The following is a 288,358-nucleotide window of genomic DNA, read 5'->3' on the forward strand; positions in this document are numbered from 1 at the left end:
TGGAGAGAACATGGCAAAAGATCCTGGACTGAACCTGACTACAGAAATTGGCAAGAGAACCTGACTAGAACCTGGTAACTGAACCTGGCTGGAGAACCTGGTGACTGAACCTGGCTGGAGAACCTAGCGAGGGAACATGGCTACAGAACCTGGCTGGAGAACCTGGAGAACCTAGCAAGAGAACATGGACTCAGAACCTGGCTGGAGATCCTAAGCAGAACCTCTCTGGAGATCCAGACCAGAACTTGGCTGGAGATCGTGGCTGGAGATCCTGGCTAGGCTGCTGATCAACTGAACGCTGTCTCCGTGTCCTTCCTTCTTCGCCGACTCCGTCTACGCCTTTGGGGACCCCTGGACCTGCTGGGGCAGGACCCCGGCACCCTCCAGTGCACAATTTTCATGCACCGGGTCTCTAGTGAGTTAATAATACCAGTGACTAGGTTATATGGTACAGTGACTTTAAGAAAGGGACCTATCAGGTTAGCCTTTAAAAGGGACTCTTCCTGAAGAAAAGACTTAAAGCATGACAAAGACACTACATAAAGGAGATTATTACAACCAAATTAATGCGAATTTGCAAAGAGTTTTTGACACACCCATTCGTATAGTTGAATTAGCCAGAAGTGAAGAACTGTTATTTTGATATTGTGCCTATAGGCTAATGCATTAAGTCAGAAATGGACATTCTATAATTTAAAGGTCCACAGAGATTTCATGTCACCATTTTTAGGTGACTTAAGTATGCTTGTGGCTTTTTAAAAGAGAGGGTTCATAAAATAAGAACTGTGAGGACTACTTCATGTCTTTTTATTAGCTACATTAAAAAAATCTTTTGCAATGGCTACTTTGCTAATAGACTAAAACTATACAATCATTGGACACCTTTATAATTTTACTTATAAAAACGTGTTTACTTATATTTTAATCAAGCATTATTTAATTAATTAGAGCAGGATATATTGTAGAATAAATGAATGCATAGTTTTATAAGCATTAACCATTTTATACTGGAACAATTTTAGATGACACTCTAAGTGCCTACGTCAGACCAAAAGAAACAGATTTGCATAGTTAGCCATTTTAAGCTATTATCGTCTTTTAGTGTTGGCCTGTCTAGAAGCTTTTAAAAGAGCTCTAATTAATGTTTTCTGTTATTCTTTTAAATATCTATTGTGATTTAAACAGTATGTGGAACAAGTTTCTCTGAGCAGTCTTTATAGAAAATAGCTTGGTAGGCACTTGTTCAAGTAAGCAATCATTTTAAAGAGTGGCTTGTCAACAGTTTTTTGGGAAATTACTTTTTAAAACTTAGAAAACAGAATACCAGTAGTGTGGATAAGGTTGCAAGGCACATTATATTGGAAAAACTGTTAGGCATACTTTGGAAAGTTTTAAACTCCACAAATAAAGTAATTTATTGGCTGACATGTCTCTATAAGCAAACCATCTTGCATTTTTTAAAATCTGTGAAAAACAAAGGCCAACTAAATTTAGTTAATAGCAACTACAATTTTCTCAGCATAGATGAGAGTCAATGTAGCTTGTTGCTTGTGGATATCTACAAAGGAATTCTGGACCCTAAAATCGTGTATGTAACTAGAAAGAAAAATCATTTTAAATCCTAACTTTACATTTTTCTTTATAATTAAAATGTAGGTTGCTTCAGTATACCTTTTATTTTTTTTATTTTTTAGTTTATCTCTATTGTTGAAAGTATTTCAGATGTCCTCTTTTTTAATTGACAAACACCATTGAGACAAAATGTTGTATTCATCCATATTTGCAAAAATACCTGGTGGTGATATTTTACTAAAATTCAGTAATCCTATTAGAATTCAACTCCAGAAAATATTGTGCCATTCTGTCATTATCCTTTAATATAAAATGCCATTAATAGTTATCTCAGGCTGAACAATGCACTCAATCTCTAGCCTATTATTTTCCTAAGAAACCCTGCCCTTATAACATATATTTACTTCATAGTATGAATGGAAAATTAAGTAATGTTTGTAAAGTACAGTAATTTAAAAGTTTTAAGAAGTCTGTAAATAAAACCTAATTCCTGCTGCCACAGGGAAGTAGCTTTCCGTGAAGTACTAAAGAAAAACATATTCCCTGTCTAAGATAGATAAAGTGACAAACATCGTTAATGATTCATGGAGCTTATTTTATGCGAAACAGGAAAGATACATTTGTTTTATAAAACATATCAACAAACATTTAAAAGTAATTGGTAGTCGTCCCAACATGTCAAGGTTGCGGGTTTGATTTCTAGTCAGAGCAAATGCAAGACTCAACCAATAAATGTATAAATAAGTGGAACAACAAATCAATGTCTCTCTCTTTCTCTTTCTCTTTCTTACTCAAATCAATAGATTAAAAACATTTTTTAAAGTAATTGAAATATTTTCTACAGGCTTCTGATCAGGCTTATAAGGAGTTTGGAAGTCTATTTATTCCTAACATCAAATAAAAAGCTAAACAAACTGCCACCCCCACACCCCGGTGTGGCTCAGTGGTTTAACATCAACCTATGAACCAGGAGGTAGTAGTTTGATTCTTGGTCAGGGCACATCCCTGGGTTGCGGATTGATTCCAAGTAGGGGTGTACAGGGGCAGCCCATCAATGTTTCTCTCTCATCATTGATGTTTCTATGTCTCTCTCCCTCTCCCTTCCTCTCTGAAATCAATAAAAATATTTTTTAAAAGAAATTAAACAAACTAAAAAATTACTGTAACTTCTCTTCTTGGATCTGTTAGAGAACTGAGGTCACAGGGCAAACTACTGTATAGACTTTATGCATTGAATTTAATAAAGTATTTATTGCTTTTGTTCTTCAAGACTAATTATAGATAAACTTTTATTTTAAAATACTAGAGGCCCGGTGTACAAAATTCATGCATGTGGGGGGGAGGGGTGTCTCTCAGCCCAGCCTGCATCCTTTCCAATCTGGGACTCCTCAGGGGATGTCTGACTCCCACAGGGATCAAGCCTAAACTGGCAGTCGGACATCCCTCTCATAATTCGGGACTGCTGGCTCCCAACTGCTCACCTGCCTGCCTGCCTGATTGCCCCTAACCATTCCCCTGCCAGCCTGATCACCCCCTAACCACTCCCCTGCCAGTTTCATTGATGCCTAACTGCTCCCCTGCCAGCCCGGTCCCCCCCAACTGCCCTCCCCTGCAGGCCCAGTTGCCCCAAACCACCCTCCCCTGCTGGCCTGGTCACCCCTAACTGCCCTCCCCTGCTAGTATGGTCACCCCAACTTCCCTCCTTTGCTGGCCTGGTTGCCCCTAACTGCCCTCCCCTGCTAGCCATCTGGTGGTGGCCATCTTGTGACCACATGGGAGCTGCCATCTTGTGTGAGGGCATGATGGTCAATTTGCATATCACCTCTTTATTATATAGGATATTTCTAGAACTACTGTTGAACCTATATAGGAAAAGGAAAGGGTCAGTCCAGTTTAGGAAACCACGAAAGGACAATACTTGCCACGTAGCATCAGTTCAGAGTGCACCTCAGTACCCATGAGTGTGCTGGCTGGCTGGAGATCAACACTGTGCATCGTGCAATATATTACATCTAATGTGACATCACATATTTCCAGTTAAGTTTGTCAAATTTATAAAATTCAATGCTCAAACAAATTTTTTTTATAAAAACAGTTTGAGCTAGACCTAAACAAAGATATTTTTTGAGACCTGAGGAACAAGCACACAAATTTGGGGATTTGAAGAGAATGTTGGGAGAATCTTTTATTTTCCTGGGTGACAGAATTGGGATACCTTACTATCTCATGGACAGGAAGTCCCCACTCTGCAGAGTCATAGGAATTTAATCATTACAGTATAAAATTAATGTCCTATTTTATTTCTTTCCCAATCTTTTTATAACTTCGAAGATATGAAACAAGATTAGTCTAATAGTATGGTTTATTTCTAAAATTACAAAACTGAAAATCATTCACAAGGAAAGAACATATAGGTACTATAGGGTTCTCCAGAGAAACTAAGCCAATAAAAGATATTTTATAAAACCTAAGTCATATGATTCTGGAGGCCAATAAGTCCCATGACTGACAGTCTGCAGGCTGTAGAACCAGGAAAGCTCATAGTATAATTCGGGTTAAGTGTAAAATACTAAGGACCAGAAGAGGCAATAGTTTAAGTGCCAGTCCAAGTGGAAAGGTCCATCAGCCAGGAGTGCAGGTACCTGAGGGTAGAAGACCACTGTCCTCAGGCAGAGAGAACATCCATCCTTTCTCTGCTTTTGATTCTATTCAGGGTCTCAATGAATAGGATGATGCTCACTGCATTGATGAGGGCTATCTTTACTCTGTCCCCTGATTCAGATGCTAATCTCTTCTAGAAACAACCCACAAACACTTCCAGGAATAATGGTTCACTAGCTATCTGAATATCCTTTAACTTAGTCAATTTGTCACATAAAATTAACCTTTACAGAAACCTCTAAGGATTCCCTTCTCTAGGAAGTAAATAACCTTTCAGTTTATCCCTACATAGAGTTGTCAGATTTAGCAAAAACAATAGCAAACAGTGCTCAGTTAAACTTGAATTTCACAAATAAATTTCTTATATTATAAGTATGTCCCATGAAATATTTGAGATATGCTTATTCCAAAAAGTGTTTTGTTGTTTGCCTGAAATCCAAACTGAACTGGGTGTGCTGTTCTTATCTGGCACCCCACCTCCTCTGACATTTTTGTATGCATTATTGCTAGCATGTTTTATCTGTTTATCTGTTCCCTACCCCAAAAGAGCAAAAAAAAAAAAAAAAAAAAAAAATTTCTGCCTTTTAAAAACAGTTCAAGATCTGGGAAAGGTGTGGACCTTGGAGAGAAATCATAGAAAAGAACATTGTTTAGTAGGGCTTTCAGTGAAGCAGCTATTCAAAAGTGAAAACGAATATGTTTCTCTCCTGTGTTTAAGCATTTACATGAAAATACCAAGTTTTTCTGATTTTTCAAGATTCATGTTATATTGTTGTAACACAATATTACTTGTTTTAGGGGAAATGCCAAGTGAAAGGAATAATGGAAGTGTCTGCAAAATTCAATAGAAAAAAAACATGTTTTGTGTAAAGAAGACAAATTTAAATCTTATTTAACTTTTAACATTAATGTCATCTTTTGGGGAAAAACAGTAAAAATCATATGCTAACAAAATTGTTCCTAAAAATATATCTTTTTCTACTAACAAATATTGAATTGCTTGATTTAGTGATTCAATTTGAATTTAGAGCCATCACAAGGATTGCAGGATCAAATTGACGTTGTTTACATTGTTAGTTGGTTTCTATAAATGTGATAGTGGTGTTAATTATTCATCCTTTCCTTTGCTTCTTACCAGTGAAGAACGGCTCCACAGGTTTACAAATTACTCATGTGCATTTGTCCCCTATGAAATGTTTCGGCTAATGTGTATCAGAGGATGTTGTTCAGACCTAAAATCGAATGAAGTTTTCATTTTCCTCCCGGTTGAATCGAAGACAGCTAGACCCACACAATTGACTTAGCATCTGGCAGCACGCTGAGAAGGTAGTCTCTTTTGGGAACTCTTGAGGTCAGTTGTGAATAATAGTATAAAAGCTAGCAGATTTTTAAATTCCCTACAAGGGTGAAGGTGCTAGTAGAATTTTACTTAAGTAAATAATCAAAATTGGCCTTAAATATATGGTCTTTGATGCCCTGTCTTTTCAATAACTCAACAAATATTATTTCTCTGCAAGGTGTGAAACCCATTCCAGTCTTCCAAATGCCTGATGCTTAGACCAATGGCCTGAGGACTTCTCCGTTGAATGAGTTTGAGAAGACAGCAAAAGGTTTTACATATCAGCGGAAGTTACTGGAAGAATCCTAATTACACTGGTGCATGGAGGCAATTGGAAATTTGAGGAGCTGGAATAGTTCAGGAGAAGGACTTCTTGCTTGGTTCTTTGTCTTTTCCTGTAATGGACCATGCTAATGCGATTGATCTGCTGACAAAAGATTCCATTTTATATCTTTTGTGCCTGGCTCATGGATTGCTAAATTAAGGCTGAGGTCAGAGGTTAATTTAAACCACCCTCTGGGATCTGATGCTAGGTAATCATTTGTAGATATTATAAACTTGGGGAAGGATTTTCACTTGCCTCCCTTTAGTTCCCTTAGCAAACTAGTGCAGCCTTCCCATCTTCTAGCTGTGAGATGAGAATAAATTTTATTTTTTTAGGTTCCTCCTAGTTTGATGTATTATCATAATCATCAGCTTTAAGTCATATATATTTTCATATCATACCATATTTGAGAGTGGGTTGAGTCTTACAATCAAAAGCAGCATTGGTTGTATTGATCGTAATAGCAAGGCTTTTTGTTTCTGATGGTTATAAAATAACATGGCATTTGGTAATTGTTAGATGCTTAGAACTAAATAATTATGGCAGATTATATGAGGCAGCTTTCACTAGCCATTGATGTGTATCTTTTGCCAGCTTATTGACATCCTGATTTTTACAAAGTCCTCCCTAATTTTGTGATTCTCTCAATTTTAACACTTTGCTTCTGGTACCATTTTGTGTGTGTGTGTATATAGAAACCTTGGAGATAGAAACCTTGAGTAGTTTGTTTCTTCATTTATCCTGTTACATAAAATAACCATTAGTCCACTTTGCTGCCTATCAGCATTATCTTGTGATACAGAATTTTTGGACTGAAACCTGGATTCTTTGTCTGCCGAATCAAAGAATGAATCCACAGACAGAAAGTGGCTTGGCAAAGGTGGGGATTTATTGAAGAACAAGTACAGAGTCCCACAGAATGGACTCCCAAGTAGGGAGGGGGAAAGGGTCCCCCTGAGTTCTTTTTCCCTGTGGCTTATAAAGGCTGCAAATCCTGGTGCCTTGATATCCCCTCTGATTGGTCACTATTCCACTAGACTGGTTACTATAGTAATTCCTGGGCTCAAAGGTTGAGCCTTACATGGGACATGTGAGATTCTCCCCCCACTCCTTCCTTACTGTTTTCCTATTCCCTTTTGGCTTTCTTCTCCTTCTGGATGAAGGGCTTCTTTCTCTTTATTTTGTAAATAGAGACCTTTTGCTCTTCTCAGCTCCCTCATTCTATGGAAATGTACCTGTTGCAGCTTTCCAGCTCCCCTATTCTATGGAAATATACCTTCTGTTGCTCTGTAGCCCCATGGTTCCTCCATGGTCCCCTTAATTTCCAAAATTTCCCAATCCTGTCCTATTTTACCCCTAAAATTCCTGCTTCACTTGTAAAAACATCAGAGACTTTTATTGAGCTTCTATACCTCAGAGGAGCCAGAGAAAGATCCTGAAAATACCTTTGGGCAGATTGTTTTCTAAAGAAAGGCATGTTTGAATTCTGCTCTTACTCTTCTTGACACTTGTAATTATTTCTCACACTCCAAAAGTAAGTGAATTCGTTGTTCTAAACTTTTAAAGATGGTCTAAATGTTGGCATAGAGGATATAAAACTATTGACATAAATGAAGATGCTTTGTCAAGATTTCACTCACCCTTTGGTAAACTTCCTAAAACATGGCAACTAAATAATAAAAGCCTTTTCAATAACAGCTTGCTTTTAGGGTATTTACAATATGCATGCTTACACAGAGTAAGTATAGTTGAGAAATTTGTTAGTTTTTAAATTATTTTTGTTTTTTATTTGCTATTGTTGACACTATCACATATGTCCTCCATTTCCCCTCTTCCCTTTGCCCATATACTCCCAGGCCCTGCCCTCGCGCCCCCCCCCCCCCTCGACTCCCACCCCCGCCGACCTTCAACACATTGCTGTCTGTGTTTATGGGGTATGCATATATGTTCTTTGGTTAATTTCTTCACCTTCTTTTATCTAGTCATCCTGACCTCCATTCCCTCTGACATTTGTCATTCTGTTCCACATATCCCTGCCTCTGGTTTTATTTTGTTTATTAGAATCCATATATGAGTGAGATCATATGGTATTTGTCTTTTTCAGACCAGCTGTTGTTTTTTTCTTTATTCATTGACTCCACAACACTTTATTTCAATTGATTGTGCATACACTACTAAGATACAAAATAAAAATAAATTAAATTTCAATTTAAGTTATAAAATGCCTATTCAAACGTGCATTTTATACTGCTATGTTTGGTCTAAAGGTAAACTGTACATGTATGGAAGGAGAGTGAATAAAAGCAGACACTTCATGGAAACAAACTTGTATTTCTTAAAGATGATGTCATGGAACTTAGTACTGAATGCAACAGTGAGAATATCATAGAGATTGGATAACTGAAATAATGGATGAGATAAATTATTATTTGAAATTTATAAACTGAGCATGAATGATTCTTTTTATTTACTAACATTTTAAGTTTTGTTGCCCCGCCGGCGTGGCTCAGTGGTTGAACATCTTCCTATGAACCAGGAGGTCATGGTTTGATCCCTGGTCAGGGCACATGCCTGGGTTGTGGGTTTGATCCCCAGTAGGGGGCTTGCAGAAGGCAGTCAATCAATGATTCTCTCTCATCATTGATGTTTCTATCTCTCTCCCCCTCTGCCTTCCTCTCTGAAATCAATAAAAATATTTAAAAAAAGAAAAAAATATAAATGTTGTTGTTTTGTACAAAATATTATCTCCAAGTTGACATCCTATACTTTAAGTATGAATGGATAGATAAAAATATATCAACATAATTATAGGTAAAATGGCATTAACATACCATAAATGACTATGGCCTTGGAAGATGATGTTATTTAACTTATAATACAAAAGCTAAAGATATAGACACCAAAATATGTGAAATATATTTGAATTCATTTTTAGTTAGAATATATTTAAAAATGAACACTGTCTTCAAAGGAAAAAACATTTTTAACAGCATTGATATGATTTAAATTATATTTAAAAAATATCAGAGCCATTAGTGGGGGAGGGGAAGAACCCTGCATGTAGGCTATTAGCATCTCAGTATGCTACCCATTATTCCAATCTGTACATCATTCAGAAATCTAAATAAAGGAGAAAATTGCTTTCTGTAAGTTGGACACTGTAAGCACACATAGAGCATGTAATTAATATAAGATGGAAGGCTGTATTCATTAGGCATTTATATCCTATAATAATAAGGGTTATTCTTGCTCATAGAGATATTAATGGAAAACTAAGTTTAACGTAACTTTTTGTACAGAAATGAAATACTAGCATTTAGAATTAATGAAAACACATAATCTTGAATTTATTACATGTTTAAAAATATCTAGCAACTGAATTTTAAAGGATATCTTTTACCAAATTACTACCAAACTCAGGGCAATACAATAATTCATAATTCAGCCTTTTCATGAATGGAAGTCATCCTTATTCATAAATTTCTATGTTTCATTTCTAAGGATTATTTTGTAGCCACATTAACTTGGCATGGGCATTTGCCTTCATCTAGCTGCTAACCACAATGGGTGTCAATATATTTGCTCTGCTATGAGAATAGAAAAATCACTTATCACTGTGCCCACCTACCTAAGAAGTAAGGCTGTGAATACATTTTCACCCCTCTATCATCCAAACTAAAACCTGAAATTTTATGTGGCAGACATTAGTATTTTTTACCTCTACCCCTTGGCAAACAAAGGATATACTTCTGCTCACATTTCACTAGTCAAAGAAAATTATCTGCCCAGCCCTAACTGGTTTGGCTCAGTGGACTCAAGGGTCCCAGGTTCGATTCCGATCAAGGACATGTACCTTGGTTGCGGGCACATACCCAGTAGGGAGTGTGCAGGAGGCAGCTGATCGATATTTCTAACTCTCTATCCCTCTCCCTTTCTCTCTGTAAAAAAAAATCAATAAAATATATTTTTAAAAAAAGAAAAGAAAATTACCTGCCCAGAGCTCAATTTAAAGCAAGTGCTCTTTGTCCTCGCCAAACCATGTCTTAAGAGTCTGGTTTTCCATGTCCCCTATTCTTGGTTTATTGCATTTCCATAAAATCTTAAAATAAATGTGTACATTTTATCTTAAAATATATAGGAGTTTAATTGACATTGCATTGAATCAGAAGAATTACTTGAGGAGATAAATAATTGTACAAAATTTAAACTTTCAATCCAGGTACACATGACACATTCCTTCATTTCTCTAGATCTTTCCCAATGTATCTCCAAGATTTACAGATTTTTGTGTAGTGGTGTTATATATGCCATTTAGTTGATTTATTCCCAGTATTTATTTTTGTTGCTATTGACCTATTGTTTTTTAAAATAGTGTTTTCTAAATTTATGTTGCTACTACATATAAATAGGATTGATTTTTGTTGATTGAGTTTGTTTTGAACAGTGTAGCTGAGTTCATGTATTCTAACAGTCTGATTGCAGATTTTAGATTTGCTTCACAGATAATCAGATGATCTCCAAATACTCCTTTTAGGTCTTTTGACCTAATTTTTCCTTGCTTTATCTTGGACTGGAAAGAATGGGAAAGGATACGTCTCTTATGTAGTAGGACTCCATCTTAAACATGATTTAGCACAAGCAGTGAGAGAAGAGTGCAACTTAGGGTTCAGCTATGGATCAGGGCTGGATGATTTTGAAGAAGTCATTTTAACTTTCCATTTCTCACTTTCATTAACCCATAATATAATGTTAGTTAAAGAGATTTCTCAGTCTTTCCCAGTTATAACACTCTATTATTTTACACTATGATTCATTCTCATAGAATTTAAATTTTTACTTGTATAAAAGATCTCAATGTTACTTTAATAGTAAAACAAAATCACTTCTAAATTTAAAATAGTTTTATTTCCTGAAGTCATTAGGAATTTAAAAACCTAAAAAAAACCACACATGTTAATTTACATTATCTTAAAAGACTTATTTTCACGCTTTTCAAAACTACCCACAGAAGTCATAAAAATATTTTCATATTGAAAATGTTGTAATGACTAATACTCTTTTCTATTCTTGGTAACATTCAATTTTCTCATGAATATTTTTTACACATGTATATAATAATGTTTTGGGTCCATGGAGACTTCAGAGTCAAGTGCTGCTTCCTTGAAATATTGAAACCTAAATGGACAGCACTTACTGAAAATAAGACTGACATCACCGCCCCATTCCACACACCATATGGCACCAAGTAGCCTCCACTCTCTGCCAAGATGTAATTCAAATCAGTGACCTAGAAAGAAAAGACTACATATCCCATTACCAATCAATCCCCTGAGCCACTCAGTCTCTGCTCAGTAATATTTTAATAAATCATTTTCGTTTATATTGATGAGCTGTTAATGCAAATTGTAAGTAAAAGGACAGTTGACTTTTATTAGCAATGACACGAATATATTATATGCTATACCAAAAATGCCATGCTCTGTGCTCAACATGATGCAATACAACTCACTCGTCAGAAAAAATATGGAATACTTTATAGAACTTCATGAGTTCATATTTTTATTTCTGATTTAATGTCTTATATAGTTTCTAAACAATGGGCTATGGCAGAGAATATTAAATATAATTTAGGTTCCATTGTATGTTTTTTTTAAATTTATGTTAATTAACAAGAGTTAGTTCTAATAATAGAGTGTAACAACTCCTAGTCACTATTTTAAAAGTTAGTTGATTAAAACTTATTTGATTTAAGTTCACAGCTCTAGATGTGTAATTCTATGCACGAGTTGATTTTGTCTGACCCTTTCTTTTCATTGCTTTTTTTATATGATGGTAGCACTCATATTAATTGTGACACCAATTAACAACTAGTATTTTATAGGTTTTGAGGTTATGCATAGCTATCAACTTTAATGATCTCTTTAAGTCTCCTCCAAACTCTGTAATTCCTCGATATACTGATTCCCTCATTCAGTCTTTGTTACTTTAGCTACTTTATGCATTGTAACAAATGCGAAGAAGCCTATCTAATAAAGAGGAAATATGCTAATTGACTGTCCCACCCTCAAAGATGGCGGCACCCACAGCCACAAGATGGCAGCGCCCAGTCCCCTCAGCCCCACTGGAGCAGTAGGCACACGGCAAGGCCAGGCCCATCCCCATGCAGGCCAGGCCAATCCGTGCATCTGCCTTTGGAGTCCCCCAGTCCACTTAGTCCCCCAGTTGCCCAGGGCCAGCTGGAGGCACAGGCAAGCCTTGGATGGCAGCTGCCCAGCCACGCAGGGCCGCCCGAGGCTTAGGTAACCAGGGCTGGCAGAGGCTTAGGTAACCAGGGCCAGCAGAGGCTTGTGTTGCTGGCAGTGGCAGCAACAGAGGTGTGATGGGGCGTCGCCTTCTCCTGATTGCTGGGTCACCTCCCACCCCTGAGGGCTCCCAAATCCCCAAATCTAGAGAAGGGTCAGGCTGGTTGAGGGACCCCCCCCCCTTCCAGTGCATGAATTTTCATGCACTGGGCCTCTAGTACAAGTATAAAGACAAAAAGCCCAATGCAATGCCTAATAAAAAAGTAAACAAGGGTTATTTTTAAGTTATATTATTATTTTCACTTATTCAATTTTACCAAGAATCAAAAAGTAAGCATCCCTTTAAATGTGGGGGAAAAAACCTACACTGCTCCAACAGCCACTTGATGTACCAGCTGTGGTGCTATCCTCCATGCTGTGGCCAGCAGGATACAAAGAAGCAGAACCATCGGGCCACCAGTCATGGAGTCTGTGGGAAAAAGAAGCATTATTGATGAAGTCTGTTAAATAAAAAATACACCCAGAGAACAGGCTGAGCAAACCTGCTGCAGAGTGAGAGTTGTCTGAACGCACTTGCTCCAGTAGGCAGCTGTGCTATGTTGCCACTTGTCATTGTTTGGTGTTAAATCTATATTTAATACATTCCATTGTTCAGGAGCAGTTTTGTATGTTAAATACTGTTTCTGGATGTTCGGTACTTAAGATCAACATATGGACAAAAAACAGAAGGCAATTTCAATAAAGCACTAACATTCAGCATTTTCAAGTGCACATTTTCAAGTGAAACTACTCTAGACAGGAGTTGGTTGCTTCTAGTTTTGTGGTGGTCATGAATAAAGCTGCTATAAATACTTCCAGGCAGACATTTGTGTATATGTGTACGTAAGAATACAATGAGTTGGGCAAAGACTAAGGGACATCATAGCTGAGTATGGTAAGACAATGTTTAGCTTTGTAAGAAAGTGCCAAGTTGTCTTCTAAAGTGCACCATTATGACGAAAGATTCTTACCATATTATGAATATATGAACTCATTTCCTTGGAGAGGGTGAGCGAAAAGGTACTGATTTAGGCAACTTTGGAAATGAGTGGAGTTTGTAAAACTAAAAGCAAAAGGAACTGCACATAAGCACAGTGCTCTAGTAGTAATGTTTCCCCCAGGGTACAAGTGAATAATTATGGAAGAATATCCATGTTAACTCAATATTAAAAAATAAAAAAATAGCCGAAACCGGTTTGGCTCAGTGGATAGAGCGTCGGCCTGCGGACTGAAGGGTCCCGGGTTCGATTCCGGTCAAGGGCATGTACCTGGGTTGCGGGCACATCCCCAGCAGGAGATGTGCAGGAGGCAGCTGATCGATGTTTCTCTCTCATCGATGTTTCTAACTCTCTATCTCTCTCCCTTCCTCTCTGTAAAAAATCAATAAAATATATTTTAAAAAAATAAATAAAAAAAAATAAATAAATCTGAACTTGATATGATCTACATGTGATTGCCATTGCATACAAGCAAACTAATATTCTACCAAATGAAATAGAGACCATCATTGACAAAAGTTCAAAAGATTATGTGTGTGTGCTTTTTTTATATAAACACTAGAGGCCTGGTGCATGAAATTTGCATGGTGGGTGGTGGTGATGGTTGGGGAGTCCCTCAGCCTGGCCTGCACCTTCTCCAATCTGGGACCCATGCCTGCCTGATCGTCCCTAACTGCCTCTGCCTGCCAGCCTGATCACCTTAACTGCTCTCCCCTGCTGGCCTGATCCCCCTAACTGCTCTCCCCTGCTGGCCTGGTCCCCCTAACTGCTCTCCCCTGCTGGCCTGATCACTTCTAACTGCCTCTGCCTCAGTCCCCACCACTGTGGCTTTGTCCGGAAGGACATCCAGAAGGATGTCTAGTCTAATTAGCATATTACCCTTTTATTAGCATAGATAGTAAATTACCTTTCTTCTAATTAAGTTGATAGTAAATGTGAACAGAAATCCTTCATTATGTCACTCCAGACTGAGAGAATAGATAGTAAGGTATACCCATTTTAGATAGCAGAATTTGATATGAATGTTGGTTTTATCATGTTTTACTTTTATATCCCTTTTTCAATATTGGTTATCAGGCTTGGAGCTTGTTTGTAGTTAACTCTTTCTACCAGTGGGTTAAAATCCAAATATTTCAAAATGTCAGATTTAGACTTTGACTTAAACCATACTGGGGATTTGTCTGGTCTTCACTCTTGTAATTTCAACTAAAATAAACAGCTGTTGGTAAATTTGATCTTTGACTGACTGACCATGCCACTCCTTAAATTATTCTTGAAACACAGCTTCCATTAATGCCGGGGTCCAACCCCAGCAGGTCCAGGGGTCCCCAAAGGTGTGGACGGAGTCGGCGAAGAAGGAAGGACACGGAGAAGGCGTTCAGTTGATCAGCAGCCTAGCCAGGATCTCTAACCAGGATCTCCAGCCAAGTTCTGGTCTGGATCTCCAGCGAAGTTCTGGTTAGGATCTCCAGCCAGGTTCTGTGTCCATGTTCTCTTGCTAGGTTCTCCAGCCAGGTTCTGTCCAGGTTCTCCAGCCAGGTTCAGTCACCAGGTTCTAGTCAGGTTCTCTTGCCAATTTCTGTAGTCAGGTTCAGTCCAGGATCTTTTGCCATGTTCTCTCCAGTGAAGTTCTTCTGTCTGTAGATTCTGTGTAGGTTCTGTCTTCTGAGTTCTGTGTTCTAAGCTCTGTATTCTAAGTTCTGTGTCTTGCTGTCTTGTTACGTCTGTATTTATACCAGTTGATTCAATCCTATCAATCTCTATTACAAAGGTTAGGGCGTTTCTTATCTCCATTCCAGGGAGTAAATATTATGTAGCTTAAGCATGATTGTTCATAGTTAAAGTGATTAATTACCCGCCTGGCACTTAGTTAAGAAGTTTTATTCCCGCCCTAACTTCAGGGGAAAATCCATACTTGGGGAAACAACCTTTGGACTGGCCCCCGGCACATTAACTCCTCATACTCAGCCCAATCTTTACCTCAAGACCCTCTCCCAGAACCTAGCATCAAATTAGGGGAGTAATCTACTTGATAAGGCATGGTTAGCATCAGATAGACATGGTTACATGGATAAAGATACCAGGTAAGAAAGATGATCTTTTAATCACAGTCATGTGCATAGAAGGTGATCAGTAAATGTTCATAGAATGAATGAATTGAGGAAGTGTTTTTTTAAATAATAGGGATACCAGTGTGTTTTAAGATATAGTAGCTTTCAATAGCAATTGTGTTCCATGTAGACATATTTTGAGTTTGATCTACATAAAATCACTCTGCAACACTTTATATGGCTTTCTAATATAACATTTCTTATCTTTTCTTATGGCAATTTACTTGGCTTACTTTCTTGTCACTTTCCTGGTTAACAAAATCATAAAATATAGCATTTCTAGCCATTCTTGATGTTCACTTCTTTTGTACACTGCATCTTTAACCAGGCTCTTAATACACACTATAAATATACTCATATTTCAAGCATTTCTAATGGAGTTATCATAAGTAGAGTAGTTTCCCTCTTGAGGATTATAACACTATTTGATTTAATTAAATGGATCAAATTAAAGCAAATGGTAGTATAACCCCCAGAGTAATGTATTTTCCAGCTATGGAAACTGCCATTTTAGTGTAAGATGGCTCACACACTACATTTGAAATATTTTCAGATCTCACTTTGTAACAGTTTACAATTACTCCAAATAAAATAAATGCTGACAATTTTAGAAGTTTTAGTGTATCTCCTTAATATTAAACAAAAGAATTTATAATTCTTGCTTTATTGCCCTGAGTTATAATTGCCCTATACAGTTGAATACTTAAATGCATAGATACTTCAAAAGTTGAAAAAAGCCCTAGCCGGTTTGGCTCAGTGGATAGAGCGTCGGCCTGCAGACTGAAGGGGCCCAGGTTTGATTCCAGTCAAGGGCATGTACCTTGTTTGTGGGCACATCCCCAATGGGGGGTGTGCAGGAGGCAGCTGATCGATGTTTCTCTCTCATCGATGTTTCTAACTCTCTATCCCTCTCCCTTCCTCTCTGTAAAAAATCAATAAAATATTTTTTAAAAAGTTGAAAAAAATTAAAAGATGTAGAAGATGATGTATTTTCTTTAATTTCAAATATACTGTGAAGGCATCCCTGCTTAAGAGCTAAGAAATATTGAATGTGATCGGTGCAAATGTGTAGATCTTGCACTATAATGTATTAAGTGATAATAAAATAATGTTTCAAAAATAACATGGCAAGACTTTGAAGCTCTTACTTTATCTACTCTCAATTTTTAGACACCTAAATTAGTGCAGATTGTTGTTATCCTGCTTAACATTTATTTTCATTTTTTAAATATATTTGGATGTTTGAGGAAACTCACATAATCTCTCAATTATACTATAATTCTATCCTCTGTCATAGGTATCTAAATAAGCTGCAGTATTAACTTTGTCCATAAATGTAAACCATATATATTAAACTGGATCTCCATATTATACAGTCTTCTACTTATGTTGTAAACACTGTTAAGTAAATAAATCATAAATGATGTAAAAATAATATCTAATATTCTCACAACTTTCAGGAAAATTGTACTAGACTGCAGATACAAAGATTGTTTTCTAGCTTAGCTTCAGCTATTGACTATATGATCTAAGAAAAGTCATTACATTTTCCATCCTTATTTGTCATTTTATATTGAATGATGGGGAAAGAACAGGAAGAATGTATGAAGAAACTGTGAAAAGTGAGAACAATGACCATCATGCATCCTAAAAAATGACAGGGGGGAGAAAAAAAAACTAATTATAAACTAAATGCCTCTATTTTGACATAGTAATATAACGAATTTCTGTATTGATGAAGCTCTAGTTATTAAGTTTTTAGATTATTCACAAAACATTTATATTGATTTCTGCTATGTCCTCATAGATGTCTGTGATATCACCAAAGAAGAAATGTATTCTTTTCATTTTAGAAAGGAGGCTATATGTCAGCTTAGGAAATGCAACTCTATGTTAGATGCCAAGCTAGAGACGGGAGTGCAGATTTCTGTAGCACAAGGGTTGCTTGCACTGTTCTTTCCCATCATCTGATTAATTCAGAATAACTGAGAACTTGTCTGGTTTACCCATTAATCAGAGGGCAGTCTCATACTATTTACATGGCTGAAGCACTTAACACTGCCTATTATGCAGGTTCCAAATGAGTCTTTTTGGCCTCTGGGGTGACAAATATGTAAGGTACCTTTCCTATAGCAGAGGTAAGAAAGGCTTCTGAGGCAGCCAATACCTGTCACTTTAATGCCTCCCAAACTGGAGCAATGCTTGAAATGATGGGCCACGTGTTAGCCTAGGCAGGAAAAATATGACATCAAGAAGCAGCAAATAGATCAAAAGTTAAGGGAGCAATAGAAGGCTTGGAAATCCCAATGAAATGATAAAGCAGCTATAGTACGAATAGCAGAAAGAGGTAACTGAAAGGAGCCATGGTGGCCTTTAAGGTTCAGCAGTGGTCACTGTGATTCTGGGCATACCCTTTCTGTGGACTGTAGTCATCTCTTTTGCCTCATGCTATAAGAAAAATTAGAGCTAGTATTTCTTTTGTTTTGTTTTGTTTTAGATTATGTGTGTGGGGGTGCATGGGTGTGTATGTGTCTTTGTTGCAGGTAGTATAATCTAAGTTATTTGCAAAATCAGATTTACATGGAATTGCTAAATACATTTTTGGGGAGATTAGCTTGATCAGAAACTGAGATTGGTGATTAGCAACACTACCCGCTATCCAGTTATTCAGTCAAGATGGTGGGCAGTAAATCTTCCTCCTCTATTTAAATTCCTGAAATGTTTGCTTCTCCCCATTCCATGGCAAACCACCATTATCTCTCAGAAAGTCAGTCCTTTCCAGATGGGTTTACTTGCTTCTAATCTTGTGTTTCATTGAATGATTCCATATGCAGTGAGTGCTTTCATGAAAGAGAGAGAGAGAGAGAGAGAGAGAGAGAGAGAGAGAGAGAGAGAGAGAGCGCAAATTTGGCATACTACCTTACTGTTTAAAAACTTTCGTATTTATCCATTGTCCTTAGTGTAAAAGCACACACTAGTCCACATGGATTTATAAGGCTCTCTGTACCCAGCCTGCTTTACCATCTTTTTCCCAACTAGTGTCCTGCTCACCACAATCTCTGCTAGACTGTAAATCTATTAGTTTATTGAACATAGTATACTCTCACTTACCTGTTGACTTGTTCTTGCTTTTCCTTGTGCATGGATTACTTTTTTTTTTTGGTATCTTTGTAAATTATTTTATTTTTTTCTTCTTTATTGATTAAGGTATTACATATGTGTCCTTGTCCTCTTATCCCCTAACCCCCCACCCTCCCCCGCCCCGCTCATACTCTCACGCCCCTGGTGTCTGTGTCCATTGGTTTAGCTTATATGCATGCATACAAGTCCTTTGGTTGATCTCTTCCCCTTACCCCCACCCTCCCCTACCTTCCCTCTGAGGTTTGAGCATCTGACCGATGCTTCTCTGTCTCTGGTGGGTTACTTTTTTTAATGGTATGTTTTCTGTCAACCTTACAACACCTAAGCATCTTCAGAGAAATATTCAATGAATGCTGAACTAACTGACTAAACTGGTATATTCTCTCATTGTGCACTGTATATTCCTTTCAATACCCCTTTGGTGATGAAGTATTATTTAATATCATACTTATTCCTGACGCATTCTAAGCTCCAGGAGGGTTGCAAATGTATCATGTTTCAAAAAGAACTCAAGAAACTTGCTCATGATTACATATCTAGTCATAGAAGAAGGCCATCTATGAAATTTTAGGCTGTGTGTAAATGTCCTTGAGGAATGCCTAGAATGAAAAAGACAAACAAACACATGTAGGCAGTTTCTAGAAAGAGTGGTAGATGCTGAAGTATTCAGATGGTATGAGCCTCTAAGGGAAGAAGGTTGGTACTGGGATGAAAGACATCACCCTGGGAACTTCTCCCAGAATGGGAGATATAGACACTATAGAAAAATCTCAGCAGATAGACACGTTTTATGAAAGCAAGGATAAGGAGGCACTATGGTCATAAGTGTGAGGAATCTGAAAGAAGAGCTTCCAGACTCTGTTATAGATGAGTTGGCTCTAGAATTTAAACAGGTAAGAAAAGTCCATGGAATGGCCAGACAGGGGTCAGCTTGCAAGAGAGCTAATGAGCCTCTGAAAGAACACATCATGAGAGAGGAGTAGGTCAAAATGAGCTTCATGAAATGAGAATTTCTCGGTATCAAACAGATGACTTCATTTAAATATAATTTATACTGTTTAAAACAGATATTGTTATTCCCCAAATAAACATCAATAGTCAAATTATTGGAAATCAACCCTATGTACACTTGTGATGACTTAGGATTCTTACCTATTTTAGAGACTGCTTCTAGCTAAATAGTGTATGAATATATCCACAATTTTCTTATGCCAGAATCATGGTACTATTTTTTCATCAAAGCTCTATAATACAATTGAAACATGGTATCACTAATTTCTCCTCTACCGATTATTACTTTTTAATAAATCTAATTTTGTGTTTTAAATCTTTTAGAAGACTTTTGAATCGTTTTTATATTCCAATAAAATTATATTAAATTATTGTTTGAATCATATGAAATCTAAATTTACCTCTATATAGATAAATGTACCATCTTAGGAAAATCTTCATAACATCACATATTCTTTCCATTCTAAATCATGTTTTTTCATTTACTCATAATCTTCTATATTACCATGTAATTATTTTGCCTATACTGCTATGTATGGATTTGATCATTTCTTATTAAAGGAACAAAAGTTAATAAAATAAAATGGAATAGAAACTATAGAAGCAAAACATAAATTATCTTTTATGAAATATACTAGAGGCCTGGTGCACAAAAATTTGTGAATTTGGGGGGGGGGGGGAAGGTCCCTCAGCCCGGCCTGTGCCCTCTCACAGTCTGGGACGCCTCAGGGGATGACCACCTGCTGGCTTAGGCCCGCTCCCCAGGGGATTGGGCCTAAGCTGGCAATCAGACATCCCTCTGGCAGCCCAGCAGCCCTCGGGGGATGTCCACTTGCCAGCGGGTAGCAGACCTAAGCTGCAGTCAGACATCCTTAGCACTGTTGAGGAGGCAGGAGAGGCTCCCACCACCACCACTGTACTGGCAGTCATCAGTCTGGCTTCTGGCTGAGCAGAGCTCCCCCATGTGGGAGTGCACTGACCACCAGAGGGAAGCTCTTGCACTGAGCATCTGCCCCCTGGTGGTCAGTGTGTGTCATAGTGACCAGTCATTCCCATTCTTTCTGCTGTTAGGGTCAGTTTGCATATTACCCTTTTACTATATAGGTTAGAGGCCTGGTGCATGGGTGGGGGCCGGCTGGTTTTCCCTGAAGGGTGTCCCGGATCAAGGTGGGGGTCCCGCTTGGGTGCCTGGCCAGCCTGGGTGAGGGGCTGATGGCTGTTTGCAGCTGGTCACACCCCCTTCAGGGTGGGGGTCCCCTCTGTGGTACCTGGCCAGCCTGGATGAGGGGCTGATGGCTGTTTTCAGGCTGGCCATACCCCCTTTAGGGTCAGGGTTCCCACTGGGGTGCCTGGCCAGTCTGGGTGAGGGACTGAGGGCCTTTTTCAGGTTGGCCGGCCACTGAAGCTCCCAGCCTCTCCTTTCTTTTCTTTTGTTTTTTAATTCTGGGATTTATTTACCTTTTATAATTGAAACTTTGTTGCTGTCACTGGAGCTGAGAGCCGGGCTCCTGCTCGCTCCAGCTCTGAGGCCACGGCCTGCTGAGAGCAGGTATCTGGGGTTTGTTTAGCTTCTATAATTGAAACTTTGTTGCTTTCGGAGCTCAGAGCCAGGCCGCGGCAGGCGGGGAACCTTGGCTTCCTCCATCACTGGAGCAAGCAAGCCTTTTGCTCGCTTCAGCTGCGTGGCTGCCGGCCACCATCTTTGTTGGGTTAATTTGCATATCTTGCTGATTAGCCAATGGGAGGCATAGTGAAGGTATAGTCAATTACCATGTTTGTCTATTATTTTATAGGATGTACATGTATATTTATCTTGTTTATTAAAGATACATAGTAGCCGAGCCCGGTTTGGCTCAGAGGATGGAGCGTCGGCCTGCGGACTGAAAGGTCCCAGGTTTGATTCCGGTCAAGGGCATGTACCTGGGTTGCGGGCACATTCCCAGTGGGAGATGTGCAGGAGGCAGCTGATCGATGTTTCTCTCTCATCAATGTTTCTAGCTCTCTATCTTTCTCCCTTCCTCTCTGTAGAAAATCAATAAAATATATGAAAAAAAAAACAGATACATAGTAAATATATTTATATACAACCACTCTAAAAAACTCATTAATTTTAATACATATATAGTACATATATAATTTTAATACATATACATATAATTTTTTTCAGTTTGATACAGTATTTTACATTTATTTAAATAAAATGTATATAGCAGTGCATTCATTTTTTACTTAATTCTGATTTTCATTGTCATGTTTTGTGTGTTTCACCATTAAAGGACATGTTTTTATTTGTTTAGAATAGATATTTGGTGTCCTCTAAACAACATTTAGTATATACCTTTTTGTTATCTATTGAAGTAATGATACATGCATACTTTATATATTATCTATTGAGGTTTAAAAAAGTATATTAATAGATTTTTGATATATTTTGCATCATATTGAATTATTCATTTTATATGCAGTTTTTTTGCAAATGCACTATTAATTTTTGCATATTTAAGTAATAAACTCCTTTGCCTTTTTTGTTATATTTGTCAAGTTGTCATATTGGAATTTCACTGTCTTTATAAATGTATTGTTTTAAGCTCCAGAAGAAACAAAACTCTATCTAATGAATGTTTCCCCTAAGCTATCAAAACAACTGAAATATAACATTGTCTGGGCTCAGTGACACTGATACTAATCAATAATTTACTGTTTGCAAGAACAACAATGGGTCTTTTAACACAGTTATTTCATTTGCTTCTACATTTTATGCAAGAAGAAAGCAAACCTCAGGGAGGCTGCATAATCACAGGATTCATCCACTAGTAAACCGTGGAGCTGAGATTCATGCTAATGTTTATGTCTTCATGAGCAATGTTCTTTAAATTATAGCATGTTGCTTTCCAACCAAAACATTTAGAAAAAGAGAAAAATAAATAGGAGCCTCTTGTCAAGATAGCAGTCTGAAGGAGGAATGAAGCCTAAATATTGTAAGAACTCACACCTTACTTCTGAAGAGTTTGCGATAAATGTAGTTCTCAGTCATGTTTTCTCTTCTAGGTTTTGTTATCTTTTATACTCTCTTTTTTTCTTTTCACACGTTTAAATAAAAGAGGAAGTTCTCCAAAATGTCTTGAAGGACAATATAATTAATGACATTTTTAATGAGTTAAAGTTTTTAGAACTGTGCATTCCTGTGACACCTTATTGAAACATCCAATTAAAACATAATTAGGATAAATCACGCTGAGAAAGGAGATAACCTCATATCTCCAAGTACAAACTATAAAACTTTCAAGGTGACTCAACACTTTTAGAATAATAAGAATTAAGTATAAAGTTGAGAATTATTTTAATATTAACAGTTATTTTAAAATATATCATTTTCAGATTAATGTAAACACAGTATATTTTACAAGAGTATCTGTTAATAACGTTTTATTGAAATAAAGTCGAAGATATCTGTCACTTGTCTTCATTGTCATTTTGAAGTTCTCATAGCTCGTTTGTTCATCCATCCATTTTTGCATGCAGTTATTTATTCATAAAATGTTGATTGTCAATTGTGTACCGTGACAGGATCAAGACCTCTGTGGACAAATACATACTAGGATTTCATCTGCTATTAAAAATATGTCTATTATAGTTTTTCTCACATTTCAAAAACTTAGAAATAAGTTTACTACAGAAACAAATTACCTAAATATAACTGCCATGAGAGACCTTAATTATTTAGAATAATGTTAGATATAACTTTAAAAGTCCTTGATTGCCCAAATTTATACATAAAATGTAAATATGCATTTCATTCATAAAATTATTGCAAAAATATTTATAAATCACTAAAATAAGGAGAGAAATTTATATTTAGACTGGTGACCCAGTACATGGATTCATGCATATTGAAAGGAAATTAATTAGAAGGTGGCCTGCAGGGTGGGACTCGGCAAGATGGGCCGGACATGCCCTGGAGCCAACCTCCTGCGGTCCCTCCCTGGCTGGTCGCACCTGGGGTGGTGTCTATGGAGTAAGTGGAATCCCTCTGGCAGGTGGATCCCTTGGCCTGTCCTGCGGAGCTTGGGCCAAAACTGGCTCTCCAACAGCCCCCAGGGGTCCCAGAGTGTGAGAGGGCACTCTGCAAAGTTGCTGTAGTACAGGGTGTGGAACGCAAAAGCAAGTGTGTGGTAAACCAGATTCGGGACCAACAGTGCCCCTGCAACAACATAACCCACGGTCGCAGGTGGAATCGTGCAGCCCCATGAGGAATCAGGCTCCCCCCTCTCTGGTTTCAGGGTGCATCACCCAAGAACTGCTGCTGCCAAGTCATTGCAGCTTGGCAGCTCCTGCGTTGTTCATCTGCCCCCTGGTGGTCAGTGCACATCATAACTACTGGTGGGACGGACACTTAGCATATTGCCTTTTATATTATAGACTAGAGGCCCGGTGCACGAAATTCATACACTTGGGGAGCACCCTCAGCCCGGCCTGCACCCTCCCACAGTCCAGGAGCCCTCAGGGGATGTCTGTGAGCCCGGCTTCTGGCTGAGTGGCGACCCCCCTATGGGAGCCCGCTGACCACCAGGGGGCAGCTCCTGTCTTGAGTGGCTGCCCCCTGGTGGTCAGTGCTGTCATAGCGACCACTCATTCAGCCATTTGGTCAATTTGCATATTAGCCTTTTATTATATAGGATAGCAGATGTGGATAATATTTACAATTTAAGCTATGTCTTAATTGTTTTTTTAAATATATTTGTATTCATTTCAGAGAGGAAGAGAGAGATAGAAACATCAATTATGAGAGAGAATCACTGATTGGCTGCCTTCTGCATGCCTCACACTGGGAAATGTGCCTGTAACCTAGGCCTGTTCCCTGACCAAGAATCAAACCTTGACCTTCTGGTTCATAGGTCAATGCTCAATCTTGAGCCACACCAGTGGGGCAATTGGGAGATTTTTATATTGATGTCCAGAGATCTTGAAATTACAGTCATGACATTTTGTTCAACTATGGACTACATATCTCATGGTGGTCCCATCTATATATATAAAAGCCTAAGTGACCATTACAACCAAATGACTGGAACGACCAGATGACTGGCTGGTAGCTATGATGTGCACTGACCCAGACCTTGCTGGTGGGGCCCTGACAGCACCGAATCTGGTTCACCCACATTCTGGACCCAGTCAGAAGGGAGGAGAAAGTCTGATTCCTCGCGGAATCGACCACTGGTTAGCTTGCTACTGGGGCCAACCTCCCGCGGTCCCTACCCCAGGCAGGCCAGCCCCCCCAATCAGCCCCAATTGCTGACCAGGCTGAGGGACCCCACTGTGCATGAATTCGTGCCCCAGGCCTCTAGTGAGATTATAATGGAACTGAAATAATTCTATTGTCTAGTGCAGTGATGGCAAACCTTTTGAGCTCGGCATGTCAGCATTTTGAAAAACCCTAACTTCACTCTGGTGCCGTGTCACATATAGAAATTTTTTGATATTTGCAACCACAGTAAAACAAAGATTTATATTTTTGATATTTATTTTATATATTTAAATGCCATTTAACAAAGAAAAATCAACCAAAAAAATGAGCTCGTGTGTCACCTCTGACATGCATGTCATAGGTTCGCCCTCACTGGCCTAGTGACATTATAGCTGCCCTAATGTCATAGCACAACACATTACATTTGCTTAAGTATTCAGTACAGGAACAGGCTGTATGGGTTTCTATCCTGATAGCAATATGCTAAACTTATAGCCTAAGTATGTAGTAGGCCATACCATTGAGATTTGTGTAAGTTCACTTTATTATGTTCGCACAATGACATAATCACCTAATGACACATTTCTCAGAATGTATCCCCATTGTTAGGTGATGCATGACTATACTGACATAGCAGACTTCTTTGTAAAAATCCAAATTTCCAGTAATGCACCTTGTCATAGACACTTGTTTATATATGGAGTACATATATACTGTATATGACAAGGTGCATTACTGGTGTCACATACACTATGTGTATATGTACTCCCATCAATGCGCAACTTCACACCCACACTGAGTATATACAATAAGCAGAAACTACTTCTCTGAAAGCAGAATTTCTCATGTCATCTTTTTCTTAAAACGGTAGTTTTGGGATCAACTTTGGGATTAAGTAATAACTCAGAGTTTTTATTCTTCATACACTGACTTCTCAAAAAGTTTTGAGTTTATTTAATATGTAACTGATAGTAACTCAGAGAGAGACTCCTGGGATAAAGCAAATGAAATTTAGTGCCAAAGGAAAGTCCTATAGATTATTAGTTTAGAAGTCTAAAAAAAATCAGAATAAATTTTTCTGCACTAAAAAAAAAAGAAAGAAAACCAGTTACTTCAATGTCTAATCATGAGGAAAAGATATTGCTAGTTTCCATAGCAACTAAGTCCTGAGTATTCTTCATTCATTTATTTTCTACCAGAATGCACCTCATTAGGGTGAAAAGAAATTCAGTGTCACATACATAAAAACTGTATTATTTATAGAACCAAATAAATTTTTTGGTCTAGGATGACTAAGTAAAGATGCTGAAATCCAGCATGGGTTTGAGCAAGAAAAATTAATTGAAAAGTGAGAAGAAATGAAGTTTCTCTTGTATTTTACTTAGTATGTATGCAGCATCCATTTTTCATTTACTTCGACAGGCTCAGCTCTTTGGAGAGTTTATTTTATTTCCTCTAGTCAGAAGTTGATTTCAGTGGTACTTCTGGAACAAACTTAAAAGTCAAAATACAAAAGAACTAGCACATTTATTTTTGTCTGACAATAAGATTTATTCTGTGTGGTATTAAAACACCTGACAGACTATCTACTTGGTATTGAACTTTCAAAATACTTTCATTGTACATTTTGTAGTAGAAAAAATGTGTTAAAAATTGACTAGTGTGTTTCCTATAATTACTTATAAAAATATAATTTTCAATTGTGGCTGTGTTACATAATTTGACAATACTGTAATTTTGGTTGATCCATTGATGGATTCCTTGTTCACAACTGGCAAAGAAATTACTTTATTTTTGGAAGCACAATTTTAACCTCTCTAGCTTTGTCATGTACTAAGTTATACAGTAGAAGTGTGTTATTTTGACACACTTAATTGTGACTTTGTCACACTTGTGAGAATGTCTCACATTCTTAACTTATTTTATTTCACCGATGCTTTTCCATAGGACCCTTGCAGTTCTTTGCATAACTACTGTCACAAGCTTGTCCTGTATTTGTTGAGCTAATATCTTTAATCTTCAGAACTCTCTAAGTTTCAAGCAAGTACATCACACATAAATTGATATTTTATAATTAACCTAGTGTATTGTGACTGTGCAAGCTTGGTAAACTCATACTTTGGATTTATTATTTAATTATTTATTTATTCATTTACTTATTTGCTTACTAGAGGCCCGGTGCACAAAAATTTGTGCACTCGCGGGGGGAGGGGGGTCCTTCAACCTGGCCTGTGCCCTCTTGCAGTCTGGGACCCCTTGGGGGATGTCCACCTGCTGGCTTAGGCCTGCTCCTCGGAAGATCAGGCCTAAGCTGGCAGTCAGACATCCCTCTGGCAGCCCGGGAGCCTTCAGGAGATGTCCACTTGCCAGTGGGGAGCAGGCTTAAGCTGCAGTCGGACATCCTTGGCACTGCTGAGGAGGCTCCCTCCACCACCACTGTGCTGGCAGCTGGCAGCCTGGCTTGTGGCTGTGCAGAACTCCCCCTGTGGGAGTGCACTGACCAGCAGGGTGCAGCTTCTGCATTGAGCGTCTGCCTCTTGGTGGTCAGTGTGTGTCATAGTGACCAGTCATTGCTAGTAGTTCTGCTGTTAGGATCAATTTGCATATTACCCTTTTATTATATAGGATAGAGGCCTGGTGCACAGGTGGGGGCCAGCTGGTTTTCTCTGAAGAGTGTCCTGGATCAGGGTGGGGGTCCCGCTGGGATGCCTGGCCAGCCTGGGTTAGGGGCTAAGGGCTGTTTTCAGGTTGGCCACACCCCCTTCAGGATGGGGGTCCCCACTGGGGTGCCTGGCCAGCATGGGTGAGGGAATGATGGCTGTTTGCAGGCTGGCCAAGCCCCCCAGCGGGGACCCTTACACCATGAGGGTGTGGCCAGCCTGGGTGAGAGGCTGAGGGCCGTTTTTAGGCTGCTCACAGCCCTTTTATGGTGGGGAGTCCCACTGGCGTGCCTGGCCTGCCTGGGTGAGGGGCTAATGGTCATTTTCAGGCAGGCCACACCCCCCAGTGACCCAAGCTCCAAGCCTTTCCTTTTTTTCTTTTTTTCTGGGATTTATTTATCTTCTATAATTGAAACTTTGTAGCCTTGAGAGGAGCCCAGGTCTGGCTGGAAGTCTGGGTTGCCAGCCCCTCCTTGAGCGAGGCCATGGCCGGCTGGAAACAGGTATCTGGGATTTATTTATCTTTTATAATTGAAACTTTGAAGCCTTGAGCGGAGCTGAGGGTCGGTCAGGGCAAGAGGGAAGCTTGGCTTCCTCCATTGCAGGGGGCAACCCAAGCCTCCTGCTAGCTCCAGAACTGTGGCTGCTGCCATCTTAGTTGGGTTAATTTGCATGCACGCTCCTGATTGGCATGTGGGTGTGGTTGGTAGACGTGGCTTGAGCATAGCAGAGGGACAATTAATTTGCATGTTTCTCTTTTATTATATAGGGTTCATTTTTACCTTTTTTGGTAGATCCCTATGGATTTTTGATGTACACAATCAGGTTAGCTCTGAATTAAGGTATTTGCACATCTTTTTTAATCTGTAAACTTTTCTTTTTATTTATTGCCTTATAGGACTGGGTGAATAGTCCACTCTAATGTTTAAAAAAAATGATGAGAGCATATATCCTTGACTTAGTAGAAAGTCATTCAGTCTTTTATAATTAAACTAGTGGCCCGGTGTATGAAATTCATTCCCTGGGGCAGGGGGTGTGTGTCCCTCAGCCCAGCCTGCACCCTCTCCAATCTGGGACATCCCATTCACAATTCGGGACTGCTGGCTCCTAATCGCTCACCTTCCTGTCTGCCTGATTGCCCCTAACCACTCTGCCTGCCAACCTGCTCACCCCCAACTGCCCCCCTGCCAGCTTAATCACCTCTAACTACCCCCCCCCCACCATCCTGCTTGCCCCAATGCCCCCCCCCTTGGCCTGATCACTCATAACTGCTATACCATCCTGGCCTGATCACCCACAACTGCCTTCCCCTCTTGGCCATTAACCCATTAACCGCCTGTACTTCAGCCCCGCCACCATGGTTTTGTCCAGAAGAATGTCCAGAGGGTCTCCTGGAAGGTCTCCCAGCCTAATTAGCATATTACCCTTTTAGTATAGATAGGGGCCTGGTGCACAGGGCGGTCTGGCTGGTTTGCCCTGAAGGGTGTCCTGGACCAGGGTGGGGTTTCCCTTGTGGGGCAGGTTGGTCTGGGCGAGAGGCCTGTGGTGGTTTGCACGCTGGCTATGCCCCCATTGGAGTGGGGGTCCCCACGGGGGGGCGTGGCCAGCCTGGGGTGAGGGGCTGATGGCTGTTTGCAGGCCCCAATTACTGGCCCCAATTACTGGCCAGGCCGAGGGACCCCACCTGTGCATGAATTTGTGCACTGGGCCTCTAGTCCTATCTAATAAAGAGGGAATATGTTAATTGACCCACACACCATTGCAAAGATGGCGGCGCCCACAGCCAATAAAGAGGGAATATGCTAATTAACTGCCACACCCTCAAAGATGGCAGCGCCCACAGCCACAAGATGGCAGCACCCCTCAGCCCCGCCAGTGCGCCTGCCTCTGGACTCCCCCAGTCTCAGCCCTCCAGCTTCCCAGGGCTGGCCCGAGGCACAGGCAAGCCTTGGATGGCTGCTGCCCAGCTGCCCAGGGCCCACGTGCGGTGCAGGTAACCAGGCTAGCCATGGCTTGCACTGCCAGTGATGGTGGTAGCAGAGGTGTGATGAGGGTTTAGCTTTCCCCTGATCGCCAGGTCGCCTCCAACCCCTGAGGACTCCTGGACTGTGAGAGGGAGCAGGCTGGACTGAGGGACCCCCACTCCAGTGCATGAATTTTCCTGCACCAGGCCTCTAGTCCTATATAATAAAAGATAAACATACAAATTAGCCATCCCTCTGCTACGCTTAAGCCATGCCCACCAGCCACACCCACCGGCCAATCCAAGTGACCATGCAAATTATCCAACAAAGATGACGGTTAATTTGCATATGCAGGTGTCAAGCACCCCAGGAGGTGATGGCGGCCACAGCTGCAGGCTCCCTGGACTTTGGCTGGTTGGGGAGGTGGGGCCGCCCATGCCTAGCCACACCCACGGACTCCCGGGACCTTGCTGGTGGAGAGCGGGAGGTTTGGAGAAATTGGCAGAGCAGGAGACTGGTGGACATAGAGCAGAGCGAGAGAGAGGGCGGCTTGGAGGGCGTGGCTCCCTCTGTCACCCCAGCTTCCTCATCACAGCTGTGGAAACTGACAGCAGGGATGAGGAAGTCCCCCCCCCGCCCAGAATCAGCCAGAATCAGCTATTGGTCAGAAAGCTCTCAGTGGCCTGATAGCCAGGACTCTCATTCACCTGCATCTCAGACCTGACAGTAGAGAGGTGGGACTATATCTAAAGAACAACTGTTGATACAACGTAGCTCTGCAGCAGAAAGATGCCGGCATTATCGACAGAAAGTGTCTGCAGAGCAGCGGGCGTCTGATCTTGAAAGAAGGTGGTGCCTGTGACAGGATGTATCTGAACACCAGCTACTAGAAAAATGCCGCTCTGATGCCAAAAAACACTGGCGTTATCGACAGAAAATGTCTGAAGACAAATGTGCCTTTGAAGTTGAAAGAAGGTGGTGGCAACGACAGAATATGTCGAGAGAACAGTCATCATCAAATACTACCAATACCAGTAGGAATTGCCTTCTCAGCAAAAATGGAGTACATGACGATGCAATCCTCAAACATAGTTGTGGTGGAATGACTGTTCGATGTGAATTTTGCCTATCACTTAATTTTTCGGATGAAAAACCATCAGATGGGAAATTTACTTGATGTTGTAGCAAAGGGAAAGCCTGTCCAAATGATATACATTTTCCAGATTACACGGCTTATTTAAAACGATTAATGACAAACGAAGATTCTGACAGTAAAAATTTCATGGAAAATATTCGTTCCATAAATAGTTCTTTTGCTTTTGCTTCCATGGATACAAATATTGCATCACCATCAGGATATGGGCCATATTGTTTTAGAATATATGGACAAGTTTATCACCGTACTAGAACTTTACATCCTTCAGATGGTGTTTCTTGGAAGTTTGCTCAACTCTATATTTTGGATATAGCCAAAGCTACAAGTAAAAGATTAGCAATGCCAAAAAAACAGGGCTGCTCAGAAAGACTCATGATCAACATCAACAACCTCATGCACTAAATAAGTGAATTAACAAAATTGTACAAGATGCTACATGAGGTAGAAAAGGAAGCCCAATCTGAAGCATCAGCAAAAGGTATTGCTGCCACTGAGGTAACAATGGCATTAAATACGATTGTAACAGTGAGCCGGGTAGATATTTCTCCCCATGTAACTGAGGTTGCTGTCATATTCAGAAACAAAGATGGAGAACCTCCTTTTGAAAGGGACTTGCTCATTCATTATAAACCAGATCCCAATAATCCAAATGCCACTAAATGAAACAAATCAATATCCTGTTTCCTACATTAGATGCGCTGACAAATCCTATTTTTTTTCCACATGGTGAACAAGGCTGGGCAACAGATATTGCATTAAGACTCAGAGACAACGGTGTAATCGAAAATAATACTAGACAAAATGTAAGGACACAAGTCACACAAATGCAGTATTATGGATTTCATCTCTCTGTGCGGAACATGTTCAATCCTATTTTAAATGCAGGAAAATTAACTCAACAGTTTATCGTGGATTCGTATTTAAAAGTGGAGGCCAATCAGATAAATTTCATCAAAGCAAACCAACCTAAGTTGAGAGTTGAAAAATATAGTGGTTTGATGGATTATCACAAATCTAGATTTGTAAAGGACAATGTGCTGATTGGTAAAATGATAATACTTCCATCATCTTTTGAGGGTAGCCCCAGAAATATGCAGCAGTGATATCAGGATGCTATGGCAATTGCAACGAGGTATGGCAAGACCGATTTATTCATAACCATGACATGCAACCCCAAATGGGCAGATATTGCAAACAATTTACAATGCTGGCAAAACATTGAAAACAGACCTGACTTGGTAGCCAGAGTTTGTAATATGAAGCTGAATGCTCTTTTAAATGATATCTGTAAAGTCCATTTATTTGGCAAAGTAATAGTTAAAATTCATGTCATTGAATTTTGGAAACACGGACTGCCTCACGCTCACGTATTATTGGTATTAGATAGTGAGTCCAAATTACATTCCTCTAATTAATTCCCTTTCAGTCTGCACAAATTTCATGCACTGCGCTACTAGTATATATGTAAAAGGCTAATATGCAAAGTGTCCCCTGGGGAGTTCGACTGAGAGACCGGGAGTTCGATTGCTCTCTATGACGTGAGCTGACCACCAGGTGACAGTGTGGAATGAAAGAAGGCCCAGGCTGGAGGCCAGCATCGAGGGAAGGAAGGCCCCAGCTGGCAGTTGGAAGGTCCTGATCGGTCCTGATCACAGGCCAGGCCTATGGACCCTACCCGTGTACAAATTTGTGCACCAGGCCTCCGGTATAATCCATAAGGATGAAGATCAAAATTCTCTATGCCTTCTGTGACACCTGGAAATTGTTTAACTTAAAGATTTTCTGTTATTTTTGCATAACTTCATGGAGTTTCATCACACACACACACACACAGCTTAGTGTTCAATAAAACACAATAACAAAGGGACCTGCATGCAGATTTTTGAAGCTCATTTTCAGTGTGGTTTTCAGTAGGAAATAAACAAGAATTGAGGTAAACCATGTGACTTGACATGTTACAAAATCAATTACCAAATTTCAAAGTTGTGCCTCAAGTCAGATTGCAATCTAAATCACCTTTTTCCTGAAACATTTTTTTTTTTTTCATTTCTTCATTTAGCTAAATGTGACTCAGGATTCAGATAATAGTTCAAACATTACATGTAATATAAAGCTTTTCTTGAATACAGTAGCCTATATTAGGTATCCATCTATGTGTTTTTCTGTTCCCTCTCTCTAAGAATTTATCATAGTAATTACAATCTCTTTTCATTTTTTTTCTTTTCTTAACTAAAATATAAGATCTATAACTGATGGATCTTTGTCTCTATCATTTCATGTAGATGCATTAGTTGCCAGCAATTTGAACACTAAAGCAGTGGTAAATATTTGTAAAAAATAACTAAAAATTAAATAATAACTATGAATATTATAAATGTGTACATATTATGAATTATGTTTTTTAAATTTAAGAAGCAAAAATCTACATTTTTTGTGACTTATATCTCAAGAATAAATTCCTATAACACATACTCCTGGGGTAATCCTAAAAGAACATTTTAGAGTGCTATGTCAATGATATATGTGATTTCTTTAATCATTTTTCTCCTGTGAGTTATATTACTTGGTCAAGTGTGTGAGCAGCCATTTTGCTTTTCAGAGCATTGCAAATATTGGTTTTGATATGTGGCTTAGTCCTTAACTATCTTTAAGATCATTTTTCTTCACATATCCATCTCTAACCTTTGAGAATTTCTAAAGTGTTTCTAATCTAATATTTCCTGAATTAGAGAGCTGAGAGCTGAATGAAAAGTATTCAGAGAGAAAGATGCTTACCATAATATAATTCTTAGCTCAAAAAATTCATTCATCCATTGCTTTAAAAAGACCCAAGACAGCCAGCCTTCGGGTCAGAGAAACAAGTCACATATTATAGAGAAGAAATAGCTGAGATTATAAATAATTTGCTGTAGTTTATCACTTCTCTTTAAAGAAATAATAGCTTAAAAGCATAGTAACTGCAGACCCAAAGGAAACATTTTTGGGGGGATCGTTTTACTATATCAGTTTTTAGAAGGCCCTGAGAGTAATGGAAAGTAGATAGCTTCCCCTCCCCACTTTTCCCACTATGTCTGTCTATTGAATTGATAGTTAGGCAAACCTAGTGGTTCTTTCTGTAGCTAATGATTTGAAATCTAAGGAACTTTCACTGGCATAATTACTAAGATATGGTTTCTTTCTCTGTTGATTAAAGATCACAAAGGAAATTTGTTTTTGATCAATTTTAACTATGCTGATAATACAAAATAAACAAAGTCATATAGTTGTAAATTTTTATTTGGAGTGTTAAGTAAGATATCCAGATATTTAGATATTTAAAAACATCTGGATTTTAATTTTTTATTTTTTTATTGATTTCAGAGAGGAAAGGAGAGGGGAAAGAGAAACATTAATGATGAGAGAGAATCATTGAACGGTTGCCTCCTGCACGTCTCCTACTTGGGATCGATCCCGAAACTTGAGCATGTGCCCTGAGCAGGAATGGAACCGTCACCTCCAGGTTCATAGGTCCATGCTCAACCACTGAGCCATGCCAGCTGGGTGAAAAAGCATCTGGATTTTTAAAATGTATATATTTGTTTATAACACAGGAATAGCATTTGAAAGACATGGGCTACAATCCTGATTTTACTCCTACCTGGCTATGAAAGTTCGAGAATAAAATCAGTCTCTGAACATTACATTTGCCAGGCACAAGCATAACTCAACTCTGTCTGCTCTATCAGGTTCTTAGTTCCAAGAAACAAGACCTGATCCAGTGTGTTAACAGAAAAAGAAATATATTGAAGAATATTTTGTAGTATACCTATTTCCATGCGGCCTAAAGCATACTCCACTGCAGCCACAAAGACATCTTTGCTGCAGCTACTGAAAGGCAACACTCATGCTTGGGGTCAGATGGAACCACTTCTGCCTCTGCTACTGCTGCCTGGAGGGACGAATGTCCCTGACCCCATCCTTATCAGAATAAATTCCACTCTTAACTTTTGACTTAAAATCTACTCATTGACCTGATAAGAGGGCTTAGGTCACATGCCTGTGATCTAGTATCAAGAGAAGGCCAGAAAGTAATTTATTTGCCCTCTAATTAGGAAGGCATAGATTCAGGTCATTTATTCTACAAGTGTCAAGAGGGTGCTTGAAAGTTTTTGGTGGTTACAAAACACAAAGTCACATTTCACTGTACATGTTCAGTCTTAAAATGATGGTATATCTTATCTATGTGGAAAAAATGTCTTTTATATGAGATTAATTAAATTTTGTACGCTGCATAGAGCTGTATTGACAGTATGGAAATGTGGATTTGATCAGCCACACTAGCAACAACCAATGGGTATTGAGAGTCTGTTATACACAAGGTCTTTGGTTAGGGATTGGAGATACAAAAGGGTCCCTGTGCTCCTCCATATACTTTGCTAACACAAGTCTTGACAGCACCAACACAATCAATTGAATAGAAAATAGTCAACAAGTTGTATTGTCATGTGGTCCACCCAGATAATTTGAGTAATAGGAAATTGAGCTAATTATCTATTGAATGATAAAATATAAAATTTTTAATGTTCTTTAAGGCTAGAGTTCAAATTTTGATAAACACCCAGAATCCTAGAGATGCTTATAGATAAAAAGGTGAAATTTCTTTTTAGACTTTGACAAAATGTGTCTAATTTGTTTTGATTTTTATGCATTTTTGCATTTTATAGGTAATCAGTAAATATCTTGATGTTTTATCTGTGTTACTCTACTACTATTTGTACAGTAAGTAAAGGTATAATTATGAAATTATTTTGAAAGTCTAGTTGGGAAAATTAGAATATTTCTTCATTCCCATGGAAGAAAATATTCTGAAAATAACATTTGCAATCACTCTGAAACTATAAAGAAAACCTCAATCAGGATTTCCTTTGCGTATTACCTATATTTTTATCAAGTTGTGTGTTACTTGGTTGATTGTGAATTCAGCCTTTGTGGGTGACCAGCTGTTTTTCTCTTGTTGGACTCCATGCAGAGAAAATCTAAGAATAAAACTTCTTTGAAGTGAACATGAATCTCATGCTAGGAGCAGTTCAAAGGCATATGAATTCCTTTCCTTTCCCTCTACATCACACCACTCTTATAATTATTCTTTTGTTAATTTGCATAAATATTTCTGGCACAAAAATAAAGCTAATAATGCCTACATAAATGGAAACAGCATTTTTAATACTTACCACTTAATTTAATAATACAGATTGTTTTCAAATTAATTTTTAATATTCATATATTTTTATTATAAATGAAGAATAATTACATTATTGGTTGTATTAATGCTATATCTTGAATACATAGTTCTCTTTTGAATTATCTATGTTGAATTAAACTGTCATTGAGTTTTATAATTTAGTTATTTTATTTTAGTTCAATTTTAGTTATAGTTTATTTTATTTTTAAATTTAATATTTCCATTAAGTTTTTAAATATTCTATTTCTTTCCTAAAACCCTCTAATTTTTATTTGATTCAAGCAAATCTGTAATGTCTTGGTGAAGTATTTTTATTATGGCTGCTTTGTAAATCTTTGTCAGAAAATTCTAACATCCCTATCAATCTTGATGTTGATATCTATTTATTGTCATTTTAGCTTGAGATCATCCTATTTCTTGATATAACCTGTGATTCCAATGAAAAGCTTTTCATTTTGTGTGCTATATTATGATACTTCATCGAAGCTGTAGTTTAGAGAGCAAGAAAGAAACAATGCAATAAAAATAAACACATAAAATCTGTCCTTAAAGAAGGGAAAGAGGTTCAAGAGAACATGTGAAATAGGCAATGACCAGATCGTATGTGACCATGTCCTTTATTCTTACCTTAAAAGCAGCAGGAAGCCATTCAAACATTATAGGCAAGGCATAGTCAGGTTTTATTTTTAAAGAAAATGTTGTCTGCAATGTGATTGCTGGATCATCTATATATATAAAAGCCTAAGCGATCGAACGACCTAACAACTGAATGACCAGTTGACTGGTCGCTATGACATGCACTGACCACCAGGGGGCAAATGCTCCCTGGTGGTCAGTGCACTCCCACAGCAGGAGCGCTGCTCAGCTGACTGATGGGCGCCAGATAAAGGGCTCATGGCTGGCCGTCGCAGCCCGGAGACAGCAGGAAAGTGGCAGCGAGCCTACCCAGCCGCCTCGGCAGTAGGTGCAGCTGAGCTGGGATGAGCAGGAGTGGCAGGCAGGCAAGAATGGCAGGCAGTGTTGGACTGCCAGTTTCAGCCTGAACCTTGCAGGCCACGCCGAGGGACCCCACTGGTGCACAAATCCGTGCACCAGGCCTCTAGTTTCTAATAATTAATTAAAGAAAAAGTAGTAAAAAGATGAAGTTTTGGCCAGTGATGGACTGGCTTCACAAGACAATACTCTGGGGAAATTCTCAGGATCAACAAAATACAGAGAACAATTATTTTTCCAGTGACTGATAATTCATTCCCAAACCTCATCTCTAAAATATGAAATTTTAGAATGTCTTATGCACATGTTCAGGTGTCCTTTGAGTTTAATCACAGGCTTATTTAGGCTTTTATAATTACTTATTGAGCAAAAAGTCCTAGTTTAAAGAAAAGCATAGTAGTATATCAGGATACATCTAGTTTGCTTTGAGATAGCTTCAAACTATTTGATAAAGTGGTTGTAAAACCTCTGCTTTGATATACGTCCAAACTGTGGAATAAAGTAAAGAGTCATGTCTCAACTTCATTAGGTTATGGATTGTATATATAAGTTCTAGAAATGTGGAAGATTGAAATGATGAAAAAAAATAAGAACAAAAAAAATAAAAATAGTTTGCTGCTCTTATTTATTTGAGAGAAAATTGTCCCTGTGTTTTGTTTTATTTTGTTTTGTTTATTTTAGAGTAAAAAATGGAGGGAATCATAACTGCTTTTTAAAATATTTTAAAATTGTATGATTTATTGCATGCCTGCATCTTATCTAATAATATTATAAACATTTTTACCCAAGATTGAAATTTAAAAAGTTGAACAGTGTTCAAATCATTGTTTTACTTTTACTTCAACATGTCATTATAACAAATGCAATAAAAATAAAATAGCGTAAGGTTTTGTCCTGTTTTAATAATTTTTTTGGATACTACAAAAGGCATATGTCCTCATCCTATAAAGAAGTAATAGTACTGAATGGCTTATGTATTGGAAATAACATTAAGGTGCTTTTTCAAAAGGTCTTATAAATTAAATGACTTTTTCCATATATTTTCTTCTAAGATATAGAAGATGTAGAAAGATAAATAGCAGTTAATTATATCTACATAATATACCCATTTAAAGAATGCTTTATACTATATTATTTATCATCTGTGTTTTTGCTCTACAATCCATTACCCAAAATGCAGTGGCTTATTTAGCTAATGATTCTGTGTGTTGAATGGGTGTTGATTTGGTTCACATCTCTGCTGAGTTCTCTCATGTGTCTATGGTCAGTTTAGAGATCAGCTGGTAGCTGAATGATCTTAACAACTGTCCTCACAGGGGTAATAGTTGGCAGGCTGGTTGGTGGAAAGACCTCATCTAGGATGGCTCATTTTGGCACCATCTGCATATTAAACAGTAGGATATCCTTGGTTTCTTCACATCACAGCCTAAGGGTTCCAAGGAGCAGTGAGTAAAGATAGACCCCAATGTGTGAGTTCTTTTCTAGTCCCTGCTTGCATGACATGTGCTATGGTCCCATTGGCTAAAACAAGTCATGTGACCATGCATCAGAGCATCATGGGTGGGGACAATGTCTAACAGCATTGATATAAAGAGAGGGATCATTGCATTCACTTCTGTAAGCAATATCTTCCTTCATTATTTACCTTCTCTTTAAAATGAACTACATGGGAAAGTAGATAGTATCAATATGTATCTTCCTGAGCCTTACACCCGCCTTTAATTTTAGTTAAGAGGTAATGAATAGTGAAGGTGAGGTAGGGTAGAAAAAGCCATATCAAAAGTTTAATAATTATTTTCTAAAATATCCTCTGTTGTAGGAGCCACCAAATAGGCTAAGAAAGCCAATAGATATTTCTGGCCTAATCACAATATTCATTCTCTGATGCTCTCAACAATCTATAAAAAGAATCAAATATAGAGATGAAATTATCCAGGAAATATTTAGGAAAACACTCTTATTTAATGGACATGGAGTAAATTCCCAGGACATATTCCGAAGATCCACAAATTGTCTGAGAATGTTATGTCAGCAGAAACTCCCAAGTTTTTATTAAAAGGAGCAGAAAAAACAAAAACAAAAGGAAGGCAAGCTACCCTATTGGCCTGAAGGGTTTTGCTTGCCTGCATGTATCAAAGCTTGGTAAAACATGGACAGGAGTTTGCAGTCAAGAAAGTAGGATTTATTAGTTGAGAGGATGGTGCCATGCCTGGAGTCATGGGTGACCCAATACTCAAAGATGTGGCTCCCTGCTGGCTCCCAGGGGTTGGATTATAGAGGGGAAAAATCATTCATCATGATGACTAAAGGAGTTAGGGTCATGATCTCTACTGATTGGTTGTGTTAGAATAGGAGATAATTGATCATTGCATCTGGTCCTAAATGTCAGCCATAGAGCTGTTCTATCTGATTTTGCAAGGATTTATTCTGTGGGATCATTCCACTTTCCTGGGGCCTGAGCTAAAACACAGCTGAGACCAAGATGCTATCTTTAGTTTGATGAAAAACACTGTCTCTGTAGTCAATAGACCCAAGAACTTGTTCCTAAGGCTACTGGATGCTGACCAGAACCTTATTTCTCTGAGGACTTAATGATTAAACAAGGAAAAGGGAGGTGGGTGAGTGAGAGTACTGGGTGAGGCCAGTTTGAGTCCAAGGGGGGACAAAAATCAAAAGTAAAGACCAGATGAAAGAAATTAAGGTTTTTGCATGGTTACAGCTATCATACTCTAAATTTTTTCCAGGCAAGAAACAGGCTGATAAAACTCAGTTGCAGCAGACATGTTCACTCTACCAGAAAAAAGAAGGGTAACTCAGGAACAGAGGCTTGGGTCTAGAGCAGTGGTTCTCAACCTTCTGGCCCTTTAAATACAGTTCCTCATGTTGTGACCCAACCATAAAATTATTTTCGTTGCTACTTCATAACTGTAATGTTGCTACTGTTATGAATCGTAATGTAAATATCTGATATGCAGGATGGTCTTAGGCCACCCCTGTGAAAGGGTCGGTCACGACCCACCGGTTGAGAACCGCTGATCTAGAGGATGGACTCAAGATCCACAGAGAATTATTCCAAGGCCTTAAAACCTAACGGAGTCTATTCAGTTGGATTTCAAAATTGTTTGGGTCTAGTGACTCTTCCTTCAATTTTTTCTTCTTTAATGAGAGTGTTCCTAACTACTTTATGCCTGTCCCATCATTGTATTTTGGGAGCTGAAAATGTGTTTTCTAGCTTCACCGGTCCATAAATAGAGATAAACTTTGCTCTAGGAGGGGTCATACTCAGAATTTCTCATATCTAATATAGACGACAGCTAATGAGATTGAGGAGTTTTAAAATGATAATATTTAGATGAGACTTGGTACTTGAGAAATACTGTAATGAGTTGAAATGCTTGGGAATGTTGGAATTGGGTGAATGTATTGTGCATGTGGGATCGATGTGGAGTCTTCTATGTGGCAAAAGGAAGTCTGCACATAAAATTAAGTTAATCTGGAGATGGAGAGATAACCTGACGTATTTGGGGTGGACTATAAAAGTAATCATACATGTTCTTGTGAAAGGGAGGTAGAGGGTGATTTTATTTAAAAAAAAAAAAAAAAAAGCCATGTGATAAGTGAAGCAAGATGCTGGCTGATGCTTTGGAAATGGAGGAAGAACTTGCCAGCCATACGATGCAAGGACGCAGCTCTGGAGCTGGAAGAGGCAAGGTGATAAATTTTGACTTGAGAGCCTCTGGAGGGAGTATGGCAATTCTACAACCTTGACTTAGGCCTAATGAAAGTAATTTTAGACTTCTTTCTCCAGAACTATAAAAAGGATAAGTGTGCCTTGTTTTAAGTTACTATGTTTTGGTAATTTGTTACACCGATAATAGAAAACTAATGCATTGAGTAAACTTAGCCCTTGGGCTGTGATCATTCTATCTGCTCCATTGTAGTCTTAGGGCTACGAAAACTTAGCTTCCTTACCTTTGTTTGGGTTCTCATCCCTTTCACTACCTGTGTTACCAATTTCCTATGTTCAATTTCTTCTTTTTTAATCAATCATTAGTTTTTTTTTTCCTTCTAGTTTACATCCTGAATAATGCCCTGCTTTTCCTACTTTAATATTTTTTATAGTGCCTATTATTGCCTATCATTACTGGATAGCTACCAGGTAGAGTTTGCTGCCTTATTAAAATGACTTAGGATAATCATTGGAGTAAGGTAAGTCAAAAGTTTCCAAAGTGGTCAAATCAATACAGTTGTTGGTTCCATTCCCAGTTAGGGCACATGCCCAGGTTTCAGGCTCAATCCCCAGTAAAGGTGTGCAGGAGGCTGTGCTGATGAATGTGAGATGAATGTTATGCTCTCACATTGCTGTTTCTCTCTTCTCCTTCATTTCCCTCTAAAATCAATAAACTATTCTTTGGGGGGGAGGGGGGGAAGGAATAGTTTGGGGGGAGAGCTTAGAACATGGGTCTTATATGGGATTATTTAAATGCAAGTAGTAGAAGAAGATGCAGCTATAATAGTGGAGAAAAGAAGAATGACTACCTAAGACACTGACCTTCCCCCCCTTTCCCAAGTACTCCCCCAACTCCCCAGGTGAATGTTTGAGTGAGTTCCTTGGGAATGGGAAAGGGGACCAGGATAGAAATAGTATCATTGAACAATAAGTGGGTTTTATTTAAGGCTGTTACATGGAGTTCTCAGAAATGGCTGTTAGTTTTGGAAGTACTAGCTTACAATCGGAGTTTAGCAAGCACTGGGGATAGCATTGACAGGGAAGAAAACAATGGGAAGGTGTGTTTAAAGAAAAGGTGTAAAGTGATAGGATAGAGCATATGTAACTCTTTTATATATATACTAGTGGCCTGGTGCACAAATTTGTGCACATTGAAAGGAAATTAATTAGAAGAAACATTTTAATATCGCTATTCGCCATCACCATAACAAGTGCCTCCCCACTGAACACAAAAGCCTCTTTTTACATCTATAAGAGTTAACACCATCTGGAGGACTTTGGATGGGATTTAATAAATGCTTGTTGTTCATGAATATTTTAGTTGCTCTGATGAGGAGACAACATAAATATATGGAAGTTACTAACAGCAAAATATTGATATAAACATTATAATACTATCAGAGCCACTCACAAGGAACAAAAGTAATAATGAGACTTCTTCAGTATTTATCCAGAGGTCTAGTGATTCCTTCTGTTTATTTATTATGTTTGTGTTTATTTTCCAATTGTATGATTTGAAATGCAACATCTATTTTACTTGCTAAGCGGTAAGCAGTTTGTGTAATGCATGGAGGCACCTGCCCTATGAAATGATTATCATTTACTTTCTGGATAACCAATTCAGGTACAGTAATTAGAAAAGTAACAAGGTCAAAAGAAAATCCATTAGTTGTGTGTTTATTTGCACTTTGGAAAATGTTTCAAACAATACATATCCTTTGAATACATACATAAACTTGCCACACTAAACTGTTAATTTTTGTAACTTATATCTGCAAATTAATGTGTCTTAAATAAAATAATGAGTGTACTTAAATCTGTGAAAGGAAAGGTTGTAGTTAGAGAGGGACTTCCTATTACTAAATGTTTTTCTAACTCAATTTTAAACTAAACCTTCTAGAAATTCAGATAGGTCTAGGAAATATTATTCAATCTCCCCACCCCACACAGAATACTTATAGAATATAGTTAGAATATGTACGTAGAGTAAGTAATTAAAATAGTTTTCTATCTTTTAGTGTTTGTCGTGGAACTTCAGCCTTTCATAAATGCATTTTGTAACCATAATAATTGAAATACTTTAGGGCTGGCTAGAATTCTAAAACAAAGGGAAGATTATTTTAGCTAAACAGAAACTGAGACCGTAAACCACATAAACGTCAAGGACAAATGCACTCTCTAACATTCTTAAGCTACATTTACCTATTAAGTAAACTGAAGTAAAAATATGTATGAAAAGTTTTAGTTCAGATGACAAAAGAATGTGGTGTTTTAAACAACTTTAATTTTAGACACAATAATGAGTAAATATATTCTGTGTAGTTAGCATTGATTTTATAACATTTTTATTTGCCTCAATATGAGCAACATATGAAACATGTTTTTCTCAAAAACATATTCGAATAATGACTAATTTTATAATAAAACTTCCTTATATACATTAAAACTCATAAACTTTGCATATTGCCTGTAATGGTTAAATCTATGTGTCAACCTCGATAGAATATAGTATCCAGTTATTTAATCAACCACTAATCTAGGCATAGATGCGATGTGAAAGTATTTCTAGATGTGACGTGAGTTAACTGAAAATATATATTGGTCTCTGGCCCCAGTTCCAAGGACAAAGTTCCCCAAACCCTTGTAAACTGCTAAGTGATAAGAATACTAGGAGAATCTTATGTTTTGATATTTGGTCTTTGATCCAAGTTCCTGACACAGGGGTCCTTAAATACTTACAATTTCTAGGGAGATATGAGTGTCTTTTGTTTGTATGAGGAGACTCTGGGTAGGGTCCTCAGTGGATCCTGGATGGGGGCTGGTCACCAGGAAAAACCGAGGAGTGTTGTAGAGAAAGCTGTAAGTCTTCAAAAATCCATATATCATCAAAGACAGAATGTTGGTAGAGATGTAAATGATAAAGGTGGTTCTGTTGAGATTTCATGTAGAAATGACAAGCATATCAATAGAGATTGAAGGAAAGGGATCCTTGTTAATAAGTAGCAGAAAAAAAATGTCTAAATTGTTGTTTAGCATTTGGTGGAAAGTAGTACTTCCAAGCATTGGGTTTGGACGGTTAGTGGAGCAGATTTCCAAGCAAATTACGGAAGATGAGACTTGTTTACTCCTGGCTGCTTATGGCAAAATGAGAGAGGAAATAAATCAATAGAAGAAACTGTCAAGCAAAAAGGAACTAGAACTTGATGATTTAGAAATTCTCAATTTAAATTATTATATCAAAATACAAAACAAAACAAAAAACTAGTTTGGATCAAAAGCAACAGAGATAGAATAAAGTGAATGTATACTCTTGGACTTCTGTGGTTCTACAGGCAGGAAATGAGATGATAGAGCTACTTGGCTGTGACCATGTGCTCTTCTTCAAGGAAAAGAAAGGATGACTCCAAGGGCAGATGCAATTTTAGATTTAGAATTCATGCTAGAATAGGTTAAAATACTGGGTGATGGGGTGATTACATTTTGCAAGTGGGACAGATGTGAGTTTTGCAAGTGGGGCAGAGAGTGAACTATACTGGGTTAAATAGTGTCTCAACATATTTAATAGGGTCTCCAAAAATTCATGTTCACATGGAACCAAAGAATGTGACCTTTTTACAAAATAGGATCTTTACAGTTGTAATAATCTAAGATGAGGTTGTACTGGATTAGAATGGGCCCTAAATCCAACTGATTGGTGACCTTTTAGGAGAGGAAGAGGAAGAGGAAGCCTTGGGAACACACAGGCACACAGGAAAGGTGGCCATGTGAAGATAAAGGCAGAAACTAGGGTGATCTGTAAGCCACGGAATACCAAGGATTGCTGGAAACCCACAGAAGTTAGAAGAGAGGAATGGAAAGATTCTCCCTCTTAGCCCTCAGAAGGAACCATCACTCCAGACACTTTGATTTCAACTTCCGGCCTCCTGAAATAGGAAAGAGTAGATTTCTATTGTTTTAAGATTCCTAGTTCATGGGTTTTTTTGTTTGTTTTTTTGTTTTGTTACAATAGCACTAGAAAATTAATGGATCATGTAATGAAATTTAGTTTAACTTAATTCCATGAGCAATACATTTATTATCTGATGCTTTCTCAGATAAGAGAAAGTAAAAATAAATTTCTTATATTTGCTAAGTCATGTATCTCAAACCCCCAAACTAATGTTTTTAGTATTTTTACATTCACTGAAGAAATATAATGTTTGAAATAATAAAATAATGGTAAGTAACCATGTCAATTTATTGCATTTTGATGAAATATGTTTATTTTGAATAGAAACATTTCAACATGATATCTTTAAACATTATTTTTCTCTAAACTGACTTTTAACAATAATCAATCTTTTAGAATGTTTCTTTAATCAAATCTATAAATATAAATATGTTTGTGTAAATAAAGCTGAGACATTAGCAGTTTGCTGGAGGCATAGATGTCAAATGGGATCTGATTTATATGAATGATCATGGGAAATAGAAGCTGCATTTCTTTAAAGTATAAATTGAGTTTGGCAATAAACTAATCATTAATTAGAGAAGCTATTATAGTGGTGATAGAAATAATTACTGATATCAGAATATAATACATTCAATAGAATGTAGAGTCCCAATAGTATTTTGGGAACGAAAGAAGCACTGAGGCTGTATTTTGTATTAAAATGAATAAAACTTATTAAAATGTGATTTATAATATTTTGTATTTATCTCTGAGTAAGAAAAAGGAACACATTGCATTATCAAACTCTCTTTTTATCTTTTCCAATTACTCTGCAGCATTAAGAAAACACATTTTCCCATTTTAATTAAAGTTACACATGATCAACTTTAACTGGTAAGCACCAATAAACCTTTATAATTTTTATGTTATTTAGTGTGTCTACAAATATCCAAAGTCTCTAAAATATTGTGTTGCTGATAACAGACTGTTAAAATAAATGAAAACAATATATAGGGTCATCTATACTATGTATTTTTAAAAATATAGACATATTACTGAATTGAACTTGCCATAATTTCACCAAATGTAGTAACTTAATATATGTTATTTTTGATGCCCCACTTTCTAAAAAGAAATGTCTTATTTTGACTTTAAACTTTAATTTTATGTTATAGATTTTTTTAGAATGCACAGTTTACATTCATGCTCTTTATTAAGAAAATACTAACTTAATAACCACTAATTATATACTGGAACTCTACTACATCCAGATAAATTAATATAAAACTCCCTCAAGAAAGAATGAACCTATAAGATGTCATGCCTGTGTTACATTATAAATGAAATAACTATAAGTATGGCAGAATGTATGGGAAGCTAAGAAGAGTTTAAACCAACCAGGCAAGTTTGATCTCTTTACATAGAAAAAGCTACTGAAATTAAAATATTTGAGGTCAGAAGCATGAAGTTCACATCGTGACTACTGCCATAATCTAAACAAAAGATTATGGGATGGCTTGGACCAGATAGTGATGAAAACTAGTTTGATGTTGGATATATCTGAGGGTTGAAATAATAGAAAATGCTGATTAAATACTAATGGATTGGAGTGAAAGATGATAAAGAATGATTCTTTTTTCCTTTTCTTGGATTTGGGGTGAGTTGTGTTTAGAGAGAGTCAAGAATTCATTTTGTACATTTTTAGCTTAGAATACTTATTAGTCATCTAAATTGAGACAGAAAGTAGTCAGTAGATTTATGTGTCAGAATTCCAGAAAAATTTAATTTTGAGAGTCATATCCTATATAATAAAAGGGTAATATGCAAAATGATGGAATCACAGAATGACCAGTTGCTATGATGCGCACTCACCACCAAGGGGCAGACGCTCAATGCAGTTTATGTTGTTCATTATATCCCACACTAGAGGCTCAGTGCACAAGATTTGTGCACTGGGCGGGGGGTCCTCTCAGCCCAGCTTGTGCCCTCTCACAGTCTGGGAGCCCTTGGGGGATGTCTGACTAACTGCTTAATCGTCAATCGGACACCCTTAGCACTGCTGCAGAGACTCCCGCCATCATTGTGCTCACCAGCCATGAGCCCAGCTTCTGGCTGAGCAGCGCTTCCCCTGTGGGAGTGCACTGGGCACCAGGGGCAGCTCCTGCATTGAGCATCTGTCTAAGCTTCAGTCAGACATCCCCTGAGGGCTCCCGGACTATGAAAGGGTGCAGACCAGGCTGAGACACCCCTCTCACCCAACCCTCCCAAGTGCACAAATGTGGTGCACCGGGCCTCTAGTTTTTACATAATATTTAAAGCCTTGGGAATAAATGGTATGACCAAGGGAGCAATTCTAGATCAGGATTTCCTAACCTTGGCAGTATTGCTATAGCAGGCTGGATCACTTTTTGTTTTGGAAGGAGTCTGTACTTCATAAGATGCTTACCAGCATTGCTGGCCTCTACCCAGAATGTCAGTAGCAACTGCTAGTTGTGGCAGCCTAAAATGTCACCAGATATTGCCAAATGTCTTTTGAGATCACACTTGCCTCCAATCGACAACCACTGCTCTAGTTTAAAGAAAAAAAACAAAAAACACAAAACTCCAGAGCTAACTTTTAGTATACTCCAATGTTTAGGGTTTAAGAAGAACTGGAGAAACCTGCAAAGTATCTGCAGAGAGTCCAGAGAGGGAAATGATAGATCAAGCAGGAATGGTACTCTGGCCCTGGCTCATTTGGCTCATTGAATAGAGTGTCAGCCTGTGGAATCAAGGTCCCGGGTCCGATTCCAGTCAATGTCATATGCCTGGGTTGTGGGCTCCATCCCTAGTGTAGGGTGTGCAGGAGGCAGCCGATCAATAATTCTCTCTCATCATTGATGTTTCTATCTCTCTCTCTCCTTCTCCCTTCCTCTCAGAAATCAATAAAAATATATTTAAAAAAAAAAAAAGAATGGTACTCTGAAATCCAAGTGAGGAATTTGCCATGGTTTGGTTAATTCAGTGGTCGGCAAACCGCGGCTCCCGAGCCACATGCGGCTCTTTGGCTTCTTGAGTGTAGCTCTTCCACAAAATACCACGTGCGGGCGCTCATACAGTGCGATTGAAACTTTGTGACCCATGCACAGAAGTCTGTTTTCAGCCTGGGCGAGTCTATTTTGAAGAAGTGGCATTAGAAGAAGTGGGGGGTGTCGGTTGGCTGGGCGACGGGAGACGTGGAACAGGCGGGCCGAGGGTACACACAAGGGAGTTACATTGTTTTGAGGTATGTTCACTGAGGTCGACCCCTTCCAACTCTCCCATCCACACTCATCTATCTGAAACAAGTATACAAGAAGAGTGTGGATGGGAGAGTTGGAAGGGGTCAACCCCAGAGAACGTACCTCAATCAGATTGAGGACGTTTTTAGCAAAGACCAGCTTAGGAGTACCTTAATTAAGTTTCTAACAATGTACCTACCTATATAATTTAAGTTTAAAAAGTTTGGTTCTCAAAAGAAATTTTAATCATTGTACTGTTGATATTTGGCTCAGTTGACGAATGAGTTTGCCAGCCACTGGGTTAAGCAATAGCTGAGATAAGTCTTGACTTCTGTTCAAGAAGACTGGAAATCTTATCAAGAGCACCTTGGGTGTATTAGTGTGGGAATCTGCATAGTTCCATTATGCCCAGTTACACCCCTCAGATTACATGAAGATTGTAGAATCAAAAATTCGAATTACTGCAGAAAGACCAGACTCTTCCTGCTTGAATCCATCTGTGAATGTTAGCATCACTTAAAGTGGAACAGCAGAGAGCATGTTCCCATGCTTGGATGAAATATAAAGTATATATTGTCACATACAAAACATCGTGTAATATTATAGCTAAAAAAGATGAAGCCAAACTTAATGAAGCTTCTATATGTAACTTAGAGTTCACAGAATTAATGGAACTAAAGGAATCCGTTAAATGACAGAATAATTAGAGAATTTGGAAACTGGGGTATTCAATAGGGCATTTGACATCAGCAATAATTCTATGACAAGGATATAAAGGGTAGGGATATTATTCAAGAACTAGAGGCCCGGTGCACAAAAATTTGTGCATTCGGCGGGAAGAGGGGGTCCCTCAGCCCGGCCTGTGCCCTCTCGCAGTCTGGAACCCCTCGGGAGATAACAACCTGCTGGCTTAGGCCTGCTCCCGGGTGGCAGAGGGCAGGCCCAATCCCTAGGTGCAGCCCCTGGTCGGGCTCAGAGCAGGGCCGATTGGGAAGTTCAGGAGCCGCCCCCTGTCACACTCAAGGCAGGGTCGATAGGGAAGTTGCGGCGCCACCCCCTGTCACGCACAGAGCAGGGTGGATCAGAGGGTTGGGGCACTACCCCCTGTCATGCACAGAGCAGGGCCCATCAGGAGGGTTGGGGCTCTGCACCATGTCACACACAGAGCAGGGTTGATCAGGGGGTTGGGGAGCTCCCCCTGTCACGCACAGAGCAGGGCTGATCAGGGGGTTGAGGAGCTCCCCCCTGTCACGCACAGAGTAGGGCCAATAGGGGGAGTTGGGGCACCGCCCCCTGTCACACACAGAGCAGGGTGGATCAGGGGGTTGGGGCGCTGCCCCCTGTCACGCTGATCCCGGTGCCGGGAGGCATATTACCCTTTTACTATATAGAATAGAGGCTTGGTGCATGGGTGGGGGCGGCTGGTTTGCCCTGAAGGGTGTCCTGGATTAGGGTGGGAGTCCCCACTGGGGTACCTGGCCAGTCTGGCTGAGGGGCTAAGGGCCGTTTTCAGGCTGACAGGTGACTGAAGCTCCCAACCGCTCCTTTTTTTCTTTTTTTCTTTTTTTATTCTGGGCCAGCTTTAGCTCTGAGGCCTCGGCTGCTGAAAACAGGTTTCTGGCCTTTGTTTACCATCTGTATTTGATACAATGTTGCGGTCCGGCTGGCTGAAGCCCGGCTGAGTAAAGCAGGTTTCTGGGGTTTTTTTAGCTTCTATATTTGCAACATAGTTGCTTAGAGTTGCAGCTGAGAGGCCGGCAAGTCAGGCGGGGAACGTTGGAGTCCTCCGTCACTGAAGCAAGCAAGCCTCCCTGTTCGCATCAGCTGCCTGGCTGCCGGCTGCCATCTTGGCTGACAGTTAATTTGCATATCTCCCTGATTAGCCAATGGGAAGGGTAGTGGTCGTACGCCAATTACCATCTTTCTCTTTTATTAGATAGGATAAAATAAGCGTAAGATGCATAAAAATGCAGTTTGTTTGTTAGAGTAGGCAGCTAGGTGGATATGGGTTGGGAGCGGTAGCTGGTGCCTGGAGGAAGTATGTGTGAGTCATGACAAACTAAAATGAGACCATGAAGGTGGCAGGCTCCTATTCAGAGCCCCTCTAGGATGTGGTCTAACCAGTGGCATAGCACCTAGATGAAGGAGCCTTCTATCTTAAAGACACATTTTTTTTTTTTAAATATGAGGGAGGGAGTGGCTTGCTCCTTGCCCAGGGTTATAAATCCACTGAACTTTCAAACATCAGGGCACTTGGTTTCGTTTTGGCTGACAACAGCCTGCTCAGGTACTGAGTGTATTTTTTTCCTACAAATAAATCCTCACCTGCTTTTGTTGTTATTTGTTGTCTCGTGTTTTAATTTATTCCTACAAGCATGACCAGTTATGACTAGCATTGCAGTTTAAGAATTCTATGTGTTTTAAGAACAGTTGTGTGTGTTTTTTTGGCTAGACCTACCAAAAATGGATGTTTAACTGCCCTTAAATTATCACAGGCATTTGGAGTGATGACAGGAACATGTTGCTAATTTCTACCTGAAAGATGTCATGGAATGAAGAGTACTAACTGGACTAGATAAAACACAGGGGCTTACAGCCAAATTGCCTGAAACTCACAAAAGCAATGATGATGGAGGGAACATCAAAATCCTCTCCTGGCTCTGGAGATCTTGTTTGATGGGAGTAATTTCATAGTGGATGACCACCAGAGAATGTGTTCTCAGGGAAGAAGCAAGATTTAGTCAAAGCAGGCAGGAGGTGAAGCTTTGTGGAAAAGATAACAAGAGACTGGGCAAGTTCATTGATAATGAATCCAGGTTTCACACAGCAGAGGAAAAAATTATGGAGGGTACTAGATATTGGAAGCCTACCGAAGATGAAAGATTTAATGCTGTAAGGATAAGATGGGATAAGATAATGGGAATGTTAGTTGAAATTGGAAGGAATCTCTCCCCAAAGAATAAAAGAACAAGGGTCACTAGATTCAATATTACAATTCTGGCAGAAGTTATTTTGGGACAAATTGATTGAGAGTTGGTCTTTAAATAACACTTTGCCTGATGCACCAATACAAATGTGTGACAATAGTCATGTTTTTAATGATTGATGTCCCATATCATGGAAGAAACTTGGTAAGGGAGTGGAAAGATTCCTTCTCTGTAAAGATATATTTTAAGATACAGTATTCAGAAGAGTAGAGAGAGTGCTGCTTTGAGTGACTGATCTTGTTAAAACTTGAGAGAAGAGGTGGAATTGTGTTCCCAGATGAAGGTTACTGACCTGTTTTGATTAAGAGCCATAACCTAAGAATGGTATAAATTTGAGAACGTGAATGTCATCTACCATATATCATAAATACAAAACCTAAGTTGTAAAATGTAATACTGTTTTTAAATAATAAAACTCCAATATTATAAATGCAATTTTTATCATTTTAAAATATGACTTTGCAGTGTACATATATTAGTCAGATTCTCCAGAGAAACAATATGTATATTAGAGATGAATTGAGAAATTTTAACTGATTGGAAGAGGCCCACCCACATGAAGGGGGGCAATTTGCCTTATTCAAAAGCCCAATGATTTAATTGTAAATCTTATCCAAAAAGACTCTTACAGAAACACCCAAAATAATATTTGACCATATATCTGGACACAGTGGCCCAGAGAAGGAGACACATAAAAGCAACCATAGCACAGTGGAATTCGTCTACAATCATTTCTCTTTTCTGAATTGTATAGTTTATGTATAAGGCAAAAAAAGGCCAATTTTAAACATTATATACCTCTGTATACTTACCAACTGTTATAATATAAATAATTCCAGTTTATCCTTAAGCCGTCTGAAGAGAAAGAGCACTACAAATTTGTAGGAGCCCATAGTACAAGTATTACCTTTACAAGATTTGGAGATAATGAGACCACATGGGTAAAGAGACAAAACCACAAGTTAGAACAGCCAATAAAGTAAGAGAACCAAGGCTTGAATGTCAAGCCTTCTGACAAGTATAAGAATGATGTGTCACTTATAGCTGTGATATAGAGATAAATGTTATCTGTAGTTAGAATCAATATAAAGAATCAGATCATTGAGGGTCTTTAAGTTTAGACAAAGTATTATTCTTCATTAGAGAGCCAGCATGTGGTAGGGAACTGATTAACTTATAGCTGCTTTAAAGGGACCCACAGGTATTTATGTTAGCAATGTACTATTTACCAGCCACTAATCTAGAGGTGATCTTATTATGGAAATCCTTAATTTGAAAATAAGGATGATTTTATATTACACTCCAAAGAAGGTAATTGTCTTTAAATTACCCTTCTTTTCTCAGAAGATTTGATCTCTGAAGCCTGAAATGAAACTTTAAGATTTTCAATTAAATTTAAGCCTTCAAGGTTTTGTTGAAACTAAGAAAATGATTTGTGAAACTCTTTATAAACTGTCTCTAAAATAAGCTTCAAGCTAGTAAAGTTCTAATTCTTAACATTCAGACCAGTTATTAAAGAGAAGTTCCTTAATCTGAACTTCTGTCATAATGTTCAAGACATGCAAAAAATAATAAAATATTTATCAAATTAATTAAGATTTTATTTCAATATCTGGAAAAATTTCAAGAAGTAAATGACTTATTGATTGCACACAGTGTTTAGGAGGTGGAGGCTATGAGAAGAAACAAAAATCATGTTGCCTTCTATTGTTTGCCTTCTAAGATTGCATATATTGCACTTATAATTATACAAACTATATATTTGTAGCATTCTCCCAAATTTTGCTAAGCATTTTGGGTTCATTCAACATCCTTTTAATCATAAAACACTCAAGAGAATGGGAGTAAAATGGAACTCACTAAACCTAATAAAGGCATCATGAAACATTCAATAACATACTTAATGGTGAAAGACTTAATGCTTTCCCCCGATAAGGAACTAGACAAATATATCTACTCTCACAACTTCCATTTAGCATTGTTCTAGAGATAGTGTCCCAGGCAATTAGATATGAAAAAAATAAAAAGAAAATAAAACATTCAGAGTGGAAAACAATTAAAGCTCTAATTGCAGGCGACATGTTCCTCTGTCTACAAAATTATAAGAAATCCACAAAAACTACTAGAACTAATAAAGGATTTTAGCAAGGTTTCAAAATAAAAGATCCATATCCAAAAATCAGTTGCATTTTTACAAGAAACTACCAAAGTTCCTAATGAAATTCTAAAAAAAAATTCTAAAAACAATTCTATTTATATTAGCATCAAAAGAATAGACTTTAAAAAAATATATATTTTTATTGATTTCAGAGAGGAAGGGAGAGGGAGAATTAGATAGAAACATCAATGATGAGAGGGAATCCTGCATGATCCCTACTGGGGATTGATCCCACAACCTGGTGTTTGCCCTTGACCAGAATCAAACCTGGGATCCTTCAGTCTGCAGGCCAATGCTCTACCCACTGAGTCAAACCAGCTAGGGCAAAAGAATAGACTTTTAATGGCATATAATTTATCTCCTATTGATCTTGGGCTTCTCTAAAAACTATTCAAAGAGTCTTCTCTTTCAGCTGTTTCAGCTCGAATGCATGGGATTCCTGCTGGTGTGGGGGTAAGTGGTGGAGCAGAGGACACATTCTATAACATTATGAGTGAAACTCCTTATTTCAATGGGCCTATTTCTCTGGGATGTGGCTTTCACAATGTTTCTTAGCATTTCTTTTCCCCGTAGGTGAGACAGAAAATCTAGAGGGTCCTAGAGTGAAGGTAGGCTAGGTTCCAATTAAGTGTTTTCCCCGGAGAGTAGGCCTTCAGTATGAAGAAGGCTCTGGGTATGTTTCAGAGCTACTCTTCCCCTTTCCCTGCCCGAACCACTAGATCTTTCTCATGTCTTTACTGTAGGTGCCTAGAGAGAACACCATAAAAGCATGCCCCATTTCATAAGACTGATGTCCTCAGTAGCTTAACATTCTCAAACTCATCCACACTCAGCACCCAGCACCTAGAAATTTGTTCAGATGACTACTTTCCCTCCAGTTTATGGCTCTAATTCTCTGTATGTGCTTGTCTCTCTAGATTTCAAGGTAGCATTTTTTCCCTGCAACATTGGTTCTCTGACAGGTCGGGGAATCATCATTGATTTTCAGTTTGTACAGCCATTTCTTGTTTTAATGATGGGAGTAATGACTTCTGAGCTCTCTAGATATTCGAGCTGAAATGGAAAGTCCACTAATACCCACTGATAAGGTGTTAGCTTTGCTCTTAGAATTTGCTCGTACCTCTGTTCACTTAATTTTGTGTCTCTTATGTGACATTTCCTCTTCTATTAACTTTTGGTTATTTGACAAAAGCTCTTGTAATTTAATTACAGTCTACATCTACTTGTTATCATTTGAAATGTCCCTCTGTTAAATTCTCTGGCTACCCCTCCTCTCCTTCGAGCCCAGTGAAAGCCTGCTAAGCTTGCGTTTGTCAGGAGGCTTCCACTTACTTTTGTATCTAACCATCTATGTTTCTCCTCTTCCCCATCTATTGCACAGGTGCTCTTCAGCTATCCCTTAACCCTCCACTTACCAGTCCCAGTTAGTTGGGCTTAATACGACCTCAGCTCATGCCATAGTGCATGGCTCATAGTAACATGGTTGATGTTGAAAAATAATTTAAAAAATACATCAGTAGTTGTCACATTTTTATATATATATATATATATATATATATATATATATATATATATATATATATTGACTTTTTACAGAGAGGAAGGGAGAGAGATAGAGAGTTAGAAACATCGATGAGAGAGAAACATCGATCAGCTACCTCCTGCACACCTCCCACTGGGGATGTGCCTGCAACCCAGGTACATGCCCTTGACCAGAATCGAACCTGGGACCTCTCAGTCCGCAGGCCGACGCTCTATCCACTGAGCCAAACCAGTCTCGGCAGCTGTCACATTTTATAAAGTAATATAACTTTCCCTGGCAGGTGTGGCTCAGCTCGATGGGTGTCCTCCTGTCCACTGAAAGGTTGCCGTTTAGATTCCTGGTCAGGGCACATGCCTGGGTTGCAGACTGGCTCCCTGGTAGGGGGCATGCAGGAGGCAGCTGATTGGTATTTTGCTCTCACATTGATGTTTCTCTCTCTCTCTCTCTCATTCTTCCTTCCTCTCTCTCTAAAAAACAATCAATTAAAAATCTTTTTTAAAAAAGTAATATAACTTTGTTAAAATGAAGGTGTTTTTCAAACTTTTTGAAGATCCAGATAATGTATAAAAGTACATTTTTACTTAAAAAGTATATGCTATTAAAAGTTTATTCTTTTTCTAACACCTAAACGTAGTATTCACATTGTGACTTTGAAGTATAAAACTTAATAAACTACAAGAAACAAGTTAAGGCTTTCAGTTTCTAAATCACTGATTTTAGAGATAGAAAAGTGGACACCCAAAGAAGTAAAGTAAATAGCACAGATTGTACAATCTACCAATTTACAGATCAGTGATCTTTCATTGTATAACCCTGCCTCCCAACACCTCTAAATAATTTGCTACTTGTAGACAGATAAATGGAGGCTATGGATTGCTACAATTTTCACTCAAGGCAGACTCAACCAATAACATTACCAACAATATCCCCCACAGACATATTTATTACAACTATTCCCTGTTTTGTTCTGCATCAGCAGGTCCATCTGGCAGTAAAGGATCGACCAGGTGTTCCCAGGAAAAGTTGGCACATAACTGCCTTGAATATTGTGATACTAGTAGGAGGGAGGGCTTTATAAAATGAAAGGGAATTAAATTATTCTTGGTATATATGAACCTACAAGGCATTTTTAGATAGTAGCGATTATGGAACATCTTTTGGTTTATTTGTACATGTTTTTGGCTTGATTTAAACAATCACAATGAAGAATAAATATCCAAGAGTCACATAGTGACACATCAATAAGGTAGTGAATAAATAGAAGTTTAGGTAAGCTCCTTTGAAAAATCTGTGGTAATAGTAGGAAAGAAAATAATGTATGGCATAGCTCATCAAAACCATTTATTATTAGTCTAAAGAAAAAAATAATAAAACCTCTCTCTTGATTATTCCTGATTAGCTGGTACCTGACTTAGGTTCTTCAATCAGATAGTCAAAATATGGCTAACAAATGACCTTTGCCTTACTAAATTGAATTTTGTGGCTTGAGTCAGTTCATCCTTGCCCCAGCGTGAATGATGTCCTGTTTATTTTAGCTTATCAAAGACAATGAAGATATTAAGAGAGCAAATCTTACTCTAATATTATAGGACGCTAGTTGAATAACAAATGTAGTGCATATCTCCTGAGGCTTCCAATAGCTTCTAAGAAGCTTCCATCAGAAATCTTTGTGTGGTATATTGAGACACATTAATGAGAAAACTCCCTTGCTGGTTCCTGCACTACACGATGCCCTTGGCTTTCATTATGTAAGGATTACTACCATGGCAAAAGTGTATTTATTAGTCCTAAATATACCTAAGGTATATTATAAAATATGTAACCATATGACATTTCTATGGCCTTTCAAGTTGGGAAAAATGATTAATGTTTTATAATTTGGTTAATTTTATTTTAACATTTTATTTTATGATTTTTTATTTAACCTTTCTATTTTAACTTTCTATATTTTAGTTAACCTATTTTACCTAAAAGCATTCTTTAGTTATTTTAGAAAAATTGAAACAAAACAAAAGTTCTTTGTTCTCCCAAAGTTGATGATTTAGGGGTTAAAAATAACATTTAAATGTATAGCTCTTTAAATAGAGATATATATGTGTGTTCTTACACATTTTTATAAATATAGATTTTATCATAATATTTTTTCTAATTTTTCCAATAAATCAAATTTTTTATTGTATGTTGTTTTACTATGTTCTTTGAATAAAATTTTTATATTGTCATTATTAAAATATAAATAAATTCAAATTTAAAAGACACCAAATTTGCCTATATATTTTAAATGTTAAATAATTTAATGAATCCCTGGAATAAAAGTGTTCAATTTTTGCTATTCTTGAAGGTCAAAAGAGAAGTAAAAACTTATATGGTAAATATGCATTCTTAAATACAAAGACAATGTTTCTCATTTATAAAAATACTAATATCTTTGAATTCTGGTTCATAGCGTTTTTGGATATCAACATTTAAAGTTCCTTTTTAACTTTTACTTTATTTTTATGAGTTTGTGAGATTCGATGATTTTATTTCAAGTTATTTTTCTTTTTAATCCTCACCCAAGGATATTTTTCCATTGATTTTTTTTCTTTAGAGAGAGTGGAAGGGAGAGTTAAAGACAAAAGAAATATCATTATGAGAGAAACCCAACAATTTGTTGCCCCCTGCATGAGCCCTGCAACCTAGGTACGTGACCTTCACTGGAATAGTACCCCGGTCCCTTGGGTCTGCAGGCTCTATCCATTGAGCCAAACTGTCTAGGGCATATTTTATTTCAAATTTTGACAGAACCTTGAACAATTTGACTTTTCAGTCAAAACTATTTGAACACTTATGGTCAAAAAATAATTTGAATTATATAATGGAGTTGCAATAAAATTAATTGAAAGTTTTATGGACAATAAAAGTATATGTGAAAAGTTAAAGCTCAATTTTGCTTTAATATAATAGCTTCTTTAGATATCTATAATGTTGTGATAAAATGCTGTGAAATGAATGATTTGAATTCAGTTCCCTATTTTATAGATTCTAATGATTAGGTGGTATTGAATTTAAAAACTACATTATAGATTTCTTTGACATTTAATTTCATTGAGAACTACATTTTAGACTGCAATAAACCAAAGGTCAGTTTAGAGAATAATTATATCTTACTAGTGGTAGCAGCAAAAATATTAACCAGAATTTATTATGGTTTTAAAAGCTTTTATTAATACCAAAAAAATAACAGAAAGAAATGATGATACCAATCATGTTACTTATTTTCACCATACTTGATGTTTTGGAATAAATGAGATTTTTCCAGGAGTGAATGTGTATACCTATTTGGCTGAAAATAATAAAATTTTGTTCATTAATTAATAAAGTGTTCTATTATAAATGAGATCAGAAACTGAAATGTTTTATTAATGGATAAATCTTTTATAATTACTTACTTCTGCAAAGCAAAAAAAAATGCATCTCTCAGATTCCTTTTTACCATCATACAGATTGTACTGTAATTGAATATCAACATTGATATTTATTCAATCATTTATGGTTGACTCAATCATAAGATCAGAGAGTCAACTGGGAAAATAATGTTTATTTGACATGTTGAAGTTGTCTAACAGAGTGAGGGCAAGCAAAAGTTGAAGTCAAGCTGCCAATCATTAAGTTTCAGTAAAATGCCTCGTTGCTCCATTAACTTAAAAAAATTAATATTATTATGTGTTAAACTTATCTTTATGTTGAAAGTATTACAGATGCTCCCTCTATCTTCCTCCATTAACCCTACTTCACCACACACCCAATCCCCCATCTCAGGCCTTCACCCCACTATTATCTGTATCCATGGGTTATGCATATATGCATACTATATGTTCTTTGGTTAATCTCTCTCCTCCATCAACTTTTAAAATAGAGTGCACATGGCTGAAACATTTGTTTCTCTGACAGCATATAAATTTTTACTTATTACCATTTCTACTTGATGCTTTTGGGATCCAAGTCCATACAGTTTTAGAATAAAGCACCATTGATTTTAAATTATTTTGAGGTAGGGAGATAAAAAAAAATTAGTGAAATTTTACCAGTAATAAAAGTGAGCAAAATCATTGATTTATACAAGAAATATAATGTGTCTGTATAATAGTTTTATTTTTTCCAGTTGCTTGTTATTTTTGTTACATTCTGTAAGTTTCTTTACGTCAGAATGATATTTATTATTCTTTGTCTCTTCAGAGATTAAGACAATATCTGTGGATTAAAAAACTGTGATACATCTATACAATGGAATACTATGCTGCTGTAAAAAAGAAGGAACTCTTACCATTTGCAACAGCATGGATGGACCTGGAGTGCATTATGCTAAGTGAAATAAGCCAGTTGGAGAAAGATAAATATCACATGATCTCACTCATTTGTGGAATATAATGAACAACATAAGTGAACAAAAACAGATCCAGAGACAGAGAAGCATCGATCAGACCATCAACCCTCAGAGGGAAGGTAGGGGAGGGTGGCGGAAAAAGGGAGAGATCAACCAAAGGACTTGTATGCATGCATATGAGTGTAATCAATGGACACAGACAGTAGGGGAGTGAGAGCCTGTGCTGGGGGGTGGGAGCGCCGGGGAGAAGTCAATGGGGTACTTTCAACAGTAAATAATTTAAATTAAAAAAAAGATAATATCTGACTTAAATATTTTAGAATTGAATTAGGTTTTTTACCAGATTTTGAAATGTGACAATGAAGTAAAAAATAAACTTAAAAAATCTGTTTAATCTTTGCAAGATTAAAAGTGACAGGTTTTGTATTGGGGGTTTAGATCACTGTATTTAGTACTTAATTGTTTTGTTATGCTCCTGGCCTCTGCCTATTACTACGAGGGGTATTTTCTTTTCTTTTTTGAGGGGCACTTAAATTTTTTTATTGAATTCATTGGAGTGACATTGGTTAATGAAATCATATAGGTTTCAAGTGTACAATTTTATAATACATCATCTGGACCAGGGTTTTTTTCTTAAATGTAATTGAGTCCTCTATGCTGCATGATAATCTTCATTCAATGCCAAGTTTCATTTTCCTGAATCCTAAAATTTTCCATCTCCTAAACTGATCATTAACTATTTCATATTTCCTCAGCCAATGAGCTCTGTGCTGCCAATGCAATGGAAGCTTCTTTCCTAGTCTCCAGTGAGTGTGGTCCAATGGAAGTGACAAAGGAATCTGAATTCCAGGGCTAGTCAGGATTGAATCAGCTGATTTGGTTAGTTAGATTCATGTCCATTAACCTTCAATAATTGCCAACATGATGGACAAAACTATGGCTTATGCTGGTCTTCACCATGGTATGACAAAATGGTATGGCAAAACCTTATCTAATGAAGCACAGATCATGGAATTATAAGGATTTTAAACTGTAACAACATATAATTTATTAATATTGTTAAATCATTATGATGATTAGTAATAAAGGTAGTACATATCTGAGCAATTAAGAATGAATTACAAACCTAACAATTATGTGATTGTAATGTTAGCCTAAACCAGCTAGGAACCCTATTTAAAAACACATTTGCAGATTTTTACATAATTTAACCTTAAAGGTCATGGTTAGAGAGAATGCCCAAAAATTATCAAACAAAATTATCTATAAGCATTAAAATGTTCTTTAATATTTTCCCAGCATGCATAGCTCAGTGGTTGAGCTTCCACCTATGAACTAGGAGATCACGGTTGGATTCCTGGTCAGGGCACATACCCAGGTTGTGGGCTCGATCCCCAGTGTGAGGCATGTAGGAGGCAGCTGATCAATGAGTCTCTTGTCATCATTGATGTTTCTATCTCTCTCTCCCTCTCCCTTCCTCTCTGAAATCAATAAAAATATATTTAAAAAATTAATAAAATAAAGTAAGAAAAGGTTAACATGTGAGCCCTAGTAACATTGTTTTTAAAAGTCAAAGTAATGCTCAAGGGAAGCCACAATTCCCTTGAAGCAAAAGTATAAAGATATAATGGCTCTAAATCAAATGTGAAATGGTCAATGGGGGAGAGGGGCATATGTACTACTTTCAATAATAAAGATACATTTTTAAAAAAAATGAAATGTTAAACTCTGTAGTTCAAAATTTAATAAACACATAGCCACTTAATATCCACAAAGAGGCTATCAAATAATTTTTAAGGGACACCCTCTTTAAAACTAAATAGATTTAACACATTGATGGTAAACTTTTAACCACTGAATCTTTCTCGAATACCTGGAATACTTCTGTTGTTCCTATACAAACCTTTTCTTTTTAAAAATATAGGAAATTATACTAATTTTCCTAGCTCCATCTAAATAAATAAGAACAAAACCAAGAATAGAATCCAAAACTTTTACATGTATTCCAATATTTTTGTGTACTCTTTCAGCTATAGAGTCATCATTTTAGCATGACAAGTTATTTCCACCCAACCAACATTGTAACTAAGTCTTTAGCAGGCCACTCAATTTTATTAGTACAGGTGCTTCTAGGGATGGTGTACATGGTGAGGCTAATTCATTTCATGATACTAATCCATTCTCTTGCTTCTTTGGCTGTAAATTAATTTGCTTGTTCAGGCGCAGTGTTATGTGAATACTATGATGTTGAACAAAGCAATCGATACATCTAATAAAGGTGGTGCTGGAAGAATTTTGGGCAGGCAAAAACATTCTATAACTGAGTCACTATTTCCATAAAAATAAGAAATTGTTTCTATCCTTCTCCCTTGTCTGAATGGAGAGAGTCAACATAATTCAACTGCCACAGGTATCAGGCTGGTCCTCGTGGGAAATGACATCATTATAGGTCATTTAGCATTGTCCTTTGCATTTGGAGATCACTCAGAGGGATAAGCCCTACCTAATGGATGTCTTTCTCATTGACTTCATGCATAATATTTATCCATTCTGAACTTTCATGGAACTTATCTCCCACCACTTGGTGCATATATCTGGATCACCAGATACAATTTCTATGACATCATCAATAAGATTAGATAGTAGAATGTTCAGAGGGATGGTGAAACATTCTAGCTTCTGTGTGCTGGGCTATGACATAGAACAGATCTGATGTATTTCTGAGGTAATAGAGTAAATATATGCTCTCTTATATGCCACATGAAAGCAAACACCATGCTGATCCTTAAATGAATACATAGATGAGAGCCATTTGCAATATTAATAGCTTTAAACCAGCTACTGCTCTTCATGCTATTTGTTCCAGTAAGTAGATCACATCTAAACAATAGCTGCAATTGAGGGCAGTTTCTAAGAAGTTTACAATAATTGCCTTTAATTCTCCAGCACTGATATTTCTCCATAGCCAAAGTGGCATGTTAAGTGGTGATACGTCAGAAGAACTCTTTATTCTTGTACCTCTCAAGTATTTGATGGTGTCATAATTCTTTAGGACTGTATCAGAGATTATATTTTTTATTTTTATTTTTCCTTTCTAGATATAATGGGATCAGAGACCTACATTTTTCCTTTATACCATAACAGTCTTTACCCCATGGGCTGGAAAACGAATGTGGGGATTTTGCCAACTATGAATTATGCATATTTCAACTATGCATTTGGAATTTGGGGAGATAACTACAGAGTGCTGTTGCAGATTTACTGCATCCACTAAGATGGATTCAGGCCAATGTTTTATTTTTTCAACTGACCTCTGAAATCCCCCATTCTGAGTAGAAGAGTGCAGTGGCCTTTCAGATGATCAAAAATGCATGTCAGTTCAGAGCTGTGCATTAAGTAAGACTTAAAAATTCTGGACATTTCTCTTTCTCCAAAACAAGTTACCTAGATAATGTTCACAGGTCCCTTTGGGAAAAGCTGGGAAGATTATTTCCATTACATATTTGCAGTTTTGTTACTAGAATATAATTGAAGGGAACCCAGTTTCTCCTTTATGCCAGGAGCCCCAGAGTCTATGTAATGGTTCAAATCTGGCAATTAAATTACAGCCCTTGATTCCCCAATTTGATGGCTCACCTTGTTTCCTCACTCTGCCTAGATTTGTTTGTATTATTCTATTATACATATTAAGAAAAAAATTACTGATTTCCTTTTGTTTTAGTCAGGGTTAAATAAGAGGAGCAGAATAGAGGGATATTTATTATAGAAAATACTCTTAGCTACGGCGTCCTGTTTCTAAAGTGGGAGGCTACTATAGGAAGAGAAGATAACAATTATGCTGGAACCACTGAATAACAGACTGAGAATCCTTCTATTTCTTGTTTCCCCTGATATTGGTGATTAGGGCATCTAGAGAAACCAGAGACTTTTATCATGAAGTTGACCAAATATATACTACATGTATGTTTCCCCGGTTCAGAGAAAATGAAGGAAGAACTAGAGAGAAATTCATGAAGAAATATAATTCATAAAGAAATATAATAATAAAGTAACCCATGAATAAGCCTCTGCAGATGGCTTCTCTTCCTAATCATTGTCATTCCCCCCCCCCCCCCCGTATTATGTGCCAATTAAGTTCCAATATCTCAACTTCATTTATTTAGGTCAACTATAAGGAAGATTTTAGTTATCCACTATGATACATACTTATCAATGCTCAAGCTACCATCGATATGTCTTATTTAAACCCATCTAATGTTATGATTTTTTTCTAAAATAACATATGTATACTCCTTTCCCACATGTATTCCAAGGTTTTGGTTGATATAAGTTGACACAAATCGGGCCAATCATTTGATTTGTATTCTATCTCCTCTCAAGTTATAATTCATCTTGGTTCTTCTGAGTGTATGCTGGTCTTTTATCTGGGTTTGGAAGACATGAAACATAAAAACAATCAGCATCTCCTTGAAAGGCATCTGCATCAAAAAAGGTTATTACGTCTTAAAGCAAAGGAATGCTAAAATTCAATCACAGCCAGAGAGGTTTTTCTTCTTAAACACACAGTTAAAGTGGATTTGAAGTGATGATGTAAGTACTCATATGTATCAGAATTCATACAAATGTCCAGGGTTCCACATTTTTCTAACCATCATTCTCACTTTCGCTTAAAAGCCTAGAGAGGTTCTGAATTTCATTTGCATTGTAAATCTTTTACTTGAAAAATCAAAAATTGGTTTACTTTTTCTTTATATCAGACCAGTGGCCACAGGAAATAAAATATTCTTTTAGATCAGTAATAAGCACTCATAAAATTGTATATTTCCTTTATGTAAAAAAATCTTCTTTTGTCTTTTCCTCCCATGCATGCCTTTGTCCTCTCATTCTCTTTCTGACAAAATAGTTTTCCAATGTTCTTTCTGGATTTCAAGGTGTATACATTCCTGAGGTTTCTTCCATTTATTTACCCCTGCCAAATTACACCGTGGTTTTGTTATCACTGTAATTAGATAGTTTATTAATATTTTTGTTGTTTTTTTATTTATTTGTTTTGTTGTTGTTGTTGATTGCTAGTTTATTAATATTTAGTTTAAGGAGAAGAAAGCAAAGGGAAGTCAGACACTATAAATAAACATGGTTACCTGAGAAGCTGCACTAGGAAGCTATATAGCTTCACACAACATTGTTCCCCCAGGGGATTAACACCCCTCCCTTCCCCCATTTGGTACTGGATTGTTTGGGGGAGAAGGGAGAGATGGGCGCATGCACAGTGAAGTTGGGGTGATATAGAAAAGGAGTTAGCCTGACATGGCTGTGCAAAATCTTGGAATGTTAAAATCTCCAGACAAGGGGTTCCCTTCTCTTGCTCTCGCAGTCTCTTGCTCCATGACCCACATTCAGCTGTGTGTTTGCCTCTTCTATCTCTATAGCCATGGGCCTTAAGCAGGAGTATGGCCCATGCCATGCGGACTTGGACTCCACACACAGGATTCTGGACTGGACTATGTTTTACTATGGAGCAGAAACAATGGGCAGTGGCCTTAATGATGGCCCTGTTAAAGACAAGATTGGACTTCTTCCCTGGCAAGGGGGACGGAGGTGGGGCCTTGGAAGGGAACCCCTTAATTTTACGACATCAATAAAGCTTTCTACAAAACCTCATTATTACATGGGGGCCTCAGGAAATTGTTTTCCTGGTGACACCCCAAGAACTCCACTTTCACTGATAACATTTTAACTATATATGTCCCTTAACATACTTTCCAGTTTCTCTCCTGTCCTCCCAAAGTTCTCACAGTATCAAATGACATATATTATGTCCACCATATAATATCTGTTAAACTCTTAGATGCACTGAAGTTTTGTCTTATCTCACTAGTTCACCAAAACTGTCCTGCTAATATCACTATGCATTTCCTAATGAATACTAACAGTTATTTTCATGGACTAAGAGTTGTGTAGTATTACAAATTTCATTGAAACAACAGCATTCATTCAGCTGTACAGGTAGACAGTAACCTGGGCTTCATCTCAACAAATACTTAAGTGATTAGCGTATCAAAGTTGGAAGGTAAGGGGAGTTGAGCGATCACTTGCTTTCACTTGGAAGCACCATATTTCTATTATTCATGTTTCATTAATCCAACCAAGTCTGTTGAGCATTCCAGACTCATAGGAAACAGGGAGTAATTCTCTCCTGTGCCCTGGAGAAGAGGAAACTGGATATGATTAAACAGTAATCTCTTTATCTTTAAAAAAACAAAAACTTCTTTCATAATAATAATTTTCTTCATTCAACTTTAGGCTTGATATCATCATGATTCCTAGTGCAGATTACTAACATTTTACTGTGTATACGTTACCTGAAAAATTCTTTATTTTCATAGCTTCATCTAACATCTATAACTTGATCATTAAAAATCTGTATTTCCAACCCAGCTATCTCTTTCCAGTCTTATTTACCTGTCAATTAAAAATCTTTATCACATGCCCAAATAGATCAGCACATAAAATCAAGTTATCTTTCCTCCTCCTCCTTCTCCTCCTCCTCCTCCTTCTTCTTCAAATGACATAATTTCAGTATTACAATCTTTATTAAGCAAATGCAATAACCCCCGAAATCTCTGTTTTCAGTCTTATCCCTCTGAGGTCCATTTCCAACAACCTGCTTTCAAATTTATCCACTCGTATTCATCATCCATATTTTTTTCTATTTCTCCACATGAAAATTGGATACTGATTTTCCCTTTAGTGCTCTTGGTGTCCAGAGACCTATATAACCAAGGTGGGAGAGTGTTGGAAGTAAAGGTTAAAGGTTGAATTTTCTCCAAGGGTGTGAGCTAAATGGTTCTGGCCTGGATTGGAAACAATAGGTGAACTGATTCTTTCACACTGGGAAAGCAGGAAGTAAACAAATCTGAGAGAGTAGAAAGAATGCTTCTATTTATCTCAGTAGGATGGTAACAACCTGTCCTTAACCTACAGCTCCCCAGAGAAAGAGTCTCATTTGCTTTTGACATCCTGATATTTCAGGTTATAAAGATGTTCAAACATTAAAATCTAATTCTCAATTCATTGGCACAGTAAAATTGCAGCTTATCTGATAGGCCTCAGAAAGAAAAGAAAAATATAATAGAAAATTTGAAACTCGTAGCAAGAGAAATAGAACTGCTGGAAGAGAAAGATAGACATTGAATTTGTTTTTTGGTTTTTTTTGTTTTAAAATATATTTTATTGATTTTTTACAGAGAGGAAGGGAGAGGGATAGAGAGTTAGAAACATTGATGAGAGAGAAACATCGATCAGCTGCCTCCTGCACACTCCTTACTGGGTATGTGTCCGTAACCAAGGTACATGCTCTTGACCGGAATCAAACCTGGGACCTTTGAGTCCACAGGCCGATGCTCTATCCACTGAGCCAAACCGGTTAGGCACATCTGATTTGTTTGAAGCTCTTGGTAAAATATATTCAGAAATCAGATTAAATGGAAGGAACCTGAGACTGAAATTAGTAACTTAACAAACATGCTCAGGAAAATTAGCAGGAAACAAATAGGAGTCTCAAGGAAAGAAGACAGATGGATGATCAGAAATAACAAGACAATTGATTGAAGAAAATCCTCTTAGTCCAACGAAGACTCACTATGTTTTTACAGCGAGAGTGCTCACTGATAAGAAAGAAAATTTGGCCGAAACCGGTTTGGCTCAGTGGATAGAGCGTCGGCCTGCGGACTGAAAGGTCCCAGGTTCGATTCCGGTCAAGGGCATGTACCTGGGTTGCGGGCACATCCCCAGTAGGAGATGTGCAGGAGGCAGCTGATCGATGTTTCTCTCTCATCGATGTTTCTGACTGTCTACCTCTCTCCCTTCCTCTCTGTAAAAAATCAATAAAATATATTTAAAAAAAAAAAAAAAAAAAAAAAAAAAAAGAAAGAAAATTTGTCTTGATTAAATGAATGATTTCTAATTATAAAAATAATAATTTAATAGTTCTCCATATGTGAGGATAAGTTATCAACAGAGGAAAAAGATCTGACATCTTTGCATTACCAGCAGTTAAACACAGAACACCATTTGTAAACTACAGAAGGAAAAGGATTTCTGCCGGGAGCCGGTCCATGCTTGCTGTTTCAAGGGACCTGGCATATATGGCATACTGTTCTTAATATGTTTGCTCACCTTCTTGGCACTATGTGTTTTAACCAAGGTCTCTGAGAAAGGTTGTTTCCCCAGGTAGGGATTTTCCCCTGAAGTTAGGGAGGGAATAAAACCTCTTAACTAAGTGCCAGGTGGGTAATTAATCACTTTAACTACGAGCAATCATGCTTAAGCTACATAATCTTTACTCCCTGGAATGGAGATAAGAAACGCCCTAACCTTTGAAATAGAGATTGATAGGATTGGAATCAACTGGTATAAATACAGATGTAAGAAGACAGAACCAGGAGAGACAGAACCTAGGCACAGAACCTACACAGAACGTTCTCTAGAGACAGAAGAACTTTGCTGGAGAACATGGCAAAAGTTCCTGGACTGAACCTGACTACAGAAATTGGCAAGAGAACCTGACTAGAACCTGGTAACTGAACCTGGCTGGAGAACCTGGACAGAACCTGGCTGGAGAACCTAACGAGGGAACTTGGCTACAGAACCTGGCTGGAGAACTTGGAGAACCTGGCTGGAGAAACTAGCAAGAGAACATGGACACAGAACCTGGCTGGAGATCCTAAGCAGAACCTCTCTGGAGATCCAGACCAGAACTTGGCTGGAGATCCTGGCTGGAGATCCTGGCTAGGCTGCTGATCAACTGAACACTGTCTCCGTGTCATTCCTTCTTCACCGACCCTGTCCACACCTTTGGGGATCCCTGGACCTGCTGGGGCTGGACCCCGGCAGATTTCAGCCCAGGTATTCCAAATTTACTCATGATGTCATTTGCTTCTCCGATATAGAAAGATATTTGAACATATGCAAGAATTAAAAAGTGTACTCCTCAATTATCACACTTAAGGAAAATATTTGGAAACAAAAAGACCACCACCAAACAAAAAATTAAGCAAAATTGAGACCTGAAAATGTTTTAATGAAGAGAATAAGGCATAATAGAATATTAGTAAGCATGAACCTTGATATAAATATATTGACAGATGGGGGGAGGCACATATATCACATGTTTATATAAACAAACAAATATATAATGTGCATTATATATTTTATTTATTATACATTTATGTATATTATTGTGAAGTGTTATTATTATTATTTTGCAAACAGCATTTCAAAACAGGGAATAATGCTCTGCTTTCAATGCTTACTGCAACCATACTTAAATATTCAGGAATGACATCTGATCAAACATTCACATAGGCTACTTTTCTTTTTTAGTTTTTTACTAAGAAAATAATGGCATACACACACAAAATCCCAATGTATCCCAATATCACTATCGTCACCACATTTTTAAAAAGTAGATGAGACATCTAATTGTAGCAAATATGCTGAAATTTATTTAGCTCCTTCTCTTTCTAGATTGGAAAAATGCAATTTAGCATTTACTGGACTCAATTTCTACTAGTTAGTATTCATATAGAAGATCTCATTTTTCTCTATATATAAATATTTCTATATATTTTCTATATAAATTTCTATCTATACATTTTCTATCTTATTTTTCTATATATTATGTATATATGTACATAAAAATATAAAAGTTTCTAAAAAATAAAAAAATTCAACATATCTAGTATTGCCAACAAGCTCTTTCTTAAGTTTACGTTCTACAAATTTTGGTAAGACAGAAAATGTCAATAGCTCTACCCAGCATTCATTATATTTATAAGCTAATAAACACTATTTGATTTTTCTTTACTCCTTCTTTACAAATTTAGCTTCCAAATCTTTCATCCTGACCCTAAAGCAATCATTAGGTAATTAAAGCAAAGGTGACTTTCCTTCAGGTCTCTTTCCTATCCTCAATTAAAAACAAACAAACAGTTGGTTCAATGAATCCAGATTCATTTATTCTTTCAATAAATGTTTAATTAGCGTCTACTCAATATACTTTGTAAAACAAATAAACATGAATGAGTGAATGAATGAGTGAATTAATTAATGAAATATAGGAAGCCTTTTCTGAGAGCCAGCAGATAGTTGTATTAGTCCTTTCAGACTTCTGTAACAATGGTCTAGGTTGCTTATAAATAACAAAAAACTATTTCTCACAGTTTGGAGACTAGAACATTAAGACGAATACACCAACAGATGTGGTGTCTAGTGAGACCCCACTGGACATATCTTCTCTGTGTCCTCATATGACAAAAGGGCCAAAGGAGCTCTCCAGGGTATCTTTTATAAGGGAACTAATCCCATTGTATTGCATACCCCTTAGAATGGCAAAATCCTGTCAATTAGGTTTGGATCCTTCCTAAGTTGTAATGTGAAACTCAATTTTAGAGACATTTGTAATAAAAATGTGTAAAATACTATATTGCAATATCAAAAAATTAGCAAATGTACAGTTTGTAAACTTATAAATAAACCCTAACCTTTATTTTTAATTAGATGTCAGTGCATAACAATTTGTTTTTCATTCTCTAGATAACTGTCTTCTTTCTAGGTTCAATACCTATAAAGATGGTAATTGTGGGATTTCTTTGAATAATTAAAGAGGACTTGGCCCATGTCTCTGACAGAGCCCTGGGCCCTCTGAATGCAACATTTCATTCTGTCCCTCTTGTCATGAGGTCAAAGAATGGCTCTTCAGTGCACTGAGTGAAGTCAAATGGCCTTACAAGTAAACATCCTTTACAAGTGGAACCTCAAGGTAGACCGTAACTTTTCTACCTTGTTGAACTCAGCTGACAGGACAAGAAATACTGCTCTGAAGAGCTGTGGCCAGCAGCACTTGACATTCAGGGCTACACTTCCACTTCACTTCCCAGAGGCAATCAGATTCCTGCAATCAGATATCTTCTCTTTCTCAGGCCTCTTTTGTTCTGAACTGTAAGAACATAGCAAAATAGATATTTTGTAAACAGACACATACACTAAGAAATAGATTACTAGTGAATTAGGAAAGGCTGCCTATAGCAAGCACTAGTAACCAAAAATGATACTTTAGCTGATCTTAAAGGCAAAAAACGCTTAAATAAAAGAAACTAAAACAGTGAGAGTGATTTTTCCTTTAAAACAGCGATTTAAATGTTAAAAGTCTGCAATAATCTAATTTTGTAAATTATAATTTTTATTGAATATAATTATTAAATTACGGAATTGTGCAGTCACTCTTAAACTTCTCTTAAAGTATTATTTTCAAATTCTAAATACATGGTCTTCATATAAATATAGAATGAATACATGTCACAGATTTTATTCAACTCATTAACTAATGAGGTGACCAGTAAGATGGGAAGGCTGATTCCTAGAACATTTGAGGAATGAATATTTGCATAGTCTTTTTGAAAAGACACTTAAAATAAGATCCCTATATTAACCAAACACTGGTTCATATCCTAAAGGGCAATAAAACCATAAACTTTGGTGATATCTTTTCTACTGGACAAATATCTACATGTAAGCAGGTAATTTAAAATGTCTATGTGCTCATCAGTTAGCACAAAAATAGCCATCCTTCTAGAAGTTCATATAATTCTTAGGTGGGTCTATTAATAGTGCAATATGACACTGTAAGTATATGCAGATATACTATATTACCAGGGCTTTCCAAATTCTAGTTCAGGTACGCAAATTAAGAAAGTGTGATTCTTCCTTACCTTTATTCAGAACATAACCAAAGAGCCCAAATCAAAGAGAGTTTTCCATAAATTATTATGTAGAACAGAGAGAAAATTTTTACATTACAAACAAAAATGCATACCTATGTCCAGATGGGATTTTAATGTTTATACATTTCCAATATTTACAACTTTTACTAACAAACTAAGGGGTAAGCTGTCCAAAGGTAAGAAAATTAGCTGAGGACTCCTTGTCAGAACATGGCTTAGCTAGTGTTTTGAACTGTGATTTACATTAGAGATGTAAGGTGACCTACAGTATACATTTCATGCTCTAATTACTGCTGCCTCTACCTTGTCAGTTAATATGATGTTGAACTTAAAAGGGTCTGCTTCAAAATATACCTGTAACAGAGTCTGGACTGATGGGAGTGAGATTTATATTATAACTTCAAAAAGCTTGACAGTAAAATGAATGTGGCATCCTTCTAAAAAAAGAGAAGGAAACTGAAATGTGAATTCAAAAGAAAGGGAGAAAAAAATATACAAGGGAAAATTAATTGAAATTTAAATCTACAGTGCCTAGTAGAATGACTGGTACATATGGGAGATTAATGAATGTTTGAGTAATGGACAAATAAATTCAGTGCACTAATTAATAGTTCTGTTCTCTGCGGGAAAGTTGCCCAAAGTAGTAAGAGGGATAAGCATGCAAAAAATCATCAGGCTCTGGGTTTCTTCTCCAAGAAGATTCCCCCCACCCTGTCACTTTTTCACACCCTCTGAATCATTCTTGAAAAGAGAGTAGGCTAAATAAAGACATAAACATTCTAAGCACCAAACCTCACCTGCTCTATGATCAGAAATAATGTGGAGGCTGGCTTGTAGCTCTCTTTCTCCAACTGAGTGTGTCAGAGAAGATGAAGGATGAGTTCTGACTTCAAGAGGCCTTTTGTACTTTTGCTTTCCCTTGCCTCCTCATGATCTCCGGAAGCTGTCTAGGCTAGCCTATTAGAAGGATACGGGAGAACACATGTGGAAGAGCTGAGCCATCAGGAGCAGCTGACAAAGCCAAACCCAACATGTGAGAGTCCAGCCACAATCCGCAGGTACAATACTGAGCTAGCCAGGACCGAAAGAACCATCCGACTGACTTAAAGACTTGTGAACCATAAAAATGATATTGTGTCTCTTATTTCAGATTTCCAAGAGACAAAGCCTGAAACATGAATTCCTGATTAAATGATTTTTGGGTAAATGGCATAGGGCAGTGGTCGGCAAACGGTGGCCCCTTGAGTGTGGCTCTTCCACAAAATACCACGTGTGGGTGCTCACGTACAGTGCGATTGAAACTTCCTGGCTACACTCAAGGGGCCAAAGAGCCGCATGTGGCTCGGGAGCTGCAGTTTGCCGACCACTGGCATAGGGTAAAGGGGAGTGAAGGACTAATTTGCTGTAAGTAGACTGTTGGGAAAAAATATTAAAACGGTATTTTAGTCTGCTCAGGCTGCTGTAACAAAATACTATAGATTAGGAGGCTTAACCAATAGACATTTGGGAGACTGGCAAGTCCAAGATCAAGGTGCTGGCCAAGGATCCTCTTCCTGGGTCCCTGCCTTCTCACTGTCTTCACATGTCAGAGAAAGCAAACTGTTTCTTTCTTTTATTATGAAGCCACTAATCCCATCATGAAGACCCTGCCCTCATGACCTCATCTAAACCCAATTGCCTCTCAGAGGCCTCGTCAATGTCAATAGAGACATACTGGGGCTTAGAGGTCAACATCTGACTTCCTTTTTTTTTTCTTTTTTATTGATTTTTTTACAGAGAGGAAGGGAGAGGGATAGAGAGTTAGAAACATTGATGAGAAAGAGACATCGATCAGCTGCCTCCTGCACAGCCCCCACTGTGGATGTGCCCGCAACCAAGGTACATGCCCTTGACCGGAATCGAACCTGGGACCCTTGAGTCCACAGGTCGACACTCTATCCACTGAGCAAAACCGGTCAGGGCAACATTTGACTTTCTAAGGAAATGCAATTCAGTACGTAGATGGCAACCGAATTCATATGGGAGGCTAGTAAGATGAATTTATTAAACCAAAATAAGAGCCTAATATCTAACAATTCTTTCCAGATAGAAATATAATAATGAATGGAAGGATTCCAAAAGAGATAATTGACATGCGGGAAAATATTATGAAGAGCCATTTGGAATTTCTGAGTGGAGTTTTTCTTTTTTTTCCTCACTTGAGGATATTTTCCCATTGATTTTTAGAGAGTGGAAGAGAGGGAAAGACAGAAATGTCAATGTGAGAGAAACCAGGGTCTGGGCTGTGGAGGAGCCTTCAAGCAAGGTACGTGCCCTTGACTAGGATCGAACCCGGGACCTTTGGGTCCACAGGCTGATGCTCTATCCACTGAGCCAAACCAGCTAGGGCTGAGTTGACCTCTTTACAATATATTACAGGCATCTGAAACAAGGTTTTAAAGCTTGAATGACATTAGTGTGTTGGAGATTTAGAAATAATTTACTTGTTATGTCTTTCAAAATAATATTTTTTTAACTTAGGATGATCATTCTGAAGAGATGGGTATCAAGGACAAAGTTTCTGAAAACTTATACAGCACTTGAAAACAGAAAATAGCACTTCATAATGAAAATTTTTTTTTATATGTGCTAAATTCTAAGTAAACAATTTAAGTTGATCTTTTTAATTCTTACAAAACATATTAGATAAAGTCCAATCTATATATATAAAAGGCTAAGTGACCAAACATCTGTCCAACAGTCCGACTGACCAACCAGCCAGTACATATGATGCGCACTGGCAATTTAAAAATGAACGTTGACTTGCCTATGCACAATACATATAAAGTTCTCCTTCTCGGAGGGGATTTTTGACAATGTCTCAGTGTTGTGCCATGTGCTATGCGATCAGCCATAGTACAAATGAGTTTAAAGTACTGTAGTGGTTGGGTATGTTTCAGACAGTTGTCTCTTAAAACAAATATGAGATCAGAGGATTCTGCTTATAGTTAATGGTTAGTAAAACTTGGAGATGGCAAACTTGATAGCAATTTTCATTTAGGAATGGATATTATTAAAATCCCCATGAAATGATTTGTAATGGATCTATTATTGAAGCTACCTTTTGAAGTAGTATATCTATAGATAATATTAAAAATATATCTAAACTTGCGATTCTTTGTCCTTACAATGAGCACGTTCATAAATTAAATGAAGAAATTTTGGATATACTTGATGGAGATTTTCACACATATTGAGTGATGATTCCATTGATTCAATAGATGATGCCGAAAGGAAAATTTTCCCATCAAATTTCTTAATAGTATTACTCCTTTGGGAATGCCATGTCATAAATTAAAATTGAAAGTAGGCACAATCATCATGCTACTGAGAAATCTTAATAGTAAATGGGGTCTTTGTAATGGTACTAGATTTATTATCAAAAGATTGCAACCTAACATAATCAAAGCTGAAGTATTAATAGGATCTGCGGAAGGAGAGGTTACTCTGATTCCAAGAATTGATTTGTCCCCATCTGACACTGGCCTCCCATTTAAATTAATTCAAAGACAGTTTCCAGTTATGCCAGCATTTGCAATGACTATTAATAAAGCATAAGGACAAACTGTAGACAGAGTAGGAATATTCCTACCTGAACCCGTCTTCAGACATGGTCAGTTATATGTTGCTTCCTCTTAAGTTCGAAGAGTGTGTGACATTCAAGTTAAAGTTGTAAATACTTCATCACAAGGGAAATTAGTCAAGAACACTGAAAGTGTTTTTACTCTTAATGTGGTATACAGGCAGATATTAAAATAAACTTAATCAATTTACCAGTCATTGTTTTTATCAATGTTGTTTTTATATCATGTTTTTGTTTTTTTCATATCATCTTTATTGTTGTTATATCATGTTGTTATTGTTTATTTATTAATCAATTTGTATATTATTTTCATATATATTTTACTAATTTTATTTCATTTCTAACACTTCTAGTATAAAGAAATGGTGAATAGCGATATTAAAATATTTATCCTAATTAATTTCCTTTCAATGTGCAGGAATCCATGCACTGGGACAGTAGTATTTTCATATTAAATAGGAAAATATTGATTGGAAGTGTTAATTTTTTATTTTTCCATGTTTACAGAAGTATTATTTGAATGAGTCAGAATTTGAACATAAGCCATCTGGCCCTAAAGCCTATGTTATTCTGGTAGAAAAAAATCATAAATATATTTATTGACAGATATGCTTCTATAATGTTATTCTTATGTGTCTCATTTTATGTTTATACTAGAGGCCCAGTGCACAAATTTGTGCACGGATGGGGTCTGATCGGCCTGGCCCCAATTGGGCGGATCAGGGCTGTGCCTGTTCGGGAGGAGGAGATGGCGGGAGCTTGGCCAGCTGTGGGGGGGGGGGGGGGGGCAAGGGCAGTTGGTCAGTGGGCCCTGTCCCTGATTGGTGTGTGGGGGCGCTATTGGGGCGAAGCTGACTGGGGAAGGGTCTGCAGGCCAATCGAGGTGGGGGGACTGATTGGGGGTGGGGCTGGGTGGAAGGAGGGGCTTCAGGAGGTTGGCTGACTGACCCTGCCCCCTATTGGGGTAGGGGGGTAAACAAGGACAGGGCTGACCAGGGGAAGGGACTGTGGGACGATTGGGGTGGTGGAGATAAATTGGGGTGGGGTCGGCTGGGGTTAGGGCAGCTGTGGGCAAACTACTAGTTGAAATGAATAAAACTAAAAAAAAAAAAAAAAAAAAAAAAAAAAAAAAAAAAAAAAAAAAAAAAAAAGACCGTACCCTTTTATGTAATGATGTTTACTTTGAATTTATATTAGTTCACACAAACACTCCATCCATGCTTTTGTTCCGGCCCTCCGGTCCAGTTTAAGAACCCATTGTGGCCCTCGAGTCAAAAAGTTTGCCCACCCCTGGGTTAGGGTCATGGGAGGTTGGCCTGCCAGTCCCACCCCCCTGATTGGGCCAGTTCGCTGGCCACAGTGGGCATCATAGAAACTGGTCATTCTGGTCCTTACAGCGTTATGGTAGCTGGTTTTTTATATATATATAGATGATAATTTATTTAATCACTATATTTGTGGAATTCACACTTTTACTGTTTTTAAAAATATCATAAAGTTTGGTTGATAATTTGTTGTTACTAAGCATGTCTCTGATAATATAGCTTTTTAATTTTCTTACTTATTAAATTATTTCCATAAAACATATGCCAAAAGATAATATTGCAATTGTAAAGGTTTCTAAACTTTTAGTTATACAGAATAAGGGATTTTATAAAATCAATCTCATTAGCATAATGGTGTAAAAGTCAGATAGAAACAGGTTGATGTATAAATGAAAGTTGGAATGAAATTCTCAGGCCAAGTTTATTGAAACTAGACTTCATTTACAAACAAATTAATATTGGTTTTTATTTTCATGCCATCTGCAAAACTTATAAATTAGATATTATTATTCTCACCACGGTAAAGAAACAGGGAAGTTAAATTATCTTCTTAAGATCACATAGCTAAAAAACATCAGAGCCAGGGTTCAAACTCAAGAATTCTCTTCTGCAGTGCTCACACTCATAACTTCTAGCACTAATAGCTTTGTGAGAGAAAGATGCTAAAAATGTTTAGAACATTGTCTGGGCTCTCACATATTTAAAAGCATTTGTTGGCTAACGTGGGTGTGGAAAACAATAGAGACTGAATTTCTAGACATTAAAAAGGAAAATTGTTGGAGATGTTTCTTGAGTCCACAAAGAACTAGTGGATCAAAAGGAGAGGAAATAGAGGAAAACAAAATCTAAGTAGAGAGGATGATAGTTTTATAAATATGTTACAGGGAAGTTGAGGGATTTACATGAATTCACAAATAAGTGGCATCAATGTAAATTCATCTTTTTACAACCTGACAAATTGGCAATTAAGTGTTTTCTTCATAAACTATCTTTGCAATAACTCATTCATTAGCCAGGATGACTTCTTTTTCAATACTGGTCAAGATCACTAAGAGAGCTGAACTAATGCAAATTTAATGAAATATGTTCAATTTAAGCAGGGCATTAGGTAGATATTGATTACTAAGGCATTAATTTATGGGCTTAAATTAAATAGCTCCACAGACAACACACAGCCTCTATAAATAGTCATACACTTAACCTTAACAAAAATAAAATAAATCAGAAATTATCAAGTTATGAATTTTATTTCTCTGAGTAAATGGACTAAAAAAGATAATGACCAAAAGAAAATAAGACTTGCCCTAACCAGTTTGGCTCAGTGTATAGAGCGTCGGCCTGCATACTCAAGGATCCCAGGTTCAATTCCGGTCAAGGGCATGTACCTTGGTTGCGGGCACCTACCCAGTAGGGAGTGTGCAGGAGGCAGCTGATTAATGTTTCTCTCTCATCGATGTTTCTGACTCTCTATCCCTCTCCCTTTCTCTCTGTAAAAAAATCAATAAAATATATTATAAAAAATAAATAAATTAAAAGAAAATAAGACTCACTAGTAAAAATTATGTTAAAGTATATGATAAATATTCTAAACGAAAGTATAAACATCTCATTCTCTGCTATAAACTTATTTCTACATACAGGTTGTTCACTCCAAACTATTATCTTCATTTCAAAATTATTACCTTTTTAACATGTAGAATTTTAAAAATTAGTATGAAATTTAAACAAAATTTAATAAAGTGAAAAATTATTGTTCTCTTTATCATCTTATTTAGCTAATGTACTTGTTTTTTTCTAGTTTATTTAACTAGTATTTTTCATTTTTATTATAATCTACATAGAATAACATATGTCTTTGGTTTCTAAAAATTATATAAAATCTAGATGTGAACTTTCATACTTGCTATAAACACTGTTTATATGCATTAACTATGTAATATTAGAAGGTGTCAAAAGGCAACTTTATTTGTGGGCCATTTGGTCTATCTTTTCAATTACAAATATTATTGAGCATGTATTTTTATGTTACCATTTATTCAAAACAATTTGAATTGCCTTTGTTGTGACATTGGAGTTTATTTATCACTGAGGAAACTTTTTCCATTGCTTTTTAGAGAGAGTGAAAAGAGGGAGGGAACGGGAGAGAGACAGAGGAGAGAGAGAAACCTCAATGTGAAAGAGACCCAATGATTGGTTGCCTCCTGCATGCACCCCAACCAGGACTGGGAATCGAACCCTGACCTTGCAGTGTGCAGGCTGATGCTCTAACCACTGAACCACTGGCCAGGGCCAAGTTCTGTATTTTAGATGAGAGTGTCATCTGTATGACCCTGAAAACAATCAAACAAACAAAAAACCTGCCACAATCATAACGGAGTCAACCATTTTGTACTTGAGGTAAGATACCAAGGAACTTCTCGACACCAAAGAATAATATCTAGATAAGCCTTCTGTTATTTAGACACACAAGAATAATGCTTTATTGACTTCTTTCTATTTAAACTGATTCCTGCATTCATCTTAAGTGAAATGAAAAATAAATCTTCATTTGAAAGTAATGACAGATTTGAAAGAAATTAAATGTTCCAAGTTGATACATGACCTGTAAATATATATTTTATTTTCATTTTGGTATTATTTGGCTCCATCAATTTCTGTACTTCTCTTTATCGGAGGCTCTTTTATTGCTGAAACTTTATATCTCATAGGATTTGTTCTCTTGCTTCCCGTTTTCCTCTAACTTATTGACCACACGCCTTGATGAAAATCTCCTTTATTTAAGCTAATGTTTCATGTATATGTCACTTTCCAGATTTTATTCACTTCTATTTTCAGGTCAATCTCATATTTCCAAGAATTGTAGAACCTGATTCAATATCAACTTGTCCATCCTTTCACCAACTATAAACTTCAGAGAGCCATGCATTTAGCTTTAATTTGTTGATATGTAAAAGAAATGATGGTATGAAAAAGAATAGGGTTGTATCAAATAGAATTTGGGGCCTCTTTCGTAGGAGTATAAAAAAAGAAGTGAAAGAAACAAGCACTCCATATATATATCTGAAAGAAGACACAAGTACAAGCAAGAGGACAAAAAGGAGAGCATGGGTAAGACAATAAGGATAAGGCCACTTGGAAAGACTTTTTAAATAAGACTAGAGGTCTGGTACATGAATTCATGCACAGGTAGGGTCCCTAGGCCTGGCAAGCAATCAGGGTCAATCGGTGCAGTGACCTGGGGCGTCCGGGGCCCCTGCTCGCACCTGCCTTGGCTTAGCACCACCCGCTCACCTGCTTCATCATCCTGCCACAGTCCCACTCTCACTGGGGCTCATTGGGGCCCATAGCACCTCTATTGCAGCCTGCTGCCAGTGCTGTGTTGCTGACGCCCACCATGTTCTGCGCCATACCCTGGTGGTCAGCACATGTCTAATGCCCAGTCGAATTCCCGCCAAGGGGACAATCTGCATATTAGCCTTTTATTATATAGGACTAGAGGCCTGGTGCATGAAAATTCATGCACTGGAGAGGGGTCCCCTCAGCCCGTCCTGACCCCTCTCACAGTCCAGGAGCCCTCAGGGGTGGGAGGCGACCTGGCGATCAGGGGAAAGCGATGCCCCCATCATACCTCTGCTGCTGCCACTGCCAGCAGTGCAAGCCTCAGCCAGCCCTGGTTACCTGAGCCTCGGGTGGCCCTGGGCAGCAGGGGGACTGAGCAGACTGGGGGACTCCAGAGACAGCCGCATGCCTGCCACCCTGGCAGGGCTGAGGGGACTGAGCGATGCCATCTTGTGGCTGTGGGTGCCACTATCTTTGAGGGTGAGGCAGTCAATTAGCATATTCCCACCTTATTGTCTGTGGGCGCTGCCATCTTTGCGATGGCATGAGGGTCAATTAGCATATTCCCTCTTTATTAGATAGGATTATATTCTTGCCAGTATTTTTAACTTCAGTAACATTTCTGAGTCAGTTTCAATTATTTGATTTTCTTATTGCAAATATTTTCCTGCCATTACATGTCTGATAATTTTTGATTGTATAATAGACACTGATTTTTATTTTGTTGAGTAATAAATATTTTCTTCCTTGAATATGTTCTTGAGCTTCATTGAGGGTGAAATTAAGTTTCTTAGGAACATTTTGATTCTTTTGTGAATACCCAGTTTTTTAGCACTCTACCTGATGTCCCATGAATTATGTGATTTTCCACTCTGTGTGGGTTCTTGGCACTGCTCTCTCTAATTCTTTCTGGTGATTCTTTTTCTGGACTTGGGTAGCTTCCTCACATGAATTTCCTAGTCATCACTCAGCTGAAAATCAGTGGTAGGCCCTCTGTACATTTTTAGAGCTGTCCCTCGATTTAGCTGTCTCCTCTCCAGTATTCTGCACTGTAAACTCTAGCCTCCTATTCTTCGCAGAGTCCCAGGTCTGGTTCTTCAATTCAGAAAATCACCAGGCTCCTCTTGGATTACCTGTATTGGCACTATGGACTAGAAACTCTCCAGACAGTAAACTGCGCTAATTGTAAGACTCCCCTCATTAGCTTCTTTTCACTTTAGGATCACTACACTTTATTGCCAAATGTCCATGTCTTGAAGACCCTTATTATGTGTATTTTGTCTGACTTTATATTTGCTTCAGGTATACGGATAGATGTAATTCCTGTTAAGCCATCTTGTCCTTTGAAGAAGTACAACTTCATTTTTTTTTTGTTGAATTATATTTGACTGTTGCTTAATGATACAAACTTTCAAGCCCTAGAGATTATAGTGAATATAGATAACTTTTATCTATAATATAGAATGCACATTATAGTGAATATAGATAACTTTTATGTTTGAATTTTTATTGTGGAAGCATGTCATTTATAGACTTAATAGGGGCCCAGTGCACGAATTCGTGCATCTTCAGATAGGAACTGTGGGCCGCGAGGCTGCGGTGGGCACAGGGGTGGGTCTTGGCCCATCCTCCATGCCACTGCCTGGCTCCTCCCGCCGCGGTCCCCAGTCCCCTCTCTGTTGGCAGCCCCTCTCCTGTTGCCACCACTGCCGTGTGCTGACAGTGCCAGCCCTGCTTGCACTCGCTGATGGTGTGGAGTGAATGGGGCCAGCGCCAGCAGTGGGTGCGAGTGGGGACAGCACCGTCAGCGGGTGTGAGCAGCAGCTCTGGTGCTGGCTGCAGGTGCGAGCAGGGCTGGTGCCAGTAGTGGGTACAAGCAGCAGCTCTGGCACTGGCAGTGGATGCGAGTGGGGCCGTCTCTGGCAGCAGGTGCAAGCTGTGGCTGCCGGCCTCAATGGCCCCTCAGGAACAGGGGGAGGCAGAGAAACCCTGAGCGGCCATCACAATTGGCAGCCACTACTCACACCTGCTGACAGCACTGAGCAATTGGGGCTGGCGCCGGGCACTGGCAGTGGGTCTGAGTGGCAGTGGGTGCAACCAGGGCTGGTGCCAGCAGCAGGTGTGAACGTCAGGCAGGACTGTGGTGCATGGGAGCAAAGAATTTTCAGTAACCACCAGAGGCTTGCCCCAATGACAGTGACCAGTGCCCCGCCTTGGTCTGGCACCCCCACTGACCTATTCCACCATCCCGCTGTGGCCTGCGCTGGCCATGTTCCATGCTCTGCTACCTACTGCCAATGCCTGCCATGTTCCACACATGCCCCTGGTGGTCAGCAGACGTCATAGTGACTGGTTGTTCGGTTGTTCCGCCATTTAGTCTATTTGTATGTTAGGGTTTTATATATATAGATGCTATTCAGACATTAGCCAATTAAATGATTTTTTAACTCCCAGAAAAGAAATGAGTACTTTTGAAGCTAAAATACATGTTTTTAATTGTGTTTTGAAACAAAGGACTTTTGTTTTAAAATCATAGAGTTCTTTGTTGTATGACTCAAGTATTGATACAGTTTAAATAATCACTAACTTTATGAATCTCTCTATATAAAAGCCTAAGTGATGTTAAGGAGGAACGACCAGAACAACTGGAATGACTGGTTGCTGTGACGTACACTGACCACCAGGGGGCAGACGCTAAACGCAGGAAGAGGGAGATGGGAGCTCAGGGAGGCTTGAGGCTTGAAGGCGCACACTATGGCCCAGGGATCCCAGGAACTGCAAGCCCAGAGCTTGCTTTCCAATAAAAAAAATAAATTGACAAAAAAGTGGACACCGCCACCCTGGGAAGAGCAGCTCCAGGAGAGAAAGACCTCCCAGGCCCTACCCAGCCCAGCTGGTGAACTGTGGAGGACCAAGCACTGACTATGGCAGCACCCCTCCCACCCCCTACTGCCCCTCGCTCCCATGGCTCATGGTGACTCACCGGTAACATGCAGGAAGCACAGTCCCTCTGACTCCAAAGCCGGTTGTGCCGACAGCTGCTCCCCGTACCACTCCATGGCAGATGCAATGCTGCCAGGCAGTGCTGCATCAGCTCCAGCTTCTGGCTTCCAGCTTCCTGCCCACCCCTTCATATACTATGTGGCTTCGGCCTCCCTGGCCAATAGCGCTGCAGCACTGCCAGAGAGTGGCAGGACACAGCCACTGGGGCTGGGTGGGCATTGATTTGGCTGTGTGACTGACGTCCATGTCCAGTTACACTGAGTGTTTACATTTGTAGGGAAGCTGGGCAGCACGCTCCTGCCGCCCGTGTCACCCTCTAGGCTAAGAAAGGCCTGCTGATCGCTGTGTTTCTCCTCCCGTCCGGAATCAAAACCTCTTGGGGAAGAATGATCCCAGCGATGGCCCTAACACACGCTCGGTGTCATTGTCACAGCCATTCCCAGTCATTACAGCCCGTTCCTCAGTCTGCAATGCCCTGCTTCACCGACTGCCACTCCTCACCTGTCACCCCCCGAGGACCACCTTACCTTATCCTATTTGAAATGTGAGCTATGCCCCCTTGTCTTTTTTTGTCAATAACTCCCTTGCCCTACCTTTCTTCCTCTAAAATCCTTGCATTTTAAAAATATGTATTTGATTGATTTCGGAGAGGGAAATTGAGATAGAAACATCAATGATGATAGAAAATCATGGTTCAGCTGCATCCTGCACATTCCAAACTGGGGATCAAAACCTGCCGTGGTCCCTCCCACAGCTGGCAGGCCCCAGTGGCAGCACAGTGGCAAGGGGAGGAGGAGTGGGGGGAGGCGGGGAACCACACTGGGGCAGGGACCTGAGGTCGGTATTGGCATCTGGCGTCCGTTGCTTCTGTGCCTGGTTCGGTGACCATCGCCTCCTCTCCTGACCCCACAGGGGCCTTCGGGCCCCGATAGGCCAGGCCCCGATCAGCCCTGATTCCTGGTCAGGCCTAGGGACCCCACTGTGCACTAATTTCATGCACTGGGCCTCTAGTGTGATTATAATCTTCCTGTGTACTACCATCTATGTGTCTTGCTGGGTGATGAAACTTTGAGCTTCCTGTGAGATTGTAGTTTAATATTATGGTTTGTTACAAGCAGCCTCATAGTTTCCTGTTTCGAGCAAGCACATGGATGAGTTTTTTATTTTCAAGAAGCCTTTTTTATTCCACAGAAAAGTTGAGGGGTTGTGCCTTAGGTCTGTTAAAACTGAGGAGACAGCGGGAAGCTAGTTGGACAGGGGCAGGGACCCTGTGTGTGTGGAGGGCAGACAGGCAGGGAAAGAAGTTCGCTGGTGGGAGACATGAACTTTACAATGTACAAATGTCGCTCAGACAGACAGCTTGCAGTTAACCAATAAGAAGGCAATAAGGCTCATAACCCAATCCCAAGGATGTTGCTAAGACCAATCAGGAGCTAGCAAGGCTGACCCCACCCCCTAAATTAAAAGGCCTGTGCTTCTTCTCAGCCTCTCTCTTCTCCCCAGCATGCAATGGGTTCCTGATGTTGGTTCCTGTGGTGGGCGAGCACATCCCTGCGTCCACGTGGCTTAGGGCCATGTGGGCCACCACAGGTGGACTAATAGACTGTAATCAGCTCGGCTACTGAACTACTCTCCACTGTAAGGAAAGGAAGCTCTGGACACTGGCCTGCTCCTGGGACCCCAGCTACACCTTTTCCAGGACTGGCTTCTCTCAATAAACTTTGGTTCCATTAATCTTTTATTTTTGCCTTTAAAATATTTTTTAATTTTTTCTTTATTGATTAAGGCATTACATATGTGACCTTATCCCCCTAGTGACCCCCACTCCAACCCCCTGATCATGTCCTTTCCCCCCTAGTGTCTGTCCACTGGTTATGCTAATATGCATGCATACAAGTCCTTTGGTTGATCTCTGCCCCTTACCCCCACCCTCCACTACCTTCCCTCTGAGGTTTGAGCATCTGATCGATGCTTCTCTGTCTCTGGATCAGTTTTTATTCATCAGTTTATGTTGTTTATTATATTCCACAAATGAGTGAAATCATGTGATATTTATCTTTCTCTGACTGACTTATTTTGCTTAGCATAATGCTCTCCAGTTCCATCCATGATATTGCAAATGGTACGAGTTCCTTTCTTTTTATAGCAGCATAGCATTCCATTGTGTAGATGTACCATTCATCTGCTGATGGGCACTTAGGCAGTTTCCAAATCTTAGCTATTGCAAATTGTGCTGCTATGAACATAGGGGTGCATATATCCTTTCTGACTGGTGTTTCTGATTTCTTGGGATATATTCCTAGAAGTGGGATCACTGGGTCAAATGGAAGATCCATTTTTAGTTTTTTTGAGGAAACTCCATACTGTTCTCTACAGTGGCTGCACCAGTCTGCATTCCCAACAGCAGTGCACGAGGATTCCTTTTTCTCCACATCCTCTCCAGCACTTGTCATTTGTTGATTTGTTGTTGATAGCCATTCTGACAGGTGTGAGATGGTACCTCATTGTTGTTTTGATTTGCATCTCTTGGATGATTTTAAGCATGTCTTCATATGTCTCTGGTTCTTTGAAAGGATAAACAAGATTGATGAACCTCTAGCCAGGCTCACCAAGAAGCAAAGAGAGAGGACCCAAATAAACAAAATCAGAAATGAAAGAGGCGGAATAACAACAGACCCCACGGAAATACAAAAAAATATTATAAACAACTCCATTCCAACAAACTAGACAACCTAGAGGAAATGGACATATTCCTAAAAAAAATACAACCTTCCAAAACTCAATCAGGAAGGATCTAAAAATCTCAATAGGCTGATAACTATGGAGGAAATTGAAGCAATAATCAAAAAGCTTCCAGCAAACAAAAGCCCAGGGCCAGATGGCTTCACAGGGGAGTTTAACCAAACATTCAAAGAAGAACTAAAACCTATCCTCCACAGACTATCCCATTAATCATTTTTGTCCTGGACTTCATTCTTCTATTTTGGGAGACAATGAACTTGAGTCAATACCTCACATTTAGGTTTCAGAACCATGGATGCTTCCAGAAGATGTCATCAGCAACTTTCTAGCTCTATAAAGAATTGGTTAACACAGGAGATAGCTCCTCCAAATAGAAGAATGCTGTGATATGTCTTGCTTTGTGCAGCCATATCTGTACAGATAAGTCTCTGTATAATTTTCTTTTAAAAATAATATATTTAAATGTGTCTATTCTTTCTGTATATTACCATCTTTTTATAGCACTTACACTTTTCACAATTTATAATACCACAGATATAAAATTTACTGAGAAACTAAAAAAAACCATTTTTGTATTAATCCTTTAAATATATATGTTAAAAGTAACATTCTTCTTCCAGAATCTGCCTGAAATTGGGAAAAGGATAATTTCACAGAGAAGAAATACACAAGAGTACTTGAAAAAAGTAAGACATCCATTTGCCTCAAATGTGGAGAAATTTGAGATAAGAATAGTGCAAATAAGCTTTGATAGAAGAGCAGCCCATAATTTATCTTCCTTTAAGTAGAATAGGTGCTGACAGAAATATAGCCATATCCACTATCTCAATGAGTTACAACCAGCAAATGACGTCAAATTATTTTTTAAAATTTATCTTTATTGTTGAAAGTATTACAGATGTTCCTTTGTTTATTTATTTATTTTTTGATTGATCCCCTCCACCCTTCACCAGCCCCCTCCCAGGCCTTCACCAAGCTATTGTCCGTGTCCATGGAGTATGCATATATGCATATGCATATAAATGCCCCTCCCTCCTAGTTAATTACTCCACCCACCCAACACTTGCCTTCCCTCTGAAATTCATCAGTTTTTTCCATACTTCTATGTCTCTGGATCTATTTATTTTGTTCATCAGTTTATTTAGTTCATTAGATTCCACATATGAGTGAAATTTATTTTTAATAGGTCTCTGTCAGCATCCTGAAATGATTAAAAAGCTAAAAGAATCAATAAGGAGATTTTTAATAAACAAGGTTTAAATAAATAAACAAATTGATTTATTCTTACTTTAAAAACAGTTGTAGGTTGAGAAGTAGCAATTACATGTTTGACAGTATCATACATTGCAGGATTCACTTTAATTAATGGTAGCATCAAATCAATGGATAAAGGAACAGCAAACCACACAGCAGCAATTATTCTTCACCTTAATGGAAACATAAACGTGTAGTAACATAATTAGAAATTTCAGCTGTGAGTCACTCTTTCTTTAGACTTCCTTATTGGGATATAATTCACAGACTATAAAGTTCACAATTCAATTAATATCCGTCTATCTACAGGGTTGTACAACTATCATTACAATCTATTTTTAAAACATTTTTTTTGTCAACCCAAAAGCAAACTCATACACATTAGCTAACAGTCACTCCCCATCCGCTCCATTCTCATGCCCCTATCGTGTAGGCAACCACTAATTTACTTGCTGTCATGGATTTGCTTATTCTGGACATTGCATGGAAATGTAGTCATACAAAATGTTGTCTTTTGTGACTGTTTTCTTTCAGTTCCAAGTCACTCTTAGGTTTAAGGTAACTAAACGTGATGCCATCAGTTAAATTAAAACAAAAAAATTATTCAATAAGCATTTAAAAAGCATTCTTACATTAAGAGTAAAGATGTTGATGTGAGAGTGTATGTTTCAAGATACTGAAATTCAGAAGCGATCTAAATTTCTATGGACATTGGGAGTGTGCTTTCTGTATCAGTCAAAAAATAATGTCAAGATGTCCAGCCAGTGTTGCTCAGCGGTTGAGTGTCGATCTATGAATCAGGAGGTCACAGTTGGATTCCTGGTCAAGGTCCATAACTGGGTTACAGGCACAATCCCCAGTGTGGGATGTGCAGGAGGCAGCCCATCAGTGAATCTCTTTCATCATTGATGTTTCTCTCTCTCTCCCTCTCCCTTCCTCTCTGAAATCAATAAAAATATATTTTAAAAAAGAAAAAACAACAATGTCAAGGTGAATTTTAAGAACACACTAGTTGCTACAATTTATACGTGTACACAAAATTTCATGTCAACAAAATTGTTTGAAACCTCTCAATTCTCTTTAATCATAGCTTTTGTTTTTCTTTCAAAAGGGCACAGGTGAGTGTAGCATCTAGCACAATGCAGAAACAAAATATAAATAAAATGTCAATATTTTAATTTATCTAAACTTTTTATAGTGTTACTCAATGCCTTTTTACCATAAAGCTCCATCACATCTCAGTTGAAATAGCATATTCTGATTAAGTAATTTAATGTTTAGTTTATAAATTGTGCACAGACTTAAACTTCTCCATCATATTTTTAATTAAGTATGATTTCTTGAAAAGGTTCAACAAGCTAAATTAATTAGTAAATAGATGGGAGGGACATAGGCTATTTATCCAATAAATTATTATTGTATAATATATGCCAAAGTTTACTAGAGGCTGAGGTTTTATTGTTGGGCAAGATAAGAGAATTATCCAATAAGAGATTTTAAAATAGAGAAAAATTTAAGACTGAACAAGAGATAGCACTACTTTAAGATAATTATCATAATAAATTAAGTAATAAGTACAATGTGAGTAGGCAAATGAGTCTAGTAGTAATGCTGGAAAGTTTCTAAAATCTTTGTACAGAGCTATATACTTTAAAGGATTTTACCCATTAGGAAAATTTTCTGAAAATAGATATTTTTTTTATTTGGGAGATCATAGCAACGATAGAGCATTTAACTTTCTGATCAGTGAGACTTTCTAATATGTGAATGAAAGTTTATGTAAAAGCTATACATTACCTTATTTTATTTGATAGCTATCACAATTGTTATTAGAAGTATTTGCTAATACCAGTAAGCAAAGGAAATTTTGAATTAAGCATGTAAGTTTGAACAAATCTGTTTTTTTTCCCTCCATTTTCTTTAAACATTAAGTTTAAAAGGGGGGAAAAAGGTGTTTTAAAAGAACAAAGAGAATGGGAGAGAAAACCATCACAGACTTGCGCATGTCCATTTACCAAAGAGAAGTTATTAGCACAGCTGAGAAAAGCAAAGGTTAATTCCTTGAGTGAGGAAAGCCAACAAGAAGCAAGCAGCTTGTCACTTCAGAACTTAAAAGAGTCAGCCTTGGACGCCCAGGGAATGGTCAAGACAAGTAGGGCAAGGTGGGGCCGCAAGCATTAAAGCAGAAGAAATGACTGAAAGTACGAGTAAAGATGAGTTAGATTATTCTCTCCTCCCATTAGCCACGCTGTTACATATTTCTTACACTGAGAGATGATTGGAGTAAAGACTTATTTCTGCAAGAGCAAGTCCTAGCTCTTGGCAAATTGGACACTGGGGACAATAGGCCAGCATAGGGCAGAGTTTAGGCACTGTTCATGCTTCTGAAGGTGGTAAAGCATATTCCATTTCATTTAAGCTCCCAAGAGCTGCCATTCAGTTGTATAAACCCAAAGGCAGAGTTTAGAGTATTGCTATTTGCAGAAAAATGATTCACCCAATAGGCAAGATGCAGGCATCTGAGACCCTCCATGTAAAGACTTGATTACCTATCCCAGTGGTCGGCAAACCACTGCTCGCGAGCCACATGCAGCTCTTTGGCCCCTTGAGTGAGGCTCTTCCACAAAATACCACGTGAGGGCGTGCACATACAGTGCGATTGAAACTTCGTGGCCCATGCGCGGAAGTCGGTTTTCGGCCTGGGCGAATCTATTTTGAGGAAGTGGCGTTAGAAGAAGTGGGGGTGTCGGTCGGTGGGGAGACGGGAGACGTGCTACAGGCGGGCCGTGGGATACGCAGCACGGGGGAGGCACGCGCGATTCATTGAGGATGTTTTTTAGCAAAGGCCAGCTTAGGAGTACCCTAATTAAGTTAATAACAATGCACCTACCTATATAGTTTAAGTTTAAAAAATGTGGCTCTCAAAAGAAATTTCAATCGTTGTACTGTTGATATTTGGCTCTGTTGACTAACGAGTTTGCCGACCACTGACCTAACCAATCACATCATAGTGAAGATCACAGTGTTAAAGCAGCACCCATTTTTCCAATCAGATTTTAGTGACTTGTCCCTAAATATAGCCTAGTAACAAGAATCACCACTCATTTTAGGAAAGCCTCTGCCATGAAAGGCAATGACTAAAACAAATAAAACAGAAAAAAATCAGAAGAGAAGGAGGAAATGCTTGGAGCTGAAACAAAATTTTTGGACTGGAGCCCGGATTCTTTGTCCGCCGGAATCAAAGAATGCATCCACAGACAGACAGTGGTATAGCAAAGGTGGACATTTATTGAAGAACAAGTACAGACTCCCACGTGGGAAGAGGGAAAGAGTCCTACAGAATGGACTCCTAAGTAGGGAGGGGGAAAGGGTCCCCCTGAGTTCCCTTTCCCTATGGCTTATAAAGGCTGCAGATCCTGGTGCCTTGATATGCCCTCTGATTGGTCACTATTCCCCTAGACTGGTTACTATAGTCACTCCTGGGCTCAAAGGTTGAACCTCACATGGGACTTGTGATGTTCTACCCCCTCTTTCCTTATTGTTCCCTATTCCCTTTTGGCTTTCTTCTCCTCCTTCTGGATGAAGGGCTTCCTTCTCTTTATTTTGTAAATATAGACCTTTTGCTATTTCCAGCTCCCCCATTCTATGGAAATGTACCTCTTGCAGCTTTTCAGCTTCCCTATTCTATGGAAATACACCTTCTGCTGCTCTGCAGCCATGTGTTTCCTCCATGGTCCCCTTAATTTCCAAAATTTCTAAAATTTTCTAAACCTGTCCTATTTTACCCCTAAAATTCCTGTTTCAGAGCTAAAGAAAGCCTCTAAAGAAAAAAAGCACTAATATTCAAATAAAAATGTAATATATCAATAATTAAAGTTTAACTAGAAAGCTATAGATAAAAATGATCTTTGGAAATTAAAGAGCAGTAGAAAAATAAAAAAGCAATGTTATACATATGAAACTAATACAGACTAATATTGAATGTAAGCTATAATTTAAAAAAATTAAAACAATGTGTAAGTAAAAAAAAAAGGCTTTATTTTTTTTATTATAAGAGGCTTTAGAGATTTGTGCAGGCCTCACTGTAGTTTTGAGCCAATTGAAACATTGTTGGAAAATAATAGCAAAGAAAGGAAAAAAACAATAACTTTATTACAGACTAGAGGCCCAATGCATGAAATTCATGAAAGAGTAGGCCTTCCTTCCCCCCCCCTACCCTCCCAACCCCCTCACCCCTGGCTGCCAGCACCAGCTTCCCTCTGACACCTAGGCACCGGGCATCCCTCACAGCCCCACCTCGTCCTGAAAGTCATCTGGAAGGACCTCCAGTCTAATTAGCATATTATGCTTTTATTATTATACATAATGTTGATATTGAAGAATGTGACATGGTGGACAAGTCAAAACTATAAAGCTAAATGCCAGGCTGAGATGGAATAACTCACCTTGTCAGTGATGGTACTGGAAAAGGTAGGCTTCAGTGCTGGATGAGGGCTCAGCTTTATCTATAAACATTTCTGGTATTAAGGAACAAAAGAGCAAAATCTGTACTCCCTCAGGGAAACTCAGTGGCAAGAGAAAAGGGATAAAAGAACCAGTTTATTCTTCCAAATCAGATTCAATGACCTTTGTCTTTGACAGAAGAATTTGGTGAAGCAAAAATGCCCAGGAATGAGATGCTAGTAGGCATCTCTAAATAGAAGCAAATCACCAGTTGAGTCTCTATATATCCACCTGTCACTACAGGTGAACTGGTATCTTTTAATAGCAGATGGCTTGTGCATTCAACAGAGGGTGCATCCATCCTATCTAATAAAAGAGAAACATGGTAATTAGCTGTACATCCACTACCCTTCCCATTGGCTAATCAGGGTGATATGCAAATTAACTGCCAGCCAAGATGGCAGCCGGCAGCCAGGCAGCTTGAAGCTAACATGAGGCTTGTTTGCTTCAGTGACGGACGACTCCAACGTTCCCTGCCTGCCTTGCTGGCCTTTGAGCTTGCAGTTTGAAACATTGTTAACAAATATAGAAGCTAAACAAAACCCCAGAAACCTGCTTTCAGTCAGCCAGGATCTCAGAGCTGGAGTTGAAACAGTGTTTCGATTATAGAACCCAAACAAACCAGATACCTGCTTTCAGAAGCAGAGGCCTTAGAGCTGGAGCCAGAGCTAAAGCTGGACCAGAATAAAAAAAAAAGAAAAAAAGGAGCAGTTGGGAGCTTCAGTCACCCGCCAGCCTGAAAACAGCCCTCAGCCCTTTACCCAGATTGTCCAGGCACCCCAGTGGGGACCCCCACCCTGAAGGGTGTGTGACCAGCTGCAAACAGCCATCATCCCCTCACCCAGGCTGGCCAGGCACCCAGTGGGGACCCCCCACCCTGATCCAGGACACCCTTCAGGGCAAACCAGCCGGCCCCCACCCGTGCACCAGGCCTCTATCCTATATAGTAAAAGGGTAATATGCCTCCCCGCACTGGGATCAGCAGAGCCGCAAGGCCTCCCGGGACCGGGATCAGCATGACAGGGGGCAGCACCCAAACCCCCTGATCGCCCTGCGGCTCTGTTTGTGACAGAGGGTGGGGCCACAACCTCCCTATCTGCCCTGCTCTGTTCGTGACAGGGGAAGGCGCCCCAACCCCCTGATCAGCCCTGCTCTGTGCCTGATAGGGGGATCTCCCCAACCCCCTGATCGCCCAGCGGCTCTGTGTGTGACAGGGTGCGGCTCCCCAACCCCCCTCCACGGGGCCTGCTCTGTGTGTGATGGGGTAGAGCCATAACCTCCCCATCAGCCCAGCCCTGAGTGTGAGAGTGGCAGTGCCCCAACCCCCTGATCGGCCCTGCTCTGTGGGTGATAGAGGGCGGCGCCCCAACCCCCTGATCCGCCCTGCCCTATGTGTGACAGGGGGTGGTGCCCCAACTCCCCTATCAGCCCTACCCTGGGAGTGACGGGGGGAGCTCTTCAACCCCCTGATTGGCCCTGCTCTGTGGGTGACAGGGTACGGAGCCCCAACCCTCCTGATGGGTCCTGCTCTGTGCATGACAGGGGGTGGCGCCGCAACCTCCCCATCAACCCTGCCTTGAGTGTGACAGGGGGTGGTGCCCCAATCCTCCAATCGGCCCTACCCTGGGCATGACTGAGGGTGGCATCGCAACCTCCCAATCTGCCCTGCACTTGCATGACAGGGGGCAGCGCCCCAACTCCCCAATCAGCCCTGCTCTGAGCCCAACCCGAGGCTGCACCTAGGGATTGGGCCTGCCCTCTGCCACCCGGGAGCAGGCCTAAGCCAGCAGGTCATTATCTCCCGAGGGGTCCCAGACTGTGAGAGGGCACAGGCCGGGCTGAGGGACGCCCCCCCCCCCCCCGAGTGCACAAATTTTTGTGCACTGGGCCTCTAGTTATATTAATATCAAGCCAAAAGTTTATTCAGTGCTGCATTTCACATTACAAGTGATGTCCAGACATATTGACCAACTTGTCAATTAAGAAGTTGTGCAAAAGATCAAATGACATCACAAAACACATTGCAATAATTAATGTCCACATAGAGATGCCACAAAATTGAAAATAAATCTACTCTCATGGTAAATTTCTATGGAAATGTTGTCTAAAAATTAAACTCCCTGGCAAGTTAATATTCAAAGTTATAGTTAAAAAAAGGTATCAAAATCTAATTATTGTGCTGATTACTTAAAAGAGTGATGGAATTAAAGGTCCAAATTACTATCCCCCCACACACACCTTCTCTGTTCAGTCTCAGCTCGAGTGTGATTGATGTATGTGGTTTCTCCAGCAGTTGCGTGTCTTCCACAAATATGTGAACAGTTCTTTTAAGAACACTGGATTTAAATAGTCTCATATTGCTTTTTTTTAATTCAAATAGGTTAGATGTTAAAGGTTATCATAACATTAGGCCTATATACGCCCAATTTAGAAAACAAGCCAGAAACTAAAATCTTAAGCAGTTATTTCTGTCTGACCCTCCAATGAAACCAAGCCAAACCAAACCAAAGTCTACTCTCAAAAGTCTGTACTTCCTATTGTAAAAGACCACAGCAGAGACTCAATTTTCTTTGAGCAAAAGCAGTATACAAAGATATTACTAGTTTTTAGCTTGACCTTTACATTTTCTCTGAATTAATTAGTCTCTCATATCTTTTCATTTGTTATCTTTTCATACTTGACCTGTGAGCCATAATTTCATCCACTTTTTTAAATCATTTTGTCAACAATTTATGGCCCTTCTCCCAAAGTGTCTTAAAACAATGCTAACAACAAAGAATTATACTTGCCCAGTGTTTGTATTCCTATCCTAGGCTTCAGGACACTGATGGAAAAACAAAACAAAGCAAAACAGAACAAAACAAAACAAAATAGTACAACTGTGCAGAGATGTGTAAATAAAATTCATGTCTTATAACCATGTATGACGAAGGCAAAGTTACCTGGTATTCCTATTAATGCTCAATAACTCCATTGTCTATTTCCTACTGTAAGTATTTCAAACCTTTAATACTGTCAACCATCAACCTCCAACACACTATCAAGAAAAAAAAAGAATGTAACCTGTAGTGTTTGAGCACCAAACTATGAACCAGAAGGTCACAGTTTGATTCCAGGTTAAGGCACATGTCTGAGTTGTGGGCTTGATTCCCAGTGTGGGCCTTGCAGGAGGCAGCCAATCAATGATTTTCTCTCATCATTGATGTTGCTATCTCTCTCCCTCTCCCTTCCTCTCTGAAATCAATAAAAATATATAGTGAAAAAAAGAATGTAGCTTTTCACTACAATGCTTCTCCATCTACAGGTTCACTGTATTGATTTCTAGACTTACCCATTTATGCATTATCTCAGGGAAAAACGTAGCTGCTATTTTTTTTTCATCTACTTATTACCAAACTTGCCAACTCAGCTGCCTGTTTTCAGCCTTCTCTCCCTTTTCTTCTGGAACAAAAAATAACATGCCCCTGAGCCTTCCAAAGATTAATTCATTGATTTGTGACCTGGGTCCCTTCTTATCATGCCTCTATATATTTCATTCCTGCACTCCTCTCTCAGTTTTATAATATTGATTTCTCCCCTTCCACTGGGTCATTTTCTTAAGATCCTAAACCCAATTTACTAACTTTCATCTTACAGCAACACACCCCGTATGGCCTCATATTCCTGTGATGAGTTGTCTTCTCCATTTCTCTCATCCATTGCATTGTCCATTTCCATGCTATCTGGAATAGAAAAAAAAACAACCCATAAAATAGTCACTTATAATGCCTGCCTCTGCTTCTTCACCTCCTTCTCTTTAAAAGCATTCTAATCTGTTACTCCATCCAGGGCTTGCTACCTAATTCACAGGTCTCAGTGCAAATTGAAAATGCAGGGCCTGTTGTTCAATTTTTTTTTAAATTTCATTAAAGTTAGTAAGAGATAAGGCTTTTTCCTAAAAACTATGTTATTATTTATAAAACATAATAGAGGTATTAGTGCTACATGAGTAAAACTCAAACTTACTAACTGAAAAATAATAATTGTATATACTATAATAATAATAAAATTTTATTAATGGGTTATCTTGATTGTTAGTAAGATTTTTCTGACTGTTCTGTAAATTCATTTATCAAGTCATCTAAATGTACACATTTAGCAATTCAACTGATATAACTCAAAGCGACATCGGTTTTTCTTGGCAAATGGAAGGTGGCAGGCAATATTTGGTAATTTTTAATTTGAGAAGGATGTTCCTGATGATGCAACTGTTACTAGAGTTGCTAAGTGTATTTTATGTGTCATGACAATATTCAAATAAATTCTGATAAATTATTTTGAAATATAAATGTTGGTACTTCTAACGCTGATGATTCTTGTGGAACAATTATTCTAAGAAGCATTATTTCTTCATACACAAGGGTTTCATGTCAGTCTGAATTTAATTTTAGATGTAAATTTATAAAATGGCATGTTAATGTTTCCTCTGACATTTCCTGTAACCTGGGGAGGTTGTACAGGAAACCAAAAGTGACTTCCTGACCTGTGTATAATTCAAAGTGCCAGTTAATGGATTTTATCATTGTGTCTCCAGTCATGAAGGAAAATTAATGTAAAAGCTGGCTGCTTCTTTGGTTATTTGTCCATGTAAAGCCTCTCATGAAAATAGTGTTCATTCCTATTTATGAAGATAGTTTTTTTTTCTATTTAATTTGATGATGTTTAAACTAATTTCTATATCTAAGCCAGCAAATGTTTGCTTTGCAATGTTGAAACAGTTGATGAAACTAAAGTTTCTAAATTTGTTGAAGAAATCCAACAACTACCTCAATGCTTTTTACATTGCCCTATGCATGCTTTTATTTTGTAAAAATTTACTGACAATATTATCTATTTGAGCATAGCAGTTCCTGCTTTGCACTCAGACAGGAGTTAATATTGTGTGGATGCTCCATAGCTGGGTTCAGAGGACAGAAGGCATGGAATAGACATACAGTGTACAGAGGAGCTAGATACTCTATAAGCTCTTGATTAAATGAACATGCAAAACACTTAAATAAAATGACTTGTTTATCTTTATCACTCCCTTTAGGTATAACAACATAAAATGGGTTGTTGGCATAGTTCAACTGTTGGCAAAATACTCAGATATAACAAAACAATTAGGATTGTTCAATTGCCTTTGGGCAGTAGAACCCAAAATGTGGAGATCTCAGTGCTCAGTGACAGGAAAATATCATTAGCAAGCAAAAGGAAGTATCTGCCCCCTACAGAGGTATCTGTGGGGGGAAAAAAAACCTCCTTGTGAATCCTTGATTACCGTATTTTTTCTTCTCTCCTAAATTATTTTCTTGGCATGTCTATGCACAACGTGAAGTCTCAAGTAATCTCAATTGGCGTTGAACTTTTAAAAGTCATAGAGTTGATATCAACAATCTATAACACAATGATACAAAAAAAGGACTAAATTTAGTGTTGTAAGAAGATGGCTAATCACAGATAATTTATAGTCTTCAGCTAGAACAGAGCTTACCCCTACCCCAATGGTTCTCAAACTCTTTGAAGTAAGCAAGACTGAGCTTGAGTTCAAGGTAATGGGGCACTTTCCCATATATTGAGTGGAAATGTCCAAGGCCTTCTGATGCCCAGGCACATCACATTCTTTTGGGTAAGCCCTGGCTGTTGTGTATCTGTGGGTTTAGTGTCATCCCATACACCAAAAGGTTGTGGCTGGATCCCAGATAGGGGAGCTTGCAGGACGTAGCAGATTGATGTTCCACTCTCACATTGATGTTTCTCTCTCTCTCTCTCTTTTTCTCCCTCTCTCTCTAAAAATCAATTTTAAAAAATCCTTTAAAAATTCTATTGGTTAAATCGAGTGAGAAAACCAATGCAGATTTAAGACATGGAAAAATTCCACTTTTTAATAAGGGTTGCTTCAAAGCCATATTTCAAAAAATCATCAGTATAGAGAGTGGTAAAAAATTAGAGACATTTTTGTAATCAATCTACCTTATGAGATAGTATTAGCCTCCAATGTAACAATAGAAGATTCAGCTTGCTAATTTGCTTATTATCTTTTGGGAGCTGAGTAAGATAAGTCAAATGCCTTATGATGTTTCAATTTTTTGGGATTGGGGTACTTCCCATTTCACCACATTTAATAATATACTCACGTGATGTCTGTGGTTCTTTAATTTATGAGGAAGTTGTTTTTTTTGAACAAATAGAATTTCAATTTAACTCTATATGTTAACAATTCTCAAAAGCAATAAATATGAGCATAAAAATGAATGTTTTTAATACATGCATTTGTGTCTATCGTAGAGTGGTTGAGTTTACTTTGTTACCAAATATTAATTGTCTTTCTACATACCTGGTTTGCGAGATGAATGTTGTTATGTACATTAAAATGTTACTTTTTAAGTTTCACTGGACTCAATCCCTAGGTAGAGATTCTTTTTTAAATGATGATTTATATTTTCAGAATCAGTCTACAGGTAGTACTTCAGGTTGTACATGACACTTCTTATACCCTTCCCATATAAAATTGTTGTTTACCTTATACTTGAATACATACAAAATATAATTTATTTAAATTTTAGCAGTTTACTCATGACTTTAACATCTCCATAAAACAGTCTTCCTGTGACAAATAAGCAGAAATTCTGTATACCAACCAATGTAGATTGGGTTTTTTTTTTTTTTTGTTTTTAATTTCTCCTTTTAAAAAATAAAAAAGGGGGAATTTGCGGGAGCCGGTCCATCCTTGCTGTTTCAAAGGACCTGGCATATATGGCATACTGTTCTTAATATGTTTGCTCACTTTCTTGGCACTATGTGTTTTAACCAAGGTCTCCTCTCTGAGAAAGGTTGTTTCCCCAGGTAGGGATTTTCCCCTGAAGTTAGGGAGGGAATAAAACCCCTCAACTAAGTGCCAGGCGGGTAATTAATCACTTTAACTACGAACAATCATGCTTAAGCTACTTAATCTTTACTCCCTGGAATGGAGATAAGAAACGCCCTAACCTTTGTAATAGAGATTGATAGGATTGAATCAACTGGTATAAATAGAGATGTAAGAAGGCAGAACCAGGAGGCACAGAACCTACACAGAACGTTCTCTAGAGACAGAAGAACTTCGCTGGAGAGAACATGGCAAAAGATCCTGGACTGAACCTGACTACAGAAATTGGCAAGAGAACCTGAATAGAACCTGGTAACTGAACCTGGCTGGAGAACCTGGACAGAACCTGGCTGGAGAACCTAGCAAGACAACATGGACACAGAACTTGGCTGGAGATCCTGGCTGGAGATCCTGGATAGGCTGCTGATCAACTGAACACTGTCTCCGTATCATTCCTTCTTCGCCGACTCCGTCCACACCTTTGGGGACCCCTGGACCTGCTGGGGTTGGACCCCGGCATCTGGCGCCCGAACAGGGACCCCTAGGTAAGCCCCACTCTCGGGACGGATAGGACTCCACCATAGGAAGAGGGTGGATAGTCTCCGCCGACTCCGTCCACACCTTTGGGAACCCCTGGAACAGGATTCCCCTAGGTAAGCCCCCCGCCTCCCCATGAGAACCCCACACAGGACGGATAGGACTCCACCAGGGTACTGCAGACCCCCCTATAGAGGATAAGTAGGGTAAGAAGGTGGATAGTACAGAACTTAGATTGAGAAGATGTGCCATACTGAATCCAAAGAAAGAAGACTCTGTATTGATCTTTAGATTAAGAAGATGTGCCATACTGAGTCTAAAGAAATAAGACTCTGTATTAATCTTTTAACACATATGCTTGCTAGCAGAGGAATTAAGGTTACTCCCAGTCAGACAGAACGTTTTATACAAGATGTCCATGCTTTTCTGAGGAAGGAAAGGTAAATGTAAAGGCATGGAAGGAGGTAGGCCCAAGGAGCCTTATCCTTAACCCCACTGCAGCCTTTCCACCCCGGGAAAGTGCAGGATTGGCAAGCTCTCCCTGGGGTGATAGATCAGGACTCAGGTAATAGCGGAAAGCGCCAATCCTACTCTTAAAATGGATACAAGAGAGCATTTCAGGTTTTTCTTTTTAATGCCCGCTTTTAAAAAATAAAAAAGGGGGAATTTGCCGGGAGCCGGTCCATGCTTGCTGTTTCAAGGGACCTGGCATATATGGCATACTGTTCTTAATATGTTTGCTCACCTTCTTGGCACTATGTGTTTTAACCAAGGTCTCCGAGAAAGGTTGTTTCCCCAGGTAGGGATTTTCCCCTGAAGTTAGGGAGGGAATAAAACCTCTTAACTAAGTGCCAGGCGGGTAATTAATCACTTTAACTACGAACAATCATGCTTAAGCTACATAATCTTTACTCCCTGGAATGGAGATAAGAAACGCACTAACCTTTGTAATGGAGATTGATAGGATTGAATCAACTGGTATAAATACAGATGTAACAAGACAGCAAGACACAGAACTTAGAACACAGAACTTAGAACACAGAACTTAGAATACGGAACCAAGAGAGACAGAACCTACAAAGAACGTTCTCTAGAGACAGAAGAACTTCGCTGGAGAGAACATGGCAAAAGATCCTGGACAGAAACTGGCCTCAGAACCTAGAGACAGAACATGGCAAAAGATCCTGGACTGAACCTGACTACAGAAATTGGCAAGAGAACCTGACTAGGACCTGGTGACTGAACCTGGAGAACCTAGCAAGAGAACATGGACACAGAACCTGGCTGGAGATCCTAGCCAGAACTTCGCTGGAGATCCAGACCAGAACTTGGCTGGAGATCCTGGCTGGAGATCCTGGCTAGGCTGCTGATCAACTGAACACTGTCTCCGTGTCCTTCCTTCTTCGCCGACTCCGTCTACACCTTTGGGGACCCCTGGACCTGCTGGGGTTGGACCCCGGCAGATAACACATTTAATGAACACAGTTTTTATGTATTCATAAATCTTACAATGTTTTATAGTCCCTCTGACCTCCCTCCCCTGAATAAAAAAAGCATTTTCCAGTCTGACATCTTAAACATTTCTCTGCTAGGATATGATGATATTTTTGCAGTATCATTGAATATCACTTCCTGGTCGGGGACTTTCCCATTGGGATTCCTCATTCTGGATGTCATCATCTCTTTTCCTTTCCCACAAAAGTTTCAGCTTTTTCCAATCCCTCTCTTCTTTTCTTTTAACTTGAACTTTCGTCTTCTAGATCAAAATTCAGGGGTGCAATGTTTGTGGCATGCTTTGCAACAATAAAGTTCCTGGAATACTGCACTCTACTTTGTGCTGTGTTGCATGAGATGCTAGATGTTTGCTGAATGAATGAGAGGCTGGTATGCCATATAACTTAACAGTTCTCCATCCCAAGCACCCAATCCTACTTCAAATTAAATAGAAACCTGCTCTCGCATCCCTACTCTGGATCTTGAGTCAGTTACTGTATTTCCTTGTAGAATGTTTCCATCGTTTAGATTTGTATATGAGAACCATTTGAATCAATCACTTCTATATTAATATATCAGTCTAAACAATCAAATACAGTAAAAGAATAATTGAAGTTATAATGAATTAAGGAAATATTCAATACTTCAGAACAGAATGCTAAGAACTTAGTTGCATCTTGATTGCTAGATAAAAGATTAATGTAAACGCAACAACAAAGACAGCACACACACAGTAAAGCCTATAAAAACTTGACTTCATTGTTTTTTCATCTTTAAAAAAACATATTTTTATTGATTTTAAAGAGGAAGGGAGAGGGCGAGAAAAATAGAAACATCAGTGATGAGAGAGAATCATCAATCGGCTGCCTCCTGCATGCCCCACACTGGGGATCAAGCCGTAACCAGAGCATGTGCCCTGACCAGGAATCAAATTGTGACCTCCTGGTTCATAAGTTGGTGCTCACCCCCTGAGCAACACTGACCAGGCTGACTTCATTGTTAAAAGCAAACAAATTAAATAAAGAATTTAAAAACACACACAAAAAAAAACATTATTTTACTGTCAGAAAGGATATATAGAAAGACATTTTGTATACATTAGGGAAAATAACAGTTTACCAAGAATCATTGAACATATTTCTATTGAACTTATAAAACTGCCTTCTGGCTACTGTTAATATTAAATTTGATAAAAATCTTAAAGAGTTCTTTTGGGATTCAATCAGCTTCCAAATGCTCATACCAAGTGCTTTATGACTGATGTAATATAATTTTAAACCTCTTTCACCAGAACAGTGTTCTCAGCAGATGCTTTATTTGAAGTACAAAGAATCCGTGTGAAATTACTTGGAAAGTAGTTGTTATCTAATAACCTCCTGTCAAAATAGATTGAAATTTTCTTATAGGGAAATGAAAAATATGGCAATTTGCATGATCTATTTTTTAGAGCCTAAGAAAATGACGGTCTGTCTGAATGATAAGAAAACCTTCTATAATTAAGAATATTTGACAACAGAATTAATTACTTTAATAGCACATGTAAGTTATGGGTAAAGAAAACATTGCACATATTTTAAATATTTGGCATATTTATAATTATTAAAGAAGATTCTAATGGAAACACTAAAATGCAAGCAGGAGCATATAAATTTATTTTTTAAGAAAGAATATAGTCTTTCTTAAGTGTGATCAAAGAGTGGTGCCAGAAGATATAATTATTTTTAAAAATGTTATTGAAGGTAACAGGTTCAGAAGATTATTAAGATTCCTAGGGAAAAAAATAAGAAATTAGTACTGAGAGCTAAGATGACACTAGGCAATATAAGGCCTTGAGTCAAGGAAAAGTTGGCTTTTCTTAAACTATAAATTCTCAACACTCTTTAAACATTTAAAACAAAGAAAAATATAAGTCTGTTCAGGTTTTCTGATTCTTCCTGATTCAGTTCTAGAAGATTGTGTTTTTCTAGGAATTTGTCCATTTTGCCCAGGTTGTCTAATTTGTAGGCATATAGTTTTCATATTTTCTTACAATCCTTTGTATTTCTGTGGTGTCAGTTGTTATTTCACCTCTTTCATTTCTGATTTTATTTATTTGGATCCTCTCTCTTTTGTTTCTTGATGAGACTGGCTAAAGGTTCATCAATCTTGTTTATCTTTTCAAAGAACCAGCTCTTGGTTTAATTGATCTTTTGTAATTTTTGTTTGTTTGTTTGTTTTTAGTCTCTATGTCATTTATTTCTGCTCTGATCTTTATTATTTTCTTTCTTTTACTTTGGGCTTTTCTTGTATTCTGTTTCTAATTTTTTAAGTTGTAGGGTTACATATTTTTCTTGTTTTTTGAGGTAGGGCTGTAATGCTATGAATTTCCCTCTCAGGACTGCTTTCACTGTGCCCCATGCATTTTGGATTGTTGTGTATTCATTTTCATTTGTTCCCAAGAAGTTTTTGATTTCTTCCTTTATCTCATTGGTAACCCATTCATTGTTTAATAACATGCTTTCATTGTAGTTGATTTCGAATTTCATGCTCTGAGAAGATATAATTTAAATCTTCTTAAAAAAACAAAAACAAAGAAGAAAACAAGAAAAATAATACCTACTGGCATAAAAATATATAATTTTGATAGATAGTGATATTAAAAATCTTCAAATATAACTTAATACTCAGCATAACAAATGATAAAAATATTTCACGCACTTATTCTCATTGTACAATGAGGAAAAAGTGGTCAGATACTCATTAACCCCATTCTCTTGTTTTTGCAAGAAGATATCACAGGAATTGTAAGAAGACTACATTTCCCAAACTCCCTTGCAGTGAAATTAAAGACTGATTAGTTCCAGCCATTGATGCAAATAGAAGTTTGTACCTCTAGTAATTTTGGGCTTTCTTTTTCCCCAGTCTTCCTGGGCTTCAGGAAGAACTAAAGAATAGCACAAGCACACAATTAAAAAAGCAGAAATCCCTGAATTGCCCCTTGGCAAAGACCTCTCCAGGAGAAACATCTGAAATGACAGGACTGCCCAGTGCTAACGCATAGGCCAGATGTTTGTGCCAATGAGATTTTAGATGATTTAAGCAGCAAATCCTATATAATAAAAGCCTAATATGCTAAGTGTCTGGTTGTCTGTTCAACCAATCAAAGCATAATATGCTAATGATATGCTAAGGCCACTCAACTGCTTGCTATGACAGGCACTGACCACCAGGGGATGGATGCTCCAACCCTAAGCTTAGCTTGCTGCTGGGGTCCAGCCGAGTGGGACTGAGCTAAATGGGCTGGACACACCCTGGAGCCCTCCCGCAGTCCCTCCCCAGCTGGCCAACCTCCTGCATCCCTCCTCTTGCAATTTGGGACCCCTTGGGGGATGTTGGAGAGCCGGTTTTGGCCCCATCTTGAGGGACCCCACTGGTGAAGGAATTCGTGCACTGGGCCTCTAGTGTTACTATAACAGATGAGCCTTATCCTCACTATTTAGCAATAAGGATTACATTATGTGTCCTCGCATATACAAGAGTAAATTACAAAAAAACATGGCATAGCCAATGGATCTTTCCTGTCCAACAGTAATCATTAAGCTATGTTCATACTTCTCTTTTTCAATGTTAATTCCAATTTTGCTGAGAGCATGTGTTAAGAAATGATTGATTCTGTGGTCAGTCAGATAATCAGTTTTTAATCACTGTTTTATTATCAAGGTGAAAGACAAGGTTTTTCTTGTCCCTTTTCACCTAGTGATTAAAAACCTTCAGTGTCATAATCTCCTGGAAGTGACAGTCATGAGAACACCCATGACAGTACATCCATTTCAGTGTCATATACCTATCACTTTAAGTTATGTCTGAAAAGTCATTAGAAAATTCATATTGTGCTTCCAACTAATAATTATGGGAACTTCATAAAGACTTCATTAGGCTACTCTCTTTCAAGTAGTACTTTAGATATTGAGATATGTATTCCACACTGGACCTAACTATGTAAGTAGATGTTAAATATAAACTTTTAAGCCAGATTTAATTACAACATGTCCCATGGCAATAATTGGATGCATTTAAAATGATTAGTCAGGGGAAGTATTATTCATATAAATAAGTCAGTTTTGCTCAATCTTTGTAAATACTGTCATATTATTTAAAACATCAGGAGTATTGCACTTACAGCCCGGCCGGTGTGGTTCAGTGGTTGAGCATCAACCTATGAACCAGGATGTCATGGTTCAATTCCTGGTCAGGGCTCATGCCCAGATTTCAGGCTCGATTTCCACTGTGGGGCATGTAGGAGGCAGCCAATCAATGATTCTCTCTCATCATTTCTGTTTCTATCTCACCCTCTCCCTTCCTCACTGAAATCAATAAAAATATATTTTTAAAATAGAGTATTGCACTTATATAATAATCAGAATAAACATGTCTTTTTAATTATTTTTGTTTCAAAAATATTTGTTTATGTTCTTAATTTTTCTGTCCTAGCATAAATAAAAGTTATTCCCTGGCTATATGGTATACAAACTTACACAGACACAAACACACAAAGTTTTGTATATACATAAATATTCATATATACATATATACTAGTATATATATATACACATACATATTCACCTCTCACTGTATTTCACACACACACACACACACACACACACACACACATTTTACAGATATGAGCTAGGTATTATTGTATGCTCTATGAATAATAGAGGCACAGGAAGCTAAAGATCTCACATAATTGTCAATCAGAACAAGGTTTCAGCCCAAGATGTCTGAGTCTTGAGTTCTTTATTACTATGCTAATATTTTATTTACCCTAATATATAATACTGTCTTCCTGTCTGTAGAATTAGGGAACCTAAATCCAGTAATTGTTCCACCTGTTCCAGTAACTATATAAAACCTAACCATATATATTTTTTCTTCGGGCTCAATTTCCTCAAAGAAAGCATTTAAATTGTTATCCAAAGAAATGTTAATAACTAATTACTTATAAATTCATTTGTCTATTCAAACAATATATTCCTTTAGTTTCAATGTAAAACATATATAGAATATCAACAGAGAAAAGCAAAATTTTTATAGATGCTATATAGCATCTATAAAAATTTTGCTTTTATATATAAATAAATATATATATATATATATACATGTATATATATATACATTTATTTTGGTAGGAAACATGGAGTTCTTCCACATTTGCCTTTCTTTAGCACCTGGCACTCTACTGGATCTCAGGGGGACCAATAAACACTAATAGCAGATATTTATTTATATGGTATTTTCTGTGTACTAGATGGATGGATGGATAGATAGATAGATAGATTTAACCCTAACAAAATTATATAAAAGTTATCACATTTTACAAATATAAAATCAAGGTTATGCATAAGGTAGATACTCAGGAAGAGGCAGAGCTAGGATTAGAAGCTGGAAAATATATCACCAGAGTCCACTCTCTTAACCAGCATGTCATAGTGGATGTTGAATAAGACTAATTTATTTTTCCCTAGCCTGAATTTGCAGCCAGGTAAGAGAGTTAAAGGAATAGCAATTGAGATTGTTAGTGGAGAAATTGACTTCTATGAACAGCAGAAGTTTTCATTATTAGGATGGTTTACATCTCATAATGGACAAATTTACTCATTCTGTCACAAGCAACACTCATTCTGTCACAAGTTCATCAAAGGCCTTTCCACATGGGGGCAGGCCATGTAAGTCTTACAGTAGTGCAGTGAGGAGCAGTGCAGAGTACATACTTATTGATGAAAATTGGTACCCAAAGGGAACAAGAGAAGAGAAGGGCTGACCTATTTGTATTTAGTTTCTGCCCCCAAATATGTCAGATGGAAGGAGAGTGGCCAAGATTGCAGCTCTAATGCAGATCACACCACATAAAAAGCAAAGGTACTAAAAGACACTGACTTTCCCTAAATTCCTTTATGAAACACAGAAATTAGAGAAATAGAGGTTGAAAATTACTGATCAAGAGGATAATAAAGTCCCTGCTGATTTTTTTCATAATATAGTTTGAAAAAAAACTTTGAGATCATTTGAGGCTATAGCGTATTGCAAAAATAATTTAGAGAATTCTAGGAACCAAACACTCAGCTTCCCTTAACATTAAAATCTTTTTTTTTGTAATATATTTTTTATTGATTTCAGAGAGGAAGGGAGAGGGAGAGAGAGAGATAGAAACATCAATGATGAGAGAGAATCATTGATTGGCTGTCTCCTGCATGCCCCAAACTGGGGATCTAGCCTGCAACCTGGGCATGTGCCCTTGACCAGAATCAAACCAGGGACCCTTCAGCCTATGCTCTATCCACTGAGCCAAACCGATTAGGGCTTAATGTTAAAATCTTAAGAACTATAGATTATAGAGAGTCTTCTAATTTTCTATGAGACATAACAGATTAGAATAAAAGCAAGTGATACTAGGATTATCTTTATCTCCCCACCTTACCTTAGCTTAGTTAATGGGTTTTATTATTTTACATCCTGTTTAGTATGTAGCATTAAGGGCAATTTTTTTTCCACTGGCTGAAGTTTGAGAAGAAGTATGTTATCTGTTATACATATCACTTATTCTAACAACAAAGCCACCTTGTAATAATATAAAATTGTAAACTCTCATAGGGAGTTTTTATTCCCATGTTATCTATCTATATAAAAAGCCAGTGTCCGTGATGACTGTGACGACCAAACGACCGGGCACCATGAAGTGAATCCCATTGCTGGATGGCCAACAGGGAACCACGGGAACCAGGCTGGTGGCAGTGAAGCGGGACTGGGGACTGTTGAGCAGTGGTGGCCTGCGGGCGGTGAGTGGTGGTGAGAGTCCAGTATCCAGCGGTGTCGAGCATCTTGGGGTGGCAGCGAGCATCCTGGAGCATCGCGGGGCAGGGAGCTTTGCAGAGCTTCCGAGCATCGCAGAGCAGTCACGGGCCGGGGAGCATTGAGGAGTGTCCTGGGGCGGAGGAGGTGAGCATCACGGAACAACACGGGGAATTGTGGAGCAGTTGCGGAGCATCGAGGAGCATCATAGGGCAGCGGGGAGGAGCATCGCGGGATGGGGAGCTTGCAGGAGTGTTGCATTGCGGAGCAGTCACAGGATGGGGAGCGTTGAGGATTGTCGCGGGGGCAGCAGAGGCAAGGACTGCGGAGCTTTGTGGGGCTGGGAGCATTGTAAGGCAGCTGCCGCGAGTGTCGTGGGGCATTGCAGAACATCTGGGGCATCGAGGTGAAGAGCATCATGGAGCATCGCGGGGTGGGGAGCTTTGAGGAGCGTTTCAGGGCGGTGGAGGTGAGCATCAGAGCTTTGTGGGGCGGGGATCTTCGCAGAGCGTCGTGGGGCGGCATTGCAGAGCAGTCATGGGGTGTCACAGAGCATCGAGGACCGTCACCAGGCAGGGAGCTTCGCGAAGCATCCTGGGGCAGCAGAGGCGAGCAAAGCAAGCATCGCGGGGTATCACAGGGCATTGTGGGGCCTTGCAGGGCATCAGACATGGCCCTGATCACAGGCGAGGCCTTGGAGTCCTACTCGTGCATGATTTCTTGTGCTGGGCCTCTAGTTAGGCATATAAAAAATAAAAATTTTACAAATAACTTGACAAAAACCCATTATGGTTAGTTTATTACAGAAATACCAGACACAACAAAGGCTATAGAGAACCTAAATGATTTAACAGTAATATAATAAAGATGAGTACATGCCGACAAAATGTACATATATAAAACATGATATATATTTTTTCAAGTTTTCCTGAAAAATTCATATACACAGAAACAGATACATAAAGCAACACTAATATTAACAGTAAAGTAAGCTATTTAAAACAATCTCAGAAATGACCAAAGTAAACTAAGCCATAAAACAAACTCAGAAATAACCAAATTGTAAACATTTTGCTCTCTACCTATTAAAAAATGCTAGTGATTTAGAGTAGATGCTTTTTATATAAATGCTAAAAGTCTATAATATCTTATGTGTACACATGTCAAGAACAATTATGTAATGCACTATTTATATATTTACACATATATGTGTGCTTAAATACAGGATTGGATAATAATCAGATGTTAACAGCTTTCTTATTTTAGCCCCTCTGGGTAACCACTGACAATTTGATCAATCTTTCCAGAAACAACAGTGAATGAGAAGAATCATTTTCTTTCTATTCCTTTAATGACTGCATTTCTACAATCCATAAGGTCTTTTGATCACGTTGACAAATATAGGTAGGTCAGCCTATTTATTTCCTTCTTTTGAGAACTTCTTTACAGTTCAAACACAAAGGGAAATGCTTTTTTTTTACATTAAAAAACAACTAAATAAAAAGCAAGGACTAGTGAGAATGATTCAAAACAATCACAGTGCATTCAGTTCTCTCTATATGGGAACATAAAAAATGTGCTTTATCAAATAACATCTTCAGATGTATATGATGTTTATTCTTTAACATGCCTAGCATTTGTTTTCAATAGCCTTGAAGTCAAGGACAGAGATGAGGACTGGAGAAATAGTATATTTTTTCCTATTTTACTAGATTCTAATTACTAATTTATTCTCCAAATTACATAAAAATACAGCAAAACGTGCTTATCATAATAAAAATAAGATGTAAGTTCATATCCCCATACTACACAATTCCATTTTCTGTTATATAAGCAATGATAGGAACTCAATGCGTAGCCTATCAACTCCTTCTTTATCTATTAGAAATAATGCTGCTGTGGATGGATCTATATAAGTCTTTTTCATTTCATTTTCTTGGGTAAAATACCTAAGAGTATGCCGGGGTCCAACCCCAGCAGATCCAGGGGTTCCCAAAGGTGTGGATGGAGTCGGCGAAGAAGGAATGACACGGAGACGGAGTTCAGTTGATCAGCAGCCTAGCCAGGATCTCTAGCCAGGATCTCCAGCCAAGTTCTGGTCTGGATCTCCAGAGAGGTTCTTCTTTGGATCTCCAGCCAGGTTCGGTGTCCATGTTCTCTTGCTAGGTTCTCCAGCCAGGTTCTGTCCAGGTTCTCCAGCCAGGTTCAGTCACCAGGTTCTAGTCAGGTTCTCTTGCCAATTTCTGTAGTCAGGTTCAGTCCAGGACCTTTTGCCATGTTCTCTCACTAGGTTCTGTCTCTAGGTTCTGAGGCCAGTTTCTGTCCAGGAACTTTTGCCATGTTCTCTCCAGCGAAGTTCTTCTGTCTCTAGAGAATGTTCTGTGTAGGTTCTGTGCCTAGGTTCCGTCTCTCTTGGTTCTGTCTGCTAAGTTCTGTGTTCTAAGTTCTGTGTTCTAAGTTCTGTCTCTTGCATCTGTATTTATACCAGTTGATTCAATCCTATCAATCTCGATTACAAAGGTTAGGGCGTTTCTTATCTTCATTCCAGGGAGTAAAGATTATGTAGCTTAAGCACGATTGTTCGTAATTAAGAGGTTTTATTCCCTCCCTAACTTCAGGGGAAAATCCCTACCTGGGGAAACAACCTTTCTCAGAGAGGAGACCTTGGTTAAAACACATAGTGCCAAGAAGGTGAGCAAACATATTAAGAACAATATGCCATATATGCCAGGTCCCTTGAAACAGCAAGGATGGACTGGCTCCCGGCAAGAGTAGAATCACCAGGTCAAATGGTAAATTTGTGATTAACTTCTTTAGAAACAGCCACGTTTTTCCAAAGCTCTGCATTATTTTACATGCCCACAGTCGGTGTATGAGAGTTTCAGTTTCCCCACATCCTTGGCTACACTTGTTCTTTTCTTTCCACTTTATTAAAGTGATTCTAGTAAGTGTGAACTAACACCTCATTCTAGTTATATTTTACATTTCCCTAAAGACTGGTGATGTTGAGTATCTGTTCATGGGCTGGTGGATTACTCTTAGATACTATTTGCAGAAATCTCTATTCAAATGTCTACCCACTTTAGTTGGACACTTTCTTTGTATTGATTTGTAAGTGTTCTCTTTTTCGTATTCTGAATACAAGCTCATTCTCATGTATATGATTACAAATATTTTCTCGCATTCTGTGGTTTATCTTTTAAACATACTATTTATGTCTTTTGGAGCACAGAGGTGTTAATACTGGTGAAGTTCCATTTATCTTTGTTGTTGTGCTTATTATTTTATAGATCCTACTTTTGGTACCATATCTAAGAATTCTTTGCATTCTAATACAAGTTTCAAATATTTTCTCTCTCTCTCTTTTTTTTAATACTCACCCGAGGATATTTTTACCATTGATTTTTCAAGTGAGTGGAAGAGAGAATGAAAGACAGAGAGATGTGAGAGAATCACAACTGGTTGTCTCCTGCACAAGCCTTGACCAGGGACTGGGCCTGCACCCGAGGTACAAGCCCTTGACCGGAATCAAGCCTGGGACCCTTCCATCAGCTGTGCGATGCTCTATTCACTGAGCAAAACTGGCTAGGGCTCAAATATTTTCTTCTAGTGTTTCTTTTAGCAATTTTATAGTTTCAGCTCTTACATTTAGCTCTACTATCCATTTTAAATAAATGTTGGCATCTAGTGTGAGGTGAGGGTATAAATTCTTTCTTTTTTTTTTTTTTTTTTTTTTTGCATGTAGTTGTTCCAGCCCATTTGATGAAAGGTTATTCCTTCTCCATTGATTTGCCTTGACATCTATGTCAAATATCAATTGATCATACACATAAGGAATTATTTCTGTACTGTCAGTTCTGTTTCACTGATCTATATGTCTATCTTTAGCCTAGTCACATATTGTCTTGGTATGACAATAGCTTTATACAAATTTTAAAAATGGAGAGTGTAAGTCCTCTACTTTCATTTTTTTAAAAGATAGTTTTGTGTATAATAGATCCTTTTAATGTCCATATAAATTTTAGGATAACATTTCTCAAAAAAAAAACTATCCTGGAAATGTTATAAAAATTGGGTTGAATTTATAGATCAATTTGGAGAAAATTGCTATCCTAACAACATTGAGTTTTCAATCTACATACATGAAATATCTCTCCATTTACTTAGACTTCCTTTAATTTCTTTCAGTAGTATTTTATAATTCTTGCTGTGAAAGTTTTTTACTTTTGATAAATATACTCCTCAATTTTGGAAGCTATATTGAATGGAATTAATTTTTAATTTCAAGTGCACTTTTTGTACGTAGGAAAACAAAGTTTATTTTTAAAACCCATTATATCTTTTCTTGTATAAATTGAGGAGGAATATAGGGGGGAACCTGCAGGGAGGGGGCTAGCAATCTTAATCTGCGCCAGTGACCAGGGTTCTAGTGCACATTCTTGTTAGACTATAATTAACTCACTGCCCCTTCCTTAGGCAATAATCTGTTTTCCTAAATACTCCCAGTTTACAAGGGCCACAAACCCAGAATTTAACAGTTTAACTCCAAGGGGAGGTCACTGGCACCACCCACACCAGGCCTTTAGCTGTAATCTTACTTCCTCATTCTAACTAACCTGGGTAGGGCTACAAAGGCCCCCTGCAAAAGCCTGGAAGTTAGGAAACAAACAATTTAGGAATAAAAATAAGGGGTGATCTTATTGTATTGGCTTTGGATCTTTGAATCCAGCAGCACTGCTTTAAATAAAGGGTTTTTGTTTTTTTTCCCCCTGAAACTTCTGAGTACCCGTTGTGTGTTTCTGGTCACCTAGTAAATTCTGCAATAAATATTTATAGGGAAAGCAATGTATTGTAGAAAGAAACAGAATTTCTAGTCACACAAATACTCTACGGAACATTGATTAAGTTATAGTGTTTGGACCATTTATATTATTTCCATTAGAGTATAAGGAAAATCCTTACCTTACAAAAATTCACATAATTACTCTTTGTGATAAACTTTTTAAAGCACCTTGACTGCTTTCTAAAAGGCAGTTATTTAAAAGCCATTAAAATTATTTTCTATGTATTTCTAATATGAAATAAATTCTTAATTATTGTAAATAACTAAAATTGATATTCATATTCTTGAGCATGTATCTCATTCCAACTTTAGACATAATAAAGTCTATATTTTATTTATAATAAATCATCTATGCATATAGAATATAACACTGACATATTGATATAAATATATACAATGCATCTACATATAAGTTGTATATGAATTCTGATGAACAAAGCACTTCTCTATTGAACTGAACACAAAGGCAAGGATTTATATAAAAAGGCAATGTCATGAGAGATTGTAAAAGTCCTAGTTTCAATGAACAGTTCAGGAGAAAAGCTTTTTTTGTGAAATTAGCACTCACACATTGAATATTTTTAACTTTACCTCTATATGATTTATCTTTATTATTCATTTTTACCATTATTTCTCATACACATTAACATGACTTTGTGCATTCAACTGGCCTCTGCACCCTCTAGATCAGTGATTCTCAACCTGTGGGTCGCCAACCTGTGGGTCACCACCCATTTGGGGGTCGAACGACTCTTTCACAGGGGTTGCCTAAGACCATCAGAAAACACATATATAATTACATGTTGTTTTTGTGATTAATCACTATGTTTCAATTATGTTCAATTTATAACAATGAAAATACATCCTGCATATGAGATATTTACATTACAATTCATAACAGTAGCAAAATTACACTTATGAAGTAACAACAAAAATAATTTTATGGTTGGGGGTCATCACAACATGAGGAACTGTACTAAAGGGTCGTGGCATTAGGAAGGTGGAGAACCACTGCTCTAGATTTAGCTATTTTTTTTCAGCAAAATAAATTTGGCATATTATTTGGAAGTAAATAAGGTGGCATTTCTTAATTTTTACATTTTTAGACATCATAGGTAGAAAGAAGCAATGATGACTATTTTTATTTAAAGTGGAAACATTCCATAGTTCTACTTATGAATATTTCAAACATCTCTGGAAATATTATGTTACTAACGTTCCTTACATATAATCAGCTACTTTGTTCAGATAAAAATTTTCATAGAATCATGTGAAAAAGTACCATTTTCATTGGTACTTTTTTTCCCCAAAAATTTATCAGAAGGAATTTGAAAGGTTGATATTTTGTTGAAAAAGCAGTAGCCATCTTGGTATAATTTTCCCCATTTCATCTGAGGCACAAAATAACACTGTGACCAAAATAAAATCAAGTGCTCTGTTTCCCAGGAATTCGAGTTTGGTGGGCTCATACAGCTACACTTATTCTCTTCCAGTGCTAAGCAAGTAATTACAAGTGTTCAAGCCAAATCCATAAGACATGATGGTGAGAGTCTGGCTTTCTTTCATGTCTACCTTAAATGAATGCCAACTCAATCACAGTTGATATCCCTTAACCCAGTGGTAGGCAAACCGTGGCTCGCGAGCCACAGGCGGCTCTTTGACCAATTGAGTGCGGCTCTTCCACAAAATATCACGTGCGGGCGCACACATACAGTGCCGTTGAAACTCGTGGCCCACCTGCAGAAGTTGGTTTTCGGCCTGGGCAAATCTATTTTGAAAAAGCGGCATTAGCCCTAACTGGTTTGGCTCAGTAGATAGAGCATCAGCCTGCCAACTCAAGGGTCCCAGGTTCGATACCGGTCAAGGGCATGTACCTTGGTTGGGGAGTGTGCAGGAGGCAGTTGATCGATGTTTCTCTCTCATCGATGTTTCTAACTCTCTATCCCTCTCCCACCCTCTCTGTAAAAAATCAATAAAATATATTTTAAAAAAAAAGAAGTGGCATTAGAAGAAGTGGGGGTATGTTCGCTGAAGTCGACCCCTCAGATTGAGGACGTTTTTAGCAAAGGCCAGCTTAGGAGTACCCTAATTAAGTTAATAACAATGTACTTACCTATATAGTTTGTTTAAAAAATTTGGCTCTCAAAAGAAATTTCAATTGTTGTACTGTTGATATTTGGTTTTGTTGACTAATGAGTTTGCCGATCACTGCCTTAACCTGTTCTTGCAAAGGGTGCTTACATTTGAACTCTGAAGACAGAAGTAATTTGTATTCTGATGGGCTTTTGTCTTTGAGATGCTCTTCACCTTGTGATCTGAATGGAATGCCAATGTTGAACCTTTGATTCTGTCACATTCATGCAAGTAGCAAAAATAATCATGTGTCTTAAAGCTCCACATCAATATATTTCAAAAATGTATGGACACACATACATACACACATGCACTCCCTCTCTGCCACATGTCTGTGAAAGTATATAGTACACAAATCCATTTTAGAATTATTGTCAGTCTCTTCTTTTGCTTACTTTGCTGTCCAATATTAACTTTTACTCTTCCTTACCCTTTATTTAGAGCTACTTATTATTTCTAATTCTTTATCTGTTATGTCTCTAAGAGCAAAATTCTAAAGACTGATGATCAACATAAATAAATTTATGAGATAATTTACTTTAGTTAGCGGTATAACAACTGATAGGAACTATGGAATATGGCAGGCTTGTGCTCAAAACTCAGTTTTGCACTAATTAGACATATGGGCTTATCTTTTAAAATCTCAACACATGCTAACTATTCTAACTGATTAGCCATCTATTTTTATTTCTAGACAGAACAATATAATATTTAATTAATAGGGTGGTAAATAACTAATCCTTGAAGATAATTTACATGTGTCACTTACCACCCCTGACAAATAATCACCTGGTGGAAATATTTTCATAAAATACAATCCTTTCCGTATTTTTGGAAAACAATAAATATGGAATTCTTAATGATGTATTCCACAGAACTTATCTTTTTAACAAAATTAAGTTTATAAATCACAAAAATAGTCTCCTGCACTATTTAAGCTCAAATACCTATACTTGTGGTAAAAGTATGGATAAAAATAGGTAGCATCAAACACTCTCTGACTCAATATTTCTTTCCTATGGTGTGATGACTAAAAACATGTTGTAGACCACATTCCTCTCAAGGCAAATGAAGGGAAGAATATGTCATACTTCCCTTAAGTTGCACTGCTTTTTCTTAAACTCTCTGGGAATTTGTGCTCAGTCATTAAAACTAAAAGAAACGCTGATGCCTCTACCAGAGTGGTTCTCAACCTGTGGGTCGTGACCCCTTTGGGGGTCAAATGACCCTTTCACAGGGGTCACCTAAGACCATCGGAAAACACATATATAATTACATGTTGTTTTGTGATTAACCACTATGTTTTAATTATGTTCAATTTGTAACAATGAAATTGGGGGTTACCACAACATGAGGAACTTGTATTAAAGGGTCACGGCATTAGGAAGGTTGAGAACCACTGCTCTACCACAATGCAAAATACCATATTATAATTATATTTTTAAAATACATATTTATAGGTTAAAATTGTTTTCTTTATAAATAACTCCTTACCCCCTTTCTATTTTGTTATTGTATCCTCTTTAAAAATTAAATTTATTGGGGTGTCATTCGTTAAAAACATTATATAAGTTTCAGGTGTATATTTCTATACTACATCACCTGTATATTGCATTGTGCGTTCACCACCAAATTCTTATCTCCTTCCAACATCATATACTTGACCCCCTTTACACTCTTCATGCCCCTCCACCTTCTTCTCTGATAACCACCATACTGTTGTCTGTGCCTATGAGTTCATTTGTTTGCTCATTTTTACTTTCTGTTTTATATCCCTCCAATGAGTGATAACATATGGTTCTTTCCTTTTCCATCTGACTTATTTCACTCAGTATGATACTTTCTTTGATCCATCCATTTTGTCACAAATGACAGTATTTTATTCTTTTTTTATAGCTGACTAGAAGCCCAGTGCGCAAAATTGTGCAGCGCCGCCCAGCATGTCTGGCCCAGCCCCTGAACCTTCTGGCCTTCTCTGGCCGCTTCAAGGTCCACCCTCAGTCCCTTGAGTTGCCTGCTCCGGGCGCCTCCCCACTTCCACCCTGTCTCCAGAGCAACATGGCGGCTCCACCCTGTCATGGTGCTGGAGGAGAGCATGGAAGCCTCCCGCCTGCTGTGCTGTGCTCCTTCTCCTGGCAGGTGGGCGGTGGAGTGCGAGTGGTGGGTGGTGAAGGACTGGTGAGGGGGGCACTACGGGCTCTCACCCCTACCCTCCCCTTCATGGGATGGTCCCGCCTCCTCCGGACGCCTCCCCACTTCTGCCACATCTCCGGAGCAACACCCTGTGGCACGCGCAGGCAGCCTCCTGCTGATAAGAGCTAATAAAGAGCTAATATGCTAATGGTCCGGTCATTACGCGTTATGGCATCCTGACTGTTAACATATTAGCTCTTTATTAATATAGATACTATTCCATTACATGTATGTATTGCATCTTCTTTACCAATCACCTATAGAAGAACATTTCAGATGTTTCCATGTCTTGGCTACTGTGAATAATGCTGCAGTTAATTAATAAATGTTTTCAAACATTTTAGGTACATACCTAGTACATTCCTATAAGAGGGGTTACTTGGTCACATGGCAACTTTATTCTCATTTTCTGAGGGGCCTCCATACTGTTTTCCATAGTGGCTGTAACAATTTACATTTCCACTGGCAGTGAAGGAGACTTCCTTTTTCTCCACATCTTATCCAACACTTGTTATTTTTTGTATCTTAATATTTACTATTGCTCTATATTAGAGAACTAAGAGATCTGAATATTCAAAGTTAGATGAAGAAATATATTTCTGTTCCAAAATATCAATGTATTTTATTAATTCCTAATTAGAGTGTTTTATTTAATATTTAATACTAGTATTATCTGACTTTATTAATATTGGTATAATTACGAAGAGAATAACATTTTCAAAGGTCATATGACTTGTTCAGGAACATTTCTCTCTCATTGATTGACTAGGAAATGGACAGTTTGTGGCTTTTCTTTAGTTATTGAAAGCCATCATACTAATCTTATTAGATATTTAAAATGTTTCAAATGAATGAAGATAGTTTTATCTTCATAAATGTAACTAAAAGATAAGCCTTTCCCAAATAACTTGCTGTAATTTTCTGAAAATATTAAAATATTAGTAATCAAAAAATACAGCCACTAACCTGGAAAATCTACAACCAAATATGGTGTCATCTTTGAATAAGTTTAGTAAAAATTAAAAACAAAAATTTAGGACAGCTGGTTTATTTTAGTCCAGATGTCCATAATTCAAGTATAGTGTTTTTCAAGTTGGGTAATTTTGTGTAGTTAATACATGTTATATAAAACAAAGGTGTAACTACTATACAAAATGTAAAATTTTTATTCCAAGAGTTTACAGTTCCCATAGTTGAAAGTGTACTTACATATTTGCATTTTTTTGGTCTGTTTGGGTAAATGAACAAATCACTTTAAAGAAGTGATGCCCAATAATTTTTATATGCATTTGAACTTTTTACAAATAAAGTCTTATGAATAATATTTAAAACACTATAAAAGAAAATGGAGCTGTTCTTTTTTAAGTGGGGAAAGCCCCTATCAACCTGCTCTGGTGGCTCTTAACACATTTCAGCTGGACTCACAGAGCTTTTCTAGAACGCAGGTTTAGAGATGATAAAATAGCATGTGCCAACATATGTGAAAGGTTTTCTCTAATTGTACAGTGTTACAATATTTGTTAAAGTATTATTAAAAGATGCCTATTTCTGAACAAATAAGAATTTCAGTAAAAATGAATAATAATCATATATACTGCTTACTTTTTATATATTGAATTCAAATGCATTCAGAGATTGTATTTTAAATAAAACGCATGTAAAATTGTGTAGCTTAGTTAAATATTTGGAGGTCAATTTTAATCCTTTTTTGTTTGTTTGTTTAACCACGGAGTACTTCTTCAATGTGATTGTGTTATTAACTAATGTTCTGAAATTGTCAGAAAGGCAAGGTACTATGGGTTAAAAATAATCTAACTTCAATGACCATGAAATGATTTTTTGTTTTATGACAGTTTTTCTTTAATATGACTAAAGCTAATGAAGTATTCATAAAATTATAGGTTTGAGAAAGACTTTGAGAATGCTGTTAGTCTATTTCCTTTCCCGAACACCTTAAGACACTTTATTATTCTATTTCATTCTCAGAACTCCGGGGAAGACACTTTCATAATTTCATTAGTGATATCATATTTCAGGTCTTTTAAAGTGATATTATAATTCTTATTCTTCAGAGGTCTATTGCTTCAAATTATTTTTTCTTTTGAAAGTGGTTTAAGTTCATAGTTTATACCTAAGGTGACATTTTCTCCATGCTCCTAAGTATTTGTCTTTTATTTTTCATATTAATATATTCATTCAGAATGTGATTTCTTATATTGAATATTTTTTCACTTTACATCTCAAATACCAATGATATTACCTATCCAGGGATTCTTCCACTACTAAATAGATAATTTTCTGAGTTTTCTAGTGTCAGAATTTTCTGAAAAACTCTAGGGTGCCTTTCAACTGGATAGCAACTGGGTTATAATTATTACTGTATGTTTCAAAGCCTTTTCAGAGTGTGATCTATTAAAAGTAACATCACACCTGGCCAGCATGGCTCAGTGGTTGAGCGTTGACCTATGAACCAGGAAGTCACGGTTCCATTCACAGTCAGGGCACATGCCTGGGTTGTGGGTTCTATCCCCAGTGTGGGGCATGCAGGAGGCAGCCGATCAATGATTCTCTCTCATCATTGATGTTTCTATCTCTCTCTCCCTCTCCCTTCCTTTCTGAGATAAATTATATATATATATATATATATATATATATATATATATATATATATATTTTTTTTTTTTTTTAAAGTAACATCACAAGGAAAATGTACAGGTGCAAGAGTTGATGCAAAAGAACAAGCAGTTGTATAAGCCATATTATTTAGAGAAATCCAAGTGCCATCTGATGATTTTATACAATCTGTAATTGTTAATATGAGAGCTCAATTTCCAATTTCAACACCCACAGATGATGTCTATGTCTCTAATTTTTGTTAAAACTGAAATCAGAGATGCAATGTCTATATTTTTAAAATGCTACCACAAAAACTTTCTTCGTATGCACCAGAGAAACTCTGACTTCTATATAATTATTAAAAATAGAATTTCTAATATACATTTATCTGAAATCCCCAGAATCCTATGTTTCTTAATTCTTAGCCACCCTATGCCCATATTCCATCACTATATATTGCATTAGTAATATTTTTGTGGCATTTTATATAACTCTGAAGACAAATTCTCAGGTTTAACTTTCAAATGTAATTTTTAATTTACAAGCATTAAAAACATATTTTTCCTGTTGTTATCATGTAGAAAAACAATAAAGTATATATTTTATTATTTTTTATTTATATTTTTATTGATATTTTAGAGAGAGAGACAGAAACTTTGATGAGAGAGAAGCATTGATCACCTGTCTCCTGCAGGTCCCCTCCTGGGAATTGAGCCTGCAATCCCGACATGTACTCTGACTGGGAATCGAATCTGAAACTTCTTGGTTCATGGGTCAATGCTCAACCACTGAGCCACACCAGCAAAAGTATGGTTTTTAAAAATGTAACTTTTAACTTGTTTAAAAATTGCCAGGTTCCATGTATTTAATTAACCATTTGGTGACAATTTCAAAAAGAAAAAAGCAAAAACCAAAATCTCTAAGCATTGGATCATAAAGGCTCTGTCTTTAGTTATATTCTCTTGATTGAGTCAACAAGTGAGTCAGAGTTGTTCACAGCACGATGGTTTTGCTGAGTCATTAATCCAACAATAATATGAGTGTTTTTGAAACGGTAAAAGTTAGGGGCAATTGTGTTTCCCGACCAAAAATAAAGGATAAAGTTGGAATTATATAGCTTTTTGTATTGGTTGATTCATTAAGGCTAAAGGGAAGAGATGCTCTTAAAAGAATCCAGACATCTTCAAAGGAACTGTTTTTCTCTGTATAGCAAGAAAGTAAGGACAAAGTTCTTATAGAACAACTAGAGGCCTGATGCACGAAATTCATGCAAGGGCCTTGGTCCAGGCTCCTGCCTGCTGCAGCGACCCCCGCCCACTGCGGCTTTGTCTGTAAGGAAAGAGGACCAGAAGGACATCTGGTCTAATTAGCATATTATACTTTTATTATTATAGATGGTGTAAGAAAGAAGAATTTGAACAAGAAAGTTCAAAAGTATTATTTAACTGAGTGAACAGCAAGAGCAATTTAACAACTCAATATTCCAACATAAAAATTTCTTTAGAGTTCTATTTTAACCCAGCATGAATCTTGGTGTTTTTAGATAATTCAATATATGTTTACTTTTATCTTATAAAATAAATATAAAACATATAATATCTAAAGAAAGTGGGAAAATAGAAAAAAAAATTGAACATCACTTTCAAAGGGAAAATAAAAATGATATAATAGAATTTTAGACAAATCTGAGCTACATTATATTTTAAAACAATAGATCAAATCATGAAAGGGTTATATTTGGGCAAGGACTTAGTTTAATTTAAATTTTAGTAAGATAAGTGTTATTGGCAACTTGAATTTTATAAACTGGTTAATTCCTATTATGAAATTATAATGTTACTATCCTTCTCAAATTAATTCATACATAAAAAATATGTTACCATCCACATAGTTTCCTTCCAATTTATTCTAACAACTCTACTTTTGTATTATATTAATATATAATGGGCCTTAAATTAAGGAATCCATCTTGACCTTGAGTATTCCCAGGAAATCTCAATATTTCATAATCTTCATTTCAAGAATTTCTTTTCCCTTGAAAAGCCTAGGAGACATCTGCACTTGCACATTCAGCCACCCAACAATATGTTATATTTTTAAACATTTTGAGTACTTGATGTAGATTGTAAGTACCTTTTAACTTCTTTCTTAAAAAGTATGCAAACTTAACCAAAGGTTTAAAAGCTAGATAATAATGGGATTCAATTTATGTTCTTACTTTTGAAATGTACTTAATTTACTTTCAGTTTGTTTAGAAAATGAGAATTATACAACCACTTAGGTATGTTGTAAAGAATAATTCAGATAAATTCTATATAAGCTTCTGACTGAATGGAAAAAAATGTGTCTAGTAAAGACTACTATCATGATTGTCATCTTCTTCATCATCATCATCACCATCATTATGTTTTCTTCACATTTATTTGACTAACTGGTTATAATAGACAATGATTTATTGTATTTTATTTTTTTGCTCCTAACTAGCATTATATAATTTACTTTCCAACCAAGAAACTAAAAAAAATAAAATTAAAAGCCTTGTTTCTCTCTTCTGATGGTGTTACAACATTTTATAAAACAGTTATTTTCTTCATCTATGAGAATAGTAAGAGATTATACCTTTGTCTTCTGACAGCCTAGCTTCTAGAATTTTAGAGTCAACTAACGAATGTAAAGTAAGAATAAATATTGGTAACACGTAGGGTAGACAAGAATTTGTCTTAAAAAAAAAAAAGCCAGATAAAATGCTATAGAAGTTCAGAGAAAGTAGTCATTTTTAAGCTTAGAGAACTGAAGAATCCTAAATGGAAAGAGGATAATTCGGTTTAACTTAAAAGGATGCTTGGAAATGTGAAAGGAGTAGGGGGAAAACTATTTCATTTTGACAAAAGTATATTTTCAGAGGCATGAAATCTGAAAATAGCCCAATTACAGGGAGTACATAATAGCCCAATTTTGAGAATAGGTGGACTCGTGAAAAATAGACTGGGCAAGCTTCTCAAAAGCTTTAATCTTCAGGAATTATTTATAATTTATTACATGAATGATACAGTATATTTATATTTTATTACAGACCATGGATAACCTGAATAAAAATATAAATCTGTTGTAATACCCAGGATGAGTATGAGAGAATGGAGATTAGAAAGATCTAGACATGGACATCTTTCCAACCCTCTTGTCCTGACAAGTAGAAGCTATTTTGCCTATCCTGGTATGGGTCTTTTTATCCTGACTGGGCATGGGTGTTCAAACATGCCCAAAGGAACATGTATAAAAGACAAATCTTTGGAGAAAATAAAATTAAAAAGCAGATAAATAGTATGAAACATTCATCATTTGTAATTCAGATCCATAACTTCTAGATATTTCTGATTCATTATAGAGTGTTTCTAAATAAGTAGAACAATATAGCATTTGCTCAAAATACTTCTTATGTGTTTAGGGATGATAGAGAAAATGTAGATATGAAGCAATGTGATGTAAGTTGAAGAAACAAAAATAAATGAGATAGTTCACATTGGAGGGTGTGAGACAAACCCTTCAGTTTTTCTGAGCTAAATAGAAGTGTTATTTCAGCTGAGCTTATAGGACATCTGTAATCTTTGGCAACAGTGGGGAAGGAAACGGGCAATACAATAAGACATCCAATGAACCACTGATGTAGACAGCTATATTATAACCACTCAGTTTCTGTGTGAAACTAAATATGTGAACCTAGGAAGGCACGGGCATATCTGAAATGCTAAATTAAAAACTAATTCAAGTCAAATGCATAAACTAGGGATCAGCTTTGGGCTTGCCTGTTGGGCTCTCATCAGATGATCTCATCTGACAAAATGAGATTTAAAAATAGTAAGTTTTTCTCAAGGGCAAAGAACATATCTCAGTATTTTGAATATTCCATATTGATGATGGTGTTAAAATTACTCAGTGGTTTAAGACTTGTAAAATATTTAAATTTGAAATCTCAACAAATACAAGCAAGGAGATTTACATAACCCATGAATTCCTACCTTCCTTGATTACTTCTTTGTTAACTGGCTTGAAGAAGTTTAGAGAAAGACAACAATTTGAGAATACTGAGGGCTGCATGAGTTGGATCTGAAAAAAACAAAGCTCCAAATGTTCATGAGTTTTAACAGCTTCTTGGAATAACCGATTGTATGTCCTCTAGCCGTTTTGACTATAGTTCTTTCCCCTTTTTTCTTTTTCTTTTTTAACATTTTCTTATGTGTTGTGACCCTAGGGAAATCCAGTTCACAGAACAATATTAAGTGAAGAATTTGGCTGTTGTATTAAATGGCCATCCCATGACCACGCACAACCACTAGAGCCAGCTGAATCCTTGTACTTCCTAAATGTGACATAGCCTTTCATTGATCCGTTCTGAAGGCAGGACCCTGCAGGCTTTAAGCTCCTGAGAAATGATTACTGAAGGTGAATTCGATAAGAAAGAATGTGGGATGTATGGCATTCCTAAGGGCACAGTGTATTTCTCTGCTCCCAAATTCTTGGATATTAAAAGTAAATTTGATTAAGAATAATACTTTTGATAGCAGATATCAGCTAACAATGATACTGTAAAATAATGTAGTTCAGCTCACCTTTGGAAGAGCCTTGAGAGTTCACACACACACACACACACACACACACACACACACACACACACTACTTTGAATAAATATAGATCATGTAACCAGAAAAAAGCACTAAATGATCATTTCTCAACCTTCCCTAAGGGCAATCTCTTTCCAGATGTTTAGAAATGTCTTCAATATATTTCTATACATTCAAAAAGTACTTATTTACTATACTCTCATAAATCAGTAATTTTATACATTACCTAATGGCTTTTAAATGACAAGTAGAAAATTTAGCTCCTATGATAATAATAGTGGTAATGGCTCTTCCCCTACTCTGTGCCTTTTTAGCAAAACTTTCTTCTTCTATAAAATGGAAATTCCAGACATTCAATTTCTCAGCCTTCCTTACTGCTAGGCATATGAACATATCCTGGTTCTATGGGGCCTGAAAAGTACCTTGGTGGCATTTTTGTGAACAGTGTTCCTCCCTTAGAAGGGAAAGAGAAAGCCATGGGTGAAAATCCCTGTCCTCTCTGTTTTGGTTACTGATGTGGAAGAATTTGTCACTGGTTGCTGCTACAGCCAACCAACTATGAAGAAGGGACCAAGGTATAGAGTAAGCTGATCTAGGGCTTGCCCAAATGAACTGATGTACCAATACTGAAACCTCTGTTTTCACATATATATTAGCAAAATCAGGTATTCTGTTGCTTGGTACTGACATGAGTCTTTTAAATCTCACCTTTCCCATTCCTTCTCTACTCCTGCTTTGTAACATTAAAAGATCAATCAATATTAGGTAAAAAAATGCATTAATTTTACACTCAGTAAAAGCAGATAAACATGAATATCAAACGTTACCTCTTCTTGAAAGCCCTGCTTTCTCTGTGCTCATCATTGTCTTCCATGACCTTAGCCTTTTGCTCACATATTTATTGTTGCATACACTGCATTGCACCATAATTAATCCTCATACCTAGTTTTTTCTTTCCTTGGACATTTAGTCCCTTCAAGACATCAAATACATCACCACGTAATGCATAAGAAGTAACAAGAACATACTTGTCCTTGAGTCTTGAGAGAATGAATAAATGTGTGTGCTAAAGGGGACATCTTCAGTTCTAATCATTAGCATTATTGTTTGTTTTCCAGATGTGGCTCATTACATGCTTTAATATGGCCAACTTCTTAATTTATATAAGTCTGATTATGTTAAGGATCATTGCTTTCGGTGTCATAATTTTACATATCTGGACACCCAAGGGGAGAATTAATAGCATTAAGTTATAGATAACTGAGGTTCAATATTATGTTTTCGAGAGCAGACTTGCAAGAAAAGGTATATTTACTCACATATGCTTTTGAAGTCACTTATAATGAAGCAAGAGGAAGCTTGTTATGAAAAATTTCCAAAACACACTGTTGATGAAGCATATTGAATAGAGCATACACATGAACTACAGATATTTTCTGTGGCCTATGATTTTGGTTTTTAAATATCATTTGGTGGTTGTTGTTTTTTAACCACAAAGTAAGATCAATGTATAAGCCCATTTTAATATCTTATTAAAATTTTCATTTATCTATTTTATGGAAGGTGCAAAAATAGTCTTCATGATTTCAATGCATGGTTATAATATCCTAATGCTTTGTATTTGTCTGTGATGGGATCTCAAAAGCAAAATAGTTTGTAAAACTGTCAGTACACAGAAAAAAAATAAGGTAGAGATGTTTTGTTGTGATTTGGGAAAAGAGACAGAATTGAATTGATGCCAAATAATTCATATGCTGTAACATTGAGGGAGGCTGGGACTTGAATCTAAGCAGACGAATATAGTGTATATCACCTCTCTTGGAAATAGCGAAAAACAGCATATTATCTGCATCTACTGCTTGCCATATGCCACCACATTCCCTTGGTTTTTCAATAGTAAGTTAAATCTAATGAGAAAAGCACAAACACATAAGTGATAAATAAAGGCATGCTCAAGCATTTGGCAGCATTTAAACAACATGTTACAGGCTGCACATACATATGCCTCTGTAAGGATGAAAGGAGATCCTATGAGGAAATATTTTCTTATTTTAATAACTGTCTGTACAATATTGATACACTTATTTTGCAAAAAAGCAAGCAGTTCCACACTGCTCCATGAGCAACTTGTCTTAGAGACAAGTTGCTTTTACTGTAGCTTCAAAATCTTAATTGTTACAACATAATGTGGAGTTGGGCACATCAGAATCTCCTGATTGGCTTCAGTAGTTGAGATCCTATTCATTCTAATTTAGTTTTCTATCTGAATCCATTGAAATTTACTGTTAAATTAGACAAAATGTGGCTTAAACCTTTAGAATGTATGTCATGATGCAAGTATTGTTACAAGTAGAACTTATAATTAAACAATGACTACATATGCTCTATACTTTCATAAGTACATCTGGTTATTACTCTTCTAGACTAAAAATAAACTAGTATATCCCTGCATTTTTTTTAATAACATATAATATAGATTCAGAAAGGTTTGATACACTGAAATCATAAAAGTAGTATTTTATTATTAAAAAAAGACAGGTAATAAATACCCTCCCCAAAAAACCTTCTCAGCAAGCATGTTTAGTTTTTGCTGTTCTTGATATCAGTGGTTAGAATTTAAGCATTTCTCAAAGTAGCATGCACAGTTAGACATCCCTTTTGTTTCGTGATAATTTTTTTTCATTCTTGAGCTTCAACATTTTATATGTATATGTTAAATTTATATATATATATATATATATATATATATGCAGGTATATTACATATAATTTAATAATGTACTTATTTAGTTTAAAATAAGAAAATACTAACATATAGTAAAATAAATGTAATCATTAGTAGATATGCCTACAGATACTCATTTTAATAAACAAAGTATTTATTCTAAGAAAGTTATTATATTGTACATGTATGTAAAATTGTGATACAAAATAGAACAAGTAAACTATAACATTGGTTACATGTTTCATTGTGGAGGTAAAACATATATCCAAACTTGTTAATACATCCTATCTAATAAAAGAGAAACATGGTAATTAGCGTACGACCGCTACCCTTCCCATTGGCTAATCAGGGTGATATGCAAATTAACTGCCAGCCAAGATGGCGGCCGGCAGCCAGGTAGCTTGAAGCGAACATGAGGCTTGCTTGCTTCAGTGACAGCCTCTCAGCTGCACTCTAAGCAATATTGTAACAAATATAGAAGCTAAACAAAACCCCAGCCTTTAGTCAGCAGGACCGCAACATTGTTTCAAATACAAGGTAAACAAAGGCCAGAAACCTGCTTTCAGCAGCAGAAGTCTCATAGCTGGAGCCCAGCCTCAGAGCTAAAGCTGGCCAAGAATTTTAAAAAAGGGAAAAAAGGACAGGTTGGGAGCTTCAGTCACCCACCAGCCTGAAAACGGCCCTCAGTCCCTCCGCAGGCTGGCCAGGCACCCCAGTGGGGACCCACACCCTAAAGGGGGTGTGACCAGATGCAAACAGCCATCATCCCCTCACCCAGGCTGGCCAGGCACCCAAGTGGGACCCCCACCCTGAAGGGGGTGTGACCAGATGCAAACAGCCATCATCCCCTCACCCAGGCTGGCCAGGCACCCAAGCAGGACCCCCACCCTGATACAGGACACCCTTAGGGGCAAACCAGCCGGCCCCCACCTGTGCACCAGGCTTCTATCCTATATAGTAAAAGGGTAATATGCCTCCCAGCACCGGGATCAGCACTGATCCTGTGACAGGGGGCAGCGACCAAACCCCCCGATCGCCCTGCAGCTCTGTGTGTGACAGGGGGCGGGGCCACAACCTCCCTATCCGCCCTGCTCTGTGCGTGACAGGGTGGAGCTCCCCAACCCCCGATCACCCTGCGGCTCTGTGTGTGACAGGGTGGGCGCCCCAACCCCCACACCGGCCCTGCCCTGAGTGTGACAGTGGCGGCACCCCAACCCCCTGATCCTCCCTGCTCTGTGTGTGACAGTGGGCGGTGCCCCAACTCCCCTATCGGCCCTGCTCTGTGCGTGACAGGGTACGGAGCCCCAACCCCCCTGATGGGCCCTGCTCTGTGCATGATAGGGGACAGCACCTCAACCCCCTGATTGGCCCTGCTCTGTGCGTGACAGGGGGTGGTGCCACAACCTCCCTATTGACCCTGCCTTGAGTGTGACAGAGGGTGGTGCCCCAACCCCCCAATAGGCCCTACCCTGAGCGTGACTAGGGGTGGCATCGCAACCTCCTGATCCGCCCTGCTCTGTGCAGGACAGGGGGCGGAGCTCCAACTCCCCAATCAGCTCTGAGCCTGACCAGGGGCTGCACCTAGGGATTGGGCCTGCCCTCTGCCACCAGGGAGCAGGCCTAAGCCAGCAGGGTGTTATCTCCCGAGGGTTCCCAGACTGTGAGAGGGCACAGGCCAGGCTGAGGGACCCCCTTCCCCCCTGAGTGCACAAATTTTTTTGCGCCGGGCCTCTAGTAGTATCTATAATAATCTATAATAATAAAAGGATAATATGCTAATTAGACCAGGCATCTTCCAGACATCATTCCAGATGTCCTTCCTGATAAAGCTGGGCCTGGAGGGAAGCCAACCAGGTCCAGGGTGACTGCCGGTGGCTGGAGGAGAGAAGCCCGGGTCCTGGGTGCTGGAGGGAAGCCAGTGCCAGCAGCTCGGGGAAGGAAGGCCTACTCTTGCACGGATTTTTGTGCATTGGGCCTCTAGTATAATATAACAGCAGTTACATAATTGTACGTTTACTGAGAGTATTACATTTTAGGTATTCCTATTATAACAACATTCCAGAGTCAAAGTAATTTATATGTATAAATACCAAATAAATTATAGTGAATATTAAGAAAGGGATATCATAATCAATATTCTTCTCTAGAGTTGACTAATAAACAATGCAAAAATATTTAAAATGATACATTTTGTTGCATTCAAATTTATAATTTTTAAGATTATAATGTTGAAAATATGCACATTTTTCTTTTAAACTGTATGAGGTGGTATCTAAATTTAATACATGACAGTACTGTAGCAGTCAGAAATATTACCTTAAATAAAGGAGAAACGCCAGATAATTAAAAATTTAACATAAGCTTGATTAGTTTTTATTAATTTATTTCTCATTGACTTAAATTCAAATAAATCTTACTGAGATATTTTAGGTCTGCTAATTGATAGTGCTAAGTAGTACCTGGCTTAATAATTCATGGAAGTAATTTTTGGAAGGTACTAGTTTATTTCATAATTTTAAAAAATTGGTCTGTATCCATATTACAGTCAGTATTTCTATACAATCAAGGATAATTCATGCATGTTTGTAATATGTCATAGAATATTGTACACCTAATTTAAAAGAGAAAAAAGATTGTAATAAATAAGAAGTGACCTCATTCTTGTGTTGAGACACTGCTTCATCATTTATCCTTGCTTTTGTATGTATCTTTTTGCCTCTCTTTATTTACATGTTCAAGACTAATCTATACACATTGTACCTACCGAATGTCATGTATAGATAGTAGAAGGGTAAATTTAGATGTACTAATTTTGGAATACTGATCAACTGAATCCACTAAAACTAAATGTATGTGTATCTGCTGGCCCAGTAATTTTACTTATAGATATATTACTCCTGTTCATTCTCTTATATGTTTTTCAAGCTTGTATCGCAAGCTAATTTTTGAGTGGGACCTCATATTATTAGGATTTTATCACAGTTTTTATATTAATAAAATACATCAGACACAATGAATATTAAATATATTTCTATTTTTTATTCTGGCTCATGATATTGTTAAATAAGCAGAAATAAATGAGTAGATTTTTAAAAAAATCAATTATAAGGTTTTGCTTTTATGATGATTTTCATGTGAAATAAAATAGAATTTACCTCTTACTCATGACAGTTCTCCTTTAGGCAAGTTAATTGATCACTTTTGTAATCACTGTTCCTATACAAGGTTGCAATGGATATTTTGGTTGTCCCTCCAGCCTCCATTTCTGGACCCCTCAACTTTATTTATTAGTTGATTGCACCCTTAAATCCAGAAATGGTCTGTGATTGGTCCAGGTCAATCAGAAACATACTGTTATCCCCATTACCATGTAATTATTAGATGAAATCGTTTGTTAAATAAGAATGAAGTCCTGGGCTTTCAAAAATTGGTTGTGAGAAATCAACTCTCTCTCCTTTCAAAACTGGGACATAATAATATGGAGCCTTGGCCACTGGTAGCTACACCACTAACCTGAGGGAAACCTAGCTAAGAAATAAAGAGGCCAAAAGAGCAAGAGGTCGCTATGTAGGTTGCATAGAAATAGAGAAATAATCTTGATAAAACCTAAATTAAAACTCATACTTCCTCTAAGATACTTAGCCAATCAGCTACAATAGTCTCTTGGTTGACTCTGTTGGGTAAGGTATGTGCATGTGAGTTGGAATGACTCAATCAGAGACTATCCCGATAATTTTTTTTTTTCTTGTTTGGTGAAGAAAAGCTCTCTTTTTCATTCTGCATTATGGTGGGTACATATGTGAGCTCAGAATTATTGAAGACATTTTGCTAAAATAAGGAATTAAAAAAAGATGAAGAATGGGAAGCTCAGAGAATCACAGCAAAAACCCCCTAATTTCTTATTAAAATTTATTGTAATCTATTGACTTTCTATTTACTTAATCTAAAAATTTTTTCTTTATGTAATTAGTCAGTTTGAGTTATTTTTAAGGATACCCTTTTGTGTGTGAAGATTGATGTGTTAGCCCTAGCCAGTTTAGCACAGTGTAAAGAGCATCAGCCTGCAGCCCAAAGGGTCCCGGGTTTGATTCCAGTCAAGGGCATGTACCTTGGTTTCAGGCTCCTCCCTGGCCCTGGTCTCTCACATTGATATTTCTCTCTGTCTTTCCCTCTCTCTTCAACTTTGTCTAAAAATCCATGGAAAAATATCCTTGGATGAGGATTATAAAAAAAAATTGATATGTTATATCCTATGTCCCATAACATGTGAAACAGCATTTACCCTCCAAACAACACTAAATTATTGTTATAATTTCCATTTGTTTGGATGAGAAAACTCAGCCTTTGGGTAATTACATGAATTTCCCCACAGTCATCCTAATATAGAAAAAGCCAGGGACTGCAAGGACCAAAATGACCAGACAGATGACCAAACAGCAGGCTAGGGAGCTGAGGGAGCGGGACAATTGGGGGAATGGCCAGCCTTCAAACCACGGATGGCCCCTAGCCCAGGCCAGCCTAGAGGGAACCCCCACCACGACTGGGGGTGTGACTAGCCTTCAAACAGAAGGTGGCCCCTAACCCAGGCCGGCCAGTGCCCCAGAGAGGACCCCTGCCACGATCGGAGTTGTGGCCAGCCTTCAAACCACAAGTGGCCTCTAGCCCGGGGAGGCCTCCTAGTCTGTTCCGGACCTAGGGCCGCACTCTCCCCACAAGCGACTCGGAAGCCACCAGGGTCTAACTGCCAGTCTCCAGGAGATGGGAGTGCATCTACCATCCACCAAAAAGTAGGACCATCAGACCGTTCACAGTCTCGGTGCAGGCATGGGTCCGTGGTTGGCGGGGTGGAGGTCAGACCAAACCCAAACAGCAGAAACACCCTGCTCACCTCAACAGGTACAGCTGCAGTCTATGCAGGCCTGGGCAGTGTAGAAAGTGCTACCTTCTCCCAGGGCCTGTGCTGGCACTGCCGCCTCGATCACCCTCAAGCTTCCCCGCCCCTCCCCCCCCAGCTGTGGTTTGGGGCATGGTAAGAAAATCCTGGGGGGGCCTCTGAAAACATCCGCAATTGATTATAAGACTAGTCTTTATTTAAAAAGAAATAAAAGAACAGGTTTGTTGAGATATAATTCATATAATGTACATGTCACCTAAACTGTACAATGAACTGGGTTTTTAAAGTAAATTCAGAGTGGTACAACCATCACCATGCTCAATTTTTAAATATTTTCATGATCCCATCCCCTCCAAAAAAAAAACTTCTACCCACTAGGATCACTTTCCTGATCATCTTCCCCAAAATAAATTTCATTTTAAGGGTGGGTAAAGGAAAGTTGAGGGAAGTTAAAATACTGCACAAAGGATATTATAAAATAACAAAGCCCAAAGTGAAGATCATGTGTTTTCTTTTTAAAAAATATTTTTTTTATTGATTTCAGAGAGGAAGGGAGAGGGAGAGAGAGATAGAAACATCAATGATAAGAATCACTAACCAGCTGCCTCCCACAGGAACCCTACTGGGGATCGAACCTGCAACCCAGGCATATGCCCCTGATCAGAATCAAACCTGGGACCCTTCAGTCCACAGGCCGATGTTCTCTCCATTAAGCCAAACGGGCCAGGGCCATGCGTTTTCTTTAAGTTCTGCATGATTGTAATGGTCCCCAAATCTATACTAATAAAAGGGTAATATGCTAATTAGAGTGGACATCTCCTGGATGTCCTTCCAGACAAAGCCGCAGTGGCTGCAAGGGCTGAGGCTCAGGCTGGCAGTAGCAGCAGCAGTGGAGTAATGGGGGTGGTGCCTTCCCTTGATTCGCCAGGTCACCTACCGCAGAGGGAGGTCAGACTGGGGGCCGAGGCAGAGACAGTTAGGGGCGATCAGGCCAGTAGGGGGGCAATTTAGGGGCAATCAGGCCAGCAGGAGGGCAAGGTAGGGGCGATCAGGCTGGCAGGCAGAGGGGTTAGGGGCAATCAGGCAGGCAGGCGAGCGGTTAGGAGCCAGTGGTCCCGGATTGCAAGAGGGATGTCCGACTGCCGGTTTAGGCCCAATCCCCCGAGGGGCCCAGATTGGAGAGGGTGCAGGCCGGGCTGAGTAACCCCCCCCACTGTGCAGGAATTTTGTGCACTGGGCTTCTAGTATGATTAATAATTGACAACTGTTGAATACAGAATTTGAACCAAACCTTTCTCATTTTAATCTTATATAAGTCCATTTTTTTATAAAAAGGGCAAATTTATTTTAAAAACACACAAAACAACACAAAATAAGAATCTGCAACATCCTCATTATGATATTGAAGCAGACCCTTCATTTAGAACTGTAATTTTCTTTGCTTGTTATTATTATTATTTTTATTAAGCAAGTTTGGGTGGGATTGTTAGTTCATAAAATTACCTAATATAGTTAGTTCTAGGACATCCTCACTGTTGAAACTTTTCAATTCTTATTTTGTTTTATTTGTCTACTTATATCAAGTTTTCCATTAAAAATGTACCTGGTTGAAATCTTAACTAAAATGTCTTCAATTTTAAAGATTGATTTGGAAAAAAAAAATGCCTTGAGCTCCAAAGTTGGAGCTGGATTAGGAGTGAGAGTCTTAGCCAAGGACACCGCCAGAGAGGAGATGGGGCAAATGGCCACTGAGACCCATGGCCAGGGCTCACAGCTTGCTTGTTGTTGCCTCACTGCCAGAGGATATTGACAGGTTTGACAAGAACAAGTGCATGGACAAAAAACAGAAGGCAGTGGTGGCTGATTCATCAACAAGGCTCTTGGCTTATTATTATTGTACCAGTTGTTAAACTGTTTCCTTTCAACTCTTAACCTAATGATGTATGTCCTACTTTGTGAGGCTTGGGATAGGAATCTGCAAACTACATTTTTTTTTCCTTGCCAGCTGGCTTCTTGTTACATTACATTAATAGAGGACAATAGAGGGAGACTGGGAATCAGGAAGAGAGGTAAGGACTTGCTCCTGCTTCTTTGCTTCTGTTTCTGTCAATGGCTTCCAATGAGCACGCTTCATTGATAGTAACAGCTGGTTTTAATCTCTAATTTATTTTGATCCTCGAAATATCAGCATCACCACACCCCTTCAGAACTTTGGGAGGCACCCACTGGCTCAAAAATATCAACCCAAAGCCACAGAACCACTCTCCAGGTGCGGAGGTTCAGAAACATGCTGGACAATTGTAGATATATATATATATATATATATATATATATACATATATATATATATATATATGTATATATATATATTTAATATGTTTTTATTTCAGAGAGGAAGGGAGAGGGAGAGAGAGATAGAAACATCAATGATGAGAGAGAATCATTGATTGGCTGCCTCCTGCATGCTCCACACTGGGAATCATCCCACAACTGGGCATATGCTCTGACGGGGAATCGAACAGGGACCTCCTGGTTCATTGGTTGTCATTCAACCACTGAGCCACACCAGCTGGGCTTGGACATATTTTCATATGAGTTTTATTAATTGACATCTTCCATCAAGTCTTAATCTTATATTTTAATTGAAAATATATGTATATATGTGTGTTTATATCCATAATATTTAGTTGAACATGTGTGGTAACATTTGGACCCTCTATCAGTTTTGAGCTAAGGTTAGGGTCACTGTTTTTGTTTTAATTTATAACTATATCACACTTAATTTATCACACAAAAATTTTGAATTGTAGAAAAACCGCAATATGTTTTCAGAAACTCTCATGCTATAAACAAGATAAGATGATAGAAACTTAGTAGATGATGTAAAAGGCAAGTCCTTTAAGCATCTCAATCCAAGGCATAAAAGAGCATAGTTTTTAAAGATGGCAGGTTATTCAGAGAGTGACTAAAATAAAATGTAAACTGTCTGAATAACATCCATTTGTAACCTTTTATTTTGGAAATTATAATGCTATGTAAACCAGTGTCATGTAAAATGGAATTACAAATATTTTACTAGGTATAATAATGGGAATTTTGTTTAGTCTTTTCAACATAATGGAAATGAATACAATGATTTTGCAACTTGTAGTCTTTTTTCAACCTAAGGAATAATACAACTAATGCAATAAATACAATTAAGCTACTTGAGAGGGCAGAATTATTTTATGGATAGAATTTATATGCAGCATTATGAACAAATAAATTAAGCTAATGATAAAGCATCAGACTAAAGAGGAGAATTAGATGCAAGAATCAAGACCATAGAATTAATATGCAGAGATGCATTCTACTTGAATTATCTAAGAGTAGGATTTGTGTCTTCTTAATATTCCACACAGTACTCTCCTATGTATAAAAGAAAACAATGATTTCCTCTCTCCAAGGTAGCTGTCATAAACTCATTTATATTATGAAAGTGATTGGTCTATCATCTAAGGTCTTATCTTGATTCATGAAAGAGGAAAAGGAAGTGAGCCAATGATTTAAAAAGTAAAAAAGTGGCTTAAGGCAAAAAGATAATTTTATATCAGTTTTAGGAGTGTGATTGGAGCCAGTTGAGTGAAGTAGCAATCGTTTTTCCAGCAATAACAGTTACTAACTTTAGAACTAAATACATTTATGATCAGGTGATATGCCAGTTGCTCAGTAGTTTACCCTTGTTAATGGCTATCTTTAGATAAGTATGGATTGATAGGCACGGGTAGTGATCAGACTCCAGAGTTTTTTTGAACATAATAATTTAGCAACACAATTCGGTTAACAATTACACCCATCAGCGATGCCAAGTAATTTTGTTGGGGCCATTAAGAACCGAAAAGACTATAAGGGGGAAAAAACAAAAACACAAGTTTCCAACCACACAAAAAAAGTTCTCACATTAAAAGCTTCCAAGTAGAACTAGGCGGTGATTTCCTGATTAATGGGCTGTGTAATGAAAGAGAAGCTTGGGCATGGCCTTTTCAATCTCTATAACACTCGTGGCGGCCGGCGAGATGCCCCACGGAAGTGTTTTTAGGGCACAGCATCTTCAGAAAAAAAGAAGCACCCTCTATGAGAGAACTAGAGTGTTGTTTCTACAGTTTATATAAAAAAAAACAAAACACATTATAAATTAAGTACTAAATTGTGCTTTGAAATTTGAGCTTAAAAAATAACACAACCCTTCCTTTCCTAAAGCTTCTGTTACGAAAGATAACAAAAATAGACAGGATGACATCTTTTAATTAAGGATTTATTTGCTTTTCTTCCAGGTAGAGAACATCTGAAATTTTAACTTTTAGAAGAGGTAGAAAGTAGTGTTGACTGACAATAGAAAGTAGCCAGAAATGCCTGAAACGTGTTAACAATACCAAGAATTTTCAACAAAATTATTTTCTAACGAAGCCAAAAAGAATACTTTGACGCATATAGAGAATTTTTAAAATCCTTTCTCATTAATAATCTGTGCTGTTCCCAATGCCACGATGTTCTCCCTGCTCCTCAGTGCTACCTCCAAACCACCAAAAAGTGGGCCTAAGAACAACACTGAGAAATTAATATAATCAGGAATAATTTTTTTATACTGTATTTGTGTGTTTTTAATGATTTTATTTCAGAAGAAGGTAATGAAGGCTTTGTCATAAGTTGGTTAAAACCATGAACATCTTATAAAAAAACAACACAATTTCTAAGGATGCCAGGAGAGAATGCAATGTGGCTTTGAATCTATAAAGTGTCACAGCCTTTATTTCTTTACTAGTGGGGTTCCTGTTGTGGCCTGCAGGATTGGGCCAAAACTGGCTCTCCAATATCCCTTGAGGGGTCCCAGATTGCAAGAGAATGCAGGCCAGGCCACGGGACCCCACCGGTGCATGATCGGTGTCGGGGAGGGATATGGAAGGTTTGACCAGCCAGGGAAGGACCACAGGAGGGCTCCAGGGCATGTCTGGCCCATCTCACTCAGTCCCAATTGGCTGGACCCCAGCAGCAAGCTAACCTACCAATTGGAGCATCTGCTCCCTGGTAGTCAGCGCACTTCATAGTAACTGATAGAACGGTTGACTGTCTGCGCCCTGGTGGTCAGTGCACATCATAGCAACTGGTCGACTGTCTGCCCCCTAGTGGTCAGTGCATATCATAGAGAGTGGTTGAGCGGCCTTAGCATATCATTAGCATATTACGCTTTGATTGGTTGAACAGACGACCGGACACCTAGCATATTAGGCTTTTATTATATAGGATTAGACACTTGTCTGGAAACGCATTATGTGTTGAATTGTGTCCTTTCAAAATGCATGTGTTGAAATCCTAACCCCAAGTACTTGGAATATGACCTTATCTCATTTGAAAATAGAATCATTGCAAATGCAATTAATTTATTAATTAAGATGAAGTCATTAGTGTGGATCTTGATCCAATATGGTTGGTGTCGTTAACAGAACCCACGCAGAAAGACCACCACGTGAACGTGAAGGCAGATTGGGGTGACGTTCTACAAGCCGTGGAACACCAAACATTGCCAGCAAACAGGAGAAGCCAGGAGAGAGGTGTGAAACACATGTTTCCCTGAGAGGGAACTTGTTCCTGCGATACCTTGAACTGCGAGACAATAGAGTTCTGTTGTTTAAGCCACTCAGTTTGTGGTACTTGTTACAGAAGCCCTAGAAAATTAATACAAGGGGAACCGTGGAGCAGGTCAGCCACCTGTGCCCAGTGTAGGCAGCAGCGTTTCTCTTCTGATGACACTGATACTTACAAACAAGCTCTAGGCTACTCACATACGGTGTCCTGTGAAACCAGAAAACTGAGCGATCTTAACACAGGAAGACTGAGTTCAACACACATTCAATACCATCCAATTTTATTAAGAAAAAGGTAAAGATAATTGATTATAAAGAGCAAATCCAGAGCATCAGTATGCATTAATAATATTAAAATGATTCATTTAAGGGAAAGAAAACCAAGATATAACACCAACTGACACAACATATGAACAGATTAGGCCTAATGTTATATTAGCAACTAAAAGGGGCTTATTTGTCTTTAATTTTAAACCAGTGATGCATAGGAACAATAAACAAAAACAACAAAATTAATAAATTAATAGTAACATTATTTAGCAAATCTAGTAACAAATATAACCAGACACCTTCACCCCAAAATTGTGTTTACTCCTTCCTGGTAAAATTGTGTTTAGACACTGGCATCTGAACATACACTAAAATAGTAAATTGGAGAATTTTTTAAAATTGACTTTTGAGTATATATAGACTTTTTAAAAAATACCTTGCCCCCTAGCCGGTTTGGCTCAGTGGATAGAGCGTTAGCCCACATCCTGAAGGGTCCTGGTTTGATTCCGGTCAAGGGCATATTCCTTGATTGGAGATTCCCTGGCCCTGATTGGGGTGCATACAGGAGGCAACACTCGATGTATCTCTCTGTGTCTCTCCCTCTCCCTTCCACCCTCTCTAAAAATCAATGGAAAAATATCGGTGGGTGAGGATTAACAACAACAACAACAACAAAAATAAAATAAATTTTAAAATCTCTTTATTAATGTGGCAAAGTAAGAAAAGTATTTTTTAAAGTGAAGAAGATAACATAGCCACTATAGAAAAGGTTTTGCTCTTTATGAATAAAGATCTCAAAGCACCTTGCAAAATTAAAAGAGTGAATAACCTCTTCATTGTGTGTAAATTACAATTGTACCTGGAAGACCCCATCTTTAATCTGTGGTGTTGTGGAAATCACTGTAATTCACACTTTAATTTATATATATATATCTCATATCTAATAATAGACAAACATGGTAATTAACTGTACCTCCGACATTCTTCCCATTGGCTAATCAGGGTGATATGCAAATTAACTGCCAACCAAGATGGCGGCCGGCAGCCAGGCAGCTGAAGTGAACAGGAGGCTTGCTTGCTCCAGTGATGGAGGAAGCCAAGGTTCCCCGCCTGTCGCTGCCGGCCTCTGAGCTGCACTCTAAGAAACAATGTTGCAATTATAGAAGTTAAACAAACCCCAGAAACCTGCTTTCAGCCAGCCAGCCTCAGAGCTGGAGCCGAGCCTCAGAGCTAAAGCTGGCTCTCAGTTCCAGTGATAGCCATAGAAGGTAAATAAATCCCAGAATAAAAAAAAAAGAAAGAAAAAAAGGAGAGGTTGGGAACTTCAGTCACCCGCCAGCCTGAAAACGGCCCTCAGCCCCTCACCAAGACTGGCCAGGCACCCCAGTGGGGACCCCCACCCTGAAGGGGGTGTGACCAGCTGCAAACAGCCATCAGTCCCTCATCCAGGCTGGCCAGGCACCCAAGCGGGACCTCCACCTTGATCTGGGACACCCTTCAGGGCTAACCAGCCGGCCCCAACCCGTGCAACCAGGCCTCTATCCTATATAGTAAAATAGTAATATGCAAACTGACCCTAACAGCAAAAGGACTGGGAATGACTGGTCACTATGACACACACTGACCACCAGGGGGCAGATGATCAATGCAGGAGCTGCCCTCTGGTGGTCAGGGCGCTTTCACATGGGAGGAGCTCTGCTCAGCCACAAGCCAGGCTGATGGCTGCCAGTACAGCAGTGGTGGTGGGAGCCTCTCCTGCCTCCTCAGCAGCGCTAAGGATGTCCTACTGCAGTTTAGGCCTGCTCCCCGCTAGCAAGTGGACATCCTCCGAGGGCTGCCGGGCTGCCAAAGGGATGTCTGATTGCCATCTTAGGCCCAATCTCCCGGGGTGCGGGCCTAAGCCAGCAGGTGGTCATCCCCTGAGGGGTCCCAGACTGCGAGAGGGCACAGGCCGGGCTGAGGGACCTCCGCCCCCCCGAGTGCACAAATTTTTGTGCACTGGGCCTCATATATATATATATATATATATATATATATATATATATATATATATATATATATATATATATATATACACACACACACATATATATATATTTATAATAGAATGGATTATTAGCTGAATTGGTATATAACAGATATTATGCACTATCATTGATCTAAAGCATCCTGATTTCAGAAATGTTCAATGTGAAAAATGTGCATTTTAGAATTAAGAATATATGACAATAAGAAAAAGTAATGTGTCTCTTTCTTTGCAGATTAAATTTTAATACAGGTTAAGAGGAATCAAATAGCACAGAGTTGAGGAAACTCTCTGAGAAAAAGTAGTGAACTATTTCTCTTTTCTTGATCCTCAAAATATATCCTTTGATTTGACTTATTTTTTTTCTCTGAATTCTGACTATGATGCAGAAATAAATGATAAGAATATGTAGTGAGCAAACACAATTGCATTAAAGGAACAACAGTGGAGTTTTAACGAGAAACTGTGGAATGGCCCACTCTGCTTCTTTTGAGATATTGGATCGTTTTCATCATTAAAAGTGAGGCACCTGCTATTCCACTTGGTTTTAACCAGGCTTCAAATTCTGACTTACTTTCTGTTGTAATCAGGTAGATATAAGGAATTCAAAGCTGCTCTCAAATGCTCAGAAATAAGTCAGTGTTATTTCTAGTTTTGTTCTTATCATATCAACCTATTCTCACCCAAACACAAATTTATCTACCTTCTTGGAAGGAAAGATAAATACATTTCCCCAAAGTGTATATTTATATTTACATGACCTCATATTCTCTCTGTTATATTCTTTAAGGAATATAATTGCATTTACTTAATTTATGTAAAATTGAATTTACCAGGGTGACTTTGGTTTATAAAATTATATAGGTTCCAGGTATACAATTCTACAACACATCTGTATATTTGTATGTGTGTTTACCACCCCACATCAAGTCTCCTGCAATCACCATTTATCCCCCTTTAATATATTTTTAAAGTGTTAGTCCTTGTAAGTCATAGAAGTACAGAAATGGTTTATGTTTTCTGTACTTGTTGACACTTGCCTTTAGCTGCATAACCTAATAATACTTCCATTGATTTTTTTTGAAAAGTAATTCATCATGATCTGTAGTTCATAAATTTGATTATAGAAGGGAACATTAGAGTCAGGAATTGAAACTTAACATTTTGGTGTTCAAATCTGCACAGTTTATAATAGGCTATTTTGAAAAGGTTCATTTTGAATGCATTGCTCCCTGAGGAATGCATGGCTTTGCATAGGGATGGATTTATACAGGACCATGAAGTAACTAAATCCTTTAAACAACTTGTTTTTCTTTACTGATTTCTGGCATTAAAGGCACTCAATACAATTAAGAAACTCTCTGGCACTTCAGATAACCTTGTAGGATTTCTCTAAATAGAAAATTTTAGCAAAGCCTCACCATCAAAAGATAGGGCACTATATACTTTAATAACTTTTAATGGATAATCACTGATTAAAGTAATGCCATCCTCATGATATCAGGACTATAAGAATGATTTAAATATGAGAAATTGGGACCAGGGAGTACTAAAAGTATTATTTTACTAATAAAGCAAGCACGGATAAAATCAGGGATCCAGCGGCATGCATGTATGTTAAAATAGAACTCAGTACATATTTATTTACATTCACACATAGTCCAAACACACACACACACACACACACACACACACACACACACACCCCACTCACATCAGATGAAAACTGTGTAAAATGAAGTAAACCAATCATAATTAAGCATGGCTAAATCAATATGTCAGAAGAAGACTGTTGCTAAGTAAGCATATGAATGCCTTGTGATTCTTTCTTTAAATTTTTTTATTTTTTATTAATTTTTTAATTTTTTAATTTTTTTTCTTTATTGATTAAGGTATTACATATGTGTTCTTATCCCCCAATTGCCTTCCCCAACCCCCCACTCATGTTGTTAAAAAGCAGGGATATTTGGCTGTCTACTAATAATTAACATGACATGAGCGGTGTGCATATTACCTAATATTTCCATGCCACTATACCAAGCTTTTGCTTATTTGGTATATACAACTGTATAGAACTAAAAGCACATTTTGTTTTTCATTGACCATACCACAAAGTCATGGTATATATTAGCTACTTTATGAGTTTGTTAATACAAATTCTGCCAGCTCAATGCTCATATCTGAATTTTATGTCCATCACTCTTTGTAACCTAGTATGTATTTTGCATAAGAAACTCTTTTTTTAGCATATTTGACAAATTTCCTCCATTGGTAAATCTGGAAGTATAGTCATTACAGACATATTACTAGTTTTAAGATATATTTCAGTAGAAAATATTTACCGAGAAGAACATTTAGCTTCTCAAATAGTTTTTTAAAAGACCTGTTACAAATCAAGAAGCAATAAGATGAATAAGCATACTATATTTTAAATAGTAGGAAACAAATTGTGCTAATAAAAAAATCACCTATAAAATCATGTGATTTGTAACAATCTTCACCATTAAAGGTAACTGTTCATTATTTAACCTATTGTATATCTTGTATAACTGTTTATTTCATGACAATAAAAATATTGCATATCATTTATAATTATCTTAAATATAGTGCACTTTTAAAAACAAAAGTATGTCTATAGCCTGTTATTGACTATGCTAGTCTAATTTATTTCATTTATTTATCTTGATATCCTGGTCTGTTGGCATGTGTTCTGTTCTATCACTAACAGTAGTCATTTCCTCATTTTATGCCATGGAAAGTAGTCATTTTCTTATTTCAGTTGCTTCTGAATTTTTTTTTCCAAAAAAAATATATACATTTACATGTGTATTGCTGCTAAAACTTGATCAATAATCCTATCTAGTAAACTCCAATGATTCAGTTTATATGAAAATAACCAAACTGGAAGTTCTCATATAGCCAATGCAGCTATTGGCTCTCTTACTGGTACTTGACTGTTGTTCATTTCTCTGTGTCCCCACATGACTACTGTTCTTAAAACATTCTCTATTTCATTACTCAAATCCTGTTCTCTAGTCCTACTATTCCAGGACCTGGATATCAGAGAAGACAATATAGGAAAACCAGTACTGCTCTTGGTCTAAATGTTCTATAGATCAGTGGCCGGTAGAGTAGGTTGAAGAGGCATGAGCTGTAATAAATCATGGCATCTACCAATGACAGGTTCAAATGAACATGTTTATTGGGCCAGACAAGTACATCGCTAAAAGTGCTGTTTTCCTCAGGTGCTGACATATAGTGCCAGATGTTGGATTTAAACCCTGACTCAGTGATTGCAGCTGAACACTGCATTGGCATTTTAAAAAGCATCTGTTAAAAACACTGATCTGAGTAAAACATGAACCACAGAGCATAATGTAAGCAAAACCGAATGCGAGTTTAAAGTAATTACCTGGGCAAGTTCAGAAAGCATGAAGGCTGAGGTTCAGAGTACTGGATTGTGTTCCTGTTGAAGAGAGCTTGTGTGGGGTCATTTTTCTAAACATTTTCCTACAAAAGTATGTAAAATATGTGAACAAATTCTAACACAGCATCAAAATGTTTGTATTTAAGAATTTGTCATGTTTTCATGTGTTACATGTTAAAAGATACTCTGATGAGTAGAGCAGTTGGACCCTGAAGAGGAACTTGTGCATTAGATGACTATTCATAAAAGTTGCACACTGCAAGTGAAGGACACGTTCAGTATGGTAAATTTTATGCTTTTCAAAGTTGTATGAGTTTTGGAAATAATACATACAGCATAATGCTAATCCTATATAATAAAGAGGTAATATGCAAATTGACCATCACTCCAACACACAAGATGGCTGCACCCATGTGGTCAAAGATGTACACCGCCATGTGGACACAAGATGGCCCCCACAAGATGGCCTGCAGGGGAGGGCAGTTAGGGGTGACTGGGCCAGCAGGGAGGGCAGTTGGGGGCAACCAGGCTGGCAGGGGAGCAGTTAGGCGTTGATCGTTTTGTCAGGGAAATGGTTAGGGGGTGATCAGGCTGGCTGGCAAGCAAGCGGTTGGGAGCCAGCAGTCCTGGATCTCCATGGGGATCAGGCCTAAATGGGCAGTCGGACATCCCTCAAGGGTTCCCAGATTGGAGAGGGTGCAGGCTGGGCTGAGGGACCCCCCCTCTCCACCACGTGCACAATTTTTGTGCACCGGGCCTCTAGTTCTTTATAATAGCAGCCAGATATACATTAAATGTTAAGGACATAGCAACAGTTTTGTTTTTAGAAAATATCTAACATAAATTAACAAATTAAATTAAATCATTAAGCTTTACTTAAAGAAATGTGATTTAATATTTTTATCATCATTCATTATAATTGGTATTTTGGCTTTAATTTTAATGATACTTGTGAATATTTTATAAGAAAATGCTATTTTAAAAATCACTTTTCATCTTCTAAATTTATTATAGTATATATTTTGATAAAAATGTTCAAATTTCACATAACTGAATAAAACTCCGTTTTATTTTATAATACCTTAACTCATTACTTTCAATAGAATAGAACTAACATAAATTTGATTAATATAAGCTATTGCTTTGGCCAATTGAAAATAATAAATACACTTAATTTGTTAAATGTAACACATTATACATGTCTTTATTTTACTGTCATTCAAATATGTATGATGGCCCATTAGAATGGTATGATATCTACAATAAAAATAAGTAAGTTATCTTTGTACTTCATGCAGAGGAAATTGTGCCAAATGCTGCGGTTGAATTTACTTCGGCATGTTTGAAGACAAAATAGAATGTACCATGGCTGGAATAGTGGATGAGAGAGAGTGTGTGATCAAAGATGAGATTAGAAAAATTGATGGAGTGCAGATATTTTTTTCCATTGACCTTTAACTTCCAAATGGGTCAACTTGGTAAGCCAGTAGCCTAGAGGAAGGGAAAAAATTAGAGGCGTTATGAACTGAATCTGCAATGGGAATATTTCTTTTTTAAAAAAAATATATTTTATTGATTTCAGAGAGAAAGGGAGAGGGAGAGAGAGATAGAAACATCAATGATGAGAGAGAATCATAGATTCATAGAGAATCATAGGTTTCTTTTCTGCCCAACACAATGTACTATAACACTTTCCAAAGCTACTGTATGTCAAGGAATGGTGAGGCAGAACAGAAGATACAACTCACCAGAACAGAGAGCCCAGATTACTGAGCTAGAACAGAGTACTGGTGTTAAACTGCCATTCAAGAGCTACCTGCTCAAACATGATCTATGAAATCTCAATAGTATAAATCAACAGAGGTTTAGCTCTCTCATCTAGACTGTAAATGTGTGTTTCTGATGAGCAGGAAGTGTTTTTCCAAGCATGACTTAGGTGCCCTGGCTCTTCTTACATTTAGGGTCCCCCTGTCCTACCATCTGGGTTCTAAGAAACCTGGTCAAGCTGCATCAAGCCAGCAGGGGAAAGATCAGGGAGGCTTCCTGATAGGTGTCCGTGGGCTGGGCCTTGACATGGCACATATTGACCTATGGCACATTGTGTCCTATGTCCCTACGTAGCCGAGAGAGGCTGGAAATGTGCTATGGCTCTGTATCCAGAAAGAGAAGGAAATGAATTTAGGGTAAAAGAAATCGCAGTCCACTACAGTCGACTTTTCTGCTCATCAAATATTCGTGCACAAGAGGCTGAAGGGTGGAAAATTTTCCGCTGACTCTAATAACTGTTCGTCTGCACTCCTCCTGTTAAACTCAAATTGACAAACCTACATCTGCTCTAATGGAGCCTCAGTCTTGCAGTTGCTAAACCTTGCCACATCTAATGCAACCTAAGTTCCTCACACCTGCTAAAATGTTGGGCAGTGAGAAATTGTAGAAATAAAACTGACTATAGCTGACCTTCCCCAATCTAATTTGTAAATTTTTTAGGCTACTTGTTCCCCGCAGGACAATTTTCTTTTACTGTCTTCACATTGCGGTGTTTGGATAAAAGCTTAATGGCTTCTTTTTGCTCATAAATCTTATTGTTGCTTTTTGTTTATTTATTTGTTTGGTTTAGTTTTTGTTCATTTCCATCTGTGGCTGCATCTGTACTGGGTGTTTGGGAGTCTAAGAACCAAACACATTTATAAATTAAGTTTGTGTGATTTTTAGACATGAACTTCTTCTGATTAGTAGGATTCTGATTTTTGCTGGGTTGATTTAATATATTAAATTAAGGAACTCCCATTTGACCCAGTAAACCCACTAGTAAGGGAGCAATAAATATATCTACAAATTTTCTTAGACATAATTGCTAAGGCTGCTTTATTTTTTAAATTGCATCTCCTGGTCTCTAATTTTAATGGCAGGTAACTTAAAGCTGCATGTGATATTGTTACAGAAGATCGGAGAAAAACCAAGCAATGCTTAGAAAATGGGGAGTTACATTTTATTATAATTATGCGCAGGCCCAGAGAAAAATGTGTCTTTCAAATTCTGGGCCCTCCACATGGAGGAAACTTTCCCTATTTATACTTTTTCTAGTTCTTTGTCTTTCAAAATTTGGAAAGAGACTTCCGGACCTTCTGAGAAAGAAGGCCTGTGTGCTGGGAAGGGGCCATGAGACCGTATCTCAAGGCCTGGCCTGGTGCCAGCACTGACAGCTCTGTCTGGGGCATAGTTTACGGCCTCTCTGGAATGGGTTGTAGTCTTATTTTCCTTATTATTTAAGCAAGAAAGTGTTTACAGAAGCCAAAATAGCAGGGTTAAAATTTCAAACAGTAGTTTTTATACAAGATGGATGCTTCAACATTAGTTTTAGGATGCGTACACTATTAATCGAATCTTTGCCATACAACTATGTCTTCATGGCCTTTTCTTCTCTGGTTCTCTTTCAACATTATCTCATTATTTGGTATCTTTTTCCCAAGATTTTATTGCTAAAAATATCTGGGTGCTCTTCATGCCCTCTCATTTATGCTAGAAATCTAGTCAATTATTTCTTGAACTCATTTCTTTTACATAAATTAAAAATCCACACAATCACTCACTTCTAAGCCACTTCTCTTAGATCTAAAGTATCCACAGTCAGGTTTCTCTGTGCCCTAACAGTAAATTATGTCCCATATTTTAGGAATTTATTGCAGTATTGCTGTACTCCATATTAGTTGTATTACTGTTACACATGAAAGTGTATAACATAAAACACATCAGTGGCTCACTCATATACAGTTCAAATGGAAATTCTTGGTTACAAGTTCAGAGATCCGGGTCATGCTCTTTGTGTCAGTCCTATGCTAGGTCCCCAAGTTTATCCGTATCAAATTAGTGAAAGAATGAAAAAGGTGCCAGATAACCCTGCCAGGTAATCAGGCACGGGCACATGTATACATAAGAGAGGCTGGGAAGTCTGGTTCTATCCCTGAGTCCAAAAAATGCACGTAGGTTACAATGAACACATGGCAGCTTCTGCTCATTGACTAATGGAAATCTTAACATGTACATTTTTGTAAACTAAGAAGTATCTCCAGTTCAGCCAGTGTGGCTCAGTGGTTTAGCATTGACCTATGAACTAGGAGGTCATGGTTTGATTCCCGGTCAGAGCACATGCTAGGGTTGCAGGCTCAATCCCCAGTGTGAGGCATGCAGGAGGCAGCTAATCTATGCTTCTCTCTCATCATTGATGTTTCTATCTCTTTCTCCCTTTCCTTTCCTCTCTGAAATCAATAAAAAATATTTTTAAAATGAAGTATCTACATATAGTCATAAAAGCTTTCTGAGAACCAACATTCCAGAGCAGGCTGCTATTAGACAAGTGCTGCATCTATGGAGATTAAATGCTCTTGAACTTAAAATATTATCTAGAGAAGGGAGGGTGGTTTAGATCAACGACTCTTTAAAAAGCTATGTTTGAAAAAGCCCAGGATGAGATGAGATGAATAGGAAAGGCATGCTTAAGCTAACCATAGTGCAAAATGTATACTGACTTTTTTGTTATTCTCAACTAAGCCCTCATTTGTCTTCTTAAAATTGTAAGTTAAAGAACCAGCACTGCATTTGTTACAGTTAGAACATGGAGACTTGTTACATCCGGTCTATTGTTTTCAAGATTCCCCCCTCTTTTCCCTTTAAAGTTTTTTGAAGGTGGTTTATTTTTATCCAAGTGAGAAACACACATTCCAATTATATTTAATGACACAGACAGAGTATAAGAATGGCAAATACAGGGCTATGCACTTGGCAAAAGACTTTGCTCGCAGAAGCCCCGGGAGTTGCTGAAGCATTAACATTCCCATTCAACATATTTCAGCTGTAAAAAGCGCAGAAAGGGTTAGGCAGCAAAGCTCTGAAGAAGCTGCAAGTGGTACGGTGGTTTAACAATAGAAACCAAAGTGTTAGAAGTAATATTTGATAGTATGAGATGGAAAGTTTCTGTAGGAAGAAGCTGTTCACTAATGAGCACAAAATATATTTCAGATAGCACTCAACATCACGTTGTCCTCCTATTATGTAAAATCAAGGAGGCTCATCATAAACCTGCATCAAAAATTCATAAAAGTCACTTTTAGAAGACAGTGATGTACTGACGAGTGAAGCATTCAAACTCCATTGTCTGGATGTGAGTAGTAGGAAAATGAACAAGACTATAGTGATGTGAATGTATAGGTCATAAACAGAAAATCAAACTCCCTATAAATGCAACTAGTACAGTCTGACAAGAGCTGATATGGGGCACAGAGACATAAAATATGAGTGACATGAGACACAGAGACAGACCAATGGAAACGGCATAAAGAAAAAAGAAGGGATACTAGATGAGAAGAAGGACCCATATTTTTTCAGGGGAAAAGAATGGTAGCGATAACCAACATTGCATTGTAGGGAATTCGTGGAACTATTTCTAGTGGGTGTGTCTATATCATTCCTCCTCTAGTTTCTGTCATACCTGACAGACAAAGCTGCCTTTTTATTGAAAAGTGAAAAAAAATACACCTGTGTATATTTTAAAGAGAACAAAATTACCCAATTTATATTTGTTGCTGAAATGGTGAGGCTCAAAGTAGGAGATAAATTATGAAATATTCTGCTTTAAAGGAGCCTCAATAGGGCTTTTTTTTTTTTTTTTTTTTTGGTAGTGGTAGTGGTAACAGATTTCGACTCTCACTTTCTCTAAGTTACAGAAATCACAATATGTCACTCCTTCTGCTTTCTTATTAAAAAAGAATTACAATCTCCCATCACAGAGAATAACATTTTTAAATCAACTAATACATGTCAAATATTAATAAGCATTTTGCATATGAGACAGTGAAATACCAAGCTACTTTAAACAGTATATTTTAAATCCATTTAAGCTAATGATTAATTTAAATTATTATGCCAAGGGCCAGCCATACTCAACCAAAAAGACAAAATTATAGTAGAATAGGAATATTAGAAATGATTATAAGTGTTTGTTTGTTTTTTTAATGGAAATCAAATTCTCCTTAGGTATACATAGCATTCTAAGGCTGTTGACATTATTACTTGTTATTGCAGAAAACTCCAGTATTGACATGCTTTATTTTCTTAGCAATGGTGAAACATATCCATAGAGAATGTAATAGATTTATTACCTTCTCCAAGTGGCTCCATCTCAACACAATTTAGTGTCATGTAAATGTAATAGTAATATGCCTCTCCCTAATACAAATTTAGCCTCTTCCTTATGTGTATAATCAACTCTTTTAATTTCTCTAGTTTTCTCTCTGACACAAGATAAGAAATGGTCAAATGATATGAAGTGCTTCTTTGCAACAATTATATCACTTTCCTTGACCTTCAAATTACATACAGCATTTACCTTGAACAAAGCTGTACAGTTGCTCACTGTTGTGAATAGCAAGATTCATCTGGCATTGTTAACATAATCAGAATCAGCAGGGAAATAAAGTTAACTGAGCATACATTCTCTTTATAACTCCAGAAGTTTTAAAACCATATTAGGATCTTTCAGATAGTTGACGTTACCAAATTGGTAGCACAGAAGAAGTGCTATGGTAAGTAAAAAAATCCCATTGCAGAAACTATATTAATTGTGCAATCCTTTTTATTGTATTTTGAATAGATTTTATACTAACTGAGAAATAAATGGGACCCTCCCCCAAGAAATAGTGACAAAGGTGTGGGAAGTTCAACTCCAAATGTGTCATACATAAATTACAATTTGAACATTTTTCACAAATGACATTTATTCAATTATAACGATCTTTTTCAGCCAAGATATAATTGGCAAAGTCCCAAGTTACAGATAGATAGTTAAAATGGCCAAAGTCCTGTACAAATCTTTTTCTTTATTTCTTTTTTTAAAATTTTATTTATTTATTTTTTCTTTATTGATTAAGGTATTACATATGTGTCCTTATCCCCCCATTGTCTCCCCCCCACACCCCCCAGGTCTGCCCTCACACCCCTAGTGTCTGTGTCCATTGGTTATGCTTATATGCATGTATACAAGTCCTTTGGTTGGTCTCTCCCCCTTTCCCCTACCCGCCCCTGCCTTCCCTCTGAGGTTTGATGGTCTGATTGATGCTTCTCTATCACTGGATCTGTTTTAATTCATCAGTTTATGTTGTTCATTATTTTCCACAAATGAGTGAGATCATGTGATATTCATCTTTCTCTGACTGGCTTATTTGCTTAGCATAATGCTCTCTGGGTCCATCCATGCTATTGTGAATGGTAGGAATTCCTTTTTACAGCAGCATAGTATTCCATTGTGTAGATGTACCACAGTTTTCTAATCCACTCATCTGCTGATGAGCACTTAGGCTGTTTCCAAATCTTAACTGTGGTAAATTGTGCTGCTATGAACATAGGGGTGTGTATATCCTTTCCAATTGGTGTTTCTGTTTTCTTGGGATATATTCCTAGAAGTGGGATTGCTGGGTCAAATGGAAGTTCCTCAAGAATAATTTTGCAGTGTCTCTGGGACAAGGTCAATTAATTTTGGAAAATAACAGTCAAGGAAGAAATAGCCTAACTTAATATGAAACCAAACAATAAGCTCAATATATGGACATCCAGACTTGAGGTTATTGTATTTCCTTTAAGACACTAATAATATTTTAAAAACTGAGAATGTTGACTATGATAACTTAGGAGTTACCAGTAGTATTTCTCAATGGAGCATATGATTGATTAAAATGACAGGGAATCATTACTCTAGACATCAAGTTTGGTCAGGAATTATGAAAATTGATGTTTCCTTTACCAAAGTCAACAATCTTATTGCATTAGTTTATAAATTTGTATCCGTTTAGTAAATTTGATCTGCTTATACATTAAAATGATTTTTGAAGCATAGTTTATTCTCAGCAACTGGTATTTTAACATATTTTTTAAAAGATATTAAAAAAATTAACACAATATAGAAAAATAATCTAGAGAGAGTTCAAAAGAATAAACTTCCAGTTTTATTTCCTTCAAACAGATTTGTTGTTTTTAAAATTAGTTATGTCCCAAACCTTTTTTATTTCAAAAATATACTGCTGCTTTTCAGTGCTAATGTTTCAATGTCTGCAAAATATTTGAAGGACTTCAAAAAATTAAAAATATATAGAAGTATATAGAAATAATTAGAAATATTCAAATAAAACTGACATGTTCTTTGAAAAATTTTACTTAAATTTTCAATTCTATGTTGACTCTGAGTTTTGATGTACATTTTTTCTCTTTCAGCATTTTTCAGAAGAAAATTCTTAAACACACTTTCTGGGTACTTTTTGGCAACAGCCCTGTCTGCTCTGTAATAGCAAAAATCGCTGTCGGAGTGGAATTCAGCATTAATTAGTTTCATGACTGCAGGCAGAGGCATTTCCTCCAGGAATCAATTCCAACAGAGGGAAACATGTTTTGTTCCCTGGCAAGACATTCACAGAAATAAAATATTAAATGGCCATCTACTATGTGCAAGACTTTTGAACAAACCATAGCTTCTTAAAGCATAAAATAAAATGCCAAGTAAATATTTCTTTTACCTATAAAATATAGAAATTATAAAATATAAAAATTCTATTCTTTCTGTAAGGTCTTGCTACTCTCACTTAAAAGAATGTTACTAGAATATTTTCTGCCAACAGGTGTGTGAATAGTGCCTATTTAATGCAAAAATTATATATATATATATATATATATATATATATATATATATATATATATACCCATTGAGCTATATCAACTCAAAGGTGATTCTGTGATTCTTCTCTGGATTCCTCATTACTAATGTTTAAGCCTCTTCACTATTTCTTTCACATACAATATATCATAATTATCTCTTGTTAAATATCCTACATAAAATTAAAATGCTTTTCAGGATTTTAGTGTACACAGAAACCTGAAATGCTATATCTTTTTATTTATACAGTAAGAATTTATTTTTAAAATATTTGTATATCATGGTTCTGTGAATGTATTTTAAAATTCTGTAGTTATAGTATGAATGAGATAAAGTAGGAGAGGAAATATTCTCATGTGCTACCCTTTCCATATTTTATTTACTGTGTCAATCCCACAGGTGGTCCCACACTCAGGTCCTTGCATATTGATGAGCACATATCTTGACATCTACTACCACCAAAAATACTTTATTATCAACAAGGACTCTAAGGCAATATGTAAACATCACTCATCTAGAAGCAATTTCATATTATCTGGTATCCACTAATTTTGTCCAATTAGGAAAGAAATGTATATTCATACTAAAAACAAATTAAGAGTAAAGAAAACATATACTTATAGGCAATTTTTATAAATATTTTGGATTCCATTGTATGAAGTATTTACACAACTGACATAACTTTATATATAATATTTATATCTACGTTACTTTACCTTATTTTATATCAGAAGCTTCCCATAGAAATAAATTTAATTCCTTTAAAACAATTTATGATATCTACTCAGTATTTTTACATAAATAAATCTAATTTATCTAAGCATTATCTTGTGTTTGAGCATTTTATTTCCAAAGTCTATACAGTAAATATAATGTTACAATGAATATATATGTATCAGTATATTAATCTGTTCACAATTTATGTAATTTAGTAGGATTGGTTTCCCCAAAAAGTAATGTCTAAATTAATTTATTTAAAAATCTTTAAAGTTCTTGATATATGTTACCAAATCACTTCTCAGGAAATTTTATCAATTAACTCCCACAGAAATGTATGAGAGTTTATAATATCTTTTCTGGAATTGCATATCTTTTAAAAAAATACAAGCTTAGAATTTTATATCCTGACACTGCAGTGTTACAGCTAATTTGAAATGCCAGTATACTATATATCTATGTCTACATCTATATATCTGTCTATTTACATTGAATCTCATTATTCATGAATTTTATATCTACAAATTGTGGCTTTGCCTACTTCTAAAATGTATTTGTAATCCCCAAATCAATGCTCCCTGATGCTTTTTCTGGTCATTTGTGGACATGCACAGAGTGAAAATGTGATTCTCCAATGTTCACATGCCCAGTTGAGGTCGGACATAAGGTGACATGATGCTCCCCTTAGTTCAGCTTTCAGCTTTCAAGTTGTAAACAAGTGTCCTTTCAGCCACCTATTTAAGTGCCACCTTTTCCACATTTTTGTGCTTTCTGTGAGGAATCTGCTGTTTAACATGCCCCTCTGCACCCCAAGGCATAGAGCTCTAATGCTGTTCGTTGTTTCTAAGTGCAAGAAGCCTGTGACGTGCCTTACAGAGAAAATGCCTGTGTTAGAGCATCTTAGTTCAGGCATGAGTTATACTGCTATTGGCTGTGAGTTCAATGTTAATGAAGCAGCAACATATTTTAAACAGGGTGTCTTTGAAAAGCAACACACATAAAATAAGGGTACATATTGATCAGTTGATAAAAATACTATGATCAGAGGATCACAGATACCCAAGCCTGTATTTTCCCTACTAGTCATGGTTCAGTGCTTGCTAATTCAATGTTCTTGGGGACTTTACAGAATATAAAACTACTGCAACGAATGAGAACTGACTGTGTCTGTCTATCCATATAGAAATGCAGCCTTCAAAAGTAAAGGAGATATTACTCAAGGACTTAGCAAGAAGAGCAACCTGAAAACTGGAATGGTAAGTAGATGAAGCTTCACCTACTATGGTTATGCTAAGAGCAAAGACATGTATGTTTTAGCAGCTGTATGACAATTATGTCTATTTTGTCAAATAAGAAGAATGTGTTCTTACCTGAGCCCTAAAGAAGGAAAGAATGTCATTAATCCATACATATTTTAGAGAATAAAATTGATAGTTCTAAGATTTCTTGTCTTTGACCTTCCTTATAAATTAGGAGGTAACTCTTTCCAAACAGTGTAAAAACAACAGCTTCCACCTAATGAAAAAGATAGAGAATAGTCCTATGAAAGAGGTAATCAAGAGTCAATTGAGAATGAGAGCTTTTTATTTTTAAATCAATGTCAACATTATCAGTTGAGATGGTTTTTGAGTACTCTTAAAAAATACTGTCCATAGAGAAAACGGCGGCAGTGTCCTGCACCTCCTCCTAGGGCCAGGCCAGAAAAGCAACTAAATCAGAGAACATCCACCCTGAATTAATAAATTAGACACAGCTGAGGAGGCAGTTCTCAATAAGGAAGGGCAGAGGATGCCTAGAAAAGGGCACAACACCAGCGTGAGCTCCCACACCAGGCCTCCTCACCAGCCCGCTGGGACCCAGCATCCAAGGATCCAGCTCCAAGACCCCACAATGAGCCCTTGGCCCCACCCCTGCCCCAACCCCAGAACTGAGATGCTAGCCTGACCCGGAGTCACCCGGCAATTGCCCCAACTCCAGCCCTGAACCCTGCTGCCGGGGTGACCCAGAGCAACCCAGAGCATGCCCCACTGTGGGCCACAGGAGAGCACAGGCTGTGCAACCCAGAGCAACCGGTGCCGCTCCACCACAGCCCCCTGGACAGCCCTGTAAATCAAAACAACAAGGAGGTACCATCTCACACCTGTCAGAATGGCTGTCATCAACAGATCAACAAAGGACAAGTGCTGGTGAGGATGCGGAGAAAAAGGAACCCTCGTGCACTGCTGGTGGGAATGCAGACTGGTGCAGCCACTGTGGAGAACAGTATGGAGTTTCCTCAAAAAGTTAAAAATGGAACTCCCATTCGACCCAATAATTCCACTTCAAGGAATATATCCCAAGAAACCAGAAACACCACAATCAGAAAGGACACAATGTTCATAGCAGTACAATTTAGAATAGCCATGATTTGGAAACAGCCTAAGTGCCCATCAGCAGATGAGTGGATTAAAAAACGGTGGTACATCTACACAATGGAATACTAAGCTGCCATAAAAAAGAAAGAACTCTTACCATTTGCAACAGCATGAATGGATCTGGAGAGTATTATGCTAAGCGAAATAAGCCAGTCAGAGAAAGATAAATATCACATGATCTCACTCATTTGTGAAATACAATGAACAACATAAAGTGATGAACAAAAATAGATTCAGAGACAGAGAAGCATCGATCAGACCATCAAACTTCAGAGGAAAGGGAGGGGGTGTGTAAGAGATCAACCAAAGTACTTGTATGCATGCATACAAGCATAACCAATGGACACAGACACTAGGCGGGGTGAGAGCATATGCTGGGAGTTGGGGGTGGCCGGGGAAAGGTCAATGGGGGGAAAAAGGAGACATACAATATGTAATACTATATGTAATACTTCAAACAATAAAGAATTTTTTAAATTTTAACTTTGTTTTTTGTTTCTTTTTAGGGATATATTAAAGATAGCTAAAAGGATAGCTTTCTATTATGTTTTCATATCAGAAAATTAGTAGAATATTCGAAGTGGATCTACCATTTGTCCAATGAAAATGCCTCATTTCTGGAAACAATTTCTAGATATATTACTAATTTCTACAACCTGCATGTCTCTGTATGTGTATGACTGGGGGGAAATTATTTATTTTTGATATGACAAACCAGTCTTATTATTCTGAGTTAATTGATTATCTAAGATAATTTTAGTATTTCTAATTAAATGAATACATATTGATCAAAAATTTAGTATCTCAGGGCCCTATTTGGGGCACTAAGGTAAGGCTGGGAAGAAAATAAACAAAAATGTGTACCTTTATCAAATATTGGATACAAGACTTCTAGTTAGGAAGGAAAGATGGTCTTCAGTATGACTGATACAATGAAATCCAAATCTAAACTTACAAGGAAAGCACATAAGGTGTCTAAAGAAAGGTGTTAACGAAGTTCTGCTTTAGTCCTTTAATGAGAATAATAGGATTTAATAGTTCTTTTTTTAAAAAATTTCATAAAATGATTAAAGAATGATGTTTCTCCTGTCTATACATATATTAACTGATACTGTTATAATAAACTAAGGAAGATATCTTCATAAAAGCATGTAATTCAGATGGAGGCAGAATAGCAAGTGACTTCTTGGGACCAATTAAGGACACTGGTACACACTGTGCATATTTTATGCTAGCCTTTAGGGAATGTAAATGGAGACCTGATTATCATTTCAACCGAAACCATTACATAATCGCTCCATTGACTGCACTTACTTTCAAGATGTTCATGTTCAATTTAAGACATGCATTATCCTCACATAAAGTTCTCTGTGGCTTCTATCCCGGCATTGTAATGGACTTTCTCTTACAAATGATTAAATTGCTCATATTTTTCAGTGAGCATTTAGGGTCACTAGAGTGCATTTGAGAAATATTCTAATTCAAAGATACCAGTGACTCACTTTAAAAAAGGAACAGTCCACTCATTTATGGCTATCAACCTGGATTGAATGAACTGATATTTTAAACTAGACCAATATTAATAATTAAAGAATTTATTTCATATTAATCAACAATGCCTAATATGCCCTTAGAAAGTGGTTGTAGTAAGTCGAATTCAGATGAAGATCATCTGTGCATTTTACCATCTTATTTTATGGAATAATTGACTTAAATAATTACATATTTTAAAAGAATAAATCTAGCATATGAGAAAATAACCTAGAGAAAGAGCAAATATTTTCAAGTAGGTTTTGGCATTTTGATGGATGCTGTTGCTTTGAGGATTATAAAAAGAAACTAAAGAAGGAGATATTATTTCAAGACAATACAAATTATAACAAAGTAAAGTATTGACATTTTAAATTCTTTCTTAAGAGCAATTCCTGCCCTGACTGGTTTGGCTCAATGGATAAAGCGTCGGCCTGCGGACTGAAGGGTCCCAGGTTCAATTTGGATCAAGGGCATGTACCTTAGTTGAGGGCACATCCCCAGTTGGGGGTGTGCAGGAGGCAGCTAATCGATGTTTCTCTCTCATCAATGTTTCTAAGTCTCTATCCCACTCCCTTCCTATCTGTAAAAAATCAATAAAATATATATATATATATATATATATTTTTTTTTAAAGAGCAATTCCCTTTACCAAGCTAAACATTTTCTAGTTTAATTACTTAGATGCCTCAAACTGGGGATCGAGCCCATAACCTGAGCATGTAACCTGATCAGGAATCAAACTGTGACCTCCTGGTTCATAGGTCGATGCCCAACCACTGAACTATGTTGGCTGGGCTCGGGCACTTTTTATCATATTATTTATCATATTATTAATCTAAAATTTCTATCAGACATTCAAATAAATTTTATTTGAAATGAATTCAGATCCCAATTGTAGATTGGTTCTTCTTTTCTTCACTTTTTCTTTTTTCTTTCTTTTAATTATTTATTTTTCTTTTTCTTATTAGAGGCCCGGTGCACAAAATTTGTGCACTCATGGGGGGGGAGGGGTCCCTCAGCCCAGCCTGCACCCTTGTTCAGTCCAGGAGCCCTCAGGGGATGTCTGACTGATGGCTTAGGCCCACGGGGAGCAGGACTAAGCCATCAGTCAGACGGACATCCTTAGCACTGCCATGGAGACAGGAGAGGCTCCCGCCACCGCCGCTGTGCTCGCCAGCCATGAGCCTGGCTTCTGGCTGAGTGGTGCTCCCCCTGTGGGAGTGCACTGACCAGGGGGTAGCTCCTGTTTTGAGCATCTTCCCCTGGGTGGTCAGTGCACATCATAGTGAGCATTTGAGCAGCCTTAGCATATCATTAGCACATTACGCTTTGATTGGTTGAAAAGGCGACCAGATGACCAGACACTTAGCATATTAGGCTTTTATTATATAGGATTGTGTGTGTGTGTGTGTGTGTGTGTGTGTGTGTGTGTGTGTGTGTGTGATTTCTTATTTTCATATTCAAGTCCAAATCCAGTGGACAATATGGCTAAATTTCTCTTTTGAAAACTTATGCAAAGTCTCTATTCCTCGATATCATGGAATTTGGCAGCATTTTTTTCAGCTTATTTTATGGAATAACTGACTTCAATAATTACATACTTTAAAAGAATAAATTTTCCAGATCAGGAAGTCTGGCTTCAATGGGTAATACAGGTTCTGACACATTATTACTTTGGATCCATTTTTAGTCCACTTAACCTACTTCTTGCATTAGGAAATATAGTCTAACACATACAAGACTGCATCCTCCATAGCTCCCACCACTGTGTGTTTCTATTGCATCTCTGGTATACAGCAAAATTTATGTTGTTTTAGGACTCATCAACAAATTACAGTTATTGTTTTCTATATCCATAGTTATAAAACAGTGCTGTTTGTTTACAGAAAATGAAGCATCTAAAATGTGAATTCTCTACAGCATGATAAGTTGAGTTTAGATATTTATACTTCTATGTTGACTGAAGATTTACATGCTTATATTTTCAGTGAGGATGAACTCTAGACTTACTGTGAACCACTGTCTTGGTAACTCATTTGAGTGTTTAATGGCATTTTCAAGTTAAAAATAGCAAAATCAGAAGTCTTTATAATTTTCTCTATTTCAATAAATAAAATGACTGGCTATCGCAAATCTCACTTTTTTTTCAGCCAACTAAATGAAATCTATTACCTAGTTCTAATCTGTCCACCATTTTGTATCTCTTCTGTTACTTTGTGAAACTAAACAACCACTATTCAATTAGACCTAAATGAATATCCTTATTTCTTTCATAGCACTTATTGCCCTTGAAATTGTCTTATTTTGCATTTATTTATACATTGCCATTTGCCTGTTAACATGTAAATCATTTTAATCTAGGTCATCACCCATTTTGTATATTGCTCTCCTCTTTGTGTACAGAGCTGTGTCTGGAGTTTTGTACAAACTCAATGAATCTTGAGTAAATAGATTAAAAATGCCCATCAGGATTAAAGAGCTTAATTAAAGGTTAAACTTAGATTTCCTGATGACAAAGCCTACTTTTGTTTCTCCACAATATATAGTATGACACAGACTTAACTGTTTAATTTATACAGTACTTTCAAATTTTATTTATACTTATATATTTATACTAAATGTCTTTTTTTGCTGGGCCTTTGTGGCTTAGTTTTGAGCTTTGACCTATGAACAAGGAGGTCATGGTTCAATTCTTGGTCAGGGCACATGCCCAGGTTTCAGGCTCAATCTCCAGTAGGGGGCTTGCCAATCAATGCCAATCATTGCCAATCAATCATTCTTTCTCATCATTGATGTTTCTATCTCTCTCCTCCCTTCATCTCTGAAATCAATAAAAATATGTTAAAAAGATAAAAAATAAACACCTTTTTTGTTTATATTTTATATAAATTGTAACTATAATTTAATTTCTGAATAATCTTTTTTATTTTTCTAAAATACTAGTATGTTATACTGTTTAACTTATCTTCTGAACACTTCTGTTTCTTCACCTGTAAAATAGAAAAAAAACTTCACAGCTGGATCACTAAATAAGATGATACATACAAGCCCTTTGTACAGTGTATAGTGGATATATGCCTTTGAAACTCTGATATACTTACACCTTCCTTCAGAAATTTTCAGGGTCTCATATCACTCATTTGATGCCTAATATCTAGAAACTGATTCAAGCATAAACAATAACTGTGAAACTATAAATTCAAGGTTAGCTATTAATCCGAATATTTTTAAATCCCTTTAGGTTACTCATGGGTCCTACTTAGATAATAAATTATATTTCACTTTTGAATTTTGCTGGCATAAATCTTGAAAGGTGATTGTGAGTTGTTTATGAATACAATGTAACAACAAAAATAAATTATAGCATTTTCTTGGGCTTATTGATATTTATATACAGATGGAAAATATATCTTCACTTCCTAAATTTTTAAATAGGTGGTAGCCACACTGAAGAATACTGATAAATAATTTGCAACTTAAATTTCATCCATTCTCATTTTCATATTCCAAATATTTGATGACAAATGTATGTGTAATTTTACATATAATGGCCAGAATTTGGCTTCTAAATATTATTCCCACATAAAAGAAGGCAAGACCATGTAGAGAAGTGGCTACCTCTGATTCTGGGGCATGAACATTACATGGTGAGCCTGGAAATTGTGCCTAGAGAGAAATATTCAATTACCAATATGGTCATAATATGACACAAGAACCAGTTTAAAGGCACATAAAATTGCCAAATTTGGGAAAATTAGAGAATACACATTTACTTTAAAAAAACATACTGGGAGAAAAATAAATAAATAAATAAACACAAAATTTTAACTTCAAGTTCTTATTCTTAATATTGTAATTCTGGAAATGTTCCATTTTTTTATTTTCATAAAACTTTTAAAGAAATTATTTTTTTCAAAATTAGTTACAACTCAACATTTATTTGTGATTATATATTGAATGTATATAAAATAAATAGTAAATATTTTTGATAGTTCTCAAATTATTTTTGATAGTTCTCTATCATAACATAAAAAGGAATTAGTATTAACTTTTAAAATGTACCAAATATTTCAGATAAATATTGTAAACTTTATTTTATTAAAATATATTTTGTTGTTGCCGAAACCGGTTTGGCTCAGTGGATAGAGCGTCGGCCTGCGGACTGAAGGGTCCCGGGTTCGATTCCGGTCAAGGGCATGTACCTGGGTTGCGGGCGCATCCCCAGTGGGGAGTGTGCAGGAGGCAGCTGGTCGATGTTTCTCTCTCATCGATGTTTCTAACTCTCTATCTCTCTCTCCTTTCCTCTCTGTAAAAACTCAATAAAATATATTTAAAAAAAAATATATATATATATATATTTTGTTACCCAATTTTCTCTCTTCCACAATTTGTTAAATAAAAATTAAATTAAAAAACCATATTTGCAGCAAAAATTACCATTGTTAAGTATAAACTTTAATATAATAAGCCTATATTATAAATTTCATCTTTTTTATATCTTTTAAATACCAGATATAATGAAAAATTAGGCCGAAACCGGTTTGGCTCAGTGGATAGAGCGTCGGCCTGCGGACTGAAGGGTCCCGGGTTCGATTCTGGTCAAGGGCATGTACCTGGGTTGTGGGCACATCCCCAGTAGGAGGTGTGCAGGAGGCGGCTGATCGATGTTTCTCTCCCATCGATGTTTCTAACTCTCTATCTCTCTCTCCCTTCCTCTCTGTAAAAAATCAATAAAATATATTTTTTTAAAAAAAGAAAAATTAGGTTACTTATATATTATTATGTTCATAATGCTAAGAAGTTTATATTTTGTTCAATATTAATATATTTCAATGTTTTAAATTATTAATAACGTCACGTGATTTCTGGTATTTTTGTCAGTTATAAAGAGAGTATGCATGTTTTGTTCAAAAATTTTTATTGAGTGTACACACAGTCTTCAAGTTCTGGCCAGCTAAGTTTTGAATGTTAGAGATTTCTCTAAATGCAAGATGAGTGCTCAGATCTGAGTATATACTCTGCAGTGATTTAGTGCATATTTTGGACTAACATTTGAAACTAAAGATTTGTGGCTGCTTTGCTTTAGACAATTTATCCCTTCAAACATTCATAATATTTTAGAAGATAAGTTTTGAAAGTCTTATTACATATAACAAATATTGCTTGTTTATATTACTCTTGGGAGTTGGTATTGGAAAAGAATGAAAAACAAAAATATAAAAAAAACAGCCTCCAGGAGTTATGGATTGTTTAGCTGTTATAAATGAAGCAAGTCTCTTTTGCCTTATCTGGGGAGCATTAGTACACAAATTTGGTCTCATGGGTATTAATACAAAAAAATAAAATAAGTGAAAAGAACCAAGGCCCTTACACTAATTTAAATAACATGCTATATGTGAAAATGTATTTAAGAAGATGGAAAAATATAGAATATTCAAACAGGGATGAAATAAGAAGCATTAAAAAACACTTTATAAAGAAACAAACGATTTCATTGGGGTATTCACCATCTGAGGCAAGCCCATATTTTTATTTAATAATATTCTGCAATATTTTTAGATAATTGTATTGAAATTAAAGATAAATGCTATATAATATTTAAAATACATTTGAGAGATAAAAAATCAGGTTGTTATGGAAGCTTCTTTGTACTTTTATTCCATTGTATTGCTAATGCTTGGGATTATAGTTGATCGAGTTATAAACTGAAGGATGTCTTCATTTAAAAAGCAGTATTTTCTATTTTTGATAGATGTTCTATTAGGAAAGCAATGGATACACAGTTACCCTTCAGGGTAGAACTGCTGTTTTACATATTTTATCCTCCTAACTAATAATAGACAAACATGGTAATTGACCGTACCTTCGCTACGCCTCCCATTGGCTAATCAGCAAGATATAAAAATTAACCGCCGACAAAGATGGCAGTTAATTTGCATACGTAGGCACAAAGCAGCAGAGCGAAGACTGAAGGCGGCTCCGGCCGGAGCAGTGAAGGCTTGAAGGCGGCTCTGGCTGAAGCGAAGGCCTGTGTCCCGGGTGCCAGAGGAAAACCAGTGCCGGCAGCCAGGGGGAGGGAAGGCCTATTTCACGAATCTTTTCGTGCAACAGGCCTCTAGTATGTAAATGTTTAGGAAGTAATATATACTATTTTGAGGTTATAAGTTTGTAAGTAGCTCAGTAAAGATTATTTGTAATTAAATACAAAGTACTTCTTATACCATATTTTCTAAAATATTAATGACCTGAATCAGGATCTAAGTTAAAAGAGAATTCATGATTTGTGTTTTATGCAGTCTTCAATAAAAGAAAATAAATAATATCACTAATCCATGCTAACAGACACACAAATTTAATTCCCCTGATACACTTGATTGCTTTCTAAGTGTGCTGTTTCATTAGCATCTGAATCACTAAGTAGGTTCAAAGTGCAGGATTTAATTAATTTATAATTCTTAAAGTGATAAATTGTTGAACGTCAATGGTTACATAAACTACATGTGGATCTTTGAAGAGATACATTTATAAATTGTGCTAAAAGAACACATGTTCTTTTCCCCCCAAGAGCATTGTAATTAGTTAGAGGGTGGAAGAGAGAAATTATAGGAACTGAGATTGGAAAAGAAGCCAGGGATTTTTCATGAGTCTTTAAATACCATGTTAACAGTATCTTGAGTTTAGCCTGACCAGCGTGGCTCAGTGGCTGAGTGTTGACCTATGAATCAGGAGGTCGTGGTTCAATTCCATCCCCAGTTACTTTAAAATAAGTTACTCCTTAATCTCTTGAGCATATGCAGGAGGCAGCCGATCAATGATTCTCTCTTATCATTGATATTTCTATCTCTCTCTCCCCCTCTCCCTTCCTCTCTGAAATCAATAAAACTATATTTAAAAAAAACACACACACAATATCTGAGGTTATTTTAGAAGTAATGGAGACACATCAAAAGGTAAAAAATGAGTGAAGGATTGAGAAGAGCGGGTTTAAAATGTTGTGTGTGTGTGTGTGTGTGTGTGTGTGTGTGTGTATGTGTTTCAATTGGAAAAATATTAGACTGACGTGAGTCATAAGGAGGAATCCCAGGGAAGGAGTAGAATGCCTGACCTGAAATCTGCAGGTGTGAGTATGTGTGTGCTGGAGTGTGGGTATGTACACTACAGTCAGATGATGTCAGAGCTGCAGACTTGTTTTAGAACTGTTCCTGGATTGGTTGTAATGAAAGACTACGATGATAGTACCTAGAAATTATGCAGGATGAGCAGAGGAGTAGAGTGATGAAGAAAACTAACTTGATAGGCCGGGTAAAAAAATAGGACTCAGCAAAGAGAGAAGGCCCATTTTGAGAAGTAAGTGAATGATTTATGTTAACCAAGCAAATTTACACTTTTTTAAATAAGAGAATGATCGCAAGAGTCAAATAGCACAGTTTCAAGGGTGAGGAATTGCTCACATGTTGATATTAATAGAGTTCATTAATAATTGCAGCAAGATTCTTTCTTCTTGTTTTCTTTACCTTTTCCTTATTGAATTTTCCATATTTTATCATATTAAATTTTACTTCTAGTTACCAAATGTTCTGTTTGTTTACTTGTTTGGTTGTTTTTATATATATATATATATATATATATATTTATTAACTGGCTACATCACATCTATGATTCTCTTTTCTCTTATTGGATAATATTAAAACCAACTTTTTGTCATAGGAAATGAAAAGCCCTTTGATTCAAGTTTCTTCAAAATAAGTTGTTTAATATTTAATATTTATGCATACAGAAAAATGCTGGCATATTAACTTACATAATTCTGAGTTCATTTTTATTACTAGTATGCAGAAATTTTATATGCTCAAGAGATTAAAGAGTAACTTATTTTAAAATAAAATTAAATTGATAATTAAAATCTATAATTTTAGGAAATTAAATGTAAATTCTATTTATAGCCTTACGACAACAAGAAATGTAACTGTTACAATGGAAGGACTATAAGAGAGGAAATGTATATTATAAGAACTTAATTAGTTCACATCACCCTGAGCATATTTTATCTTGTTTTTGGCCTTAGGAGAAACTATTGGGAAATATATATGTAATGAGCAATTATCTAAGCTCTTCTACCATTTAATGTTTTCCAGGATAAATTTCTGAAGCTAATCAAACAAAACCTAAGTAATGATATTAAGCTTTACAACCCGCATGAAAAGAATGCTGCTTTCATAATTTCAGTTGGAAATGACTTTTAGAAATAAATGTCAACAGACAAAATTGTTTATAATCAGCTCCTTTAAAGGATAAACTGCTTGAGGTTTAATTTAAATCAAGACAGAAGTTATCACAGAGGTGCTGTGAAAGGTTTTTTCCAGTGGTCCTTACTCTGCCCTCATTTCTCACAGCTTGTATTCAATGCATGTCCCTATCGTTGCGCCCTGCAGATTCTCATGGCACTGAACTCGACTTCCTCAAGGCCTCGATCCATTACACCTGTCTCATCTCTGTTGCTGCCGTGGCCTTGGTTCTCTTTGAAGTGAACATTGCTGCCACACCTATCTGGCCTTTAAACCTGATCCAAAATGAAGGTAAAAAGGGAAGATAGAAGGCAAATATCATGCAAAGCTGAGTTTAAATAGGAGTGATTATCTTTCCAACAAAGGTTCTTGTTTTTAATCCAATTATCAACAAACACCAGTTATGGACTTACCATGTACTAGCCACACAACCTTGCCTCAAAAGTGAGGATAAATCAAAATGTTTGTCCCTGATCTCATTCTAGTGTGCATTTGTGTAAGGGAAGAGGATAAATAAAGTGACAATAATATGATATGAAAAATGTTATTATTAGGCATTATGTAAAGTGTGGGCCGAAAGAACTCCAGGTAAAGCTGACAATGTATATGCACCTGCTTTTTACTCCCAATAACGTCTCTAACCCCTACATCCTTCCACTAGGACTTCAACTTATAAGGGCAGGAATTTTTTTTTTTCATCACTGTTCTCCAAGTCCCCCCCCAAATTACCAAGCATTCACTAAATATGAGTTGAATTAATGAATGAGTTACCTAACTAGGGGACTTGCAGCCTAGAATTACAATGACCATTGTAAGAATAGTTCCAATTAGAAAAGATCATTTAAGAAGAGCATTTAAAAGCACTGGCCCCCAAGTCAAGCTAACAGAATGGGGTAATTATTTAAAGTAAACCTTCAAAAAACTTCAAAAATTAAAAATAGCTTCATTGAATGATTAGATCTAAAAGGCTAGTGAAAAAAATAAAAGGCACAGAGGTGCGTAAAATAAAAGATTGTCAGATTGAAATAGCTTTTACTGACACACTCCATCCTTCTTTACTTGAGTGTGCATTATAGTAATCCCTTTTTGAAATTGCCTTTCCACTCCAAAAAGACTATTGAAGAGTTAACTTTCAAAATAAGACTACCCAAGGCTACAGGTGAGTCTGTTCAGGTATCTTTGGTCTAAGGCCGAACTAAATGCCATAATTTTAAAAAGTCCTAAAATGAGGGAGATCCTTAGAAGATTTTGAAAGTGCATTATCTCCTGATATTAATGGATTTATAATAAAAACTAACATGGGAGGCCACTGGTCACTAGGTCAGTGACCATCCCTGAGTACTTTGCAAGGACTTTGGATAAGATCTTAAACAAAGTCTTCAAAGTTACTGGCCAGGTTGGTGTTGATAACAGGATTGCCCTTGGTTGTCTTTTGGCTGAATAGGAAGTATCTGCGCTGTGATCAACACCACTTTCTGTACCAGGATTTACATTTCTGGAGGAGTTGAAAGTCAGCTACACACGATTACTGGACAAGCCACTTAGCTTAAGAAATTAACTCCTTCAATTGGGTCTTTCTTTCACTTATTTGATTTTTTGATTATTTGAGTTTTAGGGACCATGGCTTCAAAGTACACTCCAGCATTGGGAATTATCCTGCTTATAATAACCAGAATAGACCCCCTATGTACTGCCTGCTCTCAAAAACTTTAAATGAGCCAAACCGGTTTGGCTCAGTGGATAGAGCGTCGGCCTGTGGACTGAATGGTCCCAGATCCGATTCCGGTCAGGGGCATATACCTTGGTTGCGGGCACATCCCCAGTGGGGGGCGTGCAGGAGGCAGCTGATCGATCTCTCTCATCGATGTTTCTAACTCTCTATCCCTCTCTCTTCATCTCTGTAAAAAAATCAATAAAATATATTTTTTAAAAAAAACTTTAAATGAATGTTCACAGCTGCATATCGCCAAGCAAGTGATTTCCCTAAGACTGGACCCCCAATAAAGCAACAAAGAGAATGGCCAGCTAAAAAAATTTGAACCTGAAGTTGTGATCTGTGAATACCACAGACATTTAACAAAAAAAGTCACATTCTATGAATATCAAGTAGATCAGCAAAAACGGTGGGAATGGCACTAATGCCTTAATTTTGATCCCATCTCAGTTAAACTGAGAGTCTGATCTAACGGGGACAATTGTTAAAAGAGAGAGAACAGGCCCAAATTGGAGTCACTTGTGCGAAGGCTTATGTCACCAAACCAAGACAAACACTTAACCTAATTGCAGCGTCAGCCTTAACATTAAAAATGTTAAATTGTTTGCTGTTTAAGCCTGTAGGTATTGAGGTAATTCGTTATTCTTCAGTAGATTATAACATATCTTTAAAAATAACTTAAAAATAAGATGATTAATATTGATTAAAGAGATGACATATAAAATATTTATATTTATACCAGGAAGTAACATAATCATCTTTCCTTTTTTGGGAATCACTTGGATAGCTAATACTAATTCAAGTTTAGGAAATTTATTCCTAGTCAAGTAAATGTAATTTTGTTTTATGGTTATAGATGTAGCTATTTGTTTTAAGGCAAGCTTTTTTCCCCCTCTTCAATAAAATGCAGTATGTCTACCACCATCACCCTCTCACAGTCTTACCAAATAACAAATTTCCACAGAAAAATCACTTTGTTCAACTCGACTTATTCATAATGATCTAGTTGCAATTTTGAACTGCCCTCAATTCTCACTTTCTTCAGAGTCATCATTTCATTTAGGTTTATGTCATATGGAGGGTGAATCTATAAAATTATTTGTTATTTCTAATTTCTCAACACTAAAATACGGTAGTCTTTACATTGGTTTCTTCTTTCTCATTTGTGTCTCACTTTTAACATACACCTTTTATATCTACACTCCTGTGCCAATTTGACATACTGCAACGGTTCTCAACCTGTGGGTCGCGACCCCTTTGGCAGTCGAACGAACCTTTCACAGGGGTCGCCTAAGACCATCCTGCATATCAGATATTTACATTACGATTCATAACAGTAGCAACATTACAGCTATGAAGTAGCAATGAAAATAATTTTATGGTTGAGTCACAACATGAGGAACTGTATGTAAAGGGCCAGAAGGTTGAGAACCACTGCCTTAGAGGGTATTACAGTTATGTGCCATTCTACTGGGTAATTTTCAAAATTTAGTCTGGTGATAACATTATTTAAGATAGCTATTAAAAATGTTAATACTGGCAGAAAGAAAGAATGTGATCTACCAGCCATCTGTCCAAGGACAAAGTTCTATGATTATACTAAAATTTAGTTAAACTAAATCATTCAAATGATTTTGTTAAAAGTAGCATACATGGACCAATAGTGATATGTATTGGCAAACACAGTAAATACCAACAGGCTAATGTTCAGTTTTATGAATTATGAGAGAAAACAAACACCCTGTATGTCTTAGGTAGAAGTAAAGTATTAAAAATGACCCTTCAAGGGTTTAGTGTCGCAGCTCTTTGGAGAGGGGCCAAGAGTAGAGGTAGGTAGATCAGCAATTAAACTAGAATAGCAATTGCAACATGAGGGAGTGATAGCCTTGTTTCCAGTAAACTTGATTTTTATATAATGTGTTTATACTGCTTGTTCTGCCTCGGGAAACTTTAGTAGGCTAAACTCTAGATGGTTTGCTATTTTCCAATACATCCATATGGTGGACAGACTACAGATTTCTTGCATGAAATTAATTTCAGATTGACTCAGATAATCAGAGCTCAGTGAAAACACATCTATACTTGTTTAAAAACAAAGTAGTAAAATAATTTAAAAGCTCCGTATTGAAAGATGATCTCTGATTTAATGTTCATATATCTCATTTTTACAAACAATATTGTTCTCTATTTATTATTCACCAATATGTTAAAGATCCCAACATGGTCAATTATATTCTACCTAAGTTTTTAAAGCACCCTTCTACTGTTATGGTCACCTGTAATTTCCTCAGGATTGTATTGCAACAGTGCCTATATTTGGTTAGCACCATAAATATGTGAAACTAGAAGGTTGTTTCAAAAATTTTATTTCAAAAAAATTCTAACTGAACCCCCTTATATTAAACTTAGAGCATAGCGATATAGGACCGAACAAAAATGTTAACATTCAGAGAGAGCACTAGCAATTGAGACAAAAATATTTGAAGAATTGATGAATAAGAATTTCCCAAATCTGATATTAAAAAATTCAGATATTCAAGGACCTCAAAGAACACTAAACAGGGAAATTCAAAGAAAGACTCCTGAGGCTATTACACAAAAATAAATAACATGCCAATAACTTTAATGTTCATAGACACAAAATCCTAAGCAAAGAATTAGCAAATAGAATCCAACAACATAAAATAAGTTAATAAACAAATAATGCCCAAGAATGCTTATCTCAAGGATGCAGTTTGGTTCAACCTTTAAAAATTTATTGATTTTTTATGACAATAGCAGAATGAAGTAGAAAAAACATATGATCACTATCTTTGATTAAAAGTATATAGTGTGATAATATGCAATAATTATATTGATATGAAAAATGAACAAATATACAATAGGTATGGCCAATTTGGAAAGAAAGCATATAACATGCAAAAACTTTGAAAGTATTTTCACTTTATAGCAAAGCAATTTTACTCTTAAGTATAAGCTGTAGAAAAGATCTTATGTATGGAGATTTGTAGTAACTAGACTTACTCTAAAAAAAATGGACTAAGGATACATCTACTAAAAACAACAAAATAATTTGGTAATTTTCTTGACCCCTTGTGTTTGCCCCTACTTTAATTGTCTAGTTCTTTTTCATTGAAATACTTGCCTTTTCTTAATATTTTAAAGGAGTTCTTTATCAATGTTATTTGATATACACTTTCCAAATATCACCTTCCAGTTTGGGATTTATCTTTAATTTTCTTCATAGTGTATTTAGGCATACAGGAATTATTTTTAAAAAGTATAGTCAACTTTATTTCTTTTTGTTTTATGCTTTCTACTTTTAGAATTTAATTTGGATATAATTATTTGTATTTTAGTACAGAATAAGTTAATGATCCAATTTTATAATCATTTCTTTTTCCAATGTTGAGAATAAACTGTTCTAAAATAAATTGTTCAAAGATCCATTATTTCTCAGCAGATTATTAAAGCCACTTCTGTTACATTCAAGATTTTTACTTATGCAGTGAAAGACTTTGTAAAGATTATTTTCAGGAATTATTAAGTCAGTTATGACTCTGGTAAGAACCATCTATTAACTGTCCTAAAAATCTCAGTAGCAGTAGCATTTATCTGTAATCAACCCTATTTGAAATCCTATATAATAAAAGGCTAATATGCAAATTTTTCCCCAGGGAGTTCAACAAACCGGGAGTTTGACTGCCTGCTATGACATGTGCTGAACACCAGGGGGCGGCGTGAATGAAGGAAGGCCCAGGCTGGCAGCTGGCAGCTGGCAGACGGAGGAAGGATGGTCCCTGATTGGCCCTGCTCAACGACCAGGCCTAGGGACCCTACCCGTGCACAAATTTCATGTGTTGGGCCTCTAGCAAATAAATAAAAACTAATCATTAAGTTTGCATTAAATCTTCAGTCATCTTGAATATTTTTCTTTATTTAAGGTAATATTTAGGACTGGTTTGTGCTTTCTTTATTAAAGTTGGAAACCTTTCATCATAAAGTCTAAATGCATAATTTGGTATTTTGTCATCATCAAATTTTAATAAATAGAATTTTTGAATGTGTCAAGATGAGTATTTATAACATTTTAAATACGTTCCTTTTTTTTTAGAGAGAGAGAAACATCAATGTGAGATAGACACATTGATTGATTGCCTCCTGCACACACCCCAACAGGGGCTAGGGATTGATTGAACCTGCAAACCACGTATAATGCCCTTGACCAAGAATCAAACCTGCGACCCTTTGATGCAGGGGCCAATGCTCTACCCACCGAACCACAGCAGCCAGGGCAATATAGTCCTATTTCTAATTTCACTTGATAACATTCTTAAGTATTTAATATTTTTAATTTAATAATATTTTGGATTTTTAAATATTTTATAGGCTCTTTTTATATCCCTTTAGATTTTAAGATTGTAATAGATTGTTTAAGGTTAGATATTATTTTACAATACTTTTCTCCTTTCATTGCTACAATTTTGACATGTAGTTTTTATTTTTATTATTCAATAATACTACAAAAAATTGGACTCTATTTTCATAAGGACAAAAAAAGGGAGATTGGTTTCTAGATTTATGGCTGCGTGTTTTTTTTTCCTTTAACCTTTGTACAGCTTTGACATTTCAGTGAGGGTTTCTTATTTCTAGGCGTGTCACTATTGGCTGTATTCAAGCTCTGTAGATTGGCTTCATGGGTATTTAAAAAGGTGATTGAAATATACTATTATCTAGGGTCAGGTCTTCTCTAATTAGGCTGGAACATCTGGTCTCCCTCAAGGGTCTATGTTACATGGTTTATTATTAATTTTGTATGTTAATGGTTTGGAACCCTTTAATTTTATAAAGCCAGCAGGGTTATTATTTTTGCCAATGACCCACATTACATGAAAAAGCCGGTATAAATTAATTTTTTTTTTGTAATAGACTATTGATGTAATACAAATCTAACTTGAAGTTGATTATCAAAGTTTTAAAATTAAATTAAATTAGCCTGGTCGTCAACCTATGAACCAGGAGGTCATGAGTCAATTACCGGTCAGGGCACATGCCTGGGTTGTGGGCTGGATCCCCAGTGGGGAACATGCAGGAGGCAGCTGATCAATCATTCTCTCTCATCATTGATGTTTCTAACTCTCCCTCTCCCTCTCTTAAATAAATAAAAATATTTAAAAAGAAATTCAATGATTAATGTTTAAATGAATAGAGAATATTCTCAGTTGGAAATTCAAATTATTTTTATAACTTGAATCAGCAAGGCCAGAATATTTTTTCAAGATAATACAAAATTTCACTTAAGAAAAATTAATATATATTCTACAGCAATAAATAGGTAGATTTAAGTTTTCCCAAATATTTGATATTGACCATATAATGACAATGAGTTTTTTTAAAGCCAATGTTTTAGGGGTGACTATTAATGGTTCAGAAAACGATTTAATCTTTAAGGAACTATGGCAAGGTAATTACCAGGTTAAATAATAAATTGCAGTTTGGAATATTTATTGGGATTTTTTTTTTTGAGTGTAAAAAGAGTGCTAATTTATTTTATTTTTTTAATATATTTTTTATTGTTGATAGTATTACAGATATCTCCCATTTTCCCCCTTTTCCTCTCTGTTTCCCCCCACCCCCCACCCAGTTCTTCACCACCCTATTGCCTAGGTCCAGGAGCTATGCATATATGTATATAAATTGCTTGGTTTATCTCTTCTTGTCCCCCCAACCCCACATTGAGGTATGTCAGTCTGTTCCATATCTCTGGCTCCCAGTCCCCTGTCTGCCGGCAGCCCCACTCCTGCTGCGCTGCTCCCATGTGCTTATGGCACCAGCCCCGCTCACACCCACTGACAACGTGGAGCAAGTGGGGTCGGAGCCAGCAGCAGGTGCGAGCAGGGCACTGGGTCAGCAGGTGTGAGTGGCGGCTGCTACACAGATCGCCCCTCAGGAGCAGGGGGAGGTGGAGAAACCCTTAGGGACGATTGGGGCCCACAGCTGCTGCTTGCACCCGCTGATGGCGCCAAGCGATCAGGGCCAGCAACCTGGCGCCTGCAGTGGGTGTGAGTGGCGGCTCTGGCACCGGCTGAGAGTGAAAATGGGGCTGGCACCGGCAATGGGTGCGAGCAGAGGCTCCAGCGCCAGCCAAGGGTGCAAGCGGGGCCATCGTTGGCAACAGGTGCAAGAGGCAGCTGCTGGCCTTGATCACCCCTCAGGAGCAGGGGAGGTGGAGAATCCCCGAGGAGTGATCAGGGTTGACAGCTGTCACTCGCACCTGCTGATGGAGCCAAGCGATCAGGGCTGGCGCCGGGTGCAAGCAGCGGCTCCGGTGGCGGAAGTGGTTGTGAGCAGCAGCTCCGGCACTGGCAGCAGGTGTGAGTGCTGGGCGGGACTGTGGTGTGCGGGAGCAAAGAATTTTCATTAATCACCAGAGCCTCTCCCCGATTACAGCAACTGGCATCCTGCCTTGGTCTGGCGCCCCCACTCACCTGCTCCACCATCCTACCGTGGCCAATGCCCGCCATGTTCCATGCGTGCCCCCTGGTGGTCAGCACACGTCATAGCAACCGGTTCAGTTGTTCAGTTGTTCTGCCATTTGGTCTATTTGCATAGTAGGGTTTTATATATATAGATATCCTTATGTTATTACAACCATGATTCAGTTTAGTGTAATAACCTGTCTCCTCTGAATTATTCACATGTTCAACATGTTAATTTGCTTAATTAATTTTTTTCTGAGTTTTCTTACAAATTATTTCTACGAGGTATAATTTATTACACACTGAATCTCCAAATCTCCTGTAGGTCAAGACCATAGATATTTCATATCCATTATACTGCATTTGGCACAGATTTAAGTTTTCAGGTCATCCATCCTCTTTCTCCTTTGACTCTCCTCTAATTTGTATTTGGCCAATAAATTTTCATGACTCAATGTAATTTAGTGGCTGCTGAAGAGAAATTAAATTTCTTTTATCTAACATTCCCTTCTACTCTGAAACTTGAGGTATGGTTGCTTTTGTTATTGAATTTTTTTAATATAACATCTCACATTATTTAGAATCTCTAATCTTATGGTAGATGTGACCAATATAGAGTACAGAAATAAAGAAAAGCAGTAATGGATATTCTCATATAAACGTGTCACACATCAGAGATGCTACCAATCCTTACTCATTTTCAACATTAAGTTAAACCCAGAACTTGGCACAATATGTATTAAATACCTCATCCTCAAAATCTTAGATATTCTAGTATATTATGTATATATAGGCAACCATCTGGAACATGATTTTTTTAACACCTAAACTTAGCATTCATACTATATTGGGGTTGTTTTTTTCTGAAATGAGTGTGACAAATCCATGATAACCTCACACCAACATTGTTATATAACTCTAAATTTTCAGAGCTGCACTCCTGAATATTTGGCAAAAAAAAACAGAAGTGTCATACTCTCCAAATCTCTCCTGTGGCTAAAATAAGTTAAATATATAACATAAGAGTTAAATTTAATTTTTTAGCAAGCCTAAAGATAATTAAAATTAGATTTTGGTGCATTTCCACATGTACTGCTATTTTTAGATGTATAACTGAGAAATATATTAGCTACAGGTATGACTTCCTGAGAAAGCATAACTGAGGCAAAAGCTTATAGATTAGAGTTTTATTGGGGAGTGTAATGCCATCAGAAGCTAGATTGAAGAAAATGCAAAAGACAAAAGAGAAAGAGGACAAATACTAGAAAGTGCATTACCCAGCTAGCCATGGTTCTCAAACACAGCTGATTGTTCCATTTTGGGGACTTCTAGAGGTGGTACCAATGGAACTATCTCCTCTTGGAATCTTCCTTTTGGGTGCTGGTGAAAGGATAGAAACAAATTTTAAGACATTTGCATCTTGATTCTCCCCTTCTCATTCTCACTTGTCAAAGTCTTCAGCATCATCCTTATCACTCCTGCAGTTCTGACTTGTGGTCACTGAACCCACCAGGCCACTTCAGGAGGAAGCCAGAAACTTAGCCAATTCGTATGGCAAATGTGGGGACATGGTGGCTTCATGTTGTCAGTCATCAGCATGTGGGTGTATTATCATCTATTGAGTTGTCAATTATCCCAAAACGTATAGGCTTAAAACAGCAAATAATTATCATCTCAGCTTCTGGGGCCAGGCATCTGAGGCACTTAACTGAGTGCCTCTGGGTCAGTTACTCACAACTATAGTCCACCTGTTGGTTGGGCTACATTCATCTCATGTATGTATGTATGTACGTAGGTACCAGAGATCTAGTCTTTGAGATCTTTTAGATCTCTGTTAAAAGCCTAATGTTTTATTAGGTAGCTAAAGTTGCAGTTATGGAAAAACTTTTCCTCAAGCATGCTGTTCTTAAATATTCATATTTCTTGGTTTAAAAAAATTTTTCTTTTTCAATGAATTTGCATAGAATTAACACATCTTCAATATGAAAGACGTTGAAATTTTAAATGAGTATTTCCACAATGAACAAAAATAGAGTTAAATTACCACATTCTTTAAGAGTTTTCCCAAAGCTGAAATTCATCAATAATTCTGGCCTGGCCAGTGTGGCTCAGTGGTTGAGCATCAACCTATGAACCAGGAGGTCACAGTTCAATACCCAGTCATGGCACATGCCCAGGTTGCAGGATCAATCCCCAGTGGGGACATGCAGGAGGTGACCAATCAATGATTCTCTCTCATCATTGATGTTTCTATCCCTTCCTCTCTGAAATCAATAAAAATATATTTTAAAAAATTCTGTTCATGCTTTTGAAAATTTTCTTATTGAGTACCTAAAACATAGAAAAAAATGACACAATATTATGCTCCATGTTTATTGCATTTTTAATTGAATTTGCTAAAAAATATAATAGTTTCCTCATATGTAAATATATTTTTATTTGTTCCTAGTTTAGTTAGTTATTTGAGCTTAATCAGTCGTTAAAATTTGCCATCAGTGATCTTAATTTGCTGATTTTTGAAGGAGACTAATAAAAATACCTCCTTTTTCAATCACATGGTCGTGTAATTGACACATAACTGAAAGTGTGAAGAGAGACACACAAAAATATTACCTTTGTTATTGAAAATATTGGTATGATAGAATGTAGCTTGCCTTTATGGTCTTGTGTGTTTCCCAATTTCTTTAAATCAGGCAATCATGATGACCTAGTAATTTGTGGAGTTGAAAAACCATACACTTATATAGCCAAGCTTACTCATAGCTGGAAGAAATTTAGGATGCTAACTTTGTGCAGCTAAGACAGACCCCAATCAGAAAATTGAAAAAGAGAAATATGCAAGATCAGTTCCTTTCTCAACCCCAATTCAGCAATTAATTGGATCACTCTTCCAGTAGATAAGATGGTGGAGGGTTATTGGAAGTGTTACCAATGGCCAAAGGATGTAGTAGTATAGAAAAGGAAACATCAAAGAAAAAATAATACTATATCAAATGAAGATATGTAAATGCATTTAAATATTCTATTAAATATGGCTTATAAGCCATTATGAATTTGACAAAATATATCATACATTATCTATTGATTTGAGAAACCCAGAATGTCATCAAAATGAAAAGGTCATGAGTGTTTATTAAGGTGTAGTTTTAGAAAAATCTCACTGAAAGAAACAAATTTATATTACATCATTTTAACATTCTACACATTTCTCATTTGGACTTTTTGAACTGTTAGCATCTATGTATCATTTAAACTGGTATAATTTTTAAAAATTGCACTTACTAATGAAGAAGGGATTGCATACAACAAATTAGTATTATTCACCAGATCTTTATGAAGCTGAGTAATTAATTATAACTTAATATACAGAAATTGAAGTCAGCTAAAGAGAGGTTTAAAATAATTTTCATTAGATTTAACTAGACACATACAATCCATTGTGTTATTCTGTTGTGGAATATAAGCAACAACTTTATATTTTAAAACTATTAAAACACTTTTAACAATTCTCCTCTTCCTGCATTAATGTAACCACCTGGTGGCACTGTTGATTAAACTTGGAAAAATTTAAATTTTGGTTAAGTTCTTTTAATGTTAATTTTCTGTATTATAATTATAAGTAATATATGATTCCTGTTGCTATTGCATTATTTGAGTATATCAATTCTGGATGGCTTGTGATAGAAAAATGCATTGATAAATTATTTTCAAAAATTTTTATGTGAAAAAAACCCCACTATGAAATATTTATGTCTGCAAAATTCAAGGGTTTCCAAACGCATATACCTAAAAAAGTGAACTGAAGACATTTATAAAGATAAAGATAGTATATTTATGATTTCTACATTTAATGGAAAAAACATTCTAAATGGGACTTATTAATTAAAAAAAATTAAGACAAATCTCATTTTCATGATTTGATTTCAAATAATTTGACAAGAATACAACTATTCTGAGAGATATCTGAAATTCAAACATAATCCCACATACAATCAATTTACTTATGAGTCAATTCCAAATTCATTCAAAACTTGGTTGTATGCTGCTGTGCATTTAAAGATTGTAATGAACTATAATATATTCCATCTTTTGGCTTCATAAATTATGCTATCTTTGAAAAATTAGATGCAGGATACACTCACAAACAGGAAATGTTCAATCAAATTATTCTTTTCAAAAGCAGAAAAACCATGGTATGATTTTACTAAGACATCTTGAAAGTCATTTGAGAGATAGAGAAAAATTGTATTAAAACACTGAGAAATAAAAACACACATAAATATGGTTTGAAATTGACTAAGTTCTTAGCCAGAGGCAAGATATAATTGTTTTACAGTAATAAACACTGAAACATATTGGTCATTTCCATTTCCAGGATTATCTCATACCAATGATTTTCTAACTTTAGAACTAAAATTTCAGATTTTGTCTATTTGCTTAAAATTATTTGAATATGATATCATCTTATATTAATTCTATAGAATTAATATAAACTATTAAAATGATTATCATCATTCAAATATTTTAAAAGATAAATATTTGAAGTTTAAACTTAGGTAATCAATATTTTGAAAGGAAACATCTGCTATATGTATGAATATATTTTATATATAATCATTTTGAGTCATACATTTTTAATAATGGTAAAGGAAAAAATTTTTGCTAAGATGCTGTGTGAAAGGAAATGCTAAAATAGATTCTGACAATTATTATTATCCACTAAAAATATGGAATATTTTTGTGCATGTACATGTATTGCTACTTTAGACAGCTAAAGTCAGAATGAAACATTTAGGTCATATTTGCTTGGGCTTTGAGTCCTGGAGACATTCTGAAGACATAAAGAAGAGAAGTTTATATGAAAGTTATATTGTTGATTGTGTACAGTGATGTGCTGAAATAGTATGAATAAATCCAAAGAAAACTAGAATCATGGTTAGCATTTATAAACCTCCCTACACACATATTAACATACATAAGTGCACATCGACAAACACCCCACAAATGTCAGAAATAGACATACGTAGCCCTGGCCGGTTTGGCTCAGTGGATAGAGCGTCGGCCTAAGGACTGAAGGGTCCCACGTTCAATTCCGGGCAAGGGCATGTGCCTTGGTTGCGGGCACATCCCCAGCGGGGGGTGTGCAGGAGGCAGCTGATCGATGTTTCTCTCTCATTGATGTTTCTAACTATCTCTCTCCCTTCCTCTCTGTAAAAAATTAATAAAATATATTTTAAAAAAAGAAAGAAATAGACATATGTATAATAATTCTAAACACATTCCTATTCTTTCAATTCATAAACATCCACATGTAGTTTCTTTTTAACTTTAAAGTAAGGTTACTATTGTAGGTTTATGATACACTTTTCTCTGTGAGGTCATTAATTCCTTGAGCCAGCGAATTTTGGATGTTTGTTTCACTATGCCAATCACTGTACGATTGCGCTTGCCTTTATTGGCTGTCCATTTGGACACATATCCTTGCCTCCTTGAGAAATATGGCCACATGTGAAGGGAGGTCATTTATTCATGTTATCTACTTTACAGTAACCAGCTTCAGGCAACTTATTTGTAAAATCACAAGTAAGTTATACTTTTAATAGGCTCCAGTCATAATAACAGATGATATCTTTCGTTGTAGAAAAACCTACAGCGTAGTAAAATACTGTCTGGCATGCATGTATGAGACAAAGAACTTTCAACAATTTGTATGTTATTTCTTCTATTCAAGAGAACTTAATGCATTCATCTCGCGTTAAAAACAGTGTTGCCAAGGGTTCCATCCTATTCAAAGTCTGTTAGACAAAGTTTCGCCACATTTTAAAAAGGCACTGATGGGCAATGAAACATCTGACTCCTGTTTCTCAACTTTAAATTCTGCATTGATACTTCTCTCCTCAGTGTATGAAAATACCATTACTTAAGTCATTCTTGATGCCTGCGGATCCAATTTATTCCTACCTCCTGATTTTACCTATTATTGAGCTGACACGTTGTTCAGTGAAACAGAAGAAACCATATTTCACATTGTTATATCCCCTTAAGAGTTATGGCATGTGGTACGGTTATGGCATCAGGAACAGAATGCTGTGCAGAGCACACAAAATCCTGCTGGAAAAATACTGACATACACACATAACTCTTATCTGGAATTATTTTCACCAATGATTTTGTTACTATTGAGATTTATATTTTGTAAAAATTAACACTGAAGTGCTTGCTATTGAAATCAATAGATTTATAATAAACAGATTATAGGCTCACTTAAGTGGCTATAGCAGATCTCTATAATTGTTCCTCCATATTCTAGGTTAATGGGAGAGAAGCACAGAATCAGCCGTGACTCTCCTGCTCCCTAAATGCCAATGGACTGCAGAATTCACTATACTAGTAGATGTCTCTACCGCGGCATTTATCCTGCCTGCCTCATCCACAATTCTTCTGGCAGTTACTCCTCATATAGATAGCCGCAGTCAGTTTTAACTAGTACTTTTTCTGTGCATTTGATCCTATTTTTGTAGCTCCAAGCTCTTCCCTTTCAATTGTTGCATGCTGAAATGCCTTATTTTTCTCCTCTCTGTTGAAATCAATGATGATAGGGGACAATAACTGGTTTTGAAGCTTATATGCAATTTGGAAAGAAATGATTTTGACTGGCTCTGATGATAATATGATGCTTGCAATGGATAAAGTAACTCTGCCAACTACCTCTTTTCCAAAGAAGTATGAGTTTCCTAAATTATCTACTATTCAACTTTTCTTGACACATTTTTATAAAAGTAAGCAGCAAAAAGAATGTAACCTAAGGTAGACGGGGGAGGGGGGGGGGATGTCCAAATCACATAGGTAGGATATACTGAGCCTTTCTTTTCCTCATATTTCACAATCATTCTGTTCTCTGTTCAAACCCCCAAATGCTTGATCATGTTGTGATTTTTTTCAAAATTTAACTTGGTACTGCATCTAAGTATATATAGGTTTTTATTTCTTAGTGATCTTATAATAAACGATCAGGAAATGTCCTATATAATAAAGAGGTAATATGCAAATTAACCCTCACGCTCCCACAAGATGGCTGCCTATGACCAGACTGGCAGGGGGGTCAGTGAGGGATGACCAAATGACTGAATAAGCAGGCTGTGTGGGGTGACTGGGCCTGCAGGAGGGCAGTTGGGGTGATCAGACCAGCGGGTGGGGGCAGTTAGGGGTGACCAGGCTGGCAGAGGGGGGCAGTTGGGGGCAACCAGGCTGGCAGGGGGGGGCAGTGAGGGGCAACTAGGCCGGCAGGGGGGGAAGTTAGGGGTGACCAGGCCAGCAGGGGTGGCAGTAAGGGGTGACCAGGCCGGTGGGGGGGGGGCAGTTAGGAGTGATTAGACCAGCAGGTAGGGGGCAATTGGGGGCAACCTGGCCAGCAGCAGGGGGGGGCAGTTAGGGGCGACCAGGAAGGCAGGCAGGTGAGCGATTCAGAGCCAGCAGTCCAGGATTGTGAGAAGGATGCCCGACTGCCGGTTTAGGCCTGATCCCAGGGCCTAAACTGGCAGTCGGGCATCCCTCAAGGGGTCCCAGATTGGAGAGGGTGCAGGCTGGGCTGAGGAGACCCCCCCATGCACAAATTTCATTCACTGGACCTCTAGTTACTTAATAAGCATGAATGAATGATAAAACTTTTTATGTGTATTTAGTTGAGTTTCTGCAATTCTTGTGTTTCTTAATCTAACAAATGTTATTTCATGCCTTCTGTATTCCAGCCACAGTTTTGGATGCTGGGGAAAATGATAATGGTGCTTGCATTTATAGGGAAGAGAAGCAGGTGAGTTTTAGAGCTTATGTACCTGAAAATATATTTGAAGCACTATAAATATTATCATGCTCAATAATGCTAATATTTTATCCTTTATAAAAGTTTTAGCCAAAACCGGTTTGGCTCAGTGGATAGAGCGTCGGCCTGCGGACTGAATGGTCCCAGGTTTGATTCCGGTCAAGGGCATGTACCTGGGTTGTGGCCACATCCCCAGTAAGAGATGTGCAGGAGGCGGCTGATCGATGTTTCTCTCCCATCGATGTTTCTAACTCTCTATCTCTCTCCCTTCCTCTCTGTAAAAAATCAATAAAATATATTAAAAGAAAAAAAAAATTAAATATGTTTAGCTTGAGCCAAAGAAGTAGCATAACTTATGCAGCTATTGAATGCTAATCCTACATCAAACTCACTTCATTCAGTACCTAAATTCATGAAACCTTTTATTTTTTGGAGAAACTTAATCTTTAAGCTAATGTTCAGGCAAGGAAATGATGTTGTTGTATGGATATCAACGCCCTCCAGCAATACAAACCCCGGAGATTTCCCCGTTAAAGACCACTGCAGCTGTGGCTTTATTAAGTTAAACATAGTTCATGGCAATTAGCCGTGGAAGTTTCCTTCAGGCCACTTTTCTGATCATGGAGAGGCAGGATGCAAATTACTGGGATCTTTACCGATTGGAACTGCCCCTGCCTCCATCTCCCGGCTAAGCTTCTTCTCTTTGGGGCTCACCTGCTCTCTCTCATCGTTCCCAGGGCTATGTTCTTCCAAAGAGTTTTATTACTATTTCTTTCTACTTTTTTTTTTTAGTTTTAAATAGGCATATCTTTCATTATCTGAACTTTTTTTGTTTTTCTCATCACCTTTACTATTTGTTATGGGTTAGTTTGCAATGGCCATGTCACAAAAGTGTAAATAAAATCTAAGCCATATGGTATAGCTGGGAGCTGTAATGCTTGTTACAGGTATTGAACTTTAATCCTTGTTACTAATGATTATGTGCTCTTACCTATTTCAAGCTGGCTGGGAACCTTTCTTTTCTACTTTCCTTCCTTCCTCCCTTCCTTCCTTCCATGTTCAACCCAAGTTTAACAAAACACTTAAATTGGATCCTGACAATGCCGATTCACTGGTTTCAAAGTTGCTACCAAAATGACAATCTCTCTACTCTGCATCCACATGGAACTGCTTTCTTTATGCCAGCCTCTGTGCATTTGTACCTGCGGTTTTCTCTCCGTTACTTCATTCAGGAGGCACTTCTAACGCGTGACTATGTCCTAAGCACACTACATGTAACTATCTTGTTAACTGTTTTGCTATTATTAATATTATCCCAGGGAACCATATCTCATGTACCATAATTATCTCTCACTGAGTGTAAAGTGAATGAGAACAAGAACTTATCTGTCATGTTCCCCAGGAAAGAAAGTCTGACACAAAGCAGATGATACACTAATGTTTTTTTTAAATAACTAGACAAAAATAATTATAAAGTTATTGAGAATTTTTTTTTCCAAATTTTGATTTTTTTGGTAGTACAAAAATTGTGCTTCAAATCACTGATGCTATTATACTGTGGTCTTCTTTTTCGTATAGTCTATATTTTTTAATTTCTTACACTTAGAAAGCTAAGAATTTTTGGAATTATTTGGAGATGTTAGAAGAAAGCACTGGTATTAATATGTCTTGTAATACCCTTCTGTGTAGAAAGTGCGCTCTCTTTAAATGTTTATGAAACTGCAAGGTATATGTAGATGAGTGTTTGCGGAGGATTGGAAACACTCACCTGACCAGCCATATAAAAAACTTTACCCCGGTGATCCTGGGTGCTAATGGCCCTTCCATCCAATATCAAGTAAGTCTTCCTTTTTGATGTTGTACAATTTTCAATTTGTTTTTACTTTTTGAATTTTTTTTAAAAATAAACAATTTTAGAGCATATTTAGGTTTATAGAAAATTATAAGCTAGGACAAATCATTCTTATATACCCTGAACTCAGTCTCCCTTATTATTAATATCTTACATTAACATGGTCTGCTTGTTACAATTAATGGACTGGTATTAATACAATAGTATTAACTAAAGTTCAGGCTTCATTCTAATTTCCTACTTTATAGCAAATGTTATTTTTCTGTTCCAGGATCCCAGCCAGATCCCACATTATGTGTAGTGGTTACGTCTCCTCTTGGCTGTGACAGTTCTCAGACTTCTCAATATTTGATGACCTTGACAGTTTTGAGAGATAATAGTCAGGTATTATGTAGAATCTCTCTCAAATGGGATTCGTCTGATGTTATGATCATGATTAACTACGGTTATGAAATTTGGGAAGGAAGAAAAAGAGAACCGTTTCATTATATCATAAGAAGGTTACATACTATTAACATATCATTGTTGTTGATATTATTTTTTATTACCTGGCTGAGGGAGTTTTGCCAGATTCAATAGGGAGGGGACATGTTGAACCTCTTTGAAGCCTAAATTAATTATAATTCTTCAGCATGAGGTGTTTCTATTCTCCCATTTTTATTTATTTAATCATTTGTTTATATCAGTATGGACTCATAAACATCTATGTTATAGCTCAGGTTTAATTCAACTGTATTATGTATTAAGTTGCTCAAATTGTTCCAGTTTGGTTACTGGTAGTTCTTTCAGTTGGTTCCTATATTCCTTTGACATAATCTTCTTCATTCTTTTTTTGTATACGTTTCTCCATCCTTTTATTTTTAAAAGCTGAGTCTTTATATTTATTTAATGTTGGTTTCTGGTAGACCACATGTAGTAGGCTCTTGTTTGTTTATCCACTCTGACAATGTCTGTCTTTTAATTAGTTATTTTGGCCATTGACATCTACCTTGATGCAATTGTTTTTCTTTTCTTTTTTAAATTGAGATTTTATTCTTTTAAAAATATGTTTTCATTGATTTCAGAGAGAGGAAGGGAGAGGAATAGAGAAAAACAGAAACATCGATGGGAGAGAAACATTGATGGGCTGACTCCTGCACACCCTCTATTAGGGATCAAGCCCACAACCCTGGCATGTGCCCTGGGGTGGAACCAGCGAACTCCTGGTGCATGGGCCGATGCTCAACCAACTGAGCCACACCATCTAGGAAAGACTTTATTCTTTGTAGAGCAGTTTGGAGTTCATAGCAAAATTTGAAGGTAAGGTAATAAGATTTTCTGCTTACCCTCTGCCTCCTCACATGCAGAGCCTCCTCCATTATCAACATCCCTCAACGGAGTGATATATTTGTCATAATTTATGAACTAATTTTAGTACATCATAGTCCCAAAACTCTGTAGTGTACACTATGGTTTATTCTTGATCTTATACATTCCATGAATTTGATCAAATATATCACGTTATATATCTATCCTTATGGTATTATACAGAAGAGTCTCTTTACCCCTAAAATCTTCAGTTGCCACTTATTCCTCCCTTGCCCCCCAACACTTGGCAAACACCGATCTTTTTTACTGCCTCTATAGTTTTGTCTCTATACCCCTCCCCTTCCTGCCTTCTCTAGTTTCAACTGAGAATTGTATATGCTTCCATTTTATGTCCTCTCTTAACATATAAGAAGACTTACTTTTATATTTTTAATGGTTGTTTTTAAGTTTGTGATATAACTTTTTAAATAATGAAAAGCACATTCAAGTATTATGTCACTTGGCGTGTAGTGTAGGTATCTTATAATGTTACATCGCAAATCAGCGAGCTGGGCAAGATGCCTAATGAGCCAATTAGTTAGGAGTCCTCTTTATTGCGTGCAGGTTCAGAGCAGATTACCTCTGTCAATTTCTGAACAAACACAGGAGGGAGTATTTTCTTTTTATATCCTTCTAGTTCTTTGTGTAAGTTAGCTAGTAACCTTGAATACATATCGTATCTAACAAACACCTGTCAGACAACTTGTACATATTATATCTAATCAAACACCTGTAACCTTGGATGAACAAATACTTGGCAAAATATGTGAATTAATATTAGTATCAGTGTATCAGCCCCTTTAGATGACTAGCTTGCAAGGTCAGACAATTAAGTTTATATTTTCTATTCAAGTAAAAAACAAAGTTATTTCACCATCTAAAAATAACAGAGTTAACCTACAGAATAAGAGACTAAGAATAACAGAGTAGTTCAACCAGCAGTTTTTCCAAAGAAGGGACCACTATGCTTCAATAACAGAATATTCTTCCCTTTCATCTACTATGACATAAATAACCATTCATTTCACTTTTCCATGTGCTATGATAAATCTGTAAATTGTCACTATTATTGTATACAGGTCATTTTGGATGAATCAAGAATAAGAAAAATTAAATATTCTATTATAATTAATTTCTTTTCCAAAATTCTTCCTTTCTATATGTGGGTCAAAGTTTCTGACCTAAATAATGTCAGTCTTGTCTATAGACTGAATGCTTCCTCTTAAAATGCATGTTGTAACCCAATTCTCAGTGTGATGGTATTTAGAGGTGAGGCCTTTGAGAGGTGATTAGGTCAAGAGGGCAGAACTCTTATGAATGGGATTAGCACTCTTATAAAAACTCCCCAGAGATCCCTCCCCTTTTCCACCTGGTAGGACAAAGTGAGATCATGGTCACCCATGAACCAGGAAATAAGCCCTCATTTGATACCAAATCTGCAGAACTTTAACCTTAGATTTTTCAGCCTCTAAAATGGTGAGCAATAAAGTTCTGTTACTTATGATCAATTGGCTAGCTGGGCTGGGGAATCTTTTTACTGCCAAAGGCCATTGAGATATTTATAACATCATTCATGAGCCACACAAAATTATCAACTTAAAAATTACATTACCCTGCTATATTTGGTCAAACATTTAATTAACTCACTCCTAATGTCGTGACATGGCCAGACCAAATGATTTTGTGGGCCTTATACTGCCTGTAGGCTAGATGTTCACCACCACTAAAGAGATTCCCATGAACTGTTCCTTGCATTTGATTAATTTGCCAGTGGGGCTCACAGAACTTAGAGAAACATTTTACTTAATAGAATACAATTTATTATAAAAGGACATAACTCAGGAACAGCCAGAGCAATAGCACATTTTTCTCAGATCTTCCCATGGAGAACCTGATGGGTTTCTGAAGATGAAACAAATGAAAGTATGGTAGTCTATAGTTGAAATTCCCATGCATTTTGCACTATCATCTTATTTATACTCAGCCTCTAGCAGTTTGTCAAAATTACCAGTTTAGCAGATCTTGGCTATGACCTTTGAATTTGTCATCTCTCCAGGTTTCAGGGTAAGAATTTGCCCTGTGACCTCAGTTCTCTAATGAATCCAATAAGTCATTTATTTTTCTTTGGCTTAGCTTTTTCTTATTGTTAGGACAGGTGTGGTGACTTTTTAGTTCTATATTTGTTGAAGTTGAAGTCATAAATCTACAGTTCTCTTTGATATCATCCTACTATTTCTTATTCTCCTTGACATTAATAATACTGAATAAGTATTATTTCTTTGTGTATATCTATATATATAAAAGCCTAAGTGACTGGCCGACTGGCCAATCAGTTGGTAGCTATGATGTGCACTGACCACCAGGGGGCAGATGCTCCATGCAAGAGCTGCTGAGCAACAACAACTTTGCAGAGTGCCCTCCCATATTCTGGGACCTCTCGGGGGATGTTGGACTACCGGTTTCAGCCAGATGTTCACAGGCCAGGCCAAGGGACCCCACTGGTGCATGAACTCATGCACTGGGCCTCTAGTATAGTAATAATTGTGAATTCTCAAAAATGTCCTTTGTTTTCTTGGCGATTGCAGTTAACTTAGGGAAGATGGAGAAATAAGTTTTTCTTTTCTTTTTTTTCCCAATAGGCATACATTTACACCTGAAGTGTTAATTTAAGATGTAAATTGATTCTTGGACAGCCTGCATTATAATAGAAAGGTCATAAAATACAACCTCTAACATAATTAAAGACAGGAAATTTATGAATCAATTAAAAAAGGGTGAAAGGAGTTGCTACTAAGACTATATATATATATATATACACACACACATATATATATTTAAATGACAGTTACTGAAGTGCACATATGCTTCTACTTAAATTAATCTTGTGATTAAGTAATTAAGTTGATATGATTTGCTCAATATGTGTCCTGAAAGAAAAGATATAAGTTAAGATACAAAGAACTATATAGAACAGAAGTCATTTTTAAAAGTCGATCTTGATGTTTCTTATTCAGTTTAAAGAGCCTGCTTTAAAAAAAAATGTACTAAATTATCATTAACATTAACCAATAATCTACTTTCAATCAATGGCAGATATTGCCTGTCTCTAGTGCAGGGGTCCTCAAACTACGGCCCGCGGGCCACATGCGGCCCGCCAAAAACATTTATCCGGCCCGCCGGGTGTTTTTGCTGCCGCTGTGTGCATAGGAATTTGTTCATAGTTGTTTTTTTTTTAAACTATAGTCTGGGCCTCCAACGGTCTGAGGGACAGTGAACCCTGCTCTAGTGGATACTTCAATTCTTCATCTTAAGGGCTTTTATCTGGGTCTCAATGGGAGGATCTCTAACAGAGTATTCACCAGCTTTTCTTGGGGCCTGCCCCGGGTCGTGATCTCCACTGACGGGCCACCGCCAGGGTAGGAGATCATTAGTCATTGCAGATGGTCCTGATGGTAGCCATGGCATCATCCTGCCTGGCCTTGTTTCTTTTCTGGGCCTGGAGCTGAAACACAACTGAGGCTTCTATGTTATCTCTAGTTTGACCAAAACTCTGTCTCTGTGGTCAACAGACCAAAGTCATTGTTCCTAAGATTATTTGATGTGGGTCAAAGTCCTGAGGCTTCATGTTTAAGGGAGTGGCTATGCCAGGGAGTCAAATGAGGATATTCTCCCGCACCCTTGTTCCTCCACTAAGAGGGACTAAATCACATGACTAAGGCCATGCCAGCAAAAAAAAGTACCAACCACATGAGTAGCCATATGGAAGTTTAGGGGCTCTAAACCACATGACCAGCGATATGCTAGAGGAGGAAAGGTCACCCCTGGGGTAAGGTCCTACCCTACAATTGTCTGTTGCTAGGCTCCCAGGCTTTTTGTCCCATGACCTTCTGTGTATGGCTACTCTGCTCAAGTCTATCTAACTGCCTACTACAGAATGAAAGAAATGAACAACATTTTCCCAGTGTGGTTGTTCCAGGGTCTATAATTGGCTGTCTCTTCAGCTACATCTATATAGAAAATGAAGAGTAGTGGCAAGCAGTACGCAGTAAATCCCAAACATGCATGTTTTAGAAGCAGAAAAACAGGATATAAATTGTTACACAGTGCAGAATGATCTAAGTAAATTACTGTTTCAATCTATGTAATTCTGAACAGTGTTATTGAATAAAAACATTCCGTCAAAACTAATCTCTAGATAAGTAATTTAATAATTACATTATGTCTATTTATCAACAAAATATTGTAACATATATTATTATTTCACTATGAAAAAGTGTTCTAAGTCAAAAGTATACCCCAAGACTATATTTGTAATAGAAACATAATTATATAAAAATCGGACCTTATTCGGTTAGAAATATATGTCATCTTGTTAATGTATTAAATTTGAGGCACATGTAAAATTAAAAATGCGTGGGACCTCCTTCTGGTTGGGTACTAATAGAGCAGCTGGTTAGTATTTCCTCAGTTTTGTAGATTTAGAAAACCTGATATAAAAATGTATTTAATTTTTGAAATCTACATGAAATATCAGTACATTTAGATTGTTTTGTAGTTTATTTCTTGTGTTTAGGTATTTTGACAGTCAGTCTTAATGCTTTTGGAACACTTACTGGGTATATGGAAAGACTCAGTAGGACCAATGACTAAAACTGAATTATATAATATTTCTGAAAATGTTAGTGTGATTTATAAGACATCATATAGTCATAGATTGATGAGTATAAGCATATTCTTTTAAATACAGAAGCATTTTCACCATGTTTGTTAGAGACTTGTAAGTCTTACCTGACAAATATATATTTTAATTTCAAGAATAAATTGGGAAATTCCACTTTGGTTAATACATCTTCCAATGGCTGTACAGTTCATACACCATGTGTAAAACATATTAGCTCCTGACACTAATTACTAAAGTAAAATATTACATCCGATTACATTTAATTATTTAGAATCTCTGTAGCATGTAATAAGAAAACTTCCAGGATAATTAGAAACACAGTGACATCTAAAGAAAACTATTTATAGAATCTCAACAGCAATTACAATATTCTATAGGCTTTTCTACACTTTGAGGGAAGATATTTTTAATTGTTTACTGATTGCCATTTGAGAGAGATGAATTGTCTGCTTTTGTAAAATCAACATGTAAAGGAATTGCCACCTTCCATTAAAAAACGTGTTCCTGCTAAGGAATTAATTGCAATTATTTATCATGACCCATAATAATAAGCTTTATAATGTTATTTAGTCTAAAGACAATTCACCTCTTCTGTACATGAACACTATACACAGTTCTTAAACAAACCCACACTTGCCGGTATGACATATTATCCTTAATTTCTTTTAAAAACACTCTATTTATTACTTCTGACATATGTGCCCTTTCTAAAGTGAAACATGAGCACTATGGTAAGAATATAATACTCTATAAAATAAACACCTAGATTATATTTTTAATATTATAATATAAACAAACGTTTTTATAGGTTGGAAGAAAAACTTATGAACATAAGGCTTATTATGGTATTGATTCATTATTTTTATATTCAGGACCAAGTTTACTCTTAGCAACAAAGTAACTTTATTTATTCAACACTTACAATGAGGTATCCACGTTAAGGTATTATTGGCTAGATCAAGATCTTACCTATGTTCTTCCAAATACTGACTTGAATTCCCTTCTCTTAGGCAAGCCTTAAACCACTACTTTGATGTTAATTGCTTTCCTTGTCTTACCTCTCCCAAAGGAATGCATAACAACAAACTCTAGCATTTTTAAGACCCGTTTTTGTGTTAATTCTGATTACATAATCTTGCTTTGTGAAGAGGAAACCAGATTTTACTGACATTAATCTCGTACTTCAGGCAAAATGCTAACAGGTAACATTTAGAATGTAAAAGAGGAAAGCAAAGAATTTACTTGTGATTTAATATTAAAATCTTTGTCATTCATTGGACTAATAGCTAGCTTTCTTTTTAGGAAAGTAAGTCCATTTTGTGAATGTGAATTTAGCATTCTCTCTATCTGGAGATTCCAGTCAATGGAAACCAAATTACAGTTTCCTTCTTCTCAATACAAACTCACTCACCATTTATTTCACTTTAGGTTTCAGGAAAGTTAACTTAAACATTTTAAAACATTTTTAACATTTTTAAACATTTTTAAACATTTTTAAACATTTCCATATATGCCGGGAGCCGGTCCATCCTTGCTGTTTCAAGGGACCTGGCATATATGGCATACTGTTCTTAATATGTTTGCTCACCTTCTTAGCACTATGTGTTTTAACCAAGGTCACCTCTTTGAGAAAGGTTGTTTCCCCAGGTAGGGATTTTCCCCTGAAGTTAGGGAGGGAATAAAACCCCTTAACTAAGTGCCAGGCAGGTAATTAATCACTTTAACTATGAACAATCATGCTTAAGCTACATAATCTTTACTCCCTGGAATGGAGATAAGAAACGCCCTAACCTTTGGAATAGCGATTGATAGGATTGGAATCAACTGGTATAAATACAGATGTAACAAGACAACAGGAGACAGAACTTAGAAGACAGAACCTACACAGAACCTACACACAGCACCTACACAGAACCTAGAAACAGAAGAACTTCGCTGGAGAGAACATGGCAAAAGATCCTGGACAGAAACTGGCCACAGAACCTAGAGACAGAACCTAGTAAGAGAACCTGGCTGAAGAACCTAGAGACAGAATCTGGCTACAGAACCTGGATAGAACATGGCAAGAGAACCTGACTAGAACCTGGTGACTGAACCTGGCTGGAGAACCTGGACAGAACCAGGCTGGAGAACCTAGCGAGGGAACATGGCTACAGAACCTGGCTGGAGAACCTGGAGAACCTGGCTGGAGAACCTAGCAAGAGAACATGGACACAGAACCTGGGTGGAGATGCTAACCAGAACCTCTCTGGAGATCCAGACCAGAACTTGGCTGGAGATCCTGGCTGGAGATCCTGGCTAGGCTGCTGATCAACTGAACACTGTCTCCGTGACCTTCTTTCTTTGCCGACTCCGTCCACGCCTTTGGGAACCCCTGGACCTGCTGGGGTTGGACCCTGGCACATATATTACTACAATTTTCCTTTTCCATTTGGCCCCCTATAACAATGAGGAAACTTCTGTGTAAAAAAAAAAGAGAGAAAACTTTAGACCTTTTAAATGAGCTTCATATATGTCTAACAAAAACAAGCACTTTATAAATGAGGACCTAAAGGCCCAGAGATTGTGAGTTATATTTTGTGATTTCACACAGCTAGAAAACTACTGTATGGAAGCCCAACATTTTGACTTTGAATATGAGAAATCTTACCCAGTAAATCATATGTTTTGCTTCTGTTTGGCTGGTTAGAAAAATTTGTTGGAAAACTAGTTTTGTTAAATCATTAGAGTTTTATTCTAAAATAAAAAGATAAATATTGATTTTCTAAATAAAAGCATTTGTAGAAAATTCCACAAACCTAATAAAATATTTAGGAGGCAGCTTTTTATTTTAATTATTGGGGGGGGGGGAGAGGAGGAGGACTTATTACCCAAGAATTTCCTAGAAAATTTATGGCAATTATAGGAGCATGATGACATATATTCTCATTCTGTTCAATATTAAAATGCAGTATTATTACAGACTTCCATTAAAATTGGTTGATATTGCAAGGGAGATGTCAAAATGTTACCAGAGAAAAACATGCCTCCTCTCCCCTGGTTGTTGCTGGGGGTGGAGTTCTTGCAATATCCTGAAAAAGGAAATTTTCTGAGACTCACACAGAGGATGCAATATAGTAGAAAGCTTTATTTCCATGGAATTACACCCCTGAGTTCCCCAAATCCCATTTCCCTTAGTCCAGTCATAGAAGGAGTGTAGCTGGGGTTTCAGTAGAGCTAGCATCAGAGCCAGTGTCCAGAGTTTCTGTTTCATGTTGGATCTGGATCCAGTACAGCATTAGGCTAGGGGCAGTCCATTAGTCCATTGTTGTGTGGAAGTCCACATGGCTTTGGGCCACACAGGAGAATCCCAAGAAGGCAAGCGTGAGCAATGAGCCAAGTGTGCCAAGAGGAACCAAGAGATCAAATTCCTCTATTAAGGGAATTATATATCCCAAATCTCCACTCTCTGTGCCTTGGAATGGCCGTGACCATTCTGGCCAATCATCTCTTCCCCAGGTGTGATTGACAGACAAGTACCTGTCCTGTCATCCCAACTTTATTGGGCAGGCATTTATCTTCCCTTTGTTGGATCCCTCACCCAGTGTTTTGCAAGGAACATGCCTATAATGTCTGGCCTTCCCTTTACTCCTTTTTCTATTATTAATAACTAGCTAATCACAATGGTACCAAGATGTTATGTAAAGTTAGCCAATTTAACATGGTATTTATTTCTTGAATTTAAGATGTATTATTATTATGAAATCACAAGTAGATTGCCACCTGTGTAATCTTTGGTTGGAATAAAGAAACATTACAATTTTATTCCAGCTATCACCACAAAAACGTTCCCATAAAAGCACTGACACAGCCATGATGACATGTCAAGGCAGCAGTAAGAATAAAAGAAGAGTAAAACAATGAACTTAAAAAAAAATTCCCCTCAATTCTTATAAGTTACATGTGAGAAACATTAACAGAGTTATTTAGAAATGTTATGAAGCTGTTAGTATTTCACTTCTTAAGAACATGAAATGTCCATTTTGAAAAGTTGAATACTCAACACCCTTCAAGGGGGGAAATAGTGTAGTTTCATGATTAATGGAGCATTCAGATCATGAATAATACAGAAAAATGAAAGATGGTTCTCTTGTTTACACTCATTTTCTCCACAAAAGTAGTTCTAATCTTAAAATACTATTACTGTAAATCTATCACTGAGTCAATGCATTTTATTAAAGGTGAGAAGGGACAGGTTAATGCTCCAATAATAATCTAATGAACCTTTAATTATCTTTTAGATTCTTGCTACTGTATTCAAATTATGCCAGCAATTTAAAAATCATCTCTGCTTAGTATAAAATAAACACTATCCAGGTAAAATAAATAGTAATAGGAATTCTGATTATAGTGTTATATTTAGGCTTTTTAGATCTATAAGCACAGAAATTTGCATGCCCTCTAGTTGAAAGTTTAGTGCTATTTCAAGGTAGACTGACATGATAAGCTAAGTTTTTTTCTCTCTCTTCCCCCTAAATGCATGCTGTATTCAATAAAATTGAAATTGCCTCCATATTAGGGAACAGTTTAGACTCTCAAAGTGTAGCTCATAAAAATATATTATTGACATTGACTTACAAACCTGCACAACACACCAACACATGCATGGGTGAGCATACAAACAGGCCCCGATCTCCTAGAATTCATCAGGGACAAAAAAGGTTAAAACAAAACAACTGGAAAGTTGCTTAAACTTTCATGGTGTTGGCATGTTTGTTTTTTATTTAATTTTACTCAATCCTTTTAATGTTGCTATTAAATCAAAGTGTCGTATTCATTTTAGCCTTAATGATTTCCGTGTAGTGGACAAGCTGCCCTTATCAGTCTTGTTAATTCAGTGTACTGACTTTGATACTAGTGCTCATGAGGCTATCCTGCCTTCTGTGAACCATTAATAAATTTCATTATAGCTGCCCCATATCTATTTCTTTCAAGGGTACCACAGTCTGTCTGCACTGTTGGTGCAAGCAATTATTCATTCTTCCAAATGTGAAATGCCGTTGAGTTCTGTTCTGATAGTTGCCTTTCTCTCTCTGTTTATCTAGAAAGGGCAGGTTTATGTGGGTGGCTTTTGAAAATGTAATATTGTACAATATGTCATCCATTGTGTGAGTTGCAAAATGTTGTCTTCACTTGGATCTTTTTAAAATATATTTTATTGATTTTTTTACAGAGAGGGAAGGAGAGAGAGAGAGAGTTAGAAACATCAATGAGAGAGAAACATCGATCAGCTGCCTCCTGCACACCCCCTACTGGGGATGTGCCCACAACCAAGGTACATGCCTTTGCCTGGAATTGAACCTGGAACCTTTCAGTCCACAGGCCGACGCTCTATCCACTGAGCAAAACCAGTCAGGGCTCTTCACTTGGATTTTAATACAAGATAAGATTCTTTAACAATTGAATTATTTTAATAATCAAATGACATGGAACAAATTACATTCAATCTTTCTCTGTAACCATTGGTAACAAACTCCATATAAAAGTTTATTTCTATGACAAACCAAGATATTTGATGGGAGTTTGGGAAAGTGCCGGAAGCCGGTCCATCCTTGCTGCTTGACACAGTCGCTGCAGGAAAGAAACATCTGCACAGCATATGTTTAAGGGACCTGGCGTATATAGCATACTGTTCTTAATATGTTTGCTCCCCTTAGCTGTGTGTTTTAACCAAGGTCACCTCTCCGAGAAAGGTTATTTCCCCAGGTAGGGATTTTTCCCTGAAGTCAGGGAGGGGATAAAACTCCTTAACTAAGTGCTAGGCGGGTAGTTAATCACTTTAACTACAAACAATCACGCTTAAGCTACATAATCTTTACTCCCTGGAATGGAGATAAGAAACGCCCTAACCTTTGTAATAGAAATTGACAGGATTAAAATCAACTGGTATAAATACGGATGTAACAAGACAATAAAAAGCAGAACCTCTCTGGAGATCCAGACCAGAACTTGGCTGGAGATCCTGGCTAGGCTGATGATCAACTGAACACTGTCTCCGTGTCCTTCCTTCTTCGCCGACTCCGTCTACGCCTTTGGGAACCCCTGGACCTGCTGGGGTTGGACCCAGGCAGGAAAGGCAATCAGTATCCCAATTTAACATTATTTCCTTCCCCTAATTATCTAGTGTTACCTTTCTTAGATTGACTAGGACCTCTATGGGTACTAGTAGTACATTTGTGGTAAGGAAGCCATTACCTAAACACATATTACTGTTTGCTTCATTGTACTTTTGTTTACTAATTATTTAGAACGAATGATAAATAACCTCCCACAGCTGGTTCATACATGCAAGGGATTCATCCATATTAGTTCTTGAATATTGATTATTGACAATTTGACATCTACTTTTCTCAAGTTCTAATTCTGGCTGTAGTCCTTTTACTGAATATTATTTAGTCTACATAGAATGTCCCCATCACTTGCCTGCATCTAACAACTATTCTTTTGTGAGATTCTAGTGCCTATATAGAACTCAACCATTTATTTCAAAGAGCTCATCTATTTTGATTAGTGCAACTTTACTTCCAACCAGCCGATTTCTCATTGTTGAATTCAATGTTAAATAGCATAACCTTGAAGTGAATTCTTTCTTCCCTTGTACTCAATTACTCTCTTTGAGCTTTTCATAAAGCAAAGGACTGTGCAAAGTTGCACCATCAGTGCATCCAAGACCAAAGTGATAGAAGTAAGAAATGCTCTGGGGAATAAATGCAATTTTTGCTTCTTACTTGGGAGTTGAGAACCAGCCACAGTCTAATAGAAACCCTTTGCTTTCTGGATGATCCATTTTACACTGTGATAAGCACTGCCATGAAGTTAATATCATTTCTCAGAAGCAGACCTTTTCATACAGTTAACTATGTGTAAAATTGTCTTTCTTTTCTTTCTTATTTGACATATATCCTAAATTTATAACCAGTCTGCCATGTACTTCCACTAAACAGTTTGGTCTTCCTTTTAGTATTTGATTTATGACCACTTGAAAAAGAAATATGGCTACAATATTTTATCACATGTATCTCCCTGATACATTTTTGCTGCTTTCTAATTCTGATGAACTTTCTAGTTTTACAATCATTTTTCTTAACGTTTGTATCTTTCTAAATGTAAAGTGATTTATCTGATTTATTTTTTCTGTGTATATGCTCTTTTAGAGTTCACCTATTCTGCTCTGTAGAGCACCATTTTTATTGTCTATAGGGAGAAATGTACTCTTAATAACTATATACTATTGGGATAACCAGAACCTTATACACAAAGTCTCAGCAGTCCTCTCCATGTTTCTCTTCAGCGAGTTGAATCAACTTTATTATCGATAAATCTCTGTTGGGAGTCTTACTACACTACAGAGTAAATAATTAACCTCATTATTCACACGATAGAAGGTCATTACTGAAATATTTCTCTTAAGTGCTATTTTTTAAATAAGCCATCTATGCTCTGGTTAGCCAGGGACTCAAACTGCATTATGTGTTAGTTAAAAACAAAGAAGATTAAAAATGATTAACAGCGATGATTTAGTTTTGATAGTGGTATCCATAAAATGGAATAACTAGGTGAGACTTCTGCAAATGCATGAGACATGCTATTTTTGTTTAGGTTGTGTAGCTATGCTTAGAAAAATGGAGAACATAGCATTGGAATTAGTCCAGCCACCTACTGGCTTGCTAAAATGCCTCACAAGTTCTATTATGTCATGAAAAAGCAATGGTTTTGGAGCAAAATACTTGGATTTGAATTCTAGTTCTGTTGTTGCCCAAATAGGTGGTTTACTTAAACATGGAATCCAAGATTCCCACATATAAAATGTGGGTAAAAATAATATAATTAAGTTTGCCTTTATTGGCAAAAAAAGGAGAAGAAAATTATTGTCATCATATAATAACAGGCTAATATGCAAATTGACCAAATGGTGGAATGACCGATCGCTATGACATGCACTGACCACCAGGGGGAAGACACTCAATGCAGGAGCTGCCCCCTGGTGGTCAGTGTGCTCCCACAGGGGGAGCGCCAGTCAGCCAGAAGCCGGGCTTATGACGACCACTAAAGATGTCTGACTGCTGGCTTAGGCCCGCTCCCTGAGTGCACGAATTTCGTGCACCAGGCCTCTAGCATAATATAAAAAGATCTGATATAAGTGTGGCTGCAGAGGTTAATTGTCCAACTGATTTGCATTATCAGGGACTACATTTTCTTTCTTTCTTTTTATCTTTTATTTTTTTCTTTATTGGTTAAGGTATTATATATGTGTCCTTATTCCCCCATTGCCCCCAACCCCCACCCCCACTCCACTCATGCCCTTAATGCTAACTTCTGCAGTGGCTGATTGTATTATTTTATGTTCTCTAGAGAAACAGAATACGTATACAATATATTATAAAATATGAATTATTATAAAGAATTGGCTCCCATGTTTTAAAGACTTAAAAATCCCACAATGTGCATTGGCAAATTGGAGACCCAGGAAAGTCGATGGTATAATTCCACTTCAAGTCTGAGTCTCAAGGCAGGAGAAGACTAATGTCCCAGCTTAAGACAGTCTTGCCCAGTGGTCGGCAAACTGCGGCTCGTGAGCCACATGCGGCTCTTTGGCCCCTTGAGTGTGGTCGCGAAGTTTCAATTGCACTGTACATGCACACCCGCACGTGGTATTTTGTGCAAGAGCTACACTCAAGGGGCCGCAGTTTGCCAACCACTAGCCTGGTGGAAAAAAGTTTCTCCTTTCTGAGCCTTTTTGTTCTAATCAGGTTCAACTGATTAAATGAGGAACACCTAAATTAGGGAGGGCAATCTGCTTTACTTAGTCTACTGACTCAAATGCTAATCTGATCCAAAAACACTCTCATTGACACACTTCAGAATGTCAGACCACATGTCTGGGTACCCAGTGGCCCAGTCAAATTGACACATGACATAAACCATATCAGCATTCTTTTCTTGCTAAATGGTGGTATACAGTTTAATTAAGAGTCTTTTTGCTTCAACCTGCCTTATCCTTCGATTTGTCTTATTTTCCTTTCAAATAATCATTAAAAAGAGGATAATCAATTCCACTATATAAATCAAAGAACCAAATCAGAATCTGAGACACCTGACTCTGCTTTGTATAATCATTCCTATCTTTTTCAGGGATTCTCTTGGGGTCTTCCTCATATGTATTAATGAGGATACTATTACTTTTTTGTGATTGCATCTTGTTAGCTTTACTTAGAATAACAGAAAACATATCTACTGTCTAGTTATATTTTGAGCTTTGGAGCATATACTACAATGGGCATTATTTCAGCAGTCTACCTTTTTTCCATAACAGGATTATACACTCACACTCTTTCCCATGCAATTTGGGTTGAACATAGTTGCCCACTCTTTTATTATTTTTTTTAAAAAAAATGTTTTTATTGATCTTTTTTGAGATAGAGGAAGGAAAAGGGAGAGAGAAACATAAATAGACTGCCTCCTGCATGCCCCCTACTGGGGATCAAGCCTGCAGCCCTGGCATGGGCCCTGACCAGGAATTGAACAGGTGACTTTTTGTACATGGGACAATGCTCAACCAAATGAGCCATACAGGCCAGTGCTAGTTGCCCACTCTCAAAATCAAAGTCCAGCTATGCAACTTGCTCTTGGGATGGGTATTCAAGAAGCAAGCTCAGTAGAGGGGAAGTGCCTGAGGTTGTACTACTCCCTCTGTTTGTTTGCATGCTTGATTTCTTTCATAATAAATTGTGTTAATACTTCACACAAGAAGGAGAAGAACAAGAAGAAGAATGCAGAAAACTTGAGTTTTAAAACTAATGCTTGCACTATTACACATGTTCCAGAATATCTGAAATCTGAAATACATGCCTGGTACATCCTGCTTTCTCAGGATGGGAAAGAAGACTCATGGAACAGATTGATTAATACTGCTCCATCTGATCAAAATCCAGATAGGAATCCTCACTAATCTCCCACTAAGCCTCCAGACACATGTGAAAACATCACAAAACTCAGCAGAGCCACCAAACTAAACCCAATCTAGACCAACTGACCTTCAGTTGATCTAGAAATGCATGAGAACAAATGATTTTTGGTATTAAATACTGACTTCAAATGGTTAGTTTTTTCCTTGTTTATTTTTTTTTGTTTTTGTCAAAGAATTTTTGTGACTATAGCAAACTAACACAAGTATTTAGTACCAATTATCAGGTCACAGAACAAAAATATAATTTAGCATGCTGTTATACTCAGTTAAAAGTGAAAAAAGAAAGTGGATATCTAACATTGCTTCATTTTTACTTTCTCACACATATGCTTATTTGAGAAATAGGATAATAATGACAAATTTGGATGAATATTTCAATTTAAAATTTAAGGTAAATCCTCTAAGCAACATTTAGGGACACAATCCATACTTAACATTAAGTTTAAATGGTGGTATAAAAGAGAAATATATGTTTTAAATAGGAAAGTAGCATTACATTCAAAGAAAGAAAGGTTTCTCTATTTTGTTTTAGCCATTTCATAGTTTTTCATAATGGCAAAGGCTTTTTGATTTCAAGTATTGTGTAGAAACTGAGATAAAGACCACAGAGGAATTTTGGTTTCATAAAATAAATCAACCTCCATTTATGGCTCCTATTTCATTTCTGTACTTCCCAGACGTTTTAAACAGAACAAACATGCCTTGGGGTTTTCCTTACAATTATTTTGAAAGTGTGTTTCAGTTATGACCCAGCAGTATGAAATATAGTTTTCTTATAACATAATGTATAAAATAATTTATTGGTTTTCTTTATAGGTGGATAGGAAGTAGGATATGTGGAGTTTCTTTATTGGAAGAATTCAAACTATTAGGAAATAATGTTTAAAATGCAATCATATAATATTGATTCAAAATATGTTTATCATGGATGATTACGGAATTATATTTGGAAAATAAATAAAAGAGAGACTAAGGTTCAAATGAAACAGAAACCCATTCAGGTGGCAACATATAAATTCTACCACTGAGAAAATAAAAATAAATTTGTTAAAAGTGCAAACTACAAAAACTGAACCAATATTAAATTGCCTATAATTATTAAATAAATTGAATTTATAGTTAGGGGATTCTCCCAAAGAGCTAAATCTTCATATATATAATAGTCATATATATAATAGACAAACATGGTAATTGACTGTACCTTCGCTACACCTCCCATTGGCTAATCATCATGATATGCAAATTAACCGCCAACAAAGATGGCGGCTAATTTGCATACTGCAGGCAGGGCGGGACAGTGCAGTCGCCAGCATGAGAGCCACCATCCAGGCCCCTGTGTGCGACCCCAGAAGCCTCCGGCCTGCCACCAGTGATTGGATCCGGTCCCGGCTGCAGGCCGGCTCCAGAAGCCCCAGAAGCTGCCCAGAAGTTCCCAGAAGCCAGTGACTGGGGGAGATGGGGGTCCCCTGCCCAGGCCTGAAGCCTGGGCCAGAGACGTCAGGCCTGGGCGGGGGGCAGAGCCAGCGATTGGTGTGAACTACAGAGGAAACACCTTTTCTGACTGCTCATTGGCTAAGCTCCCTGTATGCCACTGGTAATATTCTTAGTAACTTGGGTAATAAGAATCCACAAAGGTGATCTAGGGTTTTTCACCACACTCCTGGTGACAAAAACAAAGGTCCACTGTTGGAGGGCTAAGAAATGTCATATCCTGCCCTAGCCGGTTTGGCTCAGTGGATAATGCCTTGGCCTGCCGATGGCAGGGTCTGGGTTCAATTCTGACCAAGGGCATGTACCTAGGTTGCAGGCTCCTCCCTGGCTGGGGCCCAAGTCAGGGCTCATGCAGGAGGCAACCAATCAAAGTGTTCCTCTCACTTTGATGTTTCTGTCTTTCCCTTTCTCATCCACATTCTCTAAAAATCAATGGAAACATATCCTCAGGTGAGGATTAAAAAAAATAATAAAGAAATTATTATATGAAAGACACATCTTGAAAATGCCTAAAGAAAGTTGTCATTTTTTCATGGTGAAGGGACTGGAGTCCGTGTTGATGAAAAAACCTTGGTGGCTGCGGTGACTGGCAGTGGCTGAAGCAGCAGGGTGATGGGGCTGGTGCCTTCCCCTGATCAGCCCGGTCACCTCCCACAAAGGGAGGCCAGACTGCGGCTTAGGCCCTATCCCCAAGGGGAGCAGGGAGCGGGCCTAAGCCGTCACTAGGACATCCCCTGATGGCTCCCAGTATGTGAGAGGGGGCAGGCTGGGCTGAGGGACCACCCCCCCAGTGCACGAATTTCGTGCACCAGGCCCCTAGTATGTGTATGTGTGTGTGTGTGTGTGTGTGTGTGTGTATAAAATATATATATGCTAGAGGCCCAGTGCACACAGTTGATGCATGTGTAGGGTCCCTAGGCTGGGCTGGAGATCAGGGCCGATCTGTGGGGTGACAAATGGGGCAATCAGGGGGGCCCCCCACTCGTACCTGCCTTGGCTGGCCTGGGGCCTGCGGGCTGGAGGTAGCTCCTGCATTGTCTGCCCTTGGTGGTCAGTGCACGTCATAACAACCAGTCATTCCATTGGTCGTTCTGCATATTAGGCTTTTATTATATAAGAAATATATATCAAACTCTAGGACATCACTAAAAGTATTTTTTAAAGTATAATCAATATTCTAAGAGAGAAAATAAAATAGAATCATATAACAAGCTCAATTGAAACTGAAAAAGACCTAAAAAGGGGGGGGGGGACAAATAAACAATAAGGTATATTTTAATCCAATGCTATCAATGACCATTTAAAATATGAACGCTCTAACTTTACCAATTAAAATACAGAGGCTCTCAGAAAATAAAGACTACAGAGAAACTAATTTAGGTTATAGGCTGAGGCAGATTAAAAACAAAAAAGATGAAATATGAACTCTGTTAACACTAATCTAAAGAAAACTCTATTAATTTCATACAAAGCAGATTTTAGAGTAAGAAAGATTATCAGTGATAAAGTGGGACATAACATCATGATAAAATGGTTCATTCTCCAAGAATACATAGAAGTCTTAACAACAGAGTGTCAAAATGCAGGACACAAAAACTGATAACACTGCAAGGAGAAACTGACAAATCAATTATTATTGTTTGAGACTTTGATACCTCTCTCAATAATTGATAGATTAAGCAGGTAGAAAATCGGTAAGTATATAGTTGACCTGAGCAGCAGCATCAATCAATTTCATCTAATTGACATTGATAGACTACTTTATCCAACAGCAGAATACACATTATTATCAACTTCACATTGAACATTCACCAAGATAGACCACATCTGGGCTACAAAACACACATCAAGAAATTGAAAAGAATAGAAATCATGCAAAGCATGTTCTCAGACCAAAATTAAATTAAACTAGAAATCAATTACAGAGACATAGCTGGAAAATCCCCAAATATTTGGAGATTAAAGAACACACTTCTAAATAACAAATGGATCATAGAAGTCTCAAGAGAAATTAAATATTTTGAACTTATTGGAAATCAAAACACAACTGATCCAACAGTAGGGGATGCATCAAAAGCAGTGCATAGAGGGAAATTGAGAGTATGTAATGCGTACATTAAAAAAGTCAAAGGATCAAAAATTAAGCTTCCACTTAGAGAAAATAGGTAAAGAAGAACAATTTAAGTCAGTACAAAGAGAAAAAAAATAAATATTAAAAAGTAAAGCTGAAAATGAGACCCATTTTCTCTAATCTGGGCCAATGTAATAAAGTTTCTCACAGTTCTGAAACAGGCACTATGAGAGTCAGACACTTCATTTTCCTCTAGCTAAGAGAGCTGGAGAAAAACTACAGTTCATAGAATGTGCTTGGAGAAAGCAGAACTCTCTACAACGTCAGGAACTTAAGAATGGACTCTGACAGCTTCTCAGATGCCGGTTTCAATTCCATTTTGAGGTTCTACTGAATACATCCTCTTGGATTCCTCAAAATTGCGTGTCATTCCCTTGTGGAACCTTCTAGAATTTTACTTAAATCTATTCAGGTTAATTTGCACTATTTATAAATAAGGGATGGCATCACTAGACATGTAGCTAAGCAGCACAGATGTTAAAAATATTCATCTTGAACCTTATCTTTATTATTTTTTTCTTATAACCACCAGAGGATATAAATGAATTTGGGCTACTGAGCATCACCAAATGCTCATATCCTCTTTCTTATTTTAAACCAAATGCTCATATTATTAAAAAAAACACACACACGTGTGTGTTTGAAAATAGGAATGTAGATTTAGATATACATATTTCAGTGATGTGCTTTATAGAAAGGAAAGCATGGATCAAATTTATTTTCCTGATATTTGCTAGGAGATAACCAGTAACCAATATAGTGATATTCAGAAAGACATATATCTGGAATTTCAGGAACCTATATTGATAATGTAATATGCTCTCTTTGCATATCCTAAAGATTTTACAGACTAAATAATTTCAACTTATTTCTTGGTGCTGATCTTGACTACATTTATTTTTGCATACGATCATTTGTCAAGTCACACACAGCAACATATAAATAAATACCTCCATGCAGATATTCATATACCATTTTATTCTTTTATTTGTAACTTTTAAAACTTAAAGTCCTTTGTTACCTTCTGAAATTCTTAATTTGAAGTCTTTCGTATAAAATCTTTAGAACTCTATAATGGTATCGTTGTGAAAGGCAAGTACAAAGTACAATACAGGCTAAGAACAACCTATATCTTTAAATAACACCTTCCACTAAGTGTACAGAGGTTTCAGAGCCTTAAAAGTTATCACCATGACATATTCTTGATTACCTTTGTTTAAAAAAAAAAAAAAAGCTTTGAGAGCATCCCATTTAGTGTTTTGGCCAACTCGTCTGATTAGCTTAGAGTTAATCTGCTCTATCTTCATCCTTTTACTAAGGTAAAACTGTTTTGAAGTTCCTTTTCTATAAACGACATTGGTATCAATGGCAGTTCATTTTCTCCTGGGATGCTTTTGCAATTTTGCTGTGCTAAATGCTTCCACTAAGCACTTAGTGAAAGCTGAGGTCACCTCTCTTGTTAGAGAAGAAAAATTACAGCCCTTTAACTCAAAGTTTCCCAAAGTGCAGTGTAAATCGTAATTAAAGCCCGGAATTCATTCTTTAAATGACATAAAAGTTTTACCCTTGCTATCCATCCCTGCTATCCATCCCTGCTGTTTAGTTAGGTAAATATTAATTTGAAGCGATATATTATAACCCAAAGGAAATTCATTTTATTCCATAATATCTTATGAAACACAGTGATACAGTAGTGAGAGTATGTAATGCGTACATTTCCTTGTGGTGTTTGGAGACAATGCCATGTTCCCTGTAAAAATATCTTCTATGAAAGTAATTGTAAACTCATTTCCAGTGTGAGAATTTTCAGTAATTAATAGTTTAGTACTAAGTAGGAAGCCTAATTCCATTGCTGTAGCTCGGAATAGCAGTGCTGCAATTATAGGTGGTTAAAATGTTCTTTTAACTTATGAATTCTGTGTCCTGCTTAATTTTCCATGTGCATGAGTTATATTAAAGTTTTCTATTCCTAAATTTATATATTGACCTAGTCATGCTGCACTTTTGCATTTTGGGGAATGACTTTTATTTTCTGGAGCTTCATGTCATAGTAATCTATAACAATAAAGGCATAATATGCTAATTAGACCGGACGACCAACCTTCCATCGAAGCCAGGGCTGCGAGAGAAGCCCAGGTCCCAGGTGCCAGAGGGAAGCCAGTGCCAGCAGCCGGGGGAAGGAAGGCGTACTCTTGCACGAATTTTATGCATCATGCCTCCAGTGATTAAATAAGACGCTGTGAAACAACTTTGCTGTGCAGTAAATAGCAAGTAATGAGTTAGTTCCATTCACCCTTACTTTAGCACCTACACATACTAACACACGTAGTGATTAAGAAAGGTGAAAATAATGAAAAATAATGTCTTCTGCGAGTTGAAGTTCAATAATTATTATAGTTATATCACATTAAACATCTATATGTTTTAAAATAAATCATATTTCAGGCAACTGGTATTGACTCTTACTTGTTTGAAGTGAATAACATATAAAAAAATAAAATACTACTCTACCATAAAAGGAAGAAAATTTTACCCTTTGGGACAGCATAGATGGACCTGAAGAATATTATGCGAAGTGCAATAAGCTAGTCAGAGAAAGACAGATACCATATGATTTCACTCATATGTGGAATTTAATGTACAAAACTGAACTACCAAGCAAAATAAAGACAGACTCATGGATAGAGAGCAGACAGCTCTAGTGGTGGTGATGGTTTAGGAGGGTTGAGGAATGAGAAAAAAACAAGAGAGAGAACTGGAAGAAGGCATAGATGGCATAAATGGTGATAGAAATAATAAAATATTTCATGGAAAGGGAGACGTATTGAACCAGAAAATCATAGAAAAAGAGAAATATTAAATCAAATAAGAGGAATCTTAAAATGGAAATTTGACCTAAAAACTTAAGCAACTTTGTCTCATTAACTATCCCAACCCGATTGACATTAAACACAGAAACAATCTAATTCAATTTACTTACATCCATATGTGCCAAGCAAGGTATTGCTTTTTCCAAGGAGACAATGGGTTAGTCATATGCATGTGAGTATTTCTGTGCCAGGGAGAATTGCTTCTCATTTTTAAGAAATGGCATTTTTTTATTTTATAAAATTCTCTCTTGAAATTTATCAATTTGATTTGCTTTCTTTATGATGACAGTAACATCTTTGATGCTGTGAAAGTCAGCATTGATGGCGTGAATGCAGACTCCCTAAGCAGGTTATTTTAAGAATACAAGAAAAAAATATTAAGCAGTTTTTACTCAATTATTTTATATTTTGATGAAAATACCTCTGTCTTTGGTTTAAATATAGGAAATTAATTCCAAATACAAAGAAAATTTTATCAATAAATCAAGGCATCAAGTGCAAAGTAAATAATCTCTGAAGAAAGTATATTTTTCAGTTAAGATAAATTCCTAAGTTCTAGGTGTTCTGCAAGAAATACGGTGTTTTGGTACTGATATTTCTAAAAGTGTGATCTTTTCTTGATTTGGCATTATCATCAACGATGTCTTCTTCCATAACGACCTGCAGACATTCTAAATAAGATTCTTCATTAAAAAGCTATATTTTTATATTTTGAGTTGAATTTGCAGTCTTATTAAATTTGCAGTGCTCTCTAAATGTCACAGCTGGTTCTCATTTAGCACTCAGGCAATCTGACCTTGGCCTTTTTAAATGTAAATGAATGTGTGTGTATTTTTATTAATATGAAATACCAGACAAAAAAGTAAATACAAGCTTGGGGTCAAACTGCATATGCTTAGGTATGATGACTATATGGCTATTTGACTTCCTGGGATTGCTATTATGTTCTTCTATTTAGTATATACACTTTTCTGCCCAGGCCTGCCAAGATTTGATTTTATCAAATTGACAAGTAATACATTTAATTTTGTATACGACTTTTATAACTATCCACTTACAAATTTCATTTTGTTAGTTTATTTATATTTCGGCCTATTTCCAAAATGGAAGGACAACTGTTAAATATAGTGTCTATTAAAATAGTAGATTTGGATAAAAAACAAAAAACAAAAAAAACACAAGAAACCACAAGCTAGCAAGGTCATCGAACGAAAAGTGCTACTTCACATGATTTTGGATTGTGTTCTTATCAGGCCCCTTAAGTGAACCTCAGGGAAGTCATAGTCTCTTACAGGCCAGCGTGTTCTCTCCAGTGGCAAAGTTGAGAAACAAAAAAAGAGATTGATTTTTTCCAAGATCATAGAGTGATCGCTGCTCAGCCAAGGATTTTATAGTTTTTTTCCAAAGTCCTACAAAACTCTGTTTTAACAAAGGTCACCTACTATTTCTGTTAGTGGTTCTCTTGCGGAATTAAAGGTAAGGACATTTGGCATCATGTAAAGAATACAATTTCTGCTAAAGGTGGGCAGAACCTGCACATGTATTTCCTCTGAGTCTCACTTTTTTTATTCATAGATTGAAATGGTACATGACACATGTATCAATGTGTGATTAAACTGAATTTATACTAATAATTGACAAATATATAAATTGACTGTCCCTCCACAATGCCCAAGCCAATCAGGAGTGAGTATGCAAATTAACCTGACAAAGATGGCGGCACTCATAGTGTCCTGTGCCTAGAGCTGCAGCGGCGGACAGCTACCAGCGGCGGTGGGTGTGATGGTCAGGCTGCCGGCTTGGGTGGGCTGTACCCCGGGCTGCTAGGGCCTGCCCTGAGGTGAGCGGTGGTGCGGGCAACTGCAGGGCGCATCCGAGGCTGGGGCACTGGGCGATGTTGGACTGCAGCCCAGTAGGCGATGTGCCGGAGGACCTGTCTGTCACCTACCCGGCACTGAAGCCACCTCTTACAAGATGTATCCTGGCATAGGTGTGCGGGAAGTGGGTTCAGGGAACCTCTGCCTTTGCGGCACCCAGAGCCCGGCTCAGAGGGGTGCGATGGAGAAAGGCCACAATGGTTGATCAGGAGCAGCAGACCTGCCCTCGGCCGCTTCTCCTTGGGAATTTGGAGAAGGCCCACTTCCAGTCTAGAGGCCGACGTGAACGTTGGGCGTCTTTTGAAAAATGATTGTTTTGCTTGGGAATATGGTTTGTCTGTAGAAGGCTGGGAAAGAACAAAATCTGTTACCAGTCCTCCTCCAAACCGACACCCTCTGGAGCTGTAAACCTCAAGCGTGAGCTCTCCCACGCCCCCATCTCTGGTCCTACCAGCGTCTGAGGCAGATCTGGTGAGTAGGAGGCCACCCTGCCTGTCGTCAGTCTGAGGGAGGCATGTCTGGGAGTAGTGAGAAGGGGCATCTTCTAAAAGAAGCTTCTCTGTCATTAACCATTTCATAAATTTCTCCACTTTGGTAACAAGACATTTTTTTATATATTCAGAAGCAGGATATTTCCCACATGCTCCAATCAGTAGGATGCAGCCCCTTGCTCTGCACCAGTCACAGCTGAAAAAAAAAAGAAATGCCCATTAACCACATACCCTTTCCCCACAAACTTCAAAAAGTTGGGTTGCTTCCTTTCCAGGGAGCTAGAACTGATTTTGGGGTCCCAGATACACTGGACCTGGTCACTGTGGAGTGTCCTACCTGCTCAAATGGCAGAGGCGGGATGAGATGAAGGATGTATTTGAGTTTTGTTCTGTTTTTCCAAAATTGCCTGTTACACTTCTCTAATAGTCCTCAATTGTACTCGAAGTACTGTATTCCCTCCATGTGTACGCATACTACTTTCTCTAAATTTTAACATTTTTGAAACCAGGATACATCTTAACAGAGAGGTTAAAAGGACTTGCTAGCTGCTAGGCATCTACGTTGAATGAATATATATATATATTCAAAGTTGCAAAGTGTCGCCTCTGGAGTTTGACCAGGAGACCGGGAGTTTGATCACTCGCTATGATGTGCGCTGACCACAAGGGGGCGGTGTGGAGGCGTGGAACAAAGGAAGGCTCTGGCCGGCATCCAGGAGGCCCCAATTGGCCCTGATCGCTGGCTAGGCCCAGGGACCTTACCCACGCATGAATTTCATGCACCGGGCCTCTAGTAAGGTAATAAAAGGTATTGTACATTTAAGCTCTATGCATACAGTGGATGCTCACTAAATGTAGTTATCCTCTTTCTAAAACAGTCATTCACAATTTTCAACTAAATGTCTTGTGACGTTCTTTATGTTATTATTGATGCTATGTGGTTATTGAAACTGGGCACAAGGACAGGTTTTAGTTTTATTAAATTTAACACATTCTTGGCCTTGTCATTCCAGTTTCCTTTTTTTTTTCACAAAATTAATTTCTTTATGTAAGAGACATCTCAAGTGACTACATTAATATTTATCTTACTTTAGAGTTGTTTTAACTTTAATACACACACACACACACACACACACACACATATATTAGAGGCACTGGGGAGGGGGGATCCCTCAGCCTGGCCTGCGCCCTCTTGCAGTCTGGAACCCTTCAGGGGATGTCTGCCTGCTGGGATCAGGCCTAAGCTGGCAGTTGGACATCCCTCTTGCAATCTGGGATCCCTTGCTCCTTTCTGCCCACCTGCTTGCTCCTTACCACTTAGCTTACTGCTCCTTAGCGCTGCCACAGAGGCAGGAGAGGCTCCCACCACCGCCACTGCCCTCACCAGCCATGAGCCCAGCTTCTGGCTGAGCAGCTGCTCCCCCTGTGGGAGTGCCCTGACCACCAGGGAACAGCTCCTGTGTTGAGTGTCTGCCCCTGGTGGTCAGTGTGCATCATAGTGACCGGTCATTCCAGTCATTCTGCCGTAACAGTCGCTTAGGCTGGTATAAAGACTAGAAGCCCAATGCATGAAATTCGTGCAAGGGTAGGCCTTCACAGTCCCGGCTGCCTCAGCCCTTGCAGCCCCAGCTGCCTCGGCTGCTGCCTCGCGGCCCTGGCCACCTCAGCCGGCTCTTACAGCCCTGGCTTCATCCAGAAGGTCGTCCGAATGGTTGTTCTGCTGTTTGGCCATTCGGTTGATTTGCATATTACACTTTTATTATTATAGATGTGTGTGTATGTGTTTTTAAAGTTGTGTCTTTCCTATAATTTATTCCAATTTTTCCTATCTTTAAATGAAATCCTTCACCTTTGATGGTTTCAAAAGAAAATATTTTTTCAATACAAATGCCTTAAACATACAAATTAAAGCAGATACATTCATAGTGATGTATCTCCAACTTTGTTGCTCAGAAGTAAGTCTGTTACTGTAAGTCATAAGGCCATACCTTAAGCCTATGGGATGTTCGTGTAAATTTCTATCACAGGGAGAGGCAGCAAATATTTTGAAGTTTCTACAGTCTAAGTGGAAGAATAAAGTAATAACATAGATAATTCTGTTGAGTGTGCTTAAGGAAATTGGTGAATTGCAGACATATAAAGATGTTGTGTGTATATCTGTGGAAAAAATGTTAAGAATAGGAATAGTGGAAAGAGACACATTATATGTGCATAGGTGATTAAGAATAAAAAATGGAATGATTTTCCCCTCATCATTATCCACTTTAAAGAGAACAACTATTTTTGGTAACTTTTAAGTAATAAAATATTTTTTCAGATAAGTAACAGTAATGGACCACTTTAATAGTTTCCATTGCTAATTCAAATCATGTTTCTACATACAGTTTTGCATTTTTTTTTTTGGTTGTAGAAGAAGAGGAATTTCTAAAAATGAATGAAACACTTCTTATTAAGGCTTAAAATGCTTTTACTTCTTAAGTAGCCATACTATTTTTACATTTTTCATAAAGAGGCAAAAAGACTTATAAAATTAAAATGATTTTTGATACTCTGACTAATCCCATATTTGGGAGTATAATTTTGTATGCATATGTATTTCAAAGTTTGAACAAGAGGAGATTATTTTTCATCATTCTTTATTCCCTGTGGAGCTTATCTGAATATGTATCTATTTTTAAAGTTTACCCTCTGATAATCTCAGTTAGATACTTTCAAAGATAAAAATGTGACATAAGGTAATGTGAAAATTTCAGAATACACAGTTTGCTTCAATGAACTAAATTTTGGAGTGATTCTGAAACTCCTAAACTCCATCAAATCTCATTTTATTGGCTTCATTTTTGTATTTTAATTCAAAAGTAGTTGTGAATATAAAGTCCCTGAATCCATTTGAATGAAATCTTAAAAAATAGTGACATTAAAATGCGCAAATCTAGTTATGTGATATGACTATTTAGCTATATAGAAACTGGGGAAAAGTTGAAATAGATAAATGATTTCATTAAGCACTATTTTATTTAAGCCAAACCATCAGTGGAAAGTAAAATTTCACATGTAAGGATAGATTATTTTTCCATATTAGACTAAAAACTGTTCTAAATATTTGGTTTCTTTAAAAAACAAACCCAAGCTTACTTCACATAAGAACTATATATATAATAGATAAGGTATCACAAAGATACATGCTATCTGTAACATGTATTAGGATATTCATTGTCATTGAGTTTGAGTTTCACAATATTAAAATTACCTCCAAATAGGTAGAACACTTATCATCATGCATTATCAATTTCTTTCTTTTTTTTACAAATATGGCAGTGAAATATTTACTTAGATTCCTTGAGGAGCAAGTTACCTGTTAACCCCTGTACACTGAGTAGATCAGGCTAGCAAACATGCCCATGCATTTCTATGTATTTCTGCTAGGCCAAGTAGAAGACAGTGACATGAATAGATTTGCCTACATAGACTCATATCTCTCTTGAAGGGTCTGTCCCAAGGATTCCATTGAAGAGGGAGGAGCTAGCAGGTCTATTTGATGTTTACTCCAAGTTACAATATCCAACTTTACTTCAACAATAATAAAGTGAATATTTTGAAAACCATAATTATTCTATTTTATTTATCAAATGTTCAGAAATTATAAGAATAGTAGTGGTACTTTTTTTAAATTTCTATTTTATTATTTAAAGTATTACAAATAGTAGTACATATGTCTCCTTTTTTTCCCCATTGACTTTCCCCCGGCCTCCCCTACCCTCTCGGCACATGCCCTCACCGCGCCCCCCCCCCCCCCAGTGTCTTGCATCCATTGGTTATGCTTATATGCATCTATACAAGTCCTCAGTTGATCTCTTACCTCGCCCCCCAGCCCTCCCCAGCCTTCCCGCTGTAGTTTAACAGTCTGTTTTATGCTTCTCTGCCTCTGTATCTTTTTGTTCATCAGGTTATAATGTTCTTTATTATCCATAAATGAGTGAGATCATGTATTTTTCTTTCACTGCCTGGCTTATTTCACTTAGCATAATGCTCTCCAGTTCCATCTATGCTGTTGCAAATGGTAAGAATTTCTTCTTTTTTACCACAGCATAGTATTCCATTGTGTAGATGTACCACAGTTTTCTAATCCACTCATCGGATGATGGGCAGTTAGGCTGTTTCCAAATCTTAGCTATTGTAAATTGTGCTGCTATGAACATAGGGGTGCATATATCCTTTCTGATTTGTGTTTCTGTTTTCTTGACAACAAATGACAAGTGCTGGAGAGGATACGGAGAAAAAGGAAGCCTCCTTCACTGCTGGTGGGAATGCAGACTGGTGCAGCCATTGTGGAGAACAGTATGGCGTTTCCTCAAAAATTTAAAAATGGAACTTCCATTTGACCCTGTAATACCGCTTTTAGGAATATATCCCAAGAAAACAGAAACACCAATCAGAAAAAATATATGCACCCCTATGTTCATAGTAGTGGTACTCTTTATTCAAGGTAATTTTGAATCTTCTAATACCTAGTTCATTGTCATTTGAATTCAACAATTCTTAAGTTACTGGTGAAGCTGGGCTCCTACTTACGTATTTAATTGTCCCTGTCTCTTTTCTTATGTAAAAAAAAATAGTTTGTTTTTAAAAATATTTTATGTAAATTACTGGCATTTTATCAAACCTAAGTTTTATTTTTATTTAATAAATGAGCTCCTTTATTATTTTATATGTTTAAAATGTTCCCCATTTTAGTATTTAAACTTATAATATTTTAATAAGCATTTTATACCACTTTTTAAGTTTAAAATTATGAGTAAGAAGGATAGGGAAATCTTTCCTATAACTGAGATAAAAAATCTCTCAAACAGCATCATACCATTTTCATGTTACATTCTATATTTTTAGTTTCAAAATGAATTCATTTAAGTTCATGAACCTGCTGAGTATTTCTCAAATTAGAATCTTCTATGCTATCACTGCTATTTTCAACATATTAGATACATTTTCCCATGAAAATTATTTTGTAACATTTATAGATTTCATTAAATTATTACACTAAACTTTATAGAAAGGGAATATGGAAATTTGACAGCCATGCTCAACTTTTAACATACTCAACTTTTTTCTTGAATTATTTTAATCCTTATGCTATTTATAATGACTACCATGTAATTACATAAACTAAAAGTACAAGCTATCATTGAAAAAGGTTTAGATGATCCTAATAATTCACTACAATTCAGATTGCAATAAAACTGGGATAATTTTAAGGTAACAATTGTGTTGGATCCTTGAAAAATTATTTCATTTTTCATGAAAAAACAATTTCTGATGATTCATTATCCAAATTATTTGAGATTACTTTCACCAAATGTCTGACAAGTATATCCATAAATTGTTAGATAAAAAAAGTCAGTAACAAAATAAAACAACAAAAGAGATATAGCAATATTTAAAATCTGTTAAAATATCCTAGTGTAGCTACCAATTAGGTCTGGTCATTTTTCTTTCCAACAGAATTTTTATCCAAAAAACATTGGGGTATTACTACTTACTTCTGAAAAAAACAGAACTGAAAAATTCGTAAGGAAAGGTATTTTATCTTTTTCCATTTTTATTGAAATATAACTCACATATAATACTGGGTAAATTTAAGGTGAAAAATTGTTGATTTGATACATTTATATATTATAAGTGATTACCTGTGTAGTGTTAGCTAATACTGCCATCACTTCACATAATTACTTTTGGTATAGTGAGATTATTTAAGAACTATGAACTCACTTAATAAAAGATCTCCTATCTTCTGATGGAAATACATTAAAAAGTTAGAAGATAGATGAATAGATGGACACACAGATGATAGACAGACAGATATGGTGGCAATGTCATTTATTAAGATTTTCATATTCAATCTCCCTTGATATCAAGACATGCATTCATCACCATGATATATCCAAGTAAACAGAATACTGGAAACAACTTCTGTGTAAGTGAAATATTTCTCCTAGCCACACTGGCATGGAGATCTTACCAAAAAATTAAACACCCACAGATTAGGCAATAACCAGCAACTGTCATTAATCTATACTAAAATAAGTAATAATATTGGGAAGGAAACCTATATCTAATTCAAGTTTATATTCACATTTATTATATGTCAATATGTAAATTCTTAAAAGCTCTTAATGTCTTTTTATTAACTTCGTTAATTATTTTTTAAAATTTACTGCTCATCAACCACAGACTAGGAATTCAAGCTGTTTGCCATAAAAGAAGAATAAAATGCAAATTGCATTTGTTTTTATGGAGCCTATAATGTATGAAGATAGAAATAACTGCACCAAATAACAGAATAAAAAAAGTGCTTAGATAGTCAACAAACTAAATTAATGACTTCCTAAATGGACATTAAAATATCTTATTTTTAATTAATGAACTCCTTCTTGATAAAGTACATTTTCCGTGGTGCTAGAAACATTGAAATTACAATCAGTATTTCATGAAAATAAATTGCTGGATATTATAAACATATAAAAGTTAGGTAGACTATAATTGTGTTTTGTTTTGTGTGTGTGTGTGTGTGTGTGTGTTTTCATTTAGTAGCTAGCCAGCCAGGCGATAATCAGGGTGGCTATATCATTTATCATTCAGTATGAGAAACCATTATTTTTGAAATTTTCTTGGACTATTTTTATTTCATAATTCTAAATTGTATGAACCAGATGGCAGCCCTGGTGAAAACTGAAGTCCTCTCTGAAGAGGCATAGAATTTCAGAGTGGAAAATTTCAAAAGTCTGTGGCCATTCAAACTTTCCTTCTGCCTCCCACTGACAAACTGGGAACATTCCTCCCACACTACTGTCTCTTTGTTCTCCATGATGCTGGTTACAATTTACTTCAGAAAGACATGAAGGACTTTTCTTGACAATAGCTGCAGTGAGAGAAGATTGCACCTTTATCTGTCTTTTTTTGTAAGATAAATGGAGCAGGTGTAGTGAAATTAATGAAGCAACTGCCAAATTGTAGGGGTCATTGGTGTGTTGAAAGCTATAAATTAGCCAGGTCTTGTGGGAAATTACCCTCTACCTCTATTGAGATCCTGCCATTTCTAAATTCAAGTTCAAGACAAGAGAAAAAGCAATTTAAAAGTGGGAAAGAAAAGTGCAAGTTAACTTTCATTATCTGAGAATAATTCTAACTGAAAAACTGATACTGGTCGGTGTGTTTCTAAATATTAACTGTACAGTGCAATCTACCAAAATAAATATAGTTTAATTTATTCCATAGAAGAAAATATAGCTTGTACTTTATTAAAACCATATTTCTACTGGTGGTACTTGTTTAAAATTACTAGGAGTACACTATAAACTGGTGTTTGCAGAGATACTGATTTGTTAAACTCATTAAATCTCATCTTTTTCAGGGAATTGTTACAGTATAAGTCTAGGGATTTAAAATTTTTTTTTACATTTAAATACGAAAACACAGAATGCACTTCTTTTACTTTCTACCGCAGACTCTTTCTCATTGTCAAACAATGAAAGCAATCTAAAGTGGATGATAATAATTGTGAACGGTTTCATCAAGCTTTTGTAAGCAAACTTGAATTCTATGGAATGACCTGACTTTTCAGGAAAGTACTGAAATTGTCCACTGAAGGCGTTTAGCAACTGCATGAGCCTGGCCATATGACAAAGAAGTCAGTGGGATGAGTACCTATGAAGGTAATGCTAAAGACCTTTCAGAATCTTCTCGATCAGCAGATTCATCCAGTGCTGAGCCTGGGTTTAGTGACAAGCATGAGAGTTGGCTGATATGTCAGGAATCAGGTTGATGAATCTGAATGACTTTATTTAATTCCTCAGCAATTCTTTGGGAACCCTCATTTACTTTGGATAAATGTTGACTATGGTTTGCAGTTCAGCTTTAGTCCATGGAATATAAGAAATCTGGGTATTATTAGGATCCTCAGAAGGCTTAATTTTAAAGGGACAGCTAGTGATATGTTCAGAGGAGGAGGAAGAGAGCTCCAGAGACAGAGAAGCTGAGAAGGGAAGCAGGAGGTTTCAAAGTCATTTTATTTCTTTGTTTAAACACTTGTTTGCCTCAGTTAATCTTAAATTTTTATTCTGCAAAGAGACAATTTTTGACTCCTCACAATACCAGGCAAAATAGGCATTGCATTCAGTTTTGCATATTTCAGAGTTCTAGTTGCCCAATTCCATTTTTAAAAACATAATTAGAGGGATTTCACGAGATCTGTATAATGGTCAGTGTTATTCTAACTTACTTTTGGTCATATTGGTCCATTTAATTGGAGATATGCATGAGGAGACACCTGGTTTTTATACATAAAAATCAATTGAGGTCCCTGGACAGCGGGATCCTGAAAGTATTTCAATAACTGGGACCCATTTTTAAGGCTTTTCTCTCAGCCCAAGCAGCCTGCCCACTAACACCAGCCAGTTTCACTAAGAACAGTTTGGGCCGAAGGCACGAAGCAGCACAGTTTCAGAGAAACAGTCTGAGCCCTAAGGGTTAACCGAAGGCTGAGCAGCCCCATTTCAGAGAAACAACCAGGTCTCAGGTCCCAGAGGAGTTGGGCTGGAAGCTGAGGCAGTTTCTCTAAGACAGTCTGGTTCCTGTAAGAATCTGGCTAAAGGCTAACAAAGGCTGATCCCTAATGAGTCGGGCTGAAGTATGAAACAAATACAGAAGAAGAAGGCCTTAACAAAAGAGTGAAAAGTTCCTGAACAGATCCCAGATAAAGTCTGGAGAGTTTCGAAATGGAAAAAGAAAAGAAAAAAAAAAGCCAGAATCCAGGAGAAAACCTACCCTCAAACCCCAAGGTTGGTGAGAAAACAGAGAGCTCAATGGGCTCTTGTGGGTGCCACACCTGTTGCTCACCAGCCTCAGAGCTTTAGGGGTTTTCTTGTTATGTTTTTTTTTAATTTATTTTATTTTAATTGTTGACATTATTCTAGATGTCCCCATTTTCCCTCTTTGCTCCCCTCCACCCAGACTTTGCCCCCCTCTCCCTCACCAGGAATCTTTTAATCTGCATACAGGCCACCGAATATGTTGACCATAAGCAAAAAGTCAGCCAGATTTCTCCACGAAAATTAGTTTTATTTGAGAACAATAAGGAATTGCAACACTGGCAAGCCACATCCATGTCCACTAAAACAAAGAAGAGAATTTATAGAGAAAGTTATTGAACAGAGCAGAAAAGGGAAGTTGGGAAGGCTTGTAACGTGCAGAGTTCCTCCTGTTGTCCTTTGCAATATACACAGGACATGAGCGCTCCCCCTTCTGGCCTCTCCACTTCACTTTAAATGAGGTCTCTGCTTATTAATTTTTTATGTGTTCATTTACCACATTCCTCTTACACTTTCCAAAAATGAGGAAGTATATACTGTTTCCAATAATGAATTGCCCAAAACTACACTCAAAGGGAAATTTCCATAAAGCTTCTCATGGACAAGAGGCCTAGTGCACGAATCATGCACCAGTGGTATCTGGCTTGCCAGCCCCAATGGGGGCCATCAGGCCTGGCTGGCGGGGGGAGGGAGAGGATGCAAGGGGTTGGCCACTGGCCCTGTCCCCGATCAGGGTGGTGGGGGACGATTGGGGGTGGGGCCGGCCCAGGGGTAGGGGCAGCAGGAGGTTGGCCAGCATTCCAGTAGCTTGGCTTTTATATATATAGACTAGTGGCCCAGTGCACGGAATTTGTGCACATTGAAAGGGAATTAGAGGAAATATTTTAATATTGCTATTTGCCTTTTCTCTATAATAGAAGTGTCAGAGATGAAAGAAAATTAGTAAAATATATATATGAAAATCTCCCTCCTGTCAGAGTCTGGGGTGAGCCGTGGGACCTAGAGTCAAGTCCCTGTCCAACTGCGTGCCTTGAAATCTCAAGAGGCCCAGACCCGGCCAGCCCCACCCCCATCAAGCCCTCCCACGGAGGGAGGCACAGCCTCAGGTCCCCTGTCAAGCCCTGCCAGGCGGGGGGCACAGCCCCAGGTCCCTTGGCACAGCCTCAGGTCCCCCGACCCTGGTGCCGGGGCAGGAGGCATGGCCTCAGGTCCCCTGGCCAGGCCTCAGGTCCCCTGGCCCCAGCACAAGGGAGCGACTACCATTTGCATATTAGCTGTTTATTATATAGGAGATGCAGGCTAGGTTGCTGGATCCTAGGATGCATATTTCTCTAATTTTGTTATATTCTTCTGGGGCAATCTCCAGAATGGCTACATTGCCCCACACACCCACTAGTACTATATTAGACACCAGTTTCCCAAACATCTCTGGACTTATCAGACATACAGATTTCCCCTCTCTAATCATTCACTATTTCTAATTTTCTTTTTAATATATATATTTTTTTATTTCAGAGAGGAAGGGAGAGGAAAAGAGAGATAAAAACATCAATGATGGGAATCATTGAATGGCTGCCTCTGCACTCCTCCTATTGGGGATCAAGCCCACAACCTGGTCATGTACTCTTGACTGGAATTGAACCTGGGGCCCTTCAGTCTCAGGCCGACGCTCTATCCACTGAGCCAAATAGGTAGGGCACTATTTCTAATTTTCTAGTATTTATTCCCAGTAAATGGAGGATAATTTTTATATTTTAGAGATTAATCACTTTTTAGGTTTATATGGTACAAATATTTTTTCTTATGCTTTTACTTATCTCTTATTCAGAACAGTTGTTAGCTGACGAGAAATTCTTAATTTGTATGTATGTACTCAAATTCATAGTTTTCCTTATTATATATTCTTAATAATAAGTTCTCCAAATTTTCTTTGATTAAACTTGCAGTTTTCTCTTTTACATTTTGTCCATTAAATCAATTTTATATAGCATAGCATAAATATATAGCTCTAATTTTCTTTAAATGGTAACATTTTTTCTTCAATGATTCATTAAAAATTTATGCTTTTCCAACTGATGTTTGGTATCACTTTTAGCATGTTACAATTTGTCATGTGTACCTGCATCTAAGCTTTCACATTATTTAATTATTTGTTAATTGCACTCTCAGAACTATATAGTTATGATTTGTGATAATCAGTTATTCATGGACCTTTAAACTTTAAACATCCATACAATTTATAGGATAAATTATTTGAGGTCATCAGTAAAGCCCTGCTATTATTGTTACAAGCATTCTATTTAATATATTACCCACTGTGGAAAGAAATAAAAAATCATAATGTTAAATTATTTCATCAATGAAGAAAATATAACTTCTCATTTATTTGCCCTTTTTTATGTGTAGCAATGAAGTTTTAAACTCTGCCAATTCTGTCAACTTTTATTGTCCTCTGCATTCTTTCTTTCAACATCTTAATTCTCTACCTAACAGCTTAGATCCTTCAACATCCAAACTGTCTGTTTACTGCATAGGCCCCATCTTTCATCGTTATAAAACCTCACATGCAACCACAACTACCTTGCCACAAGCCACTGTTTTCATGATGCAAGCCTGAAAAGGCCCAGATCATACCCACGGTAGGGCAGCCAAATGTGTGTGGTTAAGAAAACATCAACACCTTGCTGACTCTCACTTTGAATCTGGAAATACTAACATCGGTTATGCCTTTGTTCATGCCTTTCACTCCTACTGTATTTCTGCAAGTCCATTAAACCTTTCATTTTCCTATTTCATACTCCTCTGTCTTCAGGTGCCTCCTGCTTGACCTCACTCTCAACTGATGATCTTGCTTTTTATTTTACTGATAAAAACAAAAAAAAAACTGGGCTTTACCTATTCCTTCTACTGGAAAAGCTTTTACCCCAAGATATATGCAAAGTTTCTCATTCCATTCATTCAGGCATCTGTTCAAATTTGTTGGATGAGCATATAACAATGCATTTATCTGATTTATTTTGTCACGATTTCATGAAATATGAACTATTTTTAGTTTTAATTCTTTATAAAGAACGCATGTTTGTGAGCATATTTGAAAATCTTCCAATACAGTACTTAACTAAGCTATGTATCTTGCGTTATAGTTGAATTGCTGGGCTATGAGATATGGGATGGTTAAAACCTGCCAGATAGTGTAATTTATACTCCCACCAACAATGAATAAATGTTTCAAGAGTTCAAACATTTTACCAAGCTAAAGTTGTCCATTTAAGTTTTATAAAAATGTTTTCCAATAATATAATAAATGGGTTTTAATTTCCATTGCCATGATCACAAACACATTTGGACAACTTTTCAGACACTTATGGACCATTTGTACAGCCTGTTTTGTCAGATATCTGTTCAAATCTTCAGTCTGTTTTCTTCTGTGGTTTTCAATCATTTTTATTGACTTATGGATTACTTCTGCTATTAGTTCTTTAGATATTATAGTAGTGGGGAATATTTCCCTTCAAATTGGGACTGGTCTTTTACATTTTTGTTCTCTCTCTTTCAGTGATGATTTTAATGATCATAAGTACTTAGGTTATCAATCTTGGTTCTTTTAAGTTTTTCTGCTGTGATTAAAATGTTTAAGTACTCATTTGTTATCTGACTATTGTAGTTAAAATAACAAAAATTAATAGTAGAATAAGAATCAAATATCTTATTAAAAACCATATGCTTCTTTTCCAGTGCTTTCTTATTTTTGAACTGACTCAAGGAAGTTTATTGCACTTAAAGAGGTAACACTTAGAGTATCTTTTATCTATAAAATGTCTCTAGCAACTTTAAATGTGCCATTTCCCCCCACTCCTGATGTTTGAGTATAATTTCGTCTTCCCACTGCTTGTCTTAAGAAGAAAACCATAAGTCTTATTGTTGCTTAATTGAGAGCAACCCATCTTTCACTTTTTTATGATATAAAAAAACCTTTGATTTTTCAGGAATTGAGCTGTAATACATCTGTATGTGCGTGTGTGCGTGTGTTTATGCATGTATGTGTTTATTCTGGAGTAAGTTCACTCAATTTTTGAAACAGTTCTTTATTATTTAATTTTTTCCTTTCTAGTGAATGCATTGAGTGACACTGGTTAACATAATTATACAGTTGAATTAGTTTTTTATATCTGTTCTCATCTATTACCTCTTTATCCAATTACTATTTCCATTATATTTTTTGTCTTATTTCTTCAACCTGAGTATTTTCCATTTATTTATTTATCTATTATTTATATATTTATTTAGTTATTTATTGTACTAATTATTTTTGTGTACTGCCTTGCTGTTGATTACATACTTTTTGCTAACTTTGTTAGTGTAGGTAGCTAGTTAGTTAAGGAAGGGAGCAAATTGAATCAGATGTTAAGCCTGATTTGCTAGGAAGTTGCAGAATTCACAAGTTCCCCAGGGAACAGCCACATTGCCCCACCAAGGGGATTAATATCTGGGTGGAAAGAATTGGCTTTACAATCTCCAGCCAGGGTCCAGGTTTCCAGAGTCTGTTGGTGTTTATTTCTGCCTTAAACTAGACATAGAGCAGGCAAATATCTTTACAATCTATACTTGTTCCACAGACCTCAACCCTTCTCAGCCTCAGAGTCCTTGTAACCCACCCTACCACCAGCCCAGTGCCATTTATATTAACTCGCCTTTAAAAGTCGTAAGAATCTTGTCCATTATTTTTCAGATCTTGCACCTATTTTTACTCTCTTGATTAAGTCAAGGAGAAGACACTAGCAGCCCAGCTAAGTCTGTCATATTGTCAGAAATTATTTAAATAATATCTATGGAGTAAATTATACTAGTCATGGAAAGTAAAGAATAATAAGTTTGGTATGCTTCTATAAATGTATTTTAAATCCAACTTTTGAAGAATCAGTAGATGCTTGCGATAACTAATAAACACAAAATTCCATTGTAGAAACTTCTTTATCCCATATCATACTTTAAATAAGTACTGCTAACCAGTTATAAAAACTCTTACATATTCAATAACTTCAAATGCAGAAAGGAATAATTACAGTCTAAATCAGCCGTGGGCAAACTACGGCCCACGGGCCGGATCCAGCCCGTTTGAAATGAATAAAACTAAAAAAAAAAAAGACCGTACCCTTTTATGTAATGATGTTTACTTTGAATTTAAATTAGTTCACACAAACACTTTATCCATGCTTTTGTTCCGGCCCTCCGGTCCAGTTTAAGAACCCATTGTGGCCCTTGAGTCAAAAAGTTTGCCCACCCCTGGTCTAAATGTTCTAGGAATATATGGTATCACATTTATTACTTCTGTACTCTTTTTTTGAATGGTTAATAATTCCAAAATATGTCATTAGAGATTATCTATATATATAAAAGGCTAATATGCAAAGTGTCCCCTCGGGAGTTTGACCAACCAGAAGTTTGATAGCTTGGGATGAAGTGTGCTGACCAAAGGGGCGACACGGAATGAGGGAAGGCCCCAGCCAGCAGCCAGAGAAAGCAGGCCCCGGCTAATAGCCAGAAGCCCCCGATCGGCCCTGATCACCGGCCAGGCCTAGGGACCCTACTTGTGCACGAATTTTGTGCACTGGGCCTCTGGTGTCCTATCTAATAAAAGAGAAACACGGTAATTGGCATACGACCGCTACCCTTCCCATTGGCTAATCAGCGAGATATCCAAATTAACTGCCAGCCAAGATGGCGGCCAGCAGCCAGGCAGCTTGAAACTAACATGAGGCTTGCTTGCTTCAGTGATGGAGGAATCCAACGTTCCCCGCCTGCTTTGCCGGCCTCTGAGCCTGCAGTTTAAGAAACATTGTAACAAATATAGAAGCTAAACAAAACCCCAGAAACCTGCTTTCAGCGAGCCCAGTATCTCAGAGCTGGAGTTATACAGTGTTTCGATTATAGAACCGAAACAAACCAGATACCTTCTTTCAGCAGCAGAAGCCTCAGAGCTGGAGCCAGAGCTAAAGCTGGCCCAGAATAAAAGAAAAAGAAAAAAAGGAGCAGTTGGGAGCTTCAGTCGGCCTGAAAACAGCCCTTAGCCCCTCACCCAGGCTGGCCAGGCACCCCAGTGGGGACCCCCACCCTGATCCAGGACACCCTTCAGGGCAAACCAGCCAGCCCCCACCCATGCACCAGGCCTCTATTCTATATAGTAAAAGGGTAATATGCCTCCCAGCACCGGGATCAGCGGAGCCGAGAGGCCTCCTGGCACCGGGATCAGCGTGACAGGGGGCAGCGCCCAAACCCCCTGAGCGCCCTGTGGCTCTGTGTGTAACAGGGGGCGGGGCCACAACCTCCCTATAGCCCCTGCTCTGTTCGTGACAGGGGAAGGCGCCCCAACCTCCTGATCAGCCCTGCTCTGTTCCTGATGGGGGGAGCTCCCCAACCCCCTGGTCGGCCCTGCGGCTGTGTGTGACAGGGTGCGGCGCCTCAACCCCCTGATCAGCCCTGCTCTGTGTGTGACAGGGTGCGGCGCCCCAACCCCCCCACCCCGCCCACGGACCCTGCTCTGTGTGTGATGGGGTAGAGCCATAACCTCCCCATCGGCCCTGCCCTGAGTGTGACAGTGGTGGCGCCCCAACCCCCTGATCCGCCCTGCTCTGTGTGTGACAGGGGGCGGTGCCCCAACTCCCCTATCGGCCCTACTCTGTGAGTGACAGGAAGGAGCTCCTCAACCCCCTGTTTGGCCCTGCTCTGTGCATGACCGGGGGGGAGCTCCCCAACCCCTTGATTGACCCTGCTCTGTGCGTGACAGGGTACGGAGCCCCATATCCCCTGATTGGCCCTGCTCTGTGCATGACAGGGTACGGAGACCCAACTGACCAATCGGCCCTGTTCTGAGCCCCACCAGGGGCTGCACCTAGGGATTGGGCCTGCCCTCTGCCACCCGGGAGCAGGCCTAAGCCAGCAGGTCATTATCTCCCGAGGAGTCCCAGACTGCGAGAGGGCACAGGCCGGGCTGAGGGACACCCCCCCCCCCCCGCCCTGAGTGCACAAATTTTTGTGCACCGGGCCTCTAGTTTCTATATAACCCTTTATATTTACTTCATGATAACTTTCCATGTACTTTTTACATTAATCATATTATTAGTGATTTAACTCTAGTGAATTATATGTGGCAAAACATTTGATTTGAAATAGCTGTAATTTGAATTAATAAATATAAAAAATAAGTTGCATTATTCTTTTCCAAATGTGAGAAAATTCAGTGAAATAATAGTACTACAAAATGATGAGAGACTTTTCTCTGTCTTCCATGTTTTAAAGTATATGCTTAAATGCATTCCTTATTATTTTAGAGTTATTCTGAACTATTAAATATGATATCTGAATATTCTGACTTACTCACATTTTATTGCAGTGTCCACAGATTATTTTATGGTTTACATATTTCCAAATTCAAATGTAATTTCTCCATTGTTTTTATCTAAAATTGGAAGTATTCAAGCAGCAACACTCTTTACAGAGAATGATCCCTAAGAGACTTTTACTGATTGTGTTTTGTTTTAAAAAGATGAGATATACTAACTCTTCAGTTCCATATTATTTCCTTGATGAAAAAAAGCTGTCTTTATTCAATGATGCAGAAAATATTTAGTTTTCTCTTAAATTCATAGATTCCTGTTGAGATATAAATGAATTGGATCTAGTCTTGGAAGATTAACATTTCCATTTTTTGTAAATGTGCTTTTTCTCCTATTAATCTCTTCTTGTTTCTCATAAGATACCTTCATGAATACTAAGTTGACAACTTTTGTCTTAATAGTATTTATAGCTGCTGATGACAGAAAAATCAGGATAGAGTACCTTTAATAAAGTAACCTAATAGAAGAATTATCAAGGTATGTGCTCATGACAGCACAGGATCAATCAATAAATCCCCAAATAACCTAGTGAGGTATTAATATACTAGTTATAATGACCAGAGTATGTAATATATCCAAGGCTTCAGGGTAAAAGGGAAAATCTGGAGGTGAATAAGGCTATCAGATTCCAAATTCTCAATTGCTCTAACACAAGGTGTTGGTGAAAATTAACACTATTTTTTTTTTTATCCAGAAATTAATTCTATACTGTATGTATAAAGTTTTAAATTTGTTTTTCTCTATTTCATTTTCCTCCTTAATAATACACTGATACCTGAATTTAATCAAATCTTCAATGTTGCTGGAGGGTGATCTTTCCTTGAGCACTATGACTATATTTAAGCTTTAGTATAAAGTTGATGCCCGGGTATGTCATTATCTGAGATACACACCAGGACAAAGGTTTAAGAGAGGGACAGGGTAAGAGCCTGAGCTCTGAGACAATGCCTTGGGAATTATTACTTAGATTCTCATACAAACCAACGCTGCTACAAAGAAAACCAAACAAGTGTTAAAAGGGGGGCTCTCTGTGGTTGATGCTTGGCCAAATACCAGTTGAGCAAAATGTAAATTAGCAATTCATAATAAAAACTGCTTACATTCTAAGTAGGATTGAAAGAGGGGGAAGTTAATGTAAGATAATTTTTCTAAAAGGAAAAATTAAAATAAATGGAATAAAATTAAGGGATAAATACCACTTCTCTAGTTTGCTTTTGAAATGTCACTCAAAACAATCCCAAAACATTTCAACAGAATAAATATCATTGCCGAAAATTTTTCAAGTAGTATAAATCAACACTCCCCTTCCTAACTCACTTTTTAAAAATATATTTTTGTTGATTTTAGAGAGGAAGAGAGAGAGATAGATAGAAACATCAATGATGAGAGAGAATCACTGATCAGCTGCCTCTTGCACGCCCCTTACTGGGGATCGAGCCCGCAACCCAGGCATGTGCCCTTGGCCAGAATCAAACCTGGAACCCTTCAGTCCGCAGGCTGATGTTCTATCCACTGAGCCAAACCAGCTAGGGCTCTAACTCATTTTTATTCTGTCATTACTCTTAGCACAGGGTGCTGTGAACTATTCTAGCCCTGTTTCTGTGCATCAGCTATGAAAATGCTTGTGTAGATTTATATAGATAAATCCTTATACTGTGTACCTTAATATTTAGCAAATCCATTATTGGTAGTTAATTAGCTTCTTTCTAAAGTTTTATTGCTTAAAAACGGCAATGAACATTTTTGTCTATTTATGTGCAATGACAGTGTTTCTTTTAGATTGATTCTTAAAAGGGAATAACTTAGAAGGGATTTCAAATCAATTGCTAAATCTGTATCTTTTAGAATTTTTGAAATGTTTCAGCGTATTTTCTCTAGAAAATTGGGGCACCTAAATGAAAGGAGAAATGATATTTTAAAAACAATGTGAAAAATAACTGTACTTTAAAAAACTGAATTAAATACTAAAGAATTTTATTGATCCCCCAATATGATATAACCTATGTTCTTTTTATGGATTATGACATAAGGAATTTGTGTGTGTGTGTGTGTGTGCGTGTGTGTGCGTGTGTGTGTGTACAGAGAGAGAAAATCAATTTCAAAAATTTGGGGCACATAATCTTTTTCTTCAGCGACTTAATATTTCATCTATTCCCAAATATTAATTTTGTTCTACTGAAAATGCTTTTATGAATGAAATATATACACTTTGAAACACAAAATAAAAACTAATTTGGATTCAACAATAGAATAATCACTCTGGTTGACCGAACACCTTTTCAGAATTAGCATATAGCAAGAATAAATTTCATCCTTCCTAAGAAGAGGAAAATGTCTACCTTCTGTTCTTGTCTTTTCTTAGATCAAGTATCCATGACAAATAGACATTTATATATGTTGAGGTGATAAAAATAACATAATTATTTATACTGTTTTCTCTGTGATGAACCGATGGAGCTGTTGGTAATGCTACATTCATCCAGCTATTATTAAGAGACTGTCTGTGTTATTCAATGCTTGATTTAGTTAAATACTGCCAATGGCATTTTACTGAAGTTCCCTTCTGGATAGTCACATTACAGTTTGAGAAAATTATTCTATAGAGGTTTATAAAATGAGGCTAAGACTTCTTAAATTCAATTTTAAGGAAATGAAATGATTAAAATGTGCATTATCTATATAAGGCTCAGCATATTTGAAAATAAAATTAACAAATTTATATTTACATTTGGAATTTTTACTTGACATTCCAAAATAGAAAAGCATAGTGCTTCTAGCATTTTAAAAATTAATGTAAAGAATGGAATTAATGTAAAGAAAGAATGAGTGAAATTAAAAACTCCTCAAGTAGAATTAATCAGTGTCTCCAGTTGGCACCCAAGGTCTCATTGGGAAGGATAGAGGCAGCTCAAGGCAAGATACCCAATTGTGAGGTGCGTGGTCACCCTCCAGAGATGTATTTTCAAAGAATGTGACATCCTTTCCAGTGATCAGCGTTGAAATCAAAATATAGCTCCCAGATTTCAGTTAAGGGAACTCAGTTGAGGGAACTATGGGAAATGTTTCTTTACTAACTAAAAGTAGAAGGTAGAAAAATGTTTCTGCTGCATGCTGTATGCAGTTCTATGTTCAAATGATGACTGGAAATAAAGAGCCATCTATATATATAAAAACCTAATATGCAAATAGACCAAAGGGCAGAACAACTGAACAACCAAACAACCAGTCACTATGACATGTGCTGACCACCAGGGGATGTGCGCAAAACATAGTGGGCATTGGTTGTAGCTGGATGGTGAAATTGGTGAGTGGGGCGCCAGACCAAGGCAGGGTGCCAGTTGCTGTCATTGGGGCAAGGCTCTGGTGGTTACTGAAATTCTTTGCTCCCGTGCACCATGGTCCCATCCGGTGCTTGCACCTGCTGCCGGTGCCAGCCTCACTTGCACCCACAGCCGGCACCAGAGCCGCAGCTCGCACCCACTGCTGGCACTAGTCCTGATTGCTCGGTGCTGTCAGTGGATGTGAGCGGCAGCTGCCAGCCCTGATCACTCCGGAGGGCTTCTCCACCTCCCCCTGCTCCTGAGGGGCAATTGAGGCAGCAGCCACCACTCGCACTCACTGACTGCGCTGACCCTGCTCACACCCACTGCTGGCATGGCCCCAATTACTCCGTGCCATCAGCGGGTATGAGCGGGGCCAGGGCTGTCAGCACATGGGAGCAGCGGTGGTGGAAGCGGGGCTTCCAGAAGACAGGGGACCAGGGACCATGGCGGGATGGGCTGGTCAGAGACGCAGAGGTTGGGCCAAGACCTGCCCCTGTGCCCACCACAGTCTCACGGCCCACAGTTCCTTAAAGGTGCACAAATTCATGCACTGGGCCTCTAGTCCTATATAATAAAAGGCTAATATGCAAATAGACCAAACAGCAGAATGACTGGTTGCTATGATGCGAACTGACCACCAGGGGGGCAGATGCTCAATGCAGGAGCTGCCCACTGGTGGTCAGTGTGCTCCCACAGGGGGAGTGCGGCTCAGCCAGAAGTCGGGCTCACTGCTGGCGAGCACAGCGCTGAGGAGCAGGCCTAAGCCAGCAGTAGGACATCCCTCGAGGGCTCTCGTACTGCAAGAGGGTGCAGGCTGGGCTGAAGGACCCCTCCCCTCCAGTACACGAATTTGTGCACTGGGCCTCTAGTAAGAATATAAAGGGGAAAAAATATATAAAGCATTTTCTTCTTCCACTCCTTAGGCTCAATTTAAAAGTTTTGCTTTCCTAACTAAAAACAATCTCATTCATTCACAGAGGTGGTTATATCCCAAGGCTTTGCAAGCTGGATACCATTTGGTAACCCCAGTATTATTCATACAGCCAAATAGTATCTTTTGCACTTTTATATGAAGGGAAAAAAATTATGTAAAGAGAGAGAATGGGAAAACATGATCAGAGTTGTTTTGAACATATAATAATTGTAAAAATAGAGGAACAGATAGAATTTTTTCTAGAAACATTTAAATATTTTTGAGAATATGCTCTTTTATCATGAAATACCAGCTAATCAAAATATGAATTTATGTGCATCTCTCTCTTGAAGAGTTTTTAAAAGGAGCTCCAATACCAATATGTCTTATTCAGGTCTTGAATGGTTTGTACTACATTAGGCTATTGTATTCGCAGAATTACTAATAAGAAATAGAATTGACACATTATTTGTGTTTATTGAATCAGAAGTTATGAACAAAATTTTATCAATTTTATTATCACCATAAGTGTCAGGTGCTGATTACCTTGATTTATAGAAAACAAAACTAGACAAGCATTTTCAAGATTTAAAAAATCAAATAAAGAGTTAAATCTTGTTTGAATATTAAAGAATATCCTGCATAGCAACACATCAGTATTTATATTACTAGGATATTTAATGGATACCTGACATTGAATTTTTTTCTTTTAATACATTGTTTCTCTACAAACTAGTCAATACTATTTTGGGAAGTCCCATAACAATTGAAACATTTTCCAATCAAGAAAATATCAATGTCAATAATAAAAATGTTACATTTGTTTGGATCATAAGAGAATATTTAGAGTTTTTTAAGATTATTATGAGCACATAAATAATTTACTATTTTAAATATATGAAGAATGATGTGTATAAATTTTATTGATTTCAGAGAGGAAGGGAGTGGGAGAGATAGAAACATCAATGATGAGAGAGAATCATCGATCGGCTGCCTCCTGCACTCCCCCTACTAGGGATTGAGTCCGCAACCCAGGCATGTGCCCTTGACTGGATTCGAACCCAGGACCCTTCAGTCTGTATGCTGATGTTCTACTTACTGAGCCAAACCATCTAGGGCTATTTTCTTCTCTTGAAATACTTTATCCAATTGCCTTTTCGTACACTACATTTTCTTCAGTTTACTGTGACTTAATTCCTTGGCCTTTCCTTCTTGACCTCTTTTGATGGCTCTTCCTCATATCCTTGATCCCATAACACCCAAGTGCTCCAAGGAAAAGTCTGCCCACTTCTCCCAATTTTATTTCCCCTCAGTCTATTGATGATTTTACAACATCTAGAGACTTTAACTGCTCTCCATACTTTGACTGTTCACACATTTATCTCAGCAGCTTAGACACCGCCATAATATTGCATATTCATATATTTCACTGCCTACTCAGTATCTCCATTTCAATACATAATGACTAAACCAACAAGTCAACTCATTTTCTCACAACAATTACCTCTCTACCTGCATTTTTCTTCATCTGAATTAACCAAAACTTAATTATTTCAATTTATTTGGCCAAAAATAGTCCAGTCATCGTTGACTTATTTTGCTCCCATTCAAAATGTGAAAAGTCCACAAATTCTGTTGACATAGACAGAGTTGTGTCCCCCAAAATTAATATTTTAAATTTTTAACCCACAATGTAACTATTTGTACATACAAATTTTAGGGAGGCAATTAAGGTAAAATGAGGTCATAAGCGTGGTATCCTAATCTGTTATAGCTGGTGTCCACATAAAAAGAAAAATAGACACTATAGATAAGAGCAGAAGAGGGACTCCCACTTTACAGGCTCACTGTGAAGATTTTTTCTAATAATCCAGGATAATCTTATTTTAGGCTCCATAACCTTCATTATATCTGCAAAGTCCCTTCTGCCATAAAATTTAACAAATTCAGAGGTTTCACAAATTTTGCCCTGGGCATGTTTGGGAAGACAATATTTTACCTACCACAGATTTGTGAGTGTGTACATATATATATATATATATTTTCACAATGCCTGGTTGAGATTCAATTGAAATTAGTAAATATTTACTAAATTTTTGAATATTCAACTTCTAAAAAATTCTCAGTTTAACATTGAAAAGTCAATTTAATATATTCCAGTAGCGTTTAAAATAACATTGCAAATTAAACAGTTACATTCTTTGTAACTTACTGTTCAAATATTTTAGATTCATTTTAGTATTATCATTTGTCTTAGAAGCTCCAAGAATTATAACCAAACTTAGTGTTTGGCATTGTTGCCAAGGAATTTATAATCTACTAAAAGGCATAAAGAAAGATAAAAAATTACTATTAAACAGTAAGTGCTATGAACATCTTATAATTTTTAATATTATGAGAACTGATGGGAAGAATCAGGAAAAGTTTTATCAAGAAATGTGACTTGAATTAAAATAATTTCAATAAGTTGTCTTCTAGGGAAGACACCAGTAAATAGAGTAAAATATGAAAAAGATGTAGACATAAAAAATACAGTGCTTGTGCTGAAACTGGTTTGGCTAAGTGGATAGAGCGTCGGCCTGCGGACTGAAAGGTCCCAGGTTCGATTCCGGTCAAGGGCATGTACCTTGGTTGTGGGCACATCCCCAGTGGGAGATGTGCAGGAGGCAGCTGATCGATGTTTCTCTCTCATCGATGTTTCTAAGTCTCTATCTCTCTCCCTTCCTCTCTGTAAAAAATCAATAAAATATATATATATTTTAAAAAAATACAGCGCTTGTTTGAAGAACAGGGAGAATCTGTGATTTTTCCTGGAAAAAAAAAAGTATGAATAGATGCCCAGCCAGTATGGCTCAGTGGCTGAGCACTGACCCATGAACCAGGAGGTCACAATTCGAATTCCCGTCAGGGCACATGCCCGGTTGTAGAATCAATCCCCAGTGTGAGGCACGGAAGAGGCAGCCTATCAAAGCTCCTCTCTCATCATTGATGTTTCTCTCTTCCTCTCTAAAATCTGTCAAAATATATATATATTTTAAAAGTATGAATAGAGACAAAAGTGTGCAAGTCTAGAAACAATATCATTGACATCTATTTACTGAACACAAAAATAAACCAATACAAAATATTTAACCTGTTAGTTAATGACAACTGTTTTTTGGCAGGAAAGCTTGGGAGTGGCAGTGGGGTTTTGCTGATTTCCATAACGTGCTCAAGGAAGACCTTTCAAAGAACAAATTATTTAAAAGCAAATCTGAAGCAACATAAAGGACTGAGCCATGCTGGTTTCTGAAGTAAAAATCTTCCTGAGGTTGGAGAGGGTGGGGAGAATATGCAAGTATATGAGATGATATGGGTCAGAAGCAGGTTCAATTTATTTTGAAAAACAGAAAAAAGGCTTTTATGCCAGGGACAGAAAGATTATGCATTGTGGAAACAGCAGGCCACCACTGAGATACCTGATTTGGAGATGTTCTTAAAAAAAAAAAAAGATTCTGGAAACAATATGTAGTGTGAAGTTGAGCTGGCAGAAGCAGAAGACATGTTAGGGATCTACTACCCTAATCTGGTGGAGAAGCATAACTTTTGTTCTTGCAGATGTGGTGATGTAACTGATGCCAAACAGGAAGTGAGACACTATAAAAGACCAATTGAGAGGAGACACAAATGAAGAAACAGGAATAAAAATCGGTACAGAATTTCCAAGTTTAAGTAAATGAAAACAAGTTAGGATGGAACCCTCATTCAGGAAAGAGAGAACATACTTCAGTTAAAAATATTTAATATGAATTGCTATCTGTATATTGTATCTGCCTTGTATTCTTGCCTGCATGCAAGTTCTTGGCTTGGTTCACATAGAAGTAGCTGCAATAACTAACTCATTTTAGCACCTGCAAAATTTCACCACTGAAGCTATTACCTAAAATCTTGAGCTTCTCCTCCTTAGGAACCCCCCTCATGAGATGGGGATTTCAACCATCTTCTACTCTCTGATTAAATAGATTTTAAAGTAAATTAACCAATCACTAATCCAATTTTATGCCACAAATGATTTGAACAATTTATATAGAAAATAATTTTTCAAAAAGAATAAAGATCAGAAGAGAGCACAGAGCAAAGATTAGGAGTTATACATCGAAAGAGATAGAGATGGGGATTAGGACGCCAGTGGCTAAATTGCTCATTTGAATTTTAGCTCGCTGGCAGTCTAAATGAAAAGGTTAAGGAAAACAATAATGTTTGCATTGCTTACAGAGTAAAAACATTATCTTTTAGAGAAGCTAAGATTTCCAGGAATTATTCCTGATTTTATTTTTTTGGTGGTGGGGGGGGGGTAGTGGGGGTGGTCCTTTACATCAGCGACAACGAATGGCACAATGCTCAATGGCCTCAACCACATTTCCTGAACAAAGGCAATTGTGGGTTTTGAAATCTGATCTTCATAAGTCTTTTGAAAAAACATAAGACTATGACACAAAAGTGAAATCAGATAAACTTGGGGGATAGAAGCCGACAAAAGTAAGAAAATAATCTACCACTATTGTGGTAAAAAAATCCAAAATCAATTTACAAATAGCATGCAACTTCACAGCTTCCCAATGGTCCAGTTTATTCCTCTCATGTGGAATGGATGGACTATTTGGAATAATATAGCCTCTGCTATTGGCGGGTTTGCATGCATCTTTTTGGTCTATATTTTTTCTCAAGGATTTGGGAGAATCCCCAAATTTTTGGCTACCATTGTATTTATTATTCAGGGCAGATAGCCAACACTATTCAGCTACTTTTGCTTCCATATTGATAAGCTAATGGTCACCCAACAAACTTGTTCTAGGACATTTAAAATATGTAAATACAAACTAGAAAGATTATGAACTTATTTGTTCACTTCTATGCTTACTGTTTTTCTTATCTTGCAATCCTTTCCTCTGATTCATTTTTCTTCTTGCTGATTTACATCCTTCAGTAATCCACTGAGTGATGTGGATGATACATTTCTAACTGTTTATTTTATCAATGTCTTTTATTATTGTCAGGATTTATAATTTGCTTATTATTAATGTCAATTAGTCTTCCCACAAAAATCTATATCTGAATATGGATAATCATTTTTACATGCTTCATTCTTCCAGTGAAAACAAAATTTCATCAGTGCCTTGGAGACTGAAATTCTTAAGTATGAGTTTTTCAAAAGTGGAATATATGCCAAAACTTAAAGGAAGAGTGCTCTTACATAATTATATAACTCATTGCTCTGTTTAGGAGAATTACACCTAAAACTTAGGTATAGAACAGCTTTAAAATTAGATCAAATGCATGAACATTTGTGCAGATTCAACAAAAATGTTAGCATTTACCAGACTCAGCTTATGAGCTGCACACAGCTATTTTACATTTTGGAGGATTTCCAATATTACTACTTACCTAAATGACATTTAAGGTGGTGGCACTTAATGAGGTACATGCAATATAGTACTTAATTCATGACATCTACCAGGCAGAAAATTCTTTATTAGCTGGTCCTGTTCTATGAATATAAATGGATTTTTCTCCATGGTTAGGAAAATTGGCTCTTCAACTATATTTAAAGATAGAGTTACCTGGGTCCATCTAGCAAATTAGAGTAGGTCTCTTTGCATAAATTATGGCTTAAATTGGAAATGGTACTTAAGTCTAGTGATCTTTGACCTTAGCCATCATGTTTAGGTCAGGAAAAAAGGTCTTTCCTTACAGTTTGTAGAGACCCTGAGTTTAATCACTTTGCTTCAAAGCATTAGGTAATTTTCTCTCTCTCTCTCTCTTTTTTTGATAAATGAATTCCTTAAATGTCAGGGTTTTAGCACTCATATAATAGGACCTTGAAGAAATTGTTTTCCTTCCACGTACCATGTTTCTGACTCACACTCTCTTTGGTCCATAAATGCAAATAGTTATTAGCCATTATTATATTACTGATTTTCTTAGCATGCATTGGAGAACCAGGGCTCTACTATTCTAAATGCGATGGTAAAAGAAACATGAAGTTACTTCCTTTCATCAAAAATATTCCAACAGAGGAAGAAAGATGGAGGTAGAGATGGCGGTAAATAGAGACTACCAAGGTTCACTTAAATAATGAGAATGTACCCATGATTCATGTATGTAAAATGCAAGTCCTGGAGCAAATTTGGGCTTTCCCAGTAAGACAGGAGGAGGAGTGGTTGCCACATAAAAAATCTATAATGACAATCCATCTCTAAGTAGTGAGTAAATCACAAATATTTCTTTTGCATCCTACTACTGCAATGGTATCTTGCAGAGCCAAACTCTTGGAATATTAAAATAAAAAAATTATGAAACAGAATACTTAAGTTTATAATCCTTAAAATCAAAGTAATGTTCTTGGCAAATGAAAATTAAAAATAAATGTGATTATATGTTCATGATTCTGCCCTCTTTTCTCTTTTTAAATGTGAACCAGAGAGAAATTTCATAATCATTAGCTATCGGCACACATGAAGAGTGTACACAACGTACATGAGGGTGTATGTATGCACACATACATGCTGATCATGAACATTTAATTATCCAACAACTGGACCACTATCCAGCTAGCCTGTTTACATTTGGTATCTGGGCTATGAATAAAAATAAATTATAATTGAAGTGCCTGCAGTTAGATATGTGTTAGGTATGCCACGCCCTGTCCTTACTCTTGCAATTTATACTTTCTTAATTATAGAATTTGCAAAATTAGAGAAATGAGTCCTTGCTCATTAAGGAGTCTGATGTGTCTATCTATTAAGAAAATTACAAATTTGCCATGCTCTTATTTTACATTGTTCCAATATGGTCCATGTGATGGATTTTGAGCACTGCACATCTATCATTACTGTTTTGCCTTTAGGTTGATAATACTATTAAAATGTGTAGTTATGTCACTTTTGATAAGTTACAGTACAATTTTGTTTAAATAGAAATCCTAATATGAGTACTGCAAGTTGCTCTATTATTGCTCCCCCATTATATATAAATTTTCTTTTATTATAATTTATCACTTAACCATCTTGTTTTAACTTTATACCAATCTTATGAAAACCTGAGTTAAATTTTTTTGTGTTTATGCATTTTCACAAAAAAATATATATTCACAATGACTAAGTGTTATAAAAAGTTTTTTAAATATTCAATGAGACATTACAGATAATTAAATTTTGTTTACTACTTGAGTAATCTATTAAAATATTTTTCAATCAAATTATTTTTTAAAATATGCAGATGTCAGGTAATCTGGGACAGGTCCAGATTAGTAGAGTCTTATATATTTTAGAGATACTTTTTTTTTTTAAGAAAAAAGAATGCTTACAGATATATGCAAACAAGGTCATATTCTGATGTGCTGGGGATTAGGACTCATATATATATATAATTTATATATAATTTTATAAAAATATAATATATACTAGAGGCCCGGTGCACAAAAATTTGTGCACTTGGGGGGGAGGAGAGGAGTCCCTCAGCCCGGCCTGTGCCCTCTCGCAGTCTGGGACCCCTCGGGAGATAATGACCTGCTGGCTTAGGCCTGCTCCCGGGTGGCAGAGGGCAGGCCCAATCCCTAGGCGCAGCCCCTGGTCGGGTTCAGAGCAGGGCTGATTGGGGAGTTGGGGCACCGCCCCCTGTCATGCACAGAGCAGGGCAGATTGGGAGGTTGCGATGCCACCCTCAGTCACGCTCAGGGTAGGGCCCATTGGGGGGTTGGGGCACCGCCCCCTGTCACACTCAAGGCAGGGTCGATGGGGAGGTTGCGGCACCACCCCTGTCACGCACAGAGCAGGGCCCATCAGGGGGTTGCTGAGCTCCCCCTTGTCACGCACAGAGCAGGGCCGATCAGGGGGTTGAGGAGCTCCCCCCTGTCACTCACAGAGTAGGGCCGATAGGGGAGGTGGGGCACCGCCCCCTGTCCACACAGAGCAGGGTGGATCAGGGGGTTGGGGTGCCGCACCCTGTCACACTCAAGGCAGGGCCGATGGGAGGTATGGCTCTACCCCGTCACACACAGAGCAGGACCTGTGAGGGTGGGGGGGAGCGTTGGGGCGCTGCACCCTGTCACACACAGAGCAGGGTCGATCAGGGGGTTGGGGCACTGCACCCTGTCACACACAGAGCCGCAGGGCGATCAGGGGGTTGGGAAGCTCCCCCCTATCAGGCACAGAGCAGGGCTGATCAGGGGGTTGGGGTGACTTCCCCTGTCACGAACAGAGCAGGGCGGATAGGGAGGTTGTGGCCCCACCCCATGTCACACACAGAGCCGAAGGGCAATCAGGGGGTTTGGGCACTGCCCCCTGTCATGCTGATCCCGGTGCCGGGAGGCCTCGTGGCTCCGCTGATCTTGGTGCTGGGAGGCATATTACCCTTTTACTATATAGGATAGAGGCCTGGTGCACGGGTGGGGGCCGGCTGGTTTGCTCTGAAGGGTATCCTGGATCAGGGTGGGGGTCCCCACTGGGGTGCCTGGCCAGCTTGGATGAGGGGATGATGGCTGTTTGCAGCTGGTCACACACTCTTCAGGGTGGGGGTCCCCACTGGGGTGCCTGGCCAGTCTGGGTGAGGGGCTGAGGGCTGTTTTCAGGCTGGCAGGTGACTGAAGCTCCCAACCGCTCCTTTATTATTATTTTTTTTATTCTGGGCCAGCTTTAGCTCTGAGGCTTGGCTCCAGTCTTAGGCCTCTGCTGCTGGAAGCAGATATCTGGTTTGTTTGGGTTCTATAATCAAAACACTGTTTCAACTCCAGCTCTGAGATCCCAGCTGGCTGAAAGCAGGTTTCTGGGGTTTTGTTTAGCTTCTATATTTGTCACAATGTTTCAGACTGTGAGCTCAGAGGCCGGCAAGGCAGGCGGGGAACGTTGATTTCCTCCGTCACTGAAGCAAGCAAGCCTCATGTTCGCTTCAAGCTGCCTGGCTGCCGGCCGCCATCTTGGCTGGCAGTTATTTTGCATATTGCCCTGGTTAGCCAATGGGAAGGGTAGCGGAGGTACAGCTAATTACCATGTTTCTCTTTTATTAGATAGGATGATATATAAAATGTATATATACTTTAACAGCTAGTCGTTCAATTTTGAAAATGAAAATCACTTTAGTGAACACTACCTTTATAATTATTCAAAGTGTATGTATACATTTTGGGGGACACCATACGTATATATTGGCAGGGGGACACAATTAAACCCATAACAATTTCCTTTGCCTATGTACAATATATATCAAAAGTTGAATATTCACACTATGTTTATGTGTGTGTCTGATAAAACAAAATCTATCATAATATTTACTTTAAACATCATAAAGTAATGGTATAGGCACACACACACACTTGTTATTAAGTTATTGCAGCTGATTGTACATTAGTATGATTATCCAAATACTTGGCAAAAAACCATGGTTTAAGAACAGAATAAGCTAAATCATCTGGTGAAAAACTACTAATCAAAAGTTCAGATATCACAGAAGTGGACACTACATTAGGATAAGACAGGCTCATAGATTTCAATGGAAAGCTTCCAGTTTTAGAAATTATATTAAAAATAATTCTGTTAAATCTTAAAATCTACTAGATTTATTACCCTGAATAATTTTTTAAAGTTTTACCACAATAAACTTGGCAATGATACAAACTGGAGTTATTAGAAATATAAAACAGTATTATATTTGATCTGTCCAATTCATATACATTACATGTCATTTGATTTCAGTAATATTATTTCCAAGATATTTCAGGCAAAGTCATTTTATAATTAATTCATAATTCTTTGAGTCACTGATTATAAAATTAAATTCTCTACTCTATTTCTCTAGAGGTAAATTGGACAGTTTAAGTTATTTGGAAGCATTATGAAACAATATATTTTTTGAAATTATGATACGCATGAACTAAATAAAAATATGGTTTTAAATTATCAATTGGCATCTACACACATACACATATATTTATAAGAATCATATAATTGTTATATCTATAAGATTCATAATACTTCTACTAAAATACTACCATTCTGGCTGATCTCGTTGGTGTTTCAAGGGCTCTAAAGGTCTCAACATAGCCCTGATTATGATGTTCACTTTAAGATAATAGAAATAAAAATAGCTAACACACAAAAAATACAACCTAAAATATTTATGCTATTTATTGAATAATTTTCAGCAATATAAACAGTTTAAATGTAATTAGATTTTATGTACATTCAATTCTTCCCTTTTCCATGAATCAGCACAATCTCTTTTGTTTCTCTGAATTCCTAACTGCAAGTCCAGACCTGGGAAGTAAGAAAATAGTTGATTGTAGACATATCCACCCTTACTCTTGAGCCATCAGGTCTAGGTCTGGGTATAAAATAGCAGCATTATTCCCAGTAGCAGATGGGAATAATTTGGGGCCCAGTCATCTCAGGTTATGTTCTTGACCCAACACACAGCCAGAGCTACAGGCTTCTGTTAAACCCACAATTCAAGAATTTATTTTCTACTACACTTTACCAGTTCTTCAAAGGGAACAGATTTTATCCTAACAATGACTTCTTGGCTGCAACCCTGTGAACTTGTTTGGTTTGTGCCACACCCTATCCTTTAGATGATAATCCCTCTGTCCCCTTGGGACAAGCTTCACAAGTGTAATATCATAGATGCATTCATCACATTTCTTTTTTCCCAAGTGATAATGGTCCTAAGTATCAGGACATTTATTAGCTAATGTAACTGGGTGGTGCTTCAATCCATCTTATCCGGAGACCCAAAGGATGTCATAGCTCTATCTCTATTTCTGAGTTCTAATTATTTATCATTCTTCTTCTGTTGTTTTTGCTTGCCTTTAAATATACGCAAATATTCTCTTTATTCTGAAAATATGTCTGGCTGGAGCCCAAGTTGGCCACTTTATGTCACTGATCCAAATGTTAGCTTCTTCACAGAAAACTCCAAGGAAAACCCATAAAGACTTTCTTTAGGTCATATGGCCACTTGTCCAAAGAAATTCTATAATGAATTACCAGGAAGTACAGTCATGGAGGGTTGTGTCACTGGCAATCATTTCCCCATTAGGGGACACAAGGAGTAAAAAACAATTCTCAAAGGAACAAAAATAGGTTGTGAGGAATAGAACATTTGTATAAAATCTAAGGTTAAAATTGTCATTCAAAATAGAATTATATGAAAAGTACAGTGATGTCATATCTGCAGGAGGGTCATTACAACTATCTACATATAAGAAGATATTTTTGCCCTGGCCAGTGTGGCTCAGTTGGTTGGGCATAGAGCCGTGCACCAAAAGGTTGTTGGTTCAATTCCCAGTCAGAATATATATCCAGGTTGTTGGCTCGATCCCCGGTGGGGGGTGTGCAGGAGGAAGCCCATTTATGTTCTGTTCTCACATAAATGTTTCTCTCTCCCTCTCCTTTCCTCTTTCTTCAAAAATTAATAATATACACTGAGTGGCCAGATTATTATGACCACCTGACATTTGTAGGCAAATTAGCTATAATTTCACGCTGAAGTTGCTAGAGGGCCAGACCATTATTAATAGGGAAGCAGGTTGTTTACCACGACAGTAGGAGTGATTTTTTTCTGAAGATATGGGTAAACAATGCGATTTAACAGCCTTTGAACGTGGGATATATTTGAATGTAAGTGGCCAGATTATTATGACCACCCCAGCAGTACTTCGTTGGGCCACCTTTTGCCTTCAATACTGCGGCAATTTTTCTTGGCATTGACTCCATGAGATGTTGAAAGGTGATATGAGGAAACTGACACCAGACCTGATGAATAGCACTGTCCAGTTCTGTGAGATTTGATAGCTGTGGAACCAGCTGCCTGATGGCTCTTTTAACTTCGTCCCACAAATGCTCAATTGGATTGAGATCTGGTGATTGTGGGGGCCACCTAAGCAAGGTAAAGTCTCCCTCATGTTCTTGAAACCACTCCTGCACAATATGAGCACCATGGCATGGCGCATTGTCTTATTAGAAGAAGCCATCTCCATTGGGATACAAAATCAACATGATAGGATGAACCTGATCAGCAACGATACTTAGGTATGTTGTGCTATTCAGACATTGTTCCACATGAATTAAAGGGCCCAAATCATGCCAGGAAAACATGCCCTAAACCATAACATTGCCCCCACCAGCTTGAAGGGTTGTACTCATGCATGTAAGGTACATCCTTTCATGCTGTTTTGGCCAGATTCTCACTCTGCCATCTGCATGATGCAACTGGAAATGTGATTCATCGGACCACATGACTTTTTTCCAATGCTTAACTGTCCAATCCTTGTGTTCCTGTGCGAATTGGAGACGTTTTATCTTGGTAACTGTAGACAGCAAACGTGTTCAAACAGGCCTTCAGCTTCCATATCCCATACAATGAAGTGTACAGCTAATTTGCCTACAAACGACAGGTGGTCATAATAATCGGGCCACTCATAATAATATATATCTCACGTTCAAAGGCTGTTAAATCTCATTGTTTACCCATGTCTTCAGAAAAAAAAATCACTTCTACTGTCGTGGTAAACAACTTGCTTCCCTATTTATAGTGGTCTGGCCCTCTAGCAACTTCAGCGCGAAATTATAGCTAATTTGCCTACAAATGTCAGGTGGTCATAATAATCTGGTTACTCAGTGTATATAAAAGAAGAGACCTTTAAGAGCAAACTTGAACAACCATAGGAATTCTCTGGGGCTATAATTTGTGTAACTTAGTCTTGTTTGAGAAGGGGTCAGTGCATATGTCTGAGTGCACATCCCTACTTACTCTGATGGCATCTCAGAAGAAAAAGTTTATGCAAATAAAAGGACATCATGACACATTAGCAAATCTAGAGCTATTTTGACATGGTATTAATGTAAGATGTGACAGAGAAGCAGTGGGTAAAGAATTTATACACATATGTAAAGACCACAGCATGGAGCCTGTGATCCTAAGTCGTTTTAAGTAGACTTGGTTATGTGCAATAGACACAAAGGTATCAGGATGTTGTTTGTTGGCTGGTTGGTTGCTTTTGCATAATAATAATAATATTACAATTTTCACTATTTGGAAAACACAATTTGGCAGCTAAGTGGAAAATGAAAAGTAGCAAGGGAAAAGTGAAAGGTCAGTTGTCAAATGCTTGATTACAGGTAATTTATTTTTTTATTTAAACTAGTCTCAATGGAGGTAGAAATAAAGTAATGGTTGTGAGAAATATTTAGGTAATATTTTTGTAAATCATTGTGAATGATTGATATTGGTTGTGAAGGAACCAGAGGAGTTAAGAATTCTTCTAAAAGTTTACATATAAAGACTAAGTATTTTGAAATTAACCATATCAAATGAACTGGAGTTGACAGGTGAGGAAAATTTTGAGTTCAGCTTTTGTCACATTGACTTTACAAAAAAAAAAATGAGAGAGCTAACTGGAGATTTGTTGTTAGCAATTGGAAGCTTGTCTCTGAAACTCAAATTCGAGGTTTGGTCTAATGGTGTAGCTATGCCTAGAGTCAGTTAAGGATAAACACTAACAAAAGGCACTAGCCCATCTGAAATCTTTCAGTAAATAGATAAATTTCAGTAAATAGAATCAGTGCATTAACCTAAGTAAAGGAATTATTAGAGTTTGTATACTATTCTTTCAACTATCTGTTATATTAAACAATTGAAATTATAATAATATTTTTCATGGAGTGATAATGTTTACATATGAAAATTGGGACACATAATTATTGTAACAACTGAGATACAAAAATATATACTTTATGTACTTTATTTGTATGTGATATATATATATATATATATGCGTATATACATATACACATATACATATATATATATGAATATATACACTTAATATGGTTTGTACTTAAAACTCTGATTTACCAATGACATAATAAAAGTATAATCATTTTGTGACAAGAAATTATCCCTCTTTTTCTTTGTTTGGAAAACTTTTTAACATGTAGTTTTAAATAATAGTGTTCTTAATAAATACTTACTATTGATATATTTATCATTTTTTGTTTCTTTCTTTTGCTTTTGTATTTTACTTCTTCTAGTCATACGAACCTTGAAAATATTTTTCAGTTTCAAACATTTACAAATCATAACCAAGGAACACAAATAATTTGTTTCCTTTCAGGCTTGAGAAACTTATAAATACATAATTTATGAACTATTAAATAAATTCTGGGTTAAAATTAGAAAATATTTAAAAGTTTAAAACTTTTTAAAACTAAATTTGAGTTTAAATGATCCTTTTACTAATAATATTAAGTACTGGTGTTTATTTTAACTTCTATATTCATAACACAAACTTGGTAGTGATGAACAAAAATATTCTACTGTATATTCGATTATCTGTAACTGATGAAATTGTTGGATATATGCTTAAAATCTAAACCAGTTGCTATACCACATCAATAAAATATTATATTATAAAATTAGACACAGATTATTAGAAGTATAGGAAATATTTTTTTAAATGTCCTTGTCACTTAATTAAATTTTCTCCAGATGCACTCAAACACCCTACTGAGTTGGTTGGCAATTTAGCTTTACCATTATGAGTTTTAAAATGACATCTAGTTTGCATTGTAGTTATAAGTAAATGAAGAGAAAATGTGAAATAAATGAATGTTCACATTTTTAGGCAATCATGGTAATTGTTTCATTTGCCATACAAATGAAAAAACATTCATCCTAAAATTTGGGTTGGAGACACCATGTATCTTTGGAAAATAAATTACACAAAGGCCATCTTTTCCTTTGTGTACACACACAACACATTCACAACACCAGAATCTATGTAATTATGATAGATAAAACATGGAACATTAAGAAACATAGTTTACACTGCACTGTCAATTTTTACTACTTTAATTTGCGATACGTTCTCTGAACACAGTATATATCTTTCTGGCATATTTCAATATCTGTTTATTGAATTTATAATTTGGTAACTTTCTATTCTACTTAAGTGCGTGTATATGCATATTGAATTCAGTTTTCATTCATGTACTTAGTATTCCCTAGTTCTTTCCAGCATCAGCAATAGAGTAGAAAAGTAAGTTTCTTTTACATGCAATACCTTACACATCTTCTATTTACCCCTGTTGATTTTTTTAATATTCTATTTACCACAATCTCAAAGAAAGCCATAAATTTGAGAACTCTTGTAATTAGAGTGAGGTATGGTATAGAGACCACAGCCTAAAATTGTTCTTTCTCAAGCTTTCTATTTGAAGTTGGTGTTCAATTGTAATCACAGTTGCTTTGTAGACAGAGAAGCCAGCAGAATACTTATACCTACAGAGACTTCATTTTGCTTTATTTTAACTTCTGTTCAAGCCAATCCTCATAAACTTCCATTAAAGCCTTTATTCTTTTTCTTAATATCAGGTAAGGTCACAGAGTAGAATTAAGTTTTCTGAAAATCCAAGTTATGAAATTCCATTTAGGAAATGTATAATAAAGTAGGAAATCTTAGAGTCTCAGTATCCATGTCATTAGAGAATGACTGGTTTCTAGGCAGTGAGCTCAAATAAGGGAGACTGGTAAGAATTCCCAAAGTACATAAAATTTGAGAAGGGTCTTGAAAAAGTGTTAAAATTTTGCTATAATAGAGAAAGGATATATCAGGTTGAGCAAAGTCCATAAAGTAGGAATGATTATGATATAATCATAATTATAAATCACTTATAAAACTTGAGTGTCTTATTGCATAGGCATATTGGAAATTAACATGAAAGGTGTAATATGAAACTAATATGAAATGTGTAGCTACTTTATGAGTTATGATAATCAGAAAGTGTCCATTGCCTAAAATTAATTTTTCATAGCTTTCCACACTGAACTGAGGTAACTTCGAAATAAGTAACCTTTTTCTTTTGCCTTCATATATCCAGCAACAGCCTAATGCCCACAGCAAAATAAATAGTAAATAGCATAGAACCAATGAATGAAGGGGTAAATGAAGAAATAAATGAAGAGATAAGCAAATGTATAAAATCAAATACTGTAGAATATTTATTCTGACTAGCAGTGGAATATTTATTTAATTCTGAAAACTGCTAAATCTGTGTGTGTGTGTGGTGGTGGGGGGGGTTAAAATTTACTCTACCCTTGGAAATTAGATATAATGAATCATCAATATCACAGCTTCATAAAAACCATGAGAGATGAGCCACTGTCACTTCTAAAATTTTAAAGTTTAGAGTATAGGTAACAGAGTTTCAAGTTGATTTTAGTATTTGGCTTTCTGTTGTGGTATAGCATTCTGCACTTTATTTTTCTTAACCTGCTGATTTGAGTATATCTTAAAACAAAATATTTATGATAATTATCAATATCCTTTCTTACATTTGAAACTACCATGGTGTATAACATCATAATTAGACAGACTGTTAAACCCAAACAGCAAGCATGATAGTCCTGGGAATTACACTATCGCAGAACACTTATTTGTTGTTGTTGTTTTTTTGTCTCTAATTGAAGAAATGCAAACTGCATTCAGATTGCTTTATTTAAATCAAATTTGAATATAATTATACTTCTAAAACACTGAGTTTGTTTTTAAAGAATCATGGGAAAGTAGTAGAAAAAATAATCCCTTCATTGAACACAAGATCTATGTGAACTGAAACAAACATTGTATAAAAGTATGTATTTTCTTTCAAAACAAGCAAAGTGTGAGAAGCTTCCAATGATGAAGACATAAAAAACTGACAATTTTAATATGCAGTTTTTATAACTAAGAAAAAAAGACTTCATAGGTTTTTAAAATATATGACAAATAAGGTTAAGTTATAATGCCTTATTTTCCTCTCTATTTTTAGTTCAATGCCTTCATATGGTTGAGCACACACTCTAATAATGATAAATGTAGAATATACTATTCAGAATTGTTTGTTACAGTGAATTAAGAATGTTATATATTTTATAACTTTTAAACTATAATTTCTGGTAAGTATGATACCTAATATAATAGGATTTGGCAAAATTTTTCTGTAAAGGGTGACAAATTAGGCTTTGTTAGCTATAGATCTGTTGCAACTATCCCTGTCTGCTATTTTAGTAGGCAATCAGCCATAGACAATACCTAAGCAAAGGGGTGTAGTTTGTTTCAACAAAAGTTTATAAAAACAGACAGTAGGCTGGTTTTGTCCAGTGGGTTGTACTTTGTCCACTCCTGTGACATACTATTGTGCATCTTTTTTTTTTTAGAATATATTTTATTGATTTTTTACAGAGAGGAAGGGAGAGAGATAGAGAGTTATAAACATTGATGAGAGAGAAACATCGATCAGCTGCCTCCCGCACATCTCCTACTGGGGATGTGCCCTCAACCCAGGTACATGCCTCTGACCGAAATCAAACCCGGGACCCTTCAGTCCGCAGGCTGACGCTCTATCCACCGAGCCAAACTGGTTTTGGCTATTGTGCATCGTTTTAAAAAATATATTTTTATTGATTTCAGAGAGGAAGAGAGAGATAGAAATATCAATAATGAGATGTTGACTTATAGTATAATTTATAATCATCCTTTGAATTAGAAACATTATCATCATCATATACTATAGGTCAATATCTCATCATTGATGTTTCTATCTCTCCCTCTCCCTTCCTCTCTGAAATATATATATATATTCATATATATATATATATTATATATATATTCACATAAATATATATAATATTCACAATATTATATATATATTCACTATATATATATATATATATATTCACAAAATATATATATATATTCACAACAACAACATTCTAGGCTTTTAAAAATATTTATAAATACTGATGTGAAAGCTGTATTCATTAGATATGATTCACTATTTTATATTCAACAAATAGTGAGTATAAAAATGTCCTACCTTAAGCCATAGGACATGTATAATTCACTTAGCAAATTGTCCAGAGATGAGCTCTCTTGTTGTTTTGGTGGCTTGACTAAGGACTCAGGCCTTTCATCCTAATTCTCTGCCACCCTTGGAGACTTGCCTTTCATGATTGCAAGAGATCTGCTATGATTACAGAATCAGTGTCTTCACTTAACAGAAGCCAAAGTGGGAAAGAAAGCAAAGGACATTCGTTCCCTTTAAGCCTCTCCTTTACCTGGGAGAAAGAATATTGTTTTCCCATAATTCCTCCTATTACCTTTTCTTCACATTCCCTTGCTAGTACTGGAACAGACATCAGCCTTCAGACTAATTAAGGAAAATAAATTTACCATAAGGCTCTTAAGCCAATCAAACCCATGCGCTGGAACCATCCACATTGGTGCCTGAACAAAGCTGAGTCCATAAAAAGGAAAAGGGGGCATGACTCTTGGGTAAGTGTCTGTGTTGTGTCTGTAGCATTTTAATTTATGGAGGTGACTGAATGACCACACAGAGATAACACCACTGAAAGAAGAATCTATACTAATAAAAGGGTAATATGCTAATTAGACCGGGAGAACTTCCGGGCATCCTTCCGGACAAAGCTATGGTGGCAGAGCTGAGGCAGAGGTGGTTAGGAGCGATCAAGCCAGGGTGGAGGGGAGTTGGGGGCGAGCAGGTCAGCAGTTGGGGGCAGTTAGGGGCAAGCAGGCCAGCAGAGGGGGAAGTTGGAGGTGATCAGGCTGGCAGGGGGGGCAGTTAGGGGTGATCAGGCCGGAAGGGGGGGCAGTTGGGAGCGATCAGGGCAGCAGGCAGAGGTTAGGGATGATCAGGCAGGCAGGCAGGTGAGCGGTTAGGAGCCAGCAGTCCCAGATTGCAAGAGGGATGTCTGAGGGGTGCCAGATTGGAGAGGGTGCAGGCCGGGCTGAGGGACACTCCCCCCCCCCCCCGCACGAATTTTGTGCACCGGGCCACTAGTATATTAATATTTCCTCAAAGGAGGAGGCATGTCATTCCATGCAGGGCCACATGGAGAAGCACCAGTTTTGCTCAGGAGACCGAAGGAGGGAGGCGGAAACGTGATCCACAGCCTTTATGGTGTTTTCCACTGGTAAGGCATCCAGGCAGGGACATGGTGTGGTATTGTACATTTGAATAATGGTGAGTGTTTTGAAAGCTACACAGTGCTCTCTAGCTATCTGGGTTGATTTAGGGGAGGGAGAATATTGGTTCAGTATCTGAGAGATAAAGAAGAAGGTTGGGGGCATGGAGTTTGGGTGGGGTTATTTGCATGTGAAAGGCCTGTTCCCAGGCAAGTTATTTATTATCTTAAGAATTAGCAGTCTCTCCCAGGCCAGGTAGGACCTTATCATGCAAAGAATCATAAATAAGGGGAAAATTTTAAAAGCATGAGTAGTTAGCCAAATATCTACAATCAAAATTGCTAATAGTTGAAATGTATCTAACAGCTAGGCTAATCATATGCATTTGCTCATTTAATTCCCATATAGCACTGTGATTAAACCTCATTTTTATTTTGACACTCACGTCAGTTAACTAACATGTTCAAATTACAGTTAATGATTGGTAGAGCTTACATTTCAATTCGCTCCAACTCCTATGCAGAAGTTCTTAATTTTCTAAGAGTTCAATTTTTAATTAAGACACTTCTAAAATAATAAGAGGGGTATGGATAAACAATTAAGTACATTTTGCAGTAATACTTTACCTCCCAAAACCAAATTTTGGTCTTTTTTTAAAAAATCTTTGCACTGGAAATTTAGCTTTGAAGAAAAGTGAAAAAAAGAAAGGCACAATCAATGTAGTTAAGGGAAGGTAGTCTGAAGCACTCAAAGTGATTATTTTTTGTGTCAACCTGGATGTGAAACCAGCTGTTAAAATATGAAGTAGGTTTTTATACAAAATGATAAATGTTCACTGTGGATACTATACACTTTCTATTATACACTCAAGTGAGAGGTATGCAGATTGTAAAACCATAAGGAAAATATCACTACCACTGGCGGTTAGTCTCTGAGGCTCTCCCCTGCCCCTGTGCGGTGTGGGCATCCTTTGCAGCAATGTCATGACCAGATGAAGAAGGGCAGCAGCAGCCTTGGGTATAGGGATTTTCTGATTTTGAACTGTACAAAATATGGCATTTTTTTTCTAACAATGAAGCAACTGATATAGGGTATCTGAGCAGACTTTGTCCAATTTCTCCTTTTCACACTCCCTATGGGTGTTAGCTTTGAACTTACTGGGTGACACGAAAGCTTTGTGCTGCAGTGGAAAGAATATGATTGTCACTTTAAACTGCATTTCAGGATTTGCTGCTTTTCTTTTTTAAAAAAATATATTTTATTGATTTTTTACAGAGAGGAAGGGAGAAGGATAGAGAGTTAGAAACATCGATGAGAGAGAAGTATCAATCAGCTGCCTCCTGAACACCCCCTACTGGAGATGTGCCTGCAACCAAGGTACATGCCCTTGGCCGGAATCGAACCTGGGACCCTTCAGTCCGCAGGCTGACGCTCTATCCACTGAGCCAAACCAGCTAGGGCTGCTCCTTTTCTTGACCCAGAGTCATTGGGGCTGGTTATTCCATGAATCTGAGCCTCTGTTTCCACAGCTGTAAAGTGTATGTGTGTGGGGGTGGTGGGATGAAGAACCTCCCTTATGAGAAAGTTGGACACATGAAAGAGTTAACCTCTGTAAACTAAGTGGCACATACTGGGAACTCCATAGAAAATCCGCTTCCTGCTACACTCTTTCTCAGGTAGGCCATGCTTCCAGTCGCACATCCGACTCCCTGGCTGATCATTCACTGGGAGATGAATGCTCTCATGAGTGTCTTTCTTTCTCCCCTCCTCCTTTCCACTTCCTTCTTTTTTTTTTCCTATATTTCTCCCTCTCCAACTTATTTATATGATTTCAAGGCTTCACTAATGCCTAGACCTTTAAAAAAATGAACACAGAGATTGAATCTTGATGATTATTTCCTGAGGAAACTTCTCAGCCTGTCAGGAAATTTTAGATATTTATAGCTCACATCAGAGACAGGCTCTGCCCACTTTGTCAGTTTCTTATCTTAGCCCTATGCTCCTCTTCCCCAGCTTCCTTTCTCTATTCATTCCTGCTGATGTAGCCTCTTGAACCAAGGCTGCTGGAATAATAATAATGACCTCAAGGTTATTTACATGCTCTACTGCTAGTCTAATGGTCATCTTGAGAATTTGGTTATCTATGGGGTTGTTTTAATTGTGTATTTTAACTTGTAAGCCAACTCCATTTTATATGTTGCTAATGTTAATTTTGAAAATTAATATTAAGTTGCAACAGATATATGTAACTTATGATGATTTTAGTAATTTAACCCAATGGATATGCATGTAACTATAAAGCTATTTTTTCTACTTTTCTTAGGCTCATAGAAGTGAATAATTATGAAAGCTGGAACTTTAGCCTGAATAAACATTCAGAACTTTCAAAGAATTCATTATTAAATTATAATATACACAGAAAAAATATACACGTAATAAATACCTGCATGTATTTTCAACATCTGAACACAGCTGCATCACAAACACACTGATCAAGCAACAAGCTTCACCAGCCCATCTGACAGCTCTACTGGGATTCCTTATGGGAACTGACCTTTACCAACTGTGGGAGCTGGTTAAACAGTCCTGGTAAGACTCCTGTCCTCATGTCTGATGCCGGGCTTGAAGTCCACAGGGCATGTGGTTAGGAAGGGAAGATGCATATAAAGCCGTGGTAGTCTGGACCCCACAAACAGGAGCTGAAATCCACAAAGATACACAAGGATCTATGTCAATCTCAGTCTCTTTCACCTGCACGTTGTGGGTGTCTTGCTGAGGAAACTGAAACCCTTCCTTTTAGAAGCTAGCTCAGGAGTTGGAGAAGCTGTGAAGAAATAGAGGGGGAGAAAGAGCAATTGCAGTCCTAGCTGCTGCCCCATAGCAATCAGGTAAACTAACAGATAAGCAGCAGTGTGTGCAAGATGTAAAGGGGCCTGCCTGAATTTCTGAAATCAAAACAAAAATAAAATAATCGCTGCTTCACTTCTTGTGGCCCACAGTAACCAGAAACACAGAAGGGATTCTGAGAAACATAGTTCAGCTCAGCTCAGCGGACATTCCAAAAGCCACCTGAGTCAGTATTCCCAAAGTACTCCTGTTATGCCCAGATTTCAAGATCTCCCAAGACAGGCCATCAGGGAGCCGAGTCCGATGCAAAAGCATAGAGTCTTTTATTCAAGCCCAGGCTTGGTCCCCCTCTGCCTCCATTACTGGATGCGAGAGAGAGCCCCGAGTCCCAAGAGAACAAAGAATTTATAGGGCTTGGGGAGAGGGGTGGAGGCACTTGGTCAATTCCGGTTGGTTGAGTGAGGGCTGGGGGCTAGTTTCCCTTGCTTTCCCATTGGCTGAGATAAGGGCAGGCTGAGTAACTGATGCATTCTGTGGTTTTCCTGGGAGAGGAGTTAGGGACACAGCTATCAGTTTCGTTCTGTTCTTTTACTATCAGTTCCGTTCTGTCCTTTCGTTAGGGACACAGCTATCAGTTCCATTCCATCCCTTCACTCCTTAGGCGCCCTTCTATTCCCTACTCCACCCAAAGGTAATCCTTATCCTAAGGTCTCATGCCATAAATGAATACAGATGGTCCCCAAATTGCAAGGGTTCGACTTACAGTTTTTTGACTTCACAATGGTGTGAAAGGAATAGTCAGTAAAAACCATAATTTTTGAATTTTGAACTTCTTTCAGGCTCAGACACTGATGATGCTGGGCAATGGCAGGGAGCCAGGGCTCTCAGTCGGGCAAGTGATCATGAGGGCACACAACCCGTACTCTACAGCAGTGATTTTCAACCCATGTGCTGCAAGTATTTTTAAAACATTCAATACCTGTCTATTTAGTCAGGGGCACTGACCTCTTTTCCCTTAAAGTGTCAAATAAGAAAAGAACAATAGCCAATGCAACAATAGACGTCTGATGTGAATAAATCAAAATTGTACCTATGTTTTTTTGTCAGATTGGCAAAAAAAAAATCATATGTTTTTTGATATTCCACAGAAGTTTAGTAATTAGTTTATGTGTGTCATGAAATGGAAAAAGGTTGAAAATTGCTGCTCTACAGTGTACTGTCTTGCCAGTGTACTTGGATTGTGTTTTGAACATAGTAGACGAGGCTAAGCTATGATTAATGTGCAGTAGATTAGGTGTATTAAATACAGTTTCAACATGGTATTTTCAGTTTACAATGGATTTATCTGTATGTAATCCATAGTAAATCAAGGAACGTCTGAATTGCCCAATTTTGGAATTTAAATAAATGGAACCATGCAGTACAAATTCTTTGGTATCAAGTTTTAAAATCAATTTTATGTTTGCTAGATTCATACATATTATTACCTTTAGTTGCTAATAGTTCTTTCTCAATGCTACATAGAATTGCATTGTGAGAATATGCCACAGTTGATTTATTTTTTCCAATTATTGATGGAAATTTGGGTAAGCTCCAGTTTGGGCCTATTTTGAATAATGACTCTATTAACATGTTTTTAGGGAGCATGTATATGCATTTCTGTCGGGTTATACCTAGGAGAGGAACTAAAGGATCAAATGGATGCACATTCACAGCTTTAGTAGATACCTCCAAATGATTTCCTAAAAGAGTACAAACTCAAATTAGTGTCTCAATTGGCCCATATCCTTGCCAATATTTAGTGGTATTTGTCTTCTTATTTTTAGTCATTTTTTTGTGGCTATGTAATGGTAATTTTAATTTATATTTCATTAGCCATCCTGATATTCTATTTTCTGTAATAGTGCAAACATTTTGGCTTTTAAAGGGGAGGTATCTTGGTCTATCTTTCTCTTATATATTTGTAGTACTTTATATGTATTTGACATATGAGTCATTTGGTGAGTATATATGTGTATTGTCTGATACTTTGGGTTGTTTATTTATCCTTTTGATAAACATGCATGAATTTTTGGTTTATATAACAAGAAACTCTAAGTGAAATATGAGATCAAACACTTAGGCTATGAATAATACGAAAATATTTCAAAATGCCTTAATCAGATATATTAAAGAAATTATTTGTTAATGTAGATAGGCACATTTAAATTTATAGACCCATAAAATTAATATAGCTTGTATACATTTAACATATTTTATAAAAATCATTTAGAATATTTTTAAACATGTCTAACATAATGGATAAGTGATTGCTTTTATACGCACAGTAAAAAATTAGAGCCTTAAATCATTTTTTAAGTAGTAATATTTTAAATAAAAATTATTAGATAATTTTGCAAAATAAAAATATACTGTTTTGAGTGGTTCATAATCATAGAATAAATAGTGTCACATGGTATTAAAATTTTAAAATCAATTAAACATTTTGGCTTTCAAAGGGGAGGCAATTAACCTTTTACAATATAGGTAGAGCCATCTGCTTCTTATCCAAGCTTTTACTATTTATTATTATTGAACTCATTGGGATGACATCCTGTATAATAGAGGTAATATGCAAATTGACCCTCATGTCATCACAGATGGCTGCCCCCACATCATCACAAGATAACCGGCAGGGGAGGGCAGTTGGGGGCGACCAGGCCTGCAGGGGAGGGCAGTTGTGGGGGACCAGGCCTGCAGGGGAGAGCACTTGGGGATGATCGGGCTGGCAGGGGAGGGCAATTAGGGGCGATTGGGCTGGCAGGGGAGCAGTTAGGTGTCAATCAGTCCAGCAGGGGAGCGGTTAGGAGGTGATCAGGCTGGCAGGCAGAAGTGGTTAGGGGCAATCAGGCAGGCAGGCAGGCAAGTGGTTAGGGGCCAGCAGTAGGGATCGGGCCTAAACTGGCAGTTGGATATCCCCTGAGGGATCCCAGATTCGAGAGGATACAGGCTGTGCTGAGGGACACCCCCCAGTGCATGAATTTCATGCACCGGGCCTCTAGTTGGTTAATAAAACCATCTGGGTTTCCAGTGTACAACTCTAAACACATCATCTCCATACTGCATCATGTACTCACCATCCAAACAAAGTCAAGTCTCTTTCTGCCACATTTATCTCCCCTTTGCCCTCTTCTACCTACCTTCTTTCTCTGGCAATCACCATACTGTTGTCTATGTCTGTTTTTTTTGGTTGGTTTTTTTTTTCCCTTAATCCCTGCACTTTTTTTACCCAGGCCCACTGACAGCTGTCTTCTGTTCAATGAATCTATGAGTTTATTTAAATTTTGTTAATTTATTTTGTTCATTAGATTTTACTTCTTTTCTTAGTCATGAATTTTGTAATCCTATTTTCTCTCTTTCTCCATCCCTTCATTACCCTTTCTCCTGTTTAGGTAAAAGTACCTCCTTATTTCTCCTGGCCTAAAGGAAAATCTATTATTTTAGCAAGCTTCATCAAGCACTTAGCATAAAACTTTATTAGCTTTAACACAGTACATGGCAATTAGCCCAGGGCAGTTTCCTCCAATTCAGTGCCTATGAATACCTAGTGACTTAACTTCAGTATTCTGAAAGCACCAAGCCACATTCCCATTTCACCAATATTATAAACTTGACTGCTCATAAGAGCTGCCTTTTACTCTTTCTACTTATTTTTCCATTTAATAATGATCTCCACCATCTAATTGCTATTCCTTTGCATGCTAAGCTAGTACTTGAGGACAGGAATATGAATGTAGATTGTTTCTTATGGCTACCGGCTACTTTCTTTATAGGTTGAGTGTTTTAAATGTGTTTTAAGTATGAACCTAATGCATTTCCTCAAGGACTTAATTCCTTTTTATGTGGTGTTAGACTAAGAGAACTGCTTCAGAATAAAAAGTATCTTTCTGGATAAAAACAATAATACTAAAATATTCTGTCCACTAGACCAGTGGAGGAAATGATACCCAAATTTTCCTTCAAGAAAAGGAGACCATATCTATAAAACAAACTCATTTATCAATATTACTATTTGCATGATTTATCATCAATAATTTAATTAGAAAATTCAAAAGTCTACCCAGCTTATGTAGAGCTTAGAGGAGTCACTGATGCTTAAGCCAACACATATCTTGCTGTTAGGTTTCAAGACAACTTCTGGTCGTAACTTAGGTACAATTTGAGTAGATTATTCAGCAAAGTATTGTTTGTCCACTGAAACTGTCAATTGATATATTCTATTACAGCTCAATATCAGAGTGCCACTGCCACAGGCTTCAAAGAAACAGAACCTCGACCCCCAAAGGATTTGCAACCCTTTAGCACCATCCTGACCAAAACCCTTGAGCTTATTCAAGTTCCCTCCCACTTAGAGTCAGTGCACTCACATTTCCATATGTCATCCACAAAAGAGCAAAACACTCCCTAATGTACTGGACAGGTGAGAATAATCTGCATCCCTCACCTCGGTTAGCTACATTAGCATCGGAACACATTTATTCACAGCTCCACCTCCATCTGTTCGGCAGCTTCTATCCTGTGAGCTTCAAGGGTAATAAGATTATTAATGAACAAAATGATAGTTTAAATCACTACCAGCCAACTAGTCATAAAGGGGTGATGTTTCACAGCTATTTTCCCTATTATCCAGATACAGTCTTTAGGCAGAGTCTAAAATCAACAAGAATGAAATTTCTTTTTGCCAGGATAAACTGATCAGGTGGCCTCTCCCGGCATCAGCTGTGTTCTGCATCCAAAACAAATACCTGAGTATTATTATTTTTCTTTAGATACTCTTTTTTTTTTAATATATTTTATTGACTTTTTACAGAGAGGAAGGGAGAGAGATAGAGAGCTAGAAACATCGATGAGAGAGAAACATCGATCAGCTGCCTCCTGCACACCCCCTACTGGGGATATGCCCACAACCCAGGTACATGCCCCTGACCAGAATCGAACCTGGGACCTTTCAGTCCAGGCCGACACTCTATCCACTGAGCCAAACCGGTTTCGGCTTTAGATACTCTTATGAGTAAAGAGCTTCTAAATTTTCCTCTGACATGATGATCTAGTTATACATCTTCTTCCCATTGTTCATTATATTCCTTCTATTTCATATTCGAATGATTTTAATGGATATCTTTCTTCTCCCAGTGAGGTACCTAGTTCAGATGCATTTGAGTCGGGTTGTTTTCCTGAGCAGGATGCAAGGATGATTTCTTCCCTGGGTCCTTGTTCAGATGGATTCGAAGAATGAAGCGATGGACAAAAGGTGGTAGATGAAAAGTGTGGAAATTTATTGGAAGCAAGTACAAACTTCCATGTAGGGAGAGAGTCCCAAGAGGGTAACCCACCAAGCTCTGTTTTGCTAAGGTTTATAAAGGCTGTAGTTCTTTGTTCCTTCATACTGCCTTCGAATTGGTAGAATATCAGCTTCAAATCCCAAACCCCAGTGGTGTCCCACTCTTTCTCTCTCCCTTCAGTGGTAGAATACTCCCTCCTGTGAAAATCTGTTTTCCTCTTTCTCCCATTTGTCATCATTTCTCTATCCTCTGTGAAAGTTTGTTTCCTTTTCCTCCCCATACCCTGTGGCTTTTCCCTATCTTCTGTGAATGGATGTCTCCCTCTCCCCTTATCTCGTGGCACTCTTTTTTCTTTCTCTCTGTGAATGTATGACTTTTGGCAGTGATACCAAATTTTTGGACTGGAACCCGGATTCTTTGTCCGCCGGAATCGAAGAATGAATCCATGGACAGCAACTGGTATAGCAGAGATGGAGATTTATTGTAGAACAAGTACAGACTCCTACATAGGGAGGGGGTAGAGTCCCACAGACCGGACTCCCAAGTAGGGAGCGGGAAAAGGGTCCCATAGAACAGACTCCCATGTAGGGAGGGGGAAGAGTCCCCCAAAATGGACTCCCATGTAGGGAGGGGGAAGAGTCCCCCAAAATGGACTCCCATGTAGGGAGGGGGAAAGGGTCCCACTGAGTTTTTTTTCCCTGTGGCTTATAAAAGCTGCAGTTCCTGTGTCCTGATATCCCCTCTGATTGGTCACTATTCCCCTAAACTGGTCACTACAGTAACTCCTGGGCTCAAAGGTTGAACCTCACATGTGAGGTTCTCCCCCAAACCCGCTCCTTATTGTTTTCCTATTCCCTTTGGGCTTTCTTCTTCTCCTTCTGAATGAAAGGGCTTCCTTCTCTTTAGTTTGTAAATATAGACCTTTCTTGGCTACTTCCAGTTTCCTTGTCTTATGTAAATGAAACTGTTGCTGCTCCCTTGTCTTATGGAGATGTAACTGCACCTGGCTTCCTTGTGTTATGGAAATGTACCTTCTTCCAGTCTGCAGCCCCATGCTTTTCCATGGACCCCAATTCTAAAAAATCCCTAAACCTGCCTATGTTCCCCCAAAACTCCTGCTTCAGCAGCTCTAAGCCTCCACCCATGCCTTCGTCCCCCATGGACCCTCTTTATTCCTAAATCTCCCAGCCCTGCCTATTTTATCCCTAAAACGCCTTTCAGCTGGCAGTAATAACATTGTTCACACCAAGACTGTATCCGTCTCCTAATTTCCAGTGTGATGTCCTTGAATTTGGCAGGTAAAAATTACAAAATGTTCCTGATATTTAGTAAGGAGGGTCACTTCACAATTAGCCTTACTTTAGCAATGTAGCTAAGTTTGGGTTCACCTCCAAGGTTCTAATTGTTATAGATGGAGTCAAATTCAATAATATTGTCATCATGTCATACCAAGTGATACCTTCCCTACCGGTACAAGAAAGTAAAGCTCTTCCCCTGTAACAACCAGACAGACGTAAGCAAAAGAAAAAAAGGTGAGATAAGAAAGACATAGATATGTGTTTTATCATCTCTCACTCCATCATTCCCACTTCCCAAAGCTAGTAACAGTTCCAGCAGAACACTCCTCATGGCAAATCAAGACATACTAACTCTTTCAGGCATCCTTTTAAGCTCCCTCCGTATTCTGTTTTAAGTAACAGATGTTTTATTTACATATTCTAATTTTTAACAGAACACTGCTCCATTGGTGATAAGGAATGCAATGTGTCCTTATATGACACTTTATGCCCAAATTTTTTGTCAGTGGCAAGAAAAGAAAAAAAGAACTGTCAACCTAGAATATACAACCTATAAAAATATTTACTCTAAAATTTTATCATGCTTCCTTGTATTATTCCAGGTCTTTGAAAATAAAATCATTGTATATTTCTTACCTTTGAATACATTGCTAAGTAAAAAGTTATTTTTTTTCTTAGTAAGAGGTCATATATGCATAGTAAGCATTTGCGGATTAAATGAGTATGTTTTTTCAATGCTTATATTAAAAATTTAGAATGTATGATTGTATTCAGGTCAACCATCATTGAAGTAATTGTGATATTGCTCATTTAAGAGGACAGTTTAAATATTTAAGTAGTTTTAAACAAATGAAAAATATATGTAAAACCCACAAATAACTACATTCTAAAAATGTGTTTTTTTATAAAAGGAATAATTATATAATGGCAACATTTAATTTTATGAATTGCATTATACCCATGAAGAATTAAATTATAGTTTCTGTAGAGTATTAAATTTTCCACTCTTTAGTATCAGAGATAAATCAGGTCTTAAAACGGAATTAGTGGAAATAAGATAAGAGAGTTTTTTGAGGTCAATTATTTTTCATAAAAATAAAGACTTGAGGGCCCTGCCTGGGTGACTAAGTTGGTGGGAAGCATTGTCCTGTGCACAGAAGGGTGGCAGGTTTCATTCCAGGTCAGGGCACACACCTACGTTGTGGGTTTGATCTGTGGTTGGGTTGTATACAGGAGGCAAGTATTCGATGTTGCTCCCTCTCTCTTTCTCACTCCCCATTTCTCTTTCTCTAAAATCAATGAAAACCATATCCTTGGGTAAAGATGAAAAAACAGTAAAGACAGAACAAATTTTCCTACTCCTGTTTATTGTAACTATATCTATCAAAAATAAAGACATATTTTATTACACACTGTGATGTAGATAAATCTCCCATGACTGTTATCTGCAACCCTCAAAATTATTGTTTATGCAAGAGCAGTAAAGCAAACACATTCATGTCATATATTGACGTGTAAAGTATGTCTACTCTATAGCATCCTTCTGAAAGATGTCTTTTTAAATTTTTGAGAGAGAAACATGAATTCATTTTCCCACTTATTTATGCATTCATTCGTTGATTCTTGTATGTGTCCTGACTGGGGATTGAAACCTCAACCTTGGCCTATTGGGACGATGCTCTAACCAACTGAGCCAACTGGCCAGGGCTGAAAAATGTCTTAATCCAATCATCACTACACGATAATAAACCTGGAAGAAACTACATGGTCTAATCCTTTCATGTTAATTTTTTGAGCAGAGAAAACTGAGTTTCTCAAAAAGATAACTGCCTGACCAAGGTCAGGAAGATAATTCAGGGAACAGCAAGGGATCATATGCAAATGTTAAAAAAAATTACTAACCTCTTTTGTGTTGGGCAAAGAGCTGTGTAAATTTTCTGGGCACGCATGGCTGACTTTCAATCTGGTAACTTTGTCATAAAATGCAAAAGCATTGTCAGCACCAAGTTGTTACCGATTTCACGTAGCATGTTTAGCACAACTTATTAATAACTTCTTTCCATTCTGAATTTTAAATACAATTAAACAGGGATAGTCATTATCAGGGCTAAACACATGGTGTATGCTTTTCTGCTGGTAAAGTCAGCATCTGAGCTGTACCGATGATAAGAGGGGAAAGAACAAACAAAGTGAAGGGTTGACATCCATGTGCTGCTGAAAATACTACATTAGCGGGCTGGCTGGATATCTGAAAGTTTCAGACCTACAGTCTGCTTCTGTGTGGAAGCAGCAGCTGGCTGAGGGACAGTGGACAAAGAGAATGATGAATGAAATCAGGGTTTGATGTAAGGCAGAATATGGGAACAAACATTTTTGTCCTTTTGTGGAAGGCTTTATTTCCTTTCAGTTTTTCAAAGAGATTAAAACCCTGCTTCGCAATGCTATGTATACTTTTCTGTCCTGTCCACTAAATTGCCTTCTTTACCTTTCCTCTCATTTATTTTCTGTGAGATTCAGCCCCACCTCATAGTCCTCTGGACAGTGCCCAAGCAGGTGCACTTAGTTATTCTGAAAAGAAAGTTTGGGGAAAATTGGAAAAATATGTCATTCCTTTGCTTGTTCCATTACATTTACAAAATGCAAACAAAATATTATGTATTTTAATCAAAGTATGTTTTTCTCAGAAATTGTATATAATCATTTTGTAATTATAATTATTTTGTGTAATTATTTTATAATAATTTTAAGGTATGTGATAATGCAAAAATATAGCATTAGAGTTAAGATGTTTGAATGTGATCCATACTTCGGTCATTATCTTAGATGGAAATACAGATAAAGAAGAACTAGAAAATATGAGGTCCTTAACTACAATATTCTATTAAACATTTTCTTAAAAACCTTCTGTAAAAGGAAAGTGTTCATTATGCAAAAGGGCACTAACAATATTGTTCTATATGTGTCCATTTTCCTAGTACTTCAGATGTTATTGTCAAAAATCTTAATAAAGGGCATACAATAATCAAAAGATGTTATCAAAGTCTTTTATGTCTCTTACTTCAGGGAAGAATTTGATTAGTCCATTTTAGGCCACATGATATATTGTCAGGCCTGTGGTCCAAAAATTACAAGCTGATTTTGAGCACAATCTGACAAAATATCTTAACAAGGCTCCAGAAAAAGTGCAAGAAACTTAAAGTCCACAGACATATGAACTTTTTCAAAGAGCAGTCACCATCAGTAGGCCTGGAATTGGACAGCACTGGGCAAATTATCTTTGGAAAGAAAACATTAATACAAGGCAAAGGCAGCATAATGCTATTCATATCCCATTCCAGTATTAAAATTTTATCTGGTAGTTTTATCACTTAAAATATGAGTACCTGGAAGTAATTATCTAGTGACCTGTATTGTGAAGGTATTTATTATACTGAGATTTAACTTTTGTTTCAAAGTGCCTCAAAATTTATAATCTAATATTGGAGCCATTTTTTACCAAAGAAAACAGATTGATGGAAAGCTGCAGATTAGATCTATTGTTGTTATTAAATCTGCTTGCCCAGAAATACTTATAACACTAAAAGAAAGATCTTGTACATTCATTCTTAGAAAAAATTTTCTAACTTGATGTTTATTTTATTTATTTTTTTATTTTATTAAAACTTCATAGAAATTCCAGAAACAACAATGTAGTTATAATTTCACTTATGTGTGGAATCTAATGAACAATATAAATGAACAAATAAAACAGGAATAGACTCAGATGCAGAGAACAGATTGATGGTTGCCAGAGGGGAGGTGGGTAGGATAACTGGGAGAAAAGGGTGAAGGGATTAAGAAATACTAGTTAGTAGTTATGAAATAGTCACAGGGATATAAAGTACAGCATAAAAAATCTACATATATAAAAGCCTAAGCGACCAGATGACCGGCCGGTAGCTATGACACGCACTGACCACCAGGGGGCAAACACTCAACGCAGGAGCTGCCCCCTGGTGGTGAGTGCGCTCCCACAGCGGGAGTCCCGCTCAGCAGACCAGGATGAGCGGGGCTGGGATGAACAGGAGCGGCTCCTCCTTGGGTCCCTGCAGGCCATGCCAAAGGACCCCACCTGTGCACGAATCCATGCACCGGGCCTCTAGTGTAGTCAATATTATCGTAATAGGTAAGCATGGTGCCAGATAGGTACTGGAAATATTGGGGGGACCGCTTTGTAAAGTATATGATGTCTAATCCAAATGTTGTATACCTGAAACTAATACAAAATAATATTGAATGCAAACTGTAATTGAAAAAAAAAATGGTAATACATAAAAAACACAATGTAATAGCTTGTAAGTAAAGGAAAGAAAATAACACTGCACGTGTTTGAACATATTTACAGGTGGGTGGCTAACCAAAGGGAAGTGCCCATCTTCAGAAAAATCCCTCATGATGAAAACTGAAGTATTTTATGCTCTGCTTGACAGTGTTGTGCATATAAAATATTATCTGTCAGTGCAAATATGCCACTAAAACATTTTCAGACAGAGGCCTACTAATTTACCCTGTTTTTAATCTCTGGTCTTTGAAGAAAGAGAGTGGTAGGAGGCTGGAGGTTCAGGCTAATTTGCAACAGTGGTGAAGTGGATATTTTCCTCATAGATCTTTTCTAACAACCGTAAAGCAAGTTTTGTTGTCGCTTTTATATATCACATAGAATTGTTTTTTAGATATTGTGTTTTCCCATATAAAAATATGTCGCCAGTCTTTTCAACTTGAGAAGTCTGTTAACCTGGAAAACATTTGTTTTCATTTCCCTATTGCACAAAAGCTGGATGACTTATTTGAATAACACTTACAGTTGAAGGTTTTCAACTGGCATTATATAAAAACAGCAAATATTTACAGCTCCAAAATCAGGTAAATTTTATTGCGACCAAGAAGACACAAAGAAGTTTGTAAATGAGATTATTTTTTAGTTCGACCTCATGTTGTCAATTTTACTACTCATAAATTTTCTTTAATCCAACTTGCAAGAGGACCATTTTTCATTTCCCCCTGAATACAGAAGTCAGGGTCATTTGTTACTGATATAAAAATATAGCAATTATTGTATATGTATAATACATACTTGATAAATAAAAGAAAAAGATTTTAGATGTTTTAATTACTTTGTTAATTTTCTAAATCAATATCTGGGAATTAAACATATATTTCATATAAAACTAATGTTATGTTTCTCTGTATAATATAAGGATGCTGTCCTCAGGTTTCTCAGTCATTTTTTTTTTTTGTAAATATAACTTATGATGGAATTATTATGTGCATAATTATTCAATGGAACTTTCATTTTAAAATAAACATAGACTTTTAAAAACACGCTAAATGTGTATGTGTGTGTATATACTGCATATCCTATATAATTAAGAGGTAATATGTAAATTGACCCTCACTCCATCATGCCATCACAAAGATGGCTGCACCCACAGTGGAGGTGGTGTTCCCATAATGAGCTGTAACGAGCGATCAGCAGGGGCCTGAGGCTGTGCCCCCCTGCCCGATGGGGCTTGACAGGGGGCCTCAGGCTCTGTCCCCCGCCCAGCAGGGCTTTATGGGGGATACCTCAGGCCATGCCCCCCATCTGGTGGGGCTTGACGGGGGACCTCAGGCCATATCCCCACCTCAGCGCTGGGCTGGGGGACCTTAGGCCGCACCTCCTGCCCGGCAGGACTTGAGGGGGTACCTCAGGCCATGCCGCCCTCCCTGGGCCAGGGGACCAGAGGCTACACCTCCTGCCCAGGCGCTGGGCTGGCAGACCTCAGGCTGTACCCTTGGCCCAGCAGGGCTTGACAGGGGACCTCAGGCCATGCCCATTGCCCGGCGGGTTTTGATGGGGGATCTCAGGCCACACCCCCTGCCCTGGGCCAGGGTCCTGAGGCTGTGCCCTCCACCCCGGCACTGGGCTGGGGGACCTCAGGCTGCACCCCCCACTCCAGTGCCAGGTCAGGGGACCTCAGGCTGCGCCCCTCGCCCAGTGGGACTTGATGTGGGATCTGATGCTGCACTCCCCCCATCTGGTGGGGATTGACAGGGGACCTGAGGCTGGGCCCCTGCCTGGCGCTGGGCCAGGGGACCTGTGGCTGTGCCCCCCCACCCGGTGGGGCTTGATGGGGGTGGGCCAGCCGGGTCTGATCTCGCCTAATGGGGGTGGGGCCAGCCAGGTCTGGGTCTCGCGTGATTTTGAGGTGGACGCAGGTGGGTGGGGACTTGACTCTAGGTCCTGCGTTGTGCCCCAGACTCTGACAGGAGGAAGATTTTTATATTTTACTAATTTTCTTTCATCTCTGAGACTTCTATTATAGAAAAAGAGCAAATAGCAATATTAAAATATTTCCTCTGATTAATTCCCTTTTAATGTGCATGAATTTTGTGCACCAGGCCACTAGTATAATATAAAATGTAATAGATGATATATATGTATAGATCAACATCTTAATTTTTTGTTTTAAGATGTTCAGGAATTCAATCATAATAAGGTGAAAAGGCAGGATGGAGATTTTGCTAATGGTGACATTTTAGCTTTTTAGTTTTTTGATATAAGCATTTGTTTGATAACAAACACGTTTATGTTGAATATCAAGATGAATTCCCTTAAATTCAGATAGTAGCATTTTCAGTATGTCATGCTGTGGTAATATGTACTTGAGATTTGAAACAGATTTGAATTTCATTCTATATCCAAATTGCAATCTAACTAGAGTGACAATTGTGTAACCCAGTGTCTAGAATTAAAGAGAATATTTACTCAAAGTGACCCAACACTGTGTATATATATCATGCAATATACATATAAGTGTGAGTGTGTGCATGCTTTTATATTTTAATTCCATCAGAAATTAGATTTATTTTTCATAATTTTCAGATTATACATCTTAAAAAGCAGAAAATAATTACAACATTGACTAACAAGTGGGAGCATTAAAAATAAATGAGCTCAAGTAATAATTCCAGGAAACAGAAAAATAGCAATGGGAAATAGATACAGCATAGTAAACCCAAGGAACACACACTTTGGGGTCAAATAGATCAGAGTTAGAATTCTTGATTTTGACATGATTATTTCTGAGTTACTTTACCTTCTAAAGTCTCATTTCCCACTAAAAATATTTTTAAAGCCTCTTTCAGGGTTATTGAAAGAATGTAAATCATAAAAGACAAATAAATATGGATATTTATATTTATAGCACTTAGCTAAAAATTCAGAACATAATCATTGTTTAATACATGACTGCTTCATTCATTACTACTAAATTTCTTACTTGTATTATTTATTTAGAATTAAGTCATTAACTAGTATCCAATGCGCAACATTTATTAAATATCCACTACATTTTTAAGAGAATCAGCTTGTGACTGATTCATAGTGCTCACAAACTCCAAATGTTTCCAGTTCAGGTCATCTACAACATTTCACTAAGTATATGTTCTATTAATTAAATATTCTAATTGAGAGGATATCTGTAACACGCATTACTTCAATTTTAAATAATCAAAATTCAAATATATTATATTTACAAATAAATGTATTGTTTAATTCATATATATTGTTTAATCTAATATTATAAGATATTGGCTTATGATTACAGACTTTTATTTTTCATTTTGTTATGAAAATTAGCCATAAGACATTGGTGAATGTCATTTGACCTAGAAGTACCTCTTGCAAGTTGCCATTTGAATGTCACCTTTATTAACTGTTTGAAGTTTCTTTGGCTCTTTCTATTGGATATTTTAGCTTTCCTGATTAATGGGAAAGAATCTAATGTTGCCATATAAGATAACTCAATCAATTATAAAATTTGAATTAAAAGGTGAGTTTCATTTTATTTTAATTTTCTTTCAAGTTAATTCTGATTTATGATTTTCTTTTCTTCTATAATTTGTTCAAGTAGCTTTTGTTGAACACCCATCTAATTATAGTAATCAATCACCAAATTTTAATAAAAGAAATTGTACAGTTATGTTCTGGACTGACAGTTTTTATGTCAAATTAATGATTTATATGTGCATTTTGATGCATACTTTAATAATAACAGAAATTGGAAATTTTTAATTTACATGTACTGTTTTTATATTCAGAGTTCTATGAATTAGCATTGACATTTAAATCTAGAATTTACCATATGGAATGCTTAGAAATATTTAGATGAATATTTCTAAATATTTCTAAATATTTAGAAAGATGGCCAATTATTTAGAAATAATGCATATAATTTCAGTTTTTCTGTGAAAACTCTATCCTTAGGGTAGATAGGTAAACTCAATTATAAGAATTATCATTCTTCCTTTAATGCATTTTCACTAAAAATAGGCAGTTTATTACTTATAAATATTGTGCTAGTTGTATTTTGTTATATTATTTTTTAATTTCAAAAGTTATACATGGATTTCCAGATAAAATTATAAGAGTAAAGTTAAACAAAGTTAAAAGAAAAATTGACCAACAGAAATTCAACAAGTTTAATATGGTTAAAAAAAATGCTGTGATAATGGGATAAAATAGGCAGAAATCCTAACTGGAATATTTGGAAAAGACTGCTTAACACACATGACATTAAAATGGGTTCTGTGCTGAGTTAAAAAATATTCCAATATTCACTACTATTTCCAAATATGTTGATAACACAATTTTCTTCCATAAAGTCCTAATCAGTTTTTGAATTCTGTTTTTAGATTTCTGTAGTTGTGCTTAAGTATTCAGATTGTAAATGCTTCAATGTGTAGACTTGTTTATATTTCACTCATAAAGTGGAAATACATTGTAAAATATGTAATTGTGCTACAATGTCTTTGTAAAATACATGATATATTCAAATAAGAGGGAAAATTATATTATTCAGTGCACTGCTAACCACATCATACTATCTGAAAATTAATCCTTTAATTATGCTATTTATGGCCAATAAACACTCCTCTTATCTTCTATGCTGATGGGAAAGAAGGAGGAACAAATTCTGTTCAGATGAAAACCAGTTTCTTAATTTTGTCATCAAAGTTAATTCTCAATGAAACCTTGCAAATATTCTAAATTACCTGTTTACATTTTTTCTATCCTATCTAATAATACACAAAGATGCAAATTGACTGTACCTTCGCTACGCCCAGCACTGGCTAATCAGAGCGATATGCAAATTAACCGCCAACAAAGATGGCAGCTAATTTGCATATACCAGCTGGGAGTGAAGACTGAAGACACTGTAGAAGGAAGCCAAGCAACAGAGCTGAGATAGTGGAGATGGGCGGGAGAGAAGTGGCAGAGATGGGCAGGGAAGGAGCGGCAGAGAAGGGCGGGGTAGGAGTGGCAGAGAGGGGAGCAAAGCCCTATTCTTGCAGAAATCTTCCTGCAATGGGCATCTAGTTTTTAATAGGTCATGTACACAAAATCTGCCCACATGAGGAATAACTGAGTGGCAAATGTCCATCCATTTGACAAGAATTTTCAACCCATTTTATTTTATAATCTCCGGACAGCTAAAAAGTGGCCACTGGTGGTGCAGGCACCTCTTCTCTTCCTTCAAATAAACTGTTTCTAAGATTACAGGTGAAGTGGCATACAGCATATTGCCCATTATCAACAAACTGAGGATTATTCCAAATGCATAGAACACTAGCACAAACTCTCATAGATTTGCATGCAGATTTCACACAGTGGACAATGATTTTTTTTTTTTTTTGCCATATTTGCTTCAGATGCATATTATTTAACAAGAAGGAAGAAAGATAGTTAATTTGCTAACATTTTATCCCATTTCCTTTACTTCCTGAATGTGCTAGATAATTTAAACATAGTAAATATTCATTTAGTGAGCATAAGGGTACAGAAGAATGCCTACTGAAGAAACTCACACCATACAAAGACCATTGGAATATTCTTGTAGTTGAACTTAATTATATGTATTTAACTTGCTGCTTTAGTGACTAGCATACAGCCGAGGAACCCTGGTGCATTTCTGAAATGATTAATAGAAAGAGGAACATTGTAGGTATGCATATGGGTTGAATGATTCTAAGGAAGAATCAGGGACATGGGGCTATTTTAGATGCTGTCAAGATGGAGGAACATCCAACAATTGATTGCCTCCATTATTTTTGCTAAAGAGGTAGGCAACATGAAGCAGGGTTTTAGATGTCCTTAGTAAGAAATCAGCAATAACGATGCAGAAAGCATTGATAATCATTTTGCAGCTGTGGTGTAGTTTTGCGTTTATTCTGTAAGAAACATTGTTGATGTTTTATTAGGAAATCAGTTTTATTATGAGTTGATACTCACCTACTACAGTCACTAGAGTATCAATTTTAAGAAAGTTAAACAAAACAATGTTATGCATTACAGATTTGAAAATCTTTATCTATTCATATTTTAATTTGCATTTCATTTATTACCAAAAATGCTTTTCTTATGGTTATTTGCATGTTAATGTGTGTGTTATCCATTAATGACTTTGGCCAATTAAAAAAAATACTTATATACTAACATGTTATTCAAGGGACTTAATATGCTTCATTTATCTATATGATTATTATTCTTTATTGATTTTCATAAGTTTTTAAGGTTTAATCTTATTAACTTTTATTGATCATGTTTTAGCACAATATAGGCCATTTTTGTTTACTTTTATAGGCCATTTAAAAAATACTGCTTATAATAATTTTAACATGTTCTTATGTAGTCACATATGCAGATTTTTTAATCTAAGTTTTTCCAATTTTTAGAAATAAGGAATTAATTACTATGTATTTTATCCTGTTTCATTTTTATTACTTTTGCCCTTTAATCCATTTGGGAAAAATGTATTGTGTAATCTATAACTTAGTTTTTTTTCAGAACAAATGATCAATTTCCACAGGAGTGTTTGTGATTCCTTTCCTTAATTCTTTAGACACGGTTGAATTGTTTTCACTCTTGTGGCTTTATATTATCAGGAAGATTTGCAACAGATTTTTTGAAAAATAAGAGAAGGAACTGATAAGGGAACTGGGAATTAACATTCTAATTTATCTGGGATACTTTGCTCACATCTTTTTTTTTGTGTGTGTGTGTGTGTGTGTTCCTATTGCATTAGTGTGACTTTCATGAAGCTGTCAATATTCAACTATTTTTGATACATCAAAACATTAGTATAATGCAGTCTAACCTGCGCGTCAAATTAATATTACAAAATCTTCAATGATTTCAGGTTATTTTGCTCTTCCTGTTCTATGTGAAGTTTTTGAAAACAGAATGGTTGTGACCTCCCAAAACTTAGATATATGTTGAAGCCTAAGTCCCCAGTGGAATAAGATGTTGCCTCTGGGAGATACTTAGGTCATGCAGGTGGAGCCATCCTAATGGGATAAGTGCTTTCATAAGAAGAGACACAGAGAGATAATCACTGTCTCAGTCCTTCACCATGTAAAGATACATCAAGAAGACAGCCATCTGCAAGCCAAGGAGAGTGACTTTACCAAACACCAAATCAGCTTGCACCTTGATCTTGCACTTCCCCGTTTCCAGAACTGTGAGAAATGTTTGTTGTTGAAGCCACCCAGCCATGGTATTTTGTTATAGCATTCCATTCTTACTAAGCAGTGTCTGTATAAAATATAGTCTTAAAGACAACAATGACACTTGTATTTGGAATGACATGACTAAAATTATAGTTTTAGCAGAAAGTAGAAACTGTTATGGTTTCTCTTCTTATTTTCATTTTTCAAAGTATTTCGGGGAAGGTCCTTAGGTAAATGGAACTTTTAGTCTCTCTGGATTTTTAAGAAAAATATAGCATGGTTATATTTGTAACTGTACAGTTAAATATGATTTATATTCTAATGAGCCATAATTATTTTTTTCGAATTATTTGTTCCTTTTGAAAATGTGATTTTTCATAACCAATATATCACTTGTAGAAATAAAAGAATATGCCACTTTGTTTTTCTTATTTCAAATAAACAAGGACTTTGAGAAACTGTATTTGAAATTGAATTCTAGCATGAATACTGTCCCTTGAGAATCAATATATAAAAGTAAACACTTCACAAAAGGATTTCTTAATGTACCACCAATAGTGAATGTCTTGGGAAAAAGACTAATGGTTTATTTCCCCTTTCTGAACCACTTCAAACAGTAATTCACTAATACTACTGCTTTCTTATATTAGGTAAAAGTAATACAATCTCTTATTTATATGATATATATGTATGCATATATATATTTGTAAAACACATACACCGCAATTGCACAAAATATCCGCATTTAACCATGTAGCTACACTTCTAATTTTTCCAGTAACCAGCAGGAATACTTGGAAGGAATCATCTACATTTTCATGAATAGCTTTCTGTGGTAAGGCTGCATAATGTCCCCTCAACGGAGTCCCTGTGGAAATAGGTTGAACCTACGAATGGTACCTTCCATAAAAAAGGAACTTTGCTGATGTGATTACATTAAATATTTTAAGGTGCTGGAGATTATCCTGGATTACCCAGTAGGCCGATGTAATCACAAGGGTCCTTATAAATTATAGGCAGGAGGGCCATAGAGATATGATGACGGCAGCAGAGGTCGGAGTGATGCCAATGCTGGAAGGGATCACGAGTGAAGGAATGTCAGCAGCCTTAGAAGCTGGAAGGAGCCCATGGCAAGGGATTCTCCCCAAGAGCCTCCAATAGGAAAGCAGTTGAACTCTTGATTTTATGCCCATGAGACTGATTTTGAACTTCTGACCTCCAGAACTATTCGAACCTTAATTTATGTTGCAGTAAGTGACAAATGTGTGGTGATTTCTTACATCAGCAATGGGAAACTAATACAAATAGTATTTTATGTTTCCCATTCCCACAAGTTCCTGATATATTCCATTCTCTAACACAAGTACGTGTGCACACAAGCAGAAATGGAGTATCGAGACTCAAAGTGTTTGTATTCTTCTCTTTTGTTGCATTTTTAATGCCCATTTTTCTAATTTTTAAAATACTTCTTTCAAGAACATAGGGCCAAGATTGACACTTTATCAGTGCATCGTTAAATATATACCGGGGCAAAATTTCCTCATATGTAATTTATTTTATATACGTTCTACCACATCCCTGCAAGTCTAATTCTGCTCTGTCTTTTTCTATGTCCTTGATGAAAGTCGTATGTACAGGCACATTGCAGAGGCAGGGAGTAAAACAATGCATTTTACTGAAATTTAGAAACTGCGGAGTGTAATGGCTTAGGCTGTATCACTGTATTTTCTGTGAAATAGGGAGAAAAAATTGCACCTAGGTCCTGGCTTAAAGCTTCAGTTGGAAAGATAGGATTGATTTTTTTTTGTTGTTTTTAAATAAGGATTTCTTTTTAGCTGAGGAAAGGAACTGTAAATTTTGTATGTGGTTTACATAACTCCTTTCCTATTAAAAGTTTTCTCCCCTAATTTAGATTTTATACTTCTAATTAGACGTCAACAAATTTCTGACAGTGTTTGTAGATTCAGTTAATTTTTGTCTACAGGACACCTAAATAACTTCTAAATAAAAAAAATAATGACTTGAATGATTGCTTCATGTGATGTTCAATATAAAGAAAATCAGTTTTTCCTCCCACCGTGTTTAAAATAATACCTCCTACACTCCCACTTGGCTCACATCCCTATCTTTGTCCTGACTCTGTTTCATTTTCCTTTGTGCTATTTCTTGCTGTTTGCTTGTTATCTGTTCATTCTATTAGTCAACGTCCTCTCTTCTGAGCTAGGACACATTAGTCTGTGCTCATGCTTCAAAGCTTAGAATCTGTAAACACCTGTGGTTACTGCACGCAAGTCCTGAGGAAGCTGTTCCAAAGGCTTCTTTAGAGTGGAGTCCATTACCTGTTACGAGAAACCTGACCCTCCACCCCGTTCCTTGGCCGAAGCCTGGGGTGAGGGATAGTTAGAGGTTATGATAATATGTCCCAGGAAATAGGAATGGATCACAATGGTCCCTGCTGGCTTCTACCATCAAGGCACCGAAATTCGTATGTTGTAATTCTAACATTCAGTCCCTAACAGGTGGTAAGACATAAAACACTATAAAATGGTGACCAGCCCATGTGATAAAAATGAGTTCTCATGAGAATGAAAATTAATATAAGTAGTTTCTGGATTTAATTTTTGGGTCATATAATCAAAATTAATAAAAACTGGAAAACAAAACTAATAAACTTCTTGATCCATATGTCTCAGGTAAAGAGGGACATTTTGTGGACAAGGTAAGATGATATTATTTTCGTTTCAACTAGACTGCTTTAAATTTTTCATTTAAAAAATAAATTTTTGTTTTTGGGGAAAATAGCAGGTATTTTAATGCAATTCAAGTAAGTGAATAATGAAGTGTAAGTTCCAATTATAGCTGCTGATTCTGTGGAAGGGCATGTCCTCCCCAATAACTACCTGATCTGTCTCTGCCTTGTAATCAGACCTCCAGATAGTAGCCAAGAAAATTAAACTGGATTCTGAAAGGGCATGACAGCTAAGCTGTAGTCTTGGAATGAACCATTCTAATAGTCATTCTAAGCCACAGAAAGTCTGACTGTCACAATAATGGAGGTGGGGTGCTACTGCTATTCAATACCCAGGATTTAGAAATGGCTAAGCAATTGCCAAGAGACCACTTATTTAAAAAAAAAAAAAAAAAAAAGTCCAGCCAGTGTGGCTCAGTGGTTGGGAGTCCACCTATGAACCAGGAGGTCATGGTTTGATTCTCAGTACATAGCAGAGATCCAATGCGTAACAGAGTATATAAAGAAAAGAGGCCTTGAGAGCAGTGTTATTTTCTGTTGTTTTAATTTTGGTAAGAGATTGTCACTTTTTTTTCTTTTTAATTTAAAATTAAGTCTGTTGTCTCATTTACAGAATGCAACATCTGGGCGAAAAAGAAAAAAAAATATTGCTGATCAATCTAGGCACAAATTTTATCTCTGGGATTTCTTTTAAAATCTTGTTTTATTGTCTTATTTGTTTTTTGTTGTTGTTTTTTGAGCTCTTTACTTCTCCATCAAGACAAAGACCTGGCTCAAGGCTGGCTTTCCACTCCTTTGTAGCTGCTTTATCCTGGAGCCACCTAACAGAGCTGCTGCCAAAGTTGTTGAAAACTGGACAAAAGCAAATAAAAGTGGTCTATGGCCCTATCAGCCACATGACTACAATCTCCTCTGGCCCTCATCTTTACAAAGTGAAAGTGCTAATTGACATCTAATGTTATGATGGTATGATGTTTTACTTAGTTTCAGGTACTTTAGATTATACTAGAGGCCCAGAGCGTGAAATCGTGCACGGGTACGGTCCCCAGGCCTAGCCTGCAATCAGGGCCATCTTCCCCGGCTGCCAGCTGCCAGCCCCTCCCGCTGCTGCCACCCACCCTGATTCCCCGTTCACTATCCAGCGATGGGAGCCTGATGGCTGGGGAAGGGACTGAGAGGTCAGCCATTCCCGCCTGCTCACTGTCCCCACCCCCACTGCCAGTCGCCCTCTGTGTGTCGGGCAACTGGTGGGGCAGGGGCCTTGGCCTGGCACCATCCGCATACCCCACCACCCACCCCAGGTCCCTGTTTGCCATCAGCAATCGGAGCCTGCTGACTGGAGAAAGGGGCTGAGAGGTGGTCAGTGCACCTCATAGTGACTGGTCTAGAGGTCGTTCTGGTCGTTCTGCCCTTATGGTCGCTGGGCTTTTATTAGATAGGATTCTTAGGAGGAGTTGTAAGTTTACCTTCACTCTTATAAAAATTTTCACATGTGGAAGGCATTATTTCTTCTTAATTTACAACTAGAGGCCTGGTGCACGGATTCGTGCACCGGTGGGGTCCCTCGACCTGGCCTGCACCCTCTAGCAATCTGGGACCCCTCAGGGGATGTTGGAGAGCTAGTTTGGGCCCGATCCCCACAAGCCAGGCCAAGAGACCCCACTGGTTTCAGCCCGATTCCCACAGGCCAGGCTGAGGGACCCCACTGGTGCATGAATCCATGCACTGGGCCTCTAGTATGCATATAAGATCCTAATCTCTTCCTGCCCTCCCCTTCCCTCTGAGATTCATCAGTCTGTTCCCTGTTTCCATGCCTGTGTGTTCAGCATCTGTCCCCTGGTGGTCATTGTGAATCATAGCTACCCGAGGGTCAGCCAGTCAGCCAGTTAGCTGGTCACTTAGGCTTTTATATACATAGATGGTAGGGCATGTCTGCCTTTATTTTATAGCTCTATGTTTATTTAAATTATGATTAGGTGAAATAAGAGAATAACCTACCAGAACTCAAGTCATAATCTTATTAGGAAGTAAGAAATGATGCATTTTTAGATAATCAGAAAGTAATAGAAAATGGTGAGATGTGCCCTAACCAGTTTGGCTCAGTGGATAGTGCGTCAGCCTGAGGACTAAAGAGTCCCAGGTTTGATTTTGGTCAAGGGCATGTACCTTTGTTGTGGGGACATCCCCTGTAGGAAGCGTGCAGGAGGCAGCTGATTAATGTTTCTCTCTCATCGATGTTTCTAACTCTCTATCCCTCTCCCTTCTTCTCTGTAAAAAATCAATAAAATATATTTTTAAAAAAAGAAAATGGAGCAATGTATCCTCAAAGTTCAGTTTTTTAAGTCTCCCAATATCTACTAATACTTCTCTCTCTTTCTCTTTCTTTTGTATATGCTTGTGTCTTTTCCTTTTATTTTTTTCAAATTTATAGTTTCTTTATTCATTTGTATATAGGATTTCCCTCAGAATAATTCATTGGAGAAACATGGGCCATTGATCCTGGATCAATAATCACATATGTCTTATTCTGATAACACAGAACAGTGGAATTCTTTTGACCATTTAAAAACTCAGTCTCAATAGAACTGAGAAAGAACTATGCTACACCGCACCTATAATACAAACTGTATTCTTGGGAAACTGTCGCAATTCTAAATTCTCTACCTTTGTATATTTCAGTTGAAAACAAAGGTTTTATTTTTTACTCTCTCTTATATAAAACCGTATTTATTAATCAGAATGTTATACAGGTCTTTTCTGGTCCAATTAGTCTCTTAGTACCTCTGTATCTCCTCTCTAAATCTAAGGAAACTTAGAGTTTTGCATAAACTGTCCATAGCAAATTAGATTATCCCTCTGACCCTTCCCTGTGATGACCCTTCCCCATCTCTCTCCTGCCAAGTTACACTTGATGACCTATGGACAAATAGAGACAGCCCTTTTCAACGAGGTTACGGGAGGTAACTAAACACCAAAGCCCTAAGGCATCCATTGTAGGTACTGTCCTTGAGAGAACTGAGTACATAGTGACTGAGATCATTTTCATTGGCCCTTTAAAAATAAAGTACTTACATCACCTCTATAATTTAATATCTTCCAAGTTCCTCATCTTTCAAGTTTCAGGCTTTAGAACATGAATCATTTGCTGGTAAAGAGGACAGATGAGGACCTTGTCTCTTACTAATAACCCAAACCATCAACTCTTTTTCTGTTTTCCATTGGGTCCTGCGGGGGCAGTTCTTCCCTGCTTCTGTATAAAAAGCAAATTCCCTTTTATAATGTCTTGTTTTATCTTTATTCTAAGCTTCATTGTGAAACTTCTATGAAGTCTGCCAAGTCTTCTTCTTGATATGTTAATGAAAGCATAGAAAATATGGAAAAATTTCTCTTAAAATTGCTTCAAGTTGAAGATTATATTCTTTGGTCTCATGTAGTCTATCACAAGATGAATTTTGGCTCATTTCCTCTTCATTTTTGTTCTCCAAAATTTAATCTTTCCTGAGGCAGATGGATGTCTTGGGCAACACAGAATAAGTATATATAGAAAGATGAGATATAAAAGTAAATTAATATATTTCTTAAAATCTGTGAACTCAATTACTTCTGTGTAGAAATATTCCTTTCTCTTTGAGCTATTCCTGTGGTAAAAATGTTGACATAGGATTCCATGAATTTGAATCTCCACTGTTCCAAACACTCAATGAACCTTTGTGTAGTCATCCTCCCAAGACATCAAGGCACTGATTGCTCTAAGGTCACATATAATCCTTAATGCTTGGGTTTGAAAAATTCCTGCCACTCCTCTTAATTTATTTTCCTATAATGCCCACCATTTTTACAGCCACCCAAATATTTTGACTCCAGTACTTTATCCTGATCCTTCAAAACCAGCTATGACTATATTCAAATCATAGGAGCAAGTTCCAGTTACATCATTCAAGAGCTACCCTAGAAATACTGTTACTTATTAAATAGAAATGTCAGTGCTAAAGGAGAGGAAAATTTAACAAGAAGTTTTGTTATCAGGAGTAGATTCAAGAACAATCAAATTGCTTAGATTAGTGGTTAATTAAAATTAATAATAATTTAGTATGTTATCAACTTTACATAGCCATGGTTTCAATTAGAAGTCAGAGCAGAGTTTTTGTAGGCTAGCAAATTATAAGCTATTAAAATATAGGGGGAAAAACATATGCTTTGTTTTATTGTTGCCTTCCTTACCTGCCTTGCTCTATTATTTAGTTCTACACAACCACATAAATTTAATGAATAACAGTGAAAATGTATTTTATTTTTCTCCCATTAATGACTTGAAACTGTAACAAGTGATATTTTGTAAGAAAAATATATTTATTTATGATATTTTATGAGTACTTTTAAATTCTGAATGGCTCGTGTAAAGAATTAGAATTAAAAAAGCTTAAGGTAGAAAGACCAAAAAATTCCGACTGAAATTAACTTAATTATAAATTAAATGTTTGGTCCATGCTGTATACTAACATTTCTAGTGATGTATAATTTTACAATTCTTAATTATGAAAATATATATACCTATGCCAACGAAGATGCCAGTCAATTCTTGAATAAGGAATTTAGGGAATTAAATTTGTGGGTTTTGTCATTATAATAATAAGTAATGTAAATTCTGTAAATCTGGGTGAGCTTCTCTTTTGTCCAGAAAATGTTTTATTTTAAAAGTTGAAGTAGGAAATATGGAAGACTGCCATTATTATGTTTACAAGCTGCTTTCTTGTTTCTTTTATTCTCTTTGGCAAATGTCCAAATACAACATTATAATGAAACAAGTCAGCCATCTTCAGTGCCACCAAAGGTGCCCATTATTGACGACGGTCAGATGGAATACCATCTGGTAAAGTGATTCATTATTGAAGGGATATTTAATGACATGCCATATTTTATACACAGTTAATTGTATCGGCCTCTAGGCAGCATATTTTTTTAAGGATGATTGCTCTACCTTAAACAGTTGAGTGTTTCCTTTTAATTTTTAAAGCTCCAAAAGATATGTATATGAAAGTACACAAATGGCTAGAAAATGAGGATATTAATTAACTTTGTAAACTTTATTTCCTTTAAAACTATGTATTAAATTATTGATAATCTAATTTTAGGCAGCTTGTATGAAAAAAATGTAGGGGGAAAGATTACTTCCTTTCTGGAAGTGATTAAAAATGTTATCAAAGACTGTGAAGAACAGAAAAATATAGCGATTGATTAGAAGGAATAATTATCTAGGCAAAAAAAAACCACACCAAAAGCACTGATGTTGGAACTTGAAAACTTTAGTTCAGACTTTCCCTCTAAGTTATCTACATATTCTTACCTGATGAATTTTATCTTAATGAACAAAATAGAGAAACCAATTAACTTGGGCTATAGAAATGCATGTAAGTTGAATTTTAATAAATTCAATCTTATTAAACTGGACAAGTACTAAAATTTTTATTACACATTTCAGAGAATTTATTCTGGGTCTAGACATATATATAGCATATGTAAAAGATCTGTTTTAAGCAGGATTTTAACAAAAACATGTTTGAAAACAACTTTGTTCTTTGGAATACTTTACCCTCTTTCCTAATTCTCTCCTCCAGTGTAGGCATGCATGTTGTTGTAGGAGAGGAAGAGCATGGTGCTCTACTTAAGTGGCTGCTAAGTGTTAGGCTATGCATGGAACATCTTCCAGGAGCATTCATTAATTAGAATATATATATATATATAAAATTATAATTATATATAAATAGATCATTATGTGTGTTATTTTATCAAATACATATGTAATTTTTTATTATGTAATAGAGCACAAGATACTGCTTATTTTACACTTTTAGCTGGCCATATTTCTGTAATCCTCAATACTTGCTAGGATAAGCATCACTCTATTTTGGTATTGAGTCTACTTTAAAGAAAACATTTTAAAAGTACTTTTAAAATCTTGTGTAATAAGATCTCTGGTGTTATGACCCAATTTAGTTTTACTCACTAAAATAGGAGTTATTTTGTAAGTTCCTCATTCCTTGTTTCCACCCACAACTTTTGAATTTTGTTGTTGCTCGTGTTATTTTACCTTATATATAGTTATTTGAAATCTTTTTGATGGGATAATTAATATTTTATCAAAACTAGAATGCTATTGGATCCATTGAAATATTTAGATGTTTGTTAGCACAGTAACCAACAGTATTGCTGGTAAAAAAAGTCTTTGGGTGGCACCTAGGTTGTTCTCTAACATCTGTCCTAACTTTGACCTTGAATGGCAATGTTTTGCATCGGTATACATTCAAGAAACATTTAATCATTTATTCATAAAAATAATTAGCGACTTTTAAAGAAACTTCAGAATTGGTTTACAAATCTCATTCGTGTTTAAGAGTGTGTGTGTGTGTGTGTGTGTGTGTGTGTGTGTGTGTGTCCCTAAAGCTCCTGAGATGCAGTATCCCTCAGGTGATGTCTTCTGATTGCTTTTGGCCATTCTGTATTAACAGTTCCTGGCATGTACCTGATTCTTTCTGGGCATTCACCAGTTGTACTTTATATACTCTTGATTTAGAGAATAAGTGAACTTCATTGAGTTGAAAAGGGTTATTATAAAAAATATGCAGTTTGCTTCAAGGGATTTGCTTTTCTGGAATAGCAGGTGTTCTGAATAATGTTTGTCCATTCACTTTTATCTCCTTGTTTAATCCAAATTTTACAGTGATTTCTGTGTGCATGGTAATGAAAATGATGAATTATCCTAAGTCACTCAAAATTCAACTTAATATTCATTTAACATTGCATTTTAACCGGAAGTAACTTTAAAATACATCTTTTCTAAATGAGGACATTTCCCTAGGCTCTAATCCTATTCAATTTCTCCTCATAGTCCCACATGTAAATTGATATGAAGTCCTAAAACTATATTCAAGTATGTATAGGAAATACTTTATTTACTGAAAGATTAAACAGTCATCATGGTTTCATTATACCTATTTGAAGTAATTATTAAATAAATGTATTTAGCTATATTTTTGCCAGTAGAGATATAATAATTATTTGCCTCTAGTTATACAAAATTACATGACTTTTCAGATCACTCTATTAAAAAAAAATAATTAGTTGGTACAAATGCAAACATCCCATACATTATACCCAGTGAATATTCACCTATTAAAATAAATTTAAATTAAAAAATATGTATACCAATGCCAAACTTTTGGACACATTACTTTTATAATCTGGTCTGATTTCTCCAAGTTCTCCCTTATAACACAGTTAAGGCTAATGAGGGGAAACAAATACTTAGGAATTTTCATAGGAGGTATTTAATATATGTAATTAGCTATGATTTTCATATATAATTGGTTACAAGGGAAACATGGAGACAATTCATAAATAATAAGTACAGATAGTATCTATCAACCCTAAGTGCCGGAAAACAAAAGAACCCAAGGTTCCCCAAATATAACAGCTTTTAGGAGGCACCTCCTGCATCTGGGATCAGGCTGCTAAGCAGAGAATGCAATCTGTCTGCTGTCTATACAGTCAAGTGGCTACAAGAGACTGGTTTCCAGAGCGCAGAACAGTGTTGGATCCATTGAAATATTTAGATGTTTGTTAGTACAGTAACCAACAGTATTGCTGGTAAAAAAGTCTTTGGGTGGCACCTAGGTTGTTCTCGAACATCTGTCCTAACTTTGAACTTGAATGGCAATGTGCCGGGAGCCGGTCCATGCTTGCTGTTTCAAGGGACCTGGCATATATGGCATACTGTTCTTAATATGTTTGCTCACCTTCTTGGCACTATGTGTTTTAACCAAGGTCTCTGAGAAAGGTTGTTTCCCCAGGTAGGGATTTTCCCCTGAAGTTAGGGAGGGAATAAAACCTCTTAACTAAGTGCCAGGTGGGTAATTAATCACTTTAACTACGAACAATCATGCTTAAGCTACATAATCTTTACTCCCTGGAATGGAGATAAGAAACGCCCTAACCTTTGAAATAGAGATTGATAGGATTGGAATCAACTGGTATAAATACAGATGTAAGAAGACAGAACCAAGAGAGACAGAACCTAGGCACAGAACCTACACAGAACGTTCTCTGGAGACAGAAGAACTTTGCTGGGGAGAACATGGCAAAAGATCCTGGACTGAACCTGACTATAGAAATTGGCAAGAGAACCTGACTAGAACCTGGTAACTGAACCTGGCTGGAGAACCTAGTGAGGGAACATGGCTACTGAACCTGCCTGGAGAACCTAGCGAGGGAACATGGCTACAGAACCTGGCTGGAGAACCTGGAGAACCTAGCAAGAGAACATGGACACAGAACCTGGCTGGAGATCCGAAGCAGAACTTCGCTGGAGATCCAGACCAGAACTTGGCTGGAGATCCTGGCTAGAGATCCTGGCTAGGCTGCTGATCAACTGAACGCTGTCTCTGTGTCATTCCTTCTTCGCCGACTCCATCCACACCTTTGGGGACCCCTGGACCTGCTGGGGTTGGACCCCGGCAGCAATGTTTTGCATTGGTATACATTCAAGAAACATTTAATCATTTATTCACCCCCTTGTCTCTGGGGGGTAGCATCCTTCCTTGTACTCCAAAGTGCTTTAATAACACTTCAATTACAGCACTTAACACATTGTGTGGCAATGCGGCGGTTCTCAACCTGTGGGTTGCGACCCCTTTGGTGGTCGAATGACCCTTTCACAGGGGTCTCCTAAGACCATCCTGCATATCAGATATTTACATTACGATTCATTACAGTAGCAACATTACAGTTATGAAGTAGCAATGAAAATAATTTTATGGTTAGGTAATAACATGAGGAAGTGTATTTAAAGGGCTGGGTTGAGAACCACTGGCTTAGAGTATGCCTCACACACTACATTGTCAGTTTATAGGGCAGTAATCAAGTTTTTAAGCATATAACAGTAGAAAAAATTGTTTTATAAAACTGGTTAAAATAAACATTTAAAAATACTTTTTTAAAATTTTGATTTTAGAGAGGGAGAGAAAGAAAGAGAGAGAGAGAGAGAGAGAGAGAGAGAGAGAGAGAGAGAGAGAGAGACAGAGAGAGACAGAGAAAGAGAGAGAGAGACATCAATGATGAGAGAGAATCATTGATTGGTCACCTCCTACATGCCCCCTAATGGGGATGGAGCTGCAACCGGGGCATGCGTTCTGACCGGAATTGAACCATGACCTCCTGGTTCATAGGTCAACTTTCAACCACTGAGCTATACAGGCCAGCTAAAATAAACATTTTTTATGATATCCCAGCTGCAATAAGAGCACAGCAATTTAATGTCATGACACTGCATTGAGTACTCATCATACCAAAACGTACCACATTATCAAGCAAAAAAAGAAAAAAGAAAAATGGGGTAATTTTATCCAGCTAATGTCTTTTCTCAAGCTAGTTCTCCAGAATTTTCGATGTATCTGTCTACACAGAACTGCAGTGTCAGCCCCACAATTATATAATCATATGTCTAGAGAGTAATATGCAGGTAAATGTTTAACAACAAAACTTCCTGAGTTGTATGTTGTATTTGCCCATATCTGTGGAGTAAATTTTGCCACTTGGACCACTTTTAAGCTACCAATGTGATGTCACTGAATGCAGAGTTGGGAAGATATGTTTTGAAGCACACCATTATTTATTTCCCTCATATTGATTAAATAGATAAAATAACCTCAAGAGCATATTTGATAATAAAATGTAATAAAATAATGAGAATGTGATTCATTTTGACATACATTATTTTTTAAATAACTCATGCAAGTTATACAACTTAATTTTTAATAATGGCTGTATTTAACAATCGACTTGCAAAACTAGCTCTATTCTCTGGCACAAGCTGGATCTAGCACCCTACTGGTAGTGGGAGTCTTCCATCCTTTTGCTAGCTGACATGAAATATCGGAAGTAACACAGGTTATTACTTGGTTTTAGTGATTAGGAGTTTTGAAAACAAAATAAAAACTGGTTTAAACATTTACTACCTTTTTTTAAATTAACAAAAACAAAAGCAGTGTTTATGTCAATCAAACAACAGACCTAGAAAATTACGTGATGCTCCAATGTGCATGTCATTCATGCTATTTTTTATGAAAGCTCTCATTCTGAATTCTTTAAAAAAAACACACGTATGATTGTATGAATGTATGAATTGAAAAGATAATAGAGGCAAGAGATGGCACTGTTAATTTTATCCAGTAATTTCAGCCTGTATGAAACTTACATTTGCAGCTGCCTCTTGCCTGTCTCATGTGCTGATGTGGAAATGAAATGGTCAAAAGTCAGGTGCTTTTCTTGGAGATATGTACACATTGCTGTGTTCAAGAGAGCCAAAGCAAAGGATGCAGCAATAAAACTGCTCCAAGTATTAAAACCTTGACATGGAGCCCAGCCAGCATGGCTCAGCAGTTGAGCATCAACCCAGGAACCAGGAGGTTCGATCCCTGTCAGGTTGCGGGCTCGATCCCCAGGACGGGGCATGAAGGAAGCAGCTGATGGATTTTGTTCCTCTCTCATTGATGTTTCTCTTTCTCTCTCTCTCTCTCTCTCTCTCTCTCTCTCTCTCTCTCTCTCTCTTTTTTCCTCTCTCTTTAAAAATCAATAAAAACATTTTAAAAACCATTAACACGGGAATGATATTATTTGATTCATAATTCTAATTCATACACTATATAGTCAGGCTGCTTGTTTTTCTGGAAATTTGTGCTGAGCCATATATCCCACCAGGGCTCCTCTCATTGGCCATCATTGATTAAACCAACAATGGATACCTTTCCAAGCGGGTTAACCATTCTATATTGCCCCTAAATTTATAGTTTGAATCAATTAACCAATTCACAGGTCTGTAATTATAAGCTCAGTATTTAGACAAAAAGGCATAATTTGCCATAAGGTCTAAAAAACTAAAGACTATTCTAGAAGGAAATACAATAAAAGACAGGTAATTTGGAAACAGAGAAAGGATAAAGGGCATGAGCTTTACAATACTTGGTTCCAGTTTCTTTTTAGTCCCCATGCATTCCTCCTTTTGGTTTCCATAAGGCATATTCACACTGGTTTTGTTATATATTTTAAAAGCATTAAGTAACGTATGATGTTTAAGGGTATCTGTATTTCTGGCTCTGTTCATGTCACAACGAGCTACAATATCATGCATCTCTGAAGAATAAATTCACTATTCACATGTGTACATTTCAGCCTAGCTACCTCAATACATGTACAAGAATTTTAAAAAATAAAATGAACTTTTTGGTATATAGGTTAGATGTGTTCTGAAAAAGTATGAGAAAAGAACAAGTGGATACCCTTTTGACACCCCAGAAAAAAAATGATTCTCTGCTCTCAAGGTTTCTCCTTGTGTTTTCCAGTCAGAATTTAGCAAGTAAATCAGTTAACGCATCTATTATGAGCAAACAGGTAATGCAGCGGGGTCAGAACTTGGAACATCCTCCCTGCCCTGTATGCAATTAGCAAAAGCTTGGCGAGAGCCATAAATGCACGGGAAAAGAGTTTATAATAATAGTAAACAGAGCTCTGGACTCTGTTCTTGATTCTATTCTCCATGGGTTATGCCATTCTTTCTCATCTTTAATCCCATTATCTTTCTTTACTTAAGGCATCTGTGCATTACAACTCCTATTCCTGAGAAGATAGCACACCAACTGCCAAAACAGATTTAATCACAGGTTGTGTAGACGGTGATGATCTGAATAGGAATTTGTGCACTGGACTGCCTGTCATCTGCAATCTCGGAAGGACTTTTTTTCTTTCCTGTTGTGTAGTTTGACTACTTGTGTTGAATGATACTTTTAAAAACATAGTTTGGAGAGACCTGTGGTGATAGGCAACTTTTTATTTTTAAAATTCAATCTTCATTTCTTTTGTGTTTCCAATAAAATTATTGGTCCATTTCTCTTTCTGTTTAACTTTCATCACAGTATATTTCCCATATAAAAAGGTACAATGATCTAACTTGTTACCATCTGCCACTGCAGAGGAAAACTTTTAAATGCTTATTTGCTGAGAGTTATAATATGACACTGATGAACATGTGTATGTTAATTCATTATTTAAAGGTATTCTCTATGAGGGACAAAGTTAAACGACAAGAAGAAAATGATGCATCGTAACTTACAGATATACTATTTTCATAAATAAATGGCTTTAATTCATAGAACTTAGGTAAAAGGCAATATAGAAAATTTTTATTTTTATATAATCATTGAATTTTTAACCTTACTGAAAAAAATTGTACTAGTCTATATATGAGAAAGCGTACTTGCAACTTATTCTACAATCTAAAAAATAATTTGCAGATATAATTTCTTTAGACTTTTTAAGTGGAACAATTTAAAAAATGTGTATAGATGATATATTATGAATTCGTGTTCAATTTTTCTATATATCCATATATTAATTATACAGTATATTTTATTAATTTCCAGATAATATTTTACTATTAAAATATTCATAGCTGGTTATTGCCTTCAAATTTGTAATCTGACATTAAGGTATTCTTGGTCATATGCCTACCTGTGTTTCAAGGTGGTGTCTTGTAAAACTAATGTGGCCTCTTAGTTAGGGATACTGTTCTTTAAGTTTCTAAAATATCTTAGCGTCCTGCTAAGATGTTGCATTCATAGAATCCTACAGAACACTGGAATGCTTCCTAGGTCTTCAGTACCCTGATGTACTATCAAGTTGAACTGATGAGGAAAACAAGATTTCCTCCAACATACTACCCCATTAAGAATGATCACTTTCATTCTCATTGGTTCATATGCAAATTTTAGCAGTATTACCTTTGCACAAATTATTTATCTCCTTTCCTGAGGGGTCAATGCTGGACAACTCTGTGTGCTTCTTAACCATTCTTAAGGGTCTACTTCTGTCTGCAACATCATTGTCAAGTTTGAGTGCTTTGACTTTTTGTAGTGTCAAGGAACATCTTACGAAGTATAGAGAAAAAACTATTAGTTATATATTGTTATTTAATAATAATAATATTGTCACAAATTTAGGCACTTAAAATAACACCCAGTTATTTTCTCACACTTTCTGCAGGGCTTAACTGGACTCTCTGCTTCAAGATCTTAAACGTGCAATCAAGGTGTTGGCCAGGGCTTACTCTCATATGAGGTCTGACTGGGGAAAAATCCACTTCCAAACTGTTTGGTCCATGGACGAATTCAGTTCTTTTCAGGCTGGTGGGCTTCAGCTCTCATTTTTTTTTTGGCTGTGTTTTGCCCAGAGGCCACTCTCAGTCCCGTGCTTTTTCAATATTGCAGCACATAAATGTAGCACCTGTGCTTCTTCCAGGTCAGCAAGGGGGAAAGTATTTCTTCCTAATACAGGTGTTACGGTTTTATGCAACAAAAAAATCATGTATGTCTAATCACATATTCCTGTCACCTTTGCTGTATTTTATTCCATAGAAGCAAGTCCCAGGTCTGCCGTACTCAAGAGGAAGTGATAACATAAAGATATGAATACCAGGAGGCAAAAATCATGGGGTCCACCTTAGAATCTTTCTCTCACAAATAACTCATTCCCCCAAATTAGCTGACTATCTCCTATTTGGCTATATCATCTTCTCTTCAAGTCTGTCAACCTCTTATTCTTGGACTTTGGCTGGCTTCACTCTGGGAATGCTCCATGTCCCGGAGGACAAGATGAGGTGCTTGAAAGTTCACACATGAAACATCTTACAAAATGAGATGTTTCCTGGAAGAATATTGTTCTAGAAATGTATTTATTTTTATTCCAGTTGCTCATTTAGTAGACAACTATTGGAGCCTATCTATGGAGACAGAATCAATCTATTCAGGATGTCTTCCTTATCAAATATTACCTCAGTGACTTACACTTTTCAGTTAAAATAAGTTTGTTTGTTTTTTTTCCATTTAGAAAACAGATGTGAACCATCTGTTTTTAATCAAAACTCCAGATTAAATTACACCTTTAATTCTAGAGATAAATAGGAAAACATTTTAAATGTAATTTGACTTGTGTATATGATTTCTTCATTAGATTTACTTCCTTTTAAATATGTCAAAAGCTCATTAACTCAAATGAGGATGAAGTAATGAAGACATTAAGACTCTGTGCATCATGTAAACCATGAGGAGCTACAGGAGCACATGTGATTGCACAAGCATGTGTGAGTGAATCATTAAGCAATTTGGTCCATTTAACATTATTTGCCCATGTGACTCTTCCATATTTTGAAGTAAGAATAAATTTGAGACAACTTTTGAATTTATTATTCACTTATCTTAGTCTATGTACCTTCTTTAAAAGTGAGGGAGGAAAGTCAGAAATATTGATGAATCTACATACTGTTTAAATAAAGTCTTAAAGGCAAAGATCATGTTTTTGTATGATATAAAGATTTTACTTGCTTTCCAATTTTTATCATCAAATTTGTGACTCTAGAGAAGCCTTGGGCAAACTACGGCCCGCGGGCCGGATCCGGCCCGTTTGAAATGAATAAAACTATTGAAATAAAAGACCGTACCCTTTTATGTAATGATGTTTACTTTGAATTTATATTAGTTCACACAAACACTCCATCCATGCTTTTGTTCCGGCCCTCCGGTCCAGTTTAAGAACCCATTGTGGCCCTCGAGTCAAAAAGTTTGCCCACCCCTGCTCTAGAGGGAGAATTTACCCTAAATGACTGAAAGCTTTTCTGTTGAAAAGGGCACTTACTCTCTATTATCAAACAGACAAGACTAGCATAGGGCCTTATCACAACAATGTCTTTATTATCCTATATAATAAAAGCCTAGGTGGTGTGACACCGTCTGGCGACGGCATCACAAGACGGCCACTACAAGATTGCCACCAGGGGAGGGCAGTTGTGGGCGATCAGGCCGGCAGGGGAGCAGTTATGGGGCAATCAGGCTGGCAGACAGAAGTGGTTAGGGGCAATCAGGCAGGCAGGCAGGTGAGCGGTGAGGAGCCAGCAGTCCCAGATTGTGAGAGGGATGTCTGACTGCCAGTATAGGCCCGATCGGCCACAGTGATCGGGCCTATACTGACAGTCAGACATTCCCCAAGGGGTCCCAGACTGGAGAGGGTGCAGGCCAGGCTGAGGGACACCCCCCTCCCTGTGCACAAATTTTATGCATCTGGCCTCTAGTCCTATATAATAAAAGGATAATATGCAAATAGACTGAACAGTGGAACAACCAGAACAACTGAACAACCGAACAACCAGTCGCTATGATGTGTGCTGACCACCAAGGGGTGTGTGCGGAACATGGTGGGCGTTGGCCATGGCAGGATGGTGGAGCAGGTGAGCGGGGGTGCCAGACCAAGGCTGGATGTGCCTGTTGCTGTCATCGGGGTGAGCCTCTGGTGGTTACTGAAAATTCTTTGCTCCTGTGAGCCGCGGTCCCACCTGGAGCTTGCACCTGTTGCTGGTGCTGGCCCCGCTTGCATCCACTTCCAGTGCCAACCCCACTCGCACCTGCAGCTGGCAGTGGAGCCACCACTCGCACCCGCTGCCAGTGCCAGTCCCAATCACTCAGTGCCATCAGCCGGTATGAGCAGCAGATGCTGGCCCTGATAGCCCCTGAGGGCTTCTCCACCTCCCCCTGCTTCTGAGGGGTGATCAGGGTAGCAGCCGCCACTCGCACCCACTGACAGCACTGGACCTGCTCACACCCACTGCTGGCCCCAATCACTCCATGCTGTGAGCAGGTGTAAGTGGGGCCAGCTACTTCAGTGCGTGGGAGTGGCAGCGGGACCAGGGCTGCCAGGAGAAAGGGGACTGGGGGCCACGACGGGAAGGGCTGGCTGGGGGCACAGAGGATGGGCTGAGACCTGCCCCTGTGCCCACCACAGAATCGTGGCCTACAGTTCCTTTCAAGGTGCATGAATTCGTGCACTGGGCCCCTAGTTTAAGATATAATAGAGGGAGATTCCCCTCTCCACTCAGTGGATGTAGTGTTAGCTCAGCTCTGCAATAACACAATTCCAGCAGATACCAATGAGAAGAAAGGAGAAAGCAGATTAGTACAGCTGTGATGGTCTTCCTTTCAGTAGTGTGTTTTCCTTTGGAGAAAATACTGTTGCCCCTCTGATGCTACCTCTATAGTCTGGCTTTTTGGAGATACCCACAATCTATGTCATAACCCTGACCTTGGGCTCAGTCCTATCTTTCCAAACTGCATCCAAGATTTCTAGCAGGGCTTTATCCAAAACAGATGCAAACTTTAATTCTACCAAATCACATCTTTTGTTTTATATCTTATATTGTGTTAACAGCACAGTAGATTCCAAAATGTTCAAAGCACTGACTCTAGAGAAAAGCACAAGCTGTAAGAGGTAGATCTTTAGGGCTGTAGCAGTAGAAGAGTTAACCATTTCAGACGTGTAGCTGGCAGAAGCCAGCCAAGTTTGTTTTGTGCTACCAGGCATTAGTCAAAGCACTAAAGAAACTGCTTAGGGTGTGGGCCTAACCAACACTGGACAGGTTCCCCTAATAGCCCAGGAAACTAGGAAGAGAGACAACCTTGCCCAACTTAGATGCCAGGCCCAAGAATCAGGCAGGCAGAAAGATATTTCTGCATCAGATTACAGGTGATACCAGACTACAAGGTTCTGTTTGCCTGCACACATCAAGGCCCAATAAGACAGGAAAAGGAGCTTAAAGCAAAGAAAGTAAATGTTTATTTTTAAGGAAACGGCACCACGCCCAGAGACACAGGTGAGCTAATACTCAAGGACTTGGCTCCCTGATGGCTTTGAGGGGATGGGTTATACAGGAGACTAAGGGAGATAGGGTCATGGTGAGACTCATGGTTTCTACTGATTAATCAGCACGAGAGGAGGGAGTAATAGATCAACGCATCTGGATCTGATGTCATCGCTGTCCCTTGGTCTGGTTTCACGGCTTTTCTGGGTCTGGAGCTGAAACCCAAGAGGCCTAGATGTTATTTTTAGTTTGATTTAAACTCTATCTTTGGGCTCAACAGCCTGAGGCTTTTCCCCCAAGATTATTTGATGCTGATCAGAACCTCACTGTCTTGAGGGCTCACTGATTAAAGGAGTGGGCATGCATGGGACAGGGAGGTGGAGGAGTTAGGATGCTGGATCAGGCCAGTTTGAATCAAAGGGAAAGTAAGGAGAAAAGGTCATATTAAAGAAATAAAGTTTCTGCCTGGTTACATAGGGAGTACCGAAGCAAAGGTGATGTGAGTTATGAAACTGTTGCCGGGTAATGCTGTCAAATGCTGAGAAAAGTTGTCAGCCAAGGAGCCCTCAGGCACAGAGAAACATGAGACATCAAAATGCTTCCAACTAAATAGATAAAGGCTACTGAAACCTTGTCAAGTCGGACTTTCCTTCCTATCTGGTAGAGAGGAGGGCAGGGAGTAGCTTATGGAGAACTGGATGACACATAACTTACTGAAACACAAGAAATAACAATGTGCATGGGGGGAAATAATAGAAGAAAATGCTAAAAAATGAAATAAAAAGAAAGCAGAATTTGTTGCCTGTTTATTGAGTAGAAACTGTGTGTCAGGCAGACTCCACTACCCACTGGGGAGGCATCAGAGTCCTGGCCTCTCACTCGCAGGTGGACGAAGACAGACCATAAACAAAGCCACTAAATAAGTTATGTTTTATGTTAGAAAGGGATACATTTTAGGAAGAAACTGAAAGTAGAGAAAGACAATAGCCAGGAGATTAGTATTTGTGAGAAACAGAGAGCTGACTGAGATTTTAAATAGAGCAGTAGGAGAAATGAGGAAACATTGAAGGGCTTGAGAAGAGGAAAGGTGATGGGACATATTTAACAGTATGAATCCAGTTGCTATATTGGGTGATTTTTTTTCCTCCCACAATTTCTCTAAACTTTCTAGATTTTTAAAATTAAAACTATAATTACCTTTTTTTTAAAAAAATTAAGTCTAGTGCCAGGAGCTGAAACAAAATTCTCATCATTTTCTGGAATCCTGATAGAAAGACTGGCAACAGTAAGGCATTGTCATTTATAACATTACTAGAGGCCTGGTGCATGAAAATTTGTGCACTTGGGGTAGGGGTTCGGGTCCCTCAGACTGGCCTGCACCCTCTCATAGTCCAGGAGCCCTCAGGGGATGTCCAACTGACGGCTTAGGATGTCCTAAGCCACAGTCTGGCCTCCCTCTGTGGGAGGCGACTAGCAGGCCAATTGGGGGATGGCACCTGCCCCCCATCGCTCTGCTGCCTGATGGGTGGCCAGCCCTGCACTCTGATTGCCCATATGCCACCCCCAATCACCATTCCTTCCCTTTGCCCGCTGGCACCAGCCTTGGCTGGCCTGGCACCACCCATTTGCCTGCCCCACCACCCTGCTGACCGGTCGTTTCTCCGTGTGGTCAATTTGCATATTAGACTTTTATATATAGTGGGGCCTTGACTTACGAGTTTAATTTGTTCCGTGATGGAGCTCGTAACTCAAATTACTTGTATGTCAAATCTTAAAGTGAACGAGTGAGACACATGATGCTGGGCTGATGTTGTGGCATTCATTGTGACATTCGCTACGCCAACTAGCGGTGGGGTATCTGAAGCTGGCTCGTAACCCAAATTTTAGCTCACAACTTAGAGCAAAAAATCAGCTGAGAGATGGCTCGTATCTTGAAAAACTCGTTAGTCGGGACACTCGTAAATCAAGGCCCCACTGTATAGAATAAGGTAACAGCAGCTTTACTAAGAAAAAAAAAAGAATCTATGGTAGAAGTCATAAAATGATAAAATATTACTTAGGTATGAAATCTATATATTTATAAAAATATTTATATATATGTTATGTCAGAGGGATGGTGGGAAAGCGGAAGAGGTTAATCAAATAACATATGCATATATGCAAAGCCCATGGACACAGACAATAGATAGGCGAAGATGGGGTGGGATGAGAGCTGGGTGGAATGGGGTAAAGGTGTGTAATTGGGGGATATCTTAATGCTCTTAACAATAAAATAAGTTTTAAAATATATAAATATAAATGCATATATATATGTATATATATATACACACACACACACATATAACTTCTCTGCAAATACACATACATATATATTTGCAGAGAAGACAAAGAAGGGGGTATAAGCTCAAACTGCTGCTTGAAAAGAGAAAATTTTCAGAGATACTAGTCACATTCCTCCTGTGGTCTTAAAAAAACACACTGAAGACTCCTGAAGTAATTGGTTCCCTGTTTTATATTGTCTCTGTTTTGCAAAGTAGGTGGAAGTCACAGGCTGTGACCACAGTCCATTGTTATTAAGCAAGATTCCTTAGGAAGC

The sequence above is a fragment of the Myotis myotis genome, unplaced genomic scaffold, assembly GCF_014108235.1.
Source record: "Myotis myotis isolate mMyoMyo1 unplaced genomic scaffold, mMyoMyo1.p scaffold_m19_p_2, whole genome shotgun sequence".
NCBI classification, from domain to species: domain Eukaryota; kingdom Metazoa; phylum Chordata; class Mammalia; order Chiroptera; family Vespertilionidae; genus Myotis; species Myotis myotis.